Source organism: Panthera leo, chromosome B2 (assembly GCF_018350215.1).
Source record: "Panthera leo isolate Ple1 chromosome B2, P.leo_Ple1_pat1.1, whole genome shotgun sequence".
NCBI lineage: Eukaryota > Metazoa > Chordata > Mammalia > Carnivora > Felidae > Panthera > Panthera leo.
This window is the reverse complement of record NC_056683.1, coordinates 99,421,779-99,632,935: the sequence shown is the minus strand read 5'-3', so window position 1 is coordinate 99,632,935 and position 211,157 is coordinate 99,421,779. Positions and strand designations below refer to the sequence as shown.

The following is a 211,157-nucleotide window of genomic DNA, read 5'->3' as shown; positions in this document are numbered from 1 at the left end:
CCTTTAGATGGAAAGTAAGGGGCTGGAGAACCATCTGTCATGCTAATGGTCGCCAAAAGAAAGCCAGAGTAGCCATACCTATATCAGACAATCTAAATTTTAAAATAAAGACTGTAACAAGAGATAAAGAAGGGCATTATATCATAATTAGCAGTCTATCCACCAAGAAGATCTAACAATTATAAACATTTGTGCTGCAAACGTGGCACCATCCAAATATATAAATCAATTAATCACAAACATAAAGAATCCAATGATAATACCATAGTAGTAGGGGACTTCAACACCCCATTTACAGCAATGGGCAGATCATCTAAACAGAAAACCAACCAGGAAACGATGGCTTTGAATGACACACTGGACTGGATGGACTTAACAGACATATTCAGAACATTTCATCCTAAAGCAGCAGGATATGCATTCTTCTCCAGTGCACATGGAACATTCTCCAGAATAGATCACATACTGGGTCACAAATCAGCCCTCAACAAGTACAAAAAGATCGAGATCATACCGTGCATATTTTCAAACCACAATGCAATGAAACTTGAAATCAAGCAAAAGAAAAAATTTGGAAAGATAACAAATACTTGGAGACTAAACAACATCCTACTAAAGAATAACAAGAAGTTAAAGAGATAATTAAAAAGTACATGGAAGCCAATGAAAATGATAACACCACAGCCCAAAACCTCTGGGATGCAGCAAAGATGGTCATAAGAGGGAAGTACAGAGCAATCCAGGCCTTCCTAAAGAAGGAAGAAAGGTCTCATATATACAACCTAACCTTACACCTTAAAGAGGTGGAAAAAGAAGAGCAAATAAAACCCCAAAACAGCAGAAGATAGGAAATGATAAAGATTAGAGCAGAAATCAATGCTATCGAAACCAAAAAAACCAGTAGAACAGATCAATGAAACCAAGAGCTTGTTCTTTGAAAGAATTAACAAAATTGATTAACCCCTAGCCAGTTTGATCAAAAAGAAAAAGGAAAGGGCCCTAATAAATAAAATCAAGAATGAAAGAGGAGAGATCACAACCAACACAGCAGAAATACAAACAATAATAAGAGAATATTATAAGCAATTATATGCCAATAAAATGGGCAATCTGGAAGAAATGGACAAACTCCTAGAAACATATACACTACCAAAACTGAAACAGGAAGAAAAAGAAAGTTTGAACCGATTCATAACCAGTAAAGAAATCAATTTAGTAATCAAAAATCTTACAAAAAACAAGGTCCAGGGCCAGATGACTTTCCAGGGGAATTCTACTAAACATTTAAAGAAGAGTTAACACCTATTCTTTCGAAGCTGTTCCAAAAAATACAAATGGAAGGAAAACTTCCAAACTCATTCTATGAAGCCAGCATTACCTTGATTCCAAAACCAGACAAAGACCACACTAAAATGGAGAACTTAAGGCCAATTTCTCTGATGAACATGGATGCAAAAATTCTCAACAAAATGCTAGCCAACCAGATCCAACAATACATTAAAAGAATTATTCACCACAAGCAAGTGGGATTTATAACTGGGGTGCTGGGCTGGTTCAATATCTGCAAAATAATCAATGTGATACATCACATCAATAAAAGAAAGGACAGGAAGCACATGATCCTCTCAACAGATGCAGAGAAAGTATTTGACAACATACAGCATTCTTTCTTGATAAAAACCCTCAAGAAAGTAGGGATAGAAGGCTCAAACCTCAAGATCATAAAAGCCATATATGAAAGACCCACTGCTAGTATTATCTTCAATGGTGAAAAACTAAGACCTTTCCCCCTAAGGTCAGGAACACGACAGGGATGTCCACTCTCGTCATTGCTATTCAACACAGTATTGGAAGTCCTAGCCTCAGCAGTCAGACAACACAAAGGAATAAAAGGCATCCAAATCAGCCAGGAGGAAGTCAAACTTTCACTCTTCGCAGACGACATGATACTCTGTGTGGAAAACCCAAAAGATTCCACCAAAAAACTGCTAGAACTGATCCATGAATTCAGCAAAGTCGCAGGATATAAAATCAATGCACAGAAATCAGTTGCATTACTATACACCAATAATGAAGCAACAGAAAGAGATATCAAGGAATCAATCCCACTTACAATTCCACCAAAAACCATAAAATATCTAGGAATAAATATAACCAAAGAGGTGAAAAATCTATATACTGAAAACTATAGAAAGCTTATGAAAGAAATTGAAGAAGACACAAAAAATGGAAAAATATTCCATGCTCCTGGATAGGAAGAACAAATATTCTTAAAATGTCAATACTATCCACAGCAATCTACATATTCAATGCAATCTCTATCAAAATAACACCAGCATTCTTCACAGAGCTAGAACAAACAATCCTAAAATTGTATGGAACCAGAAAAGTCCCACATAGCCAAAACAATCTTGAAAAAGAAAACCAAAGCTGGAGGCATCACAATCCCAGACTTCAAGTTGTATTACAAAGCTGTAGTCATCAAGACAGTATGGTGCTGGCACAAAAACAGACACATAGATCAATGGAACAGAATAGAAAACCCAGAAATGGACTCACAAATGTATGGCTACCTAATCTTTGACAAAGCAAGAAAGAATATCCAGTGGAATAAAGACAGTCTCTTCAGCAAATGGTGCTGGGAAAACTAGACAGCAACACGCAGAAAAATGAACCTGGACCACTTTCTTCCACCATACACAAAAATAAACTCAAAATGGATGAAAGACCGAAACATAAGACAGGAAGCCATCAAAATCCTAGAGGAGAAAGCAGCCAAATACCTCTTTGACCTCGGCCGCAGCAACTTCTTACTCAACACATCTCCAGAGGCAAGGGAAAATCAAAGCAATAATGAACTATTGGGACTTCATCAAGATAAAAATCTTCTGCACAGCATAGGAAACAATCAGCAAAACTAAAAGGCAACCAACAGAATGGGAGAAGATATTTGCAAACGACATATCAGATAAAGGGTTAGTATCCAAAATCTATAAAGAACTTACCAAACTCAACACCGAAAAACCAAAAAATCCAGTGAATAAATGGGCAAAAGACATGAATAGATACTTCTCCAAAGAAGACATCCCAATGACTAACAGACACATGAAGAAATGCTCAATGTTACTCATCATCAGAGAAATATAAATCAAAACCACAATGAGATAACATTTCACACCAATCAGAATGGCTAACATTAACAACTCTGGCAACAACAGATGTTGGTGAGGATGCAGAGAATGAGGTTCTCTTTTGCACTGCTGGTGGGAATGCAAACTGGTGCAATCATTCTGGAAAACAGTATGGAGGTTCCTCAAAAAAATAAAAATAGAACTACCCTATGACCTGGCAATTGCACTACTAGGTATTTATCTGAGGGCTACAGGTATGCTGTTTTGAAGGGGCACATGCACCCCAATGTTTCTTTTTTAATTAAAAAATTGTTTTAAATATTTGAGAGAGAGAGCAAGGAAGCATGATCAGGGGAGGGGCAGAGAGAGAGAGAGGGAGACACAGAATCCAAAGCCGGCTCCAGGCTCTGAGTGGTCAGCACAGAGCCTCATGCGAGGCTCGAACCCATGTACCATGAGATCATGACCTGAGCCAAAGTCGGATGCTTAACCAACTGAACCACCCAGGCACCCCACCCCAATGTTTATAGCAGCATTATTGACAATAGCCAAAGTATGGAAAGAGCCCGAATGTCCACTGATGGATGAATGGATAAAGAAGATGTGGTACATACATACAATGGAGTATTACTTGGCAATCTAAAAGAATGAAATCTTGCCATTTGCAACTATGTGGATGGAACTAGAGGGTATTATTCTAAGTGAAATTAGTCAGAGAAAGACAAAAGTCATATGACTTCACTCATATGAGGACTTTAAGATACAAAACAGATGAACATAAGGGAAAGGAAGCAAAAATAATATAAAAACAAGGAGGGGGACAAAACATAAGAGGCTCTTAAATATGTAGAACAAACAGAGGGTTGCTGTAGGGGTTGTGGGAGGGGGAATGGGCTAAATGGGTAAGGGGCATTGAGGAATCTACTCCTGAAATTATTGTTGTACTATATGCTAACTTGGATGTAAATTTAAAAATTAATTAAATAAATAAAATAGAACAGAACAGAGCCCAGAAAAAAAATACCACTCATATTGTTAAGTAATAAACAGTAAAGGAGCCAACAAGATACGGTGAGGAAAGGACAGTTTCTTTAATAAATGGTGCTGAGAAAACTGGACAGCCACCTGCAAAAGAATGAAACTGTGCCACTATCTTATACCATACACAAAAAAGCAACTCAAAATATATTAAAGACTTAAACCTAAGACCTGAAACCATAAAATGTCTCAAAGAAAAAATAGATGGTAAACCCCTAAACGTCAGTCTTAGTGATGATTTTTTAAATTTGACACCAAAAGCAAAAATAATCAAGTGGGACTACATCAAAGTATAAAAGCTTATGCACAAGAAAGGAAACCATAAGCAAAATGAAAAGGCCATCTATAGGTTTAGAACTCATCTCTCAATGACAGAAAGTTTTTGTAAATCATATATCTGATAGGGGGTTAATATCCAAAATACATAAAGAACTTGTACAATTCAATAAAAAAGCAAAATAAAAATCTAATTTAAAAAATGGGCAGAAGATCAGAGAATCTGAATCGACATTTTTCCAAAGAACACACACGATGGCCAACCAGTACATGAAAAGATGCTCAACATCATTAATCATCAGGGAAATGCAAATCAAAACCACAAGATATCATCTCATACCTGCTCAAATGGCTGTTATAAAAAAGACAAGAAATAACAAGTATTGACAAGGATGTGGAGGAAAGGGAATCCTTATGGTGGGAATGTACTTTGGTACAGCCAGTGCGGAAAACAGTATGGAGGTTCCTCACAAAATTAAAAACAGAACTACCATATGACCCAGCAATTTCACTTCTGGGTATTTCTCCAAAAGAAATGAAATCACTTTCTCAATACTTAAGTATTGTGTACAATAGCCAAGACATGGAAAGTGTCCATTGACAAATGGGTAAAGAAAATGTGATACAGACACACACACACACACACACGGAATATTAGCCATAAAAGTAAGGAAATCCTGCCATGTCATACATGAATGAAACTTGAAGGCATTATGGTAAGTAAAATAAGTCAGATAGGGAAAGACATATCCTGCACAATAAATCCCTTTTATGTGCAATCTAAAAAAAACGAAAAAGCAAAGCCAAAAAACTCCTGAACTCAGAACAGATTAGTGGTTGCCAAAGGTAAGGGTCGGGGTTGTGTAAAATGAGTGAAGGTGGTCATTTCAGAATGCATACATATATCAAATTATGTTGTACATCTGAAACTAATACAGTGTTACATGTCAATTACTTCTCAATAAAAATAAAGCAGAATATATATTCATTTTATATATGTGCATATAAACACTTTTTTGTATATGCACAGATATCTCTAGATGATGCACAAAAAGGACAGTAAGAGCGGTTGCCTTAATGAGGGTTGGGGTCAAGGGTGAATAAGATCTACTTTTAATTTACCTTTGTATTGTTACTGATTCTATTACTGTACACATGCATTCTCCATTAAAAATAATTGTGTGCTTTTGCTGTTTCTCACTCTTTTATTGCCAGGGGCCCCATTTACCTTAGCTATTTGGTCAGGTCCAAGGAAGTCCATCCTTGGCATAGTACCTAAGCAGAGAGCTCCCAAGGCCAGGTGTGTGAACTCTCAGCCACCTGTCTTCTTACTGGTGTGGCGGGACAACTAAATAAATGTTCTTGTGACCCATACCTTGTTAGCTTAGTTAGGGTGTCCAACCTGGCCTTCCCAACCACAGTTATTAAGAATTCTTATCATTTCCATTTTGTTGGTGGTCTCTTTTACTAATCTAGTGAATATTCCTTTATGAATAAAATTCCCCATTTGTGGCTGCTTTATTTTTTCTTTTGGCTTAGTGGTTTGGAAACAATAATAATAAAAATAGTAATAGTAACTAACCTTCACTGTGTACTTATTATGTGTATTAGTTCACTGGGGGTGCCATAACAAAGTACCACAGAGTAGGGTGTCTTAACAGAAATCTTTCCCACAATTCTGGAGGCTAGGAGTCTGAGATCAAGGTATTGGAGGGCTGGTTTCCTCTGTGGCCTCTCTCCTTGGCTTGTAGATGGCAGTCTTCTCCCTGTGTCTTGACATAGTCTTCCTTCTGTGCCTGTGTCCAAATTTCCTCCTCTTATAAGGATACCAATCACGTTGGATTAGGGCCCAGCTTAATAACCTCATTGTAGCTTAATTGCCTTCTTAAAGACCCCATTTCCAAATATTCAGTCTGGGATACTGGAGGTTAGGACTTCAACATACAGATTGGGGTGGGGGTGGGGGGCGCAGGCACAGTTCAACTTGTAAATGTATGTATGATGCAGTATACTAGATGCATTCAAGTCTCACTGCCTACCCCATGAAAGAAAATAGAGGCCAAGAGATCGAGTAGTGTGACAAAGGTAGTAGGTGGCAGTCAGAATTCAAATCCAGGCTGACAGACTCCAGATTCCACACTTAACCATTACACTACACATGAACTTTTTTCGTGTGCTCTATAGGATCCATTCAAGTTTCCCAAAGGACAGAGAATGAAACAGTTGCTATAGTGAGCAAATAGAAAAATTCCATCCCCCAAGCCATTATCTTTTCCAGTGGGTGGTAGCAAGAGCCCCATGTCTGTGTCCTTGTAAACCACATCTCTCACCCTATCCTTCCCGCCCAGGGAACACTTAAGAGCGGGTGCTGTGGCCATTTAATCCATTCTCATGCCCAACCAAATCCATGGAAGATGAAGTAGGAGTGGAACTATAAACGAAGCCCCTGCTTCATCAGGGAAAGCATTGGGGACCCTGGATATTACCGCCAGTTCACTTGAAATCCTATCCTATCTGGCCCAATGCCAAGGCTTCTAGAGTTTTGTATTTAGGAGGAGTCAGAAAAGGCTAAGCTTTGCCCAGAGTCCCTGGCATGATGCAAAGGTACAAGATCCCTGCCCAGGGCAAAGTGCACAGCTGTAAACTTAGATCACCGAAAGCTGAGATGGCAGGAGTCAAATGAGGACACCTACGGTGTCATTACTAACTGCTCAGATAAGACCAGGGAGAGTGTGCCATTTAGTTTCTCTCAGCTCAAATGCTCCCACTTTAAAAACGATCTTTTCCCAAAGACTCCAGTAAAGTGTGAGGGGATGGGGAGGCTGCTATACACCCGAATCACACTCTAAGTGAGAAGCATTTAACCAGATCACCACCACAGTTGTTTTAAACAAGACAAAAAGGGCTGTGGTCACTAACAGCGGGCTTTCAGCTGCAGGGCCCTGTATGAACGAGAAGCAAGGAGAAGCACCCCCGTCTCTGCTTGACGCACAATTCTGAAGACCTTTTTCCCATTCTGAGACAGAGATAGAACTGTAATCATCTTAATTAGGGGATTATTCTTCAAATAAAATATTAATGAAGAAAAAAATATTAACAAAGATATCCAGCTAGCAATAGCTTCTTTGGTGGACTTGGAAATTTAGAAATTGGATCATAGGGGCGCCTGGGTGGCTCAGCTGGGAAGCGCCGGACTCCAGCTCGGGTCACCATCCCACAGTTCGTGGGTTTGAGTCCTGTGTCGGGCTCTGTGCTGACAACTCAGAGCCTGGAGCCTACTTTGGATTCTGTGTCTCCCTCTCTCTCTGCCCCTCCCCCCCATGCACTCAGTCTCTCTCTCAAAAATAAATAAATGTTAAAAAATTAGAAAAAAAAAAAGAAATTGGATCATAAACCTAAGAGAAGCTGAAGGGCCAGAAATGTTAGACATTATCAAAAGATGTTAGGTGTCATTTCTAAAATATCCACGTGAAGTGAAAAAATACATACTACTCACATTTTAGGAACTCAATACAACTACGTATACGTTTTGGAGCACTCACAATCTGAAGTCTGGCAATATTCTTGACTAATCTCTGGAAATGCCAAATTCATTCTTAAGCATCCATGAAATGAAACACCAATCTTATCTGAAGCCAACATTAGCATTTATTTATATCAATATTTTATTCAAATAAGCTTTACATTGTACAAAGCCATGTAAGTAGTGAGCAGTCTTAAATACAGAGGTACTCAATTTACAAGGTCATCCCTACCACTTCAAGCCCCCCAAATCAAAACTAGTGAAAATCTGTCTAGAAGGGCAACCTCCAAAAGGTCCAGGTTTGGTTTCATTTCAGGCAGGATTTCAAACAAAGAGGCTCTCAAACACTTACTCAATGACTGAATAATAAAAAAAAAAATTCTGAAGTAGAGATAACAAAACTTTGAGGTAGATGTCTGATAGAATCTTCCATCTACTCAGGATGTGGGTGATACTAACTTGATTTTAATGGGCTAGAAGTCTGCCTAGAGTTTGAACCCGTACTAACAAAAGCATAGGTTTCTCTATCCTCTTTCCTATAGTTGGTTTCTTCTGAAAAACAGATATCTAAGCCAAATAATGAAAGCACCCAAAAAAATCAAAAACAGAACTACCATATAATCCAGCAATCATACTTGTGGGGACACCCAAAAGAATTACAAGCAGAAATTCAAACAGATATTTGTACATCAATTTCCATAGCAGCATTATTCACAATTGCCAAAAGGTGGAAACCCCAGAGTCTATATAATAGATACATGGATAAACAAAATATGCACTCAAAAGACTATCCCTTAGCCTTACAAAGGAAATTCTCACACATGCTACAACATGGATGAAACCTGAAGACATTATGCTAAGTGAAATAAGCAAGCCATAAAAGGACAAATACTGTATGATGCCATTTATATGAGGTACTTAGAGACAAATACTGTGTGATGCATATATGAGGTGTGTAGAGTAGTGAAATTTGTAGAGATAGAAAATAGAATGATCGTTTTCACAGCTGGGAGGAGGGTGGAATAGGGAGTTAGAGCATTTAATGGGTTACAGAGTTTCAGTTTTGTGAACGATGGCAGTGATGGTTGCACAATAATGTGAACGTACTTAATTAAAAATAAATAACTTTTAAAAAGCACCCTATAATCTCAACAAATTGTTCAGAGGCTAAAATGCCTTAAGTCACTCATGTCATCTGATAACTTCAACGTTATTTATTAATATATATAAACACATCAAAGGCAATTTGCCATAAACTTAGAGACCAGACATGAAAGGCATTCTGCAATTAAAAATACAAGCCAAAAGGAAGACAATATATGAGAATTGACAGCCACAGTGTAAGAAACTAAGGGATCTTCTCTGCAAGAATTAAAAGAAATAAACAAGGCAGAAATCGAGGACATGAGAACACATAGTTAAGACAATTACCCAAAAAATGCTGGAATATATAGAAAAATTATCTCTGCAAAAATTCAATGTTATGAAACTTTAGAACTTATTAAATATGAAACTATTTATAGCTAAATAAAAATCCAAGTCAAGTTCAACTTAGCTCAAATGCATTCAGTGGGAGGAGCTTCAATCCTCCTGGCCACCAACATGACCCAGCCTCGGTTTGCTTCCTTAACACACATGGAAAGATAAACCTCTTTTAGATCACTGAACACCACTGTCTACCACTATAACCCATTAAAACCAGGCCTTTCCTAAGTGCCATGATAATTTACATTATGCCGTTTGAGAAGGTATCTATGACAACTTTTCTGACCCCAAATAGTTGTTAATTTCTAATATAACAGAAAATAAAATCTTCCTGGAAACATCTTGTGTGATGTTTCTCCCACTTGTTTCTCCCACTATACCTGCGTTATCAAATATGGAAGCCACCAGCTAATGTAGACACTTATATTAAAAATTCACTTTCTATGTCTTACGTGCCATATTTCAAGGGCTCAATTCACCAAATGTGGCCAGTGGCTACTGGGCAGCGCAGATGTAAAACGTTCTCCTCATTATGGAAAACTCTACTGGACAGTACTGCCTTAGAGGCTAAGTTCCACGGAGGGAGGAACCTCCTGATCTCACCCGTGTACACATAGCATCTCCCCCAGAGACTGCCAAATAGGAGGCATTCAACAGACATAAGGAATAAATATTCAACAGCGAATACAGTAAACGGAGAGGACTGGAGAGAATTCAGAACAGAGTCCTAGAGAGTGTGTGTGTGAGAAAGAGGAGGGAGTACATGGGGACTATAGACTCCTACAGATTTAAGGTCAGATTTAGAGAAGCCAAAACAAAAACAAACTGAATTCCCCAATGCAGTAAAGAATTTGACATTCCCAAAAAGTGAATCTTGCAACCCAAAGTGGTCGGTCCCCAGGCCAATAGCTCCCTATCTCCTAAGAGTTTGTTAGAAATGTAGACTCTCAGCCCCTATCCCAGGCAGTACTGAATTCGAATCTGCATTTTAACAAGCAACTCAAATGCACATTACAGTTTGAGAAGCGCTAGTCTAGTGCTCTACCCTTGCAGACTGAGAAAAGGATCCCTCACTCAGGAAATGTGAAAACAAAAAACCAAGAGCCACTACGTACAACTGCATGAAAATCTGTAATAATCACGATAAAAATTTCAGTTAAAAAAAAGGAACGTTTCTGGGCGCCTGGGTGGCTCAGCCAGTTGAGTGTCTGACTCTTGATTTTGGCTCAGGTCACGATCCCAGGGTTGTGGGATCAGGCTCTGTGCTGAGCATGGAGCCTGCTTAAGATTCTCTCCCCTTCATGCTCTCCAAAAAAAAAAAAAAAAAAAGGAACATCTCTAACAAACTTGGAATCACACCTCAAGCTTTTTTGTATCCCTTCTCTGCCACCTCTACCCCCACTGCACCCCCAGAGTATAGGAAAATATCAAACCCACATGATATCTGTGAGTTCACATATGCAAACACACACACATTCACAGCACTGTGAACAAAACAACTGGCTCTTAACACACACAGATACAGGGTATCCCAGAAGAACAGATGTTCTTCCATTAAGAGCTTTAAGCTCGATTTTAGTGATAACTTTTAAGTGGCAAGACTGAGTGATACGTTGCTATGGTTTTATTTATTTATTTTTTTTATAAATAAATTACAAGTCTTCAAACTGACAACCAGTCCATCAACTATAGTGTCCATGTACTGTGGACACAAAATTCAAGTTGTTTCTGAAACTTTATCTGGTAGGAGGAAATTCTCTTTTTACCTCTTTACCCAGGAAATTACATTGATGAGAAATTAAGAACTTTTTTAGGTGTTTAAAATTATAAATTACTTATACAGGCCTGGCTGGTGCAGTCAGTAGAGCATAAGACTCTTGATCGCAGAGTCCTAAGTCTAAGCCCCACGTTGGGCACAGAGATTACTTTTAAAAAATAAATTAAATAAAAACTATATAAATTACTTACACTTGTCCCTTACATTTTTATGTACTTCCCTAATCTTCCAGCATGACCTTTCTTTGTATAAATTACTTATACTTGACTCTCATTACTTTTATATAATAAAAACTGATTTTTAGGGGCACCTGGGTGGCTCAGTCAGTTGAGCGTCTGACTTCAGCTCAGGTCATGATCTCACGCTAGTAAGTTCGAGCCCCGTGTTGGGCTCTGTGCTGACAGCTCAGAGCCTGGAGCCTGCTTCGGATTCTGTGTCTCCCTCTCTCTCTGCCCCTAACCCATTCACATTCTGTCTGTGTCTCTCAAAAATAAATAAACATTAAAAAAATTTACAAAAACTGATTTTTAAAAACAATTTTTCTTTAAAAAATAAGAGTAACTGAAAAATGCTCTCAACGTCTTCTTGGACTTTACTATGAAAATACAATTAAACTGAAATTCACCTATTTCCCTCATAGTAAGCTGCATTTGAACAGGCTAAAAGCATAGTGGTAAAGGACATAAAATAAAATGTCAAGGGAAAAAAAGGCATAACTCGGAGTTAGCCTATCCAGTGCTCCACAAACAAAAAGATTCTCCCCTATCGGGTTTGTTGGCCTGGCCTATGGGGAACCTTCCATCCCCACATTAGTTCACTCGGTTTGGTACCTATATCACTTTCAGTGACTTCTGAGGGTTTCTTTTTCCCAGCTCAAACTTTTTAGTTCTCTTAAACCTTGATTCTATAGGTACCAGAGCGTAGCAAACACACTCTAAGGCGACCCCCTATGAGTCACATCTCTGTATTAGCCTCTCCCCTGGAGTTTGGGTAGAATTTATGACTTGCTTCCCGCCAAGCGCAGAGGGCAAAGGTGATGGGAGGTCACTCCTGTGATTATGTTATAGAAGATTCCAGCAGAGTGGACTCAGGTGAGAGGTTCTCCTGCTGGCTTTGAAGAAATAGGCTGCCATGTTGTGAGAGGATCTACAGAGGCCTGCTTGGCAAAAAAAAAAAAAACCCAAGAAAACCCGTGGGAGGTTCTGGGAATTGGTGCCGGTGCTGGCTGACAGCAAAACAACAGAGACCTCAGCCTACCACAGCAAGGAACTGAGGATTGTCAACCATCGCACACATGGCCCCGGAAGAGAACCCTATGCTCCAGAAAGGAGCACAGCCCTACCCGACGACTTGACCGCAGCCCCACGAGACCCTGAGCAGAGGATCCGGGGAAGTCATGCCCAAATTCCTGACCCAAGAAACTGTGAGATAATAAATGTCCAAACTGCTAAATCTGCTCTTCAGCAAGAGAGAGCTTCACTCTTGGTTACTCACAGATCAATAGACACTTACCTAAGAACTGCTTAGGATGAATGCTAATTCTTGGAATTGTACTAAGTCTTATCCTTCCAATATGGAAATACATCATCAAACTTTCACAATGCCTATAATCTCACATGGCCATTCACATTATGGTTTGTGGAACTCTAGTGGATTTTCCAGTTTGGATTTCCAAATTTGCTGCCATGTTCTTATTACCATCCTTCTCTCCTCGAGCTGCATCTTCTACCCCTTAAATGTAGAGGCTGCAGACAGAATCCCTGTTCCAGCAAGCCTCCCGGCTGCCAAACAGTAGCAACTGCCTAAATTCCACCAACCTGAGAAAACGCACTAAATGCAGCAGTGGTGGTCTCCAAGTTCCAGCTGGAAGTACAACACAAAAAGAGCAAGAATAGGCGTTTTACTGTACATTTCTCCACCAGCCTTCTCCAAAAGTGCTAGATTATTAACATAAACGATTATCGCAGCAGGTAGAGAAGGTGAGTGGGCAGTGGTTAAGAAAGATACTGTATTTCGCTTAGGAAAAAACAAAGGCAAAATTATAGAAATGAGATAAGAGAAAGCAAACATACCGCAATCGAGTAGAAATTAACTGTTATTCACCATAAAACTAACAAAAACTATCATCAGTGCTAGTCATTTGCCACGCTCCTATGAAGTACCCTTTGTGATCTCTGGACCCCTAAGCTATCAAGCCACTTTCTACTCATTATTTTGGCTTCCCAGATATTTCAAACTCAGAAAGGAAGAGCCCTAGATGGGTGATACAAATATTCCCAACACTGGAAAAGACTGCGCCTCTTTGTAAATTAAACTAGCAGCCTAGTTTACGGTGTTAACAATGTGATTACCAGCCAGACTCAACGAGGAGCGAGTCCTGGAAATGCAAGGCTCAGACCCAGAGCCTGTTGCTAAGGTAGACACTGTCCACAGCTGTACTAACATAGTAACTCTGAAGAAACAGCTTTTCAAGTTGGAACATCGCGCCTCCAAATCCTGCTTGAACATCAAGAAAGTCAGCATATAAAAATAACTTTTCTCTTTAAAATATCTGTAAAAATAGTAAAATCTCCATAACTGAATGGATTACTGTTTAAGACACTGATTGTAACATGCAACATTACTTCGTATATGTACATGGACAACCATCAGTTAAATTTTGTCAGTGTTAAGAGACTACTGACTGTAAGACAAAGTCTGATTTCAGAGATGTTAAAAATGTGAAAATAAATGTGAAAAAAAGGTGCATCTTAGAATGGATGAAATACTAAAAATGTGTTTTGCAAATCATTATTAAACATGGAGTCTCTTAAACTGACACGTATTCACAATTGGTACTATGCTTAAAACTATCAACTTTGCTTCATTTCTCATTTGAAAGGAAGAATGGATGGCACTTAATTTCTAACAGACATCTTGCACAAACTTTTTTTTTTTCCCCTTGCATATACTTTAAATAAAAAAACTTATGGATTCCTAGTTTGAAAACCACCTCAGTTTCACTTTTGGAATCACAGGTCAGGAGAGAAGATAAATGAGGCCTGCGTAAGTTGAGTGACTGAGTGCAGGACCAGATAAGTAGGAAGCAGCAGTCAAGGTTTGAAGCCAGGTCTCTCGGGTCCCGTTCTGTGTTCTCTTCATAGAAATCAGAAATCAGAAATCAAATGAGGATTAGCGTTTTCTGGTGCACTACTACAGAGAGGGCAAAGCAATGAAAAAAATCCCTGTCCACTTGCAAAGTTGCTCTTTTATGAAACGACGCTTGTCAACTTCCCTGGCAGAATACTGATGACTGATCATTTGTTCGGCTCATCGATTCAACTGCTAGACGGTTTCACACGCTATTAGAATGGCACCCAACCTCTCAACAACAAACACCTTCTTTGCACGCTCTGAGGGATGGAGACCATAAAACATTACTGACTCAGCCACGTGCCAAACACTAGCCTCACAACAAGATCCTGCTGCATGAGACCATTTGTTCTTTATGGAAAACTCTGGGAATTACAGAACCTCCCAAAACGTTTTAGCATTTGCTAAATGTACTCAGAGCTAGAAATTTTGATTCCCCAAAGCATGTTGAAAATCCGTTAATGCTCTGCTCTGGCTTCTTTAGAACTGGAGACTATTCAAGGAGGTCAGTAAATAATCCATCTTCTCTAGGTGTTAGTCCCTTTTAGCCTGGTTTCTTGCAAGGTGATTCACAGGGGACTTGCCAGTATTAACTGGAGAGGACTCCAACACCACCGCACTGGAGTGGGAGTGACTGGAGACTTCAGCTAAGGGCTCCGTCAGAATATTTCTAGATGTCTCTATTACGGAATTCCTCATTGTATCATTCATTTCAATCACTTCAAAATCCATTTCGTTCCATTTTTCTGCATCTTCTTCTTCATTGTCTTCCTCGTAGTCATTTAGCTCAGAACTAGAAAGCAAAGCTTTCTGGTCCTCGCTTTTTCTGTGTTCTTTCCGCTGTTGATCAAGAGGTGAGGTGGCGAGTTTATAGAGCACAGGAAATAAAACAGCAGTGGCTATCGATGCCCCCAAAGAGGTATACAAAACTACAGGCAAATCAGGGTATTCTCCCTGAAGAATTCCAATTACCGCAGGAATAGCCATTTCTCCCAGGGCAGCACCAACTACAAAAAAAGCTGCGGATTTCCCATGGATAGTGGTGTATTGCTCAATCCAAGAAACACCGCTGGGAAACGTGGTTGCCATCGAGGCCCCATACACTGACGTTGCTATCCAGAGACAAACTGGGCTCTTGTCGAAAAGCACCAGCAGTAAAGATGACCCCAGGCTGCCGATGTTGCTTAACACAATCATGGTTCCAGGTTGTAAACACGTAGCAAAGAAGATTGCCAGGCCCCTGCAGGCCGCAAAGGTCCCCCAGAAGATGGAGTTCAACCCAGCTGCTTCACTCTCCTTCATGCCGGCGTGGGTGGTCGCGAATGAGAAAACGTAAGAGCCATAGGTTACCTCAGCCCCCACATAAAAAAAGAAGAACAGAAAAAGCAGACACAGAAGGGCGTTGTGATATTTCGCTCTTCGAGACCTCTGAGCTGATGCTTTGGTTTTTTCCTGCCTTGAGCTTTTCTTCAAAAACAGAGCCAAAAAAAAGACAGAAACTACAAAAATGTAGGTACCGATAACAGCGTAAGCCCACAGTAAATTCAGATTGTCAGGTACTCCAAGTAGAGATTCTGAGTCAGCTTCAGACGACTGGTTGAGAGAACTGTGAGAGTCAGCTTCTGTGTGGTTGTCAGCAGACCCCGTCGTGCCCAATGCCAGTTTAGCCAGTAGTGGAGCCAAGAAGGCACCCAAGGCAAAACTGAAGTGTAAAGCCTGCATATGTGGGGCTCCTTTGTCCCCCCATATAGCCAAGATTAGGACGTTACCACCTACCAATGAAAGATGAGGAAAATGATTTAATCACAGAAACTTGGCAAAAACCCGTTTCATTACTATCAGAAAGAGGAAGAGCCTACTTTACGTGGCACTAGGTTTATATAACATTCTAAATGATCAGATGTTACAACTCGCTCAATTCTGTGATTAAGGCACTCTAACCTCCCACCACCAGAGAACTGGAAGCAGTGTAACATCACATACTCACAAATGGATTCCTCAAGCTAGTAAACCACTCCCTCCTAGAGCTAGGGACATTAGCCCAAGGCTTTTTATAACACAGTTCTAATACCAGGGTGGCAGGACGAGGGTGGATATTTATTTATAAACATTTTAAGTATATATTATCACCAGATACTGGTCAAATTACCAAGCAGCCAGTTGAGGGAAATGATTCATGTATATAACAGATGCAAAACACATGTTCAGAAACCTGAACACTATAGAGTTCTGCTGTGCCCATGACAGGTAACAAGGATACCTCCTCTACAAGGTGAAAGGGAAGAAGCATCAAGTCTTGGGTTTTCTTTCTGTTGTTTTTTTTTTTTTTTTTTAAACCAAACGAAGCCTAAAGTACAAAACATCCCCGATCTATTAAGTAACAGTAGAGCAAGGGATAAGAGTTGCTTTTAGGGGTGGACAAAAATGCCAAGCATATTATTTAGTAGGTTTTTAAAAGATACCAAGACCCATGGAGAGGATCTCCTGCAAGAAGGCAGGAGGTTTTGAGAGTAAACAAAAGAGCAGGAAAATAATACAGAGCACAGGTTGCTCAGAAAGGCAGAGTGCTTTTTAAAACTAGATAGCCGCTTCTAGGATTCCTCAGCCAACTGGTTCAACCTAGTAACCCATCAATTCCTCCCATACTACACTGATAAAGTTCTATCCCAAAATGAAAGCCCCTTCACCTGCACCATAGTTACCCACGTGGCGGACCCTTTCCTGTTTGGATACCATAAAGCAATAATCCCTCACTGAACAAAGTTCTTTAAATTCACTCCATGGTTGGCTGCTCAAAAACAGGTACCCTACTTGGCAAGAAGAGTAGTTGCCAAAAGGGTGGTTCTGACTGGGTGACCCCAGGAGCAATTCAGTAGGCTGGTGTCATTTTACACTGCAAATAACCATTTGGTGTCATCCATTCTACTTTTTCTAATAGGAAGTCCCCACTCCCAGACAGGACACTGAAGGGCTCACCGACCTGTATCCAGAATGCCAATTGAAACACCAAAGATGGACATCATGACAATCAGTAATCCCGCTGTCTTACAGAACGGAACAAGATAGAGACCAACTGTGGTGGCCAACATTGACAGCCCTGAGAAGAAAGGTAAATGTCAGCTATAAAAAACAATATCCGCGAATCAAGTCAACATCATAAAAACTATAAATAGAAGTAGGTGAAATTACAATTAAGTAATAGTAAGTGGATGAGAGGTTCAGCATCTACAAATGGTTATTTCCTTTACAAGCTTCCATAATCTTTATGGACTATAAAATCTAAGTTGTCCTAACAGGAGTTCATTTCTGGCAACGCTAATAATCAAATTAGATACCATAAGGCAAAGTTTTATAGCAAACCAGACAGCTCAAGAGAACCTAGAGGGATTTTTAGATAGGAGGTAAGAAATTAAAAAGAGAAAAATAAGATGCAATTACTATAGTTTGTTGTAGAAGTGTATTAAATAATTAGGTAGGGAATAGGGAGGGAAATACCACACAGATATGTGTTCTCAACCCACTTTGGAAATCTGAGTGGTTATTCATTTATTCATCAATAACAGTAAATTATTCTCCTTACTTCCAAAGCAGTTTTATCACATTAATCCAAATTATTTTATTTTTGAAAGAGAGAGAGAGAGAGAGAGAGAGAACGCAAGCAGGGGAGGGGCAGAGAGAGAGACACAGAGACACACACACACACACACACACAGAATCTGAAGCAAGCTCCAGGCTCTGAGCTGTCAACACAGAGCCCAACGCGGGGCTCGAACCCACAAACCATGTGATCATGACCTGAGTTAAAGTCGGATGCCCAAATGACTAAGCCACCAAGGTGCCCCAATCCAGATTTTCTTTAAACATATCTATTTATTCAGGGGCGCCTGGATGGCTCAGTCAGATAAGCATCTGACTCTTGATTTTGGCTCAGGTCATGATCTCACAGTTTGTGGGTTCGAGCCCTGCACTGGCTCTGTGCTGACAGTGCAGAGCCTGCTTGAGATCCTGTCCCTCTGCCCTTCCCCACTCGTGCTCTTTCTCTCTCAAAAAATAAACTTTAAACATATCTATTCATTCAAAAAGAGTAAGTTAAAAGCTTTGCCATCTATTCTGAGGGTGGGGTAGAGAGGTCTGGAGTCACCATTAACATGGGGCGGCAGGGACAAAAATTTAGCCTGTGTCATTTCACCCACCGTTCTCTCCCACCTTCATGCTCAGTCCAGGGTCTAGCCTGGGCAGGGTCAAGGAATTCATTCTGACCTATGGTGGCCCTAGGAGATCTGCCCTAAGCCCTGACAAGCCAAGATCTTTGGACAACTGGTATGTTGGCTGGTGGATCCAGGGGTGGTGCCTAAATTACAGTGATGGTCAGGAAGGCGAAGGACGGGTAGCACACCCTGGGGCTAATCTAAATTTCCAGAGGGGCCCAGCACAGATTCCCTATCACTGCAAAGATGAAAACAGGCATGCACCCATTTGAGTCGTCAACCACTCTGCAAGCTAGTATATTTCATGGTTGTTTTTTTTTTTTTTTAACGTTTATTTATTTTTGAGACAGAGAGCATGAACGGGGGAGGGGCAGAGAGAGAGGGAGACACAGAATCGGAAACAGGCTCCAGGCTCTGAGCCATCAGCCCAGAGCCTGACGCGGGGCTCAAACTCACGGACCGTGAGATCGTGACCTGAGCCGAAGTCTGACGCTTAACCGACTGAGCCACCCAGGCACCCCTATATTTCATGTTTTAAAACAAACTGCGAATTCCATAAAAGTTGCAAAGAGCTACAATTGGTGTTGTACTTACCCAAGAGTAGAAAATGATTCATGGCGTCAAGAAGAACTCCGCCAATCACAGAGCCACTCAAATATCCAAAGGCACGGCCCACAAAAATCAGAGAAAGACTGCTAATATTGCGGTTCACATTTGTTGCCAGATCTTGAAATGTGGGTCCCAGTATAGCAACACTCATTCCCTAAAATTTAAAAAGACAAAATCTCTTACTTGCAGCCATTAAAATAATGTCTACGTGGTAGCTTTCTTCCCTATTAAAAAGACAGGAGGGGATTTCAATGTAACATAGGGGAATATTTTAAGTCTTACAGCCAGGAAAATTTCAGGACGACAGTACTAGTTTACTGGAGCTTCAGGCTCCTTGTATCTGGTGTGTCAAATCCTACTGGTTTTCTAGTTTTGACAACTCTCAAGTTTTAAAAAAATATATATTTAATTTTTTTGGCTCTTTGCTGCAGTTTTGTTTCCTTTTCGAACAATACCACAAAAGACTCTGTTGTACCAACGGTAAAATGTAACATTAAAATAATTTTTGTCTTGGCATTTCAATATACTAGATTATATACAAATAATAGGAACTTAGAGGTTAAAAAATTTAATTATCAAGACATATTGTAATATTGTTCCTGTCTTTTTGATGTTGTTAAAACAGAGCAATATTTCTGGATGCACTTGGGGGTCCTTCCTCTGACACAACATCCGCAGGAGATAAGCAATTTAAATGTCTGAGTCTACATTTTTCTTCAAAGAAAACCCCGAGCCATCAGAGGATAGTTGCTGGACACATAAAAAAATGTTTCTATCGGTCTAGGCTTCAAGATTAATTGATTCTAATTGAACTGCTCTGCTCTAAAACTTGGGTGTGCCTCTTGCCCCAGCCAGAGCAGTCCCAGACTAAGGGCAGAGTGAGCATCTGGTATATGGAGGGAAGGCTGAGCTTCATCTCCAATCAAATTACTTCCCGCCTGCCAAGCGCTTAAAACAGGACCTGGCGCAAGGTGAGGACTCCCCAAGCGTCCGCAATGATTTTTCCTTTTTCCACATCAAAACATTCTAAGAATCCGTTGTGACTCCAGAGAAAGACGCTAAGTGACCAGAAGCGACTCTCCTCAGAGAACTCACCCTACCAAATCCCCAAGATCCCAATATTCCAGACAAGTGACGAGACGGAGAGGTCCAGAAATAAGGTAATGGCTGGAAGGTCAAGGGGTTGGTCAAAAGGCTCTTCTGGCCTTGCAGTTTACTCTTAAGAAAAACACCGAAGGATCTACGGGTTTGTTTTACATAAGATTGTGGGCAGAATAAGAGACACATTATTCCTGGCTCTACCACTTAAAGCCAGCTGTGTGGTCTGGAAAAGGCATTTTCCCTCTCTGGGTCTATTTCCCCATCTGCAAAAATAAGGAGGTGGCTATATTTTGTCAGACGAGGAAGAAGAGATCCCAGAAAAGCAGCTTTGTGTAATAATATGGGGTCTGTGTGGGCGCGAGGGGCAGGGGCTATAAACCTGGCAAACCCCCTTGCAGCTCCCCACCCCACGTAGGAGAAGGAGGACGGTTGGCTGGAGCTGGAAAATATATTAGGAAAATCACTTGACAATAACCCTCCAAGATTAGAACCGTGCCCATTTTTCGGATTAGGAAACTAAGTCTGGGGGCAGATGAATGCGCCCAAGGTCGCAGTTTGCAAGAGGCAGAGGCGAGACTCGAACTCGGAAGACCGCGTTCTCTGCAGGACGCCTGCTCACGCCCCCGGCCTGGGAGGATTCCAGCCCCCGGCTCTCACCAGACCCAGGAAGGCGGCACACAGGATCACGGTGATGAACCAGCGCAGCATGCTTCCCGCCCGGCGGCTCCGCCGGGAACCCGCCACCGCCTCATTCTCCGCCGCGGCCTCGGCCTGGAGGAGCCGCTGCCCGGCACCCGGGGCCCCGGCCCCGCGGAGTTCCAGCTCCAGCTCCAGCTCGGCGGCTCGGGAGAAGCAGTCCTGCTGCCGCCCGGCTTCTCAGCCGAGCCTCGGGAACTGGGAGCTGAGCCAGGGCCCCGCCCCTCCAGGCCCGGCCGTCCCCGCTGGCGCCACCTCCCCACCTTCCTGGCCCCCTTCAGGGCCGGGAAGTCCAACTTCGGAACTAGCCGGAGGTTGCAGGCCCGCGACGCGCGCCCTTCAGCCCTCAAGGTGCCTGGCGTGGGGGTCACGTGGCGGAAATGTGGCCTCTCGCCAACCCCAGCCTGCCTCAAACCGGAAGTTTATGTGGTTGCCTGGGAGACCGGACTTCGCCCTAGGGCCTGGGCATCACACACAGCTGAGCCCACAGAGGCCCCGCGAGCGGGCGCCGCGTGGCGGAGTGAGCTGAAGCTGCAGCTTGGGACCCGATCGATCGTGAGGAAAGACGCGGCCACACTGCCCCGAGGAAATGCGGACCGAGGTTTGCAAGGTATGGCTTTGCGACCGCTCCCTGGGTCTCCTCGCTGGGCAAAGGAAGCCCGGAGGTCTATGTCTTAGCTCCCTAGAATTGCTGCCCTCGTGCCTTTGAACTATGTCGTCCATCTGTCACTCCACAGCATTTGTTGAACCTCATGGAAGCGTTCACGGGTATCATCTCAATTAACGCTCATAACACTCCAAATTCCATGTTATCCTCGTTTTACAGAGAGGAGAATTAAGTCATAGAGAATAAGTAGAAACTTGCCCAAGGTCAGTCAGCGAATAAGGGGCTGTACGTACACAGTGTAACAATAGCTCAAGAGAAATCTGGACCCAAAGCCGAGGTTTCAAGCACACTCTGGCCTCAATCCGTGCGAAGAATACCGTTGTTGTAAGAAAGCGGAGCAGGACGTGGGTTTTTAGGATCCCTGAGTAAAAGGTATACCGCCGGAGGAGGAAAGGCCTTGTCTTTATCCGATTCCAGCTTTTTGATTCCTTTTGCCCTTTGACCGGACCACAGCCTCAAAACGCGTAAATATTGTTCTTTATTGTCTATTGGAAATGCTCTTTTGCACCTGGTTTCTTTTACCCACTTAGGCTCCCGGACTACAAACCTGAGCCTCCTCATCATTTCCCTTCCAACCCATCTCTCCAGCCCCATCCATTTGGTCATTAAGCCCTTCCCAATTTACCTCAAAGTACAGATGCTGTGATTTAAGGGAACGTGTTTTAGATTGCAGAGTCCGGGAAGGCCTCTGAGAAGAGTTTGCTGTGGTTGAAGCAAAAGGTATGCGTATTAAAGAGAATAGAGGATGATAGAAGAGGTAGGTTAGATGCACATTACCCAGGGTCTTGTACGCCATCCAGAGGAATTTGGTCTTGAGCTCCATGCTTCAACTCACTGAGATTTAATATATTCTGTAGGAATTCAAGCTTCACAATATTTTATCTTTATCACCTGAAACCGAACTCCTCCTTTTCCTAAAGAAATCTGCTCCTGCTCTGGGATACTCCATGCTGATACCACCAGCCGCCTGGCGATCTTTGTAAGGAATGTGAGATCCTGCCTTGCTGCTTCCTTCTTTCTCCTCGGTTTATCTCCAAGTCCTGCCAGTTTTATTTCCACAGATATTTCTAAAACTATGCTATGATCACAGCCTACTTTTATTTTTTTTTTTAACGTTTTTATTTATTTTTGAGACAGAGAGAGAGAAAGAGAATGAACGGGGGAGGGGCAGAGAGAGAGGGAGACACAGAATCGGAAGCAGGCTCCAGGCTCCGAGCCATCGGCCCAGAGCCCGACGCGGGGCTCGAACCCACGGACCACGAGATCATGACCTGAGCCAAAGTCAGACGCCCAACCAACTGAGCCACCCAGGCGCCCCAATCACAGCCTACTTTTAAAACTTGATCACCTCTCACCAAAACTATCCCCCTAAGCTCCTAATTAGGTTTCTCTCCGCTAGTCTTCTGTTCTCCCATCTTTCACCCCTGAGTAGTTCAGTGAAATGAAAACCTGCGGTATAAAACCCTTCAACTCCTCAAGAATAAAATCCATCTTCCTCTGCCGCAACCCACCTCTCTAGCTTTATCTCATTATTTACATTCCAACAGCATCAAAATTGCTATTAGCTCTTTACATGTTTTTTCTCTCTTCCATACCTTTGATCATATTGTCCCCTCTTGTCCAAAATGCCTTCCTCTTTCACCTGCTGCAGGAGAGGCTGCTAGCTATGCATCAAAATCCATTTGCCTTTTCTTCCTAAGTAACGAAGCTATAACCCAGTGTGTGACTCCCCCAGCTCCACTACATCTCCCAGCTGAATTTGTAGTTAGGATGCCATTAGAATGTGAGCAGAAAGGCCAGAGACAATGCCTCCCTCTGTGATATGAGAGAAAAAACCTGTTTTTTAAAATCACTGAATTTTTGTTACAGCACCTTAGTCTCCTGTAACTAAGAGCATCTGCCTTATTCCTGCCTGTCTTCTCAATAATCATACTTATTTTAAAGAATTTAAGAGAGAGGCACCTGGCTGGCTCAGTTGGTTAAGTGTCTGACTCCTGATCTCAGCTCAGTTCTCAATCTGTGACTTGCAGCCCAGCATTGGGCTCCACGCTGGGTGTGAAACCTACTTAAAAAAAAAAAAAAAAAAAAAAAAAGAATTTAATATAAAAAAATAAGGATTTTTATATTAACCTAGATAGTTAGATTTGCTGCTGCTCCTCCTCCTTCATTCCTAAACATCCACGTTTCCTTCTGGGTATCCTTTCCCTTCATCCTCAGCGTTTTTTAGGGCAGGTCTACTGACAGCAGCTTTTTAAGTTTTCCTTCATCTAGGAATGTCTGTATTTCACCTTCATTACTGAAAATGTTTTCACTGGATATAGGCTTCTGATTCTTGTACTTTACTTTCCACACCTAGAGGTGTTGTTCCAGTGTCTTCCGGCTACCCTGAGCTCTGCAGTCATTTGATCTTTGCTCTTTATGTAGTGTTTCATTTTTCTCTGGCTGCTTTCAAGATTTTTTCTTTATCGCCGTCTTTCAGTAGTTTGATTTTGAGAGATCTAGGCCTGATTGTGTTTGAATTTAAGTGTTGGAGTCCACCAAATTTCTGGAATCTGTAGATACGCCCTTTACCAAATTTGGGAAGTTTCTAGCCATTACTTTTTCACATGATTTTTTTCTCAGCCTCCTTCACCTGTCTTTCTGGGACTCGAATGACTTATACGTTAGACCTTTTGATGTTGTTGCACAGGTCCCTGATGCTCCTGTGTTCGGTTTTTTTCCCCAGGCTTTTTATCCCCTTCTCTTCAGTTTAGATAATTTCTGTTGACTTATCTATGTTCAAGTTCACTGCTGCTTTCTTCCATCATCTCCATTCTGATATTGTACCCATCTAGTGAATTTGTTTCTTTCACATTCTGTACTTTTCAGTTCAAAATTTCCACTGAGTTCTTTTTTATGCTTTCTCTGCTGAAAATGTCTTTACATTTGTATCACGTGTGTTTCTTTACCTCCTGCAACATGTAATAGCTGCTTTAGAGTCTTTGTCTGAAAACTCCAACACCTGTGTTATCTTGGGGTTGTTATGGTGATTGTCTTTTCCCCAAGGATTTGGCCACAGCTTCCTGGTTTTTTGTGTGACAGGTGTTAACCTTAAAACTAAAACAGCCAGTTGTTTTACCAGCAAAAAAAAAAAAAAAAAAAGGACTTATTTGTGACTAGCATAGAATTGCAGTCTGGAACAGGAAGCTACCACAAAACCATTGGCAAGTCCAGAGAACAAAGGGGAGGAATACTCATAGAGGAAAGAGGAGAGTTGGGAGAATTATTATGAACAAAATGTCCACTGGAGTAAACCGGGAATTCACAGTATGCTGGATTTTCATTGGCTGACTTGTGACATTCTGTCATTGGCAGGGCTGTTGCCAGAGGAGGAGGAAAACCTCTCTTCCTTCTTGCTAGGATAGTCAGGTAGTATTTAGAAGTAGTCCCCAACTTACTATGCAGCAAGGTATGTCTCCTGCTGTTGGATCTGCAATTAAGGATGAGTGGTGGGGTGAAAGAGCTCCTCCTGCTGGCCTCTTGACTCTATTTTACTTATTTTATTTTATTTTATTTTATTTTATTTTATTTTATTTTATTTATTTTTTTTTATTTTTTTTATTTTATTTTATTTTATTTTATTTTTTTATTTTATTTTATTTGTATTTATTATTGAGAGAGAGAGAGAGGGAGTGAGAGCACAAGCTGGGGAGGGGCAGAGAGAGAGAGAGAGGGAGACTCAGAATCTGAAGCAGGCTCCAGGCTGAGCGCTCAGCGCAGAGCCCAATGCAGGGCTCGAATTCACCAACTGTGAGATCATGACCTGAGTGGAGGTCGGACACTTAACCGACTGTCCTTGACTCCATTTTAAACAAAGTTTCCTTCCATTAATTTTTACACAGGTTGTTTTCTATCGTATCGTGGACATTGTGACAGTTAACATGGTGCTGCCCTTGGATCCTGTTAAAATCCTCCTCTGGAGAATATATGTTTGTTTAAGCAGACTTTCAACCTGGTTGAGTTCACATTACAGGTTTTGTATCACCTTCTGTGGGTGAGGATTTCATTCTCAGTTCGGTTTTCAAAGCCTCTGCTCCGTTGCTCTGGGTCTGTCCTGAACATGTACCGCTCAGGGGTTAGTCTGAGATTTTGCCTGTGGTTTGACTCAGTTGTCAAAGCCTTTGCTTTGCTGCTTTAGCTAAAAACAAGTGCAACTCAGCAGTGAACGAACCTAAGACTTAAAGTGGTTCCTACACAAAGTTAGGAATCACCTTCTGTAACCCTGTCCTCTCCCCCCTCCCTCCTCACTTTCCAACTCACAGGGGAACCTTTTCTCAGTATCCCTGGATACAGGACAGTGTTTCTCTCAGAGTTTTAGCTACTCAGGCAGCCGAACAGTTCCCTGGGGAACTTGGGCCTCCCCTCAGGACAAAATCACAAGAGAAAGGAAAAAAAGGCCACGAAACCCATCCCCCTTGCAGGTTTCTTTTTCAAGCTGTGCCTCTCCTTCACAGTCTTTTACTTTTCAGAATCCTCAGGCAGTTGCTGCCTGTATTTTGTGATGAGTTTTTAGTTGTAATCGGTGGGAGAGATGGACGAGAGTAGACTTACGATGCCAAAGCCATCCCAGAACTCTCCCTACCTTTAAGAACCTGCTGGGGTGCCTGGGTGGCGCAGTGGGTTAAGCATCTGACTTCAGCTCAGGTCACGATCTCACGGTCCGTGAGTTCGAGCCCCGCGTCGGGCTCTGGGCTGATGGCTCAGAGCCTGGAGCCTGCTTCCGATTCTGTGTCTCCTTCTCTCTCTGCCCCTCCCCCCTTCATGCTCTGTCTCTCTCTGTCTCAAAAATAAATAAAAACGTTAAAAAAAAAATTAAAAAAAAAAAAAAAGAACCTGCTTAGGTGTTCCCTCCTCTCCATCTCGAGGCTGTTTTAGTTTCCCTCCTTTGTGCATACTTTCCAAGAGCCCACCTACGGAATGTTCCTCTTTATGTATCATCTTTTCTACCCATGCTCAGAGTGTCCGAAGGGCCGGTACTGTGTCTTATTTATCCTTCAGCACAGTGCCCGGCACACAGTGGGTCTTCAGTAAATATTGAACGTAGACTTTCTTTGGTTGCCCTAACCAAAAATCTGAATTCCTGTGTAGCCATGCCGCTCCTCAGTTTTCTCACACGTTCTAGCTTGTGTTATAAATATTTTAGCACTTACCTTTAGTTTCCTGGGTAGATTGTAAGCTCAGAAGGTTTTGCTTCTCTATCTCCCGTGTAACATGTATTATATACTCAATAAATATTACTTAATTGAGGATCACTGAACTGATTTTAAAGTGTTTAAATTTTTTTTTTAACGTTTATTTATTATTGAGTGACAGAGACAGAGCATGAGCAGGGGAGGGGCAGAGAGAGGAGGAGACACAGAATCCGAAACAGGCTCCGGGCTCTAGGCTCTGAGCTGTCAGCACAGAGCCCCATGCGGGGCTCAAACCCACAAACTTCGAGATCACGACCTGAGCCGAAGTCTGTCGCTTAACCGGCTGAGCCACCCAGGTGCCCCTCAAGTTAAATGTTTTAATTCATCATGATTAAACTTTCAAAAACAAACCTCCTCTAAATGGAAGGATCTATTTTCTAATTCTACCCCCACCCCGCCCTTTCACTCCTAAAAATAGCAGGATATTTTTTCCAATTGCCTCCAGAGGTCACTCACCACCTTTTAAGAAAAAAAAAAAAAAAAAAGGGTGTAAAATGGAGTATCGCTTCATGCAGTTTTCTCTCTAGGCCAATTTGTGAGAATAACTTCTGTGCGAGACAATTCAGGAGAAATAAAAATATTGAAGGGCTCTTTTTTTCAGTTGAAAATAAATATAGCTTTATTGTTTCCTTGAAAAAATTGGTATTTTACAATCTACATGATAATGTATCAGAAAGGAAAATATCTGGACCTTAGTCATTAATATGGTACTATATTGGCGTATTTGTGAAATGGCAACAAGGAGGGAGATTTTTTCATTTAAAAAAATTTTTTTACATTTATTTATTTTTGAGAGACAGCATGAGCAGGGGAGAAGCACAGAGAGAGGGAGACACAGAATCTGAAGCAGCCTCCAAGCTCTGAGCTATCAGCACAGAGCCCGACACAGGACTCAAACCCACGAACCATGAGATCATGACCTGAGCTGAAGTCAGACGTTTGACTGAGCCACCCAGGAGCCCTGGATTTTTCATCTTTTAACTTGAAATTTTATCTTGAGTAAGAGTGAGACGTTAGACGGATCATGCTTGGGGACTGCACATCACTGTTAGGACCTATTCAATCTAAATTCTCTGGAGGGACCATTCTTTTTACTTTATCAAATAATATCTAATTAGTCCTTAAAGCACATCATGGAAAAACGAGGTGTCATTAACTATTTCTATCAGTATGCTAAATTGTGGTGTCTGGGGCACCTGGGTGGCTCAGTTGGTTAAGCGTCTCTTGGCTTCAGCCCAGGTCATGATCTCATGGTGCATCACCTGAGGCAGAACAAATGTGATAGAAGTTTATTGAATACATTGCAAGGGAGCGGCAGGCAGGACAGCAGAGGAGAGACTTCAACGAGGTGTGGTGGGGGGCTGTACCTAAAGGGGGAAGATGAGAAGATATGGTGATGTATGGAATTCTCCCTTTTTTGGTAACTGCCTGGTTGTAAGTAGCCCCTTGGTCAGTTGTGGCCTATGGATATTTTGAGGTGGGTCATCTGCCGTGCCTGTCTGTATTTAGCCAGGGGGTCACTGTGGGCCCTTTCTACATTCCATTCATTGCTCAAGCCTGTTGCCTAAAAGCAGCCTCTATGTAAATGATCATTCTTTAACTTTAGCATTAAAAACCCAGTCTAGGTTTGCCTGGGTGGCTCAGTTGGTTAAGTGTCTGACTTTGGCTCAGGTCATGATCTTGCAGTTTGTAAGTTTGAGCCCCACGTCAGGCTCTGTGCTGACAGCTCAGACCCTGGAGCCTGCTTCAGATTCTGTCTCTCTCTCTGCCCCTCCCCCCTCTTAAAAATAAACAAACATTAAAAAAAAAAAAAGTCTGTTACAACCAACTCTCAGAAAGATTTAATTTCAGCAAAATAACTTTTGTTTGTACTATATAGTTTGAAAAGTTTAAAATAATACTGAAAGGATCTGACTTCGGTGTCTGGAATTTTTTATCTCATTAAAAATAAAAACTTACTGATTTTTAAATTTCCTTTTTTTTAAAAAAAATCAAAACTTAGAATTTCCTTTTAGTTGGATTCCTTTAGTTGGATTCATTGTAACATTCAAGGCTATAGAACTCTTTGATCTACCATCATAATGGTCTCCTATGCTGTTTAGATCAGATAAAATCTTTGGCATACTGTACTGTTATTAGCCAAACTCAGCTTATCAGGAGAATAAAAGCAACCCATGGGGCGCCTGGGTGGCTCAGTCAGTTAAGCGTCCGACTTCAGCTCAGGTCACGATCTCACAGTCTGTGAGTCCGTGAGTTCGAGCCCTGCGTCGGGCTCTGGGCTGCCGGCTCAGAGCCTGGAGCCTGTTTCCGATTCTGTGTCTCCCTCTCTCTCTGCCCCTCCCCCGTTCATGCTCTGTCTCTGTCTCAAAAATAAATAAACGTTAAAAAAAAAAGCAACCCAAAGTTGAGAGCTTGCCTACTATAGGCTTAAATAGAAACGGACTAACATTTCTTAATGTACTAAGTGCTTCAGGAGCAATTAGAGTTGTCTGCATAAAAAAGGAAACTACTTTAGGGCTTTAAGTGCTCTGTAAGAAATATGATCTTCCCTGTGTCTGTACACAGAGGCAGCCACTTATCCAGAGCTGGATACTACTCTGCTCCAGAGCAAAGCCATTCTTGTTTAATCTCTGCCATCTAATATCACACTAGCTACTACCTGCTTGGAAAAAGTCCAGCTCCTTTGCAGAAATCCCTACAATGACAGGGACTACTGTGTTGCTAAACTAGGAACAAACACCAGGAACAGTATTTTTTTTTTTTAATTTATAAGCAAACTAAATAAAAGCCCACCTCATCATTGATTTAGTCATTAAATAGTTATTAAATAGCTAGTCCGTGCCAGGCATTGATCTAACAGTGAAAAAACAGACAAAAATTCTCGCTCTCATGGACAAGGTAGAAAATGAACAAAGGCGTTTGTAATGTGTTGATAGTGATAGTAACCTACCGAAGAACAAAGAATAAAGGGGATAGAGAGTGATTGAGAGGGTGTATTTTTAACTAAGGTAGTGTTGCAGAAGGCTCCTGGGAGTGACATTTGGACAGAACCCTAACTGAAGTGAGAGAACCAGCCATGCCGAGCATACCAGAGAGAACAGCAGGGACAAGCCTCCAGGAGCAGGAGCCAGCTTGGTGTGTTTGAGAAGTAAAAAGTCTGGTGTGGCTGGAGCCGTATGAATGAAGGGAGAGTTGGTAGAAAATGAGGACAGAGCAAGCAGGGTTCCTGGGTACACACCCAAGCCTTATGTTAAGGACTTTCTGGATGTGTTGAAAGAATACACTAGAAAGGAGCAGGATGGAGAGCCGAGAGAATGGAGGTCTAATTGAGAGGTTATTTGGTTAGGTGCAGATACTTGTATTTCTGAGAGTGGTCAGATTTGGGAAGTTACTGAAGCTAAAAACAGTAGTATTTGCTAATTGTTAGAAATAAGCCCATCGACCCATCAAAGGAGGGATGCGGAGACTTGGAGCACAGTGAAGCGAGGCTTTAATCAATGTTCTTGCGAGAGTGGGTGTCTGATGGACAGGCACACTCAGGCAGTCACAGCAGACAATTTATCTCCTAGCATGCAAGTCCCTCCCCTGGTTCCTCATTGGCTGAGCACTACAGAGCTTACAGCCTTACCCAGAAGTCACCTATGCCCATATAAGACAAAAAGTAGTCTGATCGGAACAAGTGTACCTTCCCTGAGATGATGCAGAGACTTTCAGTCCCTCCTTTGTTCTTTGGAGCATGCTCATTGCAAAGCCCATGAAAATAAGCCTGCAAAATGGAGAGGGGAAGAAGAACCAGGAAGGGAAGTGTCTAAGGGTTTGGGACTCCATTGTGGGGGTTTGTACATATTTCCAATAGGGTGTAAACCTACTGTTAATTAGCACAGCTTTTATTTAGTATGTCTGAAAATGAATCATCTGCCTTACTTCTCACACTAATGGACTGGGCATGTGAGACAAAGAATATATAAAGTATAAAAAAATGACTTCAAGGATTTTTACTTATGTCAAAGAAAAACTAGAGCTGAATAGTAGTTGAAGCCAAAAACAGATTTTACTCAGGGACTATTGCAATAGGGGGAAAGTATAGAACTGGGCTCAATTTTATTTATTTATTATTATTTTCAATGTTTATCTTTGAGAGAGAGAGAGACAGAGAGACAGAACGTGAGGGGGCAGAGAAGGGCAGAGAGAGAGGGAGACACAGAATCGGAAGCAAGCTCCAGGCTCTGAGCTGTCAGCACAGAGCCTGATGCGGGGCTCAAACTCACAAACCATGAGATTATGACCTGAGCCAAAGTCTGATGCTTAACCAACTGTGCCACCCAGGCACCCAGAACTGGGCTCAATTTTAAATACAAGGAAAAGTGGGAATCTATAGCCAAGGGGCTCGGTGCAGGAGGAGGTTAGAAAATTACTAGGAGGAAACATCAGGGGTAAGGGGGGATTCTGGCTAAACCAACCTAACAGGATTCTTGCTGAAGGCAGGCCAGGGTGATCAGACATCACCAGGGGAACAGTAGAGATTGAGGGACCCAATCAGATGCCAACAGGATTCTGGCTAAAGTTGGGCAATTCAAAGATGGACACAGAAGTCCAAAGTCCAGGCCTTATTGGGAAGAGAATTCAGAAGAGCCTGACTAAAATTTGGTCAAGAGACTGTTCACTAAGCTACTGGTGAATAATAGTCCTCTTTATTCAGATGGAGAAGATTGTGGAAGGAGCACAAATTCTCCTGGGACATGGAAGAAAATCAAGAATTCTGGCTGAATGTGTTAAGATTATATTTGTATAATTAAATGAAGGCATCAAGTGGGCAGCCAGATATTCCACTCAATAGAAGGAGGAAACACTAGATATAAACTGGGAGTTAGCACGTAGATGGCATTTCATCCTATGTAACTGGGTAAGATTGCCTCAGTTGTGAGTATAGACCAAAGAGGGCCAGGGACTCAGTAATCCCTGAGGCCACGCCACGTGTAAAGGTAGGGAAGGTGAGGAGCTTCCCACAAAGGAGCCTAAGAGAAGAGGAAAATTAGGAGAGTGATTTTTAAAAGTTTAAAATCACTTTTAAAACCCAAGTGATCACCTGTAATTCCTGTGGAGAATACACTGGATTTAAAGAATCACGGTCATGTTGGATAATTATGTAATTTTCCTCAGCCTCCCTTTCCGAATGCATGGGTTAAAGTAGATAGCTCTGAGGTCCCTTGTAATTCTGACTTTGAGAAGAGCAGCAAATAACTTAACCCGTTTAAAACCATTTCTTACTCATTTTTGTCCCAATAGTAAGAAAGCAGCTTGAAACTGGTATACCAGTAGTATTGTTACTCCCTTCTTCAAACCTTCAGACTGTAGGTTATTATAAAAAGGGATTGTCTTAGGTGCTGTGTTTTGATAATTCTTTAACAAAATTGTTATAACCCAAGCTACAATATAAAGAGAGTCACTGAAAACTTCCATTGTAGACATCTAGGAAGAATTAATTGAGTGTGAACCCTGCGTCGGTGAAGGAAGGATTCGATGAAGTCTGAGGCAAACAAATTATTCAAAGTATGCCAAAGTAAAGAGTTGAGGCAGAAGAAGCTTGGGAATTTGGATAGAGGAATCATGGTGGAGTAGCTGAAGGGCCAAGAGAAAAGCAAGCATTGCGTGCACCAGGCCGTGTGGCAGGGGTTCAGGAGACATGTGCGATTTGAGTCAGGATTGAGCTCGGAAACGGCATGAAGAGAGGCCCAAAGGTGAGGACCGTCTAAAGTGAGTTTAAAAATAGTGAGTTGACCACCTTTACTAAGTGGAAGGTTCTTTGAGAGTAATAGGTAAGTCTGGAAAGACATTTGGGGGCTAGATTGTGAAGAACTTTGAAAACCAACTGAAGACATAATCTTTTGATCATGGTTTGACTCCAGGAAGCTGTAAAAGGTTTCTGAGTAGTAAGAAGATCACGTGAATGCGGAGGACTAAGAACATGAGCAGGCAGTATTGGCCAGTTGAACTGGAGTAGGAAGGATCTAGAGAAAGGGAGATAGCTTTAGTGGTTTTATTACATAGATTAGCAAGGCGATCATTATATTTGCACCAGAGTGGTTTGGTGAGGATGGACAGGTGGGTATGGGGGCAACGGTTCCCATGACCTTGTGTGTGTGTGTGTCTGTGTGTGTGTGCGTGAGTGCACATGTGTGCCCATGTGAAAGCGTGTATTTTCTTCTGCACATACATGCTCAGTGGTGGCTCCAGAATTTCTATAGAAGAAGGTGTAAGGTAGGGCTCCTGAGAGCTTCAGTCGGTTCAGCATCTGACTCTTGATTTTGGCTCAGGTCATGGTCCCAGGATCTTAAGATCTAGCTCCGAGTCAGGCTCTGCGCTGAGTGTGGAACTTAAGATGTATTCTCATTCTCTCTCTCTCTCTCTCCCTCCCTCACTCCCCCTCTCCCCTTCTCCCCCCTTCTCCCCCCCTCCCTCCCTCCCTCCGCCTGATTCTCTCTCTCTCTCCTTCTGCCCCATTCATGTGCCCCTGTCTCTCTAAAATGGTAAGATAGATAAAATTTTTTAAAAAAGAAGGTGTAAGGTAACAATCCGATTGGAAGGTGGGGAGAGTTTGGGGACTTGTATTCAAGATAAACCATTTTTGGGGCCCTGGGTGGCTCAGTCAGTTGAGCATGTGACCCTTGACTTCGGCTCAGGTGGTGGTCCCGTGATTGTGGGATGGAGCCCCGCCTCAGCTCTGTGCTGAGTGCGAAGCCTGCTTGGCATTCTGTCTTTGTCTCCCTCTGCCATTCTCCCCACTTGCTCTCTCTCACTCTAAAATTAAAAATATATACATATAAAACATTTTCACTTCAATTGTAGCTTTATTTAGGGTGGCTGAAGGTAAGGAGCTAAAGGAAATTTTAAGTGAGCTAAACTGTCCCTGTCCCACTCCAAGGCACCCTTTGCTACTAATCATAATACAGGGAAGGCTCAAATGATGTAAAAAAATATGGCCCTAAGATCCTAGGTCTAGCTTTGAGGGCTCTTCAAAGAGAGAAATTATGCATAGTGGAAAAATGTTCATCCAACCCAGGCTGGGTCAGGGTCAGCTCTGACCATTAACTTGAGATGGAAATGCTTCTTATCTATTATTTCAGTGGGTTAGACCTATTGGGAACCCAGGGAAGGGAGCCAAAATAGTCAAAATCCATGAGAATGAGTCAAACTGAGTCATTAAGCAAAAGGGTCTAGTGTAGAATAGGAGCTAAACTGATAAGCCAAAACAAGGGGCTTGTGAAGCCATAAGAATGAGTTAAGGCATGCCAAAATAGCATATTCCTAAAGCCCAGCTTCTATCTGGTTTATACATCAGTTACCACCAATAGTTTATCATTTTACTATCTTCCTTGACAATTAGGGAACATTAATTACACACTCAAAACCATTACTGAGTAATTATTTATTGGAGCTCCTCGGTTAGGTTGTCAACTCTTTCAGGGCCTCTTTGATGACAATTTCATAAAGAAACAAAAATAATCTGCTATGGACTTCCTTCCCTGCAAAGTTATGTTGATAACCTAACCCCTCTGTGCTAGTAGTTGGAGGTAGGCTGTTTGGGAGGTAAGTAGGTTTAGATGAGGTCATGATGGTAGGGCTCCATGATGGGATTAGTGTCCTTATAAGAAGAGGAAGAGAGACCAGAGCCAGTGAGCTCTCTTGTGAGGACACAAAGAAGGCAACCTTCTGAAATCCTGGAAGAATGCCTTCCCAAGGAACTGAATTAGCACCTTGATCTTGGACTTCCCAGCCTTTGGAACTAAGAAGAATAAATACCTGTTAAGACATCCAGTCTGTGGTATTTAGTTATGGCAGCCCAAGATGACGAAAATATAATCTTTCATAATACTTTGTGTTTTTAACGCAGATAACAACTCTTCATGATAATAGCTGAATTGTTAAAACTGAATATTTTCTCTTATACATATAGACTGATTACTAAACCTAAAGAAAAGCCTGTTTGGTTAGTAGTACATATTAAATGTTATTAATAATAAAAATAAAAATTAGTATATTGGTGCTGTCATTTAGAGATGGTGAAAAGAGGAAGAGAGATTGAGAGGGAGGGAGGGAGGGAGGGAGGGAGGGAGAGAGAGAGAGAGAGAGAGAGAGAGAGAATAGTAAATGAATGAGACAGATGAGCTACTCAGGCCAGACCCCAAGGTCAAGTCTCTTCAGAGATCAACTTTTCAAGGTTAAGAACTAAACTGTTAGTTCATGCAGAATGGATCAGTTCCCAGAAAACTGACTGATATGACCACACCCAAAGATGCTAATCTGTAAACAGAGCAATATGCCCTGCATCTAGTATTCCCAAGGCACCCCTTCCCAACTAGTTGGACCAGTCTGGTCAGATCAATGATAGGTTAGGTAAGAGGTCAGCAAACTGAAGCCCACAGGCCATATCTGGCCACATCCTGTTTTTGTAAATGAAGTTTTACTGGAACACAGCCACATATATTTATTTACCCATTATGTATGGTCTGGATTTGCACTACAGTGACCAAATTGAGTAGTTGTGACAGAGACCCCCAGGGCCTGAAAAGCCTAAAATATTTACCATCTGGCCCTTTACAGAGAAAGTTTGCTGACCGCTATATTTCTTTCTTTTTTTTTTTTAATGTTTATTTATTTTTGAGACAGAGAAAGACAGAGTGTGAATGGGGGAGGGTCAGAGAGAGGGAGACACAGAATCTGAAGCAGGCTCCAGGCTCTAAGCTGTCAGCACAGAGCCCGACGCAGGGCTTGAACTCGTGGGGTGTGAGATCATGAACTGAGCCAAAGTCGGATGCTTAACTGACTGAGCCATCCAGGTGCCCCCTGTACTGCTATATTTCAAGTTTCTCTATTATAGCAAAAGATGGAGGAGAAGGAATTTCTATATGTCCTTAGAACTTTAGAACCAGATAAATTGCCCTTTTCCACTGTCAGGCTAATTTTTTGGCTGTATTAGCAAAATCAGAATCGTAGAAGTATTGGGGATGTAGGGACAAATTGTTACCCTCTAAAGCTCTTTTTAACAATATCCTTGACTTCTGAGTTGAGTCTTCCTATCAGTTTAGCCCTGATTGTTAGGATTTTAGATTTCTATCTTTCCTTTCAGGGAGATGACCTGGACCTGTCTGAGATTTAGATTGTACCCTACTTTTATCAGCAGCATCTTTATAAATCCTTACTCTGGTATGTTATTTTCACAGAAGATTTCCACAGATAGCTACTCCTATCCATTTAAGGTTGATTCTTTTTAGTTTCAAAATATAAATTCCCCCCCCCCTTCCACTTTAGGGGTGAGATTTTCTGACTTGGTCCACAAATTCTCAGAATGGGTTACATTTGTGGCTGTCAGATCAAGGGTATCCCACAGCATGTACTGACCCTCTGAGTTTCTCAATATTTAATCATAAAAGGAAACTAATTCTCCTGTAGGTCAAAAGGCTGAAATGAGCAGTTATTGGTAGCTTTTAGCATCATGTCAACTAGTTATCAACTGATTGCCTCTGAGCTCCACATTCACCCTCAAGGACCTGCCCTGCACTAACAGACTAGACTCAGGCATTTCTCTTTTACTGTGAAGCGCACTGTTAAACCTCTCTGGAGGGGGCGCTGGAGGGGCATTGTAGGAGGAAGGGGGCGGGCGTCTTCTCCTGGTTCCTCTTTGTTGCATTTTGCTTTCTCTTGTCCTTGTTGCACAGTCTAACAGCCGTGAGCGTGAGATTGGGGGGTAGCCCCGCAAATGGTGCTCTGCCTCCACTGTGCATAGTCCCTTGGCTACAGCAGTGGCACAGACCCGGCCTGGGCCCAGTGACCACCTTCTCCCGGTCTTCCCAGAAGCAGACCCCAGGCCTCAGGCTAGCAGTAGCTTGCGACCTCTGTTTGCACATCTACCCGCCAGCCTCAGCTCATTTGGTCCCCGGAAGATTGTTTTCTGCTGCCCTCCTGACATAGACCTCAGGCCCCAGGCCACACCAGCCTGCCAGCAAGCTGACCCCTGAAGCCTTCTGTGTCCACCTACCCTTGGGTTTATCAGTGAAGCTGTAAGTTAAAATATAAAAAATATTTAAATCCACTAAAGTTTTTTTTTTTTTTTTTATCATGTGATGAGAATGCACGCATTTGCATCATGTTTAGTATCCATTATTTAGATCGAAAACCTCAGGGGCTCCTGGGTGGCTCAGTCAGTTAAGCATCCAACTTCAGCTCAGGTCATGATCTCACGGCTCGTGGGTTGGAGCCCCACGTCAGGCTCTGTGCTGACAGTGCAGAGCCTGGAGCCTGCTTCGGATTCTGTGTCTCCCTCTCTCTCTGCCCCTTCCCCGCTCATGCTCTGTCTCTCAAAAATAAACATTTAAAACAAAAAATTTAGATTGAAAACCTCAGGAACCACATATGCATAAAAAAATGTAAGTATTCATTCATCTTACCTTAGTAATCCCATTCTGGGAAACCCAGTTTAAGAAAATTATCAGGAATGTAGAAGAAAATTTACATTAAAGTGGTCACAGCAGCATTCTGGTTTTTGTTGTTTGTTTTTTTAAGTAAACTCCATGCCACAGGTGGGGCTCAAACTCAGCAATGGCATGATTCGACCCTAGATTCTGCCATATCTGATGTCAGATGATACCTGAACTTTTCATTCTTTTGCTTGAAGCAGTTTTCATTTTTTGTCACCAAAAACAAGAACATGAGAAGATATTTACAAATACCAAGTGAAAAAAACATTTTGCAAAAAATTGCATGTTTAGTGTTTCTTCACTTTTGCGAAACATTTCCGTAGATATAGTCTTAAGGGATACATTCTGTAATTATAAAGGCAATTAATTATCTCTGGATGACGGATTGGGGTATTTTCTTCTTCTTTAATGTCTGAAAACAAGCTTTTCTCTTCCTATAAAATTAGGAAGTACTGTAAGATTTCCATGAGTGTCCCGTTCAGCTCCATTATGCTAGCATTGCATTTTACATTAAATACAAGGACGTCTATTTAGCTGAGTATCTGCCTTCTGAGTCCCTGCTGTTACAAGGTCGAATATGGAGGTATACTCATGGCTCCTGGAATATCATTGCTTCTAGGCCCTCTAGAGGGGCCTGGAGGGGCAGAGGTAGGAAGTAGACGTATGAGCACGTGTGTATCCCTGCCCCCAGCACAAGTGCACACATAACACACATATTCATACCACATTTTCCAGTTCCAGTCCATCACCACAGCACCATGTTGGAAGCCTCCCTTCTCCAACCGTGGAAACCTCAATCTATTCACTTATCTGTTCAAGCCCGATATATGGCATTAATCTCCTGACTGTGTAGGCCCTCTCCTTGGCCTTGGGGCAGCCATGCCAGCCAAGCTATCCTCAGTCCTGATCCTGATCTTGCCAACTCACTCCAGCTGCACTGGCTGAGTTCTCTAGGGGAATGTTCCCAAGATGGAGAAAGTCAATATTATAGTGTTGACAAGTTTGGAAACCATGTAGTCAACAAATAATTATTGAGCACCTTCTCTATGCCAGGCGTTTTTCTTTCATTGTCTTAATTTTTTAAAGATTTTATTTTTATCTTATTTTTATTTTTTATTATTTTTATTTTAGAGCAGGGGAGAGGGGCAGAGGGAGGAAGAAAGAGAGAGAATCCCAAGCAGGCTCCATACTCAGTACAGAACCTGACATGGGGCTTGATCCCACAACCCTGGGGTCATGACCTAAGCCAAAACCAAGAGTTGGACACTCAGCTGACTGAGCCAGTCACCCCTGCCAAGCATTTTTCTAAGTGCTAGAGATAAAACAATAGACAACAACCTTACCCTTGTGGAACTTACAGTCTAGTGTAAAAGCCAGACAATAAAGAAGATAAAGCATAAATGACTAGTGATAACTGCTAGCTAAGGAGAAAAAAATTAACTTGGGAAGCAGGATAAGGAAGTGTCGGGGAGGGGGAATTAAATTTAAAAACATTTTTTTGTTTAATGTTTATTTACTTTAGAGAGAGACAGAGACAGAGCACGAGCAGGGGAGGGGCAGAGAGGGAGAGACAGAATCTGAAACAGGCTCCAAGCTGTCAGCACAGGGCCTGAGGCCAGGCCGAACTCACAAACCTCAACATCATGACCTGAGCCATCCAGGTGCCCTGGGGGTGGGGGGAATTAAATTTTAAATAGTTAGGGAAGGCCTCGCCGAGAAGACTTTTCAGTAAAGCCCTAAAGGATGTGACAGAACAATGCAGGTGGAAGGAACAGTCCAGCCAGAGGAAGAGCAGCCTGGGCAAGGGGCAGCAGTGTAAGGATGGAAGTGGAAGGAGGCAGGTGGTTCAGGAGGAGAGAGCAGGAGATGCAGTCAGAGACATAACAGGTGCCAGAACACGTGGAGCTTTGCCAGTGATGGCAAGGACTTCGGCTTTTTCTGAGAGAGAGAGAGGGAGCCACGGGAGGCTTCTGAACAGAGGACTGACTTCACCTGACACATTTTGACTGGGTCATGCTGGCTGTTCTACAGAGAAGAGACAGAGGAGAAGCACCTCTGGGAACAAAGAACAGAAGAGATCATCCAGTTAGAGGTGTTAGGTTGGCAGTTGAATCTAAGGTCTGAAGTTCAAGGGTGATGAGGTATGTGCTCCAACAGCCTCTAGGTAACAACTCGAGTTGTGAGCCAGGGTGGTCACCTAGGGAGAGCATGTAGGTAGAATAGAGAAGGGGTTCCAAAACTAAGCTATGATGTGCTCCCAGTGTTTAGGGGTGGGAGAATGGGAAGGAGTGGCTAGAAAGAATGGAGGAACACCAGGTATGTGTGTGGCACCGGGAGCCTGATTCAGGGATCAGGGATTGAATCCTGTGCTGAGTGCTGCTGGTCATTCAAATAAAATGAGGACTGAAAAATGACGATTTCATTTAGTGACGTGGTGGCCAATGGTACCCTTGAGAAGGGCAGTTTCAGCAGAGTGGTGGGGGGGTAAAATCCTAACGGAGAGGACTTAAAAGCGAATAGGAGATAAAATCGAAGAGGGTGAGTAGAAATTTTTTCAAAGTTTTGTTTTTGGCCTTTTTTTTTTTTTTTTTTTGGCCTTTTCTAAATGGATGGAAAGAAATGAGATAGTAGCTGCAGGGGGCATGCGAGTTTAAAAGAAGTCTTTTTTCCCTCAAGATGGGAGAAATAATAGCAGGTATATAATGATGATGAAAATGATCCAGTAGAGGGGGAAAAATTGACACAGGACAGTTGAGGAAGCTAGAAGTGTTTAATGTGAGGAGTGGGGGGTGTAGGGGGAACTAGTGAGCTGAATATTCGGAGAGCTGTTTGGCGGTTTTTAGATCCCCGGAGTAAGGGTAGGGAATAGACAGAGGGAACAGATCTGGTAAATTGAGAGGGAGTGGAGATTGGGAGAGAATGGAGTCAACGGGAAGATGAGCTCGGAGTTGAAGAGCAGGTCAAATGGAAGCGAGAAAGGGTTCCATTAACGTGACACTAAGTCATGAGAAGAGAGAGGGATGTTGATATTTGAGATTTCAAAGATGAAGGGCGCCTGGGTAGCTCAGTTGGTTGAGCATCCGACTCTTGATTTCGGCTCAGGTCGTGATCTCGAAGTTCATGAGTTCAAGCCCCACGTTGGGCTCCATGCTGACAGTATGGAGACTGATTGGGATTCTCTCTCTCCCCTCCGTCTCTGTCTCCCAAAATAAATAAATAAACTTAAAAAAAAAAAAAAGACTTGAGGCATCTGGGTGGCTTAGTTGGTTAAGCATCTGACTCAGGTCATTATCTCACGTTTCGTGAGTTCAGGCTCCGCATCGGGCTCTCTGCTGTCAGCACAGAGCCTGCTCCGGATTCTGTATCTCCTTCTCTCTCTGCCCCTTCCCTGCTTGTTCTCTCTCTCTGTCAAAAATAAATAAACATTAAAAACAAACAAAAAAAGACTTCATAGATGAAGCCACTTCCAGAGATGACAAGGTTTCAAGTGTTGCTTTTGGGTGTGAGTGGAAATAAAGTTGCTCCCCATAAATACTGGCCGTTTGCTGGAATCAGTAACTGACAGAAGTCCAAGAGTGGCGAGGGAGGTGGTTAAGCTGGGACAAGGGGACAAGGACAGGTGGTTAAGCTAAATGGGGTGACTGTGGGAAGCAAAGGGCCCAGCTACAGAAGAGACCACCATTTGGGGTGGGGGTAGTGAGCTTCCTATCCCTGGAAGGGTTCAAGAAGACACTGGTGACTCAGAGTTTAAAAAAAGAACTCTTCAATCTAAAGTTTTAGGTTCATTAGCAGGAGATTTGAGAACTTTCTAGCCTAAGTCGGATACAGTAATTATTTGATTTGAGCTATGCCTCTAGAAAAATGAAGTTTTCTATATACATTAGAAACTGTTTTCTGTAAAAATTATTTTCCCGGGAGAGTGAATTTTATCCTACTTAAGATCAGTAACAATCCGTCATACTTAGTCCCTCACAGTTCTCTCAAAAGGCTTCCGATGGCCTGCACATTCTGGCACCTATGTGCAGGCATGTAAATAATTTTGGAGTAAGTGACACATCACAGATCCCATATTCTCGAGTTTAATGTATACATTCTCTTTAGCACCATTAAATGTAAATAATGATTGGCTTTGTAGTTAGGGCACATCAAACAATACATAACCCTTGACTACAGAGTCAGTTTTTCTCTAAGTGGGTCTCCACCAAAATGCCAGCCTGTTCTGGATCATCCCTTGAAAGTGTCAGCGAGGCAGGGGTCTCAAGTACCAGCTGAATGTAATACGTTTCATCAGTTTAAGTAAAACAGTAATGTAATTCAAACTACAAAAAAAGAGTGTCAAAGAGAACTACTTTGGGGACTAGCCAGTGCTTTGGGATTATTTCTATCCGTGTCGCTTACCAAGGAGGAATAACAATACCCAAACACACTTGGAATACGTGTATGCAGCTTAAAAAGCACACAGCTTATTTTTCTTTTATTCAACACAGACAGTTTCCTTCACCTCAGTAATTTTTCCTTCCCTCATCTCCCCGGGGAACTCTGTAAGTATAATCACAAAGCCTTAAAGAAATTTGCTAGAATTTTTTTATTGTATTTACTGAGAATATCACATTGTTCCACAGTAAATGATTTTCTTCTCCAAATGATTACAAAGCTCTTTTCATTAAAAAGGATTTGCTTATCTATATGAAATTGCACATTATAAAAAAAATCAATTATAAATTATACTCCTTAAAAAGAAAAAAAACAGTCTTTAAAGGCAAATGCTAAAATACTGCATACTGATCAAATCCAGCATAATCATTTCACATAGTGATCTACACTTAAAACAACTGTGCCAAAAATGGCATCCTGTGTAGGTAGAGAAGCAGAGCCACGCTCTGGTGCACAGTGTGCACTTGGAATAATTTGGTTTTGAGGTCTAAGATACAGCATGTTTTTCTAACCTTGAAAACATGCACATAATTTACAAATTACTTTTTGAGATAAACATTAAAATAAGGTGACATGAAAAATGTCACATTATATGAGGAGATACTTAAAATATCCAAGCTGTCTCTTAAAACTGTAGGGTTCTGTTTATTGTGGCTCCAACTTTCAGGCTAAAATAAACCGATCGGAGAACGAACTGACAAAATGCAAATTTATCAAGCATTGTGCAGTGCCTTTGCAAAGCGTACAGTTCTCCAATCACAATAAACTAAGTTACATCAGAAGTTACTAAAGGGATATTTAATCTCACTGGACAGTGACTTCTGATGAACAAGTCCCCATTCTCCCCTCCACATTTAACTCATGTTAACAGTAGAAAGGAGTTATCATTAGTTAGCAGAGAATCCGGTATACTCTAGTATGGTCTTCCTAATTTTCTATAGTGCACCATTTTCCTAATTTACATTTATAAAATCCTCATAGTTAAGGCAGTCTACAAAAGTCAGCAGGATTAAATAAAAACCTGTTGTCCTCACTTCATCTGAATCCTACTTACGAGACATTAAAACTCAGAGATCCATGTGGAATTTTGGTGGGTGTCATACAATTGGCTACAACCATGACATGCTGAGAACCCTTAATAAACCATAGATCTGAGGTTTGCTGACACCCAGATGTGGTCCTTACTCACTCAATTCTTTGTTAAATCTGAAAGACGAACGATGATACTTTCAGTGAGAATTTTTTTTAATGTAACTCATTGTCCAAGTTTTGAGATTGATGACTCCCCAAACTCGAATTTTAGCCTGAAAAATAGCTTAAAATATCTACTTAAAATAAGCTTATTAGAAAGCTATTTTGTACATATGTAAATATAGATACACGATGAAACATACATAAAATTTTCTCTGTACCCTCTCAGAGTTACAGGATACTTTGAATAGCTAACTTTGTGTTAGAAACATTGATAAGGGACTTTTGTATTTTTTAACTGAGATATAATTGACATATAGCATTGCACGGGACCTCTTCCTTAAAGTTATTACCTTGGGGGGCTGTGTTCATTACTAAGTTTTCATTTAGTGATTATTTTCGTACCAGTTTTACACTTGGAAGCCTTATGTGTTAACAAAAATCATATACCTCTAAGTAGATACTGGTTTTTAGGTGAGGTTTTTTTTCCTTAGATGTATATACAAAATACAACATGCATAATACTGCTGGATCTACACCTCTCCTATTGTGTTATATTTAAAAAGGAAAAATAATTTTGAAAGGAACATAAAATTTAGCACCAGTTTTGACCTAATCTTTCTTTGGTAGGAAAAAAAGGCACCAAATATATAGTGTGCTCATTGTACGGGATCCAAAAACAGCACTCATGAAACTCTCAGTCCCTGACATACTCTTCCAATATAGACTGAACTATGAAAGATACTTTGACCCATTAACTTTCTAGCATATTAGAACATACTACAGAAGACTACATTTAGAGAATATCATAACAGAAAATGTTTTTGTGCTTACCCACATTTAAGATATTTAACGGAATGACTCTTCTAATACGGACAGATACTGAAAAGTATTATCTGGTAAAGAATAAAAGTTATACATCAGAGGCTCCAAAATATTATCACAGACTTAGTTAGATTTACAAATGTTAATTTATATCGATAGTTCCTACAATATGCATGGTTAGTGACATTCAACTCCAAAATACTTTTCTTACAACATGCATACTGAAAGGCTAGAAACATCTTTAATTAGATTAGGAACTTGGGAGTTAACTCCTTCACTGTTGCCACACTCAACGACAGCATTTTTAAAAACTCCAGTGGTCCCTGTTCCACTAGGAAAGGGGTGCCTCTGACAGGAGTTTAACATGTAAGCTGTAAGGTTAAGTAAGGCACAAGCATATAATCTGTTGTCAGTGATCATCCATTTTCCTGCCAAAGAAAACACAAATGAAAACAAGAGTTCATCGTCAAGCTGCCAGTATAATTTGAAAAGCCACTAGTGAAGCATTTTAGTAAGTGTTCATTATTATATAGCAATTATAAATTTCTCCAGTTTTTCTGTTTCAGATTATCCACAGGACACATTAGTTAATATTCCTTTTTTTGTTCTTCTTATAGCCACTTGTCAGAACAAAGCACTTAGGAAATTTTACTGATATCGTGGCCCCCTTTACTACTTGGACTCCCTTGCCTTTCGATCTCAGAATCACCACTAGCTCCCTTCTGATTAAGCAAGAATTGATTAAGCGGGGCTTTTAGTTGGACACTGAAAGCTGAGGTAGGTGGACCATCAGGATCAAGTACTTAGAAAGGTTTTATTTCATTCCCAATGTCTTTCTAACATACTAACAAAAATTTGAAATCATCTGTTTTGTAAATGAGGTAGCCTCCTGTATTGTATCCTGTCAAGAAACCATGAGGATTTCCTTGAGTGTATAGATGTCAAGATGATTAATGTTTACTCTTTCAAAACTGACAATTTTAAAATGGACACGCTAAGTAAACTATGTCCCAAGTTTCAAGGTTTGAGTGATTCAGAGATGTGACGTAAATTGTTTTCTGGGTCTTTATTGTCTCAGGAGTCATCTAAAGTCATCTGATCAAGTCCACATTTATGTAAGTTCAGTAACTGTGGTTCTAAGTTGTATGCGGTTTTCACATTTAGCTATGGGCATTTGGCCCTTTATTTTTGACACTGTAACCTATCACTCTATAGTGTATTTATAAAACAAAGCGTTAGTGTTTGCCAACAAATCAACTGATAAAAATGGCTGTGACTATAAGATTATAGTGAGCCCAGGAGCTCTCTGTTGCTCTCCTCGTTCTTCTTTGCCCCGTGAACCAGTCTCAAACTCAGCTCTAGATGGTCTTTTTAGTTCCTTTACACCAAAGTATCAACAAAACTCAGTTACTGTAATATGAGCAGAATTAATGATTGTCAGCCTTCCTTGTCTCCTGTGTCCTTATTTCACATTACCACATCACCGTTAACAAATGGCCAACTTGTTCTTCTGTTTTAATAACAAGGCACAGTTTTGTTTTTAAGAGTTAATTAAATTATGATGGATGATACATTTTTCTCTTAGCCAAGATACCACTTATCTTTCAAATTAAAGAATATAAATGTACGGGTGCCTGGGTGGCTCAGTCGTTTAAGTGTCCAACTCCTGATTTTGGCTCAGTTCATGATCTCACAGTTCATGGGTTCGAGCCCCATGTGGGGCTCTGTGCTGACAGTGCAGAGCCTGCTTGGGATTCTCTCTCTCTCACCTCTCTCTGGCCCCTCCCCTGCTTGTGTTCTCTTTCTCAAATAAATAAAAACTTAAAAAAATTTTTTTAAAAGAATATAAATGTAAAATAATGTTTCACTTCCTTCTCCTTTTCACACATGGGAAAAAGCAACAATTTTTAGCCTAATGCAAAAAATGCTCCTTAATGTTTATGCCAGCAATGATGAAGTTTTCAATTAGAAATTTCCTAAGGAGTCTAAAACTTAAATTGTTTACATATTTAAAAAAAATTTGTTTTAATGTTTTTATTTTGAGAGAGAGAGAAAGACAGATTGTGAGTGGGGGAGGAACAGAGAGAGAGGGAGACACAGAATCCAAAGCAGGCTCCAGGCTCTGAGCTGTCAGCACAGAGCTCGAACTCACAAATTGTGAGATCGTGATCTGAGCTGAAGTTGGATGCTCAACCAACTGAGCCACCCAGGCGCCCCTGATTGTTTACATTTTTTTTTTAAAGTTTATTTTATTTATTTTGAGAAAGAGGTGGGGGGCAGGCAGAGGGAGAGAGAGAATCCCAAGCAGGCTCTGCACTGTCGGCACAGAACCTGATGCTGGGCTCAATCCTATGAACTGCAAGATCATGACCTGAGCTGAAACCAAGAGGCGGATTAACTGACTGAACCACCCTGTTTACAGGGCATCCCTTTTTACCTATTTTTTAAACTAGAGCTAATTAACTTATCCTTTCCACTTGTACCTCTAGGCTCTGGGAATTTAACACCCTTTACCATAAAGTATCAGCCTGCAGCAGATTTCATTAGGAGCCGTCTCTGAGAGGCCACTACATTCCACAGCATCCTCCATGATGTGCTCTCAATGGAATATGAAAATCAAAGTAAAAAATTATGCTCTCTGAAAATATTTGAGAACTTGATCTTTTCTCTGAAAGCATTAAACATTTAAATAAAGTTTTATATATTAGCACAAAAGATGCCAAATATATAACACCTATCACTTCCTCCCCAAATTTTAATCACACAATTAAACAATTTTTTCAATGGAGACCAATAGAACTCTAAGTTGAAGGCTGAGAGTAAGCTATTCTACCAGGTGACAGGTGACGTGAAACTGGATGCGATTTCATCCTGTGAAGCCATAGGGACCAGTAAGTAGTGCAACTAAACAGCCAGTGGAACTAAGCAAGGATGTCAATGGACTCTTGAGCAGGTTTTTGAAAGACAGAGGGAAGTAAAGGGGGAAAGAATGATAAGGATAAAGATAATAGGAAGAGGAAACAAATGAGGCCTAAGAAAGGGTAGGGGGGTGCCTTGGTGGCTCAGTTGGTTAAGCATCCGACTTCAGCTCAGGTCATGATCTTGAGGTCTGTGGGTTCAAGCCCCACCCCCACATCAGGCTCTCTGCTTGTCAGCAGGGAGCTCACTTCAGATTCTCTGTCCCCAACCCCACCTCAAAAATGGATAAATATTAAAAAAAAAAAAAAGGTGGAAAAGTGCATGGCCAGGAACTTCCCTTATGCTACCCATGCTGGAGGTTGCCTACCCCTAATCACATTTTCTATTCAGTTTTCTATTCACTTAAGCACAAAAGTCATTTGGACATAAAGTGGTTTGTAAATAACAATGGTACAAATTAAAATATTCTTAAATGCAGTTGAAAGGATTAGAATTACCATAAGTAAAGACAAACCTATGTTTATTTACAATTAGGTGTACATTTACTTTAAAAGTGTGGAAAGTTGAAGCCAACAGAGTTAAGGTTTTCTTCATACTTGGGAGGGGATCTTCTGCAAACATGTATAAACAGATACAATGGATCAGGAAGTACAAATGAAGTCTTGTTTCTATTTACGGATAGAATTTGAAGCTTAATGCAAGCATGATGCAACTTCCAGTGGATATTACAAGTCTTGTCGTAGGACTGTAGACTAAGGATTTTAACTGGGATCAAAGAAATTTATAAATTTTGAATAAAGTATCGATCTGGGTGGTTTATTACTACTGAAATGGATGGATCCTAATAACGTCTACCACAGTAAAATTTAACTGCAATGTTTCTGGAAGATCCATAGGCAATAGTACCTGATCCAGAGTCTCTGTAAAGGGAGCAAACAGTTGCTCCCTTTATGTTGTTGGCCTCAAATACCAGAACCTTTGAATTTGAGAATTTGCTGAGTTTTATCAGAATTAGGATGATGAGATAGAAAGCAGAGTTCTGACTCTATTCTTTTCCTCTCAAAAAAGTGTCTGGATTGAACCAAAAAATTTAGGCCCATCGAGTCACTTTATTGCAATAGTAACACTCTGTTCAGAGATTACAAAGGATTTACTTTGAAAGATTATGGTACTATTTCTTGTCTAAAACACAAATCCTTATGAATATTAGTATTTTTCATTTTATCTTTAAACTTCAGACTTCTAGAACTTTTTGTACCAAACAACATGTTATGAAATATGCATTTTATAGAATTCAGCATCGTTTATACTTTTTAACTTTATATTATTACAGCACAGACCTCCCCATAACAGTCTATTATAGTGGAGCTCTTTCAGTATCATAGATCCCATTTAATTCATTCCATTAGACTGAAAGCTGCATATGTGTAATACTGTACACAAAATATTCTGAGATCTAAATACTATACTAAATACTATTAATACTTCAGTCACTTTGCTCTTTTATTATGGAAACTAACCAAGCAAGAGCAAGTCAGATTGTTACTTTTTTTTCTTTCTAAAATCAGCCAAATTTTGAAAGGGAAAACATTTTGGAGGTCTTTACAGAGCAAATTTTCTCTTTTAGAATTCTTTCTGTAAAAAGGGGGTGAGGCAGTCTTAGGAGTCTATGCTAAAACTATCAAAAAAAAATGTTTCTAATGGCAAGTTTGATGATTGATCTTCGTTGTATGTTCTCAAAAGTACTGATAATAATCAGGAAATAATGTTTTATGTAACTGGGTGTGAATAAATGAATCCAATAATATCTTACATTATCATTTCTAAGTCATTTTCTAAAAGCTTTAAAATAAGAATATGAAAGGGCAGTATGGTCAAAATATAGTTGTTCTTTTAAGCAACAGAACCTTCCAAAAAACAAATTCCCCAAGTTTCCTAAATATGAAATATAGAAGTACTGGAAGTTGCAACCATGTGTATGTAGTAAATGGCTAAGTGATGTCTTCACAATAAAAAAATCACTTAAAATCCTATTAAAAATAAATTCCGCATTCAGCATTCCTATTTTGAACTTTGGGGTTTTTCTAGCTGTTTAATTAACTGCCTCACTTCCCTCCAGCCCCCTGTGTGCCCTGCCCCACCCCCGTCAACAACTACAAATTCATATGCTCTTCAGGTACCTATATCCTCAGCTAGAGGCAAAGAAACAATAGAAGCTGAAAAGAAAAGCAGGGAGATAATAGATTAAGTTTCTGTCCATCCAGAGAAGTTAGAAACCTATGGATCCTGAAGGTGCTTTAGAAAAAGACAGCATTCTTCCCAAGTGAACAAGCTACGTTTGAGGAAGCTCTAATACACATTTATACTTAGGAATTAAATATACTTTGCATATTATTAATTTTCAAAGACATAAATAAGAAACATGTGGTACTAAAGTATAGTTTCAGGATGAGGAAATTGTTCTTAGTTTTTTGTAGACGAGTATAGGTCATGGCATGACTTCGGTTTTAATGTTTAGGTCCTTAAAACTTTAATAGCTTTCATACAAGTGTTTTTGTATAAATAGAAAAAATATTGGGAATGTTAATGGGGAGCATGCTAGGATAAATACTGATGAGTGCAAATTTTTGCCAGAAAGTTTGAGAAATACAGAAGTTATTTCTCTTTATAAGTGCTTTTAACCTTTCAAGACCCATTAATTTTATAAACCAATTTGAGCAATTATTTCCACCAGAAATACCTTCTGCATGATTAAAAGATTTTTTTCGCCATTTGCACCTGAAACTGCAACTTGATAACATGCTCGGTAAGACTCTGCTGAAATGTCAAGTCTAGTGCCAACAAAGTCAGAAGTCAGAAAAATTCTATGTTAAAACTGCCAGAATCTCTTTCATTCATTCTATTTTACTTTATTGTTAACATTGAAACAATTTCAGAAATTTGGGGTGTTTCTGGCTACCTGAGTAAAACATACTGCAAACCAAAAGAGAACAAAAAGTAAGTGGAAGAAGCGCCTGATTTCCAAATTGCTCTGCCCTAATGAACAGGATCCTTTTCATCTCACATGTACTGAATCTGAACACAGTGTTACCATCAGCACCAAGAAGTTCCCCTGACACCGAAGCAAGTCAGGATAACTTAATTTCGTATCTTACTTAACAGCAGGCAAGCAGCTTTAACATAGACTTGAGGTTTAGGTAGGTCTGACGTTATCTAGAATCCAGGCTTAAAGGTAAAAAGTTTCCAAATAGCAGAAGAAATTAAAACGGAGATACCAGAACTAAAAACACCATGTGAGACGATAAACGTTATTTCCAGTCCTAACCAAATTGCAACCCTTTCAGTATAGCGTGAGGTATTTTTTTTTTAATTTTTTTTAAAACATTTATTTATTTTTGAGAGAGAGAGAGAGAGAGACAGAGTGCAAGCAGGGGAGGGGCAGAGAGAGGGAGACACAGAATCCGAAGCAGGCTCCAGGCTCCGAGCTGTCAGCACAGAGCCTGATGCGGGGCTTGAACCCACGAACAGCAAGAATACGACCTGAGCCGAACGAAGTCGGACGCTCAACCAACTGAGCCACCCAGGCGCCCCGAGGTATTTTTAAATATTTGTATAAGCTTATTAGCATTCACAGTTTCCAAAGTTGCTTTGGAATAGCTTCAATTCTCTTAATATTTGACTTTCAGACATGTTTTCATATACCATAGTCTCTGCCCCCAAACTCATGGAAATATCAAACAGCTAGCTATTCAGTGGCAGAAATGGTTCTTGTAGTAATAAGGGTTCTATTTCCCAATTATTGTGCTATTCTTAAGATGTAATTAAAAAAATAGGAAATTTGCAATTCATATAAAAGGGAAACTTGCTTAAACTTCCGAAAGCAAGTCCAGTCTGGTTGGAGGTATATAAGACATTAAATAACAGAGTCAGATTCTTTCTTAAAGATTCCAGGTGAGCTTGACAGCAGAGAGTTCTGGTTCTCCAACATTTTCTCCATCTTTTCTCCTCCAGTGGTTTTACCAATCTCTCTTTGCTTCTTAGTGTGGATCCATGGGATAAAACAAAGAACAGCACCTCCAATAAGGGGAGGGATTCCAGCGAGGTAGAATGCCACATCGTAGGAGCCCAGCTTGTCACGAAGTAACCCTGGGAAGGGAAAAAACTGTCACCAAGAGAAAACCAAGTGTGGCTCTTAGGGGTCTCAGATCAATCACACTGATGGCCTCCTCCTAAGCTAACAACTTCATCTCAGCAGGACTAGTTCAACCATCTCAAATATCAGACATTGCCTAGGAAATGGGTCTGAGGTATAAACCTTTCCTGATAGGAGGAAGGAAAAGATCTTAGATCTTTAATCTCGTCACAGACTACAAGCCTATGGGTTTTTACACCAAGTTATTACATGGAAAAAAATATTCGCAACCAAGCTTTGGCTTTCTCAAAACTATTCAAAGGCCATTTGGGGTATTCTGACCTTTGGTGTAATGGTCCTTACAACGTCTACATTTCACATCTTTCTTAGGCCTATTTGTTTATGAAATAACATGAAACTATATTTAAAATTATGATCCGAAATCGTAACAAAAATTATAGATCTAAGAGGATGAAAAAGACTGTTACATACATTTATCAGCACGTGGGAGTAAAACATATATTCTTATGTTTTTTGCTTAAAACATAAAACAGAGATCCTTGGGCTCTGCTTCTAAAAACGGTTATTTTGAATACTCCTTATTTCTAATTTCTCTAACAAAATCCAGGTTTTTTAAAAAAGATTTTATTCTTGGGGTGCCTGGGTGGCTTAGTTGGTAAAATGTCTGACTTCAGCTCAGGTCATGATCTCGTAGTTCATTAGTTCCAGCCCCCCGTCGGGCTCTGTGCTGATAGCTTAGAGCCTAGAGCCTGCTTCAGATTCTGCGTCTCCCTCTCTCTCTGCTGCTTCCCCACATGTGCTCTGTCTCTCTCTGTCAAAAATAAATAAAAACATTAAAAAAAATTTTTTTTAAGATTTTATTTTTTAAGTAACCTTTACACCCAGCATGGGGCTCGAACTTATAACCCCAAGATCAAGAGTCACATACTCTACCAACTGAGCCAGCCAGACACCCCACAAAATCCAGATTTTAAAAGTTATCCTAGTGGTTTTTTTTTTTTTTTAACGTTTATTTATTTATTTTCGAGAGAGAGAGAGCGCGCACACGTGCGCAGGGGAGGGGCAGAGAGAGAGAATCCCAAGCAGGCTCCTCAGTGTCAGTGCAGAACCCAGTGGGGCTTGAACCCACAAACCGCGAGACCATGACGCAAGCGAAAACCAAGAGCCGGACACTTAAGCAAATGAGTCACCCAGGTGCCCCTATCTTAGTGTTTTTAAACTTTTGTAACTTTTACCATAAGACCTAAGTTATCAGAAATGTCCAGGGAACAAACTGTATGGAGTATCTGACTTTTCTAAATAAACAGCTGAGAATCTGTCAAGTACCGACACATGAAGTGTGCATTTATTCTCGATAGAAACATAAAATATACAATGTATCTAAATCTACAATTTTCTTATCTTCTGAGTCAGAATATTCCTTATATACTGACCCTTTCCTTCCTTATGAACACCAGTCATCATGTTTGGACTGTAATACTATGATCCATCAGAAGCTCCTGAGGAGTCAAGAGCTTTCTGCTGCCAGTTGCTGGGTGCTGTTCTGCCAACTTAGGAAGTTTCCAGTTATCTCCTTATTCTTGGTCTGTTCTCAGTTATTTCTAGTTGCAAACACCATTCCTACCAAAGTGCTGCTTATTATCTGCTTTTGACTTGGAAACCCTAGAAATCTACGTTTGTAAGGTGTAAAAATAGTGTGAATAGTCTATTACCTGCAGGCAGGGAAAGAAGGGCTGGAGGGTTCTCCTGCTACAGGGAGACTGTGACCTTTAGTGACTCTGTGTGCTTGATTCGTGACTAGGTTCCCAGCGGGAAAAGTTGCTAGATATGTGCGATTCTGGACACGAGAATGAACTTTCTCTGAGCCCCTTACGTGCCAAACACCAACGATAATAAATACATTTGAATTTTATCCTAATTTTATCAGATTCTAATCTAATAATTCACTGGCACCCCAGTGATATTGAACATGAGACAATTTTATGCTATTGAGAAGATTTCTAAAGGTGAAATGCATCATAACATAAATTAACCATTTCTGTGGCACTTACCACATTCACAGTGTTGTATAACCGCCACCTCTATCTAGTCCCCAGGTATTTTTATCACACCAGAAGGAAATGCCATACCCGTTAAGCAGTTATTCCCTACTCCCCCTTCCCTCCAGCCCCTGGAGACCACCAATCTGCTCTCTGCCTCTGTGGATTTACCTATTCTGGATATTTCATATCAATAAAATCATACAGTATGTGACCTTTTGTATTTGTGCTTCTTTCACTTAGCATAATGTTCTCAAGGTTCATCACCTGGTAGCATGTATTGGTACAATACTTCATTCCTTTTTATGGCCGAATAATATCCCGTTATGGCTGCACCACATTTTGTTTGTCCATTCATCCACTGATGAACACTTGAGTTGTTTCCACTAAATGGTATTTTTCATTAATTATTTCTAGGGGGGATACGATCTCTTGCCCAAAGCATACATATTTAGAAATCTTTTAGAATCTTCACCTCTTTTTTTAAAGAAACTATGTTCCCATTTCTCCAAAACACATACTAAGTGAAATACAGGAATTGTAAAAGCTTAAAGCCCAGAAGATTGCAATTACACATTTTACTGAGTGTGTCAGATTATCAATAAGGATAAGAGAGACTCCTCAGCAAACTTTTTCAACATGCCATCTACAGCTGGTCTTATTAAAAATGTTATCAATAAGGCACATACAAAAGCAAAAGACCACCAACCAATAAATCATAATATATTTTACATATAATTACTGGAGAACCATTACATTTACCTGCAATAGGTGGGCCCACAGTCATGGGTATAGACATGAATCCAAGTAGAAATCCAATTGCTTGAGAAACATCCTGGGCACCAACTAACTCAAAGGCAATGGGAGCCATAATGGAAATGAAGCATCCATCGAAGAGACCCATGATGAGACAGACAGCAATGAGGGCCCCAAAGACACCACATAGGGGAATCATCATGGACATCAGACCAATGAAGAAAAAGGAGAGTACCTAGAATAAGACACCACCACAATGTCAACTCTGCTCTCAGGAAAAGTATATGTTGCAATTACTGAGCAACATGCATGCCTAGGAATATTAACTGACTCCTCCCTGGAAGAGTTGCCTCCCTGGCCCAATTCACCTTGATTTTATGTAATCAATCCCCATAATCATCTCCCCTAAGTTCCCCTAGCACTTTCTTAAAATTTCCATTAAGAATAAAGTAAGTATTTTTACATATTTACGTTCCCCTCCAGCCTGTAAGTTCTTTGAGGTCAGAATCTGTACAAGTCCTCTTTGGACTAGATATTCTAAGGTTTAAGAATCTTGCACCTGGTCAGCACTCAATAAATATCTGTTCTTTGAGTATTGGCTCAAATTCATTAATCAAACATCTGATTTTGAAATTATACTCTACTGGTGTTAGTCCTTTGCAAACGGAAAATATGCCAGGAAGATCAGATCAGATCACAAAGCTTCCAATTCGGGGAATGCAATGATGTAAGGTTTAGATATTTAAATAATTTAGAATACATTGCCTGCCAATATTCCAGACATATTCCAGATATTCAGACCAAGTGAGAGATTAAAATAAGTAACTATGATTTGATAGGTATTATACAAATATGTACTGAATTTTGATTATTCAAATTCTAATTAAATTCTGACGGTCATAGGAAATATGTATAATATGCAATGAAAAACAAATTATTCTGCTATAACATTGAAGAACTAAATTTTCTAATCCTATTTTACTTGATAGTGTAAATCAATATGATTATCAAATGATACTTTCAAACACTGTTTTCTGGTGATACAGCATAGGTATATCCTATTTAAACCTCCAGAGTTAAGGTCTGGAAATATTTTGAGCCACGGAATACTTTCATTTTAACGTTAGAGTAGTTAATAGAACCGAACACTTAATTTTGCCTGCCATTTGGTAGCTCTGTGCCGTGTGCTATGTGAATAATACCTGGTCCCTACCCTTGGGCTGTGGGGAGATGAACACGTGAAACAAGTGCACATCAAGTGTTCTAGATGTTGCCATAGTTGTATATTCCAAGTATGGTGAACACAAAAAAAGAAGCAAACAATTCAATAACTTTCTTTAGGCAAAGAACGAATTAAAACTGGACAATTCACTAGGCAGCAGAAGAAATGTTTCAAAATGCATCAAGCTTTTGAAAAATATGCATATAATAGCAGCTATCATTTCTTGTTTATTAAATGCCAGGCACTGTTCTAAGCACTTTAATAATCTCCTAACAACTTTATGAAGTGGATACTAATATTGTGCCCATTTTACAGATGCAGATAGTGATTCTGGAAGAGGGGTAGTAATGCGCCCAAGCATGCCCATCCTGGAACCCTTGGTCTACACAGGTAGTAGTAGAGAGCAGAAGGAACTACTGTTCCTAGAGGATACCCTTCAGTGACAGGGGGGTGGGGGGAAGGGAAAGACCATGAAGCAGCCATCTGGATCACCATCTTTGCCTATTCTGTTTTTCCTAGGACCCACTAGGCACACCTACAGCGTACCAAGCTCGGTAGCTCACCTCAGGGCAGCCCCTCACAACCTAGTACACATCAGGATTACCTGAGGAGTTCCTGAAGCTGCAGACTGAGTGAAGGGATACAGGAATAGCAGTCTGGCCAAGCTCTCCAGATGACTTTAACACAAGTGGTCCACTGACCCCACAATAAGAAACATGCTCTTGAAAAAAGTTTCAAACTCCAGGTTAGATCTCTTTTCGACACCATCACACCATGCAACTGAAAATTTTTCTTCATGGTTAAAACATGGCTTTATGGTATAATGATTAGTATAAGACTCCGAGTTGGTTGTTGAAAAATAAGCCTGGCACTCACATTTTCCAAAGAACACAATCTCCCATTCTCCTGATTTTTTATTTTCTACTTAAACATCTTCGTCTCTACCCCAACTTCAATGAAACCACATACAGAATTTCTTGCATGGATATTATTGGGCTTGCGGCCTGATAGGTTGGAAAGAACTAAAGGCCCAGAGGAACAAGACCAGGTTCCAGCATTCTGTGACCTTGAGCCAGTAAAAAGGCTTCCTGATGCTTTCCATCTATACAAACAGATCTAAAAATAAATCAAAATGTAGAAAGTGGGTTGAAATTCATAAGTAGGTAAAGATTTCAGGAGTTATTGATAAAATAACCATATAATAGTCTTAATTGTATATGCATTTTTTAACTCTACCTGCAAAACATAAAAGGAGATAAACATGGAAAGTCATTTGAATCTTAGAAACTTATCTCTATTATCACAAACTCCAGAGGATCTACAATAAAACTTCAGGACACTGTGAGGCCACATTGCCACAGACCAAACATTCACAACCATGCCACTGTAACTATGCTATGTGTTAGCTTTCAAGAATATTCTTTTCTTTGAATGTTTCCTGTTCTTTTACTATTTTGTTTAGTACAAATCTCTTCCAAGATAAGAGAACCAGAGTGAATTAGTGAAATCCTAGCATACTACTTGGTACAAAGTCAACTGTGCTCAATAAATGAATGTTTTTCTTGAACAAACTTATGTAACATGAGACCCAGGTGCTTTACTTTTGGTGGTTATCCTGATTTTTCTATACATCGTTGGCCCCTTGCAATTTTTGTTCTTTGGTAAGTTTTGTAAAAAATCATTCACTTAAGAGTTTTGAATTTATTACTATATATTTGAACCATATCATTTCTTAATACTTTACCTGACTACAAGTTCTCCTCAATCCAAACTATATTATCTTCTTTTTTAATTACTTGGCAGTAATTGTTAGTTATTATTTGAAACTGTTAAATTTTAATAACTTAAATAGAAATTTTTATTTAAAAGTAAAATTTCTTGGTTTTTCTTTAAGAATGGAGTTCACAGGAATTTACACATTTATTCTTTAGCATTTCTCAGAAAATAGCTTGCAAACTGTTCATATGAGAGGTTCCATACTTCATCACTTCCCCAAATAAGTACTGATCCACGGGTACCTGCCTGGCCCAGTCAGAAGAGCATGCAACTCTTGATCTCAGGGTCGTGAGTTTGAGCCCCATGTTAGGTGTAGAGATTGCTAAATAAATTAAACCTATTAAAAAATATATTGATCCATACATCAAATATTGATTTGTAGATGCCCCATTTTGAAAGATGAATAAATTTGGTATTACTACAGTCTGTTTTCCTCTCCTCAAACACAGCAACTCTGGTTAGATTTAAATAAGGTATTCAGAGGCTCCTAATTCTCCTCTAATCTCTGTCAATGACATTTAATTTAATAAGGCATTGACAGTTGAGATGTATTTCTTGCTTTTGTTTTCTTAAAACCATCCAAGGAAATATCTTCTGTCACAATATTATAGGCTTTAGAAGAATAACCCCTTGCTTGAGTTAGTTTACATACTTTAAGAACAAAAAAAAATTGTTTTTTTTATATTACCCTTCCCTATTTCTATCACAAAGAGAACATTCTTGGAGAAATGTCAGTTTAAGTTCTGCTCAGGAATCTAAGTATAGCTCAAGAGGAAAAATGAGCTGCACCTGAATAAGCAGGAGGCATTTTCAGAGGCAGACATACAGCTGGCCACAGTTAGGTTCAAGTGTTGCTCCTACAAATTTATTCAATATAAAGTTTCCAGACTTTCAGGGCCTCTGGCTAGGAACCCAGAGCAGAAAGACTTTCACCATTATAATTCCATATAATGCAATTCAGTCATCTCTTCAGCATTTAAAACTGTTAGGCTGGGGGCGCCTGGGTGGCTCAGTTAAGTGTCTGACTCTTGATTTCAGCTCAGGTCATGATCTCACAGTTCATGAGTCTGAGCCCCACATTGGGCTCTGTGCTGACAGTGTGGATTCTCTCTCTCTCCCTCTCTCTCTGTTCCTCCCTCCCGCCTTGTGCTCTCTCTCTGTCCCTCTCTCTCTCAAAAGAAATAATAAAAAACAAAATGTTAGCTGAAAATACCTGGAAACCAGGACCTTGATAGAGTTTAAATTCAGAACTCTTAAGCAAAATGTAAGTGATCTATAAGCTAAGTGATCTATAAGCAAAGATCTCTAGTTCAGGATAACCAAAGTCTTCTTTCTTAAGATCTGTTCCAAATCAGGATTTGCTTCAGTATTTGATGAAATAAAAAGGGGACGCCTGGGTTGCTTAGTTGGTTAAGCATCTGACTCTTGATTTTGGCTCAGGTCATGATCTCACGGTTTCGTGAGTTCGAGCCCTGCGTTGGGCTCTGTGCTGGCAGCTTGGAGCCTGCTTGGGATTCTCCCCCTGTCTGCCCCTCGCCAACCACACAATAAAAGGAAGGATGCATTAATCCTCCACTCTGGGCTGGCACTTTACATAAGCTGTCACCATGAATCCTTACCACAGCCCTCTGCCAGTTCTGAACACGGCTGGTGCAAGGACTGGGCTGAACTCGTGTCTCCAGAGCCTGTGTGCTTTTCTGCTGCGCAGCCTCCCAAACCCAAGATGCCTGTGACCAGAAATTAGACCGTGTGGGAGGCTGTGAGGTGTGATCTGTGCCCAGCTGCTAGGAGACAGGGAGGAGTTGGGCTATAACAGACAAAAGCAGGCAGTGGGCATGTCTGCACCACCAACGACAGCAAGGTAAGGAGTGGGAGCATTCCAACTTTTAAAGGCTAGGCCAAAAGGCAGCCAGCCATTGAGGGAAAGAGAAAGAGGAGGAAGCAAACAGAGCTGGAGCTGGCAACAGCAGAGAACAGCCAAGAATCAAAAGCCACACCGAATGGTTGGCAGGTGGGCAGGGAAGCCAGGAAAAAGGAGAGACAGAGGAGGGGAGTGATACAAAGGAGTGAGTCCAGTAGCCACACGGGCAAGGCCTGTGTTGGCTCCTGTGCCACTGTGTTCACAGGAGGAGCGCACTCCCAGCAGCCACAGGACACACAGGACACACCGAAGGCCTTTTTTCTCCTTCACAGGCTCTCTGAAATGCAGTCATGTCACTCGTGACTCAGCATATGCTGCTGTGGAGAATGGATTACTGCTTCCACCCCAGTAACCTATCCTCCAGAGACAGAACCACCACAGTGACTTAAAATGTGAAATCAGACCACTTCATTCTCCAACAAAGACCCACAACACTTAAAGCAAAATCTCTTCAATTTGACTTTCAAGGCCCTGTATAATCTGGCCCCTCCTAGCTTTCCAACCTCTTCCCTTGTCACTCTCCCTGTCTTCCTGAGTTCTTCATTTTTCCTGCCTCCAGTATTGCTCCAGGAACTCAGGGACCACGTGTGTCTTGTTTGTATCATCCCACCAAGGTCTAGGCTGGAACACAGTAGACACAATCCTTTGCATGAATGAAAGGAAGCTGAAAGTCTGTAATACAGGGGCGCCTGGGTGGCTCAGTCAGTTAAGTGTCTGACTCTTGATTTCGGCTCAGGTCATGATTTCACAGTGTGTGAGTTCAAGCCCCATGTCAGGCTCTGCACTGACAGCGTAGAGCCTACTTAGGATTCTCTCTCTCTCCCTCTCTCTCTTTGCCCCTCCCCTCCCTGCTTGTGTGCTCTCTTTCTCAAAATAAGTATTTTTAAGTCTGTAATGCATCGAATGTCCATTAGAGGGTTCTCTTGACACTTGAGAACAAAACCAAATGTTCCACAAGAATACCCACAGTTAGGTCCTAAAAAAGGGGGGAACGATCATAATACAGTAAATACTTGTAAAAGTAGCACTCTACCAGCTGTCTACTCTCCCTTCTGCTATGTGACCAGACTCCTTTCTGCAGCTGGCTGCCGGGACCTCCACACAGACACCCACAGTGAGTCAGCCTCTGTTCCTTAGGGTTCGTACCTCTGAGTGGAAATAACAACGATACTTTCCTCTTAGGGCTGGTGCAAGGAACAAGGGAGATTGCATGTGGGGCACTTAGTTCATTGTCTGGCACATGGAAGTACTCAATAAATGGCGGCTGGGTTATTTCAAATCATCTAATGGAAGCTTCTTTATCTGTAATGAATGCCTTTTCCAATCATTTTCCTGCACCTAAATCCCAGCTCTACTTCAAAGCCCAGCTCAAATACTGCCTCCCATCTATACAGTGAGCTGGCACGCTCAATTCCCCAATCCCAAATTGCCCCCTTCCCCGGGCTCGCCTTCACTGTCCTCCCACAGCCAAGCTGTTAGGCAAAGTAGTCTACGTTTCCATTTTTTCAGCTAATCATGATCAGTCTTTAGCACCTGCCATGCCACTGAAACTCTGTTGCTAAATGCAATGAAAACCTTTTAGCCTTTAATGTGCTTGCCCTGTCACTAGCTACCGACACTGCTGACCACTGCTGTCCCTGAAACACTCTGTGCCCTGCTTCTTTCCCACTAAGCTGGCCACTCCCTTCAGTCTTCATGCACATCCCTCGTCCTCCGCTTACCCATACAGCCCACGAATGCCAAAGTCCCACAGGTCCCTTGGGATCTCTCAGGAGCTCCAGACGCAACATGGCTCTCCCATGAGCACCAAAAATTTAACATGGCAAAAGTGAACTCCACATCTTACTCCGATTTACTGAAATGACTCATCTTAAACGCAATAGCACAACCATCCATTCTGTTACCGGAGCCACAAATCTCAGACCCAGCTTTGGTGGCTCCGTCAAACTCTTACTCCCATATCCCTATTTTACTGTTTGATGCCAGTGTTTCTGCCTTGGTTCCTCCTGCCTAGACTGCTTCAATGGTCTCCAGCTAGTACCCCTGCTTCCACTCTGTTGTTGTTGTTGTTGTTTTTAATAACAGCTTGATAGAGATAAATTCACATACCATAAAATTCACCCATTTAAAGTAAATAATTCAGTACGTTTTACTGAATTTACAAAGTTGTACAACTATCACTACTGCCTAACTTTGGAATATATCACCCCAGGAAGAACCCCCAGAGCCTGTAGCAGTTACTCCCCACAGCCCCCCCACCCCCAGCCCCGCCCACCCCGGGCCACCAGGAATCCACTCTGTCTCTGTGGCACTGCCTATTCTGGCCACTCCACCAAAACAGAGCTGCACAACATGTAGCCTTTTGTGACTGCCTGAGCTCCTGCCCTCCCACGTCATCCACCCTTCACAGCCACTGCATTAAGCTTAATAAAATACAACTGTCATGTCACTCCCTCAGTTAAAACCCTCTAGTGGCTCCTGGTAGATTTCAGGATAGTGTTATCCTTCTCCTAACCCGGCTCCTGCCTCTCCCCACCTCCCTCCCCCCCCCCCCCGCCCCCCAGCCAGTCAGTTTATCGCTCTCCCTTTATTCCATTCAAACACTCAGTTTCACAGACATAATATACTATGTCACACCTCCCCCTCTTTGCCCATGTGGTTTCCTCTGCTTGGAACACACTTCTCTATCTTCCTTCTCTTTCTGACTGCCACTCACCTATTAATACCACACCAGCCCAGGAAGCCTGCTCAGAGCCTCACTAGTGATTCAGATAGTTGGTGCCTATGTTTCTAGCACCCGTCTAGCATAGCCATTATTCCACTTTGCTGCAACTCTGTCTCCCCATGAGACCATTAGCGACTAACTGAGGGCACAGACCATGTTTCATGCTTCATCCGCAGCATTTAGCACAGTGTCTGGCACGGAGGAGTCATTTAAGTGCTTGTCAAGTGAGTGTCCGTGTGAGCTTGGAATTAGCATTTGCGTAGTGCACAGCCCTCAACACCCAGGAGGCAATCTGCAGTAAAAAAGTTCAAAATAAACAGGCCCCTGAATTTCACAAGGTGGTGCAAAAGGCACATGACTAAGAGAACTGTGCCAGAAATAAAACATTCTTCTTAGAAAAAGCAGTGGGCAAAAACCATCTTGATTTGGTGGAGTGCCGTGACAAAACAAGTAAGCTTGTTGTGTGATCGCCAATTTCTCATGTTGAAAACCCAAAATTCATAACTGAGTTTGGCCTTGAAAAACTGCTGGTAGAAGTTAGGTTCTAGAAAACATTTGTAATTTTTACAGAAGAATTTAAGCAAACACATACATACATATAATGAGACATGAGGTGACAAAGATAATTCTGCTGGGGGAAAAGCAGCTTAAGAAAGTACCTGAAGATAAACCTTCTTCACACCAGGCATATAATCTGCGATCCGGCCAAAGAGCAGCCGTCCGACTCCTGAAGTGATGCCAATGCACATGAGAACCACCTCTTTATTTTTTCCATCTTGAAATCTTTCATTCACATATTTCATCTGTGGACCATCAAGAAAGAAGCAACACTAAATACGGTAGGAAAAACTGACAAGTTTTGACACAAAATGCCTTTGTGTCTGCACAATGTTATGGATTCTCACCCCCTTCCAGTTCCAAATATGTACACAATTTCTTCTGTGATAATTGTTCATCAGAACATACGAAGACAAAGCTAACATGATTTAGCTTGCACAAAAGAAGAATTGTTAGGAGAGGTCCTATTTCAAAAAAATGACAAATGTACATTTTATAAGTTAACCTCGAGCCATTAGCTAAAGGAAGAGAACATACTTTGAACACACCATACAGCCTTCTCCTCTCAAGGTCACCCCAGGACCCAATTATCTGTTCTCCTTACAGGCTATTTAAGGCAGTTTTATCTCTTGTAGGAGGACCTGAACCAAACTGACACCCCTGAAACAGCTGGAGTGGAGCTTCCAGGATAAAGCAGAAGTAAGGTTCCCCACCTGTGAATTTGCCTATCTGTGTGACATCAGAACAGACAGATACACAGTTTAACACAGCGGTTAAGAGAAAAGCCTCTTAGACTGCATGGGTTCAAGTCTTGGTTCCATCCCTTATCAGCCTTGTGACCTTGAATAATTTCTTAACCTTTAGGTCCTCAGTTGCCTTGTCTGTAAAATGGAGATAGCAATAGTACCTCAAGTATTTAAAATATACGACCTATCACTGATACACATATCCATTGTAAAAAGATCCCCCCCCCCCCATCAAATTAGTTAATACATCTATCACCTAACATATTTACCTTTTTGGGGGGAGGGGGGTGAGAACACTTTCTATTCTCTTGCAAATTTCAGTTATACAATACACTGTTGCCAACTATAATCAACAATGTAATTAGATCCTCAGACCTTATTTATAACTGAAAATTTTAATTTTAGCCTTCTTTTAAAGTTTGTTTATTTTGAGAGAGTGTACGTGCGAGCAGGGGAGGGGCAGTGAGGGAGGGAGAGAGACAATTCCAGGCAGGCTCCACGCTCAATGCAGAACTCGAAGCAGGGCTTGATGTCATGACCAACCAACCGACCATGTGATCATGACCTGGGCTGAAATCAAGAATCAGTTGGTTGGGGCACCTGACCTGAGTGGCTCAGTTAAGTGTCCGACTTCAGCTCAGGTCATGATCTCATGGTTCGTGAGTGCAAGCCCCGCATCAGGCTCTGTGCTGTCAGCTCAGAGCCTGGAGCCTGCTTTGGATTCTGTGTCTCCCTCTTTCTGTCTCTGTCTCTCTCAAAAATAAATAAACATTAAAAAAAAAAAAAAAAAAAAAGAATCAGTTGGTTAAATGACTGAGCCACCCAGGAACCAGGCACCCAATTTTAGCCTGTCTTTTTTCAAGGACCTTTTCCCTCTATTTGCAGTGTACTTAATGACTGTAAAACAACAACCTGACTATGTTTTAAAAGGAAGTGTGGCCAGGCAGTTGTTATACTGGGTGAAAGAAAAATACACAGCAACTCAGCACCCACTAACATAAGCTTTGCTCCCACAGCCCCCAAGTTTCATCCCTATCTTAGCACTTCCCTTTTCTCAATGATCATCTATCTGTGCTCACAAGGAAAAAAAAGCATGTCTCTACTCCCACTGTTTTCTCTGCAATCGCAGAGATGTTTTAACTAACCCAAACAGTTGTTTCAAACAATCAGACTTGCCGTTCCCTATACCAAACTTTGGCCTGAATTCTAGAAGCCTGCAAAGCAAATTACCCAGCAAACTCAATGGCCCATTGATTCCCAAGTGTTCCTAGTAGCCTGTAGGGATGACGTCTTCTTAAGAGACTTCCATTTCACATTTTTAGGCCCACTTGGATATGCCAACACCAGCACTCTGTCTTTTCCCTTCCCAAACTGGTAACTCTCCTCCCTAACTTCTCTATTTCCACACTGCTCCGGAATAATTCTTCTAAATAGGACTTTGATCAATCCCTCATCCATTAGTTACCCACCACTGACATTTATATTCGGTTTGGTATTAAAAGCCCTTCATAACCTGTCACCAGTCGTCTTTGTGCCTTTATTACCTATTGATCCTTGACTCAAAAGCAGAAAACTCAAATATCTACAGGACTCAGGCAAGTAGCATGAAGGAGTGAAAGAGACTTCCTGGAGAGAGGGAACACATACTCCAAGCCCCCTTTTATTTTAAAGGGAAGTCAGAAATTTTTTGTGGAAATGTTGGCACCTACCTTAAATTTACAACACAGCAGGATCCAACCCCATGCCAGTCTGCAAACTGCATTAGGCTGGCTTTGATCTCAGCCCTAATCCCATCTGGCCCAGCGGGACAGGTTTATTCAAATAGTGTTGCTTAAACACATCTCATACTTTGTTACCTCTCTACATTTCTGCTGTCTCTTCTTTGACTTTCTGAATCCTACCCATTCTTTAAGACTCTGCTCAAATCCCACCTTTTCTATAAAGCTGTCCTTGATGACCTCCACCTTATATCCCATTCTTGTTATTGCCTAAAGTTTTCATTGGCACCTTAAGTATTGCATGTTCCTACCCAGCCTTTCTAGCTTCTAAGGCTACACATTCTGTTGTATAAACTCTTGCATGTCACCCTAGGCCTATCTACCCGTCTGTTCCAAAGACACCTCAAAGTGAATATGACTCATGCTGAACTCCTCTCCCCCTCACAATCTGCCTTCCCTCCACTACTACTTTTGGCCCAACTCTCCAAGGGAGAAACCTAAAAAGCATCCTAGATTGCAGATGCAGGAGTCACCGCCAAATTCTGATGATTTTACCTCCTACCCCTCTCAGACACACTTCTTTTGGTCTGTGTTCCCTGTGTTTCAGTTCAGGCTCCCATCACTCACTTAGACAACAACAGCCTCCTAGCATGCTTCTGGCTTGAGCCCCCCACTCCTGCATCTTTAAATTCTCTGAGACCACCAGATTAAGTTCAAAACGAAAAACACTTCTCTGAGATCCTTTGACGGTTCCCACAGCCTTCAGGATAAAGCTCCCGCTCCTGCTTTAATAGATAAAAGCTTTGCTACTGCAGCCTCACTTCCAGCTGCCTCCTTACACACACGCTGTTAACACTGTGCTGTTCAATGTGGTAGCTGCTAGCCACACAGAGGCTACTGAGCACTTAAAAAGTAGCTACTTCAAATTGAGATGTGCTCGAAGTGCAAAATACAGAAAATTTAGAAGACTTGGTGGAAAAACATGCAAAATATCTCAATAATTTAAAAATTGATTCCATGTTGAAATAATATTTTGGCTACATTAAATAAAATATATTGTATATATCATGAAACTAGTTTCATTTGTTGTTGATTTTTTTCATGTTTATTTAGTTTTGAGAGAGAGAGAGAGAAACAGCATGAGCAGGGTATGGGCAGAGAGAGGCAGAGACCCAGAATTTGAAGCAGGCTCCAGGCTCTGAGCTGTCAGCACAGAGCCCGACGTAGGGCTTGAGCTCACGAGCTGTGAGATCATGACCTGAGCTGAAGTCAATGCTTAACCGAATGAGCTGCCCGGACGCCCCTGTTTTTAATTCTTTTAAATATGGGAAGTAGAGGGACGCCTGCGTGGCTCAGTAGGTTGGGTGTCCGACTTCGGCTCAGGTCATGACCTCGCGGTTGGTGGGTTTGAGGCCTGCATCGGGCTCTGTGCTGACAGCTCGGAGCCTGGAAGCCCTGCTTTGGATACTGTGTCTCCCTCTCTCTCTGCCCCTCTCCCCACTCACACTCTGTCTCTCTCAAAAATAAATGGACATAAAAAAATTTTTTTTTAACTATGGAAAGTAGAACATTATAAATTATATGGCTTACATTACATTTCTATTGAACAGTGCTGGTCTAAGAAATCCATTTGTGGCTGCAAAGATAAGGTAGCTGTTGATAAAGGTGACCTCAAACTGGCTTATTCCTCCAGGCCTTTATCACTGTTGGTAAGTGAAATTAGACAAAGTGGAAAGATGGATTCCAGCTCAATTCCGAAGAAAATGAATAACCTGATTTAAGGCACGTAGAATATAATTATGTGTATTCATCAACTTATTTAGAATTTGAATCCAGACTTAATGTATTAATCTACTTCAGTAAGTACCCAAAGGATCTAACTTTTTTTTTGTTTTTTTTTTTAACGTTTATTTATTTTTGAGACAGAGAGAGACAGAGCATGAACGGGGGAGGGGCAGAGAGAGAGGGAGACACAGAATCGGAAGCAGGCTCCAGGCTCTGAGCTGTCAGCCCAGAGCCCGACTCGGGGCTCGAACTCACAGACCACGAGATGGTGACCTGAGCTGAAGTCGGACGCTTAACCGACGGAGCCACCCAGGCGCCCCAAATCTAACTTTTCAAAAGATATTGTTCAGTATTAAAAACAAAACAAAACAAAAAAAAAACCAAAAAAAAAAACAAAAAAAAAACTAAACTAAACTTACCAGTCATTCTTTTGATGAAACTAAGAACACTTGCCTGCCAAACTGCTATTTTCATTAGTGGTTTAGTTTAGTTTTCCCCCTGCTCTACTTTAAGATCCTTAAAATGGATAATAAGGTGAATTGTTTTGAGCCTTTTGAAAGTGGATGAGTTTGTTAAGTCCAAATTATGCTTAAGTGGAAACTTATTTCTTCAACTATGAGGGGTGTTATTTCATTGAAATGTGTTGCTGTTGTTGCTGTTGAAATAGAACAAGAACTTCAGCTTCCAATACACCTCCTCACCCTCGGCCCAAATCTGCAAGCTCAAAAACAGTCGGTAAGTATGGGAATCTAGGGGGTGGGGGTGGGGGGGTCGGAGAACAGAGTCTAGGGATGCTAGTCTCTGGGTCCTAGAGATCCTTCCTTAATTGAGGTAGCAGTTCCCTGGAGATCTGGTGCATTGTACTTCAGCCTGGTCTCCCATGATTGCTGCAGGCTATTTGATGAATCTCTGCCAATGTCTCATCCTCTGGAGACTGCCATGCACTTTAATTTAGCGGAAAGCATGACTATTAGGCCAAATTCGTATCTCTCAAAAAGCGTTACATGGATAAGGACGTGAAAATGTTGGGTAGATGTTTCCCTATTTAACCTAACTTTATAAACGAACACAGAGCTTACAACAGAGGCCACTATCTACGTAAAAAATAACATCATTTTGTAGAGCAGTTGTTTCAAGTTGACTTTATCTGAATGTATTTTCAGGGTAGGAATTAGTCCTTTATTTAGGTCCTCAAACATTGGTTTACTCCAGGGCTGCACGCCTGTCAGGGATTACCAAAACCTTGCTGACAACTTGAATGCTGCCTGCTTCTAAAACATTTTTTATCATTCAAGCAGCATTTGCTACCCATAGAAGCCATTTGTGGGTTGTGTGAAACCCTTTTATTGTTTTGTCATCCAAGAACTCATATCCAAAAATATCTGTTCATTCTACATCATGCATGAAAGAAAGAAAAAAAAAAGAACAGTTCACAGTTTCCCCTTCCTCCCAACCATCCCCACTTCCAAGTAAACAGCGGTTCAACCGTTCATTCATCTATGGATGACATGTTTCTGACCAGCCAAAGGGAGAGGTTCCTCTCCCCTCCCTAGAGCCTAGATGCGGATTCCCTTTTGAGAGGTTGAGGTAGGAACCCGACAAAGTCATCTTGTGGGACGCCTGGGTGGCTCAGTCAGTTAAGCGTCCTAAGCATCCAACTCTTGGTTCCAGCTCAGGTCATGACCTTATGGCTCATGGGTTCAAGACTCACATTGGACTCTGTGCTGACAGCACAGAGCCCGCTTGGGATTCTTTCTTTTTCCCTCTCTCTCTGCCCCTTCCCTGCTCTCTCGCTCTCTCTCTCTCTGTCTCTCAAAAACAAACATTAAAAAAGAGAAAAAGTCATCTTGCTGCGTTGGCTTCTTCCCTCTCTACCTCTTCCTCTTCAGAGGAGTGACAGTGCCAGACACAGGGAGACATCAGACAGTGTTTTTCCATGGAGAACCCAGCCCAAGTCCTCTGGCTTTTAGTCAACCATGAAGAAAATTAAATGGGTGACCACAGAATAAAAACAGCTCCTATAAAACTGATGTAAGTGCAGCAGAAACTCAAGTTTCTCCTTGACAAATAGTTGCACGATAGAATACCCAGCAGAAGGGAACCCTACATCACTTTACTTACAGAAGAAACCCTTAAAACCCAATGGTGGTACACACCAGCAAAGCAAGGAGGTCACTGGCCAAAAGAGGTCCAATAATGATCCACAGTATTTTATAAAATTGCGGTATTAGCCATTACTATGATGGTCTTCAGCCTCAACTGCCCTTGCCTCCAGCGTTTTAAGGGGATGGGTGGTTTGAGCTTAGTGTCTTTTATGTAACATGTATATAATTTATTACATAAAGAATATGATAAAACTTTTGTACATAGAAGTTAAACTATATATCTTTGGGGAATAATTAATTAAACAAGAGGGACTACAGGCTACTTAAAGATGTGGACTTGAAGTAACAGCTGCTGACTCCACTATGGAGTGCTTAAAAAAAAAAAAAAAAAGGCAGTAACTTCGGGAGGCCAGGAAAGCAAGACAAAAACAGCTTCACCAGAGCATTGCAGGCTCTGGAACTGGTAGAACTTCAACTACTTTTGCAGAACTGAGCAGGCAAAAATCAACAACAGTTATCATCCACGGCTGTTGCAGTTACTGTGCCCTCTGAGAGATAAACAGATTCCCGTAATGCAGTCATCAACTGTCCTTGCCTGTGAAGATTCTGATTTCCTGATCTCCTGCCCTTCCTCTTCAGATACACATCGTCAAGCTGGACACCAGGTAAACATCAGCACCCATTTTGTCGCTAGAAGAATAAACTCTGCTGGGCAGGTCAGGGGACCTGTAACTTTTACGTTTACATGCTATATCCAAAAACGGAGTAACAAATGCGACACGGTATTTTCAGTGGTTTTGTAATAAAGAATGATTTCTGCAGCTCCCTACTTTCCAGCAGGGATATGGAGTTCAGAGCAGTTTCACTCACTTGCTATTCACTCCAAAGATCATTAGCAGCTTCAACCTGTTGCCTCTGATTCACCTGCAGGTTAGAGTAGGTTTCTGATACATCCATTCAACATTTGAAAAGCTATTCCATCAACTCTAAAAGATCATTCTGCTTAAAATACATTTTTTAAAAGATAAACTCAAAGAAAAGAGCCTGGCCCCTTTAAAAATTAGATGCACATTTGAAAGGAAGTAGAAAGCTTGCTAGAGTAGTTAATGGATAATCTTAGAATTTGTTGCAAATCAAAACTTTACACTACCCTTTGACTTCAAAGTAAGATGAACAGAACTCTGAATGGAATGAGGGTTTGGTCTGGGTCCTTTTTTTTTTTCCTGTCTTTTTTAAACAAGTATGTTTTCTCTACCTCTGTTTTTGCTAAGAAAAAAAAGTAAAACAAGTGGGGCATTCACTTAGAAAGTTTTTTCACAAGTACATTGTACACCAGCAAACCCAATGAGGCGATCAAATGTGGAAGAAAACTAAACTCCTAGATTTGGGTACATAAAAATTAAGCCCTTTACACCATATAATATTGAAATAGGACTTTATGGCTATTAAGATAGATATTCCTTGATTAGGTCAGCCTCAAATGCCATTTTAGCTTGTTAAATCTGATCAACTGTGCTTTCAGAATAAAGCTCTAAGATGTGTTTGAAATGAAAACATAAAATTCTTTGCCCACTAACATTTTTAAGAACATCTTAAGGCAGCCCAGTGTCTACCTACTAATAAGATGTCTCCATCATGACTAAACTTGTGGAGCAGGTGCCCCCCTGCCTCCAGCAGCTGACCAGGTAGAGAGCAGAGCAGACCTTTGACCTAACAGGGCCATTAGAGGTACAAGGAGCTGGCTCTGCATGGTTTCTTAAATGGCCAGTCTTTCCATTTCATGAAGATGGGCTTCCACGTTGTCGGTAATCACACATGGCACTGTTAAGACACGTAAAGGTAGGGACTCAGAAAAAAGAGGGAAGGGTTTCCAGAGTAAAGATTACTTAAAGGCCACTAAGGGACAGAAAAAGAAAAGTTCAGAAGGATGAAAGATGGCTGATGGCTCAAAAAACCCTGGTCTAATTTTAAAAACATTTTCTAAGATTTCTTTAAAAAATTTGTTATTTTTCTGTTTTTTTGTTTGTTTGTTTGTTTTTAATGATTTCCCTTGGGGCACCTGGGTGGCTCAGTTCATTGAGCATCCTCTGGCTCTTGATTTTGACTCAGGGCATGATCCCACAGTTGATAAGTTCAAGCCTCTACATCGGGCTCACTGCTGTCAGCTCAAAGCCTGGAGCCTGCTTTGAATTCTGTTTCCTCTCCCTCTGCCCCTCCCCGATGTGTGCACGTGCTCTCTCTCTCTCTCTTAAAAATAAACATTTTTTCAAAAATTTCCATTAGGGGTGCCCGGGTGGTTCAGTCAGGTGAGCGTCCAACTTTGGCTCAGGTCATGATCTCATAGTTCTTGAGATCTCATAGTTCTTGAGCCCAGTGTTGGGCTCTGTGCTGACAGCTCAGAGCCTGGAGCCTGCTTAGGATTCTGTGTCTCCTCTCCCTGCCCCTCTCCTGCTCATACTCTGTCTCTCTCTCTCTCAAAAATAAACATTAAAAAAAATTTTTTTCCCCTTAGGTTAAAAAAAAAAAGGCAAAACAAAAGTCCATTCTTGACATAGCATTATTTTTTTTAATTAAAAAAATTTTTTTTTAATTTTATTTATTTTGAGACAGGGAAGGGGCAGCGAGAGAGGGAGAGAGTGAATCCCAAGCAGGCTCTGAGCTATCAGTACAGAGCTCAACACGGGGCTCCATCTCACGAACTGTGAGACCATGACCTGAGCTGAAATTAAGAGTTGAATGCTTGGGGAGCCTGGGTGGCTCAGTCGGTTAGGCATTGAACTTCGGCTCAGGTCATGATCTCACAGTTCATGGGTTTGAGCCCTGTGTTGGGCTCTGTGCTGACAGCTCAGATCCTAGAGCCTGTTTCCGATTCTGTGTCTCCCTCTCTCTTTGCCCCTTCCCTGCTCGCACTCATGTGTCTCTCTCAAAACTAAACATAAAATTTTTTTTAAAAGAGTTGGATGCTTAACCGACTGAGCCACCCAGGCATCCTTGACATAGCATTATTTAGATCAGATCTAGATTTGGCAAAATGTTCTATTGGAATTATCAAAACCAATTTGGATTTAGATGACAGTTCATATAATCCTGCATTTTAGAAGATGGACTTCAACTTAAAATAGAAAATAAGGGCACTTGGATGGCTCAGTCAGTCAAGCGTTGGACTTCAACTCAGGTCATGATCTTGCGGTTCATGGGTTCAAGCCGCACGTTGGGCTCCATGCTGACAGCCCGGACCCTGGAGCCTGCTTCAGATTCTGTGTCTCCTGCTCTCTCTGTCCCTCTCCCACTCATGCTGTGTCTCTGTTTCTCTCTCAAAAATAAGTAAACTTAAAAAAAAATGTTTAAAAAAATCTCTAGGATTTTGAGGTAACTTGAAATTTAGTGACCCTGACAATTTCTATGCCAGATATTTCACAAATTACCAAAAATTGTTCTAGTCTTTCCTGAACAATGAAAGATGTTTAATCTGTTGGTTTATTTTAATTTTTATTCATTCTACCTAAATCCAAATTTGATTCTGAACAGTTTCCTTCTTGGAGTCTCATTCTTGGCATAGATTCAGCACTCTCTCAGATCCTTGGTTCCTGGCTAGTTTGGATGAACACCATGAACTATGAATTTAGACAGTATCTGTCTTTGAAGGAGTTAGACTACCACCTCCCTCCCTTCTGGTAAGATGGTTCCAGAGGGCTTAGCCACTGTCCACAGTCTCTATGCATAACCAATACTTGAAAGAGCACTCTGAAAATACATTGTGGCCACAAAAGCTTTGCAGATGTGGATCCTGTTTGTGATGAATGCTCTTTTTTGGGGCATCATGTTTCCATGTTTGTATTTCTTTAGAAAAGGGGATATGTCTCCTCTCCTTCAGTCTTTGTAAGACATACAGGGATGAGTCTTCTGTCAATTCTAAGAGTTATCTAATTGCTAACCTTCTCCCTAGTATCACATCAAAGTAAAAAAAAAAAAGAAAAAAAATGTATCTGAATTGTTAGGATTGAGCCTAGGTCAATTTTCTTCCCGCTGTTGTCATTTCCATATACATATTTCTGAGATTGTCTACCCCCATTTTTTTTTTCAATTTTCTTAAGAAATAAGCCTATTTCAGAGTTTTGGGGTAGGTGGAGGGGGTGTGCGATTAACAGTATTTTAAACATGTTCAGCTCTGTCTTGTGATTTTAAAGGTTTCAGGAAGAAAAAAAGCACACCCCTTTAGGAGGATAGGTAAGAAAATGGAGGCCCTGAGTGGTCTGGATTAAGGATGCCAGCATAGCAGTGAGAAACTTGTGTGACTGAGAATTGGAAGGCTGAGTTGAATTATGAGCACTACTCCTTACTGATTTTAAGATCTTGGCATCAGTTTCCTGATCTGAAACAAATACTGCACATTGGCTCACAGCATCTTTTCATGTGTCTGTTAGCCATCTGGATGTCTTCTTTGGAAAACTGTCTGTTCATGTCTTCTGCCCATTTCTTCACTGGATTATTTGTTTTTTGGGTGTTGAGTTTGATAAGTTCTTTACAGATTTTGGATACTAACCCTTTATCTGATATGTCATTTGCAAATATCTTCTCCCATTCCGTCGGTTGCCTTTTAGTTTTGCTGATTGTTTCCTTTGCTGTGCAGAGGCTTTTTATCTTGATGAGGTTCCAATAGTTCATTTTTGCATTTGTTTCCCTTGCCTCCAGAGACATGTTTAGTAAGAAGTTGCTGAGGCTGAGGTCAAAGAGGTTGCTGCCTGTTTTCTCCTGTAGGATTTTGATGGATTCCTGTCTCACATTTAGGTCTTGCATTCATTTTGAGTTTATTTTTGTGTATGGTGTAAGAAAGTGGCCCAGGTTCATTCCACTGCATGTCACTGTCCAGTTTTCCCAACACCATTTGCTGAAGAGACTTTTTTTCCATTGGATATTTTTTCCTGCTTTGTCAAAGATTAGTTGGCCATTCATTTATAGGTCCATTTCTGCGTTCTCTATTCTGTTCCATTGATCGATGTGTCTGTTTTTGTGCCAGTACCATCCTGCCGTGATGATTACAGCTTTGTAATACAGCTCGAAGTCCAATTGTGATGCCTCCAGCTTTGGTTTTCTTTTTCAGGATTGCTTTGGCTACTCGGGGTCTTTTCTGGTTCTATACAAATTTTAGAATTGCTTATTGTAGCTCTGTGAAGAATGCTAGTGTTACTTTGGTAGGGATTGCACTGAATACGTAGATTGCTTTGGGTAGTATAGACATTTTAACAATATTTGTTCTTCCAATCCATAAGCATGGAATGCTTTTCCATTTTTCTTTGTGTCTTCTTCAATTTCTTTCATAAGCTGTCTATAGTTTTCAGCGTACAGATCTTTTACCTCTTTGGTTAGGTTTATTCATAGTATCTTATGGTTTTTGGTGCAGTTGTAAATGGGACTGACTCCTTGATTTCTCTTTCTGTTGCTTCATTATTGGTGTATAGAAATGCAACCAATTTCTGTACATTGATTTTATATCCTGTGACTTTGCTGAATTCATGGATCAGTTCTAGCAGTTTTTTGGTGGAGTCTTTTGAGTTTTCTACGTAGAACATCGTGTCATGTGAAATTTGACTTCTTCCTTGCCAATTTGTATGCCTTTTATTTTTTTATGTTGTCTGATTGCTAAGGCTAGGACTTCCAGGACTGTGTTGAACAACAGTACCATTTTTACTATTTTTTAAGTATACACTTGAGTGGCATTAAATACATTCACTCTCTCTGCAGCCATCACCACCATCCATTTCCAGAACTTCCTCATTTTCCCAGGCTGACACACTATACCCATTAAACACTAATTTCCCATTTTGCTAAAGCCCTGGCAACCACCATTCTACTTTGTTTCTATGGATGTGACTACTTTAGGTCCTCATCTAGGTGGAATCATACAGTGTTTGACCTTCTATGGCTTATTTCACTTAGCATAATGTCTTCAGGTTTCATCCATGTTGTAGCATGTGTCCCAAGCATTAACAATAGAGGCTCCTAGTAGGCAATAGGCTTGAGCAATGGAAATTGAGCAAGGCAAAAAGACCCACAGCGACCACCAAGCTGAATGCAAACAGGTTCATTAAGCAACCAACCCTGAAATAGCTATAGGCCCTAACTGACCAATAATAACCAGGCACAGCTCCTAAGATTACCAAAAAAGGGAAAAATCTAGAAGTCCCCATACTTCCTCACTCTGCCCTAGAACTGTGGCCCCTCACCACCACCTCATCACGGACAGTCTCTCCCTTTGCTGTCCTGCCTGCTGCTCCCTTGTGGGGTATTCAGTAAACTCCTATCTTTTTTGTTCTGCCTTGGATAAATTCTTTCACTGCCTGCGCCACTGACCCCCCCACCCAATTGGGATGCCCCACATTTGGTGCCCCCCCCCATCCAATTGGAGCACCCCACATTAACTTTTAAAATACATATGATTTTTTAAAAAAATTACTTCCTTTATTTTTTTTTTTATGTTAAAAGTAAGGTATTATTTTTTTAAATTATGTGTATGGGTAGTTTTTATGAACTAGATATTTTATTTCAGAAGACAAAAGGAGGTCCTGGGTCTGACATATTACTCTAGATATGTGACAGGGTTGTTGTGAAGGTAAACATGATATCGAGCTTAGAAAGCACCCTCACGAGGAAGAGGTGGGACAGGGACAGAGTAATCCTGATCCCAGGATTGAGAATGTCCTGCAAGCTGAAGAGCATGAGCAAGAGACATGTGGCAAGACCTGTGAAAAATCCCTGCGGCAGCTCCTGAGTAAGAAATATAAAAGAAAAAACCACGTGTTCACATAAGTAGAGATACAGTTAAGTAGGGACAGGAATACCTGATTTATGTTGATGCTATTAAAATGCCTCATAAATTCAATAATCAATATATGGTGATATTTTAAACTCCACAGATGTATGTGGGGGTCAAGAGTGGCACGGCCATCTGTTAGCCTACTTTCTGGGCTGTGGTTACCCTCAGTGATCCCAATCTTCTGGAAGCAGCTAGGAGAAGGTACAAGGCATAGGAGGTAACGTCTTGCCTCAACACGGTTAACTATGTACTTCTTACCACCCATTTCCAGATCTTCCCATTACTCCACATTGAAACTAGATAAGGGTACTTTTCTATTATATAAACCTCACCCTGTCACTATATGTGCGTGATCAGAGAAAGTCTCTAAACCAGCTAATGCCTTTCCATGTAAGATGGAGATAAAACTGTTGTCACCTTCAAGGTTTATATAGTGAAGACCAAAAGAAAGAAAGAACTTAAAGAACATAAAGTGCTATTAGAATAAGAAGTAAGCATAAGTAGACAAATTAGTAGAACTCATACTTTAGCAATTCAACCAATCTATAAGCTCAGGGTGGAAATGGTCAAAAAATATTTTGAGTGCCAGGCACAGGCTAGGTGCTGGGGATGGAGCGGCAAAGAGGGGGCTCTGTCCCTACCCTTTGAAGTATCCAGTCTACTTTACCCATTTATTCTTTGCCATTTCCTGAGGTATGAAGACAATTCCCACACAGAACTCCCCAGTGTATTTTGTAGAAAAACTCAGTGTTCATCAATAAAATCAATTATGTTGTATAGTATAAGAGCTTGACAAAAATACACTATTGCTGGTTTTCAGTTAAAGTTAAAACTAGGTATTTAAAAATGCCTCTTGAGGGGCGCCTGGGTGGCTTGGTCGGTTAAGCGTCTGACTTCGGCTCAGGTCATGATCTCACGGTCCGTGGGTTCGAGCCCCGCGTCGGGCTCTGGGCTGACAGCTCAGAGCCTGGAGCCTGTTTCAGATTCTGTGTCTCCCTCTCTCTCTGCCCCTCCCCTGTTCATGCTCTGTCTCTCTCTGTCTCAAAAATAAATAAATGTTAAAAAAAAAAAATTAAAAAAAAAATGTCTGTGGATTTTTTTTTTCTCCCCCACAATTTCAAAAGCTCTTAGCAGTTTGGAACCTACATTCTAGGGATAATTTTCGTACTGAATATAAATTATGCATCACTCCTAAAAACTAATTGAATTACCTATACACACTTGTCTTTGTCTAAATATAATTTGGAATACATGATAACTTATTGTCTTACTAAAAGCAGCAGCTCTACCTTAGTTTACTTCTTTGTAAATGATCAGTATTCTGTCCTGTCAAGTTCCTATGTTAGCATATTACAGTTTGGAAGAGAGAAAAAACACACACACACAAAAGAAACTAAAAAGCAGACAAACAAACCAAACCCAACTAGCTTGTTTTGATGAGAGTGTTCTGTAGTTCTTTAACTTCTGCCATTAATGAAGTAGAAGCGCCCGAAGTAAAGATCCTTATTCATCTTCAGTAGGAGAATACTGGTGAATACTGCCTAAGGCACAAAACTGATAAGTGAGCAAATTTTCACTAACCTGAGTGGTCAAATTGCAGCAGATGTTGAGATCTGCAGGGAAATAAGTGCAAGGTTAGAAGGGCAAGAAAAGCAGAGACACCATTGGAAAAAATCTGGAAGAAGAGGAGATAAAGTGAAGGAGAGAAGATGTCTCATCATTAATGTAATAACCACAAGGACTGAGGAAGAGTAGTGTAGTTTTAGAAAATATACACAGTGAGTAAAGTATCTGAAGAAAAAGCAATCGTTGGGCCCTATGCAAGATTTTAAAATTTTCAACGTGCAGATTTCAATATAATACACCGGATAAAAAGTTGGCTAAAAAAAGTCATCAATCATTGGCTGGCCTTAAAGATAGAAACTAGAGGGATTCTATGTCCTAGGCTTCCCAAGGGCAATAGGAAGCAATCTTGCTTTTATATTTATTCTCTAATTTACTGTCACCTCAAAGTTGTCGCTGAAGTGACCTTCCACCATTACCTTTCATCTCTTTTTATTTTCCTCAAAGAAAACATCACTATTTGAAAACTACCTTGTTTATGTGTTTATGTGTGTACTTATCTATCAAGCTGTTCTCACCACTGCATCCCCACACCTAGAATGCTAATGGCACCCAGCAGGTACCCAGTATTTGTCAAATGAATGAATGCTTGAATCTGTTCAACTGAGCTGTAATTAGAGGAAGCCACACACATGCAAGGGAAAAAAAAAAAAAACTGGCAGAATAATGGGAATAACCTATTCTAATTCTAGTAACACCCCTTCCACTACTGTGCTACCTTGAGCAAATAAAACCTCTGATCCTCAAGGTTCTTAATCTATTCAACATCAGTACTGCTTTCCTCCCAAAAGGTTGCTGTGAGAAATGAATCAAAAAGCATATGTTTGTGGGGCACCTGGCTGGCTCAGTTGGTAGAGCTTATGACTCTTGATCTCAGGGTCATGAGTTCAAGCCCCATGTTGGGTTGTAGAGATTGCTTAATAAATGGAAATTTTTAAAAAGCCTCTTAAGAGAAAATACATTTACAGTACTATACTCTATTTATTGAAAAACATCTGTGTATAAATGGACCCACACAGTTCAAACCCATGTTGTTCAAGGGTCAAATGTAATTTTTGTTTTATTTTTCATTTTAAAACAGGCTTATAAATTTGACACAAGAATATCTCTTTACATTTCTTGTGAGTTTTTTTGTTATGTGGTCTGTTATGTGGCCCTTCTCTTAACAATTTTCTTAATATTTTCTCTAGCTTATTTTATTGTAAGAATACATTATATAACACATGTAACATATAATATGTCTTAACTGGCTGCTTATTATCAGTAAAGCTTCCTGTCAATGGTGGGCTATTAGTAGTAAAGTTTTGGAGAAGCCAAAAGTTATCTGCAGATTTCTGACCGCATGGGGGTCCAGTACCCCTAACCCCTGCATTGATCAAGTGTCAGCTGTACTTAAATTAGAAAACTTGGGGTTGCCTGGGTGGCTCAGTCAGTTAAGTGTCCAACTTTGGCTCAGGTCATTATCTTGTGGTCAGTGAGTTCGAGCCCCACATCGGGCTCTGTGCCGACAGCTCAGAGACTGCAGCCTGCTTCTGATTCTGTGTCTCCCTCTCTGTCTGCCACCTCCCCCCACCCAACCCCCACGCTCACGCGTGTGCTCTCTCTCACAAAAAATAAACATTAAAAAAAGTTTTTTTAAAGGAAAATTTGGTGGAAAAACAATGTGATTACTTTTTATTCTGCAAAGTACCAAAACATTCTGCATAGCTAATAAATGTCAAAGTAACAATCAACATAAAGATAATTAGAATAAACCAAAACCAAGAATAAAAGAAGGAAGAAAATTAAAATGTTAGCCCGTAGTATTTAGTCTCTATTGTTTTAGCCTCTAGACTAAAAACAAAATTCAAATATTAACTCCATATCAGCAATCTGATTATAGTGCAAGCAAGACTGACAGGGAAACTCTTCAGATTATACAATTCCATCGTAAATCAGTTTTAAAATGTTTCCAAAGCACAGCAACCGTCACCCACATGGCTGTAATGAGCCCCAAGGCTTTTCTCCTGTCAGAACCTTACCGTGATCAGTGATCAATGCAGCAGGAGAGATCAGCTCAGCAGCCCAGTCCTGTCCCAAAGCACAATAACCTTTGGTTTATAAGGATCCTACTGTGAAGTCTGCATTCTCTGCACTCTCTGGGCTCAACAACCTCGACCCTGAGCTCCAAATAGATCAGCAAAAGAAAAAATAAAACAAAACCAGGATAACTGCCATTGGCAACTTTGAAGAACTGAAATGTGTCAAAATGGCAAAGGAACCCTGGACTAGGAAATGAATCCTATGAGTTGACTAGGGTTACATTTCGTGAGAAAACTATGTCATTCCTCTAAAAATTCTGTTTCTGGGGCACCTGGGTGGCTCAGTCGGTTAAGCGTCTGACTTTGGCTCAGGTCATGATCTCACGGTCTGTGAGTTTGAGCCCTGTGTCGGGCTCTGTGCTGACAGCTCAGAGCCTGGAGCCTGCTTCCAATTCTGTGTCTCCCTCTCTCTCTCTCTCCCACCGCTTACACTCTGTCTCCCTCTCTCAAAAATAAATAAACGTTAAAAAAAAAAAAAAACTAAAAAAAATTTTTTTAATAAATAAAAATAAATAAATAAAAATTCTATTTCTACTATATACACATTTATATTTTAGGCTATAATAGGCATCCACTTATTTTCTATGGATACTCCTGGATGTTATTACAGTGGTTCTGCAGCTTTATAACGATGTGACTTTTGGCAAGCAACTTAACCTTTCTGTGCTTTAGTTCCTTTACCAGTTTCATTAAAAAAGTGCAACTAAATCACCCATATGATGCCTTTCAACTCGTAAATGACTGTTATATCTTTGCAGGTACATAAATATCTTATTTAAAAGTCACACTCTTCAGAGGAGCCAGGCTCAAGCCCTGGCCATACCAGCTACCAGCCTTGCATGATTGCCTATCTCACAGTGTGGCCCTGAGACTCCAGTGAAAGATAACGTTTGTGGGAACTTCTTGTATGTCAAACGTCAATAAAAATGTGGGAAATCAGTAAATGTTGCATTTGTTTAAGAAACTGGTGGTTTTAAGCAAATCCTTCCATGGCCGTGAGGACTGGACACGCTGAATCCTAAACCACATGCTCGGGAGCTCTGGACGCGGCAGCTGTTCCTGCCATGTTACTCCAAGAATGAATCTGTTCAATTAGACATGGGTGCAGACACAGCTGGCCTGTGGACCTGCACACCAGCTGTCCATGTTTGCAGTTCTGCCTCCACATGGCAGGCACTGCCTACCAGTAAATGGGCTTTTCTCCAGTTTGTTACAAAGGAATATAAACTTCCTGATTATGAGTGAGCTGTAAAAAACTAGATACAGATAACGGGGACAGAAAGCAGGAAAAGCAAAGGGGAAATGGACAGTGGCATGGGCAGTCCGGGGACTAATACATAAGAGATGTGCATCCCTCAAACTTGCTTTGGGCACTAAAGACTCTTCCCTTCAGGACAAATATATAACTAAGGCCTATTCTGCTCTGTAATCCTGGAGTTAGTGTCTACAATGGCTTCTCCAAAAGAGATGCTCCAGAATTTGGAGATAAGGATAAATTAGCAGAAATGTACTCTCAATGGATCAGACAACTCTGTCCACCTGCCAGAATCACCCAGTAAATATGGGGTAAAGCCAATGTCCAAGTATAGCCTCACAAAGGGAAGATTCTTCAAATAATATTTTTATTTCTATTCATCTTCTAATTGATATAAAAACCACAATAGGACGCTCACCAGCTAATTTAGGTCCTTCAAACTTCAACAAACTTTAATTTGATACTAATCCAACCAATTGAGGGATAAGCAAATATCCACATAATGGTTAAATTTTGAAATTATTCAAAAGTATATTTTAACAAATAAAACCTGAGATACTTAAAAACAAAACAAAAACCCTGGTGACATTAGACATTAACAAGAGAGAGGGAACAGCTTTCCAACACCAGGACTCTTTAGGGCCTTCTCAGGACACTAATGATCAGTGATGGGCGGATACTTTATAACTCTAAAATATAAGCAATTTACTTTTTTTCCATTTTCCTATAACAGTACTTATGTTAACCAAAAGAGGCCGGATCTTGTAAATTTTTACATTTGTCCATTTTTTTCTTCTGCTATGCTTAATGTTTATTGTAGAACTCAAAACCTAATGCAAAACTGTGTATATTCCCTATTCTGCTTGTCACAGGTTGTGAAAAGCGATTCAGTTTTCTCATACTGACAATGTAGTAGAGATGAGAAGAGTTGACGTACAGCTGGAAATACGGTTACATGACACCCTCTCCTTTACATCACATCAGAACACAGAAGCCTGTTTCCTCCACAGTCCTGTCCATGGCTGCACAGCAGGCTCTGAGAGCTGCACTGGCCCAGCAATGCCTCTGTTCTTAGTTCTGAGAATGGAAGGGAAACTTCCAAGGCAAAGGAAACTTGGCCTGATAACAGGCAGCACTCCATCTGTGGGGTGACTTGATGAAGGGACAGCAGACTCTTTCATAAAAAGAACATGAGACTTAGACTCCAACACTTGGGTTCAAATCCCAGCTCTGAGCATAACTCAGTGAGTGACGTTGAACTCAGCACAGTCATTTCCTTAGCCCTAACTTTGTAATTAATTATTACACTTGATACACTTATCCTTGTGATGGTTATGTGAGATTTTGTGAAAATGCCTGATACATTATGGATTCTCCCTGAATCTCCCTCTGAGGAAGCCTCAAACTGATGAAAGCATGTATGCTGTTCTTGTTTGCATGGCTCAGCACCCTGAGGTCTGGTTTACAGAATTCCTGCTTTCACAATATGAAGAGAAGGGCCCTGGCCAGTGAGGTCTAACAGTGACATTTCTGTATTGGCCCATGAGAACATCTGGCATTAATCAAAGCTATAAAATGTCTCTTGAGGTACTATATGCCCTGTTTATTGGCATATTGGTCTCAAAATTTCACTCCTAGTTTAAAAATATAAATTGTTTGTCCCCAATACCACTGGACTTGGTGTCCACTTAATTGTCCTGTCAGCATTCAAATGACCGTGTCTTTGATCACAGTATCAGATACACGGGTCTTTCTACAGATCAAAGTTTCTTTTGAGAACAATTACTTTCTGACACAAAACTGACACATTCCTATCTTATCATAAAGTTTTGAAAACAGGCTAATCAACACATATATTGCAGATTACGACACGAGTCAGTCATCTTCTCCCTGATAGAGAACTATGTGGGTCGAAAGCTTAAACACTAAAACTCAACCCCACTACCATGTTCTAGAGTCAAAGAACACAGGTACTAAATAGCTGCTTTTCAAGATGAGTAGTGGTGGAGAGATGTGAAAGTAATTAAAACTAAATCATGATCCTCGTATTGAGGATGGAGCACTTCATGTTACCTAGAAAAGTTACATTATCATTGTCATTCTTAGGCATTTATCAGTCATCTGACTGACGTGGCCCTGTGTCTTGCCAAAGTTACGTAGACCTGTGGTCAGACTATGGCTCCTGCATGCAACCCTGTTCCAACACGCACCACCCAAGGCTCTTTAAGATTTTCGGTCACTACACAGTAGGGCAGACACCAACTGTCTAGCTTTCCTAGTTAATGGGGATGGCTACCAAGCGTTCCTATTCTCTCCTTCCACATACTTACAGTAGTGACAAAGACACAGAAATTCCTCCTATTTATCAAGTTATAATTTCAACATAATGCATATAAAGATGTGGGTCAGGGCAAAACACATAAATTACTTTCTCCGTTAAAATATGGCACTTGGAGTGGTGCCTGGGTGGCTCAGTCGGTTGGGCGTCCAATTTCGGCTCAGGTCATGATCTCGCAGTTCGTGAGTTCGAGCCCCGTGTTGGGCCCTGTGTTGACAGCTCAGAGCCTGGAGCCTGCCTCCGATTCTGGGTCTCCTTCCCTCTCTCTCCGCTCCTCCCCCTCTAGCATTCTGTCTCTCTCTCAAAAATAAATAAAAAACATTACAAAAAAAATTTTTTTGAACCAAATTAAAGATGGCACTGGGGTACCTGAGTGGCTCAGTCAGTTGAGCGTCCAAATCTTGATTTTGGCTCAGGTCATGATCTCATGGTTTGTAAGTTCAAGCCCCGCTTTCAGCTCTGCGCTGACAGTGCAGAGCCTGCTTGAGATTCTGTCTCTCCCCTTCTCTCTGCCCCTCCCCCCACTTGTTTTCTCTCTCTTTTTCTCTCTCAAATAAACTTTAAAAAAAAGATGGCATGAGTGTTAATTATTCTGAAGTTTGCTGAGTTTGAGTTATTAACTGTTTAATGAATATGAATACTATCATGTCCTATAAAATGAGAAAAATATATAAACGTATGTGAAAAATCATTATGGCATCAAATAGGGAATTTTAAAGATCAAAATGGTGAGAAAATGAATTGCTTATATAATGTCGCTTTAGACTTATATATTCAGTCACTGGACAAATACTTAAGCACCCAATGTGCTTTGTGCTAGGTGTCTAGGATCTATCACTGAACAAAACAAAAAAGACCCTTGGCTTCATGAGGTTTATATTCTAGCAGATACATATATACAGATAGCCAAAAATAATCATAATAATTAAATTATGTAATATGTTAGAAGGTATTGGGTGCTATGAAAAAAGGAAAAGCAGTGTGAGGGTGTTTGGAAATGCTGTGGAGGGGAGAAGGAAGGAGGGAGTTGTAACCAGGTGGTCAGGGTATGTCTCATTAAAAGGTGAAGAGCGGGACGCTGCTGGCTCAGTTGGAGGAACGCGCGACTCTTGATCTCAGGGTTGTGGGTTCGAGCCCCATGATGGGTATAGAAATTATTTAAAAATAAAATCTTAAAAAAAAAAAAGGGTAAATAACAAAAAGGACAGTGTGGCAGGAGCAGAGTGAGCAAGGGGGGCAAAGATACAAGATGAGATCAGAGAGGCAGGAGGGGCCAGATCATGGAGTACCTTGTAGGCCACTATAAGGACATTAGTTTTTACTCTCAAAGAAATGGAGAGCCATTGAAGGATTCTGAGCAGAGTGAATTATGTATTGAAGGAACCCTGGTGGCTTCTGTGTACAGAACAGACTGCAGCAGGCAGGGAAGGTAGCAGGGAAACCAGTTGTGAGGCAACCGCAGTGATCCAGGCTGGGGATGTTGGCCTGGTCTAAGGTGTAGTAGTGAGGATAATGAAAGGTGGCCAGATCCTAGATATATTTTGAAAGGAGAACCACCAGCATTTCCAGACCGGATCAGGAGTGTAATATGAAAGAAAGAAGAGCCAAGGATGACTCCAAGGTTTGGGGCCCAATCACTTAGAAAGATGAAATTGCCATCTCCTGAGATGGAGACTGCTGGGGGGCAGAGAAGTTTTGTGAGGGGGTAAGATCAGGACTTTAGGGTTGGACATATTAAATCTCAAACAGGTAGCAGTCATTCAAGTGGAGATACTAAGTAGGCAGTTGGTTCTCAAAGCCCGGCAGAGTATTCAGGAAAGAGGTCTGGGTGAGAAATACAAATTTAGAGTCCCTGGCATAGATAAGATGTTTGAACTCTGGAGACTGGAAGAAACCACCAATGGAATGAGTAGATAAAAAGATCAGGGACAGGCCCTGGAACACACTGATATGAAGAGTCAGGGTGGAAAAGGAACCAGCAAAGAAACTAAAGAGTGATGGAGAAGTAGGACGAAAACTAAGAGTGTTATACTTTTGGAAGCTAAGAACTGGATAAGGAGAAACCATAAATATGTAGCCCAGAAAATAACATAAAACAACTCTCAGGCAAAAGGGACAAATAATAAAAACTGAAGCAGCTGCCAATAGGAATGTTTATTTAGAAAGTTAGGCCTCACTTAAACTGATCTAGAAGATTTGTACCCTCACAGTGGAGACTGTAAGTGGGTAGGCCTAAAAGAGAAATCATTTGACAGCTTTCAGGAAACAATAGGATTCCTCATCTTTAAAAGTCAACTACTGGGGCACCTGGGTGGCTCAGTCGGTTGGGCGTCTGACTTCAGCTCAGAGGGTCATGATTTCGCTGTCTGTGAGTTCAAGCCCTGCATCAGGCTCTGTGCTGACAGCTGGGAGCCTGGAGCCTGTTTCAGATTCTGTGTCTCCCTCTCTCTCTGCCCCTCCCCCGCTTGTGCTCTGTCTCTGTCAAAAATAAACATTAAAAAAATAAAGAAATAAAAGTCAACTATTAAAAGAGAAAACCTCCAACCCTGCTTCAAGAGCAAGACTGACACAGAGCATGCATATTTTCTCTCAAGTCTCGTGTACAGCCTAGCAGGTAAAAATCTTAAGAGTTTTTAACCTAACCACTTCATTGTACTTCTGGATCTTCAAAGAAGACCTAGATAAATTAATTCCCTGCTTGATTAGGGATCTGAATTTAACACCAACCTCAAGCTCAAGGGCCAACTCCAATCCTGGGAAGCTTTTACTAAGCCCTTTTCCAAATGGGTATCATCTCTCTCCTTTGACTCTTCTATAGCCCTCACTTAAAGCCACTCAATCAGCAATCACATTGTCTTTAAATTAATTCTCATTTTTATACCAGGACTGGATAGATGCTTTACATACATTTTTTTTCTAATCCTTACAACTCTACACAATTGGGTTTATCCCTATTTTATAGATGAAGAAACTGATGCTCACAGGAATTACTCAAGGTCATGCAACTAGTTAGGGACAAAACCCAGATGTGTCTTACTGCAGAGCCCTTACCTTGACCCAATATACACTACTGCTTCTGGAATAGAAATGCCACACCAGTAATTACTAGTAACTATTTCTGTGACCCTAGACACGTTTTTAAATCTCTTGGTGCCTCAGTCTTTTTATCAGTGAAATGAAGATGTTGCATCACAAGTACTCCCTGTTGTGAAGATGAAATAAGATAATATATGTAAAAGTTGTAAACTATATAACAGCTCTTATTATTATATTTACTAGATTTTATCCTCCTTCGACAGGTTCTTATACCTCCTGTGTATTCCCTTCAATACACAACAGAGGGTTTAATGTGAATTGAATATCATCTACTTGTATTTGGAAAGATGTAAGACACTTTTTCCTCCTCTAAGGGGAAGGCTGGATCCATGAAGCCTGGATTAAGCAAGTATCCACAATCCAAACCTTAATTTACAACACGAGCAAGCAACTTGGTGCACCCATTAAACACGAGACTTCAACAGGCTGCATGGCAACAGCCCGCAACTGTCTGGTGTTTCCTCTCCAACACAGCTTTTAGTGTTATAACTGTTCGACAATGCGAAAAATCACAAATGAAAAATATCAATACATTTTCTAAGAAAACATGCCTGGAAGGAAGGAGAGCAGAAAAAAGACCTGGTTTGTTATTGGAGTTAACAGAGACCCTATTGTTTTGTGTACTATCTGATTTACAGCCTCCTGATGACAATAATATCTAGAATACCATCTAACTCATCACTCACTATGAAATTTGATTTACTTTAAGGTTAGAGAGGGAGGGAGCTAAAACATAAGAGACTCTTAAAAACTGAGAATAAACTGAGGGTTGATGGGGGGGTGGGAGGGCAAGGAGGGTAGGTGATGGGTTCTGAGGAGGGCACCTGTTGGGATGAGCACTGGGTGTTGTATGGAAACCAATTTGACAATAAATTTCATATAAAAAAAAGAGAAAAAGACCAATAATATATTTATTAAATTTCCTTAGGCATACTCACTTCACTTAACATCTTTGAATATGAAGAAGTCACTTAACATCTTTGCTAATGATGGATCTGTTTTCCAACCTACACAGTAAGGACTAATATTATTTTGCCTATGTCACAGGTTTTTTGTAAAGGTCAGATGAAAGAACATATGTAAAATTAATTTACAAATTATAAATGTTACAAGAATAACTAGACAGTCACCCACCACTTGCCCTTTGGTAAATGCCTGGTATTAACAAAACAGGGGTGCCTGGGTGGCTCAGTTGGTTAAACATCTGACTTCAGCTCAGGTCATGATCTCACAGCTCATGGGTTGGAGCCCTGCATCAGGCTCTGTGCTGACAGCTCAGAGCCTGGAACCTGCTTCAGATTCTGTGTCTCCCTCTTTCTCTGCCCCTTGCCTGCCCACGCTCTGCCTCTCTCTCTCAAAAATAAACATTAAAAAAAAAATCAGTCATAAGTTGCAGACAACCTTTATTTAAAAAAAAAAACAAACAAACTGAGATACTGATTTCTCTGTGTGCGCTCACTTTGTAGTACCTAAGAGAATTTTTAAGTTTTTTTAATGTTTATTTATTTGAGAGAGAGAGAAAGAGCGTGAGCAGGGGAGAGGCAGAGAGAGAAGGAGACACAGAATCCAAAGCAGGCTCCAGGCTCTGAGAAGTCAGCACAGAGCCCGACACAGGGGCTCGAACTCATGAACCATGAGGTCATGACCTGAGCTGAAGTCGGATGCTTAACTGACTGAGCCACCCAGGCACCCCCCTAAGAGAATTTCTTTTAAAAAATCTATTCATCTTTGAAAAGGACACCACAAATGTTTTAACTCTAGAAGCTATAGAAGAGATGGTAAAGTAGATCCTCCCACAACAGATCTATATTCCAACAACAACAAAAAAGCTTCAGATGGTTCAGATATGCCTTCCTAAAAGGGTAAAAATGGACTGTGAAGTCAGAATGTAGCCACATACTAAAAAAAAAAAAAAAAAAGATGTAGTCACACACTACATATGTGACAGGTGTCACATACGAGGTCATTTTATCTACTACCTCAGTCTCTGCAAAATGCCGAGTGACTCAGAGTACTAAAAACCAGTCCTTTTCCCTGCCTCCCATTGGTTACCTCAGTGCTTCTTCAACACCTCTGGCAAAACAGGAATTAGGAGAATAGAGAAATCAAAATTAGTTCTAGATGATCCAGGACTGCTTACCATTTCTCTTCCTGTTTCCTTGACTTAATTCTTTTCTGGACTAAGCATAGGAACCCACAAAGGACTGATGTCATAGCTTACAAGCTGACCACTTGAGCCCAAAAATCCTTGAGCTGTGTTACCAACTTCCACCAAAACTTTAATGAAAAGTTACACAAATATCCAAAAGTAGACTAAGAGCTAGAAAAGATCCAAATTCTTACACAGTATACATACCACAGAAGAATGTACCTTTGCATCATTTTGCTTGTCACTTATCAACTATGTTGAACTATAAATATATTTTTAGCCACAATAGCAAGAAAAAAGGAAGGGACATAATAAGCACTTTAGAGCAAATTTTGCCAGGGGCAGATACTTTAGACACTGCCTATTCTTGTTTCAGTATAAAGAGGCTTAAATTTGCCTTTGTGATAGAAATAAACAAAATAAATTGCTTGAGTACTTGAATTCTAAATCTCCTATGAAATCCTTGCCCTCCCCTCATTTGAAATTGCTAACTAACATTTCTCAAATAATCCTCTGAATAAAATCCCCACTTTCCCAGAAGTATCCCACAAGTAGGTGTAATGCTTCTTCGTGTCAAGACCATTTGGCCTTTACAGCCTACCTAATTTCTGTACCATTCTGTCAAAAAATAATTTATTGATGTGGGCAAAATCATTGCCCCATCTTTGTCCCTGATTATGATTTGTAAGCTACTTAAAGAAAAAGTGACCAACTAAGTTCTTTGTATTGATGACATTTGTTCCGGTATTTTAGCCTTCCTTTTTTTTTTTTTTTTAAAGTTTTTTTTTTTTTTTTCCATTTTTTACGGTTTGGCAATTTTTTAAATTCCAAAAGCACACCACGAAACCTATCCTCTATTTAATGATCTGATGGATGTGTTGCCCTTGTCTTAAGGGACCTTGAATTTCAAGAGTCCCTGAATTACAACCAGGATAATGTTTAAGACCAACCTCAACGTGATCTATCTTGCTCTTCTAAGAAATTTTCCTGTATGAAATAACAATACCCGTTACCAGCAAAGCCGGAGAAGCATACTCACCAAGTGAACATAAGGCACAAAGTATCCAAAAAGTGCAAGCGGTATTCCAACTGCCCAAACCGCATAGGCTGTCACCTTGAAGAGGGCAAAATTGAAAAATTTTTTTGGAGGACTAAACTTCCTCCTGGAAAAGAGGGAGAATCTGTTGTTGCCTCCTTTGGTTCCACCCTCTTTATCTTTGGCACTTGGAGCAAGAGGTCGGTACGTAAAGCTAGCCAGAAAGAGAACAAACATGAAGATGCAGAGGACCCTCAGTGTGTGAAAGAGGCCCACGGTGTCGGTCAGAACCCTTAAAAGGAAAGGCAGCAAAATTGTGAAGATGCTGCTGCCGGCGGTGACAATGCCATTCACCAGTCCAAGGCGCTTCTTGAAATAGTGTCCCAAAATGACCAGCGAAGGCTGGTATGCAAAGGAGCAGCCACAAGCAAATATGATTCCATAGGTAAGGTACAGAGGCTCGATGGAGCTGTGGGGAGATGAAACAGAGAGAAAGCAGCTTTCATTATTTTTATCAAGTGCTTGGTAGAATAAAACCTTCTAGTAAGAGTGGGTTTTAGCTCTTCAACCGATTTTACACAGATAAAAATTTAACAGAAAGAGGTGAAAAACTCAACAAGCTAAGAATATGACACTAAAAATATTTTCACGTCATCTGAATGGATAATAAAATGCCTCAACTATGTGAAAAATGACCATTAAGGCCATCAGTGATTTTGTTCCTCTTCCTCTTTTCATGGATTTCAGGTGAACCGTGCAGCACTCAGTCAGAACTGTTGTGCTCACCACAACTCAGAAAGGACAGTGCCAGGAAGGGCTTCAGTAAAATGACAGTGATTAAACTAACGAACAAAAAAACCTAGTCTCAATAAAAGCTTTCGAAAATTATAATTTTACTACAAAAACTCATTATTTTATTGAGACTTCCCAGACACTTGCTAAGCAATCTATTCAAGGGAAAAGCTGCATTTGATATTTTCTCCCCAAGGTTATTTCAGAAACATTTGTACAGAGAAGCAGTTGTGTCTCATTTCTGCTGGCCTAACGGCTGTGGACCAACCTTCGCCCCTGTACTGCACGGCTCTCAGCATTGTGCAAGACAGCAAAAGACCATGTTCTGACTGCCGGAAGACGAGGGGAAGTGTGTTATTAGTGATCCCACCTTGTAAGTTTTAAGGCCACGTATGCCTCAAAACAATAATAAAGGATTAAGAATTGTATAGTTTAACCAAATAACTTAATTACATATCTCTTAGGAACATCAAGGATATTATTACATTCTTTGAAACAATTAAGGTAAGGAGTAAAAGAATACTAAATTTTTTTCTTTTTGAAAAGCCCAATTCAAAAGGCTGTATCTCAGTAGCAAAGGCAAATTATTTATTAGAAACTAAGACAGATAAAGTTGGTTAATAATTAAAATTTGAACAATAACACCAGTCTAGCAATATGCTAAGGTAATCATAAGGAACTCTAGAATCTGATAAAATCAAGGCATGTTGGCAATCTTCTCTGAGATGCCCTTCCCCCATTATTAGTCCACAGCAAGCACAATCTCCAAATGAGGCTCAAGAGTCACTCCTAGGTTTTCCCAGGTTAATTTTACTTCACTCTGATCACCCTCTACTCAATCTCCACTCTATTCCATAAACATATATTCAGCAGCCATAGGTTCCAGGTACTTGACGAAAAAAATATTAAACATGTAAAAAACACCCTATTCATAATCTTTGTGAAACAAGACATCTACCCAAACAATATAGAACAAAATACTTCATTCATGCTGCCTCAGTGCCTCAGTTTTTCCACATAAGTAGTTTTCAAGATAACTGCAACTTACTTCCTAAGGTGCTATTTTTATTTAACAATTTTAAAGGAAAAATCTAAACCCACTGTACATTTCTCTGCCTTTTTCAAAGCATATATTAAAAACAGTATTGACAACACGGTACAATCATGGACACCTGTATCTATACAATATGTCACAGTACTGTAAATCTGTCAGTTGGAAAACCTGAGAGCCATGGATATAAACTGGAAACATCCTCTTGGGCACTATTTTAAATACTAAGTGCTGCGTGATATTAAGCTTTGTATGTCTCCTACAGAGTAAAGCGCATAAGCACAAATGATGGCATTTTCAATGCTGCTCAGCATCTTTCACTTCTAAATTTTCACCTCAGTAACAGCTGGTTCAAATCGCTCAAGTTTGACAACTGGAAAAGTGCAGTGTACATCAGTAAATATCAACCATGTGTGTAAAGAGGATCCCGAGAAGGGATGTGATGTGACCTGGAGTTGCCAGAGAAGGCTTTCCTAAGAAAGCTGAACTTGAACTGTAGGAAAGTGAGTCCACTGTTCGACACCTGGAATTTATACCACGTGACCCCTCGCTCCCCTTACAGCTTGATAGCTTTTGATCAGTGGGTTAAAAAAAATGCAACTGAATAAATAATATGAGAGAGGTACAAACAAAAGCATTCAAATTATGAAGCTCTGACTTGCTGCCATGGATAACACTGTGTAAGTCATAGTGCTTAAAGCTTACGCAATGAAAAGAGGATTTTTTCCTCGTAAACAGCAAAGTTTCTGAAAGCACAACTTTATGGTATCTAACAGTTCTTGAAAAGCAGCATGAAGAACCAAGTCCTTACCTTACAAAAGAACTGGACAGGAGTCCAATGAATCCAACAGCAGCACCCACGACAGCTGTCTTCTGACAACCAAACGTGTCTGTGAAGACGCTGGCTATTGGGCAGCAAAAGAAAATCATCCCCATGGACAGAGAACTTACCCACGCTGTAAAAGAGGGACAAAAGGGACATTATGTTATGGCAAACTGCATCTGTAGTTATCCCATAGGATATATAATATAAATTTAGAATAACATTAGTGCAAAAAAGCTACTACTTTTTTGGAATGGGAAGAAATTGGAATAAATTAGAAACAGATCTGAATCACAGCCCAAAGGACTGGCCAATACTAATTATAACTGGCACAGCAATTATTTGTGTTTAACTGAATTCTTAGTTTGTTTCCGTAATCAAATCAAACACTCTTCTATGACCCAAACTCTATTAATCTCTAACCTGGTATCTATGGTTTTAAGCAACTTCTAGTCTATGGAAAGAAAGTCATTAAAAAAAAATTAGATACATTTACTAATGCATGCTTAGGTGGTCAAACTGCGAAGAAATGATGACCACTGGAAGTCAGGATAGTGGTTAACGCTTAGGGGGAGGAAACAGAATTATAATCATTTGGAACCAATAGTTAAGAACTGAACATCTGCCTGGAGTCTGGGCTTAGTTCTTGTGCTAAGGCAATCAAGTCATACACAGGTAGACTATCTGTTGACCTGGATAATAGTTACTGGGTATCCCTTTATTGATGAAACCACACACACATTTTATCTTCTTTCCCGAAAGTATGTTATCTTTCACAATTAAAAATAAAAACAAAACTTAAGAATCAGGAGTCACGGGGCACCTGAATGGTTCGGTCAGTTAGGCATCTGACTTTTGATTTTGGCTCAGGTCGTGATCTCGCGGTTTGTGGGTTTGAGCCCTGCATAGGGCTCTTCATTGATGGTGTGCAACCTGCTTGTGATTCTCTCTCCCTCTGTCCTTCTCCCACTTGCATGTGCACACTCTCTCAAAATAAATAAACATAAAACATTTTGAATCAAAAGTCATAATTTCCTGTTCTGATTCTGTAAAAGCCAAAACAAAAGGGAACCAATAACAGAGAAATACTGAATATAAATTATAATTTTGTGCCAAAGAAACAAGTGATCTCACAAGATACTAAGTCTATAAATTCTAATTAAAAAGTATAATAAACTAATGGGACCTAAGTGCATGGGCTAAAAAACAGACAGATTTGGGTCCAAATCCCTTGGCCCTATAACTACAATACATCCTTAGGCAAGTCACTTCTGCTTAGTCTGTTTTCTTATCTCAAAAGGGGATCTAACACATACCTTTCCAGAATCATTAAGAATTAGGGAAAATGTATCTAAACCTCAATATCTAGCACAGAAGACCTTAATGATTTAGAGTTGTAACAACAACAAACTGTCTGTCTTATACATTGGAACAAATGATCTCTAAAGCTCCCTCCTCTAAACTGAAAGCTTACTAGTTAGTATATTTCCTCAGCAAAGGAAGTAAGTCCAGACCCTATGCAAATGATCACTTCTTAATAATGGGGTACAAAAAGAAGAATTTATCAGGCTAACAATTTAATGCTTTGCCTTCTTACATTTTAAATTATTCATATTTTAATCAGCCATATTTTGATCTTCCTAACCTTACCAGAAAGGAGACTATGTTCTTAAAACACAACGAAAAGACTGTACAAAGCAATATTTTTTTTTTAATTTAAGAATAATTAACATACAGTGTTCTATTAATTTCAGGTGTACAACATAATGATTCAATAATTTTATACATTACTCAGGATTCATCATGATAAGTGTATTCTTTTTTTTTTAATATGAAATTTATTGCCAAATTGGTTTCCATACAACACCCAGTGCTCATCCCAAAAGGTGCCCTCCTCAATACCCATCACCCACGCCCCCTTGCTCCCACCCCCCATCAACCCTCAGTTTGTTCTCAGATTTTAAGAGTCTCTTATGCTTTGGCACTCTCCCTCTCTAACCTCTTTTTTTTTTTTTTTTAATTCCCCTCCCCCATAGACTTCTGTTAAGTTTCTCAGGATCCACATAAGAGTGAAAACGTATGGTATCTGTCTTTTTCTGCCTGAATTATTTCACTTAACACTCTCCAGTTCCATCCACATTGCTACAAAGGGCCATATTTCATTCTTTCTCAGTGCCACATAGTATTCCATGTGTATATAAACCACAATTTCTTTATCCATTTGTCAGTTGATGGACATTTAGGCTCTTTCCATAATTTGGCTATTGTTCAGAGTGCTGCTATAAACATTGGGGTACAAGTGCCCCTATGCATCAGTACTCCTATATCCCTTGGGTAAATTCCTAGCAGTGCTATTGCTGGGTCATAGGGTAGGTCTATTTTTAATTTTTTGAGGAACCTCCACACTGTTTTCCAGAGCAGCTGCACCAGTTTGCATTCCCACCAACAGTGCAAGAGGGTTCCTGTTTCTCCACATCCTCTCCAGCATCTATAGTCTCCTGATTTGTTCATTTTAGCCACTCTGACTGTCATGAGGTGATATCTGAGTGTGGTTTGATTTGTATTTCCCTGATGAGGAGCGACATTGAGCATCTTTTCATGTGCCTGTTGGCCATCTGGATGTCTTCTTTAGAGAAGTGTCTATTCATGTTTTCTGCCCATTTCTTCACTGGATTATTTGTTTTTCGGGTGTGGAGTTTGGTGAGTTCTTTATAGATTTTGGATACTAGCCCTTTGTCTGATATGTCATTTGCAAATATCTTTTCCCGTTCTGTTGGTTGCCTTTTAGTTTTGCTGATTGTTTCCTTTGCTGTGCAGAAGCTTTTTATCTTCATGAGGTCCCAATAGTTCATTTTTGCTTTTAATTCCCTTGCCCTTGGGGATGTGTCAAGTAAGAAACTGCTGCGACTGAGGTCAGAGAGGTTTTTTCCTGCTTTCTCCTCTAGGGTTTTGATGGTTTCCTGTCTCACATTAAGGTCCTTCATCCATTTTGAGTTTGTTTTTGTGAATGGTATAACCAAGTGGTCTAGTTTCATTCTTCTGCATGTTGCTGTCCAGTTCTCCCAACACCATTTGTTAAAGAGACTGTCTTTTTTTCCATTGGATATTCTTTCCTGTTTTGTCAAAGATTAGTTGGCCATACTTTTGTGGGTCTAGTTCTGGGGTTTCTATTCTATTCCATTGGTCTATGTGTCTGTTTTTGTGCCAATACCATGTTGTCTTGATGATTACAGCTTTGTAGTAGAGGCTAAAATCTGGGATTGTGATGCCTCCTGCTTTGGTCTTCTTCAAAATTACTTTGGCTATTCCATATGAATTTTAGGATTCCATATGAATTTTAGGATTCATATGAATTTTGGATTCCATATGAATTTTAGGATTGTTTGTTCTAGCTTCGAGAAGAATGCTGGTGCAATTTTGATTGGGATTGCATTGAATGTGCAGATAGCTTTGGGTAGTATTGACATTTTTACAACATTTATTCTTCCAATCCATGAGCACGGAATGTTTTTCCATTTCTTTATATCTTCTTCAATTTCCTTCATAAGATTTCTATAGTTTTCAGCACACAGATCTTTTACATCTTTGGTTAGGTTTATTCCTAGGTATTTTATGCTTCTTGGTACAATTGTGAATGGGATCAGTTTCTTTATTTGTCTTTCTGTTGCTTCATTATTAGTGTATAAGAATGCAACTGATTTCTGTAGCCTGCAACTTTGCTGAATTCATGTATCAGTCCTAGCAGACTTTTGGTGGAGTCTATCGGATTTTCCATATATAATATCATGTCATCTGCAAAAAGTGAAAGCTTGACTTCATCTTTGCCAATTTTGATGCCTTTGATTTCCTTTTGTTGTCTGATTGCTGATGCTAGAACTTCCAACACTATGTTAAACAACAGCGGTGAGAGTGGACATCCCTGTCGTGTTCCTGATCTCAGGGGGAAAGCTCTCAGTTTTTCCCCATTGAGGATGATATTAGCTGTGGGCTTTTCATAAATGGCTTTTATGATGTTTAAGTATATTCCTTCTATCCCGACTTTCTCGAGGGTTTTAATTAAGAAAGGATGCTGAATTTTGTCAAATGCTTTTTCTGCGTCGATTGACAGGATCATGTGGCTATTTTATTTTATTTTATTTTATTTATTAATGTGATGTATCACATTGATTGATTTACGAATGTTGAACCAGCCCTGCAGCCCAGGAATGAATCCCACTTGATCATGGTGAATAATTCTTTTTATATGCTGTTGAATTCGATTAGCTAGTATCTTATTGAGAATTTTTGCATCCATATTCATCAGGGATATTGGCCTGTAGTTCTCTTTTTTTACTGGGTCTCTGTCTGGTTTAGGAATCAAAGTAATGCTGACTTCACAGAATGAGTCTGGAAGTTTTCCTTCCCTTTCTAATTTTTGGAATAGCTTAAGAAGGATAGGGATTATTTCTTCTTTAAATGTCTGGTAGAATTCTCCTGGGAAGCCATCTGGTCCTGGACTCTTATTTGTTGGGAGATTTTTGATAACTGACTCAATTTCTTAGTTGGTTATGGGTCTGTTCAAGCTTTCTATTTCTTCCTGTTTGAGTTTTGGGAGTGTGTGGGTGTTTAGGAATTTGTCCATTTCTTCCAGGTTGTCCAGTTTGTTGGCATATAATTTTTCATAGTATTCCCTGATAATTGCTTGTATTTCTGAAGGATTCATTGTAATAATTCCATTTTCACTCATGATTTTATCTATTTGGGTCATCTCCCTTTTCTTTTTGAGAAGCCTGGCTAGAGGTTTATCAATTTTGTTTAATTTTTCAAAAAACCAACTCTTGGTTTCATTGATCTGCTCTACAGTTTTTTTTAGATTCTATATTGTTTATTTCTGCTCTGATCTTTATTATTTCTCTTCTGCTGGGCTTGGGGTGTCTTTGCTGTTCTGCTTCTATTTCCTTTAGGTGTGCTGTTAGATTTTGTATTTGGATTTTTCTTGTTTCTTGAGATAGGTACCTGGATTGCAATGTATTTTCCTCTCAGGACTGCCTTCGCTGCATCCAAAAGTGTTTGGATTGTTGTATTTTCATTTTCGTTTGTTTCCATATATTTTTTAATTTCTTCTCTAATTGCCTGGTTGACCCATTCATTCTTTAGTAGGGTGTTCTTTAACCTCCATGCTTTTGGAGGTTTTCCAGACTTTTTCCTGTGGTTGATTTCAAGCTTCATAGCATTGTGGTCTGAAAGTATGCATGGTATGATCTCAATTCTTATATACTTATGAAGGGCTGTTTCGTGACCCAGTATGTGACCTATCTTGGAGAATGTTCCACGTGCACTGGAGAAGAAAGTATATTCTGTTGCTTTGGGACACAGAGTTCTAAATACATCTGTCAAGTCCATCTGATCCAGTGTATCATTCAGGGCCCTTGTTTCTTTATTGACCGTGTGTCTAGATGATCTATCCATTGTTGTAAGTGGAGTATTAAAGTCCCCTGCAATTACCACATTCTTATCAATAAGGCTGCTTATGTTTGTGAGTAATTGTTTTATATATTTGGGGGCTCCCGTATTTGGCGCATAGACATTTATAATTGTTGGCTCTTCCTGATGGATAGACCCTGTAATTATTATATAATGTCCTTCTTCATCTCTTGTTACAGATTTTAATTTAAAGTCTAGTTTGTCTGATATAAGTATGGCTACTCCAGCTTTCTTTTGACTTCCAGTAGCATGATGGATAGTTCTCCATCCCCTCACTTTCAATCTGAAGGTGTCCTCAGGTCTAAAATGAGTCTCCTGTAGACAGCAAATAGATGGGGCCTGTTTTTTTATCCATTCTGATACTCTATGTCTTTTTGGTTGGTTGGAGCATTTAGTCCATTTATGTTAGTGTTATTATAGAAAGATATGGGTTTAGAGTCATTGTGATGTTTGTAGATTTCATGCTTGTAGTGATGTCTCTGGTACCTTGTCTCACAGGATCTCTTGTAGGGCTGGTTTAGTGGTGATGAATTCCTTCAGTTTTTGTTTGTTTGGGAAGACCTTTATCTCTCCTTCTATTCTAAATGACAGACTTGCTGGATAAAGGATTCTCGGCTGCATATTTTTTCTGTTTACCACATTGACGATATCCTGCCATTCCTTTCTAGCCTGCCAAGTCTCAGTAGATAAATCCGTCACTAATCTTATCAGTCTCCCTTTATATGTTAGAGCATGTTCATCCCTAGCTGCTTTCAGAATTTTCTCTTTATCCTTGTATTTTGCCAGTTTGACTATGATATGTTGTGCAGAAGATCGATTCAAGTTACATCTGAAGGCAGTTCTCTGTGCCTCTTGGATTTCAATGCCTTTTTCCTTCCCCAGATCAGGGAAGTTCTCAGCTATGATTTCTTCAAGTACACCTTCAGCACCTTTCCCTCTCTCTTCCTCCTCTGGATCCCAATTATGCATATGTTATTACGTTTAATTGTGTCACTTAGTTCTCTAATTCTCCCCTCATACTCCTGGATTTTTTTATCTTTTTCTCAGCTTCCTCTTTTTCCATAATTTTATCTCCTAATTCACCTATTTTCTCCTCTGCCTCTTCAATCCGAGCTGTGGTCACCTCCATTTTATTTTGCAGCTCATTTATAGCATTTTTTAGCTCCTCCTGACTGTTTCTTAGTCCCTTGATCTCTGTAGCAATAGATTCTCTGCTGTCCTCTATACTTTTTTCAAGCCCAATGATTAATTTTATGACTATTATTTTAAATTCATTTTCTGTTACATTGCTTAAATCGTTTTTGATCAGTTCGTTAGCTGTCGCTACTTGCTGGAGTTTCTTTTGAGGAGAATTCTTCCGTTTCATCATTTTGGATAGTCCCTGGAGTGGCGCGGAACTGCAGGGCACTTCCCCTGTGCTGTCTGGAGTAACTTGCTTTGGTGGGTGGGGCGCAGTCAGACCTGATGTCTACCCTCAGCCCACCTCTGGGGCCACAGTCAGACTGGTGTGTACCTCATCGTCCCCTCTCCCAGGGACAGGACTCACTGTGGAGTGGTGTGGGCCCTGTTTGGGCTACTTGCACACTGCCAGGCTTGTGGTGCTACTTCGATGGGATCTGGTGTATTAGCCGGGGTGGATCCGCAAGGTGCACAGGGGCAGGAGGGGCAGACTCAGCTCGCTTTGTCTTTGGTGGTCCACTTCGGGAGGGGCCCTGTGGCACTGGGAGGGAGGCAGACCCATCGGAGGGATGGATACGCAGAAGCATAGCGTTGGGTGTTTGTGCGGTGCAAGCAAGTTCCCTGATGGGAACTGGTTCCCTTTGGGATTTTGGCTGGGGGATGGGCAAGGGAGATGGCGCTGGCGAGCACCTTTGTTCCCCACCAAGCTGAACTCTGTCCTCCGGGGCTCAACAACTCTCCCTCCTGTTGTCCTCTAGCCCTCCCGCTCTCAGAGCAGAGCTGTTGACTTATAACATTCCAGATGTTAAGTCCCGCTGACTGTCAGAACACACTCCATCCGGCCCCTCTGCTTTTGCAAGCCAGACTCGGGGGGCTCTGCCTTGATGGGCAGGCTGCCCCTCCACCACCCCAGCTCCCTCCCGCCAATCCGTGTAGCACGCACCACCTCTCTGCCTTTCCTACCCTCTTCCATGGGTCCCTCGTCTATGCTTGGCTCTGGAGTGTCCGTTCTGCTAGTCTTCTTGTGGTTTTCTGGGTTATTTAGGCAGATGTGGGTGGAATCTAAGTGCTCAGCAGGACACGGTGAGCCCAGCATCCTCCTACGCTGCCATCTTCCTCCAGAAAGATGATAAGTGTATTCTTAATGCCCTTTATTTCACCCATCCCTCCACCCACCTCCTTTCTGGCAACTACCACTCTGTTTTCTGTATTTAAGAGTCTGGGTTTTGGTCTATCTGTTCATTTGTTGTTGTTGTTTTTTTTTCTTAAATTCCACACATTAGTGAAATCATATGGTATTTGTCTTTCTCTATCAGACTTATTTCACTTAGCATAATACCCTCTAGTTCCATTTGTGTTGTTGCAAATGGCAAGATCTTATTCTTTTTTAGGGCTAATATTCCATTGTGTGTGTATACATGTTGTATATGTATGTATACATGTATGTGTATATATGTTTACACATATAACCTACATCTTCTCTATCCATTCATCTACGGATGGACACTGGGGTTGCTTCCATCTCAAATAATGCAATCTTGACTTAGATGTTGGTAGTGGGGGATTCAGAAGTGGAGAGTACAAGGAAGAGACTGGCCAGATTAGGTCTCTAGGTGGATTAGAAGATAATAGGTGAATGAGAAGATAAAATTATGGAAAAAGAGTTAGTGCAACCCCAGCCCAGGTGGGCAGAGCTGTTCAGTATGGGTCTACTTCAGGAGAATTAAGAATTTTTTAATCTACTATCTTATATAAAAATGTCACTGATTAATAATAATTCAATCTAACTTAAAAAATTCAGTCATCTATCATGTTTTTTCATGAAATAATCTAAACAATCTAGGCAAAATAGAAGAATAACATCCTGACATTTATTTTTGGATAAAGGCACTTTTACAACAAAGTAAAATGTCAACACTAAATAGGATCCCACATTAAAAAATCCAAAAGCATACACTTACATTGTGTGTAATGTTCATATAAATCAAAGTGTTTTTAAGAATAAAAATGAGTCTTAGAGCACCTGGGTAGCTCAGTCAGTTAAGTGTCTTGATTTTGGCTTAGGTCATGATCTCATAGTTCATGAGATCGAGCTCCACTGTGGCTCCACACTGACAGCATGGATCCTGCTTGAGATTCTCTCTCCCCTGCTCATACTCTCTCACTTAAAATAAATAAATAAACTTAAAAAAAAATACAAGTCTTTACTCATTTAAAAAAATGCATCATTGTTTAGATTTGGATGCTATACCAAACATGAAAAATTTTACAGATTTTGATGTCCATTGAACAAGCACTAACTACAGGATATAATCAAATACAACTTTATTTTTGTCCCAACTATCCTCTTAAAACTTATGTGGGGGAAAAATGTTACCTTGCAACTGGATGACCACTTCAGCAGGTCCATATAATTCTTCTAGCCAATGTTAAATAACAGAAAGGCCTAAGTTCACTTTCGGTAACAAACCAATCTTCACTTGGTTATCAAATCTTTTTCTCCAGCTCCAGCTTTGTCTCTTTTCCATGACCTCTTCTCCACTTCCCTAGCTGCCATATTCTCTAAAGTAGGCATGGGAAAGAGGGAAGCTGGGACAAGGAAGGTAAGGAGATTTTTCTCCCTTCCACTTAAAAGTGCCTATATGTTCTAGGCACTATCCTAGGCTACTGAGAATACAAAAACAACTAAGAGATTTCTCTACCTTTCAATAATTTTCAGTCTAGTAACATATATGCAAATAGAGGTCCAACAAGACCACCACATAGAAGGTGATAAACGCCTTAAGAGATATAGATGTCAAAAAATGCATAATAGGGACGCCTTGGTGGCTCAGTCGGTTGAGCATCCAACTTCGGCTCAGGTCATGATCTCGCTGTCTGTGAGTTCGAGCCCCACATCAGGCTCTGTGCTGACAGCTCAGAGCCTGGAGCCTGTTTCTGATTCTGTGTCTCCCTCTCTCTGCCCCTCCCCCGCTCATGCTCTATCTCTGTCTCTCTCTCTCTCTCTGTCAAAAATAAACATTTTTTTTAAATGTATAATAAAGAAACTCTTTAAAATGTGTTTGTATACTCTTATTTGAATATATGTATGTGTATGTGATATTATAGAAAGAGACATCCAAGAAAGGCCATGCTGGGGAATCTTTGTCAAAAAATACTAAGTAGCTTTCCAATTTCCCCAACCAGATCCTTTGTTTCCTCCTCCATATGGAGAACAAATCCTCAGCTTTCAGTATATGGCCAAAGGAGAATGCAAATCACTGAAAGGAAGTGGTTAGGTTTAATATATAAGATATTCCTGCATATTAAATAAAATAAAGGTGTTATAATAATGCAGACATAAATGATTGCAAGGGCAAAGTGTTTACAAATGAAAATACTCAAAGAGAGAACTACTGTGGTTAGTTTAAGGTTGATATTCTTTTACCCTTTTTTGGTAGTTCCAACCCTCATTTTCACTTGATCTTGGCCTCTTTTCAAGACATCTTTGCTTTCTAATATCTCAACATTGTTTTAATAGCTTCAAATAAAATGAAATAATACAAAACTGAGATTAGAATGCAAAATATCATTCAATAAAGTTCCCATGACTCTTGGGGCATAGAGCTATCTGGCAACTACACAAAAATTCAAGAATGAGTAGACTGTACTTGACCATTTCCTTGCCACCCTAAATGTTATTTCAGAGTTATACTTCCACTAACGAGGGTTTTTTTTTAATTACTTGCTATCAACTTCTGTTAATAGCATCAGAGTGAAATGGTCAAGCAAACCCTCCTGCAGAGAACAATTATGGCATGTGTGCACTGGAAAAAAAAAAGTATTTAAACACACTGGAAAATGTCTAAAGCAGATAGAAGGTGGAGGAGAGTTTACCTTTGAAAAGCTGAAACTGAAACTAAAAACTGTAAGTCTGTGGGATTTTTTGAGGATCAAGACACAATACAAGTGCTGGATAGACTAGTTAGGGGCCATACTAAAGACAAGTAACAGCTAGAGAAAAAAGAAAAGCAGTAGCTGAAGGCTGTAAGAACTGAGCAGAGATTATCAGCTGCTGTACATCACAGAGTGACAGTTTGCAGGAGTCCAGGCAAGCTAACTGCCTACTAGGAACAAAAACTCAATAACCTTGGAAGAATACATAGAATCAGAGTTACTTCAAAATAGTATCTATAACATCCATGTTTCAACCTAAGATTATCAGACATTCAAAGAAATAATATTAATGGACTCTGAATGTGCTCAGATATTGCATTTAGCAAAGATTTCAAAAACCTGTTATAAATGTTAGAAGTATTAGAGGATACCATTTGAAATAATTAAATGTAAATATAATCTTATTCAGTGTGCAGATAGGGAATCTCAACAGTGAAATGCAAACTACAAAAAAATGGAAACTCTATAGTGATGAAAAGTACAATAACTGAAGAATGCATTCATAGGCTCACTAGACTGATAACAAAAGATAAAAAAGTATATGGAAATTTGAAGACAGGAAATACCCAACCTCAAGAACAGAGAGAAAAATATTTTTTAAAAAGGTACAAAGTGTTAAAGGTCTGTGAGACAAAAATCCAAAGGACCAACATGTGTATGACTGAAGTCCTAGAAAGGAAAAACAGGGGCAGAAAATATATATGAAGAAATAATGAAACCCCAAAATCACATATTATGTGAAAAACTAACTTACAGATCTAAGAAGCTCAAAGAACCTCCTTAAGCAAACCACTCCTAAACACACCATAAACTTCAGAATGTCAAAGATAAAGAGAAAAATTTGAAAGTAGAGAAAAAAGATAACCTATTATATACAAGGAAAACAATGATATCATTATCAGTTGGCTGCTCATAAGAAATAATGAAGGATAGAAAACACTGGACCAGTGTTATTTAATGGGCTGAAAGAGGAAAAAACTGTCTACTGTGGATTCTATATCTAGCTAAACTACCCTTCAAAAAATTAAGGCAAAATAAAAACATTTTTAGATAATGAAAACAGAGAATTTGTCACTGGGAGATTTCCACTACAAGAAATATTAAAGAAAGTGTTTCAGGCTAAACAGAAATGATACCAGCTGGCAACATGGGTGCAAAGGAGGACTGAAATACATATACACATGCTTTTTCTTTATAATTTCTTTACAAGAACTTATATGACCATTTAAAGCAAATTATAATACTGTTATATAGGTGTAGTATATAATAATAAAAAAACTAAAAATGGAGATAGATGCTACATACTATTGCAAGTTTCCTATATTTCACCTGTGGCAATCCTATATTAATTTAAGATGCATTTGGACAACTTAAAGATGCATATTATAAACCCTAGAGAAAGCATTAAAAATAATGCAAAGAGATATAGATTAAAAGTCAACAGAGAAACTAGAATTGATTACTAAAATTCTTTGACTAGTGCAAAGGAAGGCAGAAGAGAGGAACAGAAGAACAAAAAATGGATGAGACAAATAGAAAACAAATAGCAAAATGTCAGACCTGAATATGACCATATCAGTAATTACATTAAATAAAAGTAGACTAAAGACTCTCATCAAATGAGAAAGATTTTCTGACTAGATTAAAAAAATCAAGAACCAATTATATCCTGTTTAAAAAGATGCACTTTAAATACAAATACACAAGTTGAAAATAAAAAGATGGAAAAAGATATGCCATATAAATAACCCTAAGAAGAATGGAGTGGCTCTACTCAGTTTAGACAAAACCGGCTGAAGACAAAAAGTATTACTAGAAACACAGAGGGATATTTTATAATGATAAAAGTATCAATGTATCAGGAAGATATAACAATGATAACTTTATACACATTTCATAACAGAGCTTCACAGATACAGGAAACATTAAAATTTGATCCCTACTTACACCATCTTTAAAAATTACCTCAAAAAGGATCATAAAACTTAAATGTGAAACTGAAAACTTTTAAAATTTCTGGAAGAGAACATTGGAGAAATCTTTGCAACCTTAAATTAGGCAAAGATTTCTCAAATACAATACTAAAAGCAATCTATAAAGTAAACCTCACAAAACTAAGAATTTCTCCTTGAAAGACACTGTTAAGGGGCACCTGGGTGTCTCAGGGAGTTAAGCATCCAAGTTTTTTTTTTTTTTTTTTTTTACACATTTAGTTTTATTGTAACAAAGCAACTTGTACACTTTTAACATTTGAAACTAAGCATCATCTTTCCTTTCTAGTGAAACAAAAGGAAAATTTTTAAATAAACAGGAACAAAATTACAAGAGAATGTCCATTCTAAATAAGAACTTACAGATTCTGCTGATTGTCCCATAGAGTGGCAGGGAAGTAGTCATCATTACGAGGGAATTTCATTTTAAAAGTGTCATCTTCAAGGATGTCCATTAAACATCACAATTAAACATGCCAAAGGAGAAGCCATGTTGTTAAACTGCCCACTTAACCCACCCAAACATTTCAAATCCACCCATAAGCATCCGACTCTTGATCTCAGCTCAGGTCTTGTTCTCAGGGGCATGAGTTCAAGTCCAGTATGGAGCCCACTTAAAAAACAACAACAACAACAAAAAATAAAAGACACTGTTAAGAGGATAAAAAGAAAGTCACACACTAGGCAGAAAGATTTGCAAATGATGTATCTAATAAAAAACCTGTACCCAGATTATATAAAGAATTCTCAAAACTCCATGAAAACCATGCAACCCAATTAGAAACCAGGCAAAATATTTGAAAAATCACTTCACAAAAAAAGATATGCAAATGGAAAATGTGCATATGAAAAGATGCTCAACATCATTAGTCATAAGGGAAATGTAAATTAAAATAATAATTAAAAAACCACACATCTATTAGAAAGGCTAAAAAGAAAAGGATTAATCATATAAGTGCTAATGAGGTCATAGAGCAATTGGAACCATCACACGCTGCCACAGGGAATATAAAATTGTTCAACCACTTTGGAAAACAGTTTAGGAATTTTTTTTTTTTTTAAGTTAAACATACCCCTACCATATGACCTAGCCATTCCACTCCTAGGTATTTACCTAAGAGAAACAAGTAACTTGTAAACAGCCACTTATAGCTGCTTTATTTCTAATAGTCAAACACTAAAAAGAATCTAAGTGTCCAGAAAGAAGTGACTATATAAACAAATTAAGGTGTATTTATATAATGGAATACAACCCAGCCATATATACAGGAGTGAACTCCTGATAAATATAACATGGATGAATAGCAAAATAATTATACTCAGTGAAAGAAGATCAACAGAGCACATAAAGCATGATTCCATTTATAAAAAAATACAAATTAGGGGCACCTGGGTGGCTCAGTCAGTTGAACATCAGACTCTTGATTTTGGCTCAGGTCATGATCCCAGGGTCAAGGGATCGAGCCCCACATCAGACTCTGTTCTGATGTGGAGGCTGCTTAAGATATTCTCTTTCTCTTTTTCTCTCCCCCCGCCGCCACCCCAGTCACACACTCTCGCTTTAAAATTAAAAAAAAAAATACAAATTAATCTATAGTGACAGGAGGCACATCAGTGTTTACCTAGAAGGTAGGAAGGAGCTGGAAAGAGGGATTACCAAGGGACAAAGAAACCTTTGAGGGTGATGGTTATGTTCATTAGTTTGACTGTAGTAGTGGCTTCATTGGCATATACATGTGACAAAACTCATCAAATTACATACTTTAAACATGCAGCTTATTACATGTCAATTACACCTCAATAACACTGATTAAGAAATGAACTTATATGGAAGATTTCAACAACAAAAAAAAATAGATGTCATAAAAAACAAATACACAAAACTAACAAAACTAGACAAATCCACAATCATAGCCATATATTTAGCACATCTGTCTCAGTAATTAATAGAAATGAAAAGACCAAAAAAAGTATTAAAATATAAAAGTTTGGATGACACTATAAACCATCTTAACCTAATGACATTTACAGAACACTATATCCAACAATGACTGCAAAGAATTGTCTGCTCTGCCAGGAAAAATGTTAATCACTGGTGAGGGTGGGGTGGGGACAGACGGGAAAGAGAACATTTCTGGAATGTCTCCTAATCCTTGGAAAGGACCTGCACAGAATTGTCATTAGCTCCTCAGGCAATCTTGTGAGGAATTATCTTCATTTTAAAGATGGGGAAGAAGAGATTAGAGGTCCTAGGTAACTTGCCAAGGTTATGCAACATTGGTGGGATTCGAACTAAATATCCAGGGTGGAAACAGGGATAAGAAGACATGTCCAAGAGTCCTTGATTAAAAAACAGACACTGGGCACCCACAGCTAGGCGCCATGTTTGATGTTGTTGATAAAAAGTTTGCCCTTCCTGGGGTGCCTGGGTGGCTCAGTCAGTTGGATGTCATCATGATTTCAACTTAGGTCACGATCTCACAGTTGTGAGACTGGGCTCCACGTGGGGCTCTGCACTGGGCTTGAAGCCTGCTTAGGATTCTCTCTCTCCTCCTCTGTCCCTCCCCAGCATGGGCATTCACACACTCTCTCTCTCTAAAAAAAAAAAGAAAAAGAAAAGAAAAAAGAAAAAGAAAAAGAAAAAAAATGTAATTTAAAAAGTTATCCCTTCCTGGAGAAGCTCACAATCTAGGTAAATTAAGACAAAATCCAAATCTCAATCAAGGTGCACAGTGAATTCAAGTTCCATGTATCATCCTCTGTTCCAAACACAAAATAATGATAGAATTAGAATATACATATAGATTTTTCAAAAGATACCAAAAAAACCTGGTCATGGGCTACAGACTACCTGCAAAAAGGAACGGACTAAGTTGGGCCTGTCTAATGGAGTCCAGGTCCGTAAGCAGATACTAGGCATTGTTAAGAGGACTAAAAGTACTCCCTGTGAAACAGAAAAAAGCCAAGCTCACTGACTGAGCCCAGAGCTGGAACTCCCCCCATACACCTGCAAAAGGAGACTGGAGAAGGCAAGAGTGAGCTAGATGGGATCTTAGTAATGTTTCCTTTTTAAATTTTTATTTAAATTCTAGTTATTAAGGTATTTTAGTGATTTCTATCCAGATTAAAGATTCAGAACTCTACAAACTTCTAGGGGAAGGAGAATACAGACTCAGCCTCATGACTAGGCCTGAAATAAGGTCCTCACTGGCTCTCTGGCTGGCCTGTGAGATTTTTAGTGCTACTGTGGAACAAGAAGCTTAAAAGACCTTATTCTGAAACTGGGAATTCAGGGAGCCTAACAGAAGACCCGTTAGGGAGGGAAGGTGAAGAAGGAGAAAACAAAACAATATACCTCCCACTAAGAATGATTCTGTAAACTCAAATTCCAAAAATTGAAGTCAGTCCAATGCTAACAAAGACAGCTAACAAATCACCAATTAGCAAATATAGTCACTCCAGATGAAATTAATTCTGTAGACCAGTGTAACTACCACTCCAAAATGAGTATATTTAGAACTTTCAAAGAAATAAAATGAAAGAATATTTTCATTTAAAAAAAAAAACTATGAAACAAGCAAAAATAAAACAAGGGCAAGTGTGTTTAAAAAAGAGTATTAATTAGAAATCCTGGATATTAAAAATTGTCACTGAGATAAAAAAAAATTCAATAGAGAAAACTTTTTATCCCCAGAATACAAACCTAAAATATAAAAAAAAATTACACATCTTAAAAAAAGAATATCTTGAACTCATGATAGAAAAGTATTTCCAGACATAAGCACAAACCATGAAGAAAAACATGGATAAAATTTACAATTCCTAGGCAAAAAAAGACACTAGAACCAAAGCAAAAAGAAACAAGCCACAGAATGGGAGATCACTGCAGGGCATATAAACAGTAAATTATTATCATCTTGCATTTGTAAAGATAGGCTATAAATCAACAGGACAAAGAAGACAACCCAACTGAAAAATGGACAAAAGAGTTCAGAGGAAATACACAGAAAAGAAAACCCAGTGGCCAAGTGACATTTGGCTCAGATGCTCATTAGTAGAAAAATGCAAATTAAAAGAATAATAAATGACCATAATTTGGCAACAAATAAGAAGTCTGAGTTTTAGTGAGACAATGGGAAAATGGGAATTCCTACGCATACCAGCATAAATAGAAATAACCATTGTGAGTAGCCATTTGGCAACATCTAGGAAAGCCAAGGATACGCATACTCCATATTCTTGCAATTCCACTCCCAGTTATGTACTCCAGAGAAATTTTATGCAAAAGAACACATGAGTAAGAATGTTTACTGACACATTGTTTGTAATAGTGGTTAAAAAAAAAAAAAAAAAAAAAAGCAACAACCTAAATATCCATCAGCATTTGAAAAGAAATGTTGGTATTGACATCCAATGGAATATGGATTCACACATCTGTAGTAATAGTATAAAACATGATGGGACTCATATGTGGATCCTGAGAAACTTAACAGAAGACCATGGGGGAGGCGAAGGGGGGAAAAAGTTACAGAGAGGGAGGGAGGCAAACCATTGGAGACTCTTAAATACTGATAACAAACTGAGGGTTGATGGGGGCGGTGGAAAGAGGAAAGAGGGTGACGGGCATTGAGGAGGGCACCTGTTGGGATGAACACTGGGTGTTGTATGGAAACCAATCATACAATAAATTATATATAAAAAATAATAAAATAAAATAAAACATGATGGGAATAACAAAAGCCAGTAAGGCATAGTTATTACCTCTAGGAAGACATGGATGAAGAAGGGGACACAGGTGACTACAACTGAGTCTAATGTTTTGCGTTTTATTTATTTATTTATTTATTTATTTATAATTCAAATTCAAGTTAGCTAACATATAGTATAATAATAATTTCAGGAATATAATTTAGTGATTCATCAATTCCATATAACACCCCATGCTCATCCCAACAAGTGCACTCCTTAACGCCCCTCACGCACCCAACACCCCACCAGCAATCCTCATTTTGTTCTCTGTATTTCAGAGTCTCTTACAGTTTTTCTCCCTGTTTTTATATTATTTTTGCTTCCTTTCCCTTATGATCATCTGTTTTGTATCTTAAATTCCACATATGAGTGAAATCATATGATATTTGTCTTTCTCTGACTTATTTTGCTTAACATAATATACTCTAGTTCCATCCACAGTGTTGCAAATGGCAAGATTTCATTCTTTTTGATGGCTGAGTAACATTCCATTATATATATATGCCACATCTTCTTTACCCATTCATTAGTTGATGGACATTTGAGCTCTTTCCACATTTCGGCTATTGTTGACAGTGTTGCTATAAACATTGGGGTGCATGTGCCCCTTCGAATCAGCATTCCTGTATCCTTTGGATAAATATCTAGTAATGCAATTGCTGGATCATAGGGTGGTTCTATTTTTAATTTTTTGAGGAACCTCCATGCTGCTTTCCAGTGTGGCTGCACCAGTTTACATTCCTACCAGCAGTGAAAAAGAGTTCTTCCCCTTTCTCTGCATTCTCTAATATTCCGTGTTTTAGAAAGAAAATCTTAGAATCTGAGTACTGAGTAGTAGTTATACAGTAACTTATATATAGTAGTTATAGTAGTAAATTATATGGTAGTTATATAAACCGTGCATTTGTTATCTTATTTTTGAGAGAAAGACAGAGCATGAGCAGGGGAGGGGCAGAGAAAGAAAGAGAGGAGACACAGAATCTGAAGCAGGCTCCAGCCTCTGAGCTATCTGCACAGAGCCCAACATGGGGCTTGAACCCATGAACCACAAGATCATGACCTGAGCTGAAGTTAGATGCTTAACTGACCAAGCCACCCAGGTGCCCATGTAAAGAAAGAACTTTAAAGCAACACTAAGTTCATGCAAATGTAAAGTGAACTAAAGCTTCACTTTCCGGTATCTCCAGGTCCTGGCATACATAGAAAATATTAACACTTGTACAGCTCACTAAGGTAAAATGGACAAGGTTGCTCACGGCTGCAGACAATGGCTCAGAAACTTGGGACTCAGGAGGTGATCAACACTTATGCTCACCTGTAACCATTCACCTCACTTGGGAAGCACTAAAGTGAAGTAACAGCTACAGAGATTTCTGGAGCCTAACAACTACAGAGATTTCTGGAATCATGTATCACATACTATTCCAAAAATATGAAAATTAACAAAGTCCAAGGTTTAAAAATTCACAATACATCATACCCATACCAATTGCTGGGGTCTTCAGGGTTCATCTTTAATTTATAGCTCTCAGAAATCCAAAGTAGCATATAGGTAGTTCTGAGTTTGTGTGATTTTTTTTTTTTTTTTTACTCCTAAACATAGATTCACAGTTCCTGTCTCTAATGCAAAGCTCCTCACCCCAATTTATTGAAACTCACACTAAGAGTAATGAACATTTTCTAATCTTGCCATTGTTCAAAGTAGAAGATAAAATCCCCCAGCCCACATCCATAATGCAGTGTGCTACTCATACACTAAATGTGAGTCTGCTAAGGCCTCTCAATTTCCATGAGAAGATGCCAACCTGACAGTCTGCTAGTTTGATCTCTAAGGGAGATAAATCCAGTGTGATTCTACAATAAAATACCCACAATACAAGTCCTAAACTCCTGGGCAGCCCTTATCAAACTCCCTGTTGAAAGCAATGATATCTAAAGATGGGGAAACTGTGTATTACAGTCTCCACATTACCCTTGGATTAGGCTAGACTTGGAACCTGTAAACTTGGTCAGATCACACTGGCCCCTGATAGAACTGCTTTCAGAGTTGTCTCTCGATGTCATAAACTCAACTGTCATCAAGAGACACTTACAGAAACTGTCTAATGAAATCTATTATTACATCTACCATAAGGGTAATGCTAACATCCATTCGTTCATTCATTCATTCCTCAGTGCTCCCTACAAGAAGCTAAGGGTTAGGAAACACTTTACTTTACACTTTACTTCCTAGAGTAATAAGTAAATTTCCTCTTTAACCACCTCCATCATGCCTCCCTTTTCACTTTGGTTTCCAGGAAGCTTAGAGTCATTTATGTTATTGTATTATAACAATACAGACCCTTAATGGTTTATGTATTAATTAGGTACTATTTTCCCATACTATTAACCACATACCATATTTTTTTAATGTTCTGATTTCTTATTTTCTGCTCCTATCTTACCATTTTATTTGTGTAGTATTCCATGCTTCTGAAAACCACCTCAAATCCTTTGTGGAATGAGGTAACATAAGTTAATACACATTTAATCCTATTGTTACTATAGTTGTTTAAACTCTACAATAATGACAGGGTTAATGGCCTATAGTGGGCAACTTAGTTAAAGAGAATTTTTTACAACATTCTTATAGAAGATATTGAAAAATATTCTCCAAAAGAAAACAAACAACTATTCTTTCCCTGAATATCATTTTCTTATAAGACTCTATGATGTAATTTTAAATTCTAGGCCATCAAGAAAAATAATTTTCTAATTAGATCCCCTTCAAACATCCATTCTTTCTATACCCACTTCTGTGTTCCTCTTCCCCACCATGGCGAACTTTTCTCTTTTTTTAGCTGCAAGAACCATATAGATCATAGCTATTAAATCATAATCATACCTAATAACTGTCAGTAGGAACACTAAAAAATTACTCAGGACAAGCATCTTATCTTTGTAAGGAGAAAGGAAAACTAACATTCAGTGAGCACTACCATGTGGCAGACAATATGTGGGGCACTTTATATACACCACTTTATTCAATCTTTGAGGCAACCCCACGATTTGGACAATATCCCTGTATTACAGTGTCTGAAATAGCCCAAAGCACAGAGATTAAGTGATTTGCCTAAGGGTGCTCAGCTCTTTAAGTGGAAGCCTCTAGATTTATACCCCATACTGCCTGGTTTAAAGCTCTGCTCTGTCCATTCTTTCACCCCTTATAAACAACCACACTGCTTTTATAAACTCTTGTCAGTGCACCTAAGCCAGGGAACATTTTTAAGGTGGGAGAACAAGTTAGAAACCTTCAACAGGATGATAAGGACCCAAAAAAGCTACTTAGCATGCTTCTGTGGAGGAATAGGTCAGAACCTAGCTCTTTCAATTGGCCTTTGGTGTTCTTTCCCTCCTCTGCTCTTCTGCAGCAACTTCTAGTTGGTGCCACTCACTGTCACTGACCCAAGGTTCTTTACCTTGTCTGTGCATTGTCTACACACACACACACACACACACACACACACACACACACACACGTCTCTCCAAGTCTCAATTCCTTAAATGCCACCACCAGAGGTGCTGAGTGGCTTAGTCAGTTACGCATCCAACTTCAGCTCAGGTCATGATCTCATGGTTCATGGGTTTGAGCCCCACATCAGGCTCTGTGCTGACAGCGCAGAGCCTGGAGCTTGCTTCGGATTCTGTGTCTCCCTCTCTTTCTGCCCCTGCCTCGCTTGCCCTCTCTCTCTCAAAAATGAAAATAAACATTAAAAAAAAGCCACCACCATGCCTTACATATGCTTTCCCCTTCCATTCTCCATATTATAGTAGGCAATCAAATAGTTATCAAATAAGTGAATGGGAACATTCAATCGTTGAGAAGGAAGTTATTGCTAGATATGCAATGTTAGTTATCTCAAAGAGGGCTGGATCCAAATCTACCTCCTTTGTCCAGAGTAAGATGTTCCTCCCTTACTGCAGCAGAATGCTGAGAAGTCAGAAAAGAGTTTTTACAAGTATAGCTGAAACTACTTACAGCCCAGTATCAACAATTTCTATACTACTTTACTTCTCCCACGATGAAACAGTCCTGATTCATTAACACTTTTCTTGAAAAAGTCTGTTCTGCTGTAAGATTCACAAAACTAAGTCCTACATAATAGTGAAAGAGGTTTTTTTTGAGTTATCTCTAATAAAAACGTTAAAAAGAACATAATCGAGGGAAGGGCCAAGACATGAAAGGAAACATAAGTTCCATTAATCAGATTTGTAAGTGACACATTCATTCATTCAATATTTATTGAATGCCTATAACATATATATACTGCTGCTGTTTTAGGTGCTGAGGAGATAGAGCAATGATCAAAACAAACCCCTGTCCTCAGAGCCGCTCTTCCACTGGGGGGACAAAAAGCTAGGGAGAATGGTTGATATACTGGTTGGCAAAACGAGGACTTGAAATCAATATAAAGAGAAGACCAAAAGCAACAAAATCAAGTTTAATAGAGAAAAAATATATAGTACTTTACATGTAGAGTCCAGGGAATTAAATGGACAAATACGAATGGGAAGAGGATATACAGCTTTATACTAGGCCCTGGAGACCTCAAGTCCCAATCTCCAGAAGCTCATAATCAGGAGAGACAGACAGACAGGGATTGAGCAGTGTGCAGTGTGATAACGGGCCAAGGTATGAACCATGTATTATGGGACCACGTAAGAGAGGTACCCACACCAGGAGGGAAGGAGCTGTCAGGCACTCTTTCCTCAGGGTAACACCCGAAGTGTCTTACAGGATGAACAGGTCTTAACCAGACAAGGATTGGGGAAAAGAGGCAGGAACACTCCATGCAGAAGGAACGGCATATACAAAATTAGTATCTATAAGTGGTTGTCTAAAGGTACAGCCAGAATCAGTGTACGGCTTTGTCTGCCATTCTAAGAAATGCAGACTCCATCCATTAGATGTTAAGGAGTCATTGTTAGGTTTTAACCTGGGAATTACATGATCACATGATATTTTAGACACTCCACTCTGTGAACAGAGTGGACTATTGATGGGGGAGATTGGGAGGGAGGCAGCTGAACACTGCTACAAGTAGCAAATGACAATGGTCTGAACTCAGAAGTGGCAAAGGTAGCCACAGGGACAGATCAGAGATGTGAGTGGTAGAATCAACAGAACTTATGATTCATTAGTTATAAAGAAATGAAGGGAGTAGCAGTAAGGTCTGCTCTTAAGAGATCTGGCTAGGCGACAAAATGAAGGGGAAACAGAGGCAGAGTCTAAGAATAAGGAAAATGAACGGGTTTGGGGAGCAGGGAAAGGAGAAGAGCAGTTTGTTTGAAAATGCCAGCAACTAACTCAATATGCAAGTTTCTTCTTCCAAAACTGTTCCTTGGAAATAACTGAAATAATCACCTTATGTTAAAGCAATAATTGCTTTATACTAAATTCTTTCAGGAGTTTCCGTATCATGGGGCACTTTCTCAATTTCTATTTTGAACAAATGATTGTTAGGGAAATTACAAATAAGCCTCGAACTACCTCAACTACCTACTGTTGTTGGTTTTAGATACTACTACGGGTCACCTGATGGACAGAACTGGTTAAAAAATAAAAAAGGGGTACCTGGGTGGCTCAGCTGAGCGTCTGACTCTTGATTTCAGCTCAGGTCATGATCCCAAGGTCGTGGGATCTGAACTGAGCTCCACACTAAGCATGGAGCCTGCTTGAGATTCATTCTCTCTCTCTCTCTCTCTCTCTCTCTCTCTCTCTTCCTCTGTCCCTCTCCCCCACTCACATTCTCTCTCTTTAAAAAAAAAAAGGAATAAAAAATATTCACACACATTTATATATTTTCCTGGGAGCATACTTCACACTTGCATGTTTGGATGTTACAAATTTCCAAAAGCAACATAGTGAGTAAGCAGTTATGTTGTAGAGATCACAAATATGCACCCACAGGACAAAACATCTGTCCTAATAAAGCTCCAGTAGAGACTTGCCACAGGAAACCTTCCGCATTCCCTGGCCTCTTGTTTCCATTCAGGGACTTCCCAGTGGAGACAACTCAAGGCCTGTCTCCACCTCCTCGGCAACTTCTCCTGGGGAAGAGGACTGTTTGCTTGGTGCCTTTAGTGGGAGGAACTGAGCATGCTCAGCCAGTCCCTTCTGGGGTTCAGTCCTCAGTCCTGGCCTGTCCTCAAGAGGTCCAAATTCTCTGATCATCCATGATCGGAGCTTACAGGGCAAATCCTGTAGGAAAGATTTACAGCTGACCTGTAACTACAATGCCAGCCCTATTCTTTAAATGCAGGGGGAGATATTAGGTGGCCATAGATCATAATAATACTGATGAGGATGACAACTAGAATTTACTTCAAATTCACCATGTGCCAGACACTCTACATGCTTCACATATATTAAGTCATTTAATATCCACAGCAAACCCATGAGGTAGGTTATTCCTGAGAAAGCTGAGACACCGAGATTTAAAAACTTGTTAAAAATCACATAAATCTAGTAGGTGGAAAGGCTAGAATTTGAGCCCAAAGCCCTCATTCTTAGTCACTATGCTATATTGCCTCTGAAATGATTTAACCAAAATTTATAATATTAAGAGGATAAGAAAAAGGGGTAGTATAAAAGAGTCGTATCTTCAGCCTCCACAGAAAGAAGTCTGCAGGTAAGTTTGAAAATTCAAAATATAGCCATGTAGGCATTTTGTTTAGAAATATGAAGATAACCATAAGACACTGCTAAGCAAGTTAAAAGCAATGCCTTTGGGGGCGCCTGGGTGGCTCAGTCGGTTAAGTGTCCAACTTCGGCTCAGGTCATGATCTCACACTTTGTGGGTCCGAGCCCTGCATCAGGCTCTGTGCTGACAGCTCAGAGCCTGGAGCCTGCTTCAGATCCTGTGTCTCCCTCTCTGTCTGCCCCTCCCCAGCTCGCACTCTGTCTCTCTCTCTCAAAAATAAACATTTAAAAAAAATTTTTTTAAAGCAATGCCTTTGGAACAGGGTACTCAGGATAAGGGGGAGTGGGACAGGGGAATGCTACCTTCTATTATAAGACTCACAGAAGTCTTTTATACTATATACATATATGCCTGATCATAAAAATTAATTTTAGAAAACTGATACCAAACTTTGTTAGAATTAATCAGGGCATATATCTAGCCTGCTTTTAAAAATCGTATGACCCCATTATGATGGAATAACTTCACAAAACTACCCCGCAAACAGCCTAAGCTGAGAAGATACCACTGGGAATAGGAGGGTCATAAAGACGGTGTGGCCTGGCTCACGATTTGAGAACTCTAAGACAAATTCCAAAGGAGAGATGAAATCTGTGGGTCAGATACCAAAGATAAAGGTAGATTCTCTAAGCCCAGTCAAAACCCAGCTTGTCCTGATTGGAGGTTGAAGGGGTAACAAGAAATTGTCTTATGCTTGTAACTAGTTTTATCTGAGCTAAAAACCCAGTTCAGTCACTAACTTGCTAGAACATCTAATCCTGGAAAGCATAAAGTCAACCATCCTTCCTTTAACAACAAGAATATTTGTCGTGTGAAAGGGAAATGGAGGGTGAAAGTGATTGCCACAAAGCAAACCAGAGAAGAGTCCTGACTATGAATAGGCTGCCTTGCCCGGAAACGTCAACTCTTCAAAGGAAGGTAATAGTAGAGACAATTATTTAAAAAAAGAAAAAAAAGTCCCTTGTGAGATTTGGGAGAATCTGAAATCATAAAGCTTTATTTTGCTATTTAATACTTAATAGCAGCATGTGTTGTTTTAAAAGGTAAAAAGGAATATTATACCTCACAGAGCTGAGTAACAAAGGTCATTCTAGACAGCTACAGTATCTCCATTCCCTGCAAGAGGGAAGAAAGACCTGTTTACTCCTTTCAAAGGGGTTTATCTGAGTACAAGTAGTTTAGGTAAGTCTAGGACAAACTCCAAGGTAAAATTTCCAGTTAATGTCACATCATCACCACTTCAGTGGCCCAGAACTTTGTATACATTTCCTATGGAGTTTGGCACTAAGTAACATTTATTAAGTGCTTGCTCTGTGCCAAGAACTTGTACATGCTTTATCCTTACAACAACACTGACTGAGGTCATACTATCCCTGTATAATAGAGGAAACTGAGGCAAAGAATGGTTAAAAAACTTGCCCAAGGCCACAAAGACAGAGAGTGGAGGAAGGGAACCCAGACAGTCTGGATGCCATGTTCTTAGCCACCCCACAGTACCCACTAAGAATCCAAAAAGAGCTATAACAAACCTTTTGAAAATACAGGGAAGCACCTCCTACAACTGTCATGTACAAACAAGCCTTGATATTCTAAGAAAGCATCAACCCACACAAGTAAGTTTGTACCTAACAGATAGATTTCTGTCTTGGTGAATCAAATGCCTCCTTGCCCTGCCCTAAGTACCAACTAAACAAAGATGCTCTGATAAGAGCCTTCCTAGCCACAAGTAATCCTGCCAGGGAGTTATTTACTACTGAAGAGCAGGAAATTAAGAGAGAACTTAAACCGACAAGATAAACCACAAACTGCATATAGACGCTGGGTTGCAAGCCAAGACTCTCACATTCCTCCCTGACTGGATTTAGGACTTAGATCGTCTTTTATATAAAGGATTTATAAAGACACGTTGAATTGATAAATGATTGAGGAAAAAAAATAGCTTAGAAGGATACCAAAACCATTCAGCCTTTGCTCTGTTCTACTATGTTTAGAAATCTTGATCTTGCCATAACATAAAAGGAAAGATTAGTCTTAGCCAAGTCTAAATTATCTCTGCCATTCTGTTTAATCTTAAAATCAAATTTAAATAATAAGCATCTGCTGAAAGTATTAACAGTGAAAAAGCAGACTCATGATCAAGTAAGGCCTAAAGAGGGGTATGATAAGATCAGAAGCAGTCCCTTAGAGCCCCACAAGAGGGACCCCTGCCCTAGACCCCTGCAGATCACACACTCCGGTGTGCATACAAATCTCATTAAAGAATACACAGATGCTCAATCTTGACACAGTGAGACTTGTAACTCTAAACACGTGCTCTTGTCCAGGCCTCAGAGAAGCACATCTCTATATCTGTTGTCCTATGCCCACATAACAAAGGGGACCTCATCTAAATGCCATGAAGTTGAAGCCGTGCCACTGCAAAAGCACTTAGATAAGAGAAAAACAAATTAACTTATCAAATCTTCTAAGAGGACATGAATGCAATGAATTCTTGCATAATAAAGTTTCACTTCCAAGTAGAGCTAGCTGTTCATTTTCTTGCTTTTCTTCCTATTCCAATTCATGGTTCTGGTGGTACTCACTAATTAGCACTAAATTCACAGCTATTACATGTGGAGAGAAACATTTTGCAGCATTAAACAATTCCTATTACTCCTAAATACATACATATGTTAGTGGATCTAATATGAGTGAAACATGACCCTGATTATTTATATTGGGAATTAATAGACACTAAATGTTAGAACAATTTTGATTTTACAAAACTATTTAGTAAGACTTTATTAAATTTCAAAAATAAATCAAATTCAACTATAAATACTTTGTATTTAAAATTAAAACTCGCGGGGTGCCAAGGTGGCTCAGTTGGTTGCGCGTCTGACTTCAGCTCAGGTTGTGATCTCACAGCTCGTGAGTTCAAGCCCCATGTCAGGTTCTCTGCTGTCAGCACAGAGCCCATTTTGGACCCTCTGTTTCCTCTCTCTCTGCCACCTCTCCCACTCATGCTCTCTCTCAAAAATAAACAAACATGAAAAGAAAATTAAAACTTGATTTATATTCTGTATTTTGTCTTGATTTTTCTCATGTAACTATTTTAATGAGATACAATTCACATACCATAAAACTTGACCTTTTAAAATATGCAACTCAGTGGTGTTTAGTATGTTCAAAAAGTTGTGCAGTCATCATTATCTTATTACAGAACATTTTCCTCACCCTAAAAAGAAACTCTGTACCCATTAGCAGTCACTTCTATTCTTTCCTCTACTCAGCCCATCTTCATGGAATTGCCTATTCTGAATATTTTATATAATGGAAGTACAAAATACACTTCCATTTTGTGTCCAGCTTCTTTCATTTAGTATAATGTTTTCAAAGCTCATCCTTGTAGCATGCATTAGTACTTTGTTTCTTTTTGTGTTTAAGTAATATTCCACTTATGGATAAACCACATTTTGTTTACCCATTCATTCACTGATGGACATTTGGGTCGTTTCCACTTTTTGCTTATTATGAATAAAGCTATGCTGAATGTTTCTACATAAAGTTCTGCATTCACATAGCTTTTCAATTCTCCTGGGTAGAATGGCTGTGCCATATAGTAACTTTTTAAGGAACTGCCAGACTGTTTGCCCAGGTGGCTGCACCATTTTACATTCTTACCAGTAATAAATGAAGGTTCTAATTTTTCCACATCCTTCCCAACATTTGTTATTATTCATCTTTTTTTATGATAGTTAGCCTAATGGGAATGAAATAGTATTTCGCTGTGATTTCTATTTGCATGTCCCTAATTATTAGTGATGTTGAGTGTCTTTTCATATGCTCATTGGCCATCTATAGATCTTCTCTGGAGAAATGCCCATTCAAATCTGTTGCTCACTTTTATTATTTTTTTTTAATGTTTATTTATTGATTTTGACAAAGAGAGACAGAGAGAGAAAGAGAGAGAGAGAGTGCACATGAGCAGGGGAGGGGCAGAAAGACAGAGAGAGAGAGAGAGAGAGAGAGAGAGAGAGAATCCCAAGCAGGCTCCACACTGTCAGCACAGAGCCCAATGCAGGGCTCAGTCCCAGGAACCGTGAGATCATGACCTGAGCCAAAATCAAGAGTCAGACATTTAACCAGCTGAACTATCCAGGTGCCCCCATTGCCCATTTTTAAATTGTGTTCCTCAGGGGTGCCTGGGTGGCTCAGTCAGTTGGGCGGCCAACTAAGGCTCAGGTGATGATCTCATGGTCTGTGAGTTCGAGCCCCGCATTGGGCTCTGTGCTGACAGCTCAGAACCTGGAGCCTGCTTCCGATTCTGTGTCTCCCTCTCTCTCTGCCCCTTCCCTGCTTGCTCTCTCTCTCGCTCAAAAATAGTAAACATTAAAAAAAAAATTAAATTGTGTTCCTTGCCTTTTCATCGTTGACTTGTAAGAGTTCTTGATATATTCTGGACACTAGTCCTTTAACATATGATTTGCAGAACACTTCCTCCCATTCTGTGGGTTCTTTCTTTTACTGTCTTGATGGTGTCCTTCAAAACAGAAGTTTTTAATTCTGATGAAACTCAATGTATCTATATTTTCTTTTTGCTGTTTGTGTTTCTGATGTCATATCTAAAAAACCACTACCTAATCTGAGGTCATGAAGATGTATGCCTATGCTTCTTTCTGACAGTTTTACAATTTTAGCTCTTACATTTAGGTCTTTGATCCATTTTTAATTAATTTTTGTATAGGATGTGAGATAAAGATGCAACTTCATTCTTCCTCATGTAGTTATCTAGTTGTCCCAACATCTTTAGTCAAAAAGACTATTCCGTCTTGGCTTGCTTTTTTATCTCAATAGTTTTTACTACGCAGGAGAAGACGAATAACATTTTCAAAACAAAATTTTCATTTTTTATAATTTTACAGATGAATTGTTATGCAATGTACTGCACATAAAGTGCTCAATGGGAAGCTTTGGCAGCTGTACCCACGACTGCTACAATTAAGACAATGAATATTTCTATTCCTTCAAAAGTTTCCTCATTCCCCAGTGTAATTCCTCAGTCCTGCCCCTTCCCAAACAACTGCTGATTCATTTTCTGTCACTATAGATTAGTTTTCATTTTCTAGACTTTTCCATAAATGGAATAATACAGTATGTATTTTGTTTCTTACTTTTACATTTGCTTTAATTTACACCTTTGTTGAAAAGTATTCAAATATTGTGGTTCAAATACAATCACCTTATTTTTTAATCCTTAAATCATCACTGTGACTACATCTTGCTGCCAATACACCAAAATATCTTGATTATACTAGCATGCAATTTTGCTGAAATAAAAGGTAAGTTATTTTATAGAATTATAGTAATTTGTGAATATATTTTACTTTATTAGTTTTATTACTGAACCAAACATTACAGGCCTAGCAAAGTATACAAAATATATGAAATAATAATGGAATTCAGCCATCTTTGGTATTTTGCTAACATTCAATTAAAACCATAACTTTACAGGAGCACCTGGGTGGTCCAGCTGGTTAAGCAACCAATTTCGGCTCAGGTCATGATCTCACAGTTTTTGAGTTCAGTGCAGAGCCCGCTTCAGAGCCTCTGCCCACCACCCCCGCGTCTTCCCCGCTCACGTGCACACTTTCTCCCTCTCAAAAATAAACTTTAGGGGTGCCTGGGTGGCTCAGTCGGTTAAGCTGCCAACTTCGGCTCAGGTCACGATCTCGCAGTCCGTGGGTTCGAGCCCCGCGTCAGGCTCTGTGCTGACAGCTCAGAGCCTGGAGCCTGTTTCAGATTCTGTGTCCCCCTCTCTCTGACCCTCCCCCATTCATGTTCTGTCTCTCTCTGTCTCAAAAATAAATAAATGTTTGGGGCGCCTGGGTGGCGCAGTCGGTTAAGCGTCCGACTTCAGCCAGGTCACGATCTCGCGGTCTGTGAGTTCGAGCCCCACGTCAGGCTCTGGACTGATGGCTCGGAGCCTGGAGCCTGTTTCTGATTCTGTCTCCCTCTCTCTCTGCCCCTCCCCCGTTCATGCTCTGTCTCTCTCTGTCCCAAAAATAAATAAAAAACGTTGAAAAAAAAAAAAATAAATGTTTAAAAAATAAAAATAAATAAATAAATAAACTTTAAAAAACCATAACTTAAAATATCTCTTAAATCTTTTACTAGGAAGGTTTATTTTTCAAGATACAGAGAATATTTTAACAGTTTTTAGACATAAGGTATATAGGATTCCATTTGCACTTTAGAAGCAGGCTGGGCTGGTAATATTCTGTTTCTTTATAAGGGTGTTCATAATTATCGTTTATAGGTATGTTTTACACCATTCTATATATAGGTTATATTTCACAGTGAAAGGAAGAGAAAAAGGAACAGGAAAAAGCATCCCAGAAGGTCACTATATGTGACTCTGATAGATGCTATGAATCTTCCAACCAACTTGGTATAAAGTATGGGTGAAGTGGAGTCAGTTCGCTCACTTTGTTCTTATATGAATTCAGCTTTTGGAGGATCTGAGTCAAGTCACAGAACTCTCCAGGATCCTTGCTCCCTCAGGCAACTAGGGACTTTTGATATGCATCACCTCCAATATGGTCAGAAGAGCTGGGAAGGAATCAAGAGAAAAGAACATCCAAATGGTACTCTGGTAGGCCAGGCATAGGGCCAAGGGCTTTACATACTCATGTTATTTAATCCTTGCAGTAACTCTGCCAGACAGGGAGTACTGACTCCATTTCACTGATAGGAAAGTTGAGGCTTACAAAGATTAAGTAATTCTCCAAAGGTCATATAACTAGTTAGTAAGGCATGGGCTCAAGGCCATTTTGCTGAAAATTCATTCATCAAATATACCAAATTTATTAATTCATCGAAGGTGGAAGAAAGATCTAGAAATGAGAGAAACAAGAACACCATCATGATGAATAAGACAACCGGTCTAGGAGTTCAAAGACCAGATCTACACTTCCCTGCCTGAAATACACTCCTGCCATCCTGACTATCCCATTTATTTATTATTCCCACTCTTACTAAGTAATAAAAAATTCTCCAAGTTTTATAATTAGAAAACAAAGTATAGGGGTGCCTGGGTGGTTCAGTCACTTAGGCTCCCAACTCTTGACTTCAGCTCGTGTCATGATCGCACAGTTCATGAGATCAGGCCCCGAGTCCAGCTCTGAGCTGCTTGGGATTCTCTCTCTCCGCCTCTCCCCAAACCCTTGCACACTCATGTGCTCTCTCTCAAATAAACCTCAAAAAAAAAAAAGTATTGGGGCACCTGGATGGCTCAGTCAGTTAAGCGTCTGACTTTAGCTCAGGTCATGATCTCACAGTTCATCAGTTTGAGCCCTTTGTCAGGCTCTGTGCTGGCAGCTCAGAGCCTGGAGCCTGCTTCGAATTCTGTGTCTCCCTCTCTCTGACACTCCCCCGCTCGCTCTGTCTCCCTCTCTCTCAAGAATAAACAAACATTAAAAAAAAAAAAGTATTTCTTTTACTTTATGTTCATATAATGTTTACCATATGCTAGACACAGTCTTGTTTTATAAATATTAACTCATTTAATCCTCATAACAACCCCATGAGCAGAGCATTATTAGTGTACCCTTTTTACCTAAGGAAACCAAGTAACTTATTTGAGATTACATAGCTAGTAAGTAACCCAGACAGGATTCAAATACAGTTTGGATCGTGCTCTTAACTACTACACATTTCTGCCTATTAAAAAAAAAACAGGTTATTCTTATAGGAAAAAGCTATTTTATTATCCTAATGAATTCCATCAGAGCAGAGATGGGCAGGTGGGAGCATGGATGATGGCCAAATGGAACCCAAGTCTGGGGCCCAGGGAGGGAGCGGGTAGTGTGTGCACTCACAGACACAGAGGTACCTGGCAAACGGCAACAGCAAAACGTGAGAGGCCTTTCTGCCTGGGAAGGCTGCAGCCTCCCTGAGGGCAGATGTAATGTTTACCAAGCCAAAATGCAGCTCTACACACAACCACACAACAGGATGTCCGGTGCTGAGAGTACAATAGTGGTCATTCAGCTAGAGCACTCAAAAACAGGTAGAGACAACAAAAAAAAGAACAGCTCATGAAAAGATGCTTTTTTCTAGACACCGTTTGAATGTAAACACAAAGGAAATGGCCATATGCCAGTGAACAGGTTCACTGAAGACTGTCACATAAATAAGTTTCTGTAGTAGAGAAGAAAGCCTTTATGTGAATTTAACAGAAAGACCCGCTCCCCCAGAAATTAAACTGTGCTGACTCCACTGTAGTGGCATTTTCTTTAGAACGCATTCCTCACCGCGCCCCCCCCCCCAACCTATATAGTGCTCCAGTGCCCACACTTACCTCAAATTCTTGTTATGACAGAAAGGGAGAGATGTCCTAGAGAATATACAAAGAAATGTTTCAAAGCAAACTATATATTCTGATATAATGATGTGTCCCATAATTAAATATTCCAGTTCATAACTCAAATACAGGCATCCTTACATCGTAATGGCATGAATTTAACATAAAACCTGACTTTGGAATTCTCGTTTGTATAAATTTTTTTCCCAGGGATTTGCTGTGTGAGGTGACTTCAATCAGATCAAACGAAATGTGCCAAAGCCCAAAAATCATCATGATACTTCGAATTTTACTTGTTTTATAAAGGAGAAAAGCGGAAACAAGTATCTCTACCAATTGTCTCAGGCCTTGTCCGAACAGGTTTAACAGGATTTCTACTTTGTCCCATTGCCTTTCACTCAAGTTACCTCTTGTCACATCCAGGAGGCACAAGAGAAAAAGGCCAATTTGGATAAGGGAACTTTCAGGAAAGATCCTGAATATGGGATTTCATCCTTCAGGACATCTGGAGCTTGAACATGGAGGCTTCTGAATGCATGTAGTTGGTCTACAGTTAACACAAATTTGAAAGTCACTTTGAATTAAACTGAATTTACAGAATAACAGCTCTATCACTAAAATAGCATTTATCAAGAACTCTGTTCTTCCACTCTGATGGAACTAGATGTGTGACCAATAAGTAACTATTAAAGCCCCTGCAAAGAGCAAAATATTGATAATTTTGACAAACCATGACGCATTCCCTATCCACTAAGGTTTGGCTGTCATTTAAAGTACCGTATCAGGTAAGGACTGTTTTTCCTCTTTCCCAACACGGAACTCAATCAGCTTGTTACTTTCACATGGGCTCCAAATCACTGTATTTTTCCATCCCCCCCGACTGGCTTTCTTGGAAGCCTGACAGACTACATGGAAAGATGAAGACTTTCCAAGGTCCCACACACAGTTGCTCTTTCCAAGGCCAGCTCCAAAACTGACGTTGCTGGCTTGGTAGGCATGACCCCAATCGATCATTAATGCCTTGCAGCCTTTCCTGTTCCAATCTTTTCCTTTTTACTGGAGAGACTTACGGCCTAACTTAATAACACATTATAATATAAAATTAAATGAAAAGTATTCTAGAACTGTGTACAAATTATATACAAATAAACAAGAACTAGAAGTGCATGTGAAAAGGTAAAAACAGTTAATCTGTTGAGGTGAAGATTTTTCTTGATTTACAAATTATTTTTTATTTTATTGTTTGTGCAATTAAAAGCCACTAAAGAGGTAATAATCACAATCTGTCACTGGTAAGCCCCTTCTTTAAGGGACAATACATCCTCTTTGAAGAAACACAGGTACCAGTTCTCTCCTCAATAAGCAGCCTTCCTAAATGCTTGTCATTTCATGTGGGTGGTATACAGGTGAAATTCTTCAGAATAGAAAGGCTTATAGTATCGTGCTATGGAATTAACTTCCATATTTCTTAAAACCAACTGGTATTGTCTTCATTAAGTAGACTACATTTTCCAGTAGAAGAACATCACCCCCCCTTTTCAGACCATTAATAATCAATAAGTAACGATTAAATATGTAACAGTGTGCAGAAGCAACTAAGAGTATCATGTCTACTCTTAAATTAAGCATAGGTTTGAACCCTGGGCTTCAATGACCTGCTCTGGGACCACACGTAGATAATTAACCTCTCTGTGCTTCATTTTCCTCATCAGTAACAATGGAAGGTTAGTAGCACCTACCTCAGAGGGTTTCAGGATTAGCAGAATAATGTAGGTAAAAGAGCCTATAACTAACTTTTAGTAAGTACTTAGTAAGTATAGTGGCTAAATGTTAGCCAATATAATAATTACATATGACCATTATGTTAATTGATCGATTATCATAGCTAAACTGATGGAATGACTCAAAGAAATAAACTCCCAAGGGAAGAGTATCTTGTTGTAAGAAGAAAACACAAGGGTATCACTGCCCCTTTTGGCCTCAGTGGAGATGAGGAAAACTACTAACAATCTCAGGCTAGAGAATCAAAGCAGCAGTATCTGGGCTGCCCTGCCTGGATTCATGATGAACCTGGGAGAGACACGGCCCAGCCCGTACAGACTCACACATGCTACCTCAGGAAGCCACAGGTTAAACAGCATCCCTCACCTCCATGCTTTTTCCTTCACTCCCCTACTTCCTAATCTCTATTTCATATCCATTGTTCAGAAATAGTCTTTTTATCATTTCCCCCCACTTTGTCGCAACCCCCCCCCCATGCCCTTCAGACTTAGAGAAACAGATTCACCAACAGATAACACAAACCATAATGTCACCTGAGAGGTGACTGCTGTGAGAACACATGATAATAAATAGCATCCATTATCAGATTAGGAGACACCAGCAGGAACACTGGGTGTGTGCTGCTCTAACTGCTATTCTGCCATGTGCTAGTTTTATGACACAGAAGACTCTAAAGGACAATAGCAGTGTTTCATCTATACCTCTATTTCTTGGCACCTCCCTACTGCTTGCTCAAAATTGAACATATCCCTCCCCTGCTCAAAAACCCAACACTTAGAAGAAACCCAAGCTCTTTTCCCTGGCATACAAACCCTATACAATCCAGCGCTCCACCTCTCCACGCTGGACAATGTCTCTCTGTTCTGTAATGCCCCTACCCTGCCTCTGTTTGCACTGTTTTTCTCCTCCTAGAAAGCTATTTCCCTGGATCTGCACACAGCTATGGCCACTTGGGTCTCAGATCAAATGCCACTTTCTCCAACAAGACCGTCCAACTAAGAATGTCCTCTCAAGCATTGTCCATTTTACTTTCCTCAAAGTTCGTGTCACATCATGAAGTTCTCATTGACTCATTTACCGTTTCTACTACTAAAACATAAATTCTGTTGGAGTAAGGACTATATTTGTCTAGTTCACCATCATGTACCTGATGCCTAGCCCAGCGATTGGCACAGAAAAGGGACTCTCAATTTTTGTTGAGTTAAATAAATAATAACCTCTGAAGATGATAATGCTACCTAATATTTATTGATTCTAAATAGTGTCTACCCATTATCTCTTTTAAACCCCCCAGCAAGCTCACAAGGTCCTCCATTTTACAGATTAGAAAACCAAGGCTTAGAAAGAGTAACGTGCTACAAGGTCATGCAGGTAGTAATTGGCAGAGCCAGGGTTCTGGTCTGATTCATAAAAGAATATATAAAAAATATATACTCCTAACCATGGTGCTATACTATCTTTAAGTCCTATTTCTTCATTTGTAATATGATAATAACCATGTCATCTCACTTGACTCAAATTTATTGTGAGGAGTAAATATATAAAAACAGGTTAAAAAGTATATAAAGTGCTATGCAATGTATTTCAGTATCTTAAAATAATCACAGACTGCCTAACATGAATCTAACTAGGTCAAAAAAAAAATGAGTAAGCAATAAAATTCTTTAATCTCACACTTCATCTCTGGTGCAGCTGGCAGTAGTAGCGTGAATCTGACACTTCTAGATATATTTTTTAACCTTTTTTTAAAAGGTTAACCTTTTTTAAAGGTTTATTTATTTCGAGACAGAGAGAGAGAGAGAAAGGACACACAAGCGGGGGAGGGGCAGACAGAGAGGGAGACACCTTGAGATCATGACCTGAGCCAAAATTAAGAGTCAGACGCTTAACAGACGGAGCCACCAGGTGCCCCTAGATATATTTTAATATAAGTCGATTCATGTTCTGTCTACTTATCCTTCAGCTGCAACTGCATAAATATGAAATACGGGAAGAAGCTAACCAAAAGACTGGCATCAGAAAGAGGACATACAAATACCAAGAAAATACTTATCTTTATAACCAAACACCAACACACCAGCTCCTCATTCATCACACGAAAAAAAAAAAAGAGAGAGATAACACCCAATTTGGAACACTGCTTTGAACAGTCTCCAAAATCTTAATACCTTTTATTCTAAGGATTTCACGTAATTCCCACTAAAATAGTAAGTGGTTCTCAACTATAAATCTAAAAATAAGGCACTATTGATTATAATTCTGACATTTATGACAAATATTACATACATATAAACACCTACCATAAAATATGCATGTGCCTGTGTCTGAACAAAGCCCCTATTGATTTAAGTTACTAATTTCCGTGACTGTCTTCACTAAGAATTTATAATGTAACTCAGCGTACAACGGTATCCAGTATAGAACAGTAGAAAGAACACGGAGTTTGGAGTCGAGAGATCCAGGTTTCAGACACCTCCTGTTTGATCTAGTTAACCTGAGCCTCAGTTTCCTCATCTGTAACCATGAGGATAATAATAATACCACCATCCTACATGTTGGTCATGTTAGGATAAGGGATGTTATTTTTGTAAAAATATATTAGAAAGTGTAAAGCAGTAAAACAGATTTACATTTGTTATACGGCAATTGACTGCAATTCTAATAGCAAATATATGCAGTATACATATAAAGTTTTACTGATATTCATGTTAAAGAGAGTTGTAGGAAATATTAATTTGACCACAGAAATATCCAAGAAATTACATTCTCTTATTCAGACTGTCTAGAAAAACTTAACAGAGGCAAAGGGATTTCAAGGACAGTTTGATGAGATATGGAAAGAGTAGTTTTTGGAGAACTCAAGTCAGATGGTTTTTCAATAAGTCTTAATCATAACATCTTACTGTAAATGTGTCCCAGTTTCCCAGAAATTTCTTGGGAGGTAAGTGATAACCACTCCATGCCCATATATATTTATCAAAATATACTACCATTTCTAGAAAGATTTGCCCCAAACTGCTCCCATTAGCCCTGAAGATGATCTAATAAATTATCTCTAATTTAATAACACTGTTTTTAATGCCGATAATGTGATCTTTAGTGTGGTTAATTATAGAAGCAGAAAGATCCTTGAACTAAAATAAGTCTGCAGATTTCACGATCTACTTGAGGAATTTAGAAACACAAATGAAACCAAGGGTAAAATTAGATTTACTAACAAAACTTAAGATACTTTCATAAAATATTTTTCTAATTGTATTTATCCTTCCAGTATAACAGTACTAAGGTTAAAGGATGACTGCCTTTAATGAATTGTGCCATTTAGCCATCAGGACTTAGGATTCAAAGTCTTACTAACTAACAGTGAGGAAAATTTCCATATACTGTGCAATGAACTGAATTTGAACTCTGACAGTCATTAGTGGATAAAATTACAGAGGTAGGAAAAACAAACAGTTGATAAGCAGAGTTTATAAACATTTGTTTTTCCTATAGAGAGTCTATAAAGAACATTTTCTACTTCATGTTTCCAGAGATTTATTTTTACATCATACTAAAGATCACACTAAAAATTATTATACTCTTGCATTCCCACTCAATAACCCTAAGCCAGAATTAAATTTTAGGGATTCAGTGAAGGAAAAGCACTCTGTTGGAGAAAACAAAACACTTAAAAATATTTTTTCAGGGGCAGCTAGGTGGCTCCATCAGTTAAGCATCTGCCTCTTGATTTTGGCTCAGGTCATGATCTCACGGTCTGTGAGATCGAGTCCCGTGCCAGACTCTGTGCTGACAGTGCAGAGCCTGCCTGGGATTCTCTCCCTCTCTCTGTCCCTCCCCTACCCGTGCTCACTCTCTCTCTCTGTCTCTGTCTCAAAATAAATAAACTTAAAAAAATATATTTTTCAAACTGTAAGCACAAAATAAAAGTCCACTTCTTAGCCATCAACCAAACCCAAATAATTAGGTTCAGAATGAGCAGATAAAAGGCCCTAACTTAAGAAGAGTTGAAAGCATAGGGTCATTTGTATTCTATGGCCAATCTCATCACCCAGAGTTTACTTACTTTGTGGCAACTAAAAAGCCCACTGCTAATCAAGAACCCCTTCATCTTGGGGCCCCTAGGTGGCTCAGTCAGTTAAGCATCTGACTTCAGCTCAGGTCATGATCTCAGGTTGGTGAGTTCGAGCCCTATTTTGGGCTCTGTGCTGACAGCTCAGAGCCCGGAGCCTGCTTTAGATTCTGCGTCTCCCTCTCTCGCTCTCTGCCCCTCCCCTCCTCACGCTCTGTCTCTCTCTCTCCCTCTCTCTAAAAAATAAACATTAAAAAAGAAAAAGAAAAGAACCCCTCCATCTTATGTCTTAGAATGAAATTATCTTGGATTCAGGGCAATTTTCTCTTAGGACCTCAGAGTGTTTGGTTTGCTCTTAATGCAGCCTCTGAACACACCCTGGAGTAGATACTGGAGCCTGTGGCCTCTTCCCACCTCTGAGTGGCCTACTTTCCTGCTTCTTCTGATCCAGTCCTGACCCCCCAGTTCTGGGACTTCCTGGAGATTTGAACGGGAAAAAATGGGGAGAAGGCGGGATTTAAGCCAGTGTCTCCCTAATGGTAACATAACGTGAACCCTACTGCCCTTTGACTGAGGAATATCAGTGCTACTTCAGGAGGGCATTTAGGTAAGAAAAGCCCCCTTGAGCTGAGTGAGGGTCACAAAAGTTAGTATGAAGGACAAAAACTCAAATCCAGGCCCTCTGGGAAACTATCTCTGATGAGGGGCTCCAATTCAGACTTGTATTTGCCCCTTAGACCTATATCAGAATATTCTGGATCTTTTACTAGTTATTAGTCTACTGGAACACAACAGAATCAGACAACGATTACTCCCTGGCTCTAGGGCTCAGACAGGGACCCTATTTAACTGAGGGAGCAGTGCATCTCAGCCAACAGGTCTCCCTATTTTAGGCACTAAATTAGACACTGAGGAGGAGGCTAATATCAGGCACTGATCCTTCTCCAGAGGGAGTCACAGTCTCGGAGCTACACTAACACATACCTGAGCATGGACATGAATTACACAAGTAAATAAATAATTGATCCAGTAAGCTATGAGAGGCTGAAATGGAAAGGATTCTTTTACGCTGTAGTAATCTGAAGAGACCTCCTTGCAAGCATTAAAACATCCTGGGCTGTGGCCTTTACACCAGGATTATCAGGCACAGTTGCTCATGAGAGAATTGTATTTGACAGGGAAGGTAAGAGTAGGTAGGATGAAGAGATAAAACCCCAAAAGCAAAGTTACTAAGGAACCAGGCAGAATCAGCCTGACAGGATGATGACAAGTAAGAGGTATGGGCTAGAGTCCAAAGAAGCACCTGATGATAAAAACATACACGAGGAGTAATAAGATCCAGATCACACCAGGCTCCAAGATCACGCTGATCTTCTCAGAAGGAAAGTTAACATGCGACATGTGAGTGAAAAGCAAGTGTAAAAATATTATGCCATGAACAGGTGAGGCAATGTTTATCTTCCAAATGGAATGACTGTCAGTAATGATGAACTGGCAGTAAATAAAATACCAACAGCAGTATCTAGTGATCACACTCAGCGCCCCTCTCCCTGGAGATGGGTGACAGCCGGCAACTGAGGGTGAACTCCAGCCACACAGAACAGCCTGAAGCAGAACCCACCAGTTCTCTCCGGGGAAGCAGGAAGCAGGAGCCATACTGAGTGTGCTAAGAACCTTGATAAAAGCTGGGTAACAAGAGCCCTTGCCTAAACCAGGTGCTAAGTCTGCATGGAAAAGCTGCGCCTAAATGATCTCAATCGTGCCTTGGACACTTTCAAGAAAACAGTGAGAAAAATGCCGGACTTCCTCCCTAGCCAGCCCCCTGTGGAGGAAGAAGTTCTCGATGGTAGGCAGTTCAAGAATTAAAGCTTCTCTTGCCTGGAAAATCAGTGACCCAGTGCTGCCAGAATCTGAACTCCTTTGTGATAGCATATTGGGTTCCATGTTTAAAATCTCGGGGCGCCTGGGTGGCTCAGCCGGTTAAGCGTCCGACTTCGGCTCAGCTCATGATCTCACGGTCCGTGAGTTCGAGCCCCGCGTCGGGCTCTGTGCTGACAGCTCAGAGCCTGGAGCCTGTTTCGGATTCTGTGTCTCCCTCTCTCTGACCCTCCCCAGTTCATGCTCTGTCTCTCCCTGTCTCAAAAATAAATAAACGTTAAAAATAAATAAATAAAAAATAAAATAAAAAATAAATAAAATAAAATCCCAAAGCATCTCCTTGTCTATGCAGCCAAAGTGAGTTTCTAGGGCATGCTGAGAAGCAAACTAGACCAAAGCCAAAGGGCAGAGTCAGGTCCAAGTTCAGGACACAAAAAAGCAAGACACAGGAGGCTGTCAGTGAGGGGAAGGAATGAATGAAGGGCCATATCTTCAAGGCCAGGGGACTCACAGGCAAAAATAAGGCCAAGCCATAGTCAAAAAACCCACGGGCTCCCAAAGTCAGAAACTAGGAAGCTGACAGACACAGGGACAGGAAAGAAACTCAGTTCAGAGCAGAAATCATCCTTGGCATTACATGCTCACATAAAAACCACATGCTTAATGAAAGATGTGTTCTGTCAGAACATACCATATGTAGTAAAAATACAGTAAATTGAGTAGGATTACTCTTCTGACCAAAAAGCCTCACAGGTCCAGTTTATCACACATCAGATTTCATATATGTTTGTATAATCCAACTTGAAGAGGGCTTATCTTTCTATCTGAAACATTTTAAGAGAGGCCACTGATGCTGTGCAGTCACAGTAAAGAAAAATAAAAATGTGCCATTATTAGCATGAATTTCATCATCATTTTTATACTGTGCAGTGCTGGTCTTAAGTATAAATACAAGAGCATTTAGATCATATGCAGAATCACTGAAATTCCAAAATTTATATTTCATGGCTTGTTCCCAGAGGGTACCTCAAGCCAGGCAGAAGAGACAAATTCAAGCCAGACTCAAGAAGGTTGGAAGGAGGGGGCGCCTGGGTGGCTCAGTCGGTTAAGCAGCCGACTTTGGCTCAGGTCATGATCTCACGGTCCGTGAGTTCAAGCCCCGCGTCGGGCTCTCTGCTGACAGCTCAGAGCCTGGAGCCTGTTTCAGATTCTGTGTCTCCCTCTCTCTCTGATCCTCCCCCGTTCATGCTCTGTCTCTCTCTGTCTCAAAAATAAATAAACGTTAAAAAAAAAATTAAAAAAAAAAAAAAAAAGGTTGGAAGGCTGAAGAAAGGGTGCCTCAGGCTACCCAAAGGAGCACTCCTTCGAGCATAAAAATATTCAAGGGAAAAGTACAGACCTTTAAGGGGGGAGGGGGACTGCAAGTATATGCTTAGGCCTGATGGCTGTTGGGTTTTCTCTTCTGACCACCCACTAGACTGAGGGGAAGGAGAGCCAGGCATTTCCCCTATTGGCCAGCCACCAGAATCCATGGCAAGTGATGCCCACGGGTTTTTAAACCTCTGCACCCGGACATACTCGATACCTAGCCTGGGGGTAAGCTAAACACTGACCCACTAAACGCGCCAGTGTGCTGCCAGCCAGGGGCAGGGCTGGCCACCACCACTCCCCACAACACTATGAGATATAGGTAACCAACCCCAACCATCCCTAAGCCTGCACCCAGGCCAAGCAGAAGCCGGAGAGTAACAGCAGAACATCAGCCTCCTCCTCCCTAACACGACCCACTTACCACCCCAGATGAAGAGCGGAGGCAGACATGGGGCAGTGGCTGGGAAGGGGAAGCATAACAGGGTCTGGGGAGGTAGAAAGGCAAAACTGTAGAGCCAAGGTCCCAAACCCCCAGCACAGGCTCCATTGTCCCATCGGACTTCATGTACCAAACAAGATCAAATACAACAAGATGCTGACAGCAAAGCATTAAACCAAACATGGGATCCTTCTGAGCACAAAGCCCTGTACAACTGCATACGCGATATGCCCAGGAAGCTGAGGATTGCTTGCCTGGTTCTCTACTATAACATGAAAATCAAAGGTAAAGGAGGTTAGTCTGTAGCTTTCTACAAATGGAAAGCTTCTTGAAATTATGCTTTAAATGGAAATAGAATAACATGGAATTTCTCTAAAAACTATGTTCTTCCAAATACGATGAAATCTTGATAATGCTGGTGTCAAAGAACTAAACTAATCCAGATCTATGGGGTAACCATGCTGCCTCAAATCCTCCAACAGGGGGTGGGAAGCATGTGTGCCATATTATATGTTATTTTTTTTGTTTTTATTAAAAAAATTTTTTTTAATGTTTTTATTCATTTTTGAGACAGAGAGGTAGAGGTAGAGAGAGAGAGAGAGAGAGAGAGAGAGACAGAGACAGAGATAGCACCCGAGCAGGAGAGGGGCAGAGAGTGAGGCAGACACAGAATCAGAAGCAGGCTGCAGTGTCTGAGCTGTCTGCACAGAGCTCGACGCGGGGCTCGAACTCACAAACTGCGAGATCATGATCTGAGGTGAAGTCGGATGCTTAACTGACTGAGCCACCCAGGCACCCATTTCTTTCTTTCCATTACTGACTTTTGTCACCATTACTGACTTTTGTGGGTTTTTTGTTTTTTTTTTTTTGAGAGCCAGAGTTAACAGCCATGGCACAGTGAGGTTAGTAACAATTATTTAAGGATGAAATAAATGTGTCCCATTTTATTTGGTTTACTCACTCCTTATCCTGAGGTGAAAACCTGCCTCTTCCTTTCCTATACTGCTTTCCCAATACCCTAAACACACTTGTGGATTTGAGTATGAAATCTAAATATAATACAAAATAGTCACAGGTCATCCCACTAGTACATCACGCTTTCAAAATACCCCAAATACAAATAATCAGGAACAATAACGAATACCATAAACAAAAACAAAAAACAAATGACAAACTGGGAAGAGTACTTGCAACTCATATCACCGACAAATGGCTGAGGTTCTGAACAAATCAGAAATTCCTACTCATCTATAAAAGAAAGCCAACATCCCAGTAGAAAAGTAAACAAAGGATGTAACAGTTCACAAAAAAGAAATACAAATAAGTAACACTTTTTACACAAGAGAAGATCCTCAACTTTACTCATTATATAAGAGAAATGCAAGTTGTGACGTAGTACTGTTCTTTCCCTAACAGTCCAAATGCATTAAAATAATTGTGTTGGTGAAGTTGAGGGTACATGGCACATTCTCATGTATTACTTTAAGGAAAGTAAAGTGGCAATATGGAGACAATCTGGTAATTGTTATTAAAATTAGAAGTACAGACCAAAAAGGACATTATTGGGTCACATGACAAAATTGGAATATGGGTTATATATTTTGAAGAAATGTATTGTATCTATGTTCAACTTACTGCAGTTGATAACTTATTGTAGTTATATAAGAGAGTATCCTTATTTTGAGGAAATATACACTTAAGCATTTAGAAGGAAAAGGCCATAAGATATTCGACTTATTTTTTTCAGCTAATTCTTAAATGGTTCAGAAAAAAATTTTTTTCTCAAATATATGTGGATGTATGTGCGTACACATACACAAACACAACACCAGAAAGAGAAAGTGTACAGGTATACACAAATGATAAAGCAAATGGAATAAAATATTAGGAGGTAATAAGGGGTTTACAGGGATTTTGATACTATTCTTATTCTTGTAATTTTATTGCTAAATAAAAAGTTTTTAAAAGTGAAAAACTGCACACATACTTTGACCCAGAGCTTTTACTTTTAGGAATGTATCTACAAATGTACTAACATAGGTTAATACTTTGTATGTATAAAAATATTCATTATAACATTGTTTGTAAAAGCAAAAGACTGAAAGCCACCTATGGTCCATCAGTGGGAATCAGTTAATTATGGGACATCCATACAATGGAACGTTGCAGAGAAGCATACAGAAGGAGCCACTGAGCCCTTAAACCTAATATTCAATTCAGTTACTGGAAAACTTTTAAGTATGTTTGGAACAAATTATGTATGCAAATCTGTTTCTCCCAACTGTACATTTTAAGAAACCTAAATACAAAATCAGTATCAAGCATCCAAGTTGGAACGTGCTATAAATGTAAAGAACACAAAGGATTTCAAAGGCTTATTATGGAAAAAAAGAATGCTAAATATCTCACTAATTTTAACGTTGATTACATATTGAAATAATAGCATTGAGCTATGTTAAAATATAATATTAATTTTCCCTGTTGCTACCTTTTAAAATATGGCTACTAGAAGATCTTGATTTACATATACAGCTTGTGTTCTATTTCCACTGGCAGGGCTGCTACAGGGCAGCGGTAAACAAACCACTGCCTGGGGGCCAGATTTGGCCGGTTGCCTGTTTTTACACAGCCCCATGGTTTTTACATATTCAAATGGTTGGAAAAAGTGAAAAGAAGACTATGTCATAACAAATTATTATATAAAACTCAAACGTCAGTATCCAACAATGCTTTACCGAAACACAGTCATACCCATTCATTTACATGCTGTGTATGGCTGCTTTTGTACAGGAGCACAGTTGAGTAGCTGTGAAAGAGACTGTTTGGCCTACACTAAAATATGTATCATACGGTCCTTTACAGAGATCATTTGCCCACTCTTGCTACAGAATGAAAAAGGATGAGGCATTTCTATATGGTCTGATTGGGCCCACCTCTAAAATATATAATTTAGTTAAAAAACAACACTAAATGTTATTTTTACCCTGCTCACTTCCAAATGGGATTTGAGGGGAGCTATTTTTGTGTCAGTAATATTAAAATATTAAGTTCAATCCTCTTATCAGAACTCCTGGGCTGGTTTAGCCCAGATGATAAGGTCTGTTCAGAGATGTGGCACATGGTTGCCAAGGACAGATAACCCACTCAGCCCCCTTACTTGGCTTCAGAAAACCACACTCGGCTTCAGAGTTACAACACAGTCCAACCCCTGTCTTCAGTATGACATCCTCCAATAACTAGACTTCGGTCCCTTTCCTATTTTGATGATTCTCTTTCCTTGGCTTTGTCTTCCTGGGGCTCTGCAGTAATTTTCTGAGGAGGGATGAGAACATCCATTTAGTCAGATATGCGCCAGCTTCTCTATTTGTATAGGGCACGGAAGGAAAGGAAAATTAGGTACGGATACCTAGTCTCAACTGTTTTGAGCCCTTCACAGCTTTCTTCCTAGTGGTTCATGGTCTGCAAACACCACCTGAGTAATTCATCTACAGATGCCAGATAGGATCGAACGAATGAGTAAAAAGAAATTTAAAGCTACCACAACTTTTCATGAAATTCATTGACCAGGTTGTCTTCATCTTTTACCACTTGCACTGCATTTTCTTCCATTTATTTCCTAAAATTAGAGTAGATTGTCAACAAAAAGCCCTGTAAGGCCAATGGTCTTTTTTTTCATTTGAGAGAGAGAAAGCACAAGAGTGCAAGTGGGGCAGGGGCAGGGGCAGAGGGAGAGGGAAAGAAAGAGAATCCCAAGCCGGCTCCATGCTCAATGCAGAGTCCATGTGATGCAGGGCTCAACCTCAAGACTGTGAGACATGACCCAAGCTGAAATCAAGAGTCAGATGCTTAACCCGCTGAGCCATCCAGGCACCCTGCCAATGATCTTAATAATAACTTTTGTATGTAAATTTTTTACCTTGAGGTAGCAATATGCATTTATCATTTGCACTTTTTAATTATGGCTGCATGTTTTTTCATTTTTATTATACTCCTTCTTTGATGAATTGTCTAGTCATGTCTTTTACCCATTTTTGTTTTGGGGTGTTTTTGTAAAAACTATAACTAAAATGATAATGACATCAGGTCCAATGTTCTTTCCTTCCTGAAAAAGTAGCCCCTAAAATGTCAATAATTTGGCTCTGCTCTCCCTTTCCCTCCTTGGATAATAGAAAGGGTACTAGATAGATATGAAGTCCTAAGACCTATAGGTTCACTGAGGATTCCCTGGTACTCACTTAACTGTAAATGAGGATGCTGGATTAATTGCTTAACAAGGCACTAAAGGTCTAAAACTGTTTCGGTCTATTAGTACTATTCTATCCTCTCATCAGTCCCACAGCCCCAATCTACCTATGATGGCAAGATGGTTTAACCATGCATTAATCATGGGACCTTTTTTGGTAACTATAAATCTGTGGTTATGTAAAAATCAAAAACAAGAAGTACAAAGAAAAGAAATGATCCATCGTGTCCTCAAAAGATTCAGTTTCTATACAAATGATAAAATTAGTTAAGATTCTACCATCTCAGGGGCGCCTGGGTGGCTCAGTCGGTTAAGTGTCCGACTTCAGCTCAGGTCACGATCTCGCGGTCCGTGAGTTCGAGCCCCGCGTCAGGCTCTGGGCTGATGGCTCAGAGCCTGGAGCCTGCTTCCGATTCTGTGTCTCCCTCTGTCTCTGCCCCTCCCCCGTTCATGCTCTGTCTCTCTCTGTCTCAAAAATAAATAAACGTTAAAAAAAAAAAAAAGATTCTACCATCTCAGGGTCAGACTATGGCTCTTGTGAGGATGCTAATGGCATTATTGCAAACAAATAGCTTCAAAGCAAATAACCAAACAATGACTAAAGCAGACACAGTCCAAAAATTTATTTGGTAGTGCAAAAGAATAAGCCAGTCACATTGGCTTTGATCCTCCCACTTCTTTTTGCCAATCTTCTGCAATATTCTGATTTCCACACAATTGTACTAGGCCAACTTACTTCGAAAAGACAAAATTAAATAATCAATATTTGCGAAAGCAAACCTGGTTTAAAATGTTTTAGTTTTATCTTCAAAAGGGCTGCTACTTTTAGTTTCCTAGTATCCTCAAACCTACCATCTGCTGTTTTCTTAAAGAGAAATTTAAATTTTTCTTTAAAGGATCTGACCCACACACACACAAAAAAGAAGTACAAATATTTTTACAAATGGTGAGAGAAGAAATCCACTCAAAATTCTACCATTTTAATACAACTATTTTGTCGTTGTTGCTTTTTCCATATTCCCTTCATCTTTGTTCACATTCACATACGTTTCTAGAGTCACATCATGGTACATCTGCTCTTTTCACCATCGAACATTTTCTATGTTGCTACATAGCACTCATTATCATTTACGGTTGCAATATAATCCATCAAACAAGATTGTCATCATTTATTTACCATTTCTAGAATTGGGGACATTTAAATGGACTCCGAAGTTTCACTTTTTTACACTCATGGTAGAGAGGAAAGCTTCTGCATATAGTTTTTTCTTTCTTGTGAGTCATTAGGCAAGATTTTAGGGAATGAGATTCTGGGTATTTGGCACTTTTTTATAGATTTTGCCAAATTTTATTTTAATCAAACAGTAAGGACTACTAAATACCTAAGTGTGATAGTAAAATAATATTATGGGATATGAAAAACAGTCCTTCACGGAGGTAGAAGGCTAAGGACCCCGAAGGGTAGTGTGATAACACAATGCCCCTTTCGGCCCTACTCTCCTCACCACTGGGAAAATAATCAAACACCCTACTGCAGCCCTTTCACCTGGTGGCAGCAGGGCAAAACCGAAACACTTCTTAGGTTTCAGTAAAAGGATTATAAAGAGTTCATGAGCTTCAAGGCCCTATTTTAAAAGTCTCTTTATCAGATTTCTAGGCGTGATAGTATTTTTTTGTTAAGTAAGCTCTACATCCAACGTGGGGCTGGAACTCACAACCCCAAGATCAAGAGTGGCACACTCCACAGACTGACTCAGCCAAATGCCCTGAGAGTACTAACTTTTGTTCAACTTGTACAATTCTCATTCTTAGGACCTGACCTCGACAGACACCTTACCGCAAAGAACAAGGGAGCAACCAGAAAAATGGTTTCAAAGAAATGAAAAATGGAAACATTTTCTTGCTCCTTATTAAAACCAAGAAATAATGCCAGCCAAGTCTATTCATTCTGTGACATCTTTAAAATTTTGCCCTTTTTATCATTATTAGGCAATACACGGTATGTCTTTTAATTCATACACAAAAATGAAAATGCAGAAAGGCCCAGCCTTCCCACAACAGCAGCAACAACAACAAAACCTGCTATGGTGTGACAGACGTAGGAAAAAGTCTGAAAAAACACAAAATCAAATACTGCTAGAAGGTAAAATAGGATCCACTATATGTAGAATTTTGCAACTTGCTTTTTTGTAGCTTTTAAGTACATATTTTTCATTATGAAATAATATTTATAGCATACAGAAAATTACAGAAATTCACCAACCAGCTTTGTCTAATCTTAACTTTTTGCAATATTCGATTTGGATTTTTAAAAATAAATTATTGGGACACCTGGGTGGCTCAGTCGGTTGCATCCAACTTCAGCTCAGGTCATGATACTCATGGTTTGTGAGTTTGAGCCCCACGTTGGGCTCTGTGCTGACAGCTCAGAGCCTGGAGCCTGCTTCGGATTCTGTGTCTCCTTTTCTCTCTGCCCCTTCCTCACTTGCACTCTATCTCTTGTGTGTGTGTCTCTCTCTCTCAAAAATAAATAAATATTTTTAAAAAAATTTTTAAGGGGCACCTGGGTGGCTCAGTCGGTTAGGCGTCCGACTTCGCTCAAGTCATGATCTCACGGTCCGTGAGTTCGAGCCCCGCGTTGGGCTCTGTGCTGACAGCCCAGAGCCTGGAGCCTGCTTCAGATTCTGTGTCTCTCTCTCTGCCTGACCCTCCCCTGTTCATGCTCTGTCTCTCTCTGTCTCAAAAATAAACATTAAAAAAAAAAATTTTTTTTAAGAAATTATAGCATTGAAGCCCCTTATGTGGCCCTGTCCTCTACATTCCTCCCTCCCTTCATAGAGATAAACTAGAGATCCTGAATTGGCTATATATATCATTTCTATGCATGTTTTTATATTTTTATTATATAAATACATTTCAATAAGGTGTATCTATCTTACTTCTTCAATTCTAAGATGCTTTTTTTTCATATTAAAACATCTATAAAGGGGCACCTGGGTGGCTCAGTCAGTTAAGCGTCCGACTTCGGCTCAGGTCATGATCTTGTGGTTCATTAGTGTGAGCCCCTCGTTGGGCTCTGTGCTGACAGCCTGGAGCCTGGAGCCTGCTTCAGATTCTGTGTCTCCCCTCTCTCTCTGCCCCACTCCTGCTTGTGTTCTGTCTCTTTCTGTCATTCAGAAATGAATAAACATTAAAAAAAATTTTTTTTAAAAGAAACCATCTATAAACTGGGGGCACCTGGGTGGCTCGGTCAGTTAAGCATCCGACTTCGGCTCAGGTCATGATATCGTGGTTTGTGAGTTTGAGCCCCGCATCGGGCTCTGTGCTGACGGCTTGGAGCCTGGAGTCTGCTTCGGATTCTGTGTCTCTTTCTCTCTTTGCCCCTCCCCCGCTCACACTCTATGTTCTCTCAAAAAAATAAATAAATGTAAAAAAAAATTTTTAAAAATCTATAAACTGGGATGCATCTTACAATAAATTCAGCGTATGTAAAATAATGGTGCATCTTAGCATCAATAGCGTTTTAGATTCTAGGAAATGTATTGTTTTACATGTTTTCAAATGAAATGTAAACTGTATCACATTAAACACTCTACAACTTCATATTTTCACTCAATACTATCTTCTGGAGATTTCCCAATGTTACTACATGATGCAACATCTTTAAATGTCTTAGGTCACCATTGCACACCACAGGAGTAGGAGTCAATCAGGTAAGGAGGAAGTCCTATGCTTGCTAGTGGAAATGGGAAGCGCTATGTTTAAATGCCTGTGCTTGACTAAATTAAAGGAGTAGCAGACAAGATAGAAATAAGAAAAAAAGGAAGGAAAGGCGAGCAACAGAAGAAGCTGCCTGCTTCATTCCTAAGTAACTGGCAATACTAGACATCTGAATAACTAAACACGATGATTCAGAAATAAAAATGATGACAGGAAGGTTTGTTTCCTGGAAATTTGTGCCGTTGCTACCCCAGAGCCCAGCCGGAGATGCAACCTGCTTATGTCAGCCTAGCAGGCACTAAGACCCCAGATCCCGCCTTCACACAGCAGACTTCGCTCGCTCCCACATAGCGGGCAGAACACCAGAATAGGATGGGGCAGGCCTCAGTGATGAAGACATTTACACAACCAAACCTGGAGCCTCAGTCTTTGTTTCCTCTGATTCTGCTCCTCCTTCCCCACCCACCCCTCCCTCACTCCTGCCCTTTCTATTACTTCAGTGGAGGAAATCCATTTCAAAGACCTAGGTCTCTTGTCTATCTACATGCACACATACCACAATAAAAAGCCATAGTAATCACTCAGGACTAGATTTCGCAGATGATATATAAGAAAATTTCCATTATTGTCTCTAAAACCAAACTCCAGTTTAGCTCACTGAGAGTTTAAAAAGGGTAAAAAAATTCTAGAACTATAGCTCCTAATAGCTTTTCTATTCTCCTTCATTATGATCCAAAAAATATCTTGCTGGAGGCAGATTTTGTGTTTTTAAAAGGGCCTCAGTGGGTTTTTCTACACACACAGAGAGCCCTTACCTTTTGGAATCAGAGGACATACTGTGATTATTCTTATAGGGATGTCATTATATTGCTAATTAATTCTTATATGTGTATTTTGCCCCTTTATATACACTTAAACATATGCCAGTTGGAAAAAAAGACTTTAATACCAGTTAACACAGAAATGTCTATATTTGTGCATATTTCTTAAAGTTTTACTGAATCTATTAATAAATGGAACTGTAAAAAAATACAATTCCTAATTTATTAATACATTAACTATATATTTTTATCTTTAACAAAGGGAATTATTTTAAACCCTAGTGTATTTTATTTAATACAAAGTAATAGTACCAAATAGCCCCAAACAATTTTATTGGTTTTTCTTTCTCCAAAACATTACTATAAGCCATAAAATCCACACTGGTATTTTGCCGTTTTGGAGTATTCTGCCACTAAAGTTCCTGTAACCTACTGATATATTTGAAGTGTGTGTGAACATAAATTATTGGAACATTCTTTCAACTCTCAAATTTGATTAACTCACTTTCTGTCAAGTTATCCTAATTAACCTACAGCCTTCAAGCTTTGGGATTATTGCTGCCAATTCTGTACAACCATTTGTTTAATGCACAATCTACTCTAATACTTCCAAGGTGAAACTGCAAATATAAACCCTTTTTGATTTCTACTAATTAACTAGACATTGGAATGTGGCATGCCCTATAATCTGTATTAATGTGAATACAAGTTTTACTTACTTTATAGGAAGCATGTAGAAAGAACTTATTAAACTAAAGTAAATTCTTTCAGCAAAGGACTTCCAAGTGTTTAAAAACTTCACTGATGGGGCGCCTGGGTGGCTCAGTCGGTTAAGCATCCCACTTTGGCTCAGGTCATGATCTCTCAGTTCGTGGGTTTGAGCCCCACGTCAGGCTCTGTGCTGACAGCTCAGAGTCTAGAGCCCGCTTCAGATTCTGTGTCTTCCTTTCTCTCTGCCCCTCCCCCACTCATGCTCTGTCTCTCAAAAATAAACAAACATTGAAAAAATGAAAACAAAAAAAACTTCACTGAATGCCTACTATGTGTCAAGCACTATGCCAGACAGTACAGATATCATTGTGAACAAGACAGACATAGATAGCCTCTGCACTCACAGACCTTACAAGCCTAGTAAGGCAGATAGACATTAACAAATAATTACAACTAAATATCAAGAAAGTTAATGCCACCATTTGGGCCTTGCACAGCACCTGCCAAACTTAAGCTCAGTACCTACTGTTGTTAATATCTCAATTTCAAAAATACCAATCGTGTACCCAGTAAAGGACTATGTTGAATTTATAGGTCAGGAGTAACAGAAAGGGAGAAAAGAGATGACCGAGTCATGCCTCAAATTAAAATTGTAGGATAGTGATGGGTGCACAACATTGTAAATGTACTAATGCCACTCAAGTGTACACTTAATAGTGGTTAAAATGGTAAATTTTACATTATACAGATTTTATCACAATTTAAAAAAACGTAAAAAACTGCATTTGGTTGTCAGATGTTTAATCAACTTTACCAAAAAGATGAGGTGTATAAAAGGTGAAGAGAAGAGGAAGCCACACAGCATAGAGCTGAAAAGAGACAAAAAATGTAAAATCATTTTGCTTCAATTCTCTTCCAACCTTATATCAATTGTTCAGTTCATCTTCCCTGTTCACTTATCAGGCTGCAGAGGACAGTAAGTTGGAGGCGGGGGGGGGGGGGGGGGGGGGGGGGGGGGGGGGGGGGGGCGGGGCACAATCTTGGAGACTGATTTCACCACAAATTCACATTTTCCAATCTTGGTGGAGTTCTCAGAGCTGTTATCAATCCTTCTCCTGCTCACTACTCAGCCCCCAAACCTCTGCCACTCTCTTCATATCTACTACCCCCAATACAGTACACTTAACAAATACCTTCCCAGACAAAACAAAGGCCCCCTCCGCTTCCTGATCCTCAGCAATCCCACCTCCCCTTGCTCCTGTTCTTTCTTCTCTCCAGATCCTGAATAGATGCCACCCCTGGCAAACTCCCCTCACCCCGCCCCTGCCACCAGCAGTGCTCTGGATTCCTTATCTGACTTGCTCATGAACCTTATCTATTAATTAGCCACTTGCTGACTTCACCTTCTTCCTCGCTACAGGCTCCCTCTCCTCAAGCTACTCCCATCTTTTAGAAAATTAATGATTACTCTCCCTTGATGCTGATCCTCCTCTAGCTACCACCATATTTCTCCTCTTGTCACTTCTTCACTTCTAGCCTACACCCCCATCTCTACTCCCCATTCACTGCTCCACAAACTAATCAGGCCCCACTTACCTCCACCCACACCAGTGAGGTGACTTCCCACGGACTCATTCCAATGGACCCTCTTCAGTCTTTTTTAAAAATAGGAAATATTTGACTCAGCCATATTTGACTCTCTTGATCGGGAGTACCATTCACCCAATCACCCAAGTGAAAAATCTATCAGTCCTCCACTTACTATTTCACCTCCTCATTCAGTCACAATTTCTTTTAATCAAAAAAAAAAAAAAAATACAGGGGCACCTGGGTGGCTCAGTCGGTGAAGCATCCGACTCTTAATCTCACCTTAGGTCTTGATCTCAGGGTCATGAGTTCAAGCCCTGTACTGGGCTCCACACTGGGCATGAAACCTACTTAACAAAAAAATGCATAGTATCATCTTCTTATGTAATTTAAAAATATAGATAAGCATATAGAATAAAATTCACACTAAAATAAGGTGCACAGGAGACATGAAAACACAGGTAACTACACACAAATGTTCAAAGCAGCACAATTCATAACAGGCAAAAACTAGAAACAACTCAAATGTCCATCAACGTGTAAATGGATAAAAAATTGTAGCATAGGCAATAATGGAATACTATTCAGCAATAAAAAGGAATGAACTACTAATATATGAAACATGGGTGAATCTTCAAAATGATCAAGCTGAGTGAAAGCTAGAAACAAGAGAAAAATACTGTATGATTCCATTTATACAAAGTTTTAGAGCAAGCCAAACTATAGGGACAATGCTGATCAATGGTTGCCAGGGGCCAGGGTCTAGGCGAAGATTAACTGCAAAGAGATACAAGAACATCTTGGGGTGATGGAAAGGCTCTATCATGATTGTGATGGTGGTTTAAGACTGTGCATTTGTCAGAATTCATCAAATTGTAGACTTAAAATTGGTGAATTTTGTATGAAATTATCTCTCAATAGAGTTGGATTTTAAAAATTAAATTGAGCTTTCTAAAATGTGTCCTAGTTAAGATTTCTAAACCTTCAACTGTTTTCTAAAGTCCAAATTTATATTTTAGTTCTAAAGTCAGTCCCATATACAGTATTAGGTTTCTCATAATGACACAAATCTTTCTCTATTGATTGGAAACAATACTTAGAATTCTGCTTTGTTTCCAGAAACCTTAGAAAAGCAATAATTTGTAACATACGCAAGTGAATTTTATTATCAAAATGGCATTACTTTGTGATAAATAAGCAATATATCTCTGATTCCACCTACATAACAATCTCATTTACTCTTAAATATAAAGATTCATTGGGAACCTCATGAATGATGACCTCAAACTCCAAAAGTGAATACTAGTCTGCATTTGAGACACTGTACCCATGCTGAAAACACAAGGCTAGGACTTCCTCCTTTTTTATTCTTTTGGAATTGAAATGTATACCTTTCTTTATTCCCATCCCCATCCCTAGCATCTAGTAAGTACAGTACCTAAACAATGTTGACTCCTTCAAAATATTTATTTAATGCACAAGTAAATGGAATTGCTGTCCCCAAAAGACTTACTTCTTAACAACCTATAGTCAAGCCAATTTTATAACGTAATTAACTTGCCTAATTCTAAAAACCAAAACCATATACACAGGTCACAAGCCTTTACCTGTTATGGCAACTTTGTTAATCCTGAACTAACAGGCTTTGAAGGCCCACCTGAAAACCACAAGGTAGTATATTAATATATTCTCCCTGTTGGTCCATATACAATGTCCGGAGTTATAGAAGGATCATGCTACAATACAGGGGAGAAAGGGTTGCAGGCAACTAGTTTCTATTCACTTATTATTAGACTTAGAAAAGCTGATTAATTTTGACAGTTCTACTAACTCACTGACTTGCTTTCCAAAAAACTAAGGATATTTCCAGTTAAATAGAGTAATTATCCAAAGATTAGTGACCAGTGATTAATTTATCCTCTTAAGTGACCATAAATAATGAGGATTACATTGCCTTGACATTTTTCCATAACCCATTCTCAGTTGCTCCCAGACACCTGAAGTCATCGCAATGAATCAGAGGAAGAAGACAGATTAATTGGATTAAGCATTACTTTTACTAGATTTTTTCCCAAAAAGAGTAATAGTCTGCCTTTTGATTTAAGTGGCTCATGATTTGTTTCCTAATCAAAGTTAAAAAAACAACTACCACATACACACAAAACTGTAACAGCATACATATAACAAATGAACATTAAACTATAGAAAACAGTGTGTTTTGAAGTCAATACCAAAAACTTACAGTGCTCTTTTGTGATTCCTGACCTTTGCTATTAGCAAGTCTTTTTCTGCCTGTAATGTTGGCATGGGATTTAAAAGATTACATGGCTTCTGTTTATCAAACTCTGAGGAAAAAATGCTTCAGTTGGACTTCCCTTTTCCTCCTCTCTCCGTAACTGTCAGATATCAAATTTACTTGTCAGCAAGCCAGGACTTCAATTCATCCCAGCAAGCACAACAGGAGACAAGCATGGTCAAAAAATACTGCCTTAAATCCTGACATGTGCTTTAATACACAACTTGTAAATGAAGCCAAATGATATGAAAAGATAAAACAGTTACTGCAAAGGTAAGAGTATCTTACAAAAAAAAAAAAAAAAAGGCAGATACCCTCTTCTTACACAACTATCAATTCCCTTTCATCCACCCCCTGCTTTTACAGGTTCTTCCTCCAGGGTCACTGCACTTCCAACACCTTCAACCGGGCTTCGATCACAAGAGAGCAATTCAGGACCTGAGTTCTAAAAGATTACCGCACAGCATGTGAGTCAACACACACCCCCCACATATAGGCACTATGCCAAGCTGCTCAATAACAACATTGTTTGACATATCTGTGCTGTTTTACGCATCCAAAAGCACTTTGACATTCTATTATCTTGCTTGAGTCTCACTGTTACACTATGTGACAGGAAACTAAGGCAAAATATACCTGAGCATAGCCAGACGTCCAGTTACTATCTGAATTACAACCAACTCCATTCCCAGTCAGCAAGCACATGAGGACACCTCCTCCTCCCACTGCCAGACCTCAGATATCTAGTGTGACGAACTTGGAAAAGTCAATCATGTTTCTTAAACAAATGTGCAATATTCCACCCTAGTACTAGTCAGAGAACTTAAATTCATTTATTCTGATTTCCTAGTTTTCCTAGATAATTTTTTAAAAAGTCAGCCTACACTAAAGAGTTAGCTATTTTCATTATGAATTGTAAATGAAGTAGCTGACTCAGTTACTACACCCTGAAAACTGATCTACAAGATAACATTTGCCTGTTGAACGGGTTTTCCACCACTGTCAATACTTTACATTTCAATTTGAAATACATAAATGAATTAAAACTAAACATCTTGAAAATAAGACTTACAGACTGGCTTAATTACATCATGCTTGAAAGAAAGAGTAAATGTCAATAGCCTTAGAGATTATGCTAAACTACAGGGAAAAAATAATTCTCAGGACTACGTTTTGGAAATACTTAAGACAATGATAGTAAAAAAAACAATTCTGACCTTTGGGAAGTTGCAGATCTGAATTAGAGAAATCTAAATGCTAGAAAGACTTTAAGGAACGAAGTTTTGTTAATTTTAAATAAGACGATTTCAAGGGACACTAACTAAACTACCTAGGAGAAGCCCCCAGGTCTGCTTGAGACAGAATTTCTGGGTTTCTATTATCAACATCATGTTCCTCTTAGAGACACATGGTCTTTCCAAAGCTCTACCTCTAGCTTCAGCTTCATTCTGAGGCTCCAGGTTTACATTTCCAGTTATCTGATATCCATCCCCTGATGTCCTGCTGGCATTTAACATTCAAATGTCTAACATCTGAGTCAATCTTTCCCTGTCAATTCCTCCTCCTCAAGTCCTGACAATGGCACCATCCAGAACTGTCTACATAATATGTAGCACTGGTACAGAATGAAAATGTGGGGCTCCCAGTTTAAAAAGTACTAAGACATACTCTTTAACAAATGGTGCTGGGAGAACTAGACAGCAACATGCAAAAGAATGAAACTAGACCACTTTCTTACACCATTCACATTTAAAAATAGACTCAAAATGGATGAAGGAATGAGACAGGAAACCATCAAAACCCTGGAGGAGAAAGCAGGAAAAAACCTCTCTGACCTCAGTCGCAGCAGTTTCTTACTTGACACATCCCCAAGGGCAAGGGAATTAAAAGCAAAAATGAACTACTGCGATCTCATCAAGATAAAAAGCTTCTGCACTGCAAAGGAAACAATCAACAAAACTAAAAGGCAACCAACAGAATGGGAAAAGATATTTGCAAATGACATATCAGATAGTATCCAAAATCTATAAAGAACTCACCAAACTCCACACCCAAAAAACAAATAATCCAGTGAAGAATTGGGCAGAAGACATGAACAGACACTTCTCTAAAGACATCCAGGTGGCCAACAGACACATGAAAAGATGCTCAACATCACTCCTCATCAGGGAAATACAAATCAAAACCACACTGAGATACCACCTCACGCCGGTCAGAGTGGCTAAAATGAACAAATCAGGAGACTATAGATGCTGGCGAGGATGTGGAGAAACGGGAACCCTCTTGCACTGTTGGTGGGAATGCAAACTGATGCAGCCGCTCTGGAAAACAGTGTGGAGGTTCCTCAAAAAATTAAAAATAGACCTACCCAGCAACAGCACTGCTAGGAATCTACCCAAGGGATACAGGAGTGCTGATGCCTAGGGGCTCATGTACCCCAATGTTTATAACAGCACTTTCAACAATAGCCAAATTATGGAAAGAGCCTAAATGTCCATCAACTGACAAATGGATAAAGAAGATGTGGTTTATACATACAATGGAGTACTACTTGGCAATGAGAAAGAATGAAATCTGGCCATTTGCAGCAACGTGGATGGAATTGAAAGGTATTATGCTAAGTGAAATAAGTCAGGCAGAAAAAGATACTGTATATTTTCACTCATATGTGGATCCTGAGAAACTTAACAGAAGACCACAGGGGAGGGGAAGGGGGGGAAAAAGTTACAGAGAGGGAGGGAGGCAAACCATCAGACACTCTTAAATACTGAGAACAAACTGAGAGTTGATGATGAGGGGTGGGAGAGAGGGGAAAGTGGGTGATGGGCATTGAGGAGGGCACTTGTTGTGATGAGCACTAGGTATTGTATGGAAACCAATTTGACAATAAATTATATTGTCAAAATATATACATATTCATTATATATATATATATATATATATATATATATATATATATATATATATATATATAAAGTATTAAGACATAGACTCCAGACATAGGCATCATCTCTGCTTCCATGTCACAGTCTACACCCATCATTTGCTAAAGTTCCCTCAGTCTATCCTTTAAAATGTTTCTCATCGGTCCCTTCCTTCCCATTTCAACAACTGTGGCCTCAAATCTCACCCAGCTCTCAGCCAACAATTTTGTAATTGGCGTTCCTCCTAAGTATTTCCCTCTGCAACCCAGTCACATCTTTTTAAGGCACACTTCAGACACCTTCAATATCTCCCCATTGCTTATTATCCAAACTTCTTAACCTGGCATTCAAACATTCTGTTCCCCAGCTCCCTCATTCTTTTCCAGCCTTATCTTCTGCGACTTTCCTTACATATATACCCTGGCCCTAGGCAAACCAAACACCTTGCATTCACTTAATAAGTCCAGTGTGTACTCAGGTATAAAGAGCCTGGGTCCTAATGCAAGAGACTTAAGTTCAAATGCAGCCCCACTGCTCACTAGCCTTAGCTGCCCATCTAAAGCAGGACAATCATAATAGCAGTTATATCATATGATTACTGGATAGATAAAACAAGATAAAATATAGACTAAAGCACAAAAAAAATCCCTTATTAGGCTGCCTCCTAGCCCTTGCCTAGGCCTTGCACTCCACCTGAAACACCTTTTTCTGCTATATCTGCTGAGGAAAAGTCTACCAATACTTTAAAGCCTAACTCAAAAGCTATCGCCATGAAGCCTTCCCTGATCAGCTCAGTTAGAAAACATTTTGCCTTCCTTTAAAATCCTAGATCTTATGTATACTGCACTCAAATAAGTGTAGCATATTGCATTAGAGTTATTTATGTACATGGCATTTTGCTTCAAGAAGTCAAATTTGTTTGTTTCTTGCATGACCCCTAGTACATGGTTTGTATTCAATAAAGGATTTCTAGATCTTTTTAAAACTAAAAGCAAAACAACAACAACAACAACTGTAACACACATACACCCAAATTAATTAATTAAAGCTATCTTTAACCAAACTGGCTGGGTCTGGAGAAGGTTGAGGCAAGACGATAGCACAGAGAAGGAGACAGGGCTGCTCATGCAGACTTGATCCTCTGAAGGATTAGGTGCCACCTGGAAGAGTCAGGAAGTACTTCTGGCCAAGTCTCCAGATGGTTAGTTTCCATCCCCACTTCTAATCCCATAGAAGGCCCTGATCAACACCTGTGCTGAGAAAAGATGAATGGGAACAAGGGTGTGCCCCACCTAGCAAGGTGTGTCAGGTGAGACTAAAAACGAGAATAATCTCAGGACTTCCTAGCATTCCCACCTATGGTAACAAAGTTTTACTCTAAGATATTTACTGCTATATGCCCCCTTGTATTTCCAGATATTACATATAACTGCCAAACCATGTTGCTGCTTCTAAAGAGCTCAAAAACTGGGAAAACACATAGCCCTAAAAGCAATGAAATATAATCTAAAGCTGCTTTTTAAAAATAGCATTGGCACTTATCGAATTAGCAAATATTAATAAAAATAAAACACTGGTAGGATTTTCAGGTAACCAATATATTGCTAGTACACAGTAACCTGGCTCAAGTTCTCTAAAGAACGACCTGGCAATGTGTAACAAGTGTTATAAAGTTGGTCATACCCTTTGAACCAGTAATCTTACTTTTACATATACCCTAAGGAAGCAATCCACAGGAGAAAAAACAATTTGTTCAATGATGTATATAGATATGATACTTATACTGCATAGCACTGCCTACAATTCAAACATCCAGTCAAAGGGGCTGGTTAGTAATCTAGGATAGACCAGTACAGCAGAAGAACACGCTTACTGAAAACCTTAAGTAGGTACACTATGTGATACAGAAAAATGTACCTTAAAAAGAATGTTTACTGAGAAACCAAAAACAGAAGTAAATATTTTTTAATGTTTATTTAATTTTGAGAGAGAGAGACACAGAGCATGAGCAAGAGAGACAGGCAGAGAGAGAGGCAGACACAGAATCCAAAGCAGCTTCCAGGCTCTGAGCTGTCAGCACAGAGCTGGACAGGGGACTTGAACTCATGAACCGTGAGATCATGACCAAAGCAGAAGTCGATCACCCAACCGACTGAGCCACCTAGGTGCCCCAACAAAAGTAAATATTTACATGTAAATCTACAATTCCGTATTGGCAATTCTGAAATCCCAAACCCAAAGTTTTTTGTATGATGATATCAACACTCACTTGGAAGCAAAATATAACCTGGGGGGCGCCTGGGTGGCTCAGTTGGTTAAGCGTCCGATTCATCTAGGTCATGATCTCCCAGTTCGTGAGTTCAAGCCCCACATCAGGTTCTGTGCTGACAGCTCAGAGCCTGGATCCTGCCTTGGATTCTGTTGTCTCCCTCTCTCTCTGCCCCTCCGCCATTCATGCTCTGTCTCTCTCTGTCTCAAAAATAAATAAACACTAAAAGAAAACTTAAAAAAAAAAAAAAACTGAACTGACATGAAACTATGGCCTTTATTTGTCCCATTTGCTCTGAATACTCATAGATTTTGCTGCAGAACTATCAAGGTATCTGACTATGGGGCCCTGCCTCAAACCCCCCTGTAGGGATTGTGGCTCCATACTAATGACATCTATACACATGTAAGAACACTGGTATATATGCATCCATTATAAATTTGAAGAGTTAACATTTAGTATTCATTGGCTTTCCATTTCCAGACTATTCCATAATTAACATTTTTCTCTTGAGTAGGAGACAAAACATAACACCTAAAACTAAAATTCCACACATATAGGGGCGCCTGGGTGGCTCAGCTGGTTAAGCAGCAGGCTCTTGGTTTCGGCTCAGGTCATGATCTCACAGTTTGTGAGTTCAAGCCTCTTGTGGGGCTCCTCACTGGCAGTACAGAGCCTGCTTAGGATTCCCTCTACTCCCTCTCTCTCTGCCCCTCCCCTGCTTACTCTCTCACTCACTCTCAAAATGAATAAATAAGCTTAAAAAAAAAAAAACAAAAAAAAAAACAGGGACACCTGGGTAGCTCAGTCCAGCTTTGGTCAAGGCCATGATTTCATGGTTCATGAGTTTGAGCCCCACGTCAGGCTCTGTGCTGACAGCTCAGATCCTGGAGCCTGCTTCAGATTCTGTGTCTCCCTCTCTCTCTCTGTCCCTCCCCTGCTCATGTTCTCTCTCTCTCAAAACTAAATAAAAACATTTTAAAAAATCAAAAATTAAAAAAGAAACCCTCATACATCTATCATTTATTCCTATAGAACATCTTATTCTTAGGGCAAGTTTACTACTATAGTCATGAAAGTTAGTATTTCTAATGCTAATGGTGAATTATTTTTAATATTAATATTTTTATTATTATAAAAGTAATACTTATTCAACATGGAAAACTTAGAGGCCACAGATAAACTAATAGAAAGTAAGAAATCCAAAATCCTGGCACTGAGGGAGAAGTATGAAGTTAAGGATATTGCTGCCAAAGTTTGAGTGTTGCATTAATATAGAGCAACAATGGCAACTTTCTGCCCCCGACTGCACTAAAACATCAATTAACTTTGTGGAATGTCGTTTAAACAACTATTGACAAATGTGAATCCTTTGAGATGCTGCCATTTGAAAAAATGGAACATGAAGTCAAAACTAATAAAAAGGATAATTAAGCAAGATGAAAAGGTTTTTACTATTAAAAGGCCACCAGACTAACCCACTCGACTTGGCATTAATACCAATCTACCCAGAAGAGTCAAGAAATACCTCCATTTAATGAATAGTGGTTTACTGCTTTTATAAAGCATATCAGAGAATTGGTTTTGAATCCAGTCTAAGTTTGTCACAAGAATAAATTTTGACTTTCTGAATACACACAGAACACTGCTGATGCAATTTACTTTAGCAAAGGAAAAAAAAAAAGTAATAGCTGAACAGCATACCAATGCATAAACTCTAGTCAGTGATTCTCTTCCTTATGGGGGAGCAGTGTTTCTGGCCAACTTTGTTCCCTCTTGATAAACACAGAAGTCTCATAATCCTTGATGCACACCTCTAAGGGTAGTTTACCTTTTGAATGAGTAGCCATAATATTCAAAAGATAAAGCCATGCTTCTGTATTTATCCACCAGCTAAGATTTTGTCACTTTTGGTTGTATTATGGAAATAATTAGATTCTTTTGTTTTTCGCATACAGAATTATAATCTTGACTATCCTTTTGTAAATTAAATGTGCTTCTCTGGAACTTCTGATATGCTCCTCGTGGTGGGGGGGGGGGGGGGTGTGGATCTGGGCTGCCTTCTCAGACTCATATATCTTTCCAGAATTAACTTAAGCAGAAACACTGCTTTGGTCCATATACATTATTTCACATCTGTATTTCATATGTATCCCCATAATTAAAAATTATTGAAATGAAAAAATACTTGCAACTTGGAAATAAGGCATGTCATTGTCTTAGTTCTTTTAGCTCTGGTTCCTATATTCAAGGTAGGGAATTATTTCTGCTGTTAATGAAGATACCTTAGCATTACTTTAGCATTTGGTACATGTACATGTACATCTGAAAGCACTGCTTTCCTCCATAACTACAGTCTCAGAAGAACTGGCTATGGTGTGGTGGGTTTGTATAGCTCCCAGGAGTGCTGGAGTTGCTCATTCTGAATCACTGCCAATAAAAACACCATCGTTCATGGGTGGCACCAGGCTAGGCTAATGCTCAGAGCCATGGTGAGCCAACTTTTCAAGTAGTGTTTGGGGTTTGGTTTGTTTTTGTCAAGGTTTGTTTGTTTAATCTGAATATGAGATCAGATCTCTAATTGGATTGTAATAACTCTAAATAGAATTCTATTCCAAAAGCAACTTCCCAGGATTTCTGATATCTTGGGTACAAGACACTATTAAAGTTCTAGAGAATATATAGGGAAATAAGCAGAAAATAGTTTCAAGGAAGAAAATAGGCAAGGTTCTACATTTCAGGACAACTTTAACATAAGCACAAATTTTTACACAGCTGAAAAGATGCTCTTAAATTCAACTTGAAAATATAAACACTGATATCATGTGCCCCAACCCAAAACTGTGCAAGTTAAAACTTTCTTATCTGTGAATGGAGGTAACAGCACGCTACAAGGCTACTCTAAAAAAATAATGTTAATGTGTATGAAAGCTCTTTATTTATGATAAAGGACTGTGCAAATTATCACTTAAATATGGATTCTCTTTAAAATACCATTCACAGAATGCTAGATTAGAATAGACTGCAATTACATTCTCGGTCTTCCACTTTAAGTCTTTTTTAAGAATAATCTCTATCCTCAACATGGGGCTCAAACTCACCACCCAGAGATCCTCCTCCCCCTCCCCTTCCCTTCCCATACTCTACTGACTGAGCCAGCCAGGCACCTGCTCTGTCTTCCACTTTAAATTTAATTCCTAACTCATTTGAATTCATGTTACTCCCAAAACATTCCAATTGCATCAAAAATGTAACAACACTTGCATAAAATCATTGTTTTCTCCCATGGTTGTGACAAAAGGAATAAAATGGCTAACCATTTCATCAGAATCTTACAAGGACTAACAACTACATTGAAGAGAGGAGAGGCACACATAAAGGCATAGAGGCAAAAGATAGCAGGATAAATTTTGAAAAGCACAAGGCTTTCAGCTTGGCCAAAACACAAAGAACAAGAAGGAACAGAGGTGAGAGACAAGGCTAACGGGTCAGGCAAGGGCCAGAACTTGAAGTCCTTTGGTGTATGGAGCTCAACGTTTTCCTAGAAGTAATGAGTTTCACTGCAGGCTTTTAAACAGAAAAATGATATGGCCCTAAGTTTTAGAGAAGTCACTCAAGTGTATAACTGAGGACAGGTGGACCAGTTAAAGCATTATGACAATAATTGAGGCCAAAATTAATGAAGGCATGAATTAAGACAGTACTAAAGGAAAAGAAGGGGATTGATTTATGAGACATTAAGGAGGTCAATGCAAAAGGACTGTGTCTGATTTAACAAAATAGGAAAGGAAAAGGCAGAAATAAGAAATTAAGATGAATTCCAGGTTTCTGACTCAAGCAACCAGAGGCGTCATGCACGGAGAATTCAGAAGGAAGGATATGTCTATTTGCAAGTGGGCTATTCTTTTTGGTGGAGATATATATATATATATATATATAATATGGGGTGGCTAAAAAATGAGTTCATTTTAGTTGAGTATGATATACCTGTGTATCCACATGGAACTGTCCCAATATAATGAATACGGGTCAGGAACAGATTAAAGAAATTTGGAAATAACAACCCCAAGATAGTGCCTGGAGCCATAGGGTGTATGAGACACACAGGAAGGTAGGAAAAGTGAAGTACATGGCCTAGGATGAAGCCTCAAGGAACTGCAACACAGATTCAACAAGAACCCATCCAAAAGATATAGCAAATCACATCAGGAGCACAGAGTATAATTTATTCAAAAAGATATCTCAAAACCCCTCCTGACATAATTCTGGTATCCATTTATTTTTGATTGATTTTGTTCTTTGAGCAGTTAATTTTTTTTTTTAAGTTTACTTATTTTGAGAGAGAAAGAGAGAGTGTGCGCACAAGTTGGGGCGGGGGGGGGGGGGATGGTGGGCGTGGCGGGGACGGCGGGGGGGGGGGGGGGGGGGGTGGCTCAAACTCACAAACCCTGAGATATCATGACCTGACCTGAAGTCAGTCGCTTAACTGACTGAGCCACCCGGGTGCCTGGAAAACTTTTTTTTTTTTTTAAACCTTCAGGAACATGAACTGACTTGAAGTTTGAGAGGTGCTAGTAGGATTATACTGAAAGATCTAACAAGATGTATTGCTCCTTAAGTGCTATTGAAAATCCTACTTTGTGATTTTTAACTGTCTAAAGAGTGATCTACCTCCACACAGAGAAGGCAGAGTTGCATTAAAGATTGTAGACAAAGAGCCTCCCTTTTGGAACCTTTTTAATAATCTACTTCTCTTTAAAACTACTGAATTTTTAATACCTTGATTTCTACTTTAAATATCCAAGAAAGGAGGATAATGCGCCGTGTTTCCCAAACTTGTTTAACCACAGACCTCCACTTTGAAGAAGGTTATTAAAGAACACATTTTGGGAATTACTGAAAGAAGCCTCTGGAATTCCCAAAGAAGCCTTCAGAATTTACTTGACCAAGCCTCTGGACCACAAAGATATCCTATCTCCAAAAGAATATCATTAACTACTCTGAATACTGATTCTGAAAACATACTTGTTTTAAATAAATATATTTAAAAAGTGAATATGCCATTAAAATATTTCTTTCTCCAGGGGCGCCTGGGTGGCGCAGTCGGTTGAGCGTCCGACTTCAGCCAGGTCACGATCTCACGGTCCGTGAGTTCGAGCCCCGCGTCGGGCTCTGGGCTGATGGCTCAGAGCCTGGAGCCTGTTTCCAATTCTGTGTCTCCCTCTTTCTCTGTCCCTCCCCCGTTCATGCTCTGTCTCTCTCTGTCCCAAAAATAAATAAACGTTGAAAAAAAAAATTAAAAAAAAAAAAAAAAAATATTTCTTTCTCCAGGAAGAAAGCAGGGAAGTAAACTAGATTAATACCCTCGTAAGATCCCAGAGTGTCCACAGCACTGCGTCTGAAAAGTACCCTTGACTCTTTATCAATTCCATGAAGGAACCAAAAATGGGTTTTCCAATATCCAGCCAAGTAGTGATTTCTAAGGGAAAATAATGTTCCAGTTAGTGGTAGTAATTATTTTCGTGTTCCCAAAAGCATCAGATTTGCCTGTGCACATGTGAACCAGTAAAAGTTCAACTGAAAAGAGACCACTCGAGCCCAGCTTGTTTCCTCTGATGCAGCAGGAGGTGTGAGGCAGACCTCTGAGTACCATGTCATCAGCAGCCAGGGTAACACAGTGGGGCTGGGATACACTCAACACTTTCCATTAGTTCTACTGCCTAACTTGCAGTTCAGCTTGCTTGCCCTTTCCAAAGTCTCAAATTAATAAAGTAAGATTTATTACCATAGAGAAAGAGGCCATCAAATGCCTTTCTCAGCCCTCACCATTCACTGGAATTCCCTTAGAATTTCAGCTTTTTAAAATAAGATTGAGCACGGATATATTGCAAATGCCTCAGGGAAGTATTGTTTACTCATTTGTATCCCACAGAAGACCAAAAAATCCTTGGGAACAGCTGACCTTGTTTCTCTCAATTACCATCTCTAGTGCCCAGCACAGAGTGTCAGAAACTTGATAAACAGTTGAAGAATGAATAAGGAGTAACACGAAGATGTATAAACTAACCTATATCTTCGTGTGAATGAATTTCTTCAGGGCCTTTCCTGAGAAATTTTGGGTGGATCATCAGTTGTATCGGAAGAGGTTTTTTGGTTGGTTTTTTTGTTGTTGGTTTTTTTTGTTTTGTTTTTGTTTTGCATAGGAAGAGTTAAGATAGCCTGAAAAGAAGTAAGCCTGAGAAAGGCTCCTTTTCAGTTCTGTCTGGAAATATCATCCTACCGTGGATCAATCTAAAGGAACATGGTTCTTCAAAGGAAACCCCAGATTTTTGCTTAAATGCCATATGAAATTATCTTGTTTCTCCATAGAAGTCCCTCTACAAAAATCTATTTCAATGAGACATTAACAATTGGCAATCGTTTATTGATAGCAAAGTAAGATCAAGAAACAGGCACCCTAATCTTTCAGACTTTTTAAGCCTTTTCTTTATTTTGAAAGAGACAGAGAGTGAGAAATTGCTCCAGTGCACACACAGGAGAGGGGTAGAGACAGACAGAATCCCAAGCAGACCCTGTGCTGTCAGCAAGGAGCCTGACTTGGGGCTCCAACTCACAAACTGTGAGATCATGACCTTTCAGACTTCTTTTCCAACCCTAGAATGCCTGGAATAGTGCTCAATTAATGCTTGAATTGATATACAACATAAAGAATACTGAATTAGCAGGGGCGCCTGGGTGGCTCAGTCAGTTAAGCGTCTGACTTCTGCTCAGATCATAATCTCATGGTTCACAAGTTCAAGCCCTGAATCGGGCTCTGTGCTGACAGCTCAGAGCCTGCTTCATTCAGATCTTGTGTCTCCCATTCTCTCTCTCTCTGCCCCTCCCTTGCTTGCATTCTCTCTCTCTCTCTCTCTCTCTCTCAAAAATAAATAAACGTTGGGGTGCCTGGGTGGCTCAGTAAGTTAAGCATCCAACTTCGACTCAGGTCACGATCTCGCACTCTGTGAGTTCAAGCCCGCATCGGGCCCTGTGCTGATGGCTCAAAGCCTGGAGCCTGCTTCAGATTCTGTGTCTCCCCTCTCTCTGCCCCTCCCCCCACCATGCTCTGTCTCTCTCACTCTCAAAAATGAGTAAATGTTTAAAAAAAAATTTTTAATAAATAAATAAATGTTTAAAAAAATTTTAAGAACACTGAATTAGCAAAAGTTATCTACTCAATGCAATATGATCAATCATTAAAAACCCCATTTCTAGAGACATAAGCCTGAGGCTGAATCCTGGCTCCACTGCTTACTTAAACTCTGTAAGCCTGAGTTTCCACATCTGAAAAGAAAGATGTTTAAGCCAATATCCTGGACTTGTTGTAATGTTTAAATAGGAATGCAGGCACTGGGCCTGGCACATAGGTAGTTCTCAAGAAAAGTGAACTATCATTTAGAAACCTCAATTTGCATTCCATCACTACCTCCCTATGTGCCCTAGGGCTCATCACTATGAAGAAACCAATGAAAACATGGAGACAGAATTAAATGCTCTCTAATGCTGAGATTATCAATCATGAATAACAGTAATAAAAAATGGACCAAAAGTTTGAAAAATAAAAGCCTTAAACAATTCAGATATTTTTTGTATTGTACTTGAAGCTTGCATCTGTTTGATCACAGATGACTCAGCATTAGAATATCAAAATAAAGAAGCCTGAACAGTCAAACTTCAGGTATTCTCAAATACTTTAATACCTGCTGTGAAGGATGGACTATGAAACACCTGCGTGTGTGTGTGTGTGTGTGTGTGTGTGTGTGTGTGTGTGTGTTGGGCTGGCACAGGGGGTGGGTAGGTCTCAGTAGTAACTGGCTTAAAGAGTATCTTGTTACCATTTTTTCACAGATGAGGTTAAATCTTTGTTCTTCCTTAGACCTTAAATTGTATCAGTTATCAGCTCTGTATCACATAGTATCCAAGTAAAGATTCAATGTAGCTGCTATGTCATACAGGGCCATTACAAGTATATAGGCGGGCACCCAGAGCACAGGCTAGTTTTCAGGCACCACTTACCCTGAGTTGTGCACCTTTGTGCAAGGGCACAACCATACATGGGAGTCATGTGCAGAAGTAAAAAGATTTTCAGTATTTAGCTGGCATATTTGGATAACTATTTATACAATATACACCCACATATACACAAACATGACTGAAAATCGTCAAGGATTCAACTGAGTAAATGGAGAAGGATATTCATCAAAACTGAAAATAGCTTCAAAAAGCTCAAGAGAGCAGGTTCCTGTCCCCTCTGTCCCCCCTCAGGTGGCCTGTGTTGGAACATTGTAGCCAACAGGAACTTTGGGGATGGAAGATAGGTCAAGGCTGCGACACAGTAAAACTCTGGCCCTCCTATGGTTTTTCCCCCATAGTTGCTCACTCACACACTCTCACTCTCATAAAATGAAGGAGAAAAAATCCACAGATAGAAAGGACCTACTCACCTGAGTTGGCAGAAACACTGGTAAACAAAAGACTTTTGTCTTGCTATCTTGACTGCATTAAAAATCTGTAATCCTAGTCAAGAATATGCTAAATGCTAAAGGAACCAGTCTTAAAATGTTGACTCTACCAATTCCATCTGCCTCCTTGAGCTTCTCCCTACCAGATACCCATGCTCATATAAAAAACAATTTTTTTTGTTCAATATTGCACATGCATATCAATCCTGCTAGACTTTCAACAGTTGCCTTCCATAAAAATAAGTATAGGATATTACATTAGCCTAATACTAGCCCTGTGACCTGCGTAACACAGTAGTTCAAGAGCTACTGTTTAAGGAACAGAAATTCCAGATTAAATATGGTACATTATCACATATGCAAAGAGAATATTCATTGCAGCATTATTTATATTAAGTTTGGAAGTAATCTAAACGTTTATTAAAGGGAGAATGCATTAGTAAAGTATAATATATTCATACAATGGAAAACCTGGAGCTAAAATGTAAAGAATTTAAGCTACCAGTTCAAGTTGAGATATTATGTGGATAAATTGCAAACAATGCAGAGTAGAAGAAAAGCACACTCCAGAATGATACATACAGTATAATAGTATTTATAAAAGGTTTTAAAACTCCCAACATTACCTCTGCCTTAGAATTTGTTAGAACAGTCTCTTGCATGTTCTTTGCATGCACACTAAAGTCCTAAGGAACAGTCACTCTAAAAATAGAAAATTAAGGTTTAAAAAAAAGACTATTAATCATATAAAGTTCCTCAAATGGCAGGGAGGAGCCTTATTTAGTCATGGAAATCCCTTAGCCCTTTAAGTCATAAGATGTGTGTTCTATCTCCATTCTGCTACTCACGAAGACACTATTTTACCAAGCTTCAGTTTTCTTTCCTAAATAAGGCTGATAACACCTGCCTTGCAGGTTGAAGTACAATAATGTATGTAACAGAGTTATATACAAAAGGTCTTGGACTTGTTTTTTGCCTGTCAAGAGATCACATTATAAGTCTCTACAGGGAAAAAAAATGTTGAGTCTGCACTTTCTCATCTAGTCTAGTATATGGTTAAATATGACAACACAACAGGAAAGGGCAACCCTTCACCTTCCTCCTCCCGGTCCCTGATCTGGCTGCCTCCTATGCTTTCTATATTTAGCACACAGTGCCCCCCCACCCCCCACCCCCACAAAACAAGCAAACAAACAAACAAACCACGAAACCAGGGCTCTTGGCAGAGCTCCCTTGGGGGAACTCCCCTTGACCTTGGAATAAATCTCTTTAATCTCGCCAACCCTGCCTCCCCTCAGCATACACGCCCCTCTGCAGCCCCGGAGGCACATGAACGAAAACCCAACGGTCACGGTCTCATAAGAGACTGCAAAAATCACAGTGCGGTGTCGTTGGGTTTGGAAGGTTGTTTGCTCTCGACAATTAAGAGGAAAGTATACGTAGACTCTTAAACCCTACTCTTGCTTATTGGGAAATAAGTTCTGCGGCTTGTTTCCAAACACACTGTGCCCAAATCTGTATTCACTACAAAGCCAGGCACACCGAGGCCCCTGGAGCGACAGGCTGCATTTGCGATGGGACAGACCCACCTCTCTCACGCTCTCCCACACACAGGGACCCACCGAGGCGCACAAGCCGGCGCGGGCACACTCCTCACGCGGGATGCGCTCAGGGGCCCCATGCCCGTTCTCCCCCTACCCCGGGCTGGCCCCGGCCGGCTCCGCGCCTCACCTGTCTTGAAGACCATCTTGTCATCGTCCGTGGACCCAAAGGTCTTCAGCATGGACACGAAGAGCACCCCGCAGGCGTTCTGGATGCCGAACACCGACCCGTTGCACCACATGGCCGCCAGCATCACCAGCCAGCCCCAGCCGCCCTCGGGAGGCTGAGGGGGCTCAGCGCCCGCCGGTCCCGCCAGCTCTACCTCCACCTTCTCGACGACCGCCTCGGGGCCGTCCGAGGGTCTCGGGCCCGGCAGCGGAGCTGCCCCGGTGGGCGCGGGGCCCGGCGGCTGCGCCTCGCTCGTCCCCCGCGCGGCGGCGGGCTCCTCGGGGAAGGGCACCATGGCCCGAGGCGGCCCCCTCGGGAGCCAGGGGAGCGCGAGGGGTGCGAGTTCCCGGCGGGCTCACGGAGGAGCCGCCGAGCGCCCGGCCAGCGGGCTGGTGAGGCCGAGGAGAGGGCGGTGGAGCCCCGGTGGGACGGCGGCGCAGGGCACGGAGGCTGCCGCGAGGAGGAAGGCGGAGGCGAGCCGGCACCCCAGAGCACAGCACTCAGGCCTCCAGCCCACAGCCCCGCACCCCCTACTGCGTCGGGGGCCGGCCGGCCGGCTCTTAAAGACGCCCCCCGCCCCGCAGGCTGGGGGCGTGGCCGGCGCGGGACGTACCCCAGACTCTCCAGATGATTGGGCTTCGGTAGATCGGAGGCGGGGCCCCCCGCCTAGCTGAGCCCGGAGCCAGGTGTCCGCGGGTGGCGGTCTGTGCGCGCGCGCCTGCGGCAAGGCCTCCTCCAACCTAGTTGGGGGGTCACGGATGTGTGGGTTACCTCGTCTCCAAGTATTAAAGGAAGGGGCGCGAATCTTCCTAAGTACAGTCTGGGTGTGTCATCACAAAGCAGTATGAGATCTTTAGCCTCAGCTGACAGCGTCACAACCAAACTAACATTGTCTCTTTGCTTTGTTTCTGTTTTGCTTTTTGACATGCACCTCTTATTACTAACCATAATATTTGGGGTACATAATGCCCCCTGCTTACTTAAAAGAAAGTCAGAAGTATAAGGGGCCTTATGTAATCGTTTCATTTCTCCTGCTTTCATATACAATTTCCTATAAATACTTGGCACATTAAAATGCCCATTTTGTAAGACACTGTAATACCAAAGCCTTCCAGTAACATTTTTGACAGACAGCTGGAAAACATTACATTTAAACTACAGCACAGTTATTTGCACTTTAAACAAAAACTAGCACCTATATTCAACTCCCTGAAGCATGTAGCAACAACAATATATGTGAAAGAAAGGAAGAATAGCCATGAAATTGAGCCCAGTTAAATGTGTCAGTTACTCAGGTTCTTCGCTTCAAAGTCAAAATATACTAGTTATTTTATGGGCTCATCACTGCAATGGAGGACACAGATGAGTGTGATTGGTCTCACTTCTTCTTCTGCCCATTAATAAACTACCCAGGAAAAAGTCCTGGGATAAAACAGGAGGCTCAGATGGTGAGTATTATAATACATAGACAACAAAGAGAAGTAGGATGGAACAATAAAATTCTCTTCAAAACACTACAGAAGAGCTTCTACAGCAAGATGCCTTGGAGCTGAGCCCTGAATCAAATAGGGAAATTGAGTGGGCAAAGATAGCAGAAGAGCATTCTCGGTAGAGAAAACCGCCTAAGCTACAGAACGCAGTGTATAGTTGAAGAAAGGGAACATAGCTCAGGTATAATGAATGTGTCTTAGAGATGGGGTTAGAATAATATACTAAAAATAGTCACACGAGTGCACAAAAATGATCGCACAAGGATGTTATTTCAGCATTGTTGGAAATAAGGAAAAAGTGACGGGTTGATTAAATACATACTGCATAACCTCTAAATGTTGTTCACCTCTGTTGACTTCGAAAGCTGTCCACATTTTACTTAGCCATGAAAGTACATTTTTAAAAAGGCATGGATTAGAACGCAAAATATAAAGTAAATATCCATGAGTCAATATCGATATAAGCAAATGATTAAGTATATTAAGTCTTCCTCTCAAGACCCATAATCCCAGTCTAATCATTAAAAAAAAAAAACAAAACCAGACGGTGCCTGGATGGCTCAGTCAGTGAAGAGTCTGACTGTGGCTCAGGTCATGATTTCTGAATTGAGACCCTGGGTCTCTGCTGTCAGCGCAAAACCTACTTCAGATCCTCTGCCCCATCTTCTCTCTCTGCCCCTCCCCCACTCACTCTCTCTGTCTCTCTCAAAATAAATAAATAAACTTAAAAAAAATTTTTTAAAAATACTAAACAAATCCCAACTGAGGGACATTCTATAAAACAACTGACAAGTACTTGTCAATACTGTTAAGGTCATGAAAAACAAGGAAAGTCTGCGAAACTGTCACATCCAAGAGGAACTGAAGGCAGCTGAATAACTAAATGTGATGTGGCATCCTAGATGAGATCCTGGAACAGAAAAAGGACATTAGGAAAAAAATAAGGAAATCTAGGGGAAGGATGGCTCAGTTGGTTGAGTGTCCGACTCTTGATTTCACCTCAGGTCACGATCTCACAATTCATGAGATTGCACCCCACATCTGGCTCCATGCTGCACATAGAGTCTGCTTGGGATTCTCTCTCTCCCTCTCCCTCTGCCCCTACCCCACTCAGGCGCCCTTGTTCTCTCTCCCTCTAAATAAATAAATAAATAAATAAACAAACAAATAAATAAATAAATAAATAAATAAATAAATAAGGAAATCTGAATAAAATACAGACTTCAGTTAATTATTAATATTGGCTTATTAATTGTAATGAGTGTGGAATGTGAATTAAGATGTTAATAATAGGAGAAAATGGGTGAAGAGGGTGAAAAGGGATGGGAACTCTGTACTATCTTTGCAATATTTCTATAAATCTAAAATACTTCTAAATATAAAATGTATCTAAAAAAAAATCTTTAAGCTCTAGGCTCAGTGTGGAGCTTGAATTCATGACCCTGAGATCAAGAGTCATATGCTAGAAAGAAAGAAAGAAAGAAGAAAGAAAGAAAGAAAGAAAGAAAAAGAAAGAAAGAAAGAAAGAAAGAAAGAAAGAAAGAAAGAAAGAAAGAAGCACCTGGGTGTCTCAGTCGGTTAAGCGTCCAACTTCAGCTCAGGTCATGATCGCACGGTCTGTGAGTTCGAGCCCCACGTCGGGCTCTGTGCTGACAGCTCAGGGCCTGGAGCCTGCTTCGGATTCTGTGTCTCCCTCTCTCTCTGACTCTCCCCCATTCATGCTCTGTCTCTCTCTGTCTCAAAAGTAAATAAATAAACATTAAGAAAAAAAAAAAAGAGTCATATGCTATACCGGCTGAGCCAGCCAGGCACCCCTAAAGTTTTTTAAAAGTTTATGTATCATGAACCCATTCTTGTAAAAATACATACATGAGTACATAGCAATGTATTAAATATGATACAGTTTAAGTTTTACTTTATATATAATTGTTACACATACTATATATATAACATTATTTCTAAGCATTATATAGTGTATTTTATTTTCAGATTAAAGTTTGACATTTTTCATGCAGATTGATTTAGGAATAGCTCTGACTTAAGGGATTAAAAAGTTAATGCCCACAGACCACTTAGCATGGTGACTGGTGCACAGCAAGTTCTTAGGAAATGTTAGCAGTTACTACCATTATTATTACTATTGATGACATCATTGTTTCTGTCTAGGGACTCGGAATCGAGCGATTTAAATGGATGTTTACATTTTTATAAACACAACCTTTATTTAATCACAAATATATCAGGTTAGGAAATTAAAATATGAAAATATTTGAATTTAGGAGCTTAGACATCCCTGTCCTCAACTATTATGTTGTCTATTCCTTAAAGAGAAATTTATTTTCCACCACTCACTGTTTCCCTAACTCACAAAATGCACCCCTTACAAAACCCAATACAAAGTCTACAACACAAATAAATGGGAAGATATTCCATGCTCGTAGAATGAAAGAATATTGTTAAAATGTACATACTACCCAAAACAATCTACGGATTCAATGCAATCTCCATCAAAATACCAATGGCATTTTTCATAGAACTAGAACAAATACTCCTAAGATTTGTATGGAACTAAAAACATGCTGAATAGCCAAAGCAATCATGAGAAAGAAGCACAAAGCTCTCTAATTTCAAACTATACTACAAAGCTATAGTAATCAAAACAGTAGGATACTGGCACAAAAACAGACACATAGATTAATAGAATAGAATAGAATAGAAAGCCCAGAAAAGTCACATAAAGTTCAATTAATCTATGACAAATGAGGCAAGAATATACAATAGGGAAAAAACAGCCTCTTCAATAAATGGTGTTAGGAAAACTGAACAGTTACATACAAAAGAAAAAAACTGGACCCTATCTTACACCATATACAAAAATAAGTTCAGTGTGGATTAAAGATCTAAGTATAGGACCTGAAATCATAAAAGTCCTAGAAGAAAATGTAGGCAATAAGTTCTTTGACACTAGTTTAGCAATATATTTTGGACCCATCTCCTCAGGCAGGGCAACGAAAGCTAAAATAAACAAATAGAATTACCTCAAACTGGGGCAACTGTGTGGCTTAGTCAGTTGAGCATCCAACTCTTGATTTCAGCTCAGGTCATGATCCCAGAGTCACGGGATCAAGACCCATGTGGGGCTCTGCACTAAGCATAGAGCCTGCTTAAGATTCTCTCTGTCTCTCTGTCTCTCTCTGTCTCTCTCTGTCTCTCTCTCTCTCCTTCTACCCCTCTCCCACACTTTCTCTCTCTCTCTCTAAAATGAAAAAGAAAAAGAAAGATAAAATTGTTACATCAAACTGAAAACCTTTTGCACAATGAAGTAAACCATCAACAAAATGAAAAGGGAACCTGCTGAGTGGGACAAGATATTTGTAAATCATACATCCACTAAGGAGTTAATATCCAAAATATATAAAGAATTTGTACAAGTTAATACCAAAAAAACACATAACCCAATTTAAAAATGGGCAGAGGACTTGAATATACATTTTTCCAGTGAAGATACACAGGTGGCCAACAGACACATGAAAAGATGGTCAACATCACTAATCACTAATCAAGGAAATGCAAATCAAAACCACAATGAGATATCACCTCACATCTATCAGACTGTCTATTATCAAAAAGACAATAAGTATTGGCAACGATGTGGAGAAAAGGGAATCGTCATACACTGTTGGTTAGAATGTAAATTGGTACAGCCACTATGGAAAACAGTATGGAGATTCCTCAAAAAAATTAAAAATAGAACTACCATACAATCTAGCAACTCCACTTCTAAATATTTATCCAAAAAAACCCAAAAACATCGATTCAAAAAGATATATGCATCCCTATGTGATGAAGCATTACTTACAAAACCAAGATATGGAAGCAACCTAAAGGTCCATCAATAGCTGAATGGGTAAAAAAGTTGTAATATATCGATGTAATAGAATATTACTCAGCCATGAAAAAAATGAATCTTACCATTTGCAACAACATAAATGGACCTAGAGGGTATTATGCTAGGTGAAATAAGCCATACAGAGAAATAAAAATACTATATTATTTCACGTATATGTGAAACCTAAAAATAAGTGAACAAACAAAACAAAACAGAAACACACTCGTAGATGGGAGAAACAAATTGTTATTATCAGGGTGGGGAGCAGTTGGGGGTTGAAGAATGGCAGAAATAGGTGAAGGGAATTAAGAGGTACAAACTTCCAGTTATAATACAAATAAGTCATGATGATGTATAGCATAGGGAAGATAGTAATATTATAATAACTGCATGATGACAGATGGTAACAAGACTTATGGTGTAGGTCATTCATAATGTATAATAATATTGAATCATTATGATGCACACCTGGAACCAATAGGATATATTATGTCAATTATACTTCAATTAAAAAAATAATCAAGGGGCGCCTGGGTGGCTCAGTCAGTTGAGCATCCGACTTCGGCTCAGGGCATGATCTCGCAGTCTGTGAGTTCAAGCCCCGCGTCGGGCTCTGGGCTGACGGCTCAGAGCCTGGAGCCTGTTTCCGATTCTGTGTCTCCCTCTCTCTCTGCCCCTTCCCTGCTCATGCTCTGTCTCTCTCTGTCTCAAAAATAAATAAAAACATTTAAAAAATTTTTAATATAAAAATAATAATAATAATCTGATATGGGGTGCCTGGGTGACTCAGTTGGATAAGTGTCCAACTTCGGCGCAGGTCAGGATATGGTTCGTGAGTTCGAGCCCCACATCAGGTTCGGTGCTGACAGCTCAGAGTCTGAAGCCTGCTTCAGATTGTGTCTCCCTCTCTCTCTGCCCCTTCCCTGCTCACACTCTGTCTCTCTCCCTTTCAAAAATAAACATTTTAAAAAAATTTTTTTAATAATAATCTGATACAAAATCTCTCTCTCCCATTACTAACTAGATCTGTTTGGAACAATTGGTTCATTTACTCAGAGCAAAGTATTCTTCTAGACTATGGTCTGAGTGAAGGGCATATACTGAAGTTTACCAATAAAAACAGAAGTTCCATTCTAGTTAAGCCACAAGTTGGCTTTGCCTTCACCTTCACGGCTTTCCTTTGCCTTTCTCAAATTTCTAAGTTGGTGAAAGAAAAGATGTCATGATGTGAAATGAAAAAATAAAACACTTTAAAAATAATAAGGTGCCTTAAACATTAAGAATCAAGAGTTATTTTAGGTTTCCATGCTCTTTGGAAAAGATATTCTAGACCCCAAATTGGATTCTGGGCTGAAATCGTATTAAATCAGGCAAGTTTGTGTTTAGCATTTTGTTTTGCTGTATCAAAGGGGGAAACTTAAATCAGATTTTCTTATTTGAATGTTTTTTACAAGAAAGCTTTTAACTTATAAATGCCAATAAGCCACCTACTGAAGCAAAGTTTTGGGTGTGAAGAGAAACTATGTTCTATTTCTACATCCAAACCTGCCACTAACTTACATTGTATACGTTGACTTCTTGCCTCACCTTCTCCATCTGAAAATATGAAACTGTTTATATATAACTACCTCATAATAATGGTATATTCCTTAATGGGTTCCTATTTATTAAGCACTTTGTGATCATGAGATAGAAGGATTTATAAACATAAAACACAGGGTACCTGGTGGCTCAGTTGGTTGAACATCTGACTGTTGATTTTGGCTCATGTCTTGATCCCAGAGTCATAGGATAGAGCCCCGTGTCAGGTTCTGTGCTGAGTGTGGAGCCTGCTTAAGATTCTTTCTCTCTCCCCCTGCTTCACTCCCCTGCTCACACTCTCTCTCTCAGTAAAATATATATATATAACCAATAAAATATATTTGAACAACATATAAAGAACAATATGTTCTTTAACTCTAAATGCCAGCAGTAACTTCACAGTAAGGCCTTTTCACCTGTAGTTTGTATTAAACCTATTATTTATAAAAACTTTTTTAATTTTCATTTATTTCTGACAGAGACAGAGAGAGAGACAGAGCATGAGCAGGGGAGGGGCAGAGAGAGAGGGAGACACAGAATCCGAAGCGGGCTCCCCAGGCTCTGAGTTGTCAGCACAGAGCCCGACGCGGGGCTCAAACTCACAGACCTCGAGATCATGACCTGAGCCGAAGTCGGACGCTCAACCGGCTGAGCCACCCAGGCACCCCAAACCTATTATTTATAAACTAACTACTTATTAAAGTATCCTTACTTGACTCCTCACTGTATCCTGAGATGCCATTCTTTCCTATTTAGAAGAGTCTCATTTTTTAGCTAAACATTAACACTTTCCACTCTCCAAGAAATGTTCTCCATCTAGTCCGGTTCAGCATAAATACTCTTTAAACATCTGAGTTGAACTGAATATACTAAATACTAAATTACTAAGTTATGCGGTCATGGATTTCCAGCTATGTTCTATGTAATCCAGTACATAATACCTGCTTTGATACCATTTTAATTACTGTTTTAAATCTAGTGGCCAACAGTAGCTTTCTACTGCTTTTGTGGCTATGGACAAATTCTAATGCCTAATCTTTCTAAGTGTCTATTCTCCAAGTCACAAAATAGGAATAGTACTATCATGGTGATTATTTGGGAGAAGATGGAGTATTAGTGAACTGCTACAATAAAATCAAATTTAAACACACACACACACACACACACACACAACCTAGACATTTTATTGTGAATGTTTTGATTAAAAACATATGCATAGAGATTCTTCAATATTGACTTGCACAAGTGATAAATGAGGATTTTGATGCTTAAAACTGCACTTTATAAGCGACACTGGATTAACTCTCTGACTTCCACTTCCTCACTTTTAAAAATCCCTTCAATCTGCTCTTCCCCTAGAATCCCGGGCACCTGGGTGGCTCAGTCGGTTAAGCGTCTGACTTCCGCTCAGGTCATGATCTCTCAGTTCATGGGTTCGAGCCCTGCGTCGAGCTCTGTGCTGACAGGTCAGAGCCTGGAGCCTTCTTCGGATTCTGCATTTCCTGTTCTCTTTGTCCCTCCCCCACTCACGCTCTCTCTCGCAAAAATAAATAAGCATTAAAAAATTTTTAATAAAAAAACTTAAAAAAAGAAAAATCCCTTCCCTATACTAAGAAGTAAAAAACAACAACAAAAATCCTTATCACCAGAGACAGGTACTTTAAAGTTCAGAAGCCAGAGAAGCAAACCTTGTTACTAATCCACTGCCTCAGCCCAAATTCCACTTAGAATTCCTTACTAATTAAAGATCCCAAACACCTGTTTTCTTTATCCTGTAAATTCCTCGCAAAAAAAAAAAAAAAAAAACAAAAACAAAAAACTACCTGACCCGGTCATTTCTTTGGGTCTCATTTTCATTACTGGGCCTCCATGTGCACATAATAAAACTTAGCTTTTTTTCCCCCTATTAATAAATCTCATGTAAATTGAATTCTTACCCCAGCTGAAAGAACACCTAGTTCCCTCAAATATAATCCAGCCAATTCCAACTCCAGAAGATCTTCTGACTGGCCCCCTGCCTTCCTTCTAGCTGCTGGTTCCCTAATGATTCCTTCTCATTTCACATGGACCATCACAGTGACCTTCTAATTAGTCTTGTTGCCAAAAATCTCTGCCTCCACCAATTCATCCTCTACCCTATCTCTGCCCAATTTCTACTCTCCAGGCTTAAGACCTGCTCCTTATTTCAAGAACAGGTATAAACAGCTCTATGCCTGCCGTCTTATGGCCCCTCATCTTACAAGTGAAAAACTGATGCTAGGAAAAAGGAAAATGACTGTGTTTTGACTATTCCATGAACACACATACATCAAAGCCATGATAGTGACAAGACTCCAGCCCTTGTGATCCTAATTCTGCAACTTAAGTGGATAAGTTTTTTGGTTTTTTTTTTTCTGATAGAGAACCATTTGCTTAAAGTGGATAAGTTTTAACTGTGGTTTTCATTTACCCATTTTACATTTCTAATTGAAAATAACTTTAACATTTCCTTTTTTTCTAATACATCTTTTTTGTTTAGTTATTAAAGATTTAAAAAAATGTTTTTAATGTTTATTTATTTTTGAAAGAGAGAAACAGAGTGCAAGCTGGGGAGGGGCAGAGAGAAAGGGAGTCACAGAATCCAAAGCAGGCTCCAGGCTCTGAGCTGTCAGCACAGAACCCAATGCGGGGCTCAAACCCACAAATTGTGAGATCATGACCTGAGCCGAAGTGGAATGCTTAACCGACTGAGCCACACAGACACTCCTGTTTGTTTGTTTGTTTGTTTGTTTATTGAGAGAGAGTTAGTGAGTATGAGTGGGGGAGGGGCAGAGAGAGAGAGGGAGGGAGACAGAGAGAATCCCAAGCAGGCTCCATGGTGTAAGTGTGGAGCCCCACGAGGGGCTCGATCCCACAAACCATGAGATGATAACCTGAGCCAAAACCAAGAGTAGGCTGCTCAACCGACTGAGCCACCCAGATGTCCCTAATGTAACAACTTTTAACACCATGATTTGTCTCCAGATATTTTTGGTTTTTATATATATTTTATAAAGCAAAATATTTTGCATCAATGTTTATACTGTTAACTGTTCCAACAGCCTTCTCAAACTCTGTGCTATGGTGTTCTATAGGACAGGACAGAGACTGGCCTGGGGTTCACTGGACACTGCTCAGGCTAGAGTCTGAACACCTGCACCTTGGGGGTGCAATGTAGGTCCAGAGTCTGGTCTTCAACTCTGTGTTCCAGAATTCAATTATTTCCCCTCACTGGGGCCATTTGTCTTTTAGAGAGTGAGTCAGTCAAACTAAATCCACAATAAAACTAATTAAGAACCTAGGATATAGTTTTTAAATGTAATTTCATATACTTTCAGGCCAACTTGGATATTCTAATGGTTTTGCACAGTGTCTTGTTTTCCCAGAGGGAAAAATCTGCATGACAAAACCTATTACTACCCAAAGGCTGTTAGGAGATCCTACGCCAGGTTAAGAAGGTTGAATAATCTTCAGAGAAAATGTTCAAGCCTATGCTACCCTTATGCCCCCTAACTCCACTACAGAACACACAGGCTATCATAGCAAGAACACTTGGAATTAGAAAATGAGCTTCTGTCACTTCACCATCTGAATGACCTTGTTCTGGTCATTTGCTTTCAAGAGCTTATCTGCAGGTCAGTGCTGGAGACCCAAATACAATTCCTCAGCATCTAACCCAATTCACTCACCCAACATACTCCATCCTTCCAGTATGACAGCATTACCTCAGTCATGCGACAGCATTACCTCAGTCATGCTACAGCTTATCACAGGTATATTTTAGTATCATAAAAGATGATTGGGGAAACCCATTCTTCCCCCCCTTTTCCCTCCTTCCTTCCTTCCTTCCTTCCTTCCTTCCTTTTACTTTCTTTCTTTCTTTCTTTCTTTCTTTCTTTCTTTCTTTCTTTTTCTTTCTTTTCTTCTTTCCTTCTTTCCTAAATTTAGGAGTGTGCCCTAGCGGTGGCCTGTGCTCCCCATGCCTAGTTCATCTATACCAAGTGTCCCCAAAGTATGGGTGCTCAACAAAAATCTCTTGAGTGCAGCATCCCACCTTTAGCACAGGCCCTGCTAATGTTTGTTGAATTGTACTCAGTAGAATTACATTTAGTGACATGAGAAGAAAAAACATATTTGATCACTTAAATTTGATAACAATAATCCCTCTGCATGTGGTACAGTAGAATTCTAGACAGTTTTAGAGGAAAGAGATTTGAACTCAAGCCCAGGCTTGCCCTCTCAAAAGCTGCCAACCTAAGACCCCAGGACTGTTGAGATGGAGTGGGATAATAAGCTCTGTGACCTATGCCTCATTGCAGAGGGACTGATGTCATTATTGATATTAGAAGAGTGTCCTTAGTTATGAGTATTTATTGAAATTTTGTATTCATGGAATCATACAATATTACCTCTAGAGAGGGGATCCTATTATTTTGTACAACTTCCTGCTTAAAGCAAGAATATCTTTTTTTAATGTTTTATTTATTTATTTAATTAATTAATTAATTAATTTATTTATTTAGAGAGAGCAAGCAGAGAAGGGGCAGAGAGAGAGAGGGAGACAGAGAATCCCAAGCAGGCTCTGCTCTGTCAGAGCAGAGCCTGAAGTGGGGCTCAAACTCATGAACTGTGAGATCGTGACCTGAGCCAAAAACAAGAGTCGGAAGCCTAACCGACTGAACCATCCACGCACCCCAAGAAACAATCTCTTCTAAGCATTATAGTGAAACCAAAGGGGCTACAATATGCAAGAAATCCAATTAAAACCCTCAAGATGTCATGGAATCAGCATTGTTTAACAATATGGCTCCCAGTTATACCTCAGCCTCTTCTCACCTTCTGAGTTGCCTGTGTCTGTCACAGTCTCAGTACAGAGACTTGCTTGCTTGGGTTGAGGGTGTGGGATGACATCATGGAAATGTATTCTCCGACCTCACCATGAAGGTAAAGCCCCAAGGAATACTTTTTGCAGACACAGAGAAACCAAAAATACCAGGCTAAAGGAACCTCAGCAGTCATGAATTCCTATGTTTTTAAAACGTTTTTTACTGTGATCCACAGTTAGAAACACATTTAATGTAATAACCCAGTAAACACATACACACACACACACACACACACACACAAATTGGAACAAAAGTTTAACAAAACAATATTTACTTTACAAAGTACAACAGCACATTCTGATCTCTTTTATTTCATCTTTTAAAAAGCTTTGCTAATCTTAAAAATAAAACAGCCAGTTATTTTACCAGCAAATGGCCTTACTCAGGGATAGGAGAGAATATGCAGTTTGGGACATACAAGCTATGGCAAAACCATTGGCAAATCCAGGGAACAAAGAAGAGAGACACTTTTATAGAGGAAAGGGGGGAGTTGGGAGGGGCTATTATAAACAAAGAGTCCATTGGAGTAAACTGGGATTTTGAAGTGTGGTGGCTTTTCACTGGCTGAGGCGAGGCAATCTCTCATTGGTTGGGCAAGGGAAAAACTGCTTCCCACCTGCTGGGGTAGTTAAGTATAGGTTTCTTCTTCTTGGGTCTGCAAGGAGCTGAGGAGGAGTGGTAGGGTGGGAGAACTTCTCCTGCTGGTCTCCTGACTCCATTTTATTTATTTATTTTTATTATTTAAAATATTTTTTAATGTTTATTTATTTTTGAGAGAGAGAGAGAGAGAGAGAGAGAGAGAGAGAGAGAGAGAATCTGAAGCAGGTTCCAGGCTCCAAGCTGTCAGCACAGAGCCCGACATTGGGCTCGAACTCACAAACTGCGAGATCATGACCAGAGCCGCAGTCAGACGCTCAACCAACTGAGCCACCCAGGCACCCCTCCTGATTCCATTTTAAATAAGGTTTCCCTTTATTAATTTTCACAATCTGCCAGTGAAAATTCTAAATTGATTTTAAAACCTACCAATGAATTCAGATTTGAGGTTTGAAAAACACTGATCCAATCCAATGCTCTCACCTTACAAGTGAAAAACTGATGCTAGGAAAAAGGAAAATGACTGTGTTTTGACTATTCCATGAACACACATACATCAAAGTCATGATAGTGACAAGACTCCAGCCCTTGTGATTCTCATCACGGCCTTCCCTCAGAACTTCCTATTACTTCTCCTGTCTTATGTATAGAGACAAATTTCCTCTATTTTAAGAGCCATTTAAACTTTAAATAATTAAAGCTAAATAAAATTTAAAATTCAGTTCCTCATGCTCATTAATCACAGTTCAGATGCCCAATAACTACATGTGGCTAGTGACTACCATATTGGACAGCACAGAAATAGAACATTTTTTCCATCATAACAGAAACTTCTGGGCAGCACTGATCTAATGAGCAAGGTGATAGTACCGTTCCTCTCTGATTCTTTCAGTCAGTCCTGGGCATTCCTTTTCAAATCAAACACAGACAAAGAGGGAAAAGAAAAAACCAGAACATAACCACAAAGCTAAAAGACATCATTTGGCAAGGAATTCAAAGAAACAGAGAAGTTTAGTCTGACAAGAGGAAAACCCACTGTAAATGTGAAGATTATCTTTAAATATTGAAGGACTGTCATATAAAAAAATTAATATTGTTCCATGACTTGAGGAATAGAATTAAACCCATGGGTCAGAGTTAGAGGAGAAAAGATTCTGGCTCAACAGAAGGAGAAACTTCTTCCATGTCAGAGCTTCCCTGTCAGTCCATCCCAAAGACAGAATGGACTGCCTCATAGAGGAGTGAGCTCTCCATCCTGGGGGTGTTCAAGCAAAGGTTGAGCATATGCCTGCCACACAGATATTAAAAAAAAAAAATGATGGAAGAAAGGAAGTTATTTGTCATGCACATCAGGGAGAAGGTATGAATTCAAACATAAGTGGGTAGTTGGAATTGATGATCTTTGAAACCTCCTTAAACTCTGAGAATCTCTGACTCCTCTGGTTTTCAGCCTATGGGTGAGAAATTCTGGAAAGCACAGGTAAAGTAGGGAGTGTCTAGACTATTTTGAGCAAAATCAGGTAGAAACTCAAGCATATAATACAGTGAGGGGTGCCTGGCTGGCTCAGTCAATAGAGCATGCAACTCTTGATCTCAGGGTCATGAGTTTGAGACACACATCGGGCTTAAAAAAAAAAAAAAAAAGGAATATGACGGTGACAGAAGGCTCCAGAGAAACCGAGAGGAAGAAGGGGGATGAGTAAGCAATTTAACTTCAGTTAAATGGAATAGGGGGACAGAAAAGAAAGTGCATGAGGAAAAGAGGATTGTGAGAAAAAGAAAAAGAAAGAATTGGGATGGGGTGAAAGAATGAGATGTTTGTAAGAGGTCTGTGATGAAAGACACAAATAGAAGCTTCAATTTTGACTCTCCCTGACTCAGTAAGTGACCTAATAAGTTTGCTTAGATAGCAGTAGAAAAAATATGATAAAGGGAAGGACAAAAACAGATAAATATAATACAAAACACTACCTTTTGAAACCCTGAAGTGGAAAATACTTAACCACCCCACAGAGCCAAAAGGATTTCTTCCACTGCTACCTATCCACCCTCCAGCTCTTCAAGAATATGATAAAAAATAATACAACTATTGTGAAATGAAGACTGTATTCGTTTCTCTTACTACTACAACAAATTATCACAAATTTGGTGGCTTAAAATACTAGTGATTTAAACAAATTGATTCTCTCACAGCTTTGGAGATCAGAAGTCTGAAATGAATCTTACTGACCTAAAATCAAGATATCAGGGCTGGCTCCTTCTGGAGCCTCCAGGAAAAAACCTGTCCCTTTCCTCTTCCAACTTCTAGAAGATGCCTGCATTCCTTGGCTCATGGTGACATCACTCCAATCCTTGGCTTCTGTGATCATATCTCCTTTTCTAACACTGACATTCCTGACTCCTCTTGTAAGGACTCTTGTGATTACTTTGGATCTTCCAGATAATTTAGGATAATCTAACCTCCCATCTCAAAATACTTAATCACATTTGCAAAAGCCTTTCTACCATGTAAGGTAACATATCCCCAAGGTTCTTAAGATCAGGATGTGGACTCCTTGGAAGGCCATTATTCCATCTACCATAAGGGTGGTAAGCATTTGCATTTCTTAGTTAAAAATATTATATGAAAGTATTCCAAATTAAGGTCACTGATCCAGTATTTGTAGGACATATGCTATTAGGGAGCATGGTAGTGGAAAATGCAATGAATCAGGATTCAGGGGTCCCAGGTTCTAGTCCTACCTCTACCATTAGCTAGCTCAATGACTCTATGAAAAGTCACTCCCTTTTCTCTGGAATTCCCCTTGCCTATGAAATAAACTATCATTCTCTTCTGGGGAATTGTCAAATTAGTATTCTTGGCCTATTTTTTTTTCTTCATTGTGTAAAAGGACATAAATCTTTCCTAAAAGTTATCAGTTCATTCATTATCGCCATAAAGCAAATTTTTCTCTTAGTAATCAAATGGTCTGGGATTCTAGACAAGCTCTAGCACACTTTATGAAGTGTGGCACTTAGTCTCTGCCATAGTGTCAATCTGTACATTGTGTGTGTCAATTAAGTCTCTTAAATCAATATTCTGAAGTTTGTTAAGATAAGACCTGTGAGGGGCACCTGGGTGGCTCAGTTGGTTAAGCGTCCAACTTCAGCTCAGGTCATGATCTCCCAGTTCATGGGTTCGAGCCCCATGTTGGGCTCTGTGCTGACAGCTGAAAGCCCAGAGCCTGCTTCGGATTCTGTGTCTCCCTTTCTCTCTGCCCTTCCCCTTCTTGCGCTCTGTCTCTCAAAAATAAATAAACATTAAAAAATGTTTTAAAAAAGAAAAAGGTGAAACCTATGAATTCCATGTGAGTTCAGCATCCTAGACTTGTCCTCTCAAACAGTGATTGAAACTATTATTTAAACACATACATTCACTTTAACAAATATTCATTGAGGGACGCCTGGGCGGCTGAGTCAGTTGAGCGTCCGACTTTGGCTCAGGTCATGATCTCGCAGTTCGTGAGTTCAAGCCCCGCATCGGACTCTGTGCTGACAGCTCAGAGCCTGGAGCCTGCTTCGAATTCTGTGTCTCCCTCTCTCTCTGCCCCTCCCCCACTCATGCTCTGTCTGCCTCAGAAATAAATAAAAAACATTTAAAAAAACCCCACAAATATTCATTGAGCACGCTGAGTACTGCAAAGCACTGTGCCAGGCTGACTCCCAGCAAACTTGGTTCTTGATTATAATAAAGACTACTATAACCTAATAGAGTAAGTGAAACACTTGAACATTACTACTCAGCAAACAACTCAAAAAACACTTATTAGGACAAAGCACAGGAAATCAGGAACTCAAGTTCTCTGACCTCAAGTAATACCATACAAATATAATACGAAGCAATATATTAAATATGCCTCAAGATTAGTGTTTTTTCCCCAAAGTTTTCATTTTCCTTTGTATATACAATTTATTTTTTTAAGTCAGCCTCCACCTCCACTCCTTTCCAGGTGCTGCTTCTCCTAGTACAGAAATATGAGTGTAGACTTTTGATCTTAGGTTCTGAGTATTTTTCCAGTTACAAATAGTATAATCCCATTTTTTTAATTTCAAGAAGTATGTGTGAGGGCGCCTGGCTGGCTCAGTAGGTTGAGCATCTGCCTCTTGGTTTCCGCTCAGGTCATGATCTCACAGTTCATGGGTTTGAGCCCCACATCATGCTCTGCACTGACAGCAGGTAGCTTGGTTGGGATTCTCTGTCTCCCCTTCTCTTTGCCCCTCCCCCCTTGCGCTCTCCCTCTCCCTCCCTCTCTCTTAAAAATAAATAAACATTTTTTTTTTAAAGTATGTGTGTGTTTTTCCCTCCAGGATAGGAATTTGAGGGTTTCCCCCCTGTTTTGTTTATCCACATTTTCTAACTTTTCAGTAGTGAACATTTATTAATCATATAATGAAATACATCATAATGTTTTAATAGAAAATAGATCCTTACCACTTATGATAAACCTACTGTCAAAATGATCTCTGTTGGAAAACTTTGAAGTACTACTCAATTTCCACAATAGTAGTTAGTGCGTGTCTATGCCATCTGATAGCTTTAAGTAATAATTGTAGTCATAAAGCACTTATGAGATTGTAAGATTAAATTTTGGCTCCTCTCTGACTCATTCTGGAACTCGGAGAACTGTTAAATTTCTCTGCACTGTGGTTTCTGGCCACATTTCACTCTGGGCATTCTTCTCTAACCTGGCACAAATGAAGAATGATACAGGCTTTGATGGTCAAACAGCCTTTGAAAGCTTTCTATTTATTATATTTATATGTGCTAATGGTCATTTAATGTTATAAAAAATCGAGGGAATTAATTTGGCACAAATTATAAATCTCTCAAAACTTGCCCAGCTAATTAATTTCCAAATTAGATACTAAATCCTCATTGCAGCTTCCTGAAGGTCAACAGGTGAAAGACAGAAGCTAACGTAAGCACCAGCGTAAGGTTACAATTTAACCAGTGGCTCCCGTTTGAGATGACCACATTCCTACACAGAAAAGGAAATGTTTGTTCAACAGTTTTATCTGTTTTCTTCCATGGGATTTGGAGGGATTTACAACTGAGAATCAGTAACGTATTATTCTAACTCCAGCTACTTTCTTCAACAAACTTCAGGATGGAGCTCAATTCACAAATAAAGCACATCAAAGGTGGTAGTCCCAAATTTGATTGTACTCCTTGACTCAACCCCAGAAAGATTAAGTCACCCAAGGTCACATAGTTATGAGAAGAGGAGGGATTAGAACATTGAGTTCCCGGGGCGCCTGGGTGGCTCAGTTGGTTAAGTGTCCAACTTCAGCTCAGGTCATGATCTCACAGCTTGTGAGTTCGAGCCCCACATCGGGCTGTGTGCTGACAGCTCGAAGCCTGGAGCCTGCTTCGGATTCTGTGTCTCCCTCTCTCTCTGCCCCTCCCCTCTCATGCTCTGTCTCTCTCTCCTTCAAAAATAAATAAACATTTAAAAAAAAAAAAGAACATTGAGTTCCCAGTCTCCAGAATAATCAAGGAGACCTGTTTCGTGTTTTATTGAATCACGCAATTCCCGTTTTAGGTTCCAACCACAACAGTCTCCGGTTCTCACATATCACAGCTTGTTGTTTCAGCCCCTCATCTTATTCCTTCAGTCAACAGCCATTTTGAGCACCTGCTCCATACCAGTCACTGTATTAAGCACTGATAGGATAACCAACACATTATAGTGTTGTGCTGTTTACAAGACACTTTCACAAACACCATAACATTTGGTCATGTAATTTGACCTATCCAAAGTCAAGAACCAAGACTCATTCATCCTTGTATCATCTGGGACTTAGTTCACTGCCTGCACAATGCACCGAACATTCACTGAATAGATGAATAAATGCAGGAGACAATGAAGGAGTGACTGAATATAGAAGGCCTCATATCTCTGGCCTATAACATTTTTTGTTTTCATAGGATGGGCAAACATTAACTTTTCTCCTTAATCTTTCTTCCTTTGGAAAAGCTTCTTCTTTCCTATCCATTTCTTTCTCTCCTGTAGAGCAACACCTCCTAATCATGCTCAGAGGCAAACCCCAGGTCCCCAGAAGTCCCTAAAACTCCTACCTTTGTCCCTTGGCCAGGACCCTTGCCATTAGCTGCTATAAATCTCTGGGTGAGAGGACGCCCACTCTAGTCTGTTTTTATTTTATTTAAAATAAAAAATAAATTTATTTTTCTTTTATTTTATTTTTAAAATTTTTTAATGTTTATTTATTTTTAAGAGTGAGAGCAAGCAGGGGAGGGGCAGAGAGAAGGGGACAGAGAATCCAAAATGGGTTCTGTGCTGACAGCAGTGAGCCCAGTATGAGGCTCAAACCCACAAACCTCGAGATCATGACCTGAGCCAAGTCGGAAGCTCAACCAACTGAGCCACCCAGATGCCCCCCTAGCCTGTTTTTTTTTTAACTTTATTTATTTTGAGAGAGAGAGAAAGCATGAGCAGGGGAGGAGCAGAGAGAGGGAGAGAGAGAGAATCCTAAGCAGGCTCAGCACTGTCAGTGTAGAGCCCGATGGGGGGCTTGAACTCATGAACCGTGAGATCATGAGCTGAGCCAAAATCAGGAGTCAGACACTTAACTGACTGTGCCACCTAAGCACCTTCTAGTTTGTTTTTAAAATTGACCAACTTGTATAAAGAGTTTGGCAATTGGATTATAATACAAATTCTTGTCACTTGTCTTCCTACTGTAGAATTATTTTAATTGGGATAAAAACCTGTGTAACTAGATTTGCCTTATAAGATTTAGAAACCTGGAAAGCAACAAGTCAAGAAACCTAGAAAGCAATGGTGGGGGTGCCTGGGTGGCTCAGTCAGTTGAGCACCTGGCTCTTGATTTGGGTGCAGGTCATGATCTCATGGTTTGTGACTTCGAGCCCCACATTGGGTTCTGTGCTGACAATGTGGAGCTTGCTTGGGATTCTCTCTTTCCCTCTCTCTCTGCCTCTTCCCTACCTGTGCTGCCTCTATCTCTCCCAAAATGAACAAATAAACTGAAAGAAAGAAAGAAAGAAAGAAAGAAAGAAAGAAAGAAAGAAAGAAAAAGAAAGCAATGGTAGAAACCACAAGCTAAGCTGATGTGCAGTTAGTGCTCAGGGTGAGGTCAACAGACAGAATCAGGAAGTGGATTGGGCCCAGGGATTGCTAAAAAGACTTCAAGCAATTATCTACTAGTCTCACTAATAGACAGCCTTTTTTTCCCTATGTTTTTGACATACTTTCCAGATCACCCCAACTTTTAAAAACTTCTCAGGGCATCATCTTGAAAAAAGCCCTGAAGACAGGTAAGACCCCAAGAAAACCAAGTTCACCTTTCCCATCTAAAGTGGCAATGGTCAACTTCCAGGGAAGATGGCAGAGTAGGAGGATCCAAGGCTCACCTCGTCCCATGGATTCACCTAGATAACACCCACATTAGTGTAAATAACCCATAAAATGGCTCACAGACTGGAAGAACACAGTCTCCACAGCTAAATGGAGAGAAAAGGTCACACTGAAGAGGGTAGGAAGGGGGAAGACATGGTCAGGAGCCAAACAGACCCACAGGACTGTCCACAGGAGGGAGGGATCCACTGGTCATGGAGAGGGGAGAGTAGAACCCATCCCAAGCAGGGGGCACCCACACTGGGAAGACAAATTGCCATAACATTTGGCTTTGAAAACCAGAGAGGCCTAACTTCATGAATTCTTACAATCAGTGAGGCTTAACACTTGGAAATTTAAAAATCAGTGGGCTCAGCTCTGGGAGAGCCAGAGGGCAACAGGAAACCAAGTCCCCACCCTTAAAGAGACAGGACAACAAACAGCTCTGCTGAGATACAGCACAGAAGCAGCAGTTTGAAAGATTCCTCGGGTGTATGGAGGGAGATTTATTTCCTAATCTAGAGGCCTGTGGGGAAGGGGCAGGGATCTTTGGGAGACTTCCCCAAGAACACAAGAGTTGGCAGGCATCATTTCCCTCCTCACATCCAGCTTAGATACGCGGACACCTGTGAGAATCAACAGATCACAGTGCCAACACTTTCCACCTAGCTTCCTAACAGTATGCCCCACCCCCTGGAAGAGGACTGGCTCCCTCCAGCCAACCTCCTCCCATAGCAGACATGCAAACTTTGCTAACACTGCAGTCTCGCCCCTGCATTCTCTTGTGGACTTGTTCCCTCCAATACACCCTTGGTAGGAGTCCATCCAAAGTTTGCACCACAGCTGTCAGCAAGCAGCCCCAACAGAGATCAGCATCACCCCAGATTGACTCCTCCTACCCAGGGAGAGAGGAAGAGAACCACACATACCAGTTTGACTGTGGTCCCAGCAGCGGGCTGGGGACAGACAACTGGTCTGACCGCAGACCTCAGCAACCAATAATAGCTTCTCAGGAGACAAAACAGAGAGAGCACCCTATGGTTCAGTGCTGCCACAGTTCTGGCAAAAGCCTTATCTGACCCAACTCAAGCACAAGGTGGCCCCAGACTGGCACACTAACAACACAGGGACCAAACCCTGCCCACAATAGGCAAAGAGAGCCATTGCAGGTGACTGGACTGAAAGCAAATGCAGCTCAGCCACAATAATAGGATGCACACTACACACATAGAAGACTCTCCTGAAGCACCAGGTTCTGGTTAACAGGGGACATGCAGAGCACTATAAGACCTCTTCTTCATAGGCAACTACATTCAAGAGCAGAAGGCACAGCTGACTTTCCTAAAACAGAGAAACAGACACAGAAAGTTAAACAAAATGAGGAGGCAGAGAAACATGTCCCAAATGAAAGAACAGGGCAAAATCACAGAAAGAGAGCTAAAGGAAAGGAAGATATGTAAGATACCAATGGTCATAAACTTAGTCATGGAACTTCAGAAAAGAGTGGAGGACCTCAGTGAGATTCTGAACAAAGAGATAGAAAACATAAAAAAAGAAACAATCAAAGATGAACTCAATAACTGAAATTAAAAATACACTAGAGGGAGGGTGCACCTGGGTGGCTCAGTTGGTTGAACTTCCAACTCTTGATTTTAGTTTTTGTCATGATCCCAGGCTTGTGGGATCGAGCCCCACATCAGGCTCCTCACTAAGCATGGATCCTACTTGGGATTCTCTTTCTCTCTCTCTCTGCCGCTCCTCCCCCTACCCATCAAAAAAAAAAAAAAAAAATACACTAGTGGGAATAAATAGTAGACTAGAGGAAGCAGAAGAATGGATCAGCAACCTGGAGTATACATTAATGGAAAGTAATCAGGTTGAATAAGAGAGAGAAAAAAGAATAATAAAAAATGAAAATAGACAAAGAAAACTCAGTGACACCATCTAGAGTAATAACATTTGTGAGGCATCTGGGTAGCTTAGTTGGTTCAGCGTCCAACTCTTGATCTTGGTTCAAGTCATGATCTCACAGTTTGTGAGTTTGAGTCCCACATCAGGCTCTTCACTCACAGTGCAAAGCCTGCTTGGGATTCTCTCTCTCCCCCCCCCCTCTCTCTCTCCCTTTCTCTGCCCCCTCCTCCACTCTGCACTCTCTTTCTCTCAAAATAAATAAATAAACATTAAAAAAAGAGAGGATAATATTTGCATATAAGGATCCTAGAAGGAGAAGAGAAAGAAAGGGGAGCTGAAAATTTATTTGAAGAAATAGTAGCTGAAAGCTTCCTGAATCTGGGGAAGAAAACAGATATCCAGATCCAGGAAGCACAGAGAGTTCCCAACAAAATCAATCCAAGGAGGTCCACACCAAGACACATAGTAACTGAAATGACAAAAAGTAGTGATAAAGAGGATTTTTAAAGCATTAAGAGAGAATAAAATAGTTACATACAAGGGAAACCCCTTAAGGTCATCAGCTTATTTTTCAGCAGAAACTTTGCAGGCCACAAGGGAAGGGAATGGTATATAAAAACTGCTGAAAGAAAAAATCTCTGCAACCAAGAATACTCTATAGCAAGAATACTCTGACATTCAGAATAGAAAAGAGATAGTTTCCCAGACAAACTAAAGTTAAAGGAATTCATCATCACTAAATCAGATCTACAAGAAATGTTAAAGGGGATTCTTTGAGCAGAAAGGAAAGACTAAAAGCAAGAGTAAGAAAAGTAAGAAGCACAAAAGCAGTAAAATTAAGTATATCTATAAAAATCAGTCAGGGGATTCACAAATTGAAAGATATAAAATATGACACCATATACTTAAACATGGGGGGAGAGGAGTAAAAATTTAGTGCTTTTAGAATGGGTTCACACTTAAGCAACCATCAACTTAAGATACACTGTTATGATATATATGCATAAGACGATAAATATAAATCTAATGGTGACCACAAATAAAAAAAACCAGACATGCAAAAAGAGAGAGAGAGACAGAGAGAGAAAGGAATCCATGTATATTATTAAAGAAAGCCAACAAACTGTGAGAAAAGAGAGCAAGAGAAGATAGGAATATAGAGGAACTACAAAAACAACCATAAAACAAATGACAAAATGGCAATAAGTACAGACCTGTCAGTAATTACTTTGGATGTAAATGGACTAAGCACTCGAATCAAAAGACATAGGGGGATGGAATGAATAAAAAACAAAACCTATCTATTTGTTGCCTACAAGAGACTCATTTCAAACCTAAAGACACATGCAGATTGAAGGTGAAGGGATGGAAAGGCATTTATGCAAATGGCAATAAAAAGAAAGATGGGGTAACAATACTTATATCAGACAAAATAGACTTTGTTCTATTTAGATAGGATTTTTTTTTTTTTAATTTCAGAGAAATAGAGAGAGTGAGTGGGGGAGAGGGGCAGAGAGAGAATCTTACACAGGCTCCACACTCAGCACAGAGCCCAACACAGGACTCAATCCCACAATCCTGGGATCGTGACCTAGGTCAAAATCAAGAGTCAGACACTCAACCGACTGAGAGACCCAGGCACCCCTTGGACAAAATAGAATTTAAAACAAACACTGATAAAAAGAGACAAATAAAGACACTATTATAATCATAAAGGGAACAACCTAACAAGAATATATAACAATTATAAATATTTATGCACCCAACGTGAAAGCACCAAAATACTTAAAGCAACTAATAACAAACGTAAAGAAAGTAACTGATAGTAAAACAATAATAGCAGGGGACTTTAACACCCACTTACATCAGTGGATAGATCATCCAAACAGAAAATCAATAAGGAAACAGTGGTTTTGAATGACACATTGGACCTAATAATGACACATTGGATCCAATAAATATGTATTTCAGAACATTCCATCCTAAAACAGCAGAATACACATTCTTTTGAGTGCACATGGAATATTCTCCAGGATACATCACATGTTAGGCCACAAAAAAAGTTTCAACATATTCAAAAAGATTGAATTCATAGCATCTATCATGTCTAACCACAATACTATGAAACTAGAAATCAACCACAAGAAAAAATCTGGAAATAACACAAATATATGGAGGTTAAATAACATGCTACTAAACAATAGATGGGTCAGCCAAGAAATCAAAGTGAAAATCAAAAAATACATGGAGAAAAATGAAAATGAAAACACAATGTTTCAAAATCATTAGGATGCAGCAAAAGCTGCTCTAAGAGGGAAGTTTATGACAATACAAGCCTACCCCAAGAAGCAAGAAAAATCTCAAATAAATAACCTAAACTTACACCTAAAGGAGTTAGAAAAAGAATAACAAACAAAACCCAAGAACAGTAGAAAGAAGTAAATAATAAAGATTAGAGTAAAAATAAATTAAATAGAAATCAAAAAACAACATCAACAAAAAAACAATAGAACGGATCAATGAAACCAAGGGCTGGTTCTTTGAAAAGATCTACAAAATTGATAAACCTTTAGCCAGACTCATAAAAAGAGAGAGAGAGAGGACTCAAATAAACAAAATAAAAAATGAAAGAGGAGAAATAACAACCAACACCACAGAAATACAAAGGATTAAAAGAGAATATATGAAAAAATTATATGCCAACAAATTGGACAACCTAGAAGAAATGGATAAATCCCTAGAAACATGAAAGCTCCCAAAACTGAATCAGAAAGAAATAGAAAATTTTAACATATCAATTATAAGCAATGAAATTGAAGCAGTGATCAAAAAAACTCCCAACAAACAAGAGTCTGGGATCAGATGGCTTCACCATTTGGTGAACTCTACCAAACATTTACAGAATAATTTAGTGCACGGTGATGGACTGGTGACAGCCCTTCTCTGTGGGCCTTTCATAGTGTGCCAGTGCCAGAGATGCATGCAAACCATTGCCCAGCCTTCTCACCAGTGGGCTGTGAGCACTGAAGGGAGCTGTACAGTGTGAAAAAAATGACAACAAAAATAAAACATAGAATTAATATGTATTCTTCTTAAACTATTCCAAAAAATAGAAGAGGAAGGAAACCTTCCAAGTTCATTCTATGAGACAAGCATTACCCTGATACCAAAACCAGATAAAGACACTACCAAAAAAAGACAACTACAGGCCAATATCTCTGATGAACATAATTAAAAAATCCTCACTGAAGTATTAGCAAACCAAATCCAACAATACACTAAAAATCATCCACTATGATCAAGTGAGATATACTTATTCCTGGGACCCAAGGGTGGTTCAATATTCACAAATCGATCAACATGATACATCATATCAAAAAGAGAAAGGACAGGGGCACTTGAGTGGCTCAGTCAATTGAAAGTCCAATTCTTGATTTCAACTCAGGTCATGGTCTCATAGTTCATGGGTTTGAGCCCTTCATAGGGCTCTGTGCTGATGGCGTGGAGCCTGCTTGGGATTCTCCCTCTCTCTGTGCCCCTCCCCAGCTTACACTCTCTTGGTCACTCCTACAATAAATAAACTTTTAAAAAAAATTTCTTAATTTAGTAAGAGAAAGGATAAAAACCATATGATCATTCAATAGATGCAGGAAAAGCATTTGACAAAGTACAACATGTATTCATAATAAAACTCCCTCAACATAGTAGTTTTAGACAGAACATATCTCAACATAATAAAGGCCACATATGAAAAACCCACAGCTAACATCATACTCAATGGTGACAAACTGAGAGCTTTTGCCATAAGATCAGGAATAAGACAAGGACATCCACTCTTACCACTTTTATTCAGCATACTACTGGAAGTCCTAGCTATAGCAATCAGACAAGAAAAAGAAATAAAAGGCATCCAAACTGGTAAAAGAAGTAAAATTTTCATTATATGTAGATGATATGATACTCTATATAGAAAACCCTAAAGACTCCACCAAAAAACTACTGGAACTGATAAATGAATTCAGTAAAGTTGCAGGGTACAAGATCAATTTACAGAAATCTATTGCATTTCTATATACTAATAATTAAAGCGCAGAAAGAGAAATTGAAAAAAAATCCAATTTACAGTTTCACCAAAAATAATAAGATACCCAGGAATATATTTAATCAAAGAGATGAAAGACTGCACTCTGAAAAACTATAAAACTCTGATGAAAGAAATTGAAGATGACACAAACAAATGGAAAGATATTCCATGCTCATGGACTGGAAGAACAAATATTGTTAAAATGCCCATACTACTCAAAGCAATCTACAGATTTAATGCAATCCCAATCAAAATACCAACAGTGTTCTTTCACAGAACTGGAACAAATAATCCTAAAATTTGAATGGAACCACAAGACTCCACATAGCCAAAGCAATCTTGAAAAGGAAGGTAAAAACTGGAGGTATCACAGAGGCACCTGGCTAGCTCAGTCGGTAGATCATGCAACTCTTGATCTTGGGGTTGTGAGTTCTGCCCCCATGTTGGGCATAGAGTTTACTTAAAACAAACAAAGATTTTAAGAAAAACCTGGAGGTCTCACAATGCCATTTTTCCAGACATACTACAAAGCTATAGTAATCAAGACAATATGGTACTAGCACAAAAATAGACATATAGACCAATAGAACAGAATAGAGAGCCCAGAAATAAATCCTTGATCATATGGTCAATTAATCTTCAGCAAAGGAGGCAAGACTATGCAATGAGAAAAGGACAGTCTCTTCAACAAATGGTGCTGGGAAAACTGGACAGCTACATACAAAATAATGAAATTGGACCACTTTCTTATACCTTATACAAAATAAACTCAAAATGGATTAAAGATCTAAATGTGAGGCCTGAAACAGTAAAAATCTTAGAAGAGAGCACAGGCAGTAATTTCTCTGACATCAGCTGTAGCAACATTTCTCTAGATATGTTTCCTGAGGCAAGGGAAATAAAAGCAAAAATAAACTATTAGAACTACATCAAAAGAAAAGTTTATGCACAGGAAAGAAAACAACAACAGGAAAAAAAAAAACCTAGTGAATGGGGAGAAGATATTTGCAAATGACATTTCCAATAAAGGGTTAATATCCAAAATATATGCAGAACTTTTACAACTCACACCAATAAAACCAAACAACCCAATTTTTCTTTTTTTCTTTTTTTTTTTTCAATATATGAAGTTTATTGTCAAATTGGTTTCCATACAACACCCAGTGCTCATCCCAAAAGGTGCCCTCCTCAATACCCATCACCCACCCTCCCCTCCCTCCCACCCCCCATCAACCCTCAGTTTGTTCTCAGTTTTTAAGAGTCTCTTATGCTTTGGCTCTCTTCCACTCTAACCTCTTTTTTTTTTTTTTCCTTCCCCTCTCCCATGGGTTTCTGTTAAGTATCTCAGGATCCACATAAGAGTAAAAACATATGGTATCTGTCTTCCTCTGTATGGCTTATTTCACTTAGCATCACACTCTCCATGTTGCTACAAAGGGCCATATTTCATTCTTTCTCATTGCCACGTAGTACTCCATTGTGTACATAAACCACAATTTCTTTATCCATTCGTCAGTTGATGGACATTTAGGCTTTTTCCGCAATTTGGCTATTGTTGAGAGTGCTGCTATAAACATTGGGGTACAAGTGCCCCTATGCATCAGCACTCCTGTATCCCTTGGGTAAATTCCTAGCAGTGCTACAAACAATCCAGTTTTAAAAATGAGCAGAAGAGGGGCACCTGGATGGTTTAGTCGGTTGAACATCTGACTCTTGATTTTGGCTGGGGTCATTATCTCACTGTTCATGGGATTGAGCCCCACGTCGGGCTCTGCACTGGCAGCACAGAGCAAGCTTAGGATTCTCTCTATTCCTCTCTCTCTCTCTCTGCCCCTCCCCATCTCTCTTTCTCTTTCAAAATAAATGAATAAACATTTAAGAAAAAAATGGGCAGAATACATGAATAGGCATTTCTCCAAAGAAGACATCCAGATGGCTAACAGACACATGAAAAGATGCTCAACACACTCATCATCAGGGAAATGCAAATCAAAACTATAATGAAATAACCACCTCACACTTGTCAGAATGGCTAAAATCCACAACACAAGAAACAGTAAGTGTTGACGAGGATGTGGAGAAAAAGGAACCTTCATGCAACTTCCAACTATTGTTGGGAAACTGGTGCAGCCACCATGGAAAACAATATGGAGGTTCCTCAAAAAATTAAAAATAGAATTACCATATGACTTAGTAATTCCACTACTGGGAATTTACCCAGAGAATACAAAAACACTAATTTGAAAACGTATGTGTACCCCTATGTTTATTGCAGTATTATTTACAATAGGCAAGTTATGAAAGCAACCCAAGTGTTCATCGATAGATGACTGGATAAAGATGTGATATATACATATATATTGGGGGGGCAGGCTTGCAGCCAGGCCAAGTGCCTAGCTGCATATATATATATACACATATGTATGTGTGTGTGTGTGTGTGTGTGTATATATATATATATATATATATATATATATATTCAATGGAGTATTATTCAGCCATAAAAAAGAATGATATCTTGGCATTTGCAACAACATGGATGGATCTAGAGCATATAATGCTAAGTGAAATAAGTCAGTCAAACAAAGACAAATATATATTTCATTCATATGTGGAATTTAAAAACCAAAACAAATAAAGAAAAAAAGAGGAAGAAAAAGACTCTCCACTATAGAGAACAAACTGATGGTTACCAGAGGGGAGGTGGGTGGGGGATGGGTGAAATACTTGAAGGAGATTAAGAGTACACTTAAGGCAATGAGCACTGGGTGATGTACGGAATTATTGAATCACTATATGGTATACCGGACACTAATATAACACTGTGTTAATTATACTGGAAATTTTAAAAATAAATAAAAATTAAAAATAATCAAAAAACAAAGTAGCAACGGTCCAGTTCCTTTGTGCACTTTTTCAACAACAATCTATTGAACATCTATTTGTCAAGCAGTCTTAGGGACATAGTGTTTAAAACAAAACAAAACAAAACAACAGACAAATGAGGACCCTTCTGGGTGGTCAGGGAAAGAAATGACACTTCAATTCATCCCTGAAGCACATGCAAAAGGTTCTGGCCTGTTCCCCCAGCCAGAGACCAGGAAAGGAGAGGGTACGAGACAAGATCTATAATGGAGGCAGATGAAGAAGGGCCTGAAGTCAGAGGAGGCAGCTCAGTTTTATTCTGAGTACGATGGAGAGCCATAAGAGAAGAGAAGTGGCAGGTTGTGATGTGTTTTTATTTGTACCACATTCAGTGGCAAGACCTTTAAGGTAAAATGGCCATCCAAAGGGGCACAGAAGTTTTTGACTATCCCTTTGCCTCATTTATTTGGATGCCACTTTAGAGGATTGGCTATGCCAATATGTTTTGTTACTTTACTAAACACTTCCCTTTTTAATAAAGATTGTGCCAGGTTTTATCCAAATTATCACATTAAATCTTCATGAAAACTTGCTTTATGTCAAAACCACTTGCCACTCTTTGACAACAGCTTTCTAAGACTTCCCCATCCTGGAGTACCTACTGGGCTATGCCTTGTTGGCATGATATTCCAATAAGGCAGGGGAAGAGAGTCCAGATGAGGATCTGCTTCTGCAATAACTTTCACCACCAGGGCAAATACATCTGCTTGTAGATTTTGATCAGGAGCAAATGTTTATTTCCTCACTCAGCACATATTTATGGGCACTAAAGATATGCAAGGGGGAAAACATAAGCCAGATCCTGTCCTAAGAAGGAGAGGATCTAGTAAGAGCTCAGGTCTGTTGCCCTCCTTTTCACTGCTCCCCTGTCCACCTACACCCCTCATGCATTTCCATGATGGGTAACAGAACAGGGCTCCTGGACAAGCCACAGGGGAAGAGGGAGAATTGTGTCCCTCAGGCAGCTCACACCTTGTAAATGCACCACTGAAACATTAGGCCTGAGATCAGGTGAAAATTGAGATCAAGGTTGGCCTTTGGAGAAAAGAAGACAGGCTGGTGGAGTTGCCACAAGCATGAACTCTGCATCATCCAGGCCAGGGCTTGGGGAGTGGTCTGCCACTAATAGCAGGACTCTATGCAAGTTACTTAACCTCTTTACGTCTTTATTTCTCACCTGGAAAATGGGAAACAATAGTACCTACCTCACTGGATTGCAGTAAGGACTAGAGGAAGTGGTAAAATGGTATAGGAAACACCTACCTCAGAGCCTCACATGTGCGTGTTTAATAATCGGTGACTAATATTGCCTTGGAGAATATAGCAGAGACCTGGATGTGGAGAGGAGAGGTTGTCCCATGGCTGTACCGTGTGATGGGCTGGCAAGGACTGGGCCCACAAAGCCACACATGATGGGAAATGCATGCCTCCTAGGCCACCTTGTGCACATGTAAACTCAGGTCAGAAGAGAGATAAGCAGGGTATTGGCACCAATGGGAGGGCTGCCTTCTCAGTCCCCTTCCCTCTTTCCTTGCCCAAGTCACCACTGTTCACGGAAGGCAGCAGCAGCAGCAGCCACAGGGAAGAGACCTTGGGAAACGGAAAGTGTTTACATGTTCTGTTAAGTTTCTGTCTCCCTCAGCCCATGAGGCCCACTCCATTCATCCAGCCACAAGGAGGAAAACAAACACAATGTGGCCCAGAACCAGCTGCCTTCATAGCCTTTACATGTACCATATAGAGTTACATGATGCCTGTAACATTCACCCTGCTCTGAATCTGGAAGACAGGATGACACCAAACAGGACAGGCACAAACAGAACTTTGGGGTTTAGAGGAAGGAGGAAGGGAGGAGGGATCACATCCCACTGAGGGGCCTGGGATGCTCCATGAAACAAATGGCTTCTGTGGGAATGGAAAGGGAGGGTGTGTGTAGATCACAGACACAATTATTCAAGCACCTTAGCTAATGAGAGAGAGAGAAGGAGAGAGAGAGAGAGAAGCCCCAGGGTGTGGGGGAAGGTATACAGAGAAGAGAGAGAAGTCATTAACTAGGAAGAAAGAAGATCAGAGAGAGGAAAGGGTGTGTGTTCTTTTTTTTTAATGTTTATTTTGTGAGAGAGAGAGAGAGAAAGAGAGAGAGAGAGAGAGCTCAAGGGAGAGAGGGGCAGAGAGAGGGAGAGAGAATCCCAAAGTATCCTCAGCCGCTGTTAGCACAGAGCCCGACATGGGCTGGATCTCACAAACTGTGAGATCAGGACCTGAGCCAAAATCAAGAGTCAGGACACCCAACCAGTTGAGCCACCAGGTGCCCTGAGGGAGTGTGTTCTTAGACCCACATGGCTTGAGCATGGGTGTAGGCTGAGGGAGGGAGCCAGGATGGCTGAAGGAGCAAGCTCCCAGAGGGCTGTGAGGGGCTTGGACTGGCCTGAGCAGAGAGGGCAGCTTACCTTGTGACATGAGGAGAGGAGAGGAGAGGAGATTAGTTGTAAATGTTGGTAAAACAGAGAAGGGACAGGCTGTTTAGGTCCTGGAAGCTTCGTGGCTCAATTTTCTCAGTGAAGTAGAGTTAATTCCTGAGACTAAAGGAGGGTCGGTCAGGTGGGGCTTGGGGAGAGAGGTGAGGCAAGAGTCACTGAAGACTGCTAATTGGCCTGGAAGGCCCAGCTGCAGCTGGAGACAGAGATTTCCCTGCAACCATAGTCCTCACAGGTGCACAGTTTCCTTTAACAAATGAGAAAAGCCTGTGTGTCCCCAAGTAGGCAGCCTACAGAGGGAGCAACAGAAAGTTGGAAGAAGGGGCAAGTCATTAACTGTGTGGTCCAATCTGGATAGAAAATCAGACGTCAACAGAAGACAGACACACTGGGACAAAGTAGAGAGACCATGAAACTGGAGGACCCTATGAGGAGAAAGAGAAAGGTTGGTGTAGGGAGATTCTGAGAGTTGGAAAAACTGTGTCCGGGGTTGAACAGCGTCTTCCAAAAGTCCATGTCCATTAGAACCTCAGAACGTGACCTTATTTGGAAATACAATCTTTGCAGATGTAATTAGTTAACATGAAGGTGGGTCCTAAGTCCAGTAACTGTTGTCTTTATGAGAAAACAGAAACACAGAGCTATACACACACACAGAGGAGAATGCCCTAGAAAAACAGAGGTGGAGACTGGAGTGTTGCATCCACAAACCAAGGAATGCCCAGGATTGCTGGCAACTCCCAGAAGCTAGGAGAACAACATGAAACAGACCCTCCTGAAGAGACTCTAGAAGGCAACTACCCTGCCCACACCTTGATTTTGGACTTCTAGCCGTCCGAACTATGAGACAATAAATTTCTGTTGTTTTAAGGCACTCAGTCTGTGCTATTTGCTATAGCAACTCTAGGACATTAATACAGACGGGAAGAAGGTCATGGTGTGAAAGTTGGAATTGACAGATATCAGCATCCCCACTCCCACTCTTGCACTCTGTCATGGCAGTGAGGATGAAGAGGATTGGTAGGTGCTAGAGAGATCCTGCAGAAGTGAACTCGGTGACCTTGGCAACTCCTTAGATGATGGGCAGGGGAGGGGGACAGGATGTGCACAAAAGGGGCAAAGGTGACCAAGGTTTCACAGCCAATAAATGAGATACCACTTTCCCCTGATCTTGTTCTGTGAATAGCACTACTCTTCTCCCAGAGAAAAACAGGATATGGTCTGAGAAGATTCAGGAGTCTTGGTGTCACCTCGGGAAAGAAGTGGAGGAGGGGGCCGCACTGCAAAGGGATGAGGAAGTTTGTGACGAGGAAATGGAAGTGGTTAGAAGGGATGAAGTTGGCAGATGTTCAGGAATGAAAGAGGAAGCTCAAGTAGCTTCCTGGGCTAGAAAAGATATGTTCTTCAGACATTGGTGTGGTTTGTCTGCTAAAGGGTTATCTTGGGCTAAGAAAAATTAGTATTGCTCTCATTTTTCTCTCCCACCCCATACAGATGCATAGATATAGAATATATGTTAAACCGGACCACATCTCTGCATCATAGTCCCAGTCTATACAACCTTGTACTTGAGTCAGTCACAGATGATGAAACACAATTAGAAGGAGACTCAAAGAGTGCATGCTAGTGACCGTGTTGTCAGCAGGTAGAGATCGAGGACACAGGGAGTGATGAGAGACAGTGCCCTTTGGTACATTGGTGTTGTTCTCTTCTGAGATGGTGTCTCCCACCCCCACTGTCCCCACTCTACCTACGTGGTGGTCTCCCTCTGGAGGAGTGGTGATAGTGGCTGCCTTTAAGAAGTTCTGTGCCAGGGGCGCCTGGGTAGCTCAGTGGGTTAAGTGTATGACTCTTGATTTCAGTTCAGGTCATGATCTCAGGGTTCATGGGTTCGAGCCCCCCATCAGGCTCTGCGTTGATGGTGCAAAGCCTGCTTGGGATTCTCTCTCTCCCTCTCTATGCACCTCCATTGCTCATGCTTGCGCCCTCTCTTTCTCTCTCTCTCAAAAATAAATAAATTAAAAAAAAAAAAAAAAAAAAAGTCCTGGGTCTCCTGGTCAGCAGGGGCTGTGGCTCAGGGGAAGCTTGGAAATTACCTCCTCCCCTGTTTCTAGATCACAGCTAAGGTTTCTTCTGCTTGTATTTCTGCTAGATAAGGGTCCATCTCCTAAGGTTATTATATGTCTGACTCTGACAGCAATTTGTTGTTGTTACTCTTTATTGCTTCTAAGTAGGACCCCTTGACATCCATTCCTGGCACAGAAACAAAGAGCTGGTTAAAGCTAATACCTTGTTCTAGTGGAGCCCTGGAGATCAAAGCCAGAGGACGGGGGTGGGCAGCTCTCTTCCAAAAGCCTGATAGGCATCTCCCTTGCAGTGCAATTTTCAATTTTCGTGCACCCCTTTCCTCTGTTTGCTCAGATGATTCTTCACCGTAATATAGTTCTTTTGCTCCACTTGCAGTCCGATGCCAAGGGGAATTCACACTTATTTATTAAAACTTGACAAAGAACAGAGTTGAGAAGGATGAAAATTAAGAACAGAATCAAATCAAAGGCATAGGTGTTTTATTATGCATACCACCACCCACACTGAGTCTGCTGACTAAGAGATAAGGGGGAAAGGGCTAAAGGGGAAGAGCCAGGGAAATTGGTGAAGGAAAGTTTTCTTTATGAATAGCTCCTCTAGGCCACAGCTCTGTGTGACCCAGTGATAGGACAACATTTGACAATATTTGAGGGCCAGAATAACATCATAGAAACACGGAAGAAATGCAAACCTTTGATTAATTCATTCAAGGTTTTGAGCACCTACTGTGTGCTAGGCATTGTGCAAGGAAGACTCAGGGGATATAACAATCCTTGGTCTTGTGTAGTGGCAAGGATTAGGGATTAAGGCCTAGACAACACACACAAAAAGGGAGTTGCCGATACCGCTTAGGGAAGTTGGGAAGGCTTCAGGGAGAAGGTGATAATTCAGGCAATTCTGTGAGGATGAGTAGGAGATTAGCTAAATTAGAAACAGCATATACTAAAGTACAGAGTTATGGAGAATGTATTTTGTTCAAGGAACATTAAGAAGCTGAAGGCAGGGGCGCCTGGGTGGCTCAGGCAGTTAAGCTTCCAACTTCGGCTCAAGTCATGATCTCACGGTTCATGGGTTTGAGCCCCACATCGGGCTCTGTGCTGACAGCTGGGAGCCTGGAGACTATTTCGGATTCTGTGTCTCCCTCTCCCTCTGCCGCTCCCTGACTTGCACTCTGTCTAAAAATAAATAAACATTAAAAAAAAAAAAAAAAAGAAGAAGAAGAAGCTGAAGGCAATGGTAGGGGATGTGGCCAGAGAGGCAAGCTAGGAACATCCTGTGAAGAACCCATTCTACTACACAAGAAATGTGGATTTTATGTGAATGGAATTCTGCCGAGAGTATTTAAGTAGGAAAGCTGCTTGGTGAGAATTTCATTTTAAAATGATAGATTGACCAAAAGCAATGAGATACCTAAAAATAAACCTAACTAAAGAGGTAAGAGATCTGTATTCTGAAAACCACAGAACACTTATGAAAGAAATTGAAGAGGTCACAAATAAATGGACAAGCATCCCATGCTCATGGATCAGAAGAACAAACATTGTAAAATGTCTATACTACCCAAGGCAATCTACACATTTAATGCAATCCCTATCAAAATGCCACCAGCATTTCTCTCAAAGCTAGAATAAACAATCCTAAAATTTGTATGGAACCACAAAAGACCCCGAATAGCCAAAGCAATCCTGAAAAAGTAAAACAAAACTGGAGGCATCACGATTCCAGATTTCAAGCCATACTGCAAAGCTGTAATCATCAAGACAGAATGGTACTGGCACAAAAACAGACACATAGGTCAGTGGAGTAGAATAGAAAACCCAGAAATGGACGCACAACTACATGGGCAACTAACATTCAACAAAGCAGGAAGGAATATCCAATGGAAAAAAAACCTCTTCAACAAATGGAAAACTGGACAGCAACATGCAGGAGAATGAAACTGAACCACTGTCTTACATCATACACAAAATAAAATCAAAATGTATGAAAGAGATAAATGTGAGACAGGAAACCATCAAAATCCTAGAAGAGAACACAGGCAGCAACCTCTCTGAGCTTGGCTGCAGCGACTTCTTACTAGACACATCTCCAGAGGCAAGGGAAACAAAAGCAAATAGAAACTACTGGGACCTCATCAAGAAAAAAATCTTCTGCACAGTGAAGCAAACAGTCAACAAAACTAAAAGGCAGCCAACGGAATGGTAGAAGATATTTGCAAATGGCATATCCGATAAAGGGCTAGTATCCAAAATCTATAAAGAACTTACCAAACTCAACACTGAAAAAACAAATAACCCAGTGAAGAAATGAGCAGAAGACATGATTAGACACTTTTTCACGGAAGATATCCAGATGGCTAACAGACACATGAAAAAATGCTCAACATCACTCATCATCAGGGAAAGAGAAATCAAAACCGCAATGAGATGCCATCCCACACCTGTCAGAATGGCTGAAATGAACAACCCCAAAACAACAGGTGTTGGCAAGGATGTGGAGACAGGGAAATACCCTTCCGCTGTTGGTGGGAATGCAAACTGGTGTAGCCACTCTGGAGAACAGTGTGAAGGTTTCTCAAAAAACTAGAAATAGAACTACCTGACAATCCAGCCATTGCACTATTAGGTGATTCCTCAAAGAATGCAAAAATACAGATTTGAAGAGGTACATGCATACCAATGTTTATAGTAGCACTTTTGACAATAGCCAAACTATGGAGAGAACCCAAATGTCCATCAACTGATGAATGGATAAAGAAGATGTGGTATACATATACGATGGAATGTTACTCAGCCATTGAAAAGAATGAAATCTTGCTATTTGCAATGACGTGGATGGAGCTAGAGTGTATTATGCTAAGCAAGGTAAGTCAAACACAGAAAGACAAATATCGTATGATTTCACTCATGTGGAATTTAAGAAACAAAACAGATGAACATACGGGAAGGGACGATGGAGAGGAGAGAGGGAAACAAGTGACAAGAGACTCTTAACCGTGGAGAACAAGCTGAGAGTTGATGGAGGTCGGTGGGTAAGGGATGAGCTAGATGGGTGATGAGTATTAAGGAGGGCACTTGTGATGAGCACTGGGTATTGTATGTAAGTGATAAATCACTGAATTCTCCTCCTAAAACCAATCTTGCACTGTATTTTGGCTAACTACAATTTAAATAAAGAAATAAAAATAAAATGACAGGTTAGGTGGGATGCCTGGCTGTCTCAGTGGGTAGAACATGCAACTCTTGATCTAGGGGTTGTGAGTTCAAGCCCCATTCTGGGCATACAGTTTACTTAAAAATTAATAATTAAATGATGGCTTGGACTAAAGGCTGGGGGACTTAATGGCTGGTGAGCCAGGAGACCCCTGGGGGGGATGAGAGTGCTATTAACAGACAAAGAGATTATATGGCAGGCAGCAGGTTTGTCAGAGGGAGCCACACATGCCCTTCATACCTACTGAATGCGCTAGATGTTCTCCAGGAGAAGATATCTTGGAGGCAGTTAATAATATGAGACTGTGAGGGCCACCTGGCTGGCTCAGTCAGTTGAGCATCCTACTTTGGTTCAGGTCATGATCTCACAGTTCATGAGTTTGAGCCCCCACATTGGGTCTGCTGCTGTCAGCATGGAGCCTGGAGCCTGCTTCAGACACTCTGTCCCTCCCTCTCTCTCGCTGCACCCCCCCCCCCACTCATGCTTTATCTCTCAAAAATAAATAAACATTTAAATCACAAGGAACTCAGAAGAACCGGTGATCCAAGGGGTGAAAGCCTAGCAGATGGCGAGAGCTTTAATGAGTAGATGTATCTAGCCCAGAACACCTGACTCTCCCACATTTGGCAAACATCCGTGGTGAAGGTGAAGAAAATTCCTCAGGTGGAAGGCAGCTGAAATCTTCCTGTCTTTTCCTTTGTTTGACGCTGCCTCTCACCTCACCCTCCTCTCTAGTCGCAATCTAACCCACTTGCCACAAGCGGAATCAAGACCATGTGGACAGGTCAGCCCGGTGACAGCTTGGTTGCTGCAACCTGGGAAGGAAAAGCAGTTTATCTTCTCGGTTATAAGATTTGTTTATTTTTTCACCATGATTAAATAAGATACAGTAAAAGAAAATTTGGAAATAATGAAAAAAAGAATGCCTCTACTTTCAAAAACCACCTTTTAAACTTATGGTGTATCACTTTCAAAGTCTTTTTCTACATACACAGGGATTTTGCTTATTGTTATTTTTGTTTGTATTATATATACTATAATGGTTCATTTAAAATAATATTTTAAGCTGTGTTCTCATACATATTTCATAAATATCACTTTTAGGGGCTGCATAGATTGCTTTGATTGGAAATAATAATTTATTTCAACAGGGTAAAACATGTACGTGGTAAAATATTCAAAATGCAGAAAGGATACATGTGAAAAATAAGTCTCTCTCCCATCCCTATCTCCCAGCCACCCAGTCGTCCTCAAACATAGTAACAGTTCTAGTCTGTTGTGTGTTCTTCCACAGATATTCTACATATGTACAAATATGCATTTACAAATAAATATCCTTCTAGCTTCTCCCTCTGAGGGTAGCTCACATACACACTGTCTACACTTAGTTTTTTCACTTCTCAGTGTATCTTGGAGCCTATTCCAGATTGCCAAATTAAAGCTGCCTTCTTCTTTTCATTCAAAAAGCAATTTCTTAGCCGGCAACAAATGGTGGCTCTCCCAAGAGCCACCAGACCCTCCCTTGAGCCCAAGTGACAGGAGTCTGCCTGCCAGGTTTGCTCATGTGAGCCAGGAATGTCAAGTCTGAGATTTCCATTTCCCACCCACAGAGTGGTGGCACTCAGAAGCCAAGGAGACAGTAGTGTCTCCTGTTAATAAATGAAGACAGCAAATACAGAGAAAACAAGACAGGAAGAGTGAAGTTTGCTCAAGAAATAAGGTTGTTTTCTGTCTCCCATTCACTAGCTTGTGCAAGTACACATGTTCCAGGAAACCTCCCCAGACCTCCCCAGCCTTCAACCTCTCCAATGCTTCAAACACAGATGGGCTGCTCCAAGACTGGTGTGATAACCTGGCCCACAAACGTCCCCCCATCTCCTTACCATGGCTCTTTTCTCTTAGTTTTCTTGAAATCTCCCAGTTAGAGGAACAGCCTTCTCTCCTAGCTTTATCCTGCTAGCATTTTAGGGTGTGTTATTACCTTACCAAATCAACTAGTCTACGCATTAAATACTCAGAAAGACAACAAAAATCTAAGGTTTGTTATAATAATAATAATAATAAAAATATCAATGGCACAAAAACAGACACTCAGATCAATGGAACAGAATAGAGAACCCAGGAATGGACCCACAAACATATGGCCAACTAATCTTTGACAAAGCAAGAAAGAGTGTCCAATGGAATAAAGACAGTCTCTTCAGCAAGTGGTGCTGGGAAAACTGGACAGTGACATGCAGAAAAATGAACCTGGACCACTTTCTTACACCATACACATAAATAAACTCAAAATGGATGAAAGACCTAAATGTAAGACAGGAAGCCATCAAAATCCTCCAGGAGAAAGCAGGGAAAAACCTCTTTGATCTTGCCTGCAGTAACTTCTTACTCAACACGTCTCCGGAGGCAAGGGAAACAAAAGCAAAAATGAACTACTGGGACCTCATCAAAATAAAAAGCGAAGGAGACAATCAGCACAGTGAAGGAAACAATCAGCAAAAGTAAAAGGCAAGTGACGGAATGGGAGAAGATATTTGCAAACAACATATCAGATAAAGGGTTAGTATCCAAAATCTATAAAGAACTTATCAAATTCAACACCCCCCCAAAAAATAATCCAGTGAAGAAATGGGCAAAAGACATGAATAAACACTTCTCCAAAGAAGACATCCAATCATAAAAGACATTTATGAAAAGCCCACAGCTAATATCATCCTCAATGGGAAAAAACTGAGAGCTTTCCCCCTGAGATCAGAGACATGACAGGGATGTCCACTCTCACCGCTGTTGTTTAACATAGTGTTGGAAGTTCTAGCATCAGCAATCAGACAACAAAAGGAAATCAAAGGCATCAAAATTGGCAAAGATGAAGTCAAGCTTTCACTTTTTGCAGATGACATGATACTATATATGGAAAACCCCACAGACTCCACCAAAAGTCTGCTAGAACTGATACGTGAATTCAGCAAAGTTGCAGGATACAAAATCAATGTACAGAAATCAGTTGCATTCTTATACACTAATAATGAAGCAACAGAAAGACAAATAAAGAAACTGATCCCATTCACAATGCACCAAGAAGCATAAAATACCTAGGAATAAACCTAACCAAAGGTGTAAAAGATATGTATGCTGAAAACTATAGAAAGCTTATGAAGGAAATTGAAGAAGATATAAAGAAATGGAAAAACATTCCGTGCTCATGGATTGGAAGAATACATATTGTTAAGATGTCAATATTACCCAAAGCAATCTACACATTCAATGCAACCCCAATCAAAATTGCACTAGCATTCTTCTCAAAGCTAGAACAAGCAATCCTAAAATTTGTATGGAACCACAAAAGACCCTGAATAGCTAAAGTAATATTGAAGAAGAAGACCAAAGTGGGAGGCATCACAATCCCAGACTTTAGCCTCTACTACAAAGCTGTCATCATCAAGACAGCATGGTATTGGCACAAAAACAGACACATAGACCAATGGAATACAGACTCCAGAATTGGACCCATAAATGTATGGCCAACTAATCTTTGACAAAGCAGGAAAGAACATCCAATGGAAAAAAGACAGTCTCTTTAACAAATGGTGCTGGGAGAACTGGACAGCACCATGCAAAAGAATGACACTAGACCACTTTCTTATACCACTCATAAAAATAAACTCAAAATGGATGAAGGACCTTAATTTGAGACAGGAAACCATCAAAACCCTAGAGGAGAAAGCAGGAAAAAAACCTCTCTGACCTCAGCCACGGCAATTTCTTACTTGACACATCTCCAAAGGCAAGAGAATTAAAAGCAAAAATGAACTATTGGGACCTCATGAAGATAAAAAGCTTCTGCATTGCAAAGGAAACAATCAACAAAACTAAAAGGCAACCAATGGAATGGGAAAAGATATTTGCAAATGACATATCAGACAAAGGGCTAGTATCCAAAATCTATAAAGAGCTCACCAAACTCCACACCCGAAAAACAAATAATCCAGTGAAGAAATGGGCAGAAAACATGAATAGACACTTCTCTAAAGAAGACATCCAGATGGCCAACAGGCACATGAAAAGATGCTCAATGTCGCTCCTCATCAGGGAAATACAAATCAAAACCACACTGAGATATCACCTCACGCCAGTCAGAGTGGCCAAAATGAAGAAATCAGGAGACTATAGATGCTGGAGAGGATGTGGAGAAACGGGAACACTCTTGCACTGTTGGTGGGAATGCAAACTGGAGCAGCCACTCTGGAAAATAGTGTGGAGGTTCCTCGAAAAATTAAAAATAGATCTACCCTATGACCCAGCAATAGCACTGCTAGGAATTTACCCAAGGGATACAGGAGTGCTGATGCATAGGGTCACTTATACCCCAATGTTTGTAGCAGCGCTTTCAACAATAGCCAAATTATGGAAAGAGCCTAAATGTCCATCAATTGATGAATGGATAAATAAATTGTGGTTTATATATATAATGGAATACTACTTGGCAATGAGAAAGAATGAAACCTGGCCTCTTCTAGCAATGTGGATGGAACTGGAGGGTATTATGCTAAGTGAAATAATTCAGGCAGAAAAAGACAGATACCATATGTTTTCACTCTTATGTGGATCCTGAGAAACTTAACAGAAGACCATGGGGGAGGGAAAAGGGGGGTAAAACGTTACAGAGAGGGGAGGGGGCAAACCAGAAGAGACTATTAAAAACTGAGAATAAACTGAGGGTTGATAGGGGGGCGGGTGGGAGGGGAAAGTGGGTGATGGGCATTGAGGAGGGCACCTGTTGGGATGAGCACTGGGTGTTGTATGGAAACGAATTTGACAATAAATTTCATATTAAAAAAAAGAAGACATCCAGATGGCCAACCAACACATGAAAAAATGCTCAACATCATTCATCATCAGGGAAATACAAATCAAAACCCCAATGAGATATCACCTCACACCCGTCAGAATGGCTAATATTAACAACTCATACAACAACAGATGTTGGCGAGGTTGCAGAAAAAGAGGATCTCTTTTGCATTGCTGGCAGGAATGCAAGCTGGTGCAGCCACCCTGGAAAACAGTATGGAGATTCCTCAAAAAATTAATAATAGAACTACCGTATGACCCAATAATTGCACTACTAGGCATTTATCCAAGGGATACAGGTATACTGTTTCGAAGGGATACATGCACCCCAATGTTTATAGCAGCACTATCAACAATAGCCAAAGTATGGAAAGAGCCCAAATGTCCATCGATGGATGAATGGATAAAGAAGATGTGGTATACATATACAATGGAGTATTACTCGGCAATCAAAAAGAATGAAATCTTGCCATTTCCAACGATATGAATGGAACTAGAGGGTATTATGTTAAGTGAAATTAGTCAGAGAAAGACAAATATCTTATGACTTCACTCATATGAGGACTTTAAGATACAAAATAGATGAACATAAGGGAATGGAAGCAAAAATAATATAAAAACAGAGACAGGTACAAAACATAAGAGAATCTTAAATATAGAGAACAAACAGAGGGTTACTGGAGGGGTTGTGGGAGGGAGGATGGGCTGAATGGGTAAGGGGAATTAAGGAATCTACTCCTGAAATCATTGTTGCACTATATGCTAACTAATTTTGTCGTAAGTTAAGAAAATTTAAAAAAGGCTAAAAACCAAAATAATAATAATAATATAATAATAATAATAATAATAATATCGAGTCCTAAAAAGAAAGACATTACTTAAGAGAAGTGGACGGCAGCCTGAAGCAGCTGTTCCTATTTTCCTGAACTTCTATGACCTACCCAACCACAGACAAATGGAAAGAATGGTTTATCATGTTTACAGTAACAAGGAGACCCAAAATTCCATATTACATGGCTCTTGATCTCAAAGAGTATATAATCCACTATATGCCAAGCACTGTGCTAGGCATTATGGACAGATACAAAAACAAGGTAAGGAGAAGATCATGGTCCAGATGGTAAGACAAGACATTGTCATGAAAAGTCAAGTATCAGTGCAAGAGATACCACTGGGTGGTAAAAATAAGTGTCAAAACAATTACTTATTTTTTTATTTTTTTATTTAATTTTTTATTTTGTTTAATTTGCATCCAAATCAGTTAGCATATGGTGCAACAATGATTTCAGGATTAGATTCCTTAGTGCCCCTTACCCATTTAGCCCATCCCCCCTCCCACAACCCCTCCAGTAACCCTCAGTTTGTTCTCCATATTTATGAGTCTCTTCTGTTTTGTCCCCCTCCCTGTTCTTATATTATTTTTGTTTCCCTTCCCTTATGTTCATCTGTTTTTGTCTCTTAAAGTCCTCATATGAGTGAAGTCATATGATTTTTGTCTTCCTCTGACTGACTAATTTCACTTAGCATAATACCCTCCAGTTCCATCCACATAGTTGCAAACGGCAAGATTTCATTCTTTTTGATTGCCGAGTAATACTCCAGTGTGTGTGTGTGTGTGTGTGTGTGTGTGTGTGTGTGTGTGTATACCACATCTTATTTATCCATTCATCCATAGATGGACATTTGGCCTCTTTCTATACTTTGGCTATTGTTGAAAGTACTGCTATAAACACGGGGGTGCATGTGTCCCTTTGAAACAGCACGCCTGTATCCCTTGGATAAATGCCTAGTAGTGCAATTGATGGGTCGTAGGGTAGTTCTATTTTTAGTTTTTTGAGGAACCTCCATACTGTTTTCCAGAGTGGCTGCACCAGCTTGCATTCCCAATAACTTATTTTTTTAAACATTTATTTTTCTGAAAGAGAGAGAGAGCGAGTGAGTGAGAGCAGGGAGGGACAGAGAGAGAGGGTGACGGAGGATTGGAAGCGGGCTATGAGCTGACAGCAGAGAGCTTGATGAAGGGCTTGAACTCATGAACTGTAAGATCGTGACCTAAGCCAAAGTCGGACGCTTAACCAACTAAGCCACCCTGGTGCCCCAAAACAATAATTTAGATCAAATTTTCAAACTATGGTTCTTAATTCCTCACTGGATCATGAAAGCAAATTTGCTGGGTGGTGTATGTGACCAGAATCTTTTCAGTTAATGGAGTAGAATAGAATGTGTAGCACATATTTTGATTACTGCTTTGTAATACTTCTTTTTCAGCTATATATCTGTATGTATGTATATGTGTGTATATATCTATATATCTGCCTCTATCTATCTATCTATCTATCTATAGCTGTATATATCTTTTTTTTTCAGTTACATGTGTTCTGGCCATGATACAAAATATATTTATTACTGTGGATTATAGAATAAAGTGAAAACAACTGACTTCACAGGAAGAAATGATCAGTGTACCTTTGAGTAGCCAGGGAAGAATTCCTCAAAACTACAAGAGCTAGCACAAAGTAGGTATACCAAAATGTTTATTGAGGCTGTACATGCTACAAGACTTTAAGAAAAGGCCAAATAAATCAAGTTTGGGCTCAATGGTCCTGGATAAGTAAGGGAAAATTCTTGGTGTTCACATGGGTGCTGCTCAGGCAATGTACCTTGTTTCTGGAATTCGTCCACTCTGCTCCAACTCCATTACTGCCATTCTAATCCAGGCCCTTATTATCTCTGGTCTGGACTTTGGCAAAGGCCTCCGAACTGGCATGCCTTCTTCTGGTCCAGACCTCTGTATCAGTTAGGAATGTGTTCAGCTGTAACAGGAATCCCTACTTCAGTGGCTTAAACAAGTAAGGAGCAAAGTGTGGGTGTAAGCTAACCAGAGCTTATATAGCTGCACAAAGGTGTCATCTGAAAACCAAGCTCCTTTTATGTGCCAGCTCTATATCCCTGGCATAAAACCTTCATCTTGACGGGTGCAAGATGGCTGCTGTGTCTCCAGGCATTGTAAGCTTTACCCAGGTAGGAAAAAGAAGGAACAGTGAAGGCCAAAGGGACATGCATGCCTTTACATCAGTAAAACAAGCCTTTCCTGAGACTACTGAATTCCACTCAGTAGACCTCCAAATTGTATCCATTAGGCACTTGTAACACTGTCACATGACCACCTCTTGTGCCAAAAGAACCAGTCTATTTGCATTTTTGGCTGAACACATCAATGCCTTGAGCAAAAAACAAGGTTTGGTTGGCAAAAAATTAATATCTAAAAGCATTTGCTACATCTCCTTCAACATACTCTTCCTCATACCCCTTCCTCAAACTCTTCAATGGTTTTCCACCACTCTTAAGAGCAAATCTGAAATCCTTAAAGTTATGCTGTTATGGACTGAATTATGCCCCTGAAAATTCATATGTGGAAGCCCTATCCCCCTGTGAAAAGATAAACTGAGGTATATTCAAATTTTTAAGGGTTTATTTAAGCAAAAGTCAACTCCAATTGGGCAGCACCCAATCTAGCAGACAGAAAGGGACTCTAAGGAGCTGTACAAAATCAAAGACTTTCATAGCCAGAAGGGAACAGGAACAAGGAAGTTCTACTAAGCAAAAAGGCAGTTGTTTGTTATAAGATTACTTTCTTTTAGGGGATGGGGGGGGGCCTATCGGACAGATCACCTAACTAGCACTGATCAGGCGATTCCCAATTGGTGTAAGTTTCCATTTCTGGGAGAAATGAAACTGTCTTAAGTCTTAGTTTGGTGATGGGAAGCTTGGCACCAGCAATTCCATTTGGGGCCTGTGTCTTGGTTTTAAGACCCCAATATTTCAGAATGTAACTGTATTTGGAGATGGCCCTTTAAAGAGGTCATTAAGTGAAAATGATGCCAGTGGCCAGGGATTCCATCAATCATGCCAAAGTAATGAAGCCTACATAAAGCCTCAAAGGGACCAGGTTCAGAGAGCTTCCAGGTCATTGAACACGTGGAGATTTGGGAAGAGTGGTGCATCCAGACAGCATGGGATCTCCGTGCCCTTTCCCCATAACTTCCCTATGCATCTCTTCCATATGGCTCTTCCTGGGTTGTATTCTTTTATAGAAAATCAGTGATCTAGCAAGTAAAATGTTTCTCTGAGTTCTATGAGCCACTCTAAGTTAATCAAACCTAAGGAAAGGGTTGTTGGAACCTCCAATCTATAGACAAGTTGGTCAGAGCACAGGTGACAACTTGGAATTGGCCGTTGGCATCTGGAGGGTGAAGGGATGGGGCAGTCTTTTAAGACCAAGCCCTTAACCTGTAGGATCTGATGCTGCCACCAGATAAATAGTGTCAGAACTGGGTTAATTGCTTAGTGTGTGGGGAACAAAACATATATCCTATAGCCCTAGCAAACTAATACAGTTGCTTAAAAGAGCTGAGTATAGCCTGGATTCCCACTAACCTTGGGCTCCCTCTGATGCCATTCTCCCTTGCTGCCTTCCAACCAGGCTGGCCTTCTCTAGTTACCAGAACAGGTGAGACTTGTTCCAGGCTCTGAGCCTTTGCATGTACTATTCCTTTTCTCTAGGACTCTGTTCACCCTGCTTTTTAAGTGACTAACTCCTTGTCCCACAGATTTCAGCTAACATATCACTTCCTCAGAGATGCCTCCTTGACCACCTTGTCTAATGAAGATGGTTCATTGATATTCTCTATCCCAGACCATGGTATATTTCTTTCTTCATAGATCTTATGAAAGATTACTGTGATTTGTAATAACTTCATTTGTTTACTTTTGTCATCGTGTCTTTTATTTTTTTTCCAGTAAAATACCTCAAACTCTATCAGGGCAGGAACAGGTCTAGTTCATAGATGTGTCCCTGTGGCCTAGCCCATCCTATACCTCCAATAAGTAATTTCTGAAAGAGTGAACAGGGTGTATGTTATCTGATATTTCCTGTTGGTTAAATTTATTTTTAACTACGTCTGAATGAGAAGAGGAAGAGCCAGGCTGGCCTTTCTAAATGGAAGATGGGTAGCAGTTGGATATAATCACCACCCACAGATATGCCCTTGGGGTTTGGGGGATGACACTCTCCTGCCTCCTGCTTCCTTTGAGCCATTTAATGCTTTTTACTGACTTCATTGGCATGGGGTGAAGCTGATCTTCCAAAAGTGTTGCTTAGTGATACTAGTAACAGCTTGGTGAAGGAGAAGTTTGGAAGTAATTGTATGACTTAAAATTGGTCCGAATTTCATGAACTGTAGCAAATTCTCCTCCAACTCTTCTCTAAACTCTACCTAACTCATTAAATGAATGCTTCCAAATACATTCAGGCCCTGGGATGCCTGAGTGGCTCAGTCAGTTAAGCATCTGACTTCAGCTCAGGTCATGATCTTGCAGTTCTTGAGTTAAAACCCCATATCGGGCTCTGTGCTGACTGACAGCTCAGAGCCTGGAGACTGATTCTGTGTCTCCCTCTCTTTCTTTGCCCCTCCCCCACTTGTGCTCTCTCTCTCTCTCTCTCTTTCAAAAATAAATAAACATTAAATATATATATATATATATATTCAAACCCTTATGTGCTCCCTTTGCAACAATCTAGCAACAAAAAACAAAACCCAAGCTATTTTAAGTTTTGTAGAAGGGAAGATTATTCCAACCATCACATATTACAAAGGTTGAACTGTTCAACAAAGACTACCAGTGGAAACTGGAATCTGCTCCAAGTCTCTAGCAATGAGACAGGAGTAAAAAGAGTCTGTTATAGTCTCTACATCTAACTTGAAACTTCAAGATTTAGAACAGTGATTGCCCTGCCTCAGCTGACCATAAATATCTTCTTGTCTGAAAACTCCATGCCTGCCAGATTGTTGGGACAATGCAATATTATTTCAAAACACCTCAGTTTGGTGCAAAAAGCAAAAGGACTAACTAACCAAAAATAAGGATCTAATAAAAGTCACTGGAGTTCCATTAATAAAATTTATTTCAAAAGGTGTTTATAGTTTCTGGCCCAAAGGTTTCTGGGACTCAGAACATGTTTGAGGGAAACAAAAATATTACTTTTGCATGTTTATGCAATGAATAAAATATGGACAGAGTTGGTCAATCGTCAATAATTAGATCAGGGTTTTACCTCTAAAAGAAATCCAAATATTAGTTTTCCCATTTTTCTCATTTTATAACCATAGGTGTACCTTATTTGAAAGGACCATTGTGCTCCTGGAAGGTTATGTGCAAATAATATTTTTGGAAACAGAATCATGTAATACCTAAAGATGCCAACTCTTTGAGATCCTTATAGTGAATTTTGCTTGAAATATTAATATTAATATTGACTAAGTTTGTAATGAAAATACTCACTTTTTAATTCTTCCATCTTTGAAAAGCAGAATTTAGAGGCTCAGATTTGTCTTGTAGGAATAGTATTTATCCCATGAATGCAAGATTGGCTTAACACAAAACATCCAAAATACATCACATTAATAGAATAAAGGTCAAAACCCCACAGGATCCTTTAGTAGATGCAGAATAGCACATGACAAAATTCAAGACCCCTTCATGATAAAAACACTCAACAAACTAGGAATAGAAGGAAAATTACTCAACCAGATAGAGGACATCTACAAAAAACCCACAGCTAACATCATACTTAAAGTGATAGATTGGTTGCCTTTCCCCTAAGATGAGGAACTAGACTCCACTTCTATTCGACATTGTGCAGGACATTATAGCCAAGGCAAGCAGACTAGAATAAGACAAGAAGGCATCCAGATTAAAAAGAAAGAAGTAAAACTATCCTATTAACTGATGATGTGATTTTTGCATAAAGAAATCCTAAAAAAGAAAAAAAAAAAAAGAAATCCTAAGGAAGGGGCACCTGGGTTGCTTAGTTGGTTAAACTTCCAACTCTTGATTTTGGCTCAGGTCATGATATCACAGTTTGCGATTTCAAGCCCCGCATCAGACTCTGTGCTGACAGCATGGAGCCTGCTTGGGATTCTCTCTCTCCCTCTCTCTGCCCCTCCCCTGCTCACACACCCATGCTCTCTCTCTCTCTCTCTCAAAATAAATAAACATTAAAAAAAAAAAAAGGAAGCCACGAAAAACCTACTAGAACTAATAATCAGGTTCAGCAAGTTTGCAGAATACAAGATTAATATACAAATATAAATTGTATTTCTACACAATAGTTACAATGAACAACCAAAAAAATGAAATAAAGAATTCTACTTATAATGCAGTGCCTGGATGGCTCAGTCTGTTGAGCATCTAACTTAGGCTCAGGTCATGATCTCATGGTTTGTGGGTTCAAGCCCTGTGACAGGCTCTGCACTGAGGGCTCAGAGCCTAGAGCCTGCTTCAGATTCTGTGTCTCCCTCTCTCTCTGCCACTCCCCTGCTCTCATTCTGTCTCTCTTTCTCTCAAAAATAAACAAATATTAAATAAACAAGTAAAATAAAAATAAATTTTTTAGTTTTTAAAAAAGAAGACCTACATAAATGGAGAGACATCATATGTTCATGAATTTAAAACTTAAAATTGTTGAAATCTTGCTAAGGAAAATAAGTCAGTCAGAAAAAAACAAAATACCATATGATTTCACTCACGTGGACTTTAAGAAACAAAATAAATGAACATAGGGGGACAAAAAAGAGAGGAAAACCAAGACACAGACTTTTTTTTT

General features: G+C 40.1%; 2 protein-coding genes, 1 long non-coding RNA gene and 2 other non-coding genes across 14 annotated transcripts; 2 read left to right on the top strand and 3 right to left on the bottom strand.

Annotated features, from left to right (window-relative positions):
• Positions 1 to 11,769: 11,769 nt before the first annotated feature.
• On the bottom strand, positions 11,770 to 21,339 carry MFSD4B (major facilitator superfamily domain containing 4B). The gene is given in 5 exon segments (XM_042939612.1): positions 11,770 to 14,925; positions 14,927 to 16,134; positions 17,343 to 17,459; positions 19,165 to 19,333; positions 20,938 to 21,339. Coding segments are annotated over 5 exon segments (1,581 nt in total). The 5' UTR covers positions 20,989 to 21,339; the 3' UTR covers positions 11,770 to 14,889.
• A 71-nt stretch (positions 21,340 to 21,410) lies between these two features.
• LOC122220284 lies at positions 21,411 to 79,684 on the top strand. Of its 10 annotated transcripts, none has more exons than XR_006202768.1 (11): positions 21,411 to 21,586; positions 36,858 to 36,932; positions 44,417 to 44,576; positions 55,204 to 55,278; positions 55,408 to 55,633; positions 61,996 to 62,149; positions 62,504 to 62,567; positions 66,785 to 66,852; positions 68,007 to 68,148; positions 68,759 to 68,887; positions 79,499 to 79,684. It is a non-coding gene; the product is annotated as an uncharacterized LOC122220284 (long non-coding RNA). The 10 variants fall into 10 exon arrangements; XR_006202773.1 differs by lacking the exon at positions 36,858 to 36,932 and adding an exon at positions 65,943 to 66,041 and having other exon boundaries at positions 21,504 to 21,586; XR_006202766.1 differs by lacking the exon at positions 36,858 to 36,932.
• Positions 22,872 to 22,956, bottom strand: TRNAQ-UUG. The gene has a single exon. It is a non-coding gene; the product is annotated as a tRNA-Gln (tRNA).
• SLC16A10 (solute carrier family 16 member 10) lies at positions 50,310 to 162,450 on the bottom strand. Its single transcript, XM_042939613.1, has 6 exons — positions 162,031 to 162,450; positions 91,269 to 91,413; positions 88,618 to 89,083; positions 61,970 to 62,113; positions 53,673 to 53,901; positions 50,310 to 50,864 (listed from the first exon to the last, which is right to left on the bottom strand). Exons 1-6 carry the CDS (start codon positions 162,362 to 162,364, stop codon positions 50,632 to 50,634), a joined length of 1,551 nt encoding a protein of 516 aa, XP_042795547.1. The 5' UTR covers positions 162,365 to 162,450; the 3' UTR covers positions 50,310 to 50,631.
• A 24,319-nt stretch (positions 162,451 to 186,769) lies between these two features.
• On the top strand, positions 186,770 to 186,899 carry LOC122220863. Its single transcript, XR_006203030.1, has one exon. It is a non-coding gene; the product is annotated as a small nucleolar RNA SNORA42/SNORA80 family (small nucleolar RNA).
• The last annotated feature ends 24,258 nt before the right edge of the window (positions 186,900 to 211,157 follow it).

Coding starts and splice junctions, on each gene's coding strand:
- SLC16A10 (XM_042939613.1), bottom strand. CDS start 162,364: ATGGTGCCCTTCCCCGAGGAGCCCGCCGCCGCGCGGGGGACGAGCGAG. Junction 89,084..91,268: donor CTGTCCAGTTCTTTTGTAAG/GTAAGGACTTGG, acceptor ATCTCCCCACAG/CTCCATCGAGCCTCTGTACC. Junction 62,114..88,617: donor TTGTGCCTTATGTTCACTTG/GTGAGTATGCTT, acceptor GATGGTCCACAG/ATGAAATATGTGAATGAAAG.